General features: G+C 43.4%; 4 protein-coding genes across 16 annotated transcripts; 2 read left to right on the top strand and 2 right to left on the bottom strand.

Annotated features, from left to right (window-relative positions):
• Window positions 1–8556: 8556 nt before the first annotated feature.
• Window positions 8557–39945, bottom strand: LOC129708799 (uncharacterized). Its single transcript, XM_055654782.1, has 8 exons — window positions 38839–39945; window positions 37349–37581; window positions 35493–35558; window positions 21303–21509; window positions 19868–19928; window positions 18382–18567; window positions 16391–16484; window positions 8557–13848 (listed from the first exon to the last, which is right to left on the bottom strand). Exons 1-8 carry the CDS (start codon window positions 39674–39676, stop codon window positions 13707–13709), a joined length of 1827 nt encoding a protein of 608 aa, XP_055510757.1. The 5' UTR covers window positions 39677–39945; the 3' UTR covers window positions 8557–13706.
• A 30659-nt stretch (window positions 39946–70604) lies between these two features.
• Window positions 70605–88426, top strand: slc25a55a (solute carrier family 25 member 55a). 2 transcript variants are annotated; one of them, XM_055654780.1, is made up of 10 exons: window positions 70605–70774; window positions 75665–75777; window positions 76253–76378; window positions 76793–76848; window positions 82204–82294; window positions 83624–83742; window positions 83833–84025; window positions 84683–84837; window positions 85860–85935; window positions 86963–88426. In XM_055654780.1, the coding sequence occupies exons 2-10, from the start codon at window positions 75758–75760 to the stop codon at window positions 87114–87116; spliced, it is 990 nt and encodes a 329-aa protein (XP_055510755.1). In that variant the 5' UTR covers window positions 70605–70774; window positions 75665–75757; the 3' UTR covers window positions 87117–88426. The 2 variants fall into 2 exon arrangements, with proteins under 2 accessions (XP_055510755.1, XP_055510756.1); XM_055654781.1 differs by lacking the exons at window positions 70605–70774; window positions 75665–75777 and adding an exon at window positions 78530–78617 and having other exon boundaries at window positions 76293–76378.
• An 11677-nt stretch (window positions 88427–100103) lies between these two features.
• Window positions 100104–172993, top strand: LOC129708795 (serine/threonine-protein kinase 38). 5 transcript variants are annotated; one of them, XM_055654768.1, is made up of 15 exons: window positions 100104–100235; window positions 146393–146536; window positions 148638–148689; window positions 149780–149902; window positions 150808–150891; window positions 153513–153636; window positions 154555–154709; window positions 156695–156797; window positions 158237–158298; window positions 158937–159054; window positions 160717–160840; window positions 163602–163697; window positions 164807–164898; window positions 166241–166297; window positions 169704–172993. In XM_055654768.1, exons 2-15 carry the CDS (start codon window positions 146403–146405, stop codon window positions 169832–169834), a joined length of 1455 nt encoding a protein of 484 aa, XP_055510743.1. In that variant the 5' UTR covers window positions 100104–100235; window positions 146393–146402; the 3' UTR covers window positions 169835–172993. The 5 variants fall into 5 exon arrangements, with proteins under 5 accessions (XP_055510743.1, XP_055510744.1, XP_055510741.1 ...); XM_055654769.1 differs by having other exon boundaries at window positions 100149–100235; window positions 146397–146536; XM_055654766.1 differs by lacking the exon at window positions 100104–100235 and adding an exon at window positions 100255–100388.
• A 6242-nt stretch (window positions 172994–179235) lies between these two features.
• On the bottom strand, window positions 179236–224462 carry LOC129708796 (BTB/POZ domain-containing protein 10-like). 8 transcript variants are annotated; one of them, XM_055654774.1, is made up of 9 exons: window positions 224323–224462; window positions 222919–223038; window positions 191490–191680; window positions 187836–188148; window positions 186940–187042; window positions 183707–183827; window positions 182603–182800; window positions 181387–181497; window positions 179236–179778 (listed from the first exon to the last, which is right to left on the bottom strand). In XM_055654774.1, the coding sequence occupies exons 2-9, from the start codon at window positions 223008–223010 to the stop codon at window positions 179474–179476; spliced, it is 1434 nt and encodes a 477-aa protein (XP_055510749.1). In that variant the 5' UTR covers window positions 223011–223038; window positions 224323–224462; the 3' UTR covers window positions 179236–179473. The 8 variants fall into 8 exon arrangements, with proteins under 8 accessions (XP_055510749.1, XP_055510747.1, XP_055510751.1 ...); XM_055654772.1 differs by having other exon boundaries at window positions 224294–224370; XM_055654776.1 differs by lacking the exon at window positions 224323–224462 and adding an exon at window positions 210813–210927.
• Window positions 224463–244701: the final 20239 nt, after the last annotated feature.

Genomic DNA, 244701 nt, shown 5'->3' with positions numbered 1-244701 from the left:
TCTTGAGAGGGTGGGTCCACCACTGGGTTAATGTCACAAAGAACACCAAGCCTTTGTCACTTCCAGTAATAGGTTTGCAGAAGTCATTGGGAGCAGATTCTGCTTCCACAATTGACAGTGATTTTGCAACTGGCAGTGACAGGAAAGAAGAGCTGGAAGGGAAGCAGCGTTTTAGTCAATCTTTCACTTGTGTGGTGAGAGGCAGCGGGGTGATTTACTAGAGAATGTAGACTTAGGATGGGCAGCACAAGAACTAGGAATCGTGGTCACGGTAGCGCAGCGGTAGAGTTGCTGCCTGACCCCTGTCCCACTTGGGAAACCTGAACGGAAACCTCTGGAGACTTTGCGCCCCACCCAAGGTTTCCGTGTGGTTCCTGGGGGTTGCAGGTGGTTGCTTGAGGTTGCAGGTAGTGGAAGCAGGTAGGGGAGACTGACAAAAACCTCTGGGAACCGCACGGAAACCTTGGGTGGGGCACAAAGTCTCCAGAGGTTTCCGTTCAGGTTTCCTAAGTGGGACAGGGGCAGCGAATGTAGCGCCGGAGACCCGGGTTTGATCCCGACTATGGGGTGCTGTCTGTACGGAGTTTGTGCGTTCTCCCCTGCGTGACCTGCGTGGGTTTTCGCGGACATCTTCGGTTTCCACCCACACTCCAAAGGCGTGCAGGTTTGTAGGTTAATTGGCTTGGTAAATGCAAAAAAAATCTTCCAGAGATAATTGCTGTCTGTACGGAGTTTGCACGTTCTCCCTGTGACCGCATGAGTTTTCTCCGGATTCTCCGGTTTCCTCCCACATTCCATAGATGTGCAGGTTTGTAGGTTAATTGGCCTCCGTAAATTGGAGATAGACACTAAATTCTGGAGTAACTCAGCGGGTCAGGCAGCATCTTTGGAGAAAAGGATTAGGTGACGTTTCAGGTCGTTCTTCCAAAAAGGGTTCAAAAACAGGAAGAAGGGTCTCATCCCGAAGTGTCACCTATTCCTGCTCCAGAGATGCAGCCTGACCTGCTGAGTTATTCCAGCATTTTGTGTCTATCTGTAGCTCCTTCCTAAATATTCAGTAACTTGTACCTAGTGTGAATCTTAGAACTAGTGCAGGGGTCGTCGTGGACTTGGTGGGCCGAAGGGCCTGACTGCACGTTATATCTCTAAACTAAACTAAAATGGCAGGTGGTGTTTCACTGACCAAGCCTGAGATGGTGTATTTTGGGAGGTAAAATGAAAGGGAAAAGTGTACAGTAAACGGCAGGATGTGCAGAAGCATTGATGTGCAGTGGAATACACACATTCCTCTCATGATTTTATACATTTACACATTTGATCGACAGATGATCTGTTTATTTCTGTGACATTTTAAATTCTGGATTGGAATGGTTAACATTGGCTAATAATTTGCAATAATAAAATGGGCGAAGATCGTAGGGCATGTGAGTGATAGAATTGCTCTACTAACACCTAGTACGAAGTTAATGGACAGAGTGGCCCGTTCCTTTGCCCTAACAATTCCATGATTGTGTGAAAGCTATCTCAACGAGCAATGACCACCCAAGGTTTAAAAGACTCTGCTCATGCTGGCCTTTATCATTGGCCATCTACCATGTGAAGGACAAAACAATGCCTCGATTTAGGCCAACTTCAGATTGTCAGCAATTACTGTTTTCTTGTTAACTAGATCAAGAATGTCAACAGAAAGTTGGAAATCTGCAGTTACGTGTATAAATAAGAGCAGGCAGTAATAGACAGTTACATGGAACAGAACAGCACATAAACAGAGCCTTTGGCCTGCAGTATCGGCATCAAATCTGTCTCCACCGCCAACACTGGCAACGTGTTCCAGGCACCAACCAAATAAACCTGTCCTGCTCATCTCTCTTAATCATTGACCGTCCCACTTTAAGGCCATGCCCTCTATGTCATTCACACCCAGGGAAAACAGTTCTGATACTTGTTTTTTAGACAATAGACAATAGACAATAGGTGCAGGAGTAGTCCGTTCGGCCCTTCGAGCCAGCACCGCCATTCAATGTGATCATGGCTGATCATCCCCAAAAACTTGTATTTTAAACTTGTATTTACAGTTCGGTACACGTTGCAGTTATTTATCAACCACCTTTATGACTGCAATGTTAGAATTTATCTAAAGTCACAACATTAAACTGAAAAATTATGGACAGGTATGTGCTGGAAGGAACTACAGCTGCTCATTTCTTCCTGCACATGTTGTAGGTAACTACCAAAGGTAGACAATCAGTGGGCCAGTTTGCATCAGGAGAGAAGGAACAGGTGATGTTTCAGACGGAAAGTAGTGGGGGGGCTGAGAGGGGGAGGGGGGGGAACTGGCGGTCAGAACAATTCAGAGCTGGCAACAGATGACCAAGGAAGGGTGGAGCCCACAATGGCCCATTGTTGGCTGGGGTAGAGGTGAAGGGACACAAGGGATGCAAACAGTGGAACTAGTCGGACAGTGAGAGGGGGGCGGGAGAAGGAATGCAGGGGTTATTTGAAATTAGAAAGATCAACGTTCATATGGCTGGGTTGTAAGCTGACAAGCAAAATAGGACGCGCTGTTCCTCCACTTTGCGTGTAGCTTCACTCTGACAGTAAAAAATTAAAGAGCTACAGCCCTGGAAACAGTAATTGCCTAGAACCTTCTGATAGCGTAAAGGTTAAACCTCACAGACTGGTTAGGTTTGCAGGCAAATTCAGCAGTACCCTCCACGTAGTTTAAACATTTTCAGCCGCTAGTAATGCTATGCTTAAGCAGTAGCAAACATTCACCTAATAACTTGCTTTCCCAGGTAGATAAAATTACACACACACATGGTTCTTGGCACAGGTTACTGGAGGAGTCTATTCATTTAGCAGAACACTCTGTAACATGCGATATAAAGTCACAGAAATGTACGGGCGGCGAGATAGATCACATTTGGAGTATTCCTGGCAGTTCTGGTCAAGCTGCTATGAGAAGGATGTCATTAAGGTGGCAAGGGGCTGAAAAGAGTCACCAACATGTAACTGAGACTGGAGGGCTTGTGCATAAGGAGAGATTGAATAGGTTGGGTGTGTAGGAGGGAACGACAGATGCTGGTTTATACTGAGGATACACTCAAAATGCTGGAGTAACTCAGCGGGGCAGGCAGCATCTCTGGAGAGAAGGAATGGGTGACTGAAGAAGAAGGGTCTCCACCTGAAACATCACCCATTCCTTCTCTCCAGAGATGCTGCCTGTCCCCCTCAGTTACTCCAGCCTTTTGTGTCCATCTTTTTGACTAGACCGGGACTGTTCCCCCTGGAGCATAGGAGGCTGGAGGATGAGTCGCACCCCGGACAATCCCTCTTCTCCCCTCTCCTATCAGGCAAGAGGTACAGAAGTGGGAAAACGCACACCACCAGATTCAGGCACAGTTTCTTCCCAGCTTTTATCATAGATTGTCATGGTGGTGGATAACAAATTGGCTCCATGGAAGAAAGCAGAGGGTGATGGTGGCATGTTGCTTCTCGGACTGGAGGCCTTGTGTGGCTCAGGGTTTGGTACTGGGCCCGTTGCTGTTTGTCATCTACATCAATGATTTGGATGAGAACATAGATTAGCAAGTTTGCTGGTGATACAAAAGTGAGTCGTTTTGCAGATAATGAAGATGGTTGTGAAAGATTGCAGCAGGATGGGGATCGATTGGCCAGGTGGACACAATGGCCTTCATCAGTCAGAGTATTGAGTGTAGAAGTTGGGAGGTCATGTTGCAGTTGTATAAGATGTTGGTAAGGCCGCATTTAGAATATTGTAACTGGGCACATTGTTATAGGAAAGATATTGTCAAGCTTGAAAGGGTCCAGAAAAGATTTACGAGGATGTTACCAGGACTAGAGGGTGTGAGCTATAGGGAGAGTTTGAGTAGGCTGGGTCTCTATTCCTTGGAGTGCAGGAGGATGAGGGGTGATCTTATAGAGCTGTACAAAATCATTAGAGGAATAGATCGGGTAGATGCAAAGAGTCTCCTGCCCAGACTAAGGGAATCGAGGTCCAGAGGACTTAAGTTCAAGGTGAAGGGGAAAAGATTTAATAGGAATCTGAGGGGTAACTTTTTCACACAAAGGATGGTGGTTGTATGGAACAAGCTGCTTGTTCAAGGAGGTAGTTGAGGCTGGGATTATCACATTGTTTAAGAAGCAGTTAGACAGGTACATAGATAGGACAGGTTTGGAGGGATGTGGACCAAGCATAGGCATGTGGGACTAATGTAGCTGGGATATTGTTGGCTGGTGTGGGCAAGTTGGGCCAAAGGGCCTATTTCCACACTGTATCACTTAGTGACTCTGTGACTGCAAGCAATTGAACCACCCAATCACCAACTAGAGAATGGTCCTGACCTCCCATCTACTTAATTGGAGACACTTGGACTTTAACAATACTTTACTGTATTTTATCTTGTACTAAACATTATTCCCTTAATCTTATATCTGTACACTGTCGACAGCTTGATTGTAATCATGTATAGTCTTCCGCTGACTGGATAACACGCAACAAAAAAGCTTTTCTCTGTACCTCGATATACGTGACAATAAACTACACTAAACTGAGGGGTGACTTTATAGAGGTATACAAAATCATGAGAGGTATAAATAAGGTCATGGTCTTTTTCCCAGGATAGAGGAGTTCAGAACTCAAGGCCATTGGTTTCAGGTAAAAGGGAAAAGATTTAAATGAGACCAGAGGAGCAATTTCTTCATGCAGAGGATAGTGCTCATATGGAACGAGGAACCGAAAGAACCATCTTGGCGGTGAAAGAAGAGATGGTTCTGGTAAAGTAGGGTGGAGGAAGGAGATGGCAACCATAGCCGGAGTTCTCAGGATGATGAAGGGTTAAGATAGCAGATAGAAACAGGAAAAAGGAGAATTGATTGATGACAAGTAGGAATCAGGAATTGGGCCGAGAATAAAAAAATTCAGAAGAGAAGTGAAAAAGGAAACAAAATTGGCAAAGTGACCATACAAGAATAGACTGATGGTTAATATAAAGGGAATCCCCCAAAGACAATTCATATGGAAATTACAGTCAGCAGCTGCCAGAGACACTTTGGTATTAGTTAAGTTTCACAAAATGGTGAATTATTGGAGAATATAAAGGCACAGCTAAAAGATTACTTCAATAATAAAAAACTGAAATTTAGGAACATTCAGGAAGTAGATTTGAAAAGAGATTAACATTTCAGGTGGTCAGGGAGAGGGTTGGAAATAGATTTATTGGGTTGGGACAGTTAAAATAACAGACAAGGTGTGGGACTGTCGTAATAATGACTAAGCAGATATTGTTTTACATGTGGTTAGGGCTTATGCAGAATAGTGATAAAACGTTTCCAGTGATTGAAGGATTTAAAGGAATTGGTGAAAGAATTATGGACAAAGCAAGGAAAATGAGAATTGAGTATTTGACATGCAATTCCTAAACAGATGGCGAGTACACATTTACTAATTGCCTAAAAAAGGGAATTGGATAAATACTTTGGGGGAAGTATATACAGAAATGCGGGTAAGAATGGGAAAATGAAACTGAGTAGATTAATCTTTGGCATAGCTCGATTAAAGCAGTTACCAGGCACCTGAACCACCCACCCTAATTAGAGAGCAGTCCTGAGCTACTATCTTCCTCATTGGAGACCCTCGGACTATCTTTGATCGGACTTTACTAGACTTTACCTTGCACTAAATGTTATTCACATTATACCCTTTAACATGTATCTGTACACTGTGAATGGCTCAATTGTATTCATGCATTGTCTTTCCTCTGACTGGATAGCACACAACAAAAGCTTGTCACTGTACCTTGGTGCACGTGACAATAAACTAAACTAAACTAAACTAAACTCAGTAGACCTGACGTTTAAATTTTGTTGAAGATAGACACAAAATGCAGGAGTAACTCAACGGGTCAGGCAGCATCTCTGGAGAAAAGGAATAGGTGACGTTTTGGGTCGAGACCCTTCATCAGACTGATCAATTTTTTTTTTTTTTTCTGCAGATGCTGCCTGGCTTGAAAAGTGTTGCCAGCATTTTTTGTTTTATTTCAAATCTCCTGTATCTGCATTTATTTTTTCCGGTTGTCATTATATTGAATAATGGCTGTTCAATGATTCTGTGAATGCGAGTATATTTGGAGGCAACAGGACAAATTGAGAAACCTATTTAAAGAAAAAGGACATTTGGCTTTTTAAACTAAGACATAGAATGCAAAGCTAAGAATCATGCTAGACTTTTATAATGGTGAGGCCAACAGGATATATCTTCATTTCAGGCTTTTGCTGATGCATTGTAGAAGAACGGGAACAGATATTTTAGCCTAGTACAAGAGATGAAGTCTTCAGTTGTAAGAGTGGAAATGCTGTGGTTTTAGCTCAGAATACAAATTAAAAATAAATATTCACAAAAATGCTGGTGAAACTCAGCGGGTGCAGCAGCATCTATGGAGCGAAGGAGATAGGCAACGTTTCAGCCAGGGACAATTTTGTGGAAGTCAAGTAACCTGCAACCCTGCACATCTTGGTATATGGAAGGAAACCGGAGCAGCTGGATAAAACCCACGGGATCACACAGAGAATATGCCAACTCCATAAAGACAGCGCCCGTGGTCAGGATCGAACTGGGTTTCTGCCGCTGTAAGGCATCAACACTACCACTGCACCACCATGCCACCCACAAATGGAATGCACAAAATGAAAAGGTGATGTAATCAGATTCAAGAATAATTTTCCAAAGAGAGTTGGATATAAAAACATTGGAGGCTTATTGAGATAAAGCAAAAGGAATGGACATTTCTTTTAAAGAACCATACAGCATGGAAACGGGTCCTTCGGCCCAACTTGCCCACACTGACCAACATGCCCCATCTACACTAGTCCCACGTGCTTGCATTTAGCCCATCTATCTATTATTATATAAAAGTCTGTGGCTGCCGCCTGCCGTCCATCCGTCCGGCTGCCTTTCTGCCTTTTGATTAATTGACGGCTGATCCTTCCTATCAGCTTCCAACATACTTCAAAACAAAGTTGCAAGACAGGAACACTCTGAACTTTTCACTGCTGCAGCAGGCAGGGGAGGTGCAATTGGAGTTTTTTTTAATCCACTGCTGAGGGAGGCAGGGGAATGCTGGAATCTTACATTTGGGAACGGCTTCAATTCCGTTGGAGGAGACGGGTGCATGGTGGAATATTGGGTTGGGGGATCACACCATTGGGGGATCAGACCCAATGGGTCTGCACTTGGTCTAGTATCCTTCTAAACCTGTCCTATCCATGTACCTGTCTAAAAGTTTCTTAAACAATACGATACCATCTTTCTCAACTACTTCCTCCGGCAGCTTGTTCCATACACCCACTATCTTTTGTGTGAAAAAGTAACCCCTCGGACTCCTATTAAATCTTTTCCCCCCTTTACCCCTCGCCAACAAATCAGAATTGGTTGAATGAACTACTTTACTCGGAGTTTCCACGAAGAGCACTGGAGTAAAGTGGCCAGTGGAGGGCAGTGTTGCTCAATTCAACAGTGAAGCTCCTCTCCCTTACAAAGGAAGCATATTCCCCCTTGGGTAGCTTGTAGCCCAATGGTATGAACATTGAAAATAGGCACAAAATGCTGGATAACTCAGCAGGAAAGGCAGCATCTATGAATAGAAGGAATGTGTGAGAATCTTCAGACTGAACATTGAATTCTCCAGTTTTAGGAAGCCTCTACCTAACCCCCTTCCCCCCTCCCCACTGAGAATCCCCCATTTTTCTCCCCCCGTCCCCATCTCCTCCCATGTGTCCCACATAGACTCCCACCTACCTGTCCGCTCCCTCCCACCCGCCCCTGCCCCCCCCTCTAATTCCCTCCCTCTAGCTTCACAATTCACAACTTCAATTTTGTCTCACGTCTTCTGTTCTTATCTCTGGTGTTTGGCCTAACAAAGTCGCCCTCACCTGCCACACGTTGTCCTGCCTCTCTCCTTTACCAGATTTCCTCTCTCCCCGCCCCCCTACACTCAGTCTGACGAAGGGTCTCGACCTGAAACGTTGCCTATCCATGCTCTCCAGAGATGCTGCCTGACCTGCTGTTACTTCTGCACCTTGTGTAAAGGAAATACTGAGTTCAGATGGTGAATAAGAACTCTTGCACTGAGCATCCAACATGTAGCAAAGGCTTGTGCAACTGATGATTCTTTAAGAAAGCCTTCAAGTATCTCCAATGCATTTTATTAGAGGGCTTGTTTAGGGCGGCCCGGTGGCGCAGTGGTAGAGTTGCTGCCTCGCAGCGCCAGAGACACGGGTTCGATCCTGACTACGGGTGCTGTCTGTAGAGAGTTTGTACGTTCTCCCTGTGACCACGTGGGCTTTCTCCGGGTGCTCCAGTTCCCTCTCACTCTCCAAAGACGTACAGGTTTGTGGGTTTCCGAAAATTATAACTACTCTTAATTCAAATTTACACATGCACTGACTTCACAGCCCAACACCCGGACTTCCATCTGTATATATGTATATAGCGCCGCAGAATTGTGCACCTATCCCCCCCCCCCCTCTTCTCCCTTCTGTTTTTTGTTTTTCTGTTTCTTGTTTTTGTACTAAATTATATGTATGCACCGAGTACGAGCAGCTTTCAATTTCACTGTACATGTATAGTGACAATAAATGGCATGTCTATATCTATATATCTTAATTGGCTTTAGTAAAAATTATAAATTGTCCCTCTTGTGTAGGATGGTGTTAGTGTGCGGGGGTCGCTGGTCGGCATGTACTCGGTGGGCCGAATGGCCTGTGTCCGCACTGTACCTCTAAATTAAACCAACCAAAACCAAACTCCAGGTTGTCCCTCGTGTGTTTAAGATTACAGTTGTGCCTCCGAAGGGTTGTCATAGCTGCAATGAAGGAAATGCAGCAGCAAATTTGTGCACAGCAAGCTCTGACAGAAATCACATAATAACCAGAGAATTGCACAATAACCTGAGGTGGTGCATTACAGTTGGCAGAGGGATAAATATTGTCTGGCAATCCAGGCAGAACTCATCTGCTGCCCTTTGACTACACCAAGGGATGGTTAATATCTACCTGAAAAATGAAGACATGACCAGAGGACACAATACCACAGTGAGAGACTGTGTCTATGTTACTGTCCCAAACATTTGAATGGTCATTGAAGACAAACCCTTCTGCTCAAAATACAGGAACAAGGTCAAAGCAGGCCACTGCAAATTCCTGCAACAATACAGTCAAATACAGCTAACTGGATATCCTCAGCCAGACACTCTTGTCCAAATCAGGAATTCAACTCTTCGTTTAGTTTAGTTTATTGTCACGTGTACCGATGTACAGTGAAAAACATTTTTGTTGCGTGCTATTCAGTCAGCAGAAAGACTATACATGATTACAATCAAGCCATCTACTGTGTTCAGATACAGGCTAAAGGGAATAATGTTTAGTTCGATAAAATCCAGTAAACTACGATTAAAGATAGTCCAAAGGCCTCCAACGAGGTAGATGGTAGGTCCACACCATTCTCCAATTCTGAAGAATTCTTCTAAGTCTGAAGAAGGGTCTCAACCCGAAACGTCACCCATTCCTTCTCTCCAGAGATGCTGCCTGTCCCGCTGAGTTACTCCAGCATTGTGTGTCTATCTACTGTTCTCTAATTGGTGAGATGATGGTTCAGTTGACTGTTAACAGCTGGGAAGAAACTGCCCCTGAATCTGGAGGTGTGTATTTTCATTCTTCTGTACCTCTTGCCTGATGGGAGAGGTCAGAGTGTCCGGGGTGAGACTGGTCCGTGATTATGCTGGTGGCCTTGCCGAGGCAACGTGACGTGTAGATGGACCAAGGCTGTGTTGCGATTGGAGCCGATAGGCCCTGCCAAAACTCATAAGGTCATAAGGAATGTTAGTAGAATTAGGCCATTCGGCCCATCGTCTACTCTGCCATTCAATCATGGCTGATCTATCTCTTCATCCTAACCCCCATTCTCCTGCCTCCTCCTCATAACCTCTGACACCCGTACTAATCAACAATCTATCTCGCTGCCATAAATACATACACTGACATGGCTTCCCCAGCCTTCCGTGGCAAATAATTCCACAGATTCACCATCCTCTGACTGGACATCGGCAAGCAGATGATTGTACTGTACGTTCAACTTTAAAATACTGAAAGTCTGAAGAAGGTTTGCGACCTGAAACGTCGCCAGTTCATGTCCTCCAGAGATAGTACCTGATCCACTGACCTACTCCAGCACATTGTGTCTCTATTTGTAAACCAGCATTTGCAATCCCCTGGGTCTACTTGAAAGTATTTTTTCACAACACCTTTCACCACAGTGCTAGAGTCTGATTCCGTCTGACCTACTTTTTCCACAATTCCCATAGTTTTAAATTCATCAGCGGTTCTGGACGAGCAGATTTTTCAGATTATTGCATGTAGTTCATATTAGACCCCAAGAAATTTTTAGTTTGTTTTTTTAAAAAGAGATGTTATGCAATAATAAAATATATTTTGCAGTGAACCAGGTAAAGTTAATGAAACTGTGACTTTAATTTTGTGCCTCTCAAGCGGGGGGGCACAGTGGCACAGCGTTAGAGTGACTGTCTGACAGTGCCAGAGACCCCGGGTTTGATCCTGTCTGCGCAGAGTTTGTCCACTCTCCCTGTGACTGTGTGGGTTTTCTCCGGGTGCTCCAGTTTCTTCCCATCTTCCAAACATGTACAAGTTGGTAAGTTTATTAGCTTAGGTAACATTGTAAAATTGTCCCTAGTGTGTAGGATAGTGTTGGTGTATGAGGATCGCTGGTCGGCGCGGACTCAGCGGGCGGGTCAAGTGCCTGATGTCAGGCATGGCAGCAACATGCCCTGGTCATTGGAGCCTGTAGCTCAATACTGGGCATGAGGACACTGACATTGGTTTGCTCATCCTGCCTGTAGGTTTGGAGGATTGTGCACAGATGGTATTGATGGACCCCTCCAGAGGCTCGTGGTGACTAGTTAGCTAGTTAATGTTACTGAGGCAGAGTTTAGTTTAGTTTAGAGATACAGTGTGGAAACAAGCCCTTTGGCCCACTGAGTCCATATGCTAGTTCTATCCTGCATACTGGGGACAATTTGCAGAAACAAATTAACCCGCTGATGGACCTGTTTCCACGCTGTATGACTCCGGTTTCCTCCCACATCCCAAAGACGTGTGGGCTTGTAGGTTATTGACTCTCTGAGTTCACTGCTGACCAGCAGACGAGAGACCATGTGCATGGTTTGAGCTCTCGATCTTCAAAACTAATTTTCCTCAAACTCTAAAATCCATGCTGGTGTATTGAAGGTGAGAGTGAATGGGGAACAGTTGGTAGGGGTTTTGCAGATTTTTAGTGCAAGACCCAGTATCTCATACAATCTAGTGAATGAGTCAAAAATGACATGGAGCCTCTAAACATACACATACGTGACTGCTGGCTGCTCCACAATCAGGATCGGGGTGACCTTGGTATAGTTTAGTTTAGCTTAGTTTAAAGATACAACATGGAAACAGGCCCTTCGGCCCCACCCAGTCTACGCCGATCATCGATCACTCATTCACACTTGTTCTATGTTCATGGAACTAGAATCTCTCTCATCGACTCCCCAGACACTAGGGGCATTTTTATTCTTGCAGAGGATTATTAACCTACAAGCCCGCACGTCTTTGGGATGTGGGAGGAAACCGGAGCACCCGAAGGAAAACCACGTGGTCACAAAAAGAACAACTCCACACAGACAGCACCGGAGGTCAGGATTGAACCCGGGTCTCTGATGCTGCAATGTGGCAGCTCTACCAGGTGCACAATGTGCCACTCTGGTTCTGGAGTGGAGGTTACATAGGTTGACCAGTTTTGCATTTGTCCTACAGATTAGTGAGAAGCTTGTTGGAGGCGAGATGCAATACTGAGAAAAGAAAGGTTTAGGAAGCGTTGGGCAATGGCACAGTCTAGCTTGTACTGAGGTTGCATCTACTGTAGGTTCATTGGTGAAGGTCATGTGAATGATGTGGAGAGAAGGCAAGAGAATGGGGTTGAGAGGGAAAGGTGGACCAGCCATGGTGGAGTAAACTGGATGGGCTGAATGGCCTAATTCTGCTCCCATGACATGAACGTGAATAGGTAATAAATATAAAATGGAGATGATTATGTGTAGTTGTGATGGATAGCTCTTCTGCCACTAAGGGGAAAATACTGACAAGGAACCATTGTAATAAACATAGAAAAATAGAAAATAGGTTCAGGAGGAGGCTATTCAGCCCTTCAAGCCAGCACCGCCATTCATTGTGATCATGGCCATTTGTCTCCCAATCAATAACCCGTGCCTGCCTTCTCCCCATATCCCCAAGAAAGACATATCATTTGCCATCTAAATGCTTGTAGCAATTGCATTAGCTTTCAGCGACTACTGTACAAAGACACCCGGTTGCATCAACACACAGTTGAATTCCGTTGAATCCCAGGAATGATTGTGTTAACATATGATGAGTGTGTGACGGCACTGGTCTTGTACTTGCTGGAGTTCAGAGGATTGAGAGGGAACCTCGTTGCAACTTACTGAATAGTGAAAGGCCTGGATAGAGTGGATGTAGAAGGGATGTTTCCACTGGTGGGAGAGTCTAGGACCTGAGGCAGCCTCAGAATAAAAGGTCATACCTTTAGAAAGATTAGAGGAGGAATTTCTTTGGCTAGGCGGTGGTGAATCTGTGGAATTAATTGTCATAGAAGGCTGTGGAGACCAAGTCAATGGGTATTTTTAAGGCAGAGATTGATTTTTGATTAGTACATGTGTCAGGGGTTATGGGGAGAAGAAAGGAGAATGGGGTTGAGAGGGAGAGATAGATTAATCATGATTGAATGGCGGAGCAGCTTCTCGGACAATGCCTATGGGAGGGGACACTAGAGGCATGGCAGGATACAGAACAAAGAGCCTGCATCCAAGGCTCAGGAGAGGTGGAGCCCACAATTGTTAGCTGGGGACGAGGTTATCGCGAAGGAATACAAACATTGAAATTAGCAAGAGGACTTGGGTGGGGGAGGGACGGAGAGACGGAGAATGCAAAGGTTACTTGAAGTTAGAGAAATCAATATTCATGCCGCTTGGTTGGAAGCTGCCCAAGCAAAATACGAGGTGCTGCTCCTCCAAATTGTGTATGGCTTCACTCTGCCAGTGGAGGAGGCCCAGGGTTGTCATGGGCCCAGGATTTCATTCATTTTCCCTGAAGCTCCAATTTCTTTCCACATCCATGCAGGTTAAGGAGATTAAATGTCCACTGTAGGTACACAAAAATGCTGGAGAAACTAAACAGGTGCAGCAGCGTCTATGGAGCGAAGGAAATAGGTAACGTTTTGGGCCGAAACCCTTCTTCAGACCTGTCCACTGTATGTAGATGAGTATTAGAATCTGGGAAGAGGTGATGATAATGTGGGGAGAGTAAAAATATAGGATTAATGCAGGATTAGTGTAAATGGGTTAGCACAGACTTGCTGTGCCGAAAGGCCTGTATCTCATTTTGACTCTCTGAAAGGCATTAATATGTAGCATTCAATTAAGGTCCAAAATGCAATGTCTGCAGTTTTCACAGAGGCAGATTCAATTGTAGCGTTCTAAAGAAATACTGATTGTCCTGCTAAAGGAAATACAAATGTGTGGCTACAGGAAGTTGGCTGGGAAATGTAATGAAATGGATTGTTGTTAAATGGAGCCAATATGAACGCAATGGGCAGAATTGCATCTTTCTGTTCTGGAAACATTTGGCAATTCTGTGGTCCGACGAACATCATTCTTAAACATCGAACCAATTGCATTCGGGATGCGAAGGAACCGCTTCCTAAACCTGGTGGAAGGGGAGACAAAGATGGAATAAAATAAATATCAAAGAACTTACTGTGGTGGGATATTTAATGCAACAATTGCACTTTTCCAAATGCCAGCAGCCAACCGCCGAATATATGACATAATCCATTTTTAAAATATTTCACGGGAAGACCATTTCAGTTTAGGAATGCATGGAACACAATAGGCCAGAGGAAACTGATTCTGAAGTCTCATTTCTGAAGACGCAAACTGAGTCTGAAGAAGGTTCTCGGCCCTAAACGTCACCTATTTACAAACTTACAAAGTTCTTAAGCGGTTGGACAGGCTAGATGCAGGAAGATTGTTCCCGATGTTGGGGAAGTCCAGAACAAGGGGTCCCAGTTTAAGGATAAAGGGGAAATCTTTTAGGACTGAAATGAGAAAAAACATTTATTTACACAGAGAGTGGTGGTGAATCTCAGGAATTCTCTGCCACAGAAGGTAGTTGAGGCCAGTTCATTGGCTATATTTAAGAGAGAGTTAGATGTGGCCCTTGTGGATAAAGGGGTCAGGGGGTATGGGGAGAAGGCAGGTACAGGATACTGAGTTGGATGATCAGCCATGATCATATTGAATGGCGTTGCAGGCTCGAAGGGCCGAATGGCCTACTGCTGCACCTATTTTCTATGTTTCTATGTTTCTATTCTTTTCTCTGGAGATGATTCCTGACCCGCTGAGTTACTTCAGTTTTTTTTTTGTCTAAATTGATTCTAAAATTCTTTGTCAGTAGCTACGAGCAAGTAGAATTAATATTTTCCCTCTTCTCTTCTAAATTATATTGATACATATAACCGTAGGTCGACCTGATCAAAGTGAAGTCTAATTTTGCATCGGTTCAAAGTCTAACAGTTTTCAATCTCATCTACCAGATCCAGGCTAAAGACATTTGAAATTATGGAGATTGAGGATCTCAAGATTAAAACACGGACTGGGGAAGACCAGAGGCGGACTAATTCAAGAGTTTCTAGCATTTATCGTTTTATTTCAGATTTCCAGCATCTGCTACTGTTGATTGCCTCTACACATAAATCTCCTTTGAAATACGTCCAGTAAGGTGGCGACATGGTGGTGCAGGGGTAGGACTGCTGCTTTACATCGCCAGAGACCCAGGTTCGATCCTGACTGCAGGGTTCTATCTGAAGGTATTTTGTACATTCTCCCTGTGAACTGCGTGGGTTTTCCCCAGGTGCTCCGGTTTCCTCCCACACTCAAAAAACGTACAGATTTGTAGACTAATTGGCTTGTTAAAATTGTAAATTGTCCCTGTTGTGTGTAGGATGGTGTTAGCGTACCGAGATCACTGGTTGGTGCGGACTCGGTGGGCCAATAGGCCCGCCCTTGCACCATATCTCTAAACTAAAGTAAACTATAAGGCATTCAGTTATACCGAACAGTTCTGCAAAGTACAAGCCATCCCTCGAATGTTTTAGTCACTGACAAATTGGGTAGTTTGCTTCAACGTCATGAGAATCACCCCATAGACTAGTCAAGGAACAGGCTGAGAGTGTCACACTCTCACAGATTTAGCCAAGGTCTCAGATATCTTCGTTTTTCATCCTCAAATTGCATGTTGTTACATGGTCAATACAAAACCCAGAAGGTTTTGTTTGGGTGCTCTGCTTTCCGTCCACATCCCAGAGACGTAGAAACATAGAAACATAGAAAATAGGTGCAGGCGGAGGCCATTCGGCCCTTCGAGGCTGCACCGCCATTCAATGTGACGCAGTGATGCAGCGGTAGAGTTGCTGCCTTACACCGCAGAGACCCAGGTTCAATCCTGACTACGGGTTCAGTCCGTATGGAGTTTGTATGTTCTTCCCGTGACCACATGGGTTTTCTCCGGGTGCTCCGGTTTCCTCCCACATTCCAAAGACATACAGGTTCGTAGGTAAATTGGCTTCGGTAAGAATCATAAATTTTCCTTAGTGTAGTGTGCGTTGGTGTACGGGATGATCGATGGTCAACGTGGACTCGGTGGGCCGAAGGGCCTGTTTCCATGCTATGTCTCTAAACTAAACTAAAAACGATTGCAGTCAGTCTGAAAGAGGGTCCTGACTGAAACATCACCTGTCCATGTCTTCACATTGTGTCTTTATTTTTCCATCATCTTTCTCGGTAACGTCAGTCGTTTTGGCCAAGATACAAGGTCACCGGTGGGAGGGAGTAGCCCTGGTAGGTCTCGACATTGACTCCATTAAGTTATTAGGGCATCAGGCCAAACATGGACAAAGAGCCCATCAGGACCACCATCTAGTCTCCCCCCTTGGGAGATGCATCAGTGCTTCACTATATTGAGAAACACTTATAATTGGTACTGATGGTACTGGGTATGGGTTCATCACAGAGTGGTTTGGTAGCATTACTGCTGATTGAATCTTCATAGGAGCTTGGGAAATAGCAGAGGTAGGCCATTCAGCCCCTCAGGTCAGCACTGTCTTTCTATGAAGATCAGTTCAAAAACATCAGAGAACACAAAATTCTAAAGAAACAAGCAAATCTATGAGAAAGAGTCCAAAACTTACCTTTGAGCAACAGATGTCACATAGTGTATTGGATAGAAGACCAAACTGCAGATGTCAAAGATGCTGCTCTTCCAAATGCCCATCGACAGTAATGCTGATAAAAAATGGGGAAAGCATAATTTAGCTACATCTTAAAACATCAACAACACTGTAAAGATGTCACTTGATGGTGAGAAAGAATGTGGGGCTAAGGGAAAAAGAATCGAGGCGGGTTAAAGGAGAGAATACAGAAAAATGATTCAAGTATGCAAAAACAGAGAATCAAGGGAGAGAAAGGGGTGGATTGAGAGGGGTGGGGGGGGGGGCAAATGCAAAGGATCGAGGAAAGCAAAGGGATGTAGAATCAGGGGGGGGGGATAGACGGGAGAATCAAGGGGGCAAAAGGAGCGAGAATTGGAGAGGGCAAAGGGAGGGAAACCTTAGGAGATAATTGTAAGCAAGGGGTGAAAAGGAGCAAGAATTGAGGATGAAATGGAAAGGAATTGTGAATGAATGGGAGGGAGAAGTGGATGGAGAATGGAAATGAGTTCGGTATTTGGCACACTCTCTCTGATCATTCTTCTGTGCTTCTATATAGACTTCCTACTTGTCAAACCAGCCAGCCTCCTGCTCCCAGATCTCTGCCAATACAATGTAACTGGGGCACACTAGAAGATTGGTCTCGAAGGTGGGAGTGCAGTTGTCTCACACCTCCAGCAACTAAGGGTTCATCCTGACCTCAGGTGCTGTCTCTGTGGAGTTTGCAGGTTCTACCTGTGATCACGAGCGATAACTGTGTAGCAATGTGATTTCTCTGAGAAATTCAATGGTTTGGTGTTCCTCTTCTATATGACTGGAAAATATGGAGCACAAAGTAGCAAATTTTGATCACGCAGGGCTCAGTCGTTAAAATTGCCAAACCTCCCAATTTCAATAAGATCTCAGTCCGTGGAATAGAACAACAATGTCTTGCACTGATATTACAGGTTTAATATGGTTTTGCATCAGAAAGCACTTCAGGGGGAATTTTCACACTGAATTCATAGAGCCACACAATCATTCAGGGCAAAAACATGGGGTGTGGGCTTCATGGAGTAGACTTCAGCTGGGTCTTAAAGAGGCCGTGGTGGAGAAGTGAGGGAGGACATTGATTGGAGTGAAGATTCCAACAAGTGAAGGCTCCATGCAAGAGCATTGTGCAAATTATTCATTAGCCCTGGAGAGGAAAAGACTACAAAAAGTAATAAACACTGCCCAGTCCATCATCGGCTCTGACCTTCGTTCCATTGAGGGGATTTATCGCAGTCGCTGCCTCAAAAAGGCTGTCAGTTTCATCAAAGACCCACACCATCCTGACCACACACTTATCTCCCTGCTACCTTCAGGTAGAAGGTACAGGAGCCTGAAGACTGCAACAACCAGGTTCAGGAATAGCTACTTCCCCACAGCCATTAGGCTATTTAAAACCTGGCTCGGACAAAACTCTGATTATTAATAACCACTTTCTGTTATTTGCACTTTACCAGTTTATTTATTCGTGTGTGTATATATTTATATCATATCATAACATTTATCTGTTTTGTAGTAAATGCCTACTATTTTCTGTGTGCTTAAGCAAAGCAAGAATTTCATTGTCCTATACAGGGACACATGACAATAAACTCACTTGAACTTGAACTATTTTTGGATTTTGGATTTTGAATTTTGATTCAATTGATTGTCATTCTCTTCAATTAAGAGACAACAAAATGCTATTTTCCTTACAGTCATACAAAAACAACCCCACAAAAACACAGAACACAGTCGTCCACAACACAAACATCCCCACAGCGGCACCAAAGTTTTCCACTGTGAGGGAAGGAACCAAAGTCCAGTAAACTCCCCAATGTTCACCCGTGTTCACCCGTGGTCCCCAATGTTCACCCGTGGTCACCCGTGGTCCCCAATGTTCACTCGGGTTCCTACTAAGTGATGTGATCATCAAAGGATGGAGAAACATATGAGAACGATACCTTTAGGAATCCGGACCTTGCGCCGAGAAGGCTGGCCTTCCGACCAACGAGCCCTGCAGCTCGCTTCAAATTGCAGACGGCGATTGGCCTCTTCAGCACCCGATGTAGCCAGACATTGGAGACGCTTCTTACAGTGGTAATTTGATAAAATCTTCACTATAATTGGGGCATCAAGACTTAGCATGTCTGGAAACAAACACAGGTTCTTTGTAAATTCTAAATTCTGAAATAATAGTCTCTTCCCTTCCCAAATATTAAGGAATGAGATAGCATTCAAAGACAGTGATGTAGACCTTCAGGTAAATGCATAGTGTAAATCATTCACTATTTGTCCAAAAACTGCAAGAGTCTTTACTGATAGAATTGTGTTTAATTTTGGCAGTATCTTTTAAGGTGAACACTTGGATATAACATCACAAGAATTTTATGTAAAAGGACACAAAGTGCTGGAGTATCCCAATAGGTCAGATCCACCAACTTACCAGGATTCCATGCCCAGTTCCAGACGGAGAGTCAGAAGATGGGTCTCAACCCAAAACGTCACCTATCCGTGTTCTGCAGAGAAGCGGCCTGACCCAGAGTTACTCCAGCACTTTGCATTATTTTATGTATTAAACAGCAACTGCAGTTCTTTGTTTCTACTATTTGCTACCATGGTACTCTATCACTCGGTAATACCTCACTCGGTTATAGTGGAAAATCGACAATAATCGACTCCTTTCCATTCCCAGCGAGAGTGGCATTTAAGAAGCTTTTGGATAGGCATATTGATATGTAAGAAATTGAGATATGCAAGCAGAAGAGATGAACTTGGCATATTGTCAGATATATTGTGGGCTGAAACGCCTGTTCCTGTACTGTACTGCTTTATGTCTATGTCTATGGAAGTTCAAAAGCACAATTAGTGTTAGAATGGTCTACATGATCTTGGATAGGGTGGGGAGGGCCTGTTTCCAGTTGCATGACTCACTGAAAATACATTTACAATTATAGAATCATACAGTACAGAGCAGGCCTTTTGGCCCAACTTGCCCATGCCATCCGAGATACCCCATCCACGTTAGTCCCACCTGCCTGCATTTGGCCCATATCCCTCTGAACCTTTCTTATCCCATGTACCTGTCCAAATGTCAATTAAATGTTGTTTATTATAGTCGCTGCCTCAACGATGTCCTCGGGCAACTTATTCTATATACCCACCACCCTTTGTATGAAAAAGATTGCTCCTCAGGTTCCTATTAAATCGTTTCCATCTCATCTTGAACCCATGTGCTCTGGTTCTTGATTCCCCTACTCTGGGTTAAAGACTCTGACCATTCACACTTTCTATTCCCCTCATGATCTTATACATCTCTATAGAATCACCCCTCAGCCTCCAGCGCTCCAAGAAATGTCCTAGCCTGCCCAAACTCTCCCTATTGCTCAGGTGCTCAAATCTTCTCTACACCCATGTTAAGTTCAAGTTCCACAATACATTCATACTCACTGTTTGTCTGCATGTAAAGCAAGGTGTCACTGTAGCCATTCCAGAGAAATCTCTGCAGAACCTAAAACAAGAATCATAATGCAGCAGGCAGACACAAAATACTGGAGTAACTCAGTGGGTCAGGCACCATCTCTGGAGAAAAGGCATAGGTGACAGGAGGGGGACACGAGAGGTACAGAACAAAGCAGAGCCTGCTTCGATGACTCAGCAAAGGTGGAACCCACAATGGCCCATTGTTGGCTGGGGACATGGTGGTAATGGAAGAATACGAAGCTGTGAAATCAGCAAGAGGTCTAAGGTGGGGGAGGGAGAGAAAAGGAGGGAATGCAAGGGTTGCTTGAAGATGGAGAATTCAATATTCATGCCGCTGGGTTGTAAGAACTACATTATCATAATTCCTTCCAGTGTGTAGACCACTGACTGGACTGAGGGTTAGGGGACACTGGGGAGAGAGATGGGGGTGATGGGGTTTACAGCACCTGAGAATGAGAGATAGGGATGTTGTAGAGGGTTGCATGAAAGATGGGGCTGTTCCCAGTGAGGGATAAAGTGCGCACAGGATTTTAGAGGGTGATAAGGATTTTATAATACGTGGTGTGTGAGATGACAGACATCCTCAGAGACTGGATTGGGGACTGATAGAATCCTGGGGAATTACATAGGGGTGGGGGGGTTGGGACATTTTGGATAGAGAAAGATGGGAGTCAGATCAATTAGGGATTGGCTGGGGGGGGGGGGGGGCTTGGGGGAAGGGGGGAGAGGTGGGGGGTTTGGGTGGGGGGGGGGGGGGGTAGCGGTGTATTGCAGGTGAATGAGAAAGGATTTACATTACACTCAACCCAGTTATGGATTTACAGAAACCAGAAAAGATTTACCAGGTAAGTATTGCAGGTGAAGAAGGGAAGAAGGAAAGGACATGTGTTGCAATTCTCAGTTGCAGTAAATCATAGAAAGGATAAAGTCCAACTGATGGGTCACAAGTTTACTTGAATGCATGGAATGGTTTTGGGATTGCACGGGATGTCTTCAGCCAGGAAAGTATCTTGACTAAATATTGTTAACTTCACCCATCTTTACTATATTGATTTTCCACGATCCCTGAGAAACCACATCTCCGTACATCAGAAAAAGAGCAAAGAGTTTAAGTCTTTAAACTTGTGGTAGCGTAAGGTCATATGTGACAGGAGCAGAATTAGGCCATTCGGCCCATCAAGTCTACTCCGCCATTCAATCATGGCTGATCTATCTTTTCCCTCCTAACCCCATTTTCCTGCCTTCTCCCCTTAACCCCTGACACCCCTGTCATCAGATAGATGCTAGATTCATGGTGGGAAAATTAGGCAGGTGGAAAGTGATTACCTTTAGGCAGTTTTTCTGATGGTTTTGGGAAGGATTTGAAATAATTTTGAACGCAGTCTTTGAACAAAAAGATTACCTTGGGGCTTGGTGGGAAGAGAGCCAAGCCGATGCGACGCAGGTTTTCAGGGGTTAATCCGAAGGTGCAGTTGGCAAAGCAGAGTAAGAAGCAATCAACAAAATCCCTGGGACAAATATCGATCTCTCCTGAGAATGGGGAAATGGTGATGGTGTTCTTCTTGTCATACAGAGGCTGGCTGTTCGTAAATCCTCCGTCAATGTAACGCTGTCAAAGAAATCGTAAGCATTAACATTCAGTTCCACCGAGCGCTCATTCATCTCTGGACTGCAATCCAACAGTAACCTCTGTTCTGAACAGCTTTAACATCCAGAGGCTGTGGCAAGTTCATAGTCATAGAATCATACGGCATGGAAATACTGTAGGTCCTTCAGCCCAACTCCTCCATGCCAACCAAGATGCCTTATCTAAGTTGGTCCCATTCTCCATCTAAACCTTTCCTTTTCATGCACCTGTCCAATTGTCTTTTCAATGCAGTTATTGTACCTTCCTCAACTACCCCCTCTGGCAGTTCAATTAACCTTTCTTCATCCATTGTGCTCAGGTGATCAAGATCGTGCAGTAATTTTGATAACCATATTCACTGTCTACAGTACTATGCCACAAACCTTAGTCATCTACAAACTTACTACTTATGTCTTATACATTCTTATCTAAATCTTTAACCTTATAATGAATCTTATAATGAACCTTAGGATACAGCTGCCTATAACTCAACTGATAAGGTCCCGCACGGGAGGCTGGTGACTAAAATTAGAGCGCATGGTATTGGGGGTAGGGTGTTGACATGGATAGAAAATTAGTTGGCTGACCGGAAGCAAAGTATAGGAGTGAACGGGTCCTTTTCAGAATGGCAGGCAGTGGCAAGTGGAGTGCCGCAAGGCTCGGTGTTGGGGCCGCAACTGTTTACCATATATATTAATGATTTGGAAGAGGGAATTAGGAGCAACACTAGCAAGTTTGAGGATGACACAAAGCTGGGTGGCAGTGTGAACTGTGAAGAGGATGTTAGGAGGTTGCAGGGTGGCCTGGACAGGTTGGGTGAGTGGGCAGATGCAGTATAATATAGATAAATGTGTGGTTATCCACTTTGGTGGCAAAAACAAGGAGGCAGATTATTATCTCAATGGGGTTAGGTTATGTAAGGGGGAGGTGCAGCGAGACCTGGGCGTCCTTGTACACCAGTCACTGAAAGTTGGCGTGCAGGTACAGCAGGCAGTGAAGAAAGCTAATGGAATGTTGGCCTTCATATCAAGAGGATTTCAGTATAAGAGTAAAGAGGTTCTTCTGCTGTTGTATAGGGCTCTGGTGAGACTTCTGTCGGAGATCCCAAACCTTTAGTTCAGAAGGTGGGTGATGCAAGATGCTTGGAGACTCAAGAAACTGCAGATGCTGGAACCTTCAACAAAAACAAATGGCTGGAGGAACTCAGTAGACACAAAATGCTGGAGTAACTCAGTGGGGCAGGCAGCATCTCTTGAGAGAAGGAAAGGGCGACGTTTCAGGTCGAGACCCTTCTTCAGACCAATACTCAGCGGGTCAGGCAGCATCTTTAAAGGGAAATGGACAACATTTTAGGTCAGGACCCTTTTTCAGTCTGATGGAGTAGCTGGTAGAATGGGGTAAGGGGTGGGGGAAGAACAGGAGAGAAGGTGAGAAGATGCATCAGGTGCGGGAGAGAAGGCTGGATAGAAAACAGGGCTGGAGGTGATGAGTGGAGAAGACAAAAGGGTGCAAATATTGGCATCTGATAAGAGGGGATCATGGGGTGTGAAATGGGGAAACAGAAAAAGGGTTGGTGGGCAGAAGGGAACGGGGGGAGGAGGAGTGGTAAGAACAAGATGGGAGACCTGGAGTATGAAGGGGTGGGAGGACAAGAAAGGAACTGGGTGTCAGGGGGCTGGAATATGGAAAGGGATGCATGGACAATACTTGGGTGGGATTGGGGGAAGTTGAGTAGAAAAGAGTTAGAGGGTGAAGTTACCAATCAATGAAGATTTCAATGTGTAGGAAGGAACTGCAGATGCTGGTCGAGACCGAAGATGGACACAAAATGCTGGATGTTCAGATACAAATGTTCAGATAACCAAATCCATCCGTAATTTGTGGAACAAGGGAAACTTTGGAAGTTTCACATTTACAGGGTTCAAAGCTGGTATACATTAAGACAGAGTGAAAGTGAGATATTCTCAATGCTGAGGGAATGCTGAAGAAGACACTCATTGTTCCTTTAGACATTTAGTGGATTTTTTAAAGGGGGAAACTAAATGCCACTGAATATCCGATTCTACACGGTTGCTCCGAAAGAGGATTGTGTTTATTTTTTAATTAGGTTGAAGACCTCAGTAGCTCGATCATCGTGTATTGATCATCTATAATTGTCCTTCAGAAGGTGATTGCAGTACAGATGATGCGTTGAAGATACTCCCAAAATGGAGCCGTGAAAGAGAAGCAGTAAAGGTCCCAGCCATGATGACGTGTAATGTCGAACGTCGTGCGGATTTTGAGGCTTCCCAACACAGTCTCTCCCGAGACTGCGAGCTCCTTGATGTTAAAGTCCACAGGCTGTGGTTGGAGCATCGATCCCAGGCAAGGAATCGGCTCCGATGGTAAGTCCACAAAGTCTGCCCAGAACAAGGCCTCCAACTCCACGATGTTAGGCCGCAGAGTGACCGGAGATACCACCGGGAAAGCAAACAAGATTGCAAAAACGTTTCCCCCAACACCCCCCCCCCAACCCCCCACATAAAACAAACCAGAGAACATTAACACATACTTTTTAAACACATTAAAATAACAAAGAAAAGATGAAAAGGTCAGACTGTAGGCGAGGCTGCCATTCTAGCGCCACCTGGTGGATTCTTGTAGATACAAGACAAGAATGTTCAATTGTCATATGTGCTGACAACAGAGCAATGGAATCCTTACTTGATGCTTTCCAACAGACCTGTAAACACAATACACATAGACAAACATACAAGAAACAAATAAATCAATAAACTAGTGTGTACTCGTATAAAAAACCCTTAGCACAACCAAAACCAGTCCATAGTCCATAGCAACAGTTTCTTCCCAGCTGTTAGCCAACTGAACGGTTCTCTCACCAACCAGAGAGCAGTCCTCATCCTTAAAATTGGGATGTCGTAAAGGTAATGCTACGGTTGTTATGGGAGATTTCAACATGCAGGTAGACTGGGAAAATCAGGTTGGTACTGGACCCCAAGAAAGGGAGTTTGTGGAGTGCCTTTGTGATGGATTCTTAGAGCAGCTTGTACTGGAGCCTATCAGGGAGAAGGCAATTCTGGATTTAGTGTTGTGTAATGAACCAGATTTAATGAGGGAACTTGAGGTTAAGGAGCCATTAAGAGGTAGTGACCATAATATGGTAAATTTTAATCTACAATTTGAGAGGGAGAAGGGTAAATCGGAGGTGTCCGTGTTACAGTTGAACAAAGGGGACTAAGGAGCCATGAGGGAGGAGCTGGCCCTAGTTGAGTGGAAAGATACCCTAGTAGGGATGACAGAGGAACAACAATAGCAGGTATTTCTGGGAATAATACAGAAGGTGCAGGATCGGTTCATTCCAAAAAGGAAGAAAGATTCCAAGGGAAGTAAGAGGTGACCGTGGCTGACAAGGGACATCAGGGACAGTATAAAAATAAAAGAGAAGTACAACATAGAAAAGATGAGTAGGAAGCAAGTGGATTAGGTAATGTTTAAAGAGCAACAGAAAATAACTAAAAAGGCAATACGGGGATAAAAGATGAGGTACAAAGGTAAGCTAGCCAAAAATATAAAGGATAGTAAAAGCTTATTTAGTAGGTATGTGAAGCAGAAAAATATAGTTAAGACCAAAGTTGGACCCTTGAAGACTGAAAAAGGTGAATTTATTATGGGAAACAAACGAAATGGCAGATGAGTCGAACAGGTACTTTGGATCTGTCTTCACGAAGGAGGACATAAACAATCTTCCTGATGTACTAGTGGCCAGAGGATCTGGGGTGACGGAGGAACTGAAGGAAATTCACATTAGGCAGGAAATGATGTTGGGTAGACTGATGGGACTGAACGCTGATAAATCCCCAGGGCCTGATGATCTGCATCCCAGGGTACTTAAGGAAGTGGCTCTAAAAATCGTGGACACATTGGTGTTCATTTTCCAATGTTCTATAGATTCAGGATCAGTTCCTGTGGACTGGAGGGTAGCTAATGTTATCCCACTTTTTAAGAAAGGCAGGAGAGAGAAAACAGGGAATTATAGACCAGTTATCCTGACATCGGTGGTGGGGAAGATGCTGGGGTCAATCATAAAAGATGAAATAGCGGCACACTTGGATAGCAGTAGCAGGATTGGTCCGAGTCAGCATGGATTTACAAAGGGGAAATCATGCTTGATTAATCTTCTGGAATTTTTTGAGGATGTAACTAGGAAACTGGACAAGGGAGAGCCAGTGAATGTAGTGTACCTGGACTCTCAGAAAGCATTTGATAAGGTCCCACATAGATTAGTGGGCAAAATTAGGGTACATGGTATTGGGGGTAGAGTGCTGACATGGATAGAAAATTGGTTGGCAGACAGGAAACAAAGAGTAGGGAATAACGGGTCCCTTTCAGAATGGCAGGCAGTGACTAGCGGGGTACCGCAAGCCTCACTGCTGGGACCGCAGCTATTTACAATATACATCGATGATTTAGATGAATGGATTCAAAGTAACATTAGCAGATGACACAAGGCTGGGTGGCAGTGTCAACTGTGAGGAGGATGCTATGAGAATGCAGGGTGAGTGGGCAGATGCATGGCAGATGCAGTTTAATGTGGATAAATGTGAGATTATCCACTTTGGTAGCAAAAATAGGGAGGCAGATTATTATCTAAATGGTGTCAAGTTGTGAAAAGGGGAAGTACAACAGGATCTGGGGCTCCTTTTTCATCAGTCAATGAAAGTAAGCATGCAGGTGCAGCAGGCAGTGAAGAAAGCGAATGGCATGTTAGCCTTCATAACAAGAGTGGTTGAGTATAGGAGCAAAGAGGTCCTTCTGCAGTTGTACAGGGCCCTAGTGACCACACCTGGAGTATTGTGTGCAGTTTTGGTCCCATAATTTGAGGAAGGACATTCTTGCTATTGAGGGAGTGCAGCGTAGGTTCACAAGGTTAATTCCCGGCATGGCGGGACTGTCATATGCTGAGAGAATGGAGCGCTGGTCTTGTATACTCTGGAATTTAGAAGGATGAGAGGGAATCTTATTGAAACATATAAGATTATTAAGGGTTTGGACATGCTAGAGGCAGGAAACATGTTCCCGATGTTGGGGGAGTCAATCTGGGGCCACAGTTTAAGAATAAGGGGTAAGGCATTTAGAATGGAGATGAGGAAACACTTTTTCACACAGAGAGTTGTGAGTCTGTGGAATTCTCTGACTCTGAGGGCGGTGGAGGCCGGTTCTCTGAATACTTTCAAGAGAGAGCTTGATAGGGCTCTTAAAGATAGCGGAGTCAGGGGTTATGGGGAGGAGGCAGGAATGGGGTACTGATTGTGGATGATCAGACATGATCACATTGAATGGCGGTGCTGGCTCGAAGGGTCGAATGGCCTATTCCTGCACCTATTGTCTATTATCTATTGTCGTCTACCTCCTCGGAGACCTTTTGAACTATCTTTAATCGGACTTATACCCTTTATTCTGTATCAGTAAGCTGTGGGATGGCTTGTTGTAATCATGTATAGTCTTTTCACTGACTGGATCACACTCAACAAAAAAGCTTTTCATTCTACCTCAGTGCATGTGACAAAAGTAAACAAGACTAAACTACTCTAAATTAATTAATCTGAAGAAGGGTCTCGACTTGAAACGCCACCCATCCTTTTTCTCCACAGATCTACTGTTCCAGTCTATGCATAAATTAATTCATAGTTGAGGTTAGTGTTATGTAGTGTTCAAGATCCAAGTGTTTGCTGAGAATAAACTGTTCTTGGATGGAACATGATGGCTGGCAACAATGGAATACTTTGTTCTGGGTAGATTGTTGAGTTCTGAATATTGCTGGCGTAATCATCCATCACACATCACGCATGGACAAGTGGACAATATTTGATTCACACTCTTGTGCATTGCAGGAGGCACAAGGCTTTGGAGAAATCTAGAAGTGAGTCATTCAACATTGAAGATCCAGAAGCCAGTTTCTGCTGTTGTTGTCATAGGATGTGTGTGTTTGTCCGGTGAATATTTTGGTCAAAGCTTATGACCAACCAAAACCTCTTCATTTCATAAGATCATAAGTAATAGGAGCAGAATTAGGTCATTTGGCCTAATTCTACTCCGCCATTTAATCTTCTCCACCATTCAATCGTGGCTGATCTATCTCTCCCTCCTAATCCCGTTCTCTTGCCTTCTCCCCAAAACCTCTGTTGCCTGTTCCTGATGAAATGTAAATGAACAAACCACTCTGCAATCACTGGAGGAAAAAATCATTCTCACAAAGAGAGGAGGAAGATTGATAATGAAGTAGTTGGTTTTGCTGAGAGCACTGAACTCGTGCAATACATTGGAGGGGGCACTGCCCTGAAGAATGCTTACACTGAGAAACATCTGCGGTATAGAAGAGAGAGTGGCATGGAGAGTGCGCATTTGCACACTGAAAGTGTCAGGCACAGTATCGCAGATGCATGGTTGGCCTTAAGCCAATAGGACCAATTGCTCCCAATGGGGCCCCGCGCCTAATGGGGCCCCACGCTAGAATAATCTACTCTCGCCTCGGGTAGAGGAGGGAGAGAGTGGTGGAGAGAGAGTAGAGGGATGGTGGGGGAAGAAGGGAGTTGACGGGGTGGGGGGTGTGAGGGGGAATGGAGAAGGGGGAGAGGGGAAGGTGGGCCGTTCCCTCATGGACCCGGGGCAGCGCTCCCGCCCTCCAGTTGCCGTGCTTCAAGCACACACCGCAGCTCCACCCCTCTCTCTCCCTAGGGAGCCGTGATGAACAATACAGGGAGGGCCGGGGGTTGGAGCAACGTTTACAAACATCGGCCTCAGCTCACACCCCTCCGCCCGGACCCCGGCATCCGCTCCTGCCGCCGGCCCCCTTCCTCCCTCCTCTCCTTCCCTACCTTCTCTCCCTTCCCTTCTTCCCTCCCTCCCTTCTCTCCTTCCCTCCCACCTTCCTTTCTCTCTTTTCCCTCCTCTCCTTCCTCCCTCCTCTCCTTCCTCCCTTCTCTCCATCCCTCCCACACACACATAACGCACTAACTAACAATCACACATCACGCACGGACAACTAACACACACAGACAACTAACACACACAGACAACTAACACACACACACACACACAACTAAGTTAGGATGGGGTAGAAGCCCAAAGGGTAGGATGGGGCTGAAACCCAAAATTTAATGCCTGGACTAGTTTTTCGCCAATGGTTATTGGTTTTCCAGGATCTAGTTAATTAAATTACTTTTGTTTTCATTTCACAGCCACTAAAACAAGTAGTATTGTAACTATGTACTTTTCAGAGGTGATCTACACTTTTTTTTTGTTACTTGTAGGCTTACATGTATGCAATTTTATATTAAAATGTAGCTTAGATCTGTTTGGTCCATTTTTTAAGCGCACATTTTGATTACTTTCCATTCTACCATAGAGATATAAAGTCTATAATAGACTTTATTTGTATTTCTATGATTCTACAGACCTTGGCTGGAAACCTGGGGCTCACCAAAATTGTTCCCAATTGGGCCCCGCACTTCCTAAGGGGATGAGTCACTAGCATAAAGATGTGGGGTGGAATGTAAGCAATGTAGAATGCTTAGAGGGAATGTAATGAAACTATGGAGAACCAACTTTAGAGTGAAAAGACGATTTGAGACCAGAAGTGAAGGTGATAAATTATGTTAGATGTTGTCAAGGCCCTGACAACGACGGTGGAGTGAGAAAAAAGTAAAACCCATCAAAGGCACTGATATTGAAGACAAAAGTAAAGTCGGAACAGATGCGATGGAGGCAGGGAAATAGGGACGGCTAAATAAGTCAACATCATGTGTTTCTAATTATCACGCTTTTTATAGGAATGCTTCCAAATTATTTCATGTGGTTCAAAATGTATGTAAGGAGTTCATCTTTACACCAGTGTATATTCTACCATCAGGGACAGCACAGAATTTTCCCAAATTGTTGCTACTTACTTACTTACTTTTTATTACAGACTCAAGGTCCAGATAAAAGACAAGACATTACATAGAATAAATTGCATAAAAAAGCACAATAAATTACTTACAAAAGCACAGTTAATTACATGCAAATGCACAATACATGGTTTAAGATCAAGAATATTAAAAAAAATCAGTGTCCTACAAGGAGACAACTGTACCAATGTCTCTGCAGCTGGGATTTGTAGCGTGTAGTGCTAAACCTTATGTTTGATATGGCCATTCAGTCATGTGTGTATATATTTATATCATGGTATATGAACACATTTATCTGTTTTGTAGTAAATGCCTACTATTTTCTGTGTGCTTAAGCAAAGCAAGAATTTCATTGTCCTATAAAGGGACACATGACAATAACTCACTTGAACTTGAACTAATCTTGCAAATAAATTTTTACATAAGATTTCTTAAGACAGTTTGTAAAGTATTGACTCCTGCAGCCACAAACATTTCACTTGCACGACACCATCTAGGCCTCTTAAGTCATATTCTCATGGCATCATTATAAGCTACTTTAAGTCTTTGATACACTATTTGATTAGTGTATAAATGTAAATAATTTGGTGTACATATAGCTGCTGGTGTACATATGGTGTACATATAGCTGCTAAATTTGTATAAGCAGTTGAATAAGGGGTGGGAATTAATAAGCTTTGGCTTCTTCCTGCTCCTTTTTGGACACATACGATTTCATTTATTTATAGATATTGTTTATGACACTTTATAAATATTCTTGTTTTGTTTTTTGTATGCTGTTTCACACTTGCTTTTTTTTCATTTATTCTATTCGAAATAAAGAATTAATTAACACACTTCTTTTTTAAGTCACTGTAAGCTTGCTTTTCTGTAGTTTTCGGTAGTACTCGACGTTTTTGCCAATCATTTCATATAATACAATGAAGAAGGTCTAAAATCAACTCTGGCTGCCCTTGGATTCTATAGCCTAGCAATGCATGGCATCAGGCTAGCCCACTCATTAAAATTCCCACTCCCAGTTACTACCTTGTTAGAAAAGCATGTGGAGATCCTTCCCACTCTCCCTGTCCACATTAGCACCATGTAAGTGTCCGTGTGGGCCTGTGACCACGTGGGTTTCCTCCAGGTGCTTCGCTGTCCTCCCACATCCCAAAGATGTGCTGGTGTGTAGGTTAATCGGCCTCTGTAAAACCGCCCCTTGAGTATACGTAGTGGATGCGAAAGTGGGATAACATAGAACTAGTGTGAATGGGTGATCGATGGTTGGCATGGGCTCAGTGGGCCAAAGGGCCTGTTTCTATGTTGCATCTCTAAACTCTTTCTCTCCAAACCACATTTTACCAGTTTACTCTGCCCTGTCTCACTACAAGCTGAGATGAGATAACTGAACACAACACTAATTAAAGTGCCCAGATAACCATTCAAGAGCTCTTTAATTGAACAGCACAGCCAACAGTTCAGTGACCCATCCCAGGCCCTCAGTATCGCTTAATAAAAACATCTAACAATCTTGTTTGTATCAACTTAACCAAAGCATACACTCAATTAATTTTAGATGTAAAGGAAACTAATTATTTTAGGAAGGAATCAGAAATTGTCAATTGACAGTGATGCAGCAGTAGAGTTGCTGCTTTACAGTGCCAGAACCCTGGGTTCCATCCTGACTGTGGGTGCTATCTGTACGGAGTTTGTATGTTCTCCCCCTGACCACGTGGGTTTTCGCTGGGCGCTCCAATTTCCTCCCACACTCAAAAGACGTACAGGTTTTGTAGGTTAATTGGTTTTGGTAAAAATTTTAAATTGTCCGTAGTGTGTGTATGATGTTGGTAGGATAGTGTTAGTGTACAGGGATCGCAGGTCAGCACGGACTTGGTAGGCCGAAAAGCCTTTTTCTCCGCTTTATCTCTAAACTAAACTAAACTAAAGTTTCAGCATCACAGTGCCAGAACCCCGGGTTCCACCCTGACTGGGTGCTGTCTGTACAGAGTTTGTACATTCTCCCTGTGACCGCATGGGTTTTCTCTGGGAGCTCCAGTTTCTTCCTACATTCAAAAGACATGCAGGATTGCAGGTTATTTGGCTTTTGTAAATTTGTCCCTAATGTCTAGGAAAGAACTAGTGTGTGGCTGGTCAGTGCTAACTCGGTGGACTGAAGGACCTGTGTCCACACCGCATCTCTGAACTAAACTAAACTAAACAAGCTGAGACAATAGCACAGATGGACAACTGATACAGACAGATACATCATTACCTAGTGGGAGAAATGGATGGGGCAAAGAGAAGAACGGGGCAATAAAAGGGGAGTGTGTGTTTACCAGAAATTGGAGAATTCAATGTTCATACTGTTGGGTTGTAAGCTACATTTAAGAGTTAGATGTGGCCCTTGTGGCTAAAGGGATCAGGGGGTATGGAGAGAAGGCAGGTACGGGATACTGAATTGGATGACCAGCCATGATCATATTGTATGCTGGTGCAGGCTCGAAGGGCCGAATGGCCTACTCCTGCACCTATTTTCTATGTTTCTATGTTACCTAAGCAAAATATGAGATGCTGTTCCTCCAGTACCTCTAGTTTGCGTGTTTGAGGATATAATTAAGGACACTTGACATATTTAGTAGCACAATGCACCCATTACTGATGTGGGCACATAACCACTTCCATCCCATGTGTGTACACAGGGAAATGTTTAACTCCATTGACATTTTCCATTAACCTCGATCAACGTCATCATCGGATGGATCAGGGTCTGTGAAAAATTCATGCAAATCAAAAACACTGCAAAGTTGAATAACTTTTTGATGAATGGTATGAATCAATTTGCTGTGATCAGAAATTAATTTCCACGCATTCAGTTCTACAATGGAATACTGTAGTCATAAGGATCTCATATGATGTGGAACCAAGAGTGAGATGATTGAAAATTGTCATGTTCTTGTGAAAGAAGCAGATCGACGGATACTGTATTAGTTTTGGATGTTTGCAACAAAACAACACAAAGATGGCTCGGACCATGGAATAAGCAAGCAAGCAAGTTTATTTATATAGCACACTAGAATAAGTGGGATATTCCACCTCTCCACCAATTCCAATATTAGTGGCCAGTGGGGGGGGGGGGGGTCTTTCTGGAGCGCTAGTATGGGAGTTGTGAGCTGAAGGGACTGGTTTCCAGAGGACTAGCATGGATATTGTGGGCCGAATGGATTCTTGGGCCGGCGGCTCAGACGCTCAAGCCTGTTGTGCTGGCAGCTCACTCACTCACGGCTGGTGGGCTGGTAGTTGACTCATGGCTATTCCTTGAAATTCCATTTCAAGCAGGGTGCAAGTCCACCAAATTCAAGTGCCGTTTCATACCATTTCAAGCAGGGTGCAAGGCCACTAAAGACAGCGAGTCGTGCAGAGACTGACTGAGGCACTCAACACTTTTATAGTCCCTCCGGAAGGGGCGTGGCCTTCAGGAGATAGAATCTCAACATGTTTAAAACATATTAACTCTTATATTTTTCATCAATGGGATAAATCTTCTTGTCCTGCGCAGCGGAGGGGGACTCTGAGTAAGATGGCCAAAAATCACAGCCATAAGTGGCAGCGTTTTTTCTAAAATTAATATACAAAACAACAGGAAGTGGTCAAGATCAGACTTTTAGCAATATAGATTTCAGCAACAAGACAATTCAAAGTGCTTTACACAAAGCATTAAACAGCAATCAAAAGCAATTAAAGATAGTCATTAAAAAGAATAGAAAATAAAAACAAGCATAAAATACAAGAATAAAAATTACAGTGCAGTGTTAGAAATGAATAATTATTTAATTTAATTAAAATTAAAAGTAATTAAAAGCAGCGTCAAACAGAAAAGTCTTCAGCCCCGATTTAATAGAACTGAGAGTTGGAGCGGATGTTTAGTTCTGACTCTGGGGACCTCAGATGTCTGGATGGTTCATAATGTAGCAGAACACCAGAAATGTATTTTGGCCCTAGACCATTCAGTGCTTTGTAAACCAACAGTAATATTTTCATGTATCATGTATTTGATCGACTGGAAGCCAGTGCTAAAGGAAATGAGTTTATCAAGAGTCAGGAGTGTTTAATTGTCATATGTACTGATGCTGATCAATGCAATTCTTACTTGCAGCGACAGTAAATGGCAGTGTAGCTGCAAGTATGTGCTGCTAGGGGCGGCACAGTGGCACAGCGGTAGAGTTGTTGCCTTACAGCGCCAGAGCCCTGGGTTCAATCCTGACTCCATACGAACGTACAGAGTTTGTACGTTCTCCTTGTGACCGCGTTGGATTTCTCCGGGTGCTCCAGTGTCCTCCCACTATCCAAAGACATACAGGTTTGTAGGTTAATTGGCTTCAATGAAAATTGTAAATTGTCCCTAGTGTGTACTACAAAAAACTGGAGTAACTCAGCGGATCAGGCAGCATCTCTGGAGAAAAGGAATAGGTGACATTTCAGGTTGAGACCCTTCTTCCTCAGTCTTTAGCCATTTCAACTAATTTCAAGGACTAAGAACATTGGACACCCTTGGTGTTGCACCAGGAACGTGCCCACCAGAAGTAGTTGCAACACGAGCTCCTATATCTTCATGCAGACACAAAACTAGCATTTAATTTCAATGCACAAAATTACTTCTGCGCAGTAAAACTCTGACGATTGAGCAGTGTCAATTCCATTAATCGCTCCTCAGGCACTGAAGCAGCCCACGCCTATACAAAGGAACTTTCAGGCTGGAGTTACTTAATTGGCAAGCAACATAAACCGCATGCAATTGCTGGGCTGTGATCTTCATAGATATCCTAACCTCATCACAAAGGCAAAATACCACAGAGGCTGGAAATATGGGAAAATTATGGAAATACTCAGCAGATCATAGAAACATAGAAAAATAGAAAATAGGTGCAGGGGATCAGGATAGCATCTGAGAAGAGAGAACCAGAAGTAACATGTTTTGGGCGGGACAGTGGTAGAGAGCTGCTGCCTCTCAACGACAAGACCCGGGTTTGATCCTGACTACGGGTGCAGCTGTGCAGAGTTTGCACCTTCTCCCTGTGAACGTGTGGATTTACCCCGGGAGCTCCGGTTTCCTTCCACACCTTAAAGATGTACAGGTTTGTGGGATAATTGGTTTCTGTAAAGATGTTTAAAATAAATCTGTCCATGCATCTTGGTCTTACAACATCCATCCATAACCCAGAGATTCCTCTTTTCATTGACATCAGAGATCCACTAGTCCCAATTATGAGCTTAAAGTCATTGGGCAAAGACAGGTTTGTGGGAAGGCCTGATGAAACTTGGTAATGGTGTCTGAAGGTCAACAAAGTCTGAAGAAGGACCTAGACCCGAAATGTCATCTACTCCTTCGCTTCATAGATGCTGCCTCACCCACTGAGTTTCTCCAGCATTTTTGTCTACCTTCGATCTTTCCAGCATCTGCAGTTGTTTCTTAAACACAGTCCAACACAAATCTTTTCTTTCAGCTTCTGAGGCAAATAGTTGTTAGAGTCAATACACTCAGAGTCAGCAGTGAGCTTTTAGAAAAGGGCAATTCGTTAACAAAGCGATGTTGGCATTGTTACAAAAAATAATATACAGATATTACAGCAGTTCAGATAGTAGAGATTTGACCTTTCGGAGGTCACAAAACAATCAGAGATGCAGAATAAAATTTGTTTTTCTGAAATGTGTGTGATAAAAAATAAATAGTAAATACATGGACAGACACTGCAGCATCACCCTTGGGAACATTATGATACAGATTGTTTTCTTGAAACGCAAATACCCAACCCCCCATGAAACCCTCTCTCTCTCCCCATCTCCCACCTTGGAATGCAGGGGTCATCTATATCCACACACACACACACACATGTTTCTGTGTAAGTATGGAGGTATGTATACATGGATGTATGCATGCATGTGTATGTATGTATATTGATAATGTGTTTAACACATTGGAGTAATTTTTCCTGCAATTTGTTACAAGTAATTCTTGCAGGCAAAAACATTCACGACTACATACCACACCACGGAAGGTTGGAGGGACTAGTCCACAGTAGACAGGAACAAAACAGCTACACAATAAAGCCTATCAAGGGGGAAATAAATGAAGAATTAAAATTCAATCCGAAAAACTATTTTTATGCAACATGTTCATCAGTATTTCAAGATAAGTGACAATAAAAACATCCAATTTAACATGTGACTGGATATTGTCTTCATTAAATGTTTTAATAATGTTAAATATTTTTCAACTAAAAACCAAGACCAGGATAAGGGCATCCAGAACAAGATTTAAACCCTGAGGAATAAACAAAATGAACAATAATCTGTCAGGATAGAAATGGTATGTTGCAGGCGCGGAGCCAGGGAGTCAGGACACTTAATGCAATGTCCCCCCCCCCCTCACTAATGTCGCCGCTGCAATAAATGCAGGGGAGGGAGGGGCACATCGACTGAGGGAACGGGAGGAGGGATTCAGGGGAGGGTGGAGTGAAGGGGAGGAGTGTCGAAGAGGATGGAGTGAGGGAGAGGGGTACAGAGCAAGGGGAGAGGGTTACGGAGCGAGCAGATGGGTACAAAGCAGTGGGAGGGAAGATGGAGTGAAGGGATAGGAACAGAACAAGGGAGGTGGATCCAGGGAAAGGTACCGAGTGAAAGGAGGGGGAGTCGGATCGAGGGGGGAGGGGGGGTAAGATCGAAGGGACGGCAGATCGAGCTGAGGGAAAGACGTATCAAGAGGGGAGAAAAACTGATCGAGGCAGACGATGGAACATGGAGATAATGAGAGGGGGAGATGGATAGTGAAGAGGCGTGATGGGTGGAAAGGCGGGCCGATGGATTGAGGAGAGATCGTGATGGATTGAGAGGAGAAGTGATTGATTGAGAGGCGAGGGGAGGGATGATGGATGGGGAAAGAGGGAGAGATAGATCGAGGGCAGTGAGAGATGCATCAAGAAAGGGATGGGTGGAGGGTGATGGGAATGTGACCAGAGTGGTAGGAGGCTAAAGCAGGGTGACAATTAGCCATGGGGGAGGTGGTGGAATGGTGGGCAGACAGGAGAGATAATGAGAGCGAGCAGGGAGATGGATGACAGCAAACAGAGGAAGTTTGGTTTAATTTATAATTGTCATGTGCACCGAGGAACAGTGAAAAGCTTTTGTTGCTATCTCGACATAGAAATGACTATACATGATCACCATCAAGCTGTGTACAGGTAAAGGATAAAGGTTACAACATTTAATGCACAATGAAGTCCGATAAAGTCCAATTACAGATAGTGAGCATTAGCAGTGATGGAATAGAGATACGGAGCAAGTTTGGGGGAGAGTGGGAAGTGGGACAGTATGGTTTTTATTTCATCGAATCCTGTTGCAAGCACAGACAATGTCAGATTGGATTAAAGTAATTACATGTTAAAATCTTTATTGTGATTATTGGTTCTGACACGATGCAAGAATACGCCACTGCCCCAGAAATGAATCCTCAGCGAAAGACAACATCTTCAGGAGACACTAGAGACCGTAGTTGCTGGAACCCGTAGGAGAGCTTCTGGGGAAACTCACTTGGTCAGGCAGCATCTGTGGAGGGAAATTGTCTGACAATGTTTCAGATCCAGACTCTTCATCTTGATGGATCTGTCTGAATAAGGATCCAACCCAAAAAACATTGCCTGTCCATTTCCCTCTAGTGATGCTGCCTGATCCAATGAGATCCTCAGCAGCTCTCTTCTTTCATACAAAGATATCCTCAGAGTTGGTTGAAACAGTTACCCAATAATGTACAACAATGTAAATGAGAACTCAGGAAATATTTCCCCAAGTAAAATACCTGAAACTATCTTACCATATGTCGAAGGAGACACAAGAGATTGTTACCTGAATAAGTTCCTCGTTGGAACTGAAATCGGAGACTAGGATGTTTTGTCCGTCAGATGCCCGGGTCATGGAAATAAACAGCCTCCCGCAGGCACGCTCGTACGCATTCTCATGAAGATTCTCCACCAGACCCTTCTTTACAATTTGAAGAGGACTAAATAGTGGATTAATCAGTCCAAGAAACCATCTTCTTGACTGTTTAGCAGCCAGACTAAGGGTCTGATAGAAACAATCTAGTATGGGATCAAAAACAAACATGAGCCCCATGGATAACAATAAACTATCAGAAAAGTGGTATCAGTCCGATTCAACAATGCATTTGGATATTTGCATCACACCAATTTACCATTTGAAATGAACCAAGTAAAATTGTTCAATGTGTAGGAAGGAACTGCAGATGCTGGTTTACACCGAAGATAGACACAAAATGCTGGAGTAACTCAGTGGGACAGGTAGCATCTCTGGAGAGAAGGAATGAGTGATGTTTTGGGTCGAGACCCTTCTTCACGCTGAGAGTCAGGAGAGGGAGACTAGAGATATGGAAGGGTAAGGTGTGAAAATGACAGATCAAAGCAGACGGTGATCAAGGGAATGTAGAATGGTTCATTGTTAGCTAAGGAGAAGGTGACAATGAGGCATACAGTCAGAAAAATCAGGGGAACAGTGAAACTGTTTGTAGAACTAGAGTGGGGGAGGGATGGAGAGAGGGAAAGCAAGGGTTACGTGAAGTTAGAGAAATCAGTAGTGCCTCTTCCATATAGACCTAGTGGGTCGTTCTGTACATTCGGTACTAACCGGGCGATTGTGTTTATGTATGATGATAATCTTACTGATCTGTATGTAAAATACGTTTTTTACTGAACCTGGAACACACGTGATAATAAAGAAAACATTGATGGCTGGAGAATTTTAGGAAAATTGGGATGAGAATCAACGTGTTGCTTCTATTGGAGCCAATACAAGGCTATAAGTATAGGGGTGACAGGTAAAGAAAACGGTTGCTAAACACTTTAATTCTCCATCTCTTTCCCATTTGACATTTCTGTTTGTCCAAGGCTGTGAAAGACATGTCTTTCTTTGGACAGCATGTTTCAGCAGGTTCATTGATTGTTGGATACCGTCCAATCTAATCCTTATCCAAAATCCTCACTTCAAGTAGGGCAATGGGCATCTTGTTAGTCAGCACAGGTTTCAGTTGCGTTCTTCCCAAACTGAAACACTGAAGACAAATAGGCACCTAGAATCATGTTGTTCACACTCACACCTCCAAGATCAACAAATGAACGGGTTAAAACCTGGAACGTTCCAAGAACACAGCCCATGTAGACATCATGACAAACACTTCAGAAGCGCTTTTCATTGTAATTCCTTAATCAACACCAGGCCAGGTGTTGATTAAGGAATTAAACCCCTTTCTACAGGTTAGGAACAAGCCAAAAGCATAGCCAGTGGCAAAAATACATGTTAATGCAGCAAAGTTGATGCCTTACCTAGATCAACGCCACAGACTACAGCAGCGGCGATGAGGGAACCAGCAGAAGCTCCAAACACCCTCGGAGCTGCAAGCACAACCTGGGGCAAGTTTTCCAACAAGCATTCCGCCACGCCGATTTGATAGGTCACCAGAAACCCAGAGCCAGAGAAGGACAGTTCCATGGGCGAGACCTCGCCATCCTCCACCTCGGGTCCGACTCTTTCATTATCTTCCGAACCGCCAGGCTCAACCTGCGCATCTCCTCCCTGCGGGTGGACCCCATGCTCATTCAGAAGCAGGTCTCCCTGTAGCTTGGTGGCAGAGTTCACCAGGGCTGCGCACATTCTAACCCGTGGCGCACGGTTCCCGTCCCACGCTGCAGAAAGCTCCTCGCCCCACAGTTTGGAACCCATCATCTCATCTTCCCCAAATCCTTCTGAGAACCCTGCTGCTGACTGGAAGGACACTGGAATTCCTTCTCCCTTCGCCGGCATTCCTAAGGACTTCTTTCCCTCTTTTACAGAGGCTGTTCTCCACCCCCCCTGAAAATGTACTCCTGGAAGCCCCTCTCCCTTTTGCAAGGAGCCTGATCGCCCATCTCCCTGAACTTGCACTCCAGAAGTACCCCCTTCCCATTGCAAAGATCCCCGAATTCCCTCTTGGTCTCTAATTCCAGAAAATCTGTCTCTCCAAACATCTCCATTCTGTTCCCCAACATCTTGAAGCCCCTTATTCCAAAGAGCTAAAGTTCCCTTGGGTTTAAGGCACGGTTCCAGGAGACCTCTTTGCCTTAACTGAATACCCGGGGACTCTGCTTCTTCTATTCTTGATGTTGATAGCATTTCCTTCCTCATTTTCCTTACACAATTAATTCGCTTGTTTACACCAAACTCTTTAACATTGCTTTTCCATTCCTTCTTCCCCCAAGAATTATTTCCACACAATTCTCCTGTCTTCTATTCTTGCCTACTTACTAGCCCGTCAGAAGCCTCTCTGCTCCTCAGCGCTCCGCTTCTCCCTCCCTCCCTCTATCGCTGTTTGATGTCAAGCAATTGCACCCGATCGGTCGAGCGCTGGCGTGCTACCGCTCCGCTCTCTGGGAGTTGTAGTCCATTGTCTGTGGGCACACTGCAATGCCTAGGATGCCTATCGCCCAGAGATAATCCACTTTTGAAGTTTGCACTTATACTGGTGGTTGTGGGTTGATTCACGCCCTACCAGCTCTCGCTTTACCCCAAAAATGCTCCCAGTTAAAACCACGAGCCAGTGGTGGCGTTGGGTTTCTACAGTCTGTACTGTTGTGTGGGACACAAAGTAACTCAGCAGGTCTGGCAGCATCTCTGGAGAACATGGATAGGCGACGTTTCGGGTCGAGATCCTTCATATAATTTGAACTCAAACATCGCCTATCTATGATCTCCAGAGAGATGCAACCTGACCCCACTGAGTTACTCCACTACGTTGTGTCCTTTCATGTGTAAACCAGCACCTGCAGTTCTTTGTTGCTGCATTTTGTACTCTCTGGGGTTGCGAGTTATATGGGGTGTGCGCCACAGGGTAGCGCTGTGTGGATCTTTGGGGATGGCCAGGTTGCGGTCTTGGAATTGGGAAATCTGCCGATTGCACTGTGAGGAGTTTGAGGTGTAATGTGAAGTTTTGTAATTATGTTGCACAGTGTGAAGTTTTCTATTTTGGCGGTTAAATTGTTTCCGGGTTGCACTGTGTGAAAGTTTGAGACGTCTATACGTGGCAGTGTCGGGCTTTGGAGTGTGGAAACACAGGACACAAAGCGCTGGAGTAACTCGGCTGGTCAAGCAGCCTTCCCTGAAGAACATGGATAGGCGACGTTCAGAATTCAGAAGAAAGGTCTCGACCCGAAACCTCGTTTATCCGTGTTCCCTCTCCAGCACTTTGTGCCCTTAAAGGCTTTGGAGTGTCGGAAGATAACACAGTGTTTTGGGATGTCTGTGCCTTCAACTATGTGCGACTTTGGGGCGTTTGTAGAGCGACTTCTTGATTAGGTACACAAAAATGCTGGAGAAACTCAGCGGGTGCAGCAGCATCTATGGAGCGAAGGAAATAGGCAACGTTTCGGGCCGAAACCCTTCTTCAGAAACGTTGCCTATTTCCTTCGCTCCATAGATGCTGCTGCACCCGCTGAGTTTCTCCGGCACTTTTGTCTACCTTCGATGTTCCTGCATCTGCAGTTCCTTCTTAAAACTTCTTGATTAGAACGGGTGTCAATGGTTATGGGGTGACGGCAGGGAAATGGAATTAGGAGGCAGAGACCAGTCATGATTGAATGTCGGAGTAGACTCGATGGTCCGAAGGGTCTAATTCTAGTCCTACAACTTGCGACATGGTGATTTTTGAGAGTTTGTGCGTGAAGCTTTTGTTTGTGTGAAGTTTTGGGGGGGGGGGGGTTGCGTGTACTGTGTGATGTTTTGCAGTGTAGGGGGTTCGGTGCCAGGCAAAGGGATGGGCGCGTGTGTCTGGTGCACGATGGACAACTTCGGGGAGCTTGGGTTTTAGATTATAGGGTGATTTCACCAAAGGTCAAATGAGCGTAGATCCCCCCTCACGTGACCGAAATTTTTAACTGGAGGACATCTCTCAGTTTGGTACATGTAAGTGAATGGGGAAACACGCACTTTCCCACCCGTTAAAAACATGGAAAACGGCCGATTTCTGAGCTGAAATTTTCTGTGCTAGTCGGGGTGACCGTGAAGCACAGCGACCTAAATTTTCAGGCAAAACAAAAGATAGAAAGTGAGGTAATTACAAGAGGGAACTGAAGGTAGAAAGCCGCGGAAATGAACAGCTGACAATTGCCTGGTGATTTTAAGATCCAAAATATCGGGAATTATCGCGTTTGCTCGCTGAATTTCATCAAAAGTAAGGCATTATTAACTGGCACAGAAAATTTCAGCTCAAAAATCGGCCGTTTTCCATGTTTTTAACGGGTGGGAAAGTGCGTGTTTCCCCATTCACTTACATGTACCAAACTGAGAGATGTCCTCCAGTCAGAATTTTCGGTCACGTGAGGGGGGATCGTATTAACACGATGTGTCACCAATTGTGTTTTGACCTTCAAGGATTACTGAAGGTATTCGCAGAGAATTTCTTAAAGCTGTCTGATGCGGGTATTATTACTATCTATATAATTAAAAATCTCATCTTGACCACTTCCTGTCTGCGCTGTATATTGATTTTAGAAAAAATGCTACCCTGTATCGCTGTGATTTTTGGCCACCTTACTCACAGTCCTCCTCCGCTGAGCAGGTCCCGAGGATTTTTCCCATCGATGAAAAATTAAAACGTTATGAGTGTTTAAAAAACATTGAGATCAGCTGATTGGTCCTCTCACCTGTCAATAACCGCGATGAAGGTAACGCCTCTTCCGGGGGTGGCAGGACTATAAAACCCCGGATGCCTGGACGTGAGTCAGTCACTCTGCAAGATCGCGAGGGAGAGGCCACAACTGTCATTGTAAGCTGTGAATTAACTGAACTGTGTGTCTGCAATGTACTTGCAATAAATGATTTGTTAGCCCTTAATGACAATGCCATGAGTTGTTTGATATAGATATAGATATGCCATTTATTGTCACTATACATGTACAGTGAAACTGAAAGCTGCTCGTACTCAGTGCATACATACAATTTTACACAAAAAACAAGAAACAGAAAAACAAAACAGTTTGGCCTGCTGCCCTGCCTGTGCTTGAAAGTGCAATACTTTATTGGGTCCGACTGTGTTTGGAAGGAATAAATGCTTTATTAGGTCCGACTGTGTTTGGAAGGAATAAATGCTTTATTAGGTCCAACTGTGTTTGGAAGGAATAATTGCTTTATTAGGTCCAACTGTGTTTAGTTCAAAAGTCCCGCTCATTTCGTGACTTCCGCTTAGTGGATTGGTAGCGCTGATTGCTTAATTTACAGTGAGTGCAGAGGTCGCACTGATTGCAGAAGTGCCGCTGACTGCGGAAGCCCCACAGTGGAGAGGCCGCGCTCAGCCATGTGAGTAGATTCAAGAAAGCTTACTGTCATATATATGGTGTGTGAGTCAGTATGTGTGAGTGTGCAACACAGAGAATGGTGGGTGCCTGGAACGCACTGCCAGAGGCGGTGGTGGAAGCAGAAATAATAGTGTCAGTTAAGAGGCTTTCAGATATGCATATGCAGGAAATAACTTAGCTTCATGTTTGGCACAGACATTGTGAGCTGAATGGCCTGTTCCTGTGTTGTACTGTTCTATATTCTAATATAATATTGAGTTTGGCAGTGTCTGCACATTGTACTGTGTGGGAGGTTGCGAGTTGTTGGTATATATATGGAGCTTATGGGCCTGTCCCAAGTAGGCGATTTTTTAGGCGACAACAGGCGACTAGGCTGTCGCCACATGTGTCCTCAGGGTGCCGCCTGAATGGTCTCCTCAGTCGCCCAAAGAGTCGTCCCTTTTTTCTGGTCGCTGCTAGATTTTGAAATGTTCAAAAACTTTCGGCGAAAGTCGGCGCCCGAGGGCTTGACGCCAACGATCGTAGCCTGATGTAGGTGCTGTCGCCAGGATGACGGTAGGTTGTCGTCGGTGCTGACTTCGGTGAATTCCATTGGCGACTACCTACGTCAACCTATGTCAACCAGGGTGGCGGATTTCCGCTTCCTGGGAATCCATATTGAGGAGGACCAGACGTGGAGCGTGAACACCACTGCGCTGCTGAAAAAGGTCCAGCAGAGACTGCACTTCCTGAGGGTGCTCAGGAAGAATAACATCACTCAGAGACTGCTGCTGTCCTTTTATCGGTGCTCCATCCGTAGCTTACTAACATACAGTGTATGCTGTGGTACACGTCGACAGCGGCTCAGAGGAAAGCGCTCCAGAGGGCCATTGACAACGCCAGAGGATTGTCGGCTGACATCTCCTTACCTAGGGGACTTACACAGTTCCCGTTTTTTCCCAGAGACCTAAAGGACATTTCCCACCCCGACACTCCCTGTTTGAACTGTTGCCGTCAGGCGCCGAAAAATCGCCTAAGGACAAGGACGAACAGGCCTAAAAAACAGTTTTTACCCCAGTGTATAAAAGCACTAAATGTAGCCGCCAAGGAACGCAGGGGCGAGACATACTAAGGGACTGTGGTACACTGTGAAATCGACAGAAGGATGGAGGGTTATTTATGCGTGTCTTTTCGTGATATGGCCTAGTCTTTATCTTTTAATATTTCACCTTGTATGTATCGTTAAGAAATGTTTGAATGGTGCACAGGAACTGACATTTTTTTAATTTCGTTGTCATGGTTCATGACAATGACAATAAAGAAAAACTATTCTATTCTATTCTAATCTCATCTGTCACCGCATGATCCATATTCCTCCATTTCCATTGGCCTATCTAAAAGCCTCTTTAATGCCACTATGGTATCTGCCTCCACCACCACCACCACCCACGACAGTGCAATCCAGGCGCCAACTACACTCTGTGTAAAAATAGCTTGCCCGGCACAATTAATTTAAACTTTGCCCCTTTCACCTTTAAGCTATAAAAAGTGTCTACTTTCTATATTCAAGAACGTCAAATAAGATCAGTCCATTTATAGCCTAAATTCTCAGTTCTCCAGGGAGATTGCATGACCCGCTGAGTTAATCCAGTATCTTGTGTCTCCTTTCACCTCATCTATTCCTTGTTGCCAATGAATGCTCCCTGTGAACACATTGCACCTACTCCATCCCTCACGATCATAGTGAGAACTATATTGATGAACCTTCATCGCCAATGTCCCAGTTACATGAAATGCACTTTCAACCATGATCCAACTCTTTCATAACATTTGAATTGAACAATAAACTCAATTTTCACAATATCTTTCTGTATGTCTTCTCACTATTCAGTATTAGTCAATATGCACCTATCCAAAACCTACTGTTTAAATCCCAACTCACAATGAACCCCTTTACCAACCTACTAGTGTATAGTGATACACATCACTTCACAGTATAGCCACTGAGGGGCGCTAATTAGCTTTAAACATTTACGTGTTCTCCAAAGTCGAGCAGAACATTTAAACAAAGATAGACACAAAATGCTGGAGTAACTCAGCAGGACAGACAGCATCTATGGAGAGAAGGAATGTGTGATGTTTCGGGTCAAGACCCTTCTTCATGCTGAGAGTCAAGGGAGAGAGATATAGAGATATGGAAGTGTAAGGTGTGAACATGACAGATCATAGGGATTCAGTCTGAAGAAGGGTCTCGACCCGAAACATCACCTATTCCTTCTCTCCAGGGATGCTGCCTGTCTCGCTGAGTTACTCCAGCATGTTGTGTCTATCTTCAGATCAAAGGGGACGTTAATCTAGGAAAATGTAGAATGGTTCATTGTTATCTCAGGGGAAGGTGACAATGAGGCATATAATCAGTAAAATTTAATCAGGAGGACTGTAAAACTAGTTGGAGAATTAGGTTGGGGGAGGGATGGCAAGTGAGGGAAAGGAAGACAAGCTGCCTGTCCCGTTGAGTTACTCCAGCATTTTGTGTCTATCTTCAGTGTAAACCAGCATCTGCAGATGCATCCTACACAGTTACACAAAGGGCAACCAAGCATGGACCTCAAAGAAGAATAAACACTAGTTGGTGGCAATTGTGAGGTTTGGCAATATAATTCCAATTATTGACATATACCACAAATTTCAACATATAAGCATGTCCTGCATTAATAGGGTGATTTCACGAAAGGTCACTGGAGCGTAGATCCGCACCCACGTAACCGAAAATCTCAAGTGGAGGACATGCTAGACATCCGGTACATGTTAGTGGATGGGAAAACACGCACTTTCCCACCCGTTAAAAACATAGAAAACAGCCAGGTTTTGATCTGCAATTTATTGTGCCAGTCGGGGTGACCGTGAGGCACAGCTACCTAGATTTACAGTAAAAAAAAAGATAGAAACTAAGGTAAATTAAAGAGGGAGCTGAAGGTGCCAATCCAGTGGAAGTGAACAGCGGACATTTGCCGTGGAGATTTAAAGGTCCAAAATATCGGGAAATATCGCGTTTGCTCGCTGAATTTCATCAAAAGTAAGTCAATAATGCCTTACTTTTGATTTGGAAACAATATAAAAAGATAATTCCCGATCTACGTTCCAGTGACCTTTCGTGAAATCACCTTATAGAATGCTGTGGTTAGTCTTACATCAATATGCTCATTCCTGTTCAGGCAACATTAACACATTGAATGGAGTTTTATTTAAAAATAATCAGTCATTAGCTAAGGCACAGTAAAAAAAAAAATGATAGGCTATTTTGGATTTAATATTGTCTGACAAGAATTGGTTAATTGATTATCTAAAGCCAGGGGGGCATTTAGGGAAGTGAATGGGCAACAAAATGAAATAAATATACCGGTATAGTGATTTAGTTCAAGCTGATGTTTGGTTCTTGAATCTCAATAAACCAAACTACAATGTGGAGGCTTTGGGGAGGGAACTGAGATGTTCACCAGAATGCTGCATGGAATAGAGGGTATTGGCAAAAAGGATGGCACAGGCAATGGAAGCTCAGATGTCACAGTAGCATCCTGAAACATATGTATGGAATTGCAGCCCCCATCATAATTCAGTTGCAACCATCCCTTCCATATTTAAAAGATCGAATCTCATATTTCCAGAACTTATTTTGCAATTGAGGTTATTTGAAATCTGTTTGGACAAACAGAGATTATTTTCTCTGGAGCACCAGAGGCAGAAGGAAGGCCTGATAGAAGTTTTTTTAAATTCTGAAAGGCATTGAACAATTTTCCCACATTGGAAATGTTACAAAGTAGCGAGCAGAGCTTTAAGGTCTGAGAATTGAAAGTTCAAAGGAGATGTGCAGGGCAAGTTTCTTGGGTGCCAGGGGTGGGGGTGGAAACAGTAATGATGGTGGCATTTCAGGGGCATGTGAATATGCAGGGAATGAGGGACATGGAGCATGTGCAGGCAGAATGGAGTAGTTTAATTTGGCATTGTTCTTGGCACAAATATGGGCTGAAGGGCCTGTTCTTGTGCTGTACCGTTCTATGATTTATGCACAAAGCACAAGGCATTAATTGTCTGTTGTGGATTTGGAAACAATATAAAAAGGTAAAACAATCAGTAATGAGGCCGTTGCAGGGGCTGGTGCTGGGGTCCTCGTTTCTCTCCAGCAATATAAATGATTACAATGTGGGGATTAAATATAATGCTTTCAAATTTCAAGTCTAGAGTGTTTAGCTGCCATATGTATGGGGTTGGTACAGGAAAGTGGAATGAAGGTAAAAGATCGGTCACAATCTTACGAAATGGCAGAGGAGGCAAGAGGGCCAAGTAGCCTGCTCCTGTTTATATTTTTACGTAGAAACAACCCTTCTTCAGACCCTGTCAAATAATAGGCTGCTTTCCTCTAGATGGTGTTGACTTTTTTTAATGGGTTGGTGATGCTGGACTCATCCATCCATACTTCTGGCATGTGAATGATGGAAAAGCTGTAGAGATTCAGTTGCAGTAGATCATCTAAGTCTTTGACTTCTGGCTTTTCCCCATCTTCTGTTCCCTCCCCTCTACTTTAGGTCTGAAGAAGGGTCCCAACCCGAAACATCGCCCATCCTTTTTCTCCAGAGATGCTGCCTGACCCGCTGGCTTACTCCAGCACTTTGTATCCATCTTTGGTCCTCTTTATTCTTGAAACACACAATATGTATATGTTGGCTTATATTTAGAGGAGTTCAACAAGAAACAAAAGCTTGAAAGCATGTAAGTAAGTAAGTAGGTTCATTAGCCAAGTATTCACATACAAAGAATTTGCCTTGGTGCTCCGCCGACAAGTAACAACATGACATACAATGACAGTTACGAATGACTCAGAAAACACTAAACATTAATAATAATCAAACATTAATGATAAAACACCATTGATCAAGATTCAAGAACAACTTGTTCACCACTATTATAATTCTCTTGAATGGATCTCTTGTGTTTAGGATGTTTACCCGATCATCCAATCTACCTCGTTGCGGCCCTTGCACTTTTGCAGCATCTCTGGAAAACAAGGATAGGTGATGTTGTGGGACACTTTAGTCACTTATCCATGTTTTCTAGACATGCTGCCTGACCTGCTGAGTTACTCCAGCATTTTGTGCCTTTTCTTCACTAATATCTATGCCCTTCATAACTTTATAACCTTCTGTAAGGTTACCCATCAGCCTCCTATAATCCAGTGAAAATAACGCTAGCCTATTCAATCTCTTTACAACCTACAACTCCAGCCACTATCCTGGTGAATCTCTTCTGCACTGTCTCTATTGCTACCACATTCTTCCTGCAGTGTGGTGACCAGAACTGACAAAGTGCAGTCCAACTAGGCGGCAAGGGCGGTACTGTGGCGCAGCGGTAGAGTTGTTGCCTTACAGTGCTTGCAGCACCAGAGACACGAGTTCGATCCTGACTACAGATGCTGTCTATACAGAGTTTGTACCTTCTCCCCGTTTTCTCCGAGATCTTCGGTTTCCTCCCACACTCCAAAGACGTACAGGTTTGTAGGTTAATTGGCCTGGTATAAGTGTAGAAATTGTCCCTAATGTGTGTGTAGGATATCGTTAATGTGCAGGGATCGCTGGTCAGTCCGGACTCAGTGGACCGAAGGGCCTGTTTCATTGCTGTATCTCTAAACTAAACTAATATATTGTATCCCTGCAACATGATGTCCCAACTCTTATACCCAATACCTTCAAGGGCAAACATAATAAACAACTTCTTCACCACCTTATCCAGCAATGCCACCACTTCGGTGAACTGCGGACTTTTATCCCAAGGTCCTCAGTACATCAATGCTCCAAAGGTCTTTCCCCTTTATAAATTCTACCGGAATTTGACTTCCCAAAGTACTTTACCTCACAGGGGTCTGGATTAAATTCCACCTATCTTTCCAAGTGATCTATGTCCCAATGTATCCCTAGCCAACCTTCTTTGCTGTCTACAACTCCATCAATTTTTAAATCATCTACAAACTTACTAATCAGACCATCTATTTTTTCTTCCAAGTAATTTCTATAATTACAAGCAAGAAAGGTTCCAATGCCGAATCCCTCTGTCACAGAGTTCCACCCAACACGATCCATTGCTTCTTATCACCAAGCCAATTTTGGATCCAGTTTGCCAACATACTCAGTGTACCACTTCCTTAACTCTCCAGCCTCCACATCCAATGAGAAGAACCATGCTCATATCCATTGGCACAACACATTGATTATCCCTCTGGTCCTTAGCTACCCTCTTGCTTCCTATATGAAAGGTTTTAGGATTTTATATAATCCTACTTGCCTGAAGGATAGCAAATGGAATTGAATGATATCTAATCATCAGCAAATGTCCTTAATTCTTACATTATGCGGGTGATAATGTCACTGTTGAAGCAGCTGAAGATTGTTGGGGCCTACCTAACTGACATAGAGTTTTTGTCAAGATGTTTTGTATTTCAATTTTCTTGGGTTCCTCCATGGTCAAACGCTGGCATTATCTCGAGAGCACTACTTCTCATCTCACCTGTGGAATTCATATACTTTGCCCATGATGAGACCAAGGCCGTGAAAATCAGAATCAGAATCAGAATCAGAATCAATTTATTTGTCATTTGGACCCCTAGAGGTCCAAACGAAATGCCGTTTCTGCAGCCATACATAACGCACAAATAGACCCCAGACACAACATAATTACATTTAACATAAACATCCATCACATTGCTGTGATGGAGGCCAAATAAACGTATCTCTCCACTGCGCTCTCCCCCCCCCCGATGTCAGAGTCAAAGTCATAGCCCCCGGCTGGCGATGGCATGTCCCGCGGCCAAACATAGCGTGCTGGAGGCCAAATGGCGTTCTTCTCGGCATTGCAGTATCTCGAGAGCAAGTGCCACCCCATGATGAGGGCCGTGCAGAATCAGATCAAATCAGAATCAATTTATTTGTCCCCCTCCAAACGAAATGCCGCGCCATCATAACGCACCCCCAGACCAACGCTGTGATGGAGGCCAAATAAACGTATCTCTCCACTGCGCTCTCCCCCCCCCCGATGTCAGAGTCAAAGTCATAGCCCCCGGCTGGCGATGGCGATTGTCCCGCGGCCATTAAAGCCACGCCGGGTTGTGCGAGGTCGCACACCGGGTCTTGGTGTTGGTGCCCCCGGTGTGCGCTCGCAGAGTCCGCGGCCATTCCAGCCGCGCGGGGCAGCGATGTAGGCCCCGCTCCAGGAGCTCTTCAACCCCGCACTCGGGCGGGAGAAGTCGCCGCCGCGGAAGCCCCGAAAAGCGGTCTCCCCCCAGGGAGCCGTGGGCTCGGCACCGTCGTCCACAGACCTGTAGAGAGCCTCCGACTCTCCGGCAGCAGCAGCAGCAGCAGCAGCAACAGCACCAGCAGCAGCAGCGCTCCTCCACCGCTCCGGACCCGGCCAGCTCCGCGACGGTGAGGTGAGTCGACACCTGAGTCCCCGGTCTCTTCCTGTTGGAGGCCGCTCCTCGTTACGGCCTCAACGACGACTGAGACCCGACGAGAAAAGGTCGGGTCTCAGTGCAGGGAGAGATTCAAAAAGTTTCCCCCCCCTCCCACCCCACCCCCACCCCCCCCACACACACCCCAACATAAAATAACAAACACTACATAAAAACACAGACAAAAAATAATAAAAACGCGGACAGGCTGCAGAAGCCGCTGCTGGCCAGAGCCGCGCCGCCTACCGGTCTATAATCTAAAAGTCTATAATCAAATCTTCCCAGCCAGGGTTAAAATCAGTCTGTGGGTGACTAACTGCTCTTGATAACACTTCCAGTGATCACTTCATTATTTTACTAATGACAGAATGGGAGCAGATTGAGGAAGTGGTAAATAGTTGTTTTAGTATTTGTCCTGCTTTTCTGTGGGCGGAATAGTCTTGTGCAATCTTCCACATTGTCAGGGAGGTGTCAGTGTTGTACCTGTTCTGGAAGAGATTGACTAAAGTGTACAAATTCTGGGGCACTCTCTTCGGCAATGGAGCCAGTATATTGTCAAATCCCGTGGACTATGTGATGTGCTCTCCACTATTCTTTAGTATTTCTTATTGGAATAAATCAAGTGAGCTGAAGATCAGATTGTGTGCAGTTAGGCTCTTGGTGGGAAGCCAAGATAGAATGTGAATTTGCCTGAAGATGGCTGGAAATGTCTCCATTTTATCTTTGGTGGTGAAATAATGAACACATATTCTTGGAGCTACCTTAATAAGCTATATAATTATTCACTGATAAATGAAAATCAAAAAAGTTGCAGAATGAAAATCTGAGGGAGGCAAATGATAGTAATGTGTAGTTTTGACTTTGACCTGCTGTTTTTAGACATTATGGGATCCAGAATCAATCTTGCCAATACATAAGCACCATTCTATGCATTTTGTGTGTCGGTGTTGCTGTTCAGAAGGAGATACTCAGGAACTGTGACACAACTGAGACATAAGCAGAAAGCTATGCCATTGTGACATTTACTGTTTGACCAGGGTGTGGGATATTTCTCTGAATTATGGTGCAACTTCTAGTTCATTTGCCCGATAAGGCTAAAAACAGCATAATCATAAACATTGAACAGTACAGCACAGAAACAGGCCCTTCATCCCACAATATCAGTGCCAAACATGATGCCAAGATCAACCTATTTAATCTGCCCTCACGTGATCTATAACCCTACCTTTCCTGCATTTCCATGTGCCTATCTAATAGCCTCTTACATGCCATAACGATATATGCCTCCTGGCAGCACTTTCTAAGCACTCACCAACTCTCCGTTTAAAAACCTTGCCCCATTCATTTCCTTTATACTTTGCCCCTCAAACCTTAAAGAATTGTCCTTTAATATTTGACATTTCCACCCTGGGGAAAAGTTTCTATCTACCATATCTATGCCACATAATTGTATACACTTCTATCAGGTTTCTCCTCATTATCCAGCGTGCCAGAGAAAATAATCTAAATGTATCCAATTTCTCCTTGCAGCTAACACCATTCAATCCAAGCAGTATTCTGATAAACAGGTCACGTCCAAATCATTGGGACTTTTTCAGTGGGAAGTAGTGCATCAGCTTCACTCTTCGCTACATGGGTTTTGATACAATTTGGGGATATAGTTGGCTATTTAATAATGCAGTATAAAGCCAACCATGTTGCTTTCGGTGTGGATTTCGATTGAACTAGGCTTAGGCGGCCATGGCAACAGACTTACTTCTCTACAGGACATGAGTACCGGTAAATCAAATGGGTTTTTAATGACCTTTAATGCTTTTGCGATTACTATTACTCAGTTTTTTTTAACTTCCAGGTTTTTTCCATTGTTGCTACAATGAGATTCACACCCATGTTACCAGTAAATGTAGTGTAAGCCTCTGGGTGACTCACCCAACATAATGACATTTGTTGTGAAATAAAATTATCAGCTGGCATTCCATAGATAAGAAACTGACCCTGAGGCCTTTCTAGTCTGTGTGCTTCAGTTATAGAAGAAGCTGTGGCTTTATCTGCTGACTTTATCTGCTGGCCTGAAGCTTGATTAATCCCATCAACTGGTTCCTGAACTTGAGATAAAATTGCTTCATGCTGCAGCACTTGTTAGTCACATTTCTGCAAGTTAAACTACAAGAGCTACTCCCCAGGAGGCCCACACTCTGTTTCTGCCTTAGCCAGGGCATTGTACCACCATACCAAGTTTTTCTCCCAAGCTTTCATAAATATTGGATAATGTTTGTCAGGGAACAGCTTTCTTTCTTCTGATCTGTAAAGTTAAAGCATGAAAATATTTTAAGATGACGAGAAACACCTCAACTTTTTCCTTAACTTTGTTCTTCTGAATTGCTTGCAGCAGTGAATGCTAAATAGACCTTTAGAATGGAGATGAGGAGGAATTTCATTAGCCAAAGGGTGGTGAATCTGTGGATTTCATTGCCACAGAAGTCTGTGGAGGCCAAGTCATTGAGTATTTTAAGGTTGGGATTGACAGGTTCTTGATTAATAAGAGCATCAAAGGATACAGGGAGAAGGCAGGATAATGAGGTTGAGATGGGACAAATTTATCTGCCATGAATGAAAGGCAGAGCAGATTCGGTGGGCTGAATGGCCTAATTCTGCTCCTATGCTTAAGGTCTTTCATTCCATAAGGTTGTGGAGGCTAGATTATTGGAACTATAGTACCTGTAAAGCTACAGCAAGAATGTCATTGTCTGAAGAACGGCCTCGACTTGAAAAGTCAAGTATCCATGTTCTCCAGAGATGCTGCCGACCTATTGAGTTATTTGTATCCTGTTGTGCAAGAATTTAATTGTCTTATGCACCAGGGACGAAACACTCTTGACTCTTATTTAAAAAAAGAGCCACATAATTGTTTTGAAGGTTTTAAGATTTCAGGGCTACGGAGAATTAGCAAAGAAGAGGAGTTGTGTACTTGGATAGATCAGCCATATTGAATAGCGGGTAGGCAAGAGACCTGCTGCTATTTTCCTGCCATATAGTTTTTTAAAATTTTATTTCTAAATAGACTTTATTCAAATAATAAATGTATACAAAACGTGAACTGTGCGAAGTAATTCATCTGACATTTTCGGAGGCTCTACAAATTGTTCAATACAGTCTATACATTCCTCAAATCTGTCCCCCACCCATGCCACTCATGTGGCCCCCTGGCGTGGGATACCTTCCCTTATTTTGAGGGGCGTCTCCACCATATAGTTCCTGAGGACTGCAGGATATTGCTAAGGTGTCCACCACCTACCCTTGAGACTTGCATTTAAATATAACTTTCTAGAGGGCTGTTGGAATCCACAGGATCATCCCCCACTGAGTCAAACAAAGGCTAGACAATGAATAAATGCTCTGTAAAAATGTCAGATTCAGTTTAGCTGTCCTCAGCGATTTTGTGACAAGGATTATAAATTAACCTGATGCTTTATGAAGCTAGCTGTCATCTCCTGGGCCAAGCACACAGCTGCGTGAAGGTAGAGGCCAGCACCTGCCTGATTTTGGAATGCTGCCAATTAGTTCTGGATAGCCATAAAATGCTGGAGTAACTCAGCAGGACAGGCAGCATCTCTGGAGAGAATGAATGGGTGACGTTTCGGGTTGAGACCCTTCAGACTGATGTCAGGGGAGTGGGCGGGAAAAATATAGAATGTAGTCAGAGACAGTAAGACTGGTGGGAGAACTGGGAAGGAGGAGGGGATAGAGAGGGTAAGCAAGGGCTATTTGAAGTTAGCGAAGTCAATGTTCATACTGCTGGGGTGCAAACTACCCAAGCAAAATATGAGGTGCTGTTCCTCCAATTTGCGCTGGACCTCACTCTGACAATGGAGCAGGCCCTGGACAGAAAGGTCAGATTGGGAATGGGAGGGGGAGTTGAAGTGCTGAGCAACCCGGAGATCAGGTCAGTTAGGATGGACTCTCGACCTGAAACGTCACCTATTCCTTCTTCCCAGAAATGCTGCCAGTCCCACTGAGTTGCTCCAGCACTCTGTGTCTACCTTCGATTTAAACCAGCATCTGCAGTTCTTTCTTCCACAATTAGTTCTGGCTGACAGCTCTTCTTAAATGTGACAGTGAGCGATTCAAGGCCAGTGAATTTATCTTCGTGTCCTCCCATGTTGGAATGTTTGCTTCTGGGTTTACGCACTTTTGAAGTTTTCTAATACTGTATTGCGAAACACAGCAGCTGATTTATGTTCCCTAAACGAATTTATGAAATATAAGTAGCAATCGCTTCATGTGAAATAAGCAAGATATTAAGTGATACTAAGTAAAACAATTAACTTTTAATAGTTTATAAAGAATTAACATACCCTTTTTTCCACATACAAGAATTTACAATGTGACGGCCCTTTCACAAAACCATGTTGACTTTTCTTAATAGCCATATTTTTTCCAATCCCTTACATTAATATTTCACTATGTAGTTGTTAAGCTAATCAGCTTATAGTTTCCTGCTATTTGTCTCCATCTTTTGTTCGAATAAAACATCTTTGCTGTTTTCAAATCTAATGGAATCTTCCCCAAATCTAGGTAATTTGGGAAAATTAAAAAACATGCCAACTATCCCACTTCTTTATAACTTCCTCGGTAGAAGAATTTCAGGATCTAGGGATATGTCAACTTAATACTTCGATAACTTGCTCGTTATAATTGCCCAGGCGATTTTAATTTTCCTGAGTTCTCCTCCCCCTCCTGATATATAGATATATTGATGGAAAATTTCTGCTTGATTCGTTGCCAATCTCCTTTCCATGATTAATTCCCCCAAAATTATTTTTATTTTTTAAAAGTGAGGTTCTTTTCTTTTTTAACATCTTTTTTAATAATTGTGCTTCACTGCGGATCGTGGGAGGCCACTGAGATGCATAAAACAGGCATAACTGAAAATGAAGTACTTTACTAAATTAATTAATCTAATTTAAAAGTACGTCAATAGTAAAAAAATAGCACACAATCGTAGGAGCCAAGGTGAAATTGTGGCCACTTTGTGAAAACCAGCAAAGTTTTTGAGGATAATGACTGAATATTTGCAAACAATAGCAACAAAACAGGCTTTGTAATTAGTGTAGCACGGAGACAAGGTTATTGTTTGTTATCTCACAGTTTAAAATGGCAAGATCTATGATAACAAAACTGGTACTGTGAGAAACCGCACAACTTGAAGTCGAGTTGTTACAAGGAACGTAAACTCTGAAACTTAGCACAAAGACTGTCTTGTTCAACTATGGATTCATCCAAGGGCAATTTTACAAAGTAACCTTGTAAACAGTTCAACAGGTGCCCAGTGTTTTCCACTCATAATCATTACAGTACTTGGCTGGGGGCCAGTTTCAAGACTGCAACTTCTAACTGTGCCGCAAAGCCTCACTTGCTGCGTGATCGATGGCTGGCTGGTTTGATCAGCCCCACTGCTAAAGTCAGGCCCACGACTGATGGTCAACCTAATTCATCATCTGTGATTCATATGAATTATAATGAATGAGAACTAATGAGCATGAATGGTTGTAGAGTGAATTGTAAACTAAGAATTCTCTAGAATAGGAAGTGTGTTGAGGCTCACTGTGTTTCCTGTCTGATTTTTTTAGTCTGCCCAAATGGGAATTCCAGTTTTCATATTGCAAAGATCCCACAGCCGATGGATCAAATCAAAAAGCTGTATGTGAAGGGATATGTCATACATTTAGCGGGAGACGTTGAACTACATATAGACGGGAGAAATCATATTTCCTGTCATAAGGGGGAAGATTAATTCAACATCTTTTCAGTGATACAAAGAAGGGGTAAAAAGCTATACTGGACTTTGTTTAGAGCAATTGATAATCTTGCTGTAATGCAACTTTTGGGAAAGAGCGATCATAATATGATGATATTTTAAAGTGATTTTGAACATAAGTTAGTTTAACACAAAAAACGGTTCTTAAACCTAAGCAGAGGAAAATGTAAAAGTGTGAGAAGAGAGTTGTTATGTCAATTGATGAATACGTTAATAAACAACACAATGGACAGACTCTGGTTTATATTCAATGAAATAATGCACACTTGGCAGAAACATGTACTTTTAAGGCATAAATACCCAACAGGAAAAGTGATTCATCAATTTCTAATCAGATGAAAAAATATTACTGGAGAAGGAGGACAAAAGTGCTGGAGAAACTCAGTGGGTGCAGCAGCATCTATGGAGCGAAGGAAATAGGCGACGTTTCGGGCCGAAACCCTTCTTCAGAGCTTAAAGATTGAAAGATCACAAGGGCCTGACGAGGTCAACCTAGAGTTTTTGAGAAGATTGTTTTAGACATGATGGATGCATTGGATATCAGCTTCCAAGGCTCTGTAGATTCTGGAAAATTTCTCATGGATCAGAGGATGGCAAATGTGACCCCTTTATTTAAGAAAAAAGAGAGAGAGAGAAAATAAGAAATAATTGATTGTTAGCCTGATATCAGCAGTTGGTAAATTGCTAGAATCTATAATGAAGGATATAACAACAGAGCACCTCAAAATGATTAACAGGATTGAGTATGAATGTAGATTCATGAAGGGAAAATTAGACTAATCGGTTAGAGTTATTTGAAGATGTAGCGAGGAGGATGTTTTGCCCTGTAAGTTGCCACAATGGTCCAAAGTAGCCTCTGTTTTTTGTTTTAAGGAAATATGGAGAATACATAAGGAGACTCCCGTGGGGTGGTGTAGTTGGGTTTCCATACGAAAACTCTGAGATCCCACGCAGCAGGTTGGTCAACAAAATTACAGTGTATGTAAGTGGGGCAATACACTGACCTAAACGTGGATGGTTATCCTGCCCAATAACCTCTATTAACCACAATTGTGATACACCAGCACTTTGTGTCCTTTTTCGTAAACCAGCAACTGCAGTTCCTTGTATCCACAATTAATATTATCAGCTGGCCCTGAAGGTAGTGGGACTGTCTTATAGCTACGATGAGCATGGATCACATGGACCAGGTGTAATGTGAGATAGGCAAGAAGAATGGGGTTTGACGGGGAAGGGTGGGACACTGGAGGAAGACTTTCTTGGTTGACTGAGAAAATGGTGGGAAACAATGGCCTCGATCTTTGTGTCTGAGAAGCAATAGGCTCCTTGAACATTGTTAGAGATAAGGGTTCAGGGAATAATAGAGAGTGCTTTCAGATTACATTTTGTAGAGAGGAAGAGAAGCTGGGATAAAAAAAGTAAGCTGCACGAGGACCTCTGCCATTCAAACAACATCTGTGGAGATGAAGTGATGGGCGATGTTTCGGGTTGAGACCTTGCACCAGGTCATAAGGGAAACTGGGGTTATCTTTTCAATTAAAGGTGTGCATGGATAGTAAGTGTGTAGGAAAGAACTGCAAATACTGGTTTACACCCAAGATAGACACAAAATGCTAGGACAACTCAGCGGGTCAGGCAGCATCTTTCGAGAAAAGGAATTGGTGACGCTTCAGGTCGAAATGCATTCTTCAGACTGAGAACCAGTGGGGGGGGGGAGGGGGGGTTGCTAAATATTTTAACTCCCCTTCCCATACTGACCTTTTCGTCCTGGGCTTCCTCCACTGTCAGAGTGAGACCACAACCAAATTGGAGGAACAGCATTTCATGTTTCATTTGGGCAGCTTACAACCCAGTGGTATGAATGTTGAATGACTTATTCAATCATTTTGTGCCTATCTATGGAATAGTCAATATGTTTGCAGAGATTAGGGCCTCGTTGTGATTGTTATGGTCGACTATGTTCTGACTATAATTGACTAAAATCATATGTCAAAGTTCATGTTTGTATTCCTTCAATTCAAGAGGGAGAAATAGCAGAAATATCATGACAATAGAAACACATCTACGGAAAAGGAATCCACTTAATTTTTGGATGAGTTAATCAAGGTCTGTGCTCGACTGCTTACAGTTATGCAGATTAGTAATGAGTTAAACTTTCAACAAATGGTCTGTTTAACCAGCAACCTGAATCCTGACTCAACCTTCCCAATCACTCAACAAACTTTTTTGTCCGTGAAGGAACTGCAGATTTTGGTCTAAACCGAAGTTAGACACAAAATGTTAGTAGAAGTTACTAACTAGAAAATTCAACATTCTTCCCGCTGGGTTGTAAGCCACCCCAGCAAAATATGAGGTGCTGTTCCTCGCATTTTGGTGTAGCCTTAACATTTTGTCGTCACTCGTCATTGCCCAATCAGTTGACATTGTCGTGTTATTATTACCTAGTCACTCAGCTTTACCTCATTCCCTTGAAATTACATAGAGTCATAGAGTGATACAATGTAGAAACAGGCCCATTAGCCCAACTTGCCCACACTGGCCAACATGCCCAAACTACACTAGTCCCACCTGCCTGCGCTTGGTCCATATCCCTCCAAACCTGCCCTATCCATGTACCTGTCTAACTGTTTCTTAAATGTTGGGATAGTCCCAGCCTCAACTACCTCATCTGGCAGCTTGTTCCACACACCCATCTTTGTGTGAAAAAGTTACCCCTCAGATTCCTATTAAATCTTTTCCCCTTCACCTTGACACTATGTCCTCTGGTCCTCAATTCCCCTACTCTGGGCAAGAGACTCTGTGCATCTGTGTTTGAGAAGGAACTGCAGATGCTGGAAAATGTAAGGTAGAAAAAAGTGCTGGAGAAACACCGCAGCAGCATCTATGGAGTGAAGGAAATAGGTAACGTTTCGGGCCGAAGAAGGTTTTTGGCCCGAAACGTTGCCTAATTCCTTCGCTCCTTAGACTCTGTGCATCTACCTGATCTATTCCTCTCATGATTTTGTACACCTCTATCAGATCACCCCTCATCCCCCTGTGCTCCAAGGAATAGAGACTCAGCCTATTCAACCTCTCCCTATAGCTCACACCCTCTAGTCATGGCAACATCCTCGTAAATCTTCTCTGAACCCTTTCAAGCTTGACAATATATTTCCTATAACATGGTGCCTAGAACTGAACACCATATTCTAAATGCGGTCTCACCAACGTCTTGTACAACTGCTACATGACTTCTCAACTTCTATACTCTCACAGAACAGATCACACAGAATTGTACCAACACCCAAACTTGTCTAGTCTTGCAGAAAGCCATTTATCTTTGTTGAGTCACTCGGTTCCACCTATCAATATTGCCTTATCATGCACTCAGGCCTAATTACTACACATTGCCCAGTCATTCAGTAACTCCCAACCAATGACACCACACATCACTGGAGATCAGGATGGAACCTGGGTTATTGGATTTATGAGGTAGCAGCACTACCTGCTGTGCCATTGGGTTGTGACTTGTTTATGGTTGAGTCAAAGATACATTAAATCTAGATGGAAAGTGGTTTACGCCAATAGAAAAGCAGAACACAAAGCTGGGTGGCAGTGTGAACTGTGAGGAGGATGCTATGAGAATGCAGGGTGGCTTGGACAGGTTGTGGTAGTGGGCAGATGCATGGCAGATGAAGTTTAATGTGGATAAATGTGAGGTTATCCACTTTGGTATCAAAAACAGGAAGGCAGATTACTATCTAAATGGCCTCGTTGGAAAAGGGGAAGTACAACGGGATCTAGGGGTCCTTGTTCATCAGTCTGTGAAAGTAAGCATGCAGGTACAGCAGGCAGTGAAGAAAGCGAATGGCATGTTGGCCTTTATAACAAGAGGAGTCGAGTATAGGAGCAAAGAGGTTCTTCTGCAGTTGTACAGGGACCCAGTGAAACCACACCTGGAGTATTGTGTGCAGTTTTGGTCCCCTAATTTGAGGAAGGACATTCTTGCTATTGAGGGAATGTAGCGTAGGTTTACAAGGTAAATTCCCAGGATGACGGGACTGTCATACGCTGAGAGAATGGAGCGGTTGGGCTCGTACACTATGGAGTTTAGAAGGATGAGAGGGAGTCTTATTGAAACATATAAGATTGTTGAGCATTTGGACACGCTAGAGGCAGGAAACATGTTCCCGATGTTGGGGGAGTCCAGAACCAGGGGCCACAGTTTAAGAATAAAGGATAAGCCATTTAGAACGGAGACGAGGAAACACTTTTTCTCACAGTGAGTCTGTGGAATTCTCTGCCTCAGAGGGCGGTGGAGGGCGGTTCTCTGGATACTTTCAACAGAGAGCTAGATAGGGCTCTTAAAGATAGCGGAGTCAGGGGATATGGGGAGAAGGCAGGAACGAGGTACTGATTGGGGATGATCAGCCATGATCACATTGAATGGTGGTATTGGCTCGTAGGGCCGAATGGCCTACTCCTGCATCTATTGTCTATTGTTCTACCTGTTCGCAACAACAAATCCCTTTGTAAACACACCCTCCCTTGCCAACAATTGGCCTGCCAGGGAACCACCCTACCCGAGGTCATCAGTTGCCGGCCCTGATCTGTCCTGGTCTTTTACGCCTCCAGTCCAGTCCTCCCTCTCCCTCTTCCCTCTCCCCCCTCCCCCACCTCCCTCTCCCCTCTCCACCCCCCAGAGGGCACAGCCTCGGTACCTCTAGAATGGAGATGAAGAATTTATTTTGCCAGTGAGTGGCAAATCTGTGGAATTCATTGCAACAGATGGCTGTGGAGGCCATGTCTATGGGTAATGTTAAAGCATAGATTGACTTGATTAGTAGGGGTATCAAAGCTTACGGGGAGAAGGATGGAGAATGGGGTTGAGAGGGAAAGATGGTTTTGCGGAGTGAATCCAATGGGCTGAATAGCCTAATTCTGCTCCTATGACATGACCTTTATACAGTGGTGAGCTGTAAGTTGGGAAATGAAGTAAATATCAGCTATTGACAGTGATAGTGATAGGAACAGCCTTGGAATGGGTACATGGCTGGATCTCTGGCTGTAGAAGGTAGTCGGCTCCATCACTAGTATAAGCCTTTAGTTGCTTTGTATCTCAGACAGCTGGAGGAAGGAATATGGAGAAAGAAGTAAATATTTAAGGGCTAGTTTCTCCAAGCAACAGTCCTTCTGACTCATCTTTTGAGCTCCTTTAGCAAATCAGCATTGCTTTCTTGGTCTGTCTTTGCTGGACACGTCAAGACCAGTGCTCAGGCACCCACTTTGCAAACAAAAATATGCCACTTGTTGAGCCAAGATTTTCCTCTGTCACAACTTGTATCTTGAGTCTCAAGGAATGAATTGTATTCAAGTTCAACTAAGCCAGGTGTAAACTTTCGGGTTGTCAATAATCCCTCTAAATAGCATGGGAGCAGGGAATGCACGTTATGTTAGAACTTGCTTTTTTTGGTCACGGTCCAGCTAAAATCTAATTACATATCTGTGACTTAGTCTCACAGACAGCTGACAACTGGGTGTGGCACAAGAACCAAAATTAATTACATACCTCGTGTGGAAATGTAAAGTAAAAGAAAGTTGCCGATTAAAGTTCATTTTATGTGTCAAAATAATTAACTGACAATCTTGTGAACAATTTTACATTACAATCTATCAAAAGCATGTACTATACAAATATATTCATGAGTGAGTCCAAATCTTTGGTTTAATGAATAAAATAACATGCCCCCAAACAACAGGATTTCTACCCAAGGAAGTGGCATACAAATGAAAGCCCCAAATTAGTTCAATAGAAAATCAGAAAGAAAGTTAAGCCCCTGTCCCACTTTCACGACCTATGCCGAGTTTGCGCTTGACTCATACTCGCAGCATGGTTGCCACAAGGTCGTAGGAGGTCTTCATAACTCTTCCTCATGCTCGTGAGTGGTCTCCGCTTACTCATGGCCTCAAGTAGTTTGCGGCGTTTTCTCCAGCCTGATAAAAAATGTCCACGAGTAAAACAAAGGTCTGCATGGAAAAAATTGATACTTTTTACTCGTAGGTAGGTTGTAGGTAGGTCGTAGGTAGGTCGTGATGATGGTCGTAGGTCGGTAACTGGCCCGAGAAAAAAATGCAAACATGACATAATTTTATCATGTGATCATTTTTCACTCGTAGCTAGTCATAGTTGGTCTTAGTTGTGGAAGACTGAGGTCGAGGTGGGTCGTAGGAGGTCGTAGACATAGTCGTACGAGGTCTTTTACTTCAGCGAGTCAACACGACCATGACATTTTTTTCAACTCGTCTAGAGTCTTCTAAATTCGTGGATTAGGTCGTCCAAGTGGGACAGGCCCTTTATTTATCAAAGTCTGTTAGGAATAGGCACTTGCTACCATGTGCAATTAAAGTGTAAATGAGACAAAGTGATTTAAGGTAATCCTGATTGGGTTCAGTGGGGAGAGATTGAGTAGAATAAAAACCTTAGTAAAACCATTTAACTCCAAGTAATGTAATCTAATTGCACCCTACCAGAGGCGATGAGGTGTGTGTTGTTATTATTAAAGATCACCCGATCCTTCCAGTTTGAACCTTTCTTTGACTTTCAACTTTTAGGATTTCACGAATACATAATAACGGGCACAGAAGCTCCAAGAGAATTGTATTACATTTTCAGAAAATAAAGCAAGTTGTGCATTCAAAATTGGCAGCTGTATAAAATCACCACTGTTAACAGAGAACAACTCCCCTGGTGTCAAGACTTAATTCAGCAGAGACATTGAAATGGAATTTCCCACAGGAACTGTAACTGAAGCTGATGGGTCTCGAGCCAAGCAGACAGCATGGTAGGGTGGGAGTGGTGACTGTAGGTATTATTATTTGGAAACCAGAGCCAGCTGCCTTTTGTAATATGAGCAGTTTCAGATCCTGTTTGCATAGAGATGGGGATGCGTAATATCTAGCCAATCATAACTAGTGAGAAATGTGGCAGGAAAATTAATGGGTGGAAAATTACAACAAAAAAACTGAATCCAGCTCTATATATATTCTGCTGATCAAAAGATTTTCAGGAATCGTTTTACTTTGTTGTTTTGCAGAGCAAATAGATTGATTTAAAAGATGCTCAAAATGCAGAATATTGAAAGTATAAACCTGAACAACAAACTCTGTTGCTATACTACAGTATGGTATGAATACAGTGTATTCCACCAAAATCTTACCAGAGCAATGAAACTGAAATCAAATACTGAATAGAATTTGAGAATAGTTGAAATAAACAGCCAGGGTCATATCGCTAGCATATCATTATTATTTAGTATAATCTGGAAAGTGGGGGTTTATCAGAGTACAGACTTCCACTCATTTGGCACAGAATGGATTTTGAGTGATAACATGTTTCCATAGAATAATTAACATATTGTCTCCTTCAGATAGAAAAAAAAACTTTGATAGGGTTTTGGAATCATCAAAGAAAAAAATCTTTCCCCAAAAATGTTGCAGGGAATTATATCACCTACATCTGAGTAAAAGGGAATTAGAGTAATAGTATGTTTAACCACAGAGTGAGTGATTAACGAGTTGGTTCCAATGAAGCCTCGACTTGTCACACATTTCAACCTACCAATAAGTAGTCTGTTTAAGTACATGTGGCATCTTCATAGTAGCATGCAGAGAACTCATTCATACCGACATAACGCATAATCATATTGCGAGACGTTATTTATGGTTAAATATCTACTTATTTTTACACTAAACTCTGTGGCAGTGGTGTACAGACTGGGTACATTCAATGTTCTTCCCTCGCCTGTTATAACCTGGCTAATCTGGTCAGCCATTATGCAGTTAGAAGCCTATCCCAGATTGTAGCCAATTGTTGATGTTGCAGAAATCATACGGATTATGTACAGGGAAGACACAAAGAACTGCACATGCTCAAATTCCGCATAGAATACAAAGTGCTGGAATGACTCGGGGTCAGGCAGCATCTCTGGAGGGCATAGGGAGATGATATTTCGGGTCAGGACACTTCCTCAAACTCATTTGTACAGACTTGTATGGCTTGTCTTTGATCAGCATCCAAAATAATTATTCAAATATGTTTGCCAACTAAAGGACATATGACAGCAGGTCTCTGTATGACCCTTTGTACCATGAGTAACATAACACCAACATGGCAACCTTTGCCTGCTGCTTGATACATTGTCCTGGGGGCGCAGTTGGATTCATGGCAGGTGGTCTTGGAGGGGAGGCTGCTCCTCAAACTGCGGAACATCCTGGACAATACAGCTCACCCCCTCCATGACACTGGTCAACCTGAGGTGTACCTTCAGCAACAGACTGGTTCCACCAAGATGCACGACCACACCACAGGAGATTCTTCTTCCCTGTGGCTATCAAACTGTACAACTCCTCCCCCTTCTGTCGTGGGGTAGACTGAGACTGACTCCTCCCCCCCCCCCAATAATCTTTGCACATCCCCAATCCTTTCCACTCATCACTTTGATTTTAGGTTTTGTGTATTTTGTGTTTTTATGACTGTTGGCAAATCAATTTCCCTCCTGGGATAAATAAACCTTTGTTCGTCGCTCTGAGTGAGATATCCAGGTCATGTACATTCGTACATTAGGAGTGGGTATAATCTGATAGAATTGAATATTTTGCAATTATGTTTTCCTTATTAAAGGCATGTGGATTTGTACTGTTAACGTTCCTCAGGTAATTCAGGAAGCAATTAGGAGCCACCCATATTGGAAACCAAATAAGTTGTCCAAACAGATGTTTCCTTCCTTAAAAGTACTTTAATGAAAATATATATTTTTATAACTTTCCAACTCTGTTGAATCAGTACTAAAATATCTATGAGTGAATTATTGTCACAGGGTTTGATATGCTTTGATTGGTGACAAATTAATTTATGTTGGCTTACTAATGACCATGAGATCAAGCTAGTGGAAGCAATCGGTGGGTGCACTGTGCAATTCCAGCAGAAAGGCAATTATTTAGAGTGACAAGGTCACCACAACCTAGAAGGCTACGCTACTCAAGTTCATGCCAGTTGCCAGCAGATCAATCACTGCATAGACACGTGAGACCATTTCTGCATCCACCATCTTGACAGGAGCAAATTCCACGTCATCACATAGATACAAAGATGAGGTTGGAGGTGCAAGTGTATGGTGAGGTTCGAGCAGGTGCAAGTGGTCTAACCTCATCAACTATATCCGCTGTTCCAGGTGTCAACTTCTCTACATCGGCGAGACCAAGTGCACGTTCTGTGATCGTTTCGCTGAACACCTCCGCTCAGTTTGTCTTAGCCTACCTGATCTCCTGGTGGCTCAGCACTTCAGTTCTTCCTCCCATTCCAAATCTGATCTTTCTGTCCTGGGCCTCCTCCACTGTCAGAGTGAGGCCCAGCGCAAATTGGAGGAACAGCACCTCATATTTTGCTTGGGTAGTTTACACCCCAGCGGTGTGAACATTGACATCTCTAACTTCAGATAGACCCTTGTTTTCTCTCTCCGTCCCCTCCCCCTTCCTAGTTCTCCTACTAGTCTTACTGTCTCCGACTACATTCTATCATTGTCCCGCCCCCTGCCCTGACATCAGTCTGAAGAAGGGTCTTGACCCGCAATGTCACCCATTCCTTCTCTCCAGAAATGTTGCCTGACCCACTGATTTACTCCAGCATTTTGTGTCTACCTACCTTCGTACTTGTTTAAGAAAGAACTGCAGATGCTGGAAAAATCGACAGTAGACAAAAATGCTGGAGAAACTCAGCGGGTCTGAAGAAGAGTCTCGACCTGAAACATCACCTATTCCTTTGCCCCATAGATGCTTGTTCATCCACTGAGTTTCTCCAGCATTTTTGTCTACCTTTACCTTCATACTTCATCTTTTCTCCCCATATTGCCTTTTTAGTTACCTTCTGTTGTTCTTTAAATGTTTCCCAATCCTCTGGCTTCCCGCTCATCCTTGCTATGTTATACGTCTTCTCTTTTCGTTTTATACTGTCCTTGCCTTCCCTTGTCAGCCACGGTTGTCTCTTACTCCCCTTAGAATCTGTTCTCCTCTTTGGAATGAAATGATCCTGTATCTTCTGGGTTATTCCCATAAATTCCTGCCATTGCTGTTCCACCGTCATCCCTGCTTGGGTCCTGTTCCAGTCAACTTTGTCCAGTTCCTCCCTTATGCGTCCATAGTCCCTTTGTTCAACTGCAATACTGACACTTCTGATTTTACCAACTGGCACCCTATATCCAGGCTACTGTTTGGGGGCCTGCCTTCCAATTTCTCAGTTCAATCACCACTCGTTGGTTCCTTATATCTTTTTGCCCCAAACCTCATATCCTCTGGTCCTTGTCCCATTGGCAAATGTGAACAGTTTTTCTTCATCCACCTGACCTAACCTGTCATAATCTTGTATAGTTCTACCAATTCACTCTTCAAACTTCTTTTTTCCAAGGGGAACAATCCAAACTTCTCCTTTCTAATCTTGTACCTCAATCTCTCATCAGTCTCTACCAAATGTATGTTGCGAAAATGAAAAAAAACCTTTGGGACATAACAACTGGGAAAGAGAGGTAAAATAAGGTAATTTTAAACAGCTGGGAATGGTAGAGGGTTGGCTGGAAAGGACAAAGAGGACATCCTTGATTGGATGGTCATGTTGTTGGTTAAATATTTATGTTGCAATTTATTGGAACAGAATAGCGTGAGGTTTGAATTAATTCTTGATTCACAAGTTGGGCGACTATAAAATAAGGGTGGTGGTGAGGGATGTGTGGTGCATGCAGTTTTAAGATAATTAAGCCATGTTGAATGAATGGGCATGGTGGTGTCAAATGATCAGTAATAGGGAAAATATAGGAAAAGAGAAATGCGGCTTATTTTTTGACATGGTTAAAGATTAAAAACTATTGGTGTTCAAAAAGATGTTAGTATCTTTGTTCACAAGTTCACAAGTTCACCAGCAGCCCTGGTGGGATTTAAATCCATGCCTCTGGTTATCAATCCTGGCCTCTGGATTACTAACACAATAATATCTGGCTAGATCCCAAACACTGATGCATGGAGTCCTTTAAATGTGGTGTGCCTGGACTGGAGCAGGATTCTGAATGCTGATGACTGGGTCATCTATCAAAAAGTTGTGCATTCTTCTGTTGGGTTGGGCTCAGAGTGATTGTAACTGGATGTTGTTTTAACTTCATACCCGAGTACATCTCTAGTTCAGTTGGGTTTTCCATAATATTTTGTTTTACCTGTTAATTAGTGTGAATCTTATTTCATAAGAAGTAATGATAATTAAGAAAGGGGTGTTTGTTGCAGAGTGGTTTAAGCAATCTATTTATCTAAGAAGTATGTCTCAGACTGATTGATAGAGCAGCTAATGGACACAGAATTATAGGACACAGAACATCTGACCGTGTGCACACCATCATGCCATTTTTCTTAAGAAAATGGGGTCATGAGGTCATGATGTGCAAAGCTTTGGAGATCAGCTGATACATAAGTACACAATTCTAATGTTCACATATTCTGCTTAACCACAGACAGGCTGTCGTCTGAGGCTTATTAATCGCTTTCCTTAATTGTTAATGTGAGAGTAGCTCAGGCATTTTAATAAAGTATTGTAACACACTCTGAGACATAATCATAGATGAAATCTAGAGAATAATCTAGAAAGAATGGGTGGTTAATTCCACCACATCATCCAAAGAGCAGCAGAGACTGAACCCAGCCCTGCTGTATTAAGATGACATATAATTAAATATCAGGAATGAAAACAGCTATTTTGCTGTAAATTATTATGTGTCTCTAAAGCTGGGAAAAGATGAGGCACAAAGTATAATGGGGCAAGTTAACTAACTTCTGCATGAATCGAACATTTTTTGACAGTATAAGCCATCAGTCACAAACATCATCTACTACACTACGCTTTTTTAATTTGATTATTCAGTCAATTTATTTGTTCAAAATGTGCTGATTTTCCAGTGCACAGAGCTTTTTATCACTGAACTAGACCAGGTGCAGACCCGTTGGGCATGTCCCCCAAGGCAATATTCCAACACTGACCCATAGCCCCCAACGGCACAGGCGCGGCTGACGGGTTCCCGCTGTGACGCCAGGAATCCCCGTTGTGACGCGAGTGACAGCAACTCTACCCCAACTGTGCAGGCGGCCCCTATCCTCCTCCATTCCCCCAGCACTCCCTCCCCCTTCTTTCCCCACTCCACCTCCCCTCACCTCTCCTTTCCCCTACCCTTAGTCACTCCCTCCCTCCATAACCCCTCTCCCCTCCCTACCTCCCTCCTCCCCCATTCACCTCCCCACTATCCCACCCCCCCCACTCTCCCTCACCTCCCCCACTGCCTTCCTCTCCCTCTATCCCTCCCCTCCTCCCCACTCTTCCTCCTCCCCCACTTTCCCCTCCCTCTGCCTCCCTACCCCCCTCCTCTCACCACCCCCCCCCCCCCATCCACCCCCCTCAATGAAAATCTTTTATGGAATTCGCAATGAAAATCATGTTTTTTCTTTAAAATAACCTAAACACAATGTTAGCTGTTAATGAAATTGGAAGAATTTGATTAAAACTGAGTTTTTTTTTAAATCACGATTTTTTATGTAAATGAGATTCGGGATCCCATTGTGACATCATTGTGATGTCAAGCATGGCTGACGAGCAGGGCAAGTGGAAAAGTGGTTTGAAAATTGTTTTTGTAAAGTTTAAAATGTCAATAACTTGTAAAATATAACATCAATCTGAACAAAACTTGTTTCATTTACATCCCAGGACAATGGTGAATAAGGTGAGCCAAAAATTGTAGCGCTATCGTGTACCATTTTGGCGGGGTTTTGGAATACCACACACAGGCACGCATACAAACAGTTTTTGTAATATAGTAGACCTGTTGGGTCTGCTCCCCCAATGCAATTTTCCAGGTGGGGGGTGTGTGTGGTGGGAGGGGGTGTGTGGGCGTGGGAGGGGGTGTGGAGGGGGAAGGGCGTGTTTGGGCGGGGAGGTGTGGGGTGGAAGGGATAACTTTATGGCTTTGCAATTTAGCACCTTCTCTTGGTCAGAGCAAATTTCAGAACTATGTGCATTGAAGTCTCTATGGTTTCTGAGCTGTTATCAGGAATGTGAAGTTGGAGAATGACCTTGAATAGCTTTAGAAGCTGGTCTGTAAGTGGGATTGAAATTCCTTTACCACGGTGTTGAGAGTTGGCTGTATTTCTTTCAAATCATAACTGGTCCACGATGGGAAGTGTGTGGGAGGGAGGGAGGGGCGTTGAGGAGGGAGCACGTCGCTGTGGGAGGGAGCGAGGCTGCGGGAAGGCGTGGACCCGAGTGAGGCCGCCGGTGGTCATGGACCCGAGGAACCGAGCGAGGCCGCGGGCGGGCGCGGACCCGTGAGAGGCTGCGGGCAGGCGTGGACCCGAGTGAGGCCGCGGACGGGCGTATGTGAAACGGGCGCCAACCCGTGCCATGGTGCCTGCCCACCTCATTGTGACGTCATCAATCGAAGCTGGTTGAAGAAGGGTTTCGGCTCGAAATGTTGCCTATTTCCTTCGCTCCATAGATGCTGCTGCACCCGCTGAGTTTCTCCAGCATTTTTGTGTACCTTCGATTTTCCAGCATCTAGTTCCTTCTTAAACACTGGTTGAAGAACCTGTGTATGAAAGGCAGTTAAAAAGGCCAATTGTCTTTAAAAAAAAAAAATTATTATTCACCAATAACCTGTAGGATCAAATCTTAAGTGATGCTGATCACTCCGTGGAGTGAAAAAATGTCAGAATATGTAAAAATTTAAGCGCTACCGCATAGCGTTTTGGTAAAATTACAAAAACACATACGCACATACAAGATGAGAATTTTATAGGTATAGAGATAGATGTTGCAGTCTTGCACACACAGGGCATGTGTGGTGGGACATACTTAAGCCTGGTACAGCCACAACAAAGGGTCTATTTTCGTTGTCTCTGTACTGTACACTGCACAATGACAATAACGTTGAATCTGAATCTATGGAGAGGGCTACTATTTGAGGTCCCCTGCTAGTGCACACCAAGGGATTACAATTGTGTAAAAATTACCCATAGGATATCTAAATGAAAAGTAGAGGGTGCTATAGGATCTATGAACTAGGTACACAAAAATGCTGGAGAAACTCAGCGGGTGCAGCAGCATCTATGAACTATCTTTGTTAACAAACGTGGCTCGACCCCTTAACTGCGCGCGCACGCTTACCAGGCAAACGCTGATCACGCGCCGACCATGCAGTCCAGCCGCCACGCGATTGGCTCCCCCGGGGGGGGAAAGGGAGCGACATGTGATTGGCTGCCACTCGGAGCCGTTGGTTCGAGGCGGATTTGAATGGCTCATAATCCAGCGGTTACGTCAGTCACTCCGCGTGAGCCAATGGAACAGCGAGGGCTCAGACGGCCGTGGAGGGGATTGGCCGAGGGGCCGGTAAGGTCCCGCCTCCCGCATAGTGTTCGGGACACAAGTGGGACGCTGGTCCCTTTCACCAACGGAGCCGTCGACGCACGGACACGTTCATCGCTGCTGAGAGTCACACACACACCACAGCGAACGACCAGTCACCGAGATTATAAAAACAATCTGTCACAAAGGCAACCTAAACATCACCTCGTGTGAAATCCTGACGGTAAGTACAGTGGAGTTTGACTGCCAAGGTGGTTTAATTTTCGGGCGCCGTCAGACCGGAACATTAAAGGTCAGGTTCGCGCTCTTTTGCGGGCAGCTGGCGGAACTGTTGATCGTTAGGAACTTTTGTAAAATGTCTGAGCTCAATCGGCCTGTAAAAGGGCGAACCAGTAAATTAATGTGTAAGCAGGATTTAACCGAAGTTTTAAACCGAAGATAACACAAAAAGTTGTAGTCAGTGGGGCCGGCAGAATCTCTGGAGAGAAGGAATGGGTGACGTTTCGGGTTGAGATCCTTCTTCATACATTCAGTGAATTAATGAATGGGTGACGAATTCCTTTGGTTTGAACGCCCCACCCCCTCGCCAACCCGTTCTCAAGACAGTTAAGAGTTGTCATGTCTCAGACAGAACAATTGCATTCTTTCTTGAAGGATTCCAATCCTTCTCAAAGTGTACTGTGAAAGTTGTTGCCGACTGTGGCAATAATACCCCTTCGAGCGACATATTCTAGATTGTGGTGGCATGGTTTCAACTTTAGATAGAAAATTGTGCAACTACCAACGTTTGAAAAGTTTAACATTACACCAATCTGTCACAGCAATTTCCCAATGAAATGACAAAATTCCAAGTGACTGAATGGAATCCTATTCGTACTTTTGTCATCTCGGATGACGAGGCTCCTTCTGAGTAATCATGAACGGTGCAGGGAGTTTTCTGAAGTTAAATGAGCTGTTTGCATCTGTTACATTAAAAATGGATGGAAAAACGGTTACAATAAGAATTACAATCAATCATTTTAAGAATTTTTAATTATTCGATTGGCAGGGAAGGCATTCGGATGGGGCATACTATTGAATACAGCGCACGACCTAAACCCAGAAGCGGAAATATGCAATACTAACGATGAGGGTTTCAGTTCCTGTGTATAGTAGAACGTAGGTTTTCATTTACAAGCAGTAAATTAGAAACCCAAATCTAAAAGTGTACTTGGTTATGATTTTTTTTAAATCCTGGAAAAAAATTGTCGGCAGAGGCGAACTTCAAATTGATTTTTTTTTTGTGTGTGATTCTATATGACCGTGCTAATGACATTGCCAATTAAATAAATTTCAAAGGTTGTGGGTTAAACTAGTCTATCAGCCATTCCTTCCCTTTATCAGCCTTTATGTCTTGAAGGCATAGAGCACTTGTCTGTGCGTTGCCTTGCTGCTGTACTTGATTCCTTGTTGTGGTTATAGTTGCCATAGGAATCAAAACTGATCCTTGGCTTAATTAATTAATTCTTGAGTAATAATCTTACTTGTAGAATATTACTCCATGTGTAAGGAGTATGATTATTAGTTGACTCCACTCTGTTATATCAGCTGAAGTCAATTGTAGGAGCTTCGGTTAATCTGGTGCAGTCTAAGAAATGACTGAAATCCTCCACTGGAAAGGAAGTGGCTTTGAGGATTTGTTTTAGTATCTTTCAAATGTCAAAGCCACACAATGAAATGGTAACTGTCTCCATGGAATTGTGTGGTTTGTTTGTAGTTATCACATTTCACAATTTTAGTGTAAATAAATATGCTTAGTCAAAAAGTGTAATTCTTACACCCAAACTTTATTATCACTCTGGCTGTTTTGAATTGTATTAATGATACTAGCCTCTTAAATGGGCCAAAAAGTCTAGTACAGGTGTGACAGGAAAAGTGTTGGCATATTCCATAATTTATGACTAGCATGTTCCAAAAGATCCCCTCAAACAATGAAGTCCAAAATGTATTTCTGCAATGCGGTTCATGTTATAAACTGGAAATTTGTTGCCCATAAGTAACAGTGTAATAGTGGTTAAATCAATTTTATAATAGTTTGTGGGTGAATGTTTGTGGCTAAATTGTTGTGCTTCAGGATTGTGCCATGGGTTCTTTAATGTCCATTTGCGAGAATAGATGTGACCAATGCAACATTTAATTTAGTTTGACCCTCTGAGCAAATGGAGTGGTTGAGATTTTTGTGTGCTGAGGTCTCTGGAGGAGGACCTGAATTTGCAGCAACCATGCCTCTGTGCTGCTCTGCTGATGGTTGAGTCTTGCATTGTTAACAGATAGGTTAGAGACTATTACTAACTAATGGCTTTGGTCTTGAGTTATGCAGGTATTCAATACCAGCTGTCTTGAGTTGTATTCAGTGTAGTGACGCTATGTCGTGCGATCTAACGAGCATAATGTCCTCTTGGCCATGATGATAAATGATTTCTATGTCATATTAATTCTGCACTCTACAAATCAGACTGCAACTCACTACTGACGTTGGGTATATTTGTTGTATCTATGAGGTATAGGAGAAAGGTTTTGAGGATGTAACTAGGAAAATGGACAAAGGAGAGCCAGTGGATGTAGTGTACCTGGACTTTCAGAAAGTATAGGAGATTAGTGGGCAAAATTAGGGCCCATGGTATTGGGGTATCCTTTGGTGCTGCACAGACCTATGATGGGGCAGCTAAGAGTAGAATTGAAACGTACTTTGAGCTGAGTGCTAGGCTTGCATTCCTTATGGCAGCTTTACAAATTCATACTAAGAACATGACACGTAGAGAGATGTGATCTGGAATTACAGGTCGTATTGCAAAACACTTGCCAACTTCAGAATCCTGGGGCATTGCATATCAGGTAACTTGTCCTGGGCCCAGCACCTCCACTTTCTTAATTTAATGTCACCAAATACTCTGCCAAATGTCTACTGATGCAGTGAAGAATGTATCCTGATTGGTTGCATCGTGCTCTGGTATGGTGATCCCAACACACAAGAATGCAAAAGGCTGTAGAAAGTGATTGGTGCAGCCTGGTCCATCACAGCCATTCCCACTATTGAAAGGGCTCCCATTGAGGCTGTAAAACCATCACTAAATTTTCAATGAGAGTTTGGGATTGTTGCATGGGCTCTGAAAATTTCTTTGAGCCTAGACGAGGATTTTATAATGGGATTTATCGTGCGAGTAAAATTGGTTCCAACTTTATGCTGCAGACATAATTACTTATTTGGTATGACATTATCTCTGAGAATATTTTGATGAACATATAATTTCCTTCAATTAATATCATGCTCTGGTTTGGACAATACTTCATCTGGGGATTAGCTTGTTTTTGATTTTGGAAACGTTTATTAGTTTTTGTCTTATTTGTAAAAACCCAAGATCCTATGTTTTACCATAGAACATAGGAACTGGCTTCTTGGCCCACCATGTCTATGGTGCCAAATTAAACTAAGTCCACCTGCCTGCACACGTTCTAGGAGCAGAATTGGGCCATTCAGTCCATCAAGTCTACTCTGCCATTCAGTCATGGCTGATTTATCCTTCTCTTTCAACTCCATTCTCCTGGCTTCTCCCCATAACCCTTTGGCATCTACATCTACATATATATATATCTATGTTTCCTGAAGTTTATTATCCCATGATTTGTTAATCTGTCCTGTCACTACATAGATGTGTTCATCTGTCTGAAGAAGGGTTTCGGCCCAAAACATTGCCTATTTCCTTCGCTCCATAGATGCTGCTGCACCCACTGAGTTTCTTCAGCACTTTTGTCTACCTTCCATCTGTTGAAACTTCAAATTGTACCATTTGAGTATGCCTCTCTCATTGTTTCTTCAATATTTCCATTAAATGTGATCACCGTACAAAATGGTACAGCAGAATAAATGGGTGGAGCAGAGATGGTAGTTAAAGCTACTCAGATAGTAGCAGCTACATGCATTGCCTGGCTGAGGTTCTGTGGTCGTGATGTGTGGAAAGTATTGTGATATCATGGACTGTGTGCCTATCTGCACTGGCCTTGTTTGTGTGGTGTCTTTTGCTGAATATATCCAAGTAAATGCAATAGCCTGATTGGAAGGAAAGGTTGACGTCGTTCTTTGTTAAAATAACTAAACTTGACTAGTTAAGAATGAAATTTAGGCTGCTAGGGAATGGAGTTGCTAGTAAGAGTTTAGCGGAATGAATAAATGCAATGCTTTTAGACTGCAGCCTGGTCCATGATGGGGATTTTGTTACTAAGTTCTGGAAGCTGTAGCCTTTTGAGGACATGTCATTAACTACTTGAATCCAGCCCAAGCTCTTTATATCTTGGAGAAGAAGCCCCCCCCCCCCCCCCCCCCCCCCCCCCCCCCCCCCCCCCCCCCCCCCCCCCCTAGCAGCCAATGTAGGTATGCAACAGTGAGGGAACTGTGACAATTGCTGTCATAGTCCAAATTTAAAACTTGACTGCAATTTTTGGCCGGTTCTACCTTGGTGACTGAAGAAGGGTTTTGACCCAAAATGTCACCTATTCCTTTTTTCCAGAGATGCTGTCTGACAGTAAATGCTGTTACTCCAGAATTTTGTCTTATCTTCGGTGTAAACCAGCATCTGCAGTTACTTCCTGCACATGAGTAGTTTACCTACTTGTCTGCTCTGACATTTGTGTGTCAGCCCATTTGCACTACTATCTTGTGTATATGTGTTTGTGTCTGTAGGGGAGTAAGATTTTGCTTTTGATCTCTATTTTCATTTCATGACCTTTAATCCCAACGAAATCTATTTGCCTATTACAAGTTCAGAATTTCTGTGTTTATTAGAGCTGATTGTGGTGTGATATGCTTTGAATAGCAGTACAGGTTTTAAATTTAAATATTTTTTCTTTGATAGATAAATGCCACAATTGGTTAAGACTAGGATAGCATTTCTCCTTTTAATCATGTTGTTCAACTCAATATTGCTATTTCATGGAAAGTAAGGTGGATGTACTGAAGTCCGAATTGTCTCTTTTTATAGTGGGGATGCCATGTTGACAAATTGTGATCGGAAAAAGTTTACTGGAGTGGTTGATTGTGAATTAAGTAGATGAATAAAGATTTGATTTTTCTCTGTAGTATCCAGGCAGCAATTCCCAGTGACTCTTCAGCTGTGTTGTGTGGACTGCTATAAACATCTGGTTTCTGCATACTTGGAAAAAGATCATTAAAATGTCTAACAACCAAATCAGGTAGGAATTTTGCTGTTTTCCTGTTAACTGTGTAAACTTTCACCTGCTTGTGCCCGGGTGCTAACATTTGCCTGTGACTGCTGTTTCTGAATGCTTGGTTCCGTACCTCAACTAGATGATTAAATCTGTAACTAGTCTGATATGCTTCTGTGTACCGTTTAAGTGCTTGACTTTTATCGCCTCAGTTTGGGTGCAAGTGGGGGTTCTTGCTAAATTATAGCATTACTAGTAATATCCACCTCCAATGAATAAATGATTATCTTCACTGTTGGGAAACTTATATTCTTTCCCTTAAACTTTCACTATAAACAGTGAGAGCAATCTGGATATGATTCGAACAACATGGATGACTGGTTCCTTTATCACAGGAAAAGTTTGTTTTAAAGATCCTGTTAAAGGCTAAGCATATAAAGATTTTTATTTTAGAATATTGCTTGTCTTGCAGCAAACTGATACGTTTTTGTTCAATTCTCAGTCTTCCTGCTAAACTCATCAATGGTGGAATTGCTGGATTAATTGGAGTTACGTGTGTTTTCCCAATTGACCTGGCTAAAACCAGACTGCAGAACCAAAGGAATGGGCAGCGTACCTACACAAGCATGTAAGTTGCACTAACATAAATGGCCATCTTAAAGCAATGGCACTTTATATTAAATATATAAATGCTTAACATTTAAGCTCCCTGAACACTTTGAATCTTTCAAAGATCCCTGCAGGCATTATTCGCTTTGGATGTGTTCTATTACTGGACATTTTAGCTCGTGGAAGGCAAAATTACTACTCTTGTTCTAAATGGGCATTCTCAATAAAGATAATGTTTCTGTTAGCATAGAGTAAATTCTTGCCGTTTGGTGATTTTAATGCTCAAGTTGCTTTAGCATCAGTACTCTTTTTGAAGTAGGAACTAACTGGATTAATTTTACTTGCTTTGCTTTATCTTTAATTTATTTTAATTATGCAGATAGAGCTCTTTGGTGTATATTTGTTTTAAAAGTTGCTGTCTTTGTTTCTTTAGGATGGACTGTCTCATTAAGACCGTGCGATCTGAAGGATATTTTGGAATGTATAGAGGTAGGGTTTTTTTCCATGCATTGGTGCAATCTTCGGAAATATGCAGAACAGAACTTCGTAGAAACCTCATCTCACTGGTGATGTCCTGCATTTCTTCCACAAAGTAGCACGTGATTAATTTGTAAGATTAATTCATTGTTGATGATGGTGTTTATAACAAGTAGTTTAGTTTAAATACTTTTTAGTGCAGTAATATTAGTTGATATATATGTAGATATCATTCAATTAAAAATGGCTAAAGCCCTTTAAATTCTTGCCTGCTGATGGCTTGGCTTGTATTGGGGTTTGGGACCAGAGGGATTAACTGGTACCTTGGTTGTCATTCTTCATGTGCAAGAGGTCATAGCCAGGCAATTCTTTGTTTTGTCTTGCCTGCACATCAAGCAGGAGTCATAGAGTGACAACTGTTTCAATTAAAAAAAAAAAAAAATCATTTTCTAAACTTGGAAGTAGAGTACTGTTGCCTAGATTAATTAACATGTCGAAGCATCCACATATTCATAGTGATGTTATTCATGTAGTATTAGTTTGAAAAGACTTCTAAATTAAATATTGCTTTGTTAAAATTCTTGAACATTTTAAGATTATAGTTGGATCAGTATGATCTTGTGCTCATTGAGCAATTAAATCCAAAGCCTTTTGTACAGCTAAATTGAATGTGCTGCTGAAGAGTTTGAGAAATGTACAGTTATTGGGAATGTTTTCAGGAGTCAGTGTCTCTGTAGAAGGTTGAATCTATCTCATGAACATATTCCTGCCAAATGGTTACAAACTGACTTTTTTTCTTTATGACAGCGGATAGATACGGTGGCACAGCAAATGGAACCACTGTCTGACAGTGCCAGAGGCTATGATTTAATCCTAGCGCTCTGGGATTACGTTGGTTTCCTCCTGGTGCTCTGGTTTTCGTCCACATCCCAAAAATGAAGGGTTGGCAGGCTAATTGGTCATTGTAAATTGTCCCTAATATGTAGATGAGTGGTGGAATCGGGTAGGTGGGGGAACAGGGAGAAGAGTTGCTGAAATTAATGTTGGTTTGGCATTAGTGTAAATGAGTTGATGGTTGGCATTATGCTAAGAATTCCTGTGCTGAGATAATATAAATTTGATAATTTGTAAAATAGAAGACCTCATGAGAAATTATAATTTCTGAAAAATGCAGCTTGGAGCAGGTGCTGAACTGGATCTCTCCAGTTTCCTATCCATGGTAGGATTGGTTTGGTACGGTTGCACAAGCTGGCATTTGCCCACATTTTTATTCATGGATTTTTTGCCATACAAGTTCAAGCTCCAATATGTTGAAGCCTGTTCTCTGTGAAAGGCTATAATTTGCATGTAATTCAAATAATTAGTCTGGGCTACTTAAAGCATACACAGTTCAAATAATTAAACTGGCCTACTTTTTACATGCTTTCAACGCAGTCTCATTAAAACTTTCACATATGCTTCCTGTTTGACTCGTACAAAATGTTAATAGTACTTTGGAGACCAGTAATATGACTTCTGAAAACATGCTCATTGGTTGAGATATTTTAAACTTAGATCAGGAAAGTAGAGACGTTAGATGTTCAGATGTTAAAATATGGTCAAAGGGAAATGTTAATGCCTACTATCCGCTACATATATAAACAAAATCTTGTAGGAAATGGTCTTGTTTGCATCTGTGTTTTTCATGTTACAGACGGTCGCCATGGATATTGAGGCCTAGCCGATCTGGCAAAGCCACGATGGAACAAACCATTAAATGGTTTACAGTAACATTTACTCTTGTAATTAGGATACATTTCTTTATTTTCAATGTTAATTGTGTTTTTTTTAATTTGAAGATTCCATTGTTGATTTTTTTCCCCGTCTTTCCTATCCCCTACCACCATTTATAAGCACTCTTTAATCTATCCTTAACATTTCATCATTCAGTCATTCTTCAGTTTGTAAAGAAACTCTAGAATCCTACCCTGTTATCTTTAGTTTTTCCACCTTTTGGGTTATAGTTTTATGGGAGTTGTATGTTTCATCTCTCTGAAAGGCAACTTTAACTCCATAAATGCAGTACACTTGGAGATGAGATTGTGTTAGATTTCTTTATTGGCCCTTCCATGTTCCAAGTTAATACTTGCAATATGTTGACTGTTTCGATGTTAACCAGGTTGTTTGGAAATCGCAGTCATCTGCGCAAAGAAATGAGTTGGCAGCATGGTTGTTACTAGTGGAAAATTAGGTATTGACAGTTTTATTTTGGCTGTAGATCTTGCAGCTGGGCGATTTCCATTTCGAGCAGCAAGTAGTTAAATAGCAGACTTCCTCACCCCCAACCCACCCTGAATCCAATGTTGAAGTTAGTGTGTATATAGTACAGATAAAGTTGATTTCAGCCAGCTTGGTACAAACCTGTTTTGTCTTGACCACAGGGTCAGTTATTAAAGGCCATAAATGATCATAAAACTGATGTATCTTTTCAATTGGAAAGTTTTTGGGATTGTTGAATCGAATGTTTTCTTGTGGACAGTAGCAGATTTCAAATAGTTAGTCTTTACGTTCCAAATTGTAGATAACTGTTCTAACAAGTATTTATCTCAAACTTGTAAATAGATTGTTATAAAATTAGTTTTTAATTATGATCGTTACGCTAGGCAACAGAAAACTAAATTAATTTAATGGGGTCTTTTTATTTTCTTCATATTCTAATTTCTTGCATCTTTTCCATTAGTGCTGTCACTCTTATTGTAACTCTGTGAAGTAGACTATATGCATGCTAGTGGTATAATATGCAAATTATTTGCATCAATTCTTTTTTTCAGTTATTCCTCTTTAAAATTGTGCACATGTGTAATTACACTTGTATAAAAAAGTGCCCTATTTCCTAAACCCGGATTAGCCAGAACTGAAGTTTTTGCAGCAATTGGTCTTTGATTTAAAAATTTACTATTGAAATTTTTGTCAAACAAATGCATGTCTTTTTTATTAATACAATGCCCTCCATAATGTTTGGGACAAAGACCTATCATTTATTTATTTGCCTCTGTACGCCACAATTTGAGATTAGTAATAGAAAAAAATCACAGATGGTTAAAGTGCACATTGTCAGATTTTAATAAAGGCCATTGTTATACATTTTGGTTTCACCATGTAGAAAGTACAGCAGTGTTTATACATAGCCCCCCCCCCCCCATTCTAGGGCACTGTAATGTTTGGGACACATGGCATCACAGGCATTTGCAACTGCTCAGGTGTGTTTAATTGGTTCCTTGACACTAGTATAAGAGCTCTCAGCACCTAGTTTTTCCTCCAGTCTTTCCATCATCTCTGGAAACTCTTATTGCTGTTTACCAAAATTGTGCCAATGAAAGTCTAAGAAGCCATTATGAGACTGAGAAACAAGAATGAAACTATTAGACATCAGCCATACCTTAGGATTACCAAGATCAACTATTTGAAACATCATTAAGAAGAAAGAGCACTGGTGAGCTCACTAACTGCAAATGGACTGGCAGGGCACGGAAGGCCTCCACAGCTGATGACAGAAGAATTCTCTCTACAATAAAGAAAAATCCCCAAACACCTGTCTGACAGATCAGGAACACTCTACAGGAGTCGGTCGTGGATTTGTTGGTGACCACTGTCTGCAGAAGACTTCATGAACCGAAATACAAAGGCTAAACTGCAAGATACTAACCACTGGTTAGCCACAAAATTATGATGGCCAGGTTATTGTTTACCAAGAAGTACTTTAAAGTTCAACCACAGTTCTGGAAAAGTCTTGTGAACAGATGAGATGCAGATTAATTTATATCCGAGTGATGGCAAGAGCAAAGTATGGAGGAGAAAAGGAACTGCCCAAGATCCAAAGCATGCCACCTCATCTGTGAAACAGTGGTGTGGGTGTCATGTCCTGAGCATGTATGGTTGCTGAAGTCACTGGCTCACTTAATTGATTATACAACTGCTGATGGTTGTAGCATAATGAATTCTGAAGTATATGGACCCATCCTATCTGCTCAAGTTCAAACAAATGCCTCAAAACTCATTGACTGGTGGTTCATTCTACAGCAAGACAATGATCCTAAACATACTGCTAAAGCAACAAAGGAGTTTTTCAAAGCTAAAAAAATGGTCAATTCTTGAGTGGCCAAGTCAATCACCCGATCTGAACCCAATTGAGAACGCTTTTTATATTCTGAAGAGAAAACTGAACGGGACTAGCCCCCAAAGCATAGGCTAAAGATGGCTGCAATACAGGACTGGCAGAACGTCACCAGAGAAGACACCCAGCAACTGGTGATGTCCATGAATCGCAGACTTCAAACTGTCATTGCATGCAAGGGATATGCAACAAAATACTAAACATGACTACTTTCTTTTACATGACATTGCTGTGACCCAAATGTTATGGTGCCTGGAAATGGGGGGGGACTATCTATAAACACTGCTGTAACCAAAATGTGTAAAAATGGTCTTTATTAAAATCTGACAATGTGCACTTTAACCACATGTGATTTTTTTGTTTTTTTGTTTTTGTTTTTTTCCTATTACAAATTTCAAATTGTGGAGTACAGAGACAAATAAATAAATGATGGGTCTTTGTCCCAATCATTATGGAGGGCACTGTGTATGAGCCATTGGAAAATCTGTATTTGATTTTATACTTTCCAAGCTGGTCAGATTTTTGCATGTTTTTATTGATTGAAGTTATCTATGGGACACCTGATACCCAGGCTAAGTTCATCATTCCTAGAACTTGGATAATGTTGATCAGCTGCAAACATCTCTAGTCTAATCCTTGTCATGCATGATGCCTGTTCATTGAATAGTGACCAGAAACCCAAGGCTCTATGTATGCCAGTGTCAGGAACATCTGTATCCTGTGGTAGTCATGGCTGTGATCAGCCAGGCCAATGTGTAATGCAAACCTAGATCACTGATGAGGGTATATTTGAGCTTCTACCGATTACAGATAGCAACATTACGATTAAAGCAGCTGTTCTGAACACTGGAGCATGCTCTGAATTCTGATCCACATATTCAGTGAAGTGAAATTAATTGTTCCCCATCTATTTGTTAACTTTATTTTTGGCCGGAAACCGAGCCTGCACTTTCAATTTAGCAATGCTCCTTCCTCTTTCTGAACCTTCCCTGTTATGATATCTGACTACTTGGAAGACACAAATTTCTCAGAGGTTGGTCAAAATATCATTTTAAATGCTGCATAAATTCAGTTGTGTGCTAAGGAAGGAAAAAGGGACTCGTTTCTTATTCTATAATATCTTTTCTATTTGTCTATCGAAGTTGAATTTAAATGTCACGTCATAAAATATAGAAAAGAGGAACTTAATGAAAGATTTTGTTTTTATATGACAGGTGCGGCTGTGAACCTTACATTGGTAACACCAGAGAAAGCTATTAAACTAGCTGCAAATGATTTCTTTCGTTCGTATCTGTCAATAAATGGGTATGTCTCAAAGTACTTTTTTTTGTGTATCAATGTTAAGAACATTTTAAAATTTCAGTTTACTTTAATTTAATTCTATAGTACTTACACTGTTTCAAACCTCTTGGAAATGGTTCTTGCTGCCCAGGTTATCTGTCCAGAATTACCACCCAGTCAGTGTCCCTCAGTCTATACTCACCTGATCTAGATACAATTAGTCCATCCTGCTGGCCTGAGGCGTGCTGGATTCTAACAGCCCGATCTGAGTCTCATGAAGTAGACAATGTGCATGCAGTGCTATAATATGCTAATTATTCACATCCTTTTTTTCCCATTCTTCCTCTTTAAAATTGTGCACGACCTCCTGTGCACTGCTTTAAAAGCTGGCCAAGAATGCTAAGTTTCTAAGTAAGGAAAATGCGCAAGAGTCGTGAAGGTGTAGGAGAGTGTTAAGCCCCTTAGAAAAGAAGTCGGAGAAGGAAGTAAAGAAAGGAAGTAGACCCTAGAAAAGAAGGAAAAAGAAAGGAGAAACAATTGCTCTATTATAACATTAAACTCTGCAGAAAGTGGACTACCAACCAAGTCTGTTGTTTTTGTTTTTTATTACCAGATCCTGGAACCATTTATTTATTTATTTTAAAAATTACTATTGCACCGTATGCTTGTAATAATTCCAAAAACGTAGACCACATCTTTTGGAAGTGGTCTGGTTTGCCTGCTAAGAGGAGTCTCATCTCTTCCAGATGTTGTGTTTCAGACATATTTGATATCCACATTTTTATTGTTGGTGTAGGTGCATTTTTCCAAGATATTATATTTTTAATGTTCAAGTAAATGTAACAATTAAAGTCACTTTGTTAGTAAATGTTCTTTGACAAAACTGTAATGAAAATTTATTTGAAGTCAAGGACTTGCCTTACAGGAACTGAGAGAAGCAGCAAAACATACTGGCTGGTTTGGCATTCTATGTCAACCAGCAAGGGGGCTTCCAAGTTTGGCACCCAGGCGTGGATCTCCTGAACTTGGTGCCATTTTAACAGCAGAAGAGCATAACATAGTATTAGTCAGCAATATAGAGCTCTGGATTTTTTTGTTTTTTGTTTTTTTTGCTTTATGGCTTGGTTCATCTCTACATAATGAAGAGTAGATCATCACTTTATTTATTCCTGTTGGTTTATTGTGCCTTTGATATTGTATGTTCAGGTTAATTTTGACATTCTTGATGCAATTTAATGCAATTGAATTTTTGTTTCAGTATAATTGTTCAAAATGTAATGTCTAAAAATGCAAGTAATTTATTTTGTATGGAGTTAATGTATTCATGGTTTGTGTACTTGATGCCTTTTACAGCAAGGGCTTAACTATATCTGGAGAGATGCTGGCTGGTTGTGGAGCTGGACTCTGTCAGGTCATTATCACTACTCCTATGGAGATGCTGAAAATCCAACTTCAAGATGCTGGCAGATTAGGTATTTATCAAATGTACCCATCTTTATTTAAATTAATAATACCTGTAATACCCATACAAAACGTTAAACTTGTTCCTTCATTTGTTCCAGTGGCTCAGCAGAGATTGATACTACCGACCAGTTTATCCAATAAAGTTGTAGCTACTAATCCAGTTTTGAGTCGGGCTTACGTTAGCCTTGCTGCTGTTACAAGACCGATGTCTGCGACCCAGATTGCCAAGGATTTGTTTTACTCCCAAGGGTTTAGAGGACTGTACAAAGGGTTAGGAGCCACTATACTGAGGTACAAAAGCTTTGTATGTTGGGTAACCAATGCGTTTACCAATTCTAAATATATCAATGCGGTGTAGTATAGCTAAGGTACAAATAAAATTTTATTATTTTGCCTCTAAACAAGTTATGCATTTTTGGTTAGCCAGCAATACCTTATTATGCAGCTCAAAATGCTCTTTTGCAGAAGTATTTGAGGTTGGGGAAACAATTAAATACCATTGAGTATTCTTCAGAAATTGTGTGGAGGTTATAGCTTCATACTTTATTGCTATGTTCTCTATGGTGTTTGGGCATCTTTGCAGCAACACCATGGGGGAAGGTGGGAGATTGTTTAGTGGGGTTTGTGCTGTGTTTTTGTTGCACTGGAGGATTAATGTGCTTGGAGACATAGACATGTACAGCATGGAAACGGGTCATTCGACCTGCCATGTCCATACCAATCATCAAACCTATTGATACTATTACCAATTGCCTGCATTAGTTCCATAGCACTCTGTATTGTATTTATTCAAATACCTGTCCAGATACCTCAAATGTTATTCTTGTTCCACTCTTTCCACTTTGTTATTGTTCCCCTCTGCTATGCAATCATAAATAAATAGACACTAGTAAGGTTATTGTTTCAACAAGTTTATTTACACCAAAATTGTTTTCTTCTGTTGAACAGGGACGTTCCATTTTCTGTCGTCTATTTTCCATTGTTTGCCAACCTGAACAAACTTGGACAAAATTCAGTGGACGGGCGAGCTTCTATTGTCCATTCATTTTTATCTGGGTGCATTGCTGGTTCCATTGCAGCTGTGGCTGTCAATCCATGTGATGGTAAGAATTGAACAGTGACATAATATTTTGTGTACCATAAACCTGGTTATACATTGAGATAACTTTATTGGTATAGTGGTTTTTATTAAGCCACAGTCTGGATGGGTTCATTTTGGGTGTTGCCGAACAGCACAAATTGTTATCTCCACTGGTGCAGGCTTTTTGTTGTGGGACCTTGGGAGTTGGCCTGGCTGAAATCTTAATTGTTTGATCAAAAGTAAAAGCATCTTTAGAGATAATTCAAATTTGCAAATATACTATAGGCAAGATCAATCAAGGAGAGCTGCTGGAGGAATGCAGCAGGTTAAGCAGCGTCTATGGAGGGACATGGACAGCATCGTTTGGGTTGAGATCCTTAATTTGGACAGAAAAGTAGAAGGAACGTAGGTTGGGGGGGATGCAAGTCTCGGGCAAGAGCAACTGCTAGTTGGATGCAAGTTGGCTGGTTGACTGGCAGAATACAGTTAGATGGAGAGGGAAATGTGGAAGGCAACAGACTGACAGATGTCTAGATTCTGAAATTTGATAGGAAAGGAAGTTGAAGAATGAAACTTAATAAGGGTTGGTTTGAGATGTGAACAAAGAAGGGGAGGGGTGAGCAGTAGGGGAAAGGGAATCGGGTGGGAGTGTATGTTGAGAAATCATGACACTTAAAATTTATTATTGAGTTTTCCAATAGACCTTTTTGAATGGTTGGATTTGATTAAACAAAATGAGAGCAATTATTCAATGGGATTTGCTGTAAAGTTACAAGAACTGATCGTAAACTGTGCATTGCTTAACTAGTAACAGTTGTGCTTCAGCTGAGAGGGTTAACTTGTCCCCTTTTGGGGATTTTCCAATCTTGTGAGCTATAGGCTTTGTAACTGGCAATTGGCCAGTCAAAGTGTGGTTGCATTTGAGACAATGCAAATGTTCTTCCTGTATATTAGATTTGTTTCAATTATGTTCAAGTTCCTGTCTGGTACTGTTTGTGAAAATGAACAGTTACTTGATTATAACTCTTGTGTTTTTAATTGCAGTGATCAAAACACGATTCCAGTCACTACATAGAGGAGCAAATGAAGAAGCGTACAGTGGAATTGTGGACTGTGCTAGGTGAGTGAGCAAAATAAAATTAACAATATATCACGTTGGGGTCACCACTATAGCGAGCCACATGTTGTGAATCAAAAGTGATCTTTATGTAATACGGTGAACAGCACACGTATCTGGTGAGGGTTCTCCCAGAGTTCGGACTAACTACCAGGGCACACCCCTCAACCCCGCGACTACTTCTTCCCGCCAAACAGTCGTATGACCCTGCCAGTCCTAGTGCCGAGGGTTCGTTCAGTAAGTGGCCGAACCACCAGGTGGTGCCACAACATCTGAGTAATGGAAATGTACAAAAAAAACGTAGGTTTCTTAACTAGTTGCAACCGACATGTTGTATGTGCACTGATAAATGTTTGTTTATTCCCCAATGTATTTGGGATTTACTTGCATATCTGACTATGATATTATAGATACACATTTTAATGGTGTGCAGTATTAGGAATAGATAAAACACAAGACATCTGGAAGGGGAACTGACTTTTGTGGGAAATTTCCATTTTCTCTTTTGAAGTACAGTTCTGCTTGTGATACTTGGCTCCATTATCTGTTCATTTTATTTGTGCTTAATATTAGCAAGGTCAGATCTGTTGGCTTGAGTTATTCTGAGAGCTGTGCTGTATTTTAAATGATGCACTCCTTGGAATTGTGCTTTAGAAAAAAAGTGAAAGGTAATTGTACGATTCTTAGTCATAAGAGTATCCATGTATTTCCAAATGCTGCTGGTGTGACACTTGAGGGAACTTAAACTACCAAAATATTTGACCACTGGACAAATTATTGCCATGCAGCAAGGGAGGAAAACTATCGGGATTCAGAAAGGCTATGGATTTGAGGAGGTGTGTATTCTGAGTGCTTAAAATGCATCTGGATGAGCGCTTGTGCTGGTATGGGGGGTTTGTATAGTTGAGTACTTGATAGTCAAGGAGGACAAGGTGAGTGAAAGCTTTCTTTGCTCTGTGACTGGCAATAATTGAAACCAAATGCTTAATGATAATTTGTTCATGAACTTTCAATTGCTGTTTCCGTGCAGGAAAATCTGGAGAAACGAAGGTCCTTCTACATTCCTAAAGGGATCCTGTTGCCGGGCATTAGTCATCGCACCACTTTTTGGCATTGCCCAAGTGATTTACTTTGTAGGAATTGGAGAATTTGTCTTGGGTTTTTCACATTTTGAAGTGTATTGATCTGCTGGCATCCATTCCTGGAGGACTGCATTGTACAATGAAAAATACCAAGCAAGGAACCAAGACACTATTGCAGTTATTGGAGGGTTCATTCATTATTTTGCCTTTGTTCAGGTTCATAAAGTGGTTGTGTATGTGTTCGGAGGAGGAGGAATATTGCTCATCAACTGTTTTTGAGCTAATGTCGGATGATTGATGTGGAAATAATGTCTTGAAACATTAAGAAAGCAAGGTTAAACTAAAGGGGCCAAGTTTTGTTCCCTCTATAGCTTGACATTCACTTTTCTATTTGTAAAAAAAAATGGAATTAATGTTTGTACAATTAACAGTATTTAAAACCTTTTTATACGTTTATATATTGGTCAATTTCTACGCCCTTAATATTGAGACTTGAGCTCCTTAAAATTTCTCCTAATAAGTTCACCCAAGTGCAAAAATAAAATATCAAGCTTGTATTTGAAAAGTATTATATGAGGACAGACCAAGTTGTGACTTTGGCCACCTCGGTTAAATCGTTACTCGCATTTTTCTGTCCTGAGAACCATTTCCCACCCTTTCTCACCTGAGCTGTCAAATGGATTGTTGATATCAACCCTGAACTATGATTGCTTCCCTGGCCACACAAATGTGGCCATAGAAGGGATACATTCAGTAACCATTTCTTGCATTGTCTAGGAATTAATACCGGAGAATTAAAAAAAAAAAAAAAAAAAAAAAATCCATGATTCCGTTACCCTTTTGCAAGCTGCTCATTGTTACAGATCCATGTTGATCATGAGGCATGCTTACTGTAATTGGTGCAATTACCATTTGCCACTTTTGATGTGTTCATATACTGTGATGGTGCTTTAAAATACGTCCGTCAGGGCTAAGATTCATTTCTTGCCGAACATCTTTTTCTCATTGGCACTACGGTAGCAAAAAAGGTGCCTTTGGTTACATAACATTAAATAAGTAATCACAGAATATTTAAGATCACATTCTAGGAGACTGTTTGAAACAATGTTCAGAAACTGGCATTCACTCCACTGAGGAAGCGATGGTGTCACTCTTCAACACATTAGTTTGCAACTCGCCCTTTACTGTGGTGTTTTTAACTGAAATTGTGAATGTCATGAAAGAAATAATGCCTCTGGTCAATTTTCTTAATTGACACAATGGTGCCTTTTATGCCATTGAGCTGGTTTACAACACATAATACTAGGTCAGCACCATTCTCAAAGATTTTCATGCCTACGTGGAAGTAAAGCTGTTTACAAACAATTTTACAATTGTAACAATACTGTGACAATAAACCCAAAGTTTTGTAATTTATGGCTATCCTGTGTTTGATTTTGGCTCCTGGCATATCTCTGTGCTGTGGGTATTAATGTTAGTGATTTATATTTAACTCATCAGCTGAACGCAGTCTTGGTATAATTTCTGAACATAGAAGACTTCAATGTTATATGCAGGACTCAATCTGACTCATTGAGCATCATTTCAGATTGTTTTTGTGATTTGTCCATGCAAAATGGATTTGGGGTTAGAAATTGGAAGGAAATATGCTTAGTGACTGTCGTGGCACTGCATTTCTTGCAAACCGGTTATAAATTTTCTGGATTGGAAACACGAGACATTTACAAATTCAATTTATGTCAATTCCCTTATATGCAAAGTAGTTATATCCCTATAAGAAGCAAGATTTTATCTTATGTTAATCTTTGCTCATGAAGATTTTCCTGTAGTCTGTAAGTGTGGTTGCCTAATTTTTGCCTCTTGAAGTTTAATAGTAAATGCTAGATTCATCATAATAATATATTAGATTTGGTCATGTAGTGAGAAGACCTGTATGGGTCTTTTTATGGCTAAAGGTCCCTGGGGGATTTTGTCCACAATATAATAGAATTCCAAATATAGTTCCTTAACCAGTGTCTTCAATTTAAATAAAGCAATTATTTTGGTGTGAGGTGAGAGTTGTCTGAGGTGGACTGGATAAACGCGTTGAGAGTAAGTAGAGGAATAGTCAATACTCAAACAACTGGTCTGATGCGAAACTAAACAATCAAAAAGAGGGATTTCATGAGAGGCATACACACAATTTGTGGTTAACAAAAGGATAATGTTAAATTAAACACTAGGATATACAAATTGGCACGTGCAAGTTATATCAGGACCAGAAAGGTTTGGAGATTCATCAGCACAAGATTCTTAAGGGGGATAAAAATGTTTTGGAAAACTTCCATCCTCATAAACAAAGCTGGTAACAGCAAAGTAATGCAATTTTCTTTGCAAAAGTTTTCACCAGGGAAGACATTTTTGATGTTCTTAAGATATCAGGTGGGCTAATTTCAAATAACGTGGCAAGACTTGCAAAAATCCTCTTTATAAGGAATATAGTATAGGAGAGCCCTGGACCTAAAGGCGGGCAAGTTGCCAGGACCTAATGGACAGTACACTAGGGTTTTAAAGGAAAGGTCAGAAGAATTGCTCAACAGACCGAACTATAGGGTGGTTAATCTGAGCAAATGTGTGATGTTGAACTTTGGAATGTATGGGGAAAGTATATGGTTGACGGCAGATGGTTTTGTTGCATTTGTACAGGGTGTTGGTGAGGCCTCACCTGGAATATTATGAACAATTTTGGTCCACTTGCCTAAACAAAATATAAATTGGGGACAATATTGCAGTGATTCAACAGGCTATTTCCAGAGGGTTATCTCACCAAGTGGGACTAAATAGTTTAGGTTGTTATCCTTTGAGTTTAGAAGATTGAGGAGTCACTTTATTCAAACAGAAGACCCTTAGAGGCCATTCATTTTAAAGCTCAGATGTGTAGATATTTTCAGGATGATGAATCTAATTATCTTTGCTGGATGATGGAGTCATAGAGTTGTACAACATGGAAACTCCCTTTGGCCCACCTTGTCAATGCAAAACCAGTTGACATATTGCAGAAGTTTTCGGATGTCTCAACAATTATGTGCTGCATCAGTGACGTGAGGGAAGCTGAATACAGACGTGTGGTCAATGACTTTGTGTGGTGGCTGAATCACCTGCCGCACAACACCGACAAGGAGTTGGTGGTGAACTTTAGGAGAGGAACACCCCTGTCTCCATCAATGGTGTGGATGTGCAGTTCACCAATGAATGTAAGTACCTTGGAGTGTACCTGGACAGTAAATTGGACTGATCCAGGAACGCTGAGGGACGGAGCCATCTGTACTTTTTGAGAAGGCTCTGTCCTTCAACGTCTGCACTAAGATGCTGCAGATGTTCTACCAATTGGTGGTAGCCAGTGCCACCTTCTTTGCTGTCGTGTGCTGAGGCAGCAGAGCGAAGGCTGCGGACACCAACGGGATTAACAAACTCATCAGGCAGGCTGGCTCCGTCCTGGGGCCAAAGCTGGATTCATGGGAGATGGTCTTGGGAGGGGAGGATGCTCCTCAAACTGCAGAACAACTTAGACAATACAGCTAACTCCCTTCATGATACACTGGTCAACCTGAGGAGTACCTTCAGAAACAAGCTGGTTCCACCAAGATGCAGTACAGAGCGCCACGAGATCCTTTTTCCCCTGTGGATATCAAACTGTACAACCCCCCTCCCCTTTGCACATCTCCAATCCTATCCACTCGTCACTTTAATTTCTGGTGTTTTATGACTTGGCAGATTAATTTCCCTCCCACATTTGGCTCGTATCCCTCTAAAACCCTTCCTATCCATACATCTCCAAATATACTTAAAGTTACAATTAGTGTTTTAATGGTCCCTTCTATAGTTTCCTCTGGCAGTTCATTTTGGGTATGGACTACCCTCCTAGTGAAAACACTGTCCCTAAGATTCCTCTTAATTCTTTCGCCTTGAGCCTATGCCTCGAAGCTTTTGAATCTCCCATCCTGAGAAAAAGTGTTCACCATATCAATGCCCCTCTACCATTTACTATGTGTAAGTGGTGAAAGCTTATGTGCTTTAAGGTCATCCCTCAGCCTCTTGCACTCCAAAAAAGATCCAGACTATCCCATTTCTCCCTGTAATTCAAGCCTGCAAGACCAGGTAATATCCTGGTGAATATTCTTTGCCATCCTATAGCTAGTTGACCAGAACTGCACATAGTATTCCCAAGTGTGATGTCACTGACGACTTGCACACCTGCACCATAATGTTCACTTGACTCCTCACTATTGGGAAACCATGCACCTGTATCCCACATCTGTCTGTTCTGCAAAACCCTCCAGGACTTTACCATTTACTATGTAAGTAAATGGTGGAAGCTTGTTCTTTAGAAATATTTATAGTGGTGAGTGTATATATTTGGTAGATTAAAGAATAGAGGGCATGGAGAAAAGGCTGGAAGGGTCTGATCTGGTGCAATCTCGCCCGTATTATTGTCAACCCATGGTAATCTTTCACCTCTCGCTTATATTTTAAGACTGCTTCCACTGCTCTTTGAGGAAGAATTTAAAAAAAAACCACTATCCAACAAGAGGGAAAAAATTGCCCCATCTCTCTTGAATGGATAATGCCTTCATTTTGATACTTTTAGGCACGATGGAAGACCTGGTGCTCTTTATTAGAAATTTATTATTGTTTTTATTTTTCTACATCTGTCTTCCTCCAGACATTGAAAGACGACTAGTTTTTATAATTGACTACTTTCCTAATTTAAAACTTTTATATTTTATTGACCTTTTGAAATGTACTTCCAATAAGATGTGCATTGTTATTAACCTCTAGGTTAGACAGCTGTAACCTACAGGCACTCTACATCAATAGTAGATACAGGACCTTTATCAGTTGAATTGTAAGGAAATCAATCTTATGCAACTTCTCTAATGTATAAAATGCCAGATAGACTAATAATGTGCTAAATGACCAGTTTTGCCAACTACCTGTTCCATATTTCCTGCCTGCAGCTCTTTTCCAATAAATATTTATACACATACAGTACCTACAAAATCTGTTTTCCCCCCTGTTCTTAGTTGTACCAATTCTTTGGCGATTAAATTAATATTCTCTAGTTTTTGCCCCATGCCCCTGAAAACAGTTTTTCCTTATCTGTTCTGACAAAATACCTCTTGCATACCTCTCATGGAGACATAGTCATAGAGTGATACAGTGTGGAAACGGGCCCTTCAGCCCAACTTGTCCCAGCTACACTAGTCCCACCTGCCTGTGTTTGGTCCATATCCCTCCAAACCTGTACCCGTATAACTGTTTCTTAAACGTTGGGATAGTCCCAACCTCAACTACGTCATCTGGCAGCTTGTGCCATACACGCACCACCCTTTGTGCGAAAACATTAACCCTCAGATTCCTATTAAATCTTTTCTGCTTCACCTTGACCCTATGTCGTCTGGTCCTCGTAAATCTTTTCTGGACCAATTCAAGCTTGACAATATATTTCCTATAACATGGTGCCCAGAACTGAATCCAATATTCTAAATGCGATCTCACCAACGTCTTATACAACTACAACATGTCCTCCCAACTTCTATACTCGGTACTCTGACTGATGAAGGCCAAGTGCCCACCTGTCCAATCGATCCAGATCCTGCCATCATTCACAACCATCTTCATTATCTGCAAAGCCACTCACTTTTGTGTCATCAGCAAACTTTCTAATCTTGCTCTGTATGTTCTCATCCAAATCATTGAATACTCAGCCTCTCCCTATAGCTCACACCCTCTAGTCCTGGCAATCTTCTTTAAAGTATAGAAACCTTTTTCAAGTTTTTCTGCAGAGTTAAACGTTTTCATCCCTACTGAATCATTCAATTAATTCTTAATTAAGCCCTCTACAAAGGTTAAATGTGCTTCTCAGAAATGACCACAGAAAACTAGCTAGAACCTAAACGATGGTTCATTAATGTATTCTTAGACGTGTATTCTATTACTTTGGAGGTTTGACCACATTTTATAATGCAGTAAGGCTTTGTGATGATACCAACTTAAGTTCCCCACACAAAGTTGTGAATAGGCTCGTTCTCATTGAGATGTCCTGTCTTTTTTTGCACAGCCTTTTTTACAGTCTTGTAGAATTTATGTATAATTTGTTTTAGTGTGTCTATGTGCCTTTGATAGTTCTGTAAGCAAGATTTTCATTGTACCTATAACTCACGGTACGCATGCATATGGCAAAACTCAACTGGACTTAGCAGGAGAGGTGCCTTGTGCTAACATAAAAGCTTGGCATAAGCTGATTATGCAAAGCACAAACAAATATTCTCCTAACAAAAAATGTCAGAGTTAAATGAGCACTGAGCACAATTGCAGGAATTGTCTTCTTCATGTCCTATAATGTCTGACCTGCAAAGCAGAAGGTAAGGGATTATTAAATGTATTCTAGCTGATTCATCTGATTAATGCTTACCAAACAACATATAATGGATGGCGAGGATCACTGGATTTGCATTACGAGCAATGTATCTCTGGCAAAAAATTCATTGGAGACTTCTCTACTTTATAGTTCTCAGGTTCTTGGTCTCCCAACTTGTCTTCCTCCAGTACCGGCTGCAGCTTCTGTTTGCAAGTAGCATAATTGTGCTACATGCTCAACTCTGCACACTTTAGACTTTAGAGATGCAGTGAGGAAACAGGCCCACCGAGTCCATGCTGACCAGTGATTCCTGTACATCCTGTACAGTCAACAAAATAGAGAGTACAGAGGAGTTTTTTTTTGGCCTTCCATCACAGCAATGTGATGGATGTTTATGTAAAATGTAAATTATGTTGTGTCTGGGGTCTATTTGTTTGTAATGTATGGCTGCAGAAACGGCATTTCGTTTGGACCTCAAGGGGTCCAAATGACAATTAAATTGACTCTTGACTCTCTCTTGACTCTTGAGATTTACTAGAATGTTGCCTGGGTTTCAGCAACTAAGTTACAGAGAAAGGTTGAACAAGTTAGGGCTTTATTCTTTGGAGCGCAGAAGGTTAAGGGGGGACTTGATAGAGGTTTTTAAAATGATGAGAGGGATAGACAGAGTTGACGTGGAAAAGCTTTTCCCACTGAGAGTAGGGAAGATTCAAACAAGGGGACATGACTTGAGAATTAAGGGACTGAAGTTTAGGGGTAACATGAGGGGGAACTTCTTTACTCAGAGAGTGGTAGCTGTGTGGAATGAGCTTCCAGTGAAGGTGGTGGAGGCAGGTTCGTTTTTATCATTTAAAAATAAATTGGATAGTTATATGGATGGGAAGGGAATGGAGGGTTATGGTCTGAGCGCAGGTATATGGGACTAGGGGATTATTATGTGTTCGGCACGGACTAGAAGGGTCGAGATGGCCTGTTTCCGTGCTGTAATTGTTATATGGTTATTAGCACTATCCTACACACTAGGGATGATTTACAATCTTACCGAAGCCAATTCACCTACAAACCTGGATGTCTTTGGAGTGTGAGAAAACCGAAGCACCCGGAGAAAACACGCATGGTCACAGATAGAATGTACAAACTCCGTACAGACAGCACCTGTAGTCGGGATCAAACCCGGGTTAGGCGCTGTAAGGCAGCAACGCTAGCCCTGCACCTTTGTGCCGCGCAGCTCCTGGGGTTGGATAGAGCCTTGGTGTGAGGAGCTATGTCTGTACAGGGTAATACTTGTCCCACAGGATCCATCCCCCAGATCTCTGGAGGCAAATGCATGGGTTGGATCCGGACAGAATGCAGAAGGAAGGTGGCTGGTTAAAAACTCTGAAGGAAGGTGAGATGAGAACTGGTAGTAATAGGTGGGACCAGGCGAATGGGGGATGATGGGCAGATGGAGACAAGTGGAGGTTGGGGGAGGAAGGACTTTTGAGACCGAATCAGCTTCTCTCTTCCTTCCATCCCATTGCCCTCACCCTCACCCCCTGGATCCATATGCCTATTTATTTCTTTGCATTTCTACGTATCACCCAGAAGCCTTAATTTCCAAACTCATCCATCCTTCCCAATCTAGTGCCATCTGCCCATCTCCCCCATCACACCTGATTCCATCTTTTACCAACCAGCTCCCATCTCACCTTTCCCACTGACTTCTATATACTGTCTACCTTCCCTCTACACTCAGTTCTGATTGAGGGCCTCGACCCAAATCGTCCACCACCCCTTTCCCTCAACACATTGAGTTCCTCTGGCAGTTTATTTTTTGTTTCCAATTTCTTAATTTAATTCTATCTGCAAACTTTGAAATTCTATCCCAGAACCAAACTGAGGTAATTAGTAAATGTTAAAAAGAGCTATTGTCCTAAGGCTAACCTCTGGGGGTGGCATTGTAAGTTATTTCAGAATGAGACATTTATCGTTGTTTTCAACATCCTGTCCTTTAGCCAGTTTCGTATCCATGACGAACTTTTAAGTTCAAGTTTGAGTTTCAGGTTTCCATGGGTTTATTATACAATCTGGGTTTACCATAACAAATACTTTCTAAGACTATGTGCCACATAACCACCCTATCCTTCTCCACCATTTCCATTGCTTTAATGATGACCTCAATGCAGTCATTCCTATGTACTTTTCCAATGTAACATAAGACCCGTTGAGAATTAACCTAAATACAGGGCAGGGAACATTTGTACCAGATTTAGTTTCACTTTGAAACAGCTGTTCCAATACATGAGCAGCATGATCCACTGAGACAACCTAAAATTAAACCTGGTGGGGTGGCGTCTGAGAGAATTTCACAGCGCACTGTCATATTCCACTGACATTAACTCCATGTTAAAGTTATAATGATGCATTGCATTATAATACTTTACAACTAATCAAAATGTTGCTTTAGAATTTCTAATTTTCTGTTGTAACTTCTGCTTTCAAAATCATAAGATGGAGGCAACTATTTCAACTAACTATATTTATTATACACAGGAACACATGTAAAGCCCACCTAATGTATCTATCAACAAATATGTTATGTCCCATTTACGAATAGTTGGAAATGTAGGTGAACAGGAGTCCAGCAGGAGCGATTATTTAACTCGCTCAGTGTATTCTGAGTCCTGTCTTGATCTCACATCCTGTCAGAGCGTGGCTTAAGCAATACACAGTAAAAAGAAATTAAAAGAACAAACCAAAATAGACAAGTCTATGCCAGCTCCCAGAGAAATCCCATCATTCTATTGATCCCCTTGTAAGCTATTCTCTCACACATTTGTCCCATTTGCCACCTATATGAGGAACAGTTAACCTACCAGCCAGCCCGTCATCAGGATATGGTAAGAAAGCAGAGCATTGTAGGGAAATCTACATGAATACAGGGAGAATATGCAAGTTCCACAGGGACAGCACCAGAGATCAGGATTGAACCAGGGTCACTAGAGCTGTGAGATAGCTGCACAACTGTGAGGCCACTATGCCACCCTTGGGGCTTCTAATCTAGTTTTAATAGGCGTAGTCTCCATGGAAGTGATTGCGTAGCTAATTGATATCTAAACAATGATTTGTAACTCCTGGTTGCATATCTATTTCCATTCGATAACCGGTAACTGATTATATTCATTCTCTGTATAAAAGTTATAACATCATCTATCTATATCAGATCTACATGAAAATGTATGATTCCCTTTGAACATATACATTTATCAACATATTACATCAAAAGCTCATTTATTTGTACCTACTAATTATGTTGAGCACATAAATTGGTTGAATGTTTCTTCTTATTTCTCACCCCTAGAATACTACCAACTGCCTTAACACCTTACCAATAGAAAGACCAAAATGGCAGTCACTGCTGTTATTCTTCATTAATAGAAGAGTGAGATTTCTGCCTGGGTTTCGGTTGTCTTACATTGGTTTAGTTTTTTATTGAGTGACTGAGCTGCCAGCCTACCATTCAATTTCATAGCATTTCAAGCAGAGTGCAGGCCACCAAATTCATGGCATTTCAAGCAGAGTGCAGGCCACAAAATTGCCAAACAGCTAATTGCATTGTCATTAAGGGCTAACAAATCATTTATTGCAACTGCATTGCAGACTCGCAGTTTAGTTGATTCACAGCTTACAATCACAGTTGTGGACTCTCCCTTGCGATCTTCCAGAGTGACAGACTCACGTCCAGGCATCTGGGGTTTTATAGTCCTGCCCCCCCCCCCCGGAAGGGGCGTTACCTTCGTCGTGGTGATTGACAGGTGAGAGGACCAATCAGCTGATCTCAAGATTTTTTTAAACACTCATAACTTTTTTAAATTTGTCATCGATTGGAAAAATCCTCAGGGCTGCCTCAGCGGAGAAGGACTGTGAGTAAGATGGCCAAAAATCATAGTGATATATGGTAGCATTTTTTCTAAAATCAATATACAGCACAGACAGGAAGTGGTCAAGATGAGACTTTTAGTTATATAGATGTCTTACTAACTTGATCAAGTTTTTTGAGGAGGTGACGAAGGTGATTGATGAGAGGTAGGTCAGTGGACGTGGTCTACGTGGATTTTAGTAAGGCATTTGATAAAGTCCCCCATGGGAGGCTGATCCAGAAGATTAAGATGCACGGGATTCATGGTGATTTGGTCATATGGATTCAGAACTGGCCTACTCAAAGAAGACAGGGTTGTGATGGAAGAGCATTATTCTTGCTGGAGGTCTATGACCATTGGAGTTGCACAGGGATCTGTGCTTGGAGCCTCTGTTGTTTGTGATGTATATAAATGACTTGCATGTAAAATAGATGGGTTAATTAGTTTGCTGGAATTATGGACAGTGAGGAAGATTGTCAAAGTATGCAGTGTATCAACTACAGAAATAGGTAGAGCAGAGAAATAGCAGATGTAGTTTAATCCAACATCTGATGGCAAGACTCTTAACAGGACTGATGTGCAGAAGGATCTTGTGTCCAGGTCTATAGCTCCCTGAAAGAGGCAGCACAAGAGTGATAAAGAAGACGTATAATATGTTATACGAGGTTATGGGAATGAGAAGGGGAATTAAAATGACTACCAACCGTGAGTTCCAGCAGACCCTGGCGGACAGAGCGTAAGTGTTCGGTAAAACAGTGCCGATGCAGTGGAGGCCACATCGAGAGCACAGAATGCAATGGACAAAGTTGGAAGAAGTGCAAGTAAACTTCTGTGTCACCTGGAAGGGTTGTTGGAGTCCCCGAATGGATGTGAGAGGAGGTATAGGCGTTGCATCCCCTGTGGTTGGGGAGAGGAATGGTTAGGTGGAGAAAGACAAGCAAACCAAGGAGAAAGGTCTCTGCAGAAAAGGGTGGGGTTGGGAAGATGTGAATGGTGGTGGATCACAGCTAAGGTGCCAGAAATGTCAACAAAAAAAAATGTTTTGGACATGTAGGTTGGTGGAGTTAAAGGTGAGGCTCGGGTATTCTCTCCCTGTTCTCTCTGGGGAGAGGATGTGGAAGCAAGAGCAGAACTGCAGGAAACAGAGGAAACATGGTTAGGGGCTCCATCCACAACTTAATTAAAGTTATACTTGATAAATTTACGAAATATAATTGTTTAGGCATTATTGTCATGTGTACTGGATGTAGTGAAAAGCCATGTTTTGCATGCTATTCACCCTAATTAGATAATAAAAATAATTACAATCGGGCCAAACGCAATTCAATAGTTAGAGCGAACAGAAAGATGGAGGGCAGAATATAGTTCTCAGCATTGTCGCGCAACATTTCCAGAGCGTATTATAGGAATAATCTTACATTCTACGCTCACACTATTGAAGGCTTGTATCCCCAATACTTTCTGCACTGTCTTTATCTACCTGTGCTACCACCTTCAAAGATCCTTATCTTGTCCATCAAGATATCTCTGTCTTGCAAGACTCCCAGGGCCTGAAAGACCACAAAGGTCTCCACAGTTGCATGTAGACACAAGGAACTGCAGATGCTGATTTACAAAAAAAAAGACACAAAGAGCTGGAGTAACTCAGCGGATCAGGCTGGAGTAACTCAGAGGATCAGTCAGCATCTCACCAGAACATGGATATACATATCTTCCAGAGACGCTCTGAAGGACTGCCTCAGGAGAAGCTGAGATAAAGGGTTCCCATTATTATAGATCGGGTGAAGAAAGGTCCCAACCCAAAATATCATCTTTATCAAAGTTGCTGCCTCAAAAAGGCTGGCAGTATCATCAGTGCCGGATTTAGATGAAGAGAGGCCCTAAGCTGTTCCACTTGTGAGGCCCCCAACGACCGGACAGCCATGGCGGTCAAATACCCCACAAATCAAAGTGAGGGAGAAAGTGCCCAGCGCCGACCAGTTGCTGTTGCAGTGCGCATGCGCAGGGCGGCCGATGATGTGCTGGCCGTGGTTGTGCGCATGTGCAAGGCGGCCTGCCGTGCCGGCGGATGAGGAGCGAGCGGAGCCCGGCGGCCTGGACACGGATAGCGGGGGTAGATGGAGAGAGAGAGGTAGAGAGGGGGGCCGCCCAGAGTTGAGCGGTAGGTGTTCTGCCTTGGCCGGAGGCCCCCCTAGACCTCGAGGCCCATCAATTTTTTCGGGGGGCCCCCTAGAAAGTGGGGTCCCTAAGCTATAGCTTGTTTAGCTTATACGTAAATCCGGCACTGAGTATCATCAAAGACCCACACCATCCTGACCACACACTCATCTCCCTGCTACCTTCAGGTAGAAGGTACAGGAGCCTGAAGACTGCAACGACCAGGTTCAGGAATAGCTACTTCCCCACAGCCATCAGGCTATTAAACCTGGCTCGGACAAAACTCTGAACATTAATAACCCATTATTTGTTATTTGCACTTTATCAGTTTATTTATTCATCTGTTTTGTAGTCAATGCCTATTATGTTCTGTGTGCTGAAGCGAAGCAGCAAGAATGTCATTGTCCTATCAGGGACACATGATAATATACTTGAACTTGAACCTATCCATGTTCTCCAGAGATGCTGCTTGACCCGCTGAGTTACTCCAGCAGCTTGTGTCTTGCCTTGGGCTAGGTGGTTGCCATGGGACGGGTGGTTGCGGTGGGCGAGGTGGTTGCCATGGACTCCCTAGTTGCCGTGCTCGGTCTGGCCGCGCGGGGGCGCGCTGGAGCCTTGGCCGCGCGGGGGGTGCCCTGCTGGGGTCTGGTCGCGCGAGGGCGCGCTGGCGGAAGCGGCGTGGAGCCCGGGGGAAGAGCGCGCGTCCGGGGAGGAGAGAGCCGAGCAGAGCCGAGCCGAGCGGACGCCTCGCCTCAGCGCTGCCAGGTGAGGCAATGACAGCGGCCGCACACGGTTAGTCCCGGGCTCGCCTGAAAGCGGCGACGTGCGGAGAGGCCGTGGGATGGAAGCGGCTCGCAGCCACTCGGCGCGGCAGGCCGGCGGCGAGCAGGAGCCGAGGGCCGCACCTGAGCCAGCAGGGTAGGGTGAGGAGGAGAGGCCCGGTCCAGGGGTGCGGGTCCGAGGCCGGTGGACGGGATGCGGGTCCGGGAGGGAGTGAGGGTCCGGGAGAGATTGTGGTTCGGCGGAGGGAGTGAGGGTCCGGGAAGAGGTTCGTTGCCGGATGGCTATGGAGGAGGAGGAGGAGGGGGGGAGGTCTGTGAGTGGCGGACCCAAGGCCTCGCTGCACCGAGGTCGGGCAGTGAGCCAGTGCCGGCCGCTGATTACAGAGGACTCAAGTGTGCTAAACCAGGGGACTGGCGATGGCCGTTCCTGCCAGGGCCTGGCCCTTTAAGGCCACGTCCAGTTGTTATGAAGGCCACGTCCTGAGGTCAGTTGTTCGTGGCTGGGGCGGGGGTTATATCAGTGGATGGTGGAGGGTGTGAGGTTGGCTCAAGGCATCCAACATCTTGCGTACATCCCAGGCGATCACTCCACTCATAGGAAGATAATTAACAGAAGTATTGATCGCAATTGTTGCCTGAGAGCGCCGACCATCTCTTTGTGGTTCATCTGCCCCTATAACATGGTGTTGTTGTCATTGGTGGCCTCGAGATTGTATATATTTTTTGAGCATTAGTGTACCTTCGGGAGACCGTGGTCTGAAATTAAGCGAGAAAACTAACTTGTCGATCACAGGACTAACCTCTGGAGCAGCTCATAATTTGCAAATTGATCACCTGATGTCCCAGAATGATTGTTTTATTTTGAGTCCTATTTTCTACTACTTCCAATTGTTTAGAGTGGGCGTTCAGCCATTTAATTCCCAGACTCTTAAGAGGATATTCGGGTTCCTCTTCCTAATGGCTATATACAGACTCTTGGAAAATTTAGATCACAGACATAATCTTAATTGGCGGCACAGGCAGCATCTCTGGAGAGAAGGAATGGGTGACGTTTCAGTTCGAGACCCTTCTTCAGACTGATGTCAGGGGAGTGGGCACGACAGAGATAGAATGTAGTCAGACAGTAAGATTGGTGGGAGAACTGGGAAGGGGGAGGGGATAGAGAAAGAGCAAAAGTAAGGGCTATTTGAAGTTAGAGAAGTCAATGTTTATACTGCTGGGGTGTAAGCTACCCAAGCGAAATATGAGGTGCTGTTCCTCCTATTTGCACTACGCAATGGAGAAGGCCCAGGACAGAAAGGTCAGATTGGGAGGGGGGAGTTAAAGTGCTGAGCAACTGGGAGATCAGGTAGGTTAAGGCAGACTGAGCGGAGGTGTTCAGCGAAACGATTGCCGAGCCTACGCTTGGTCTCGGCAATGTACAGACGTTGACACCTGGTACGGCGGATACAGTAGATAAAGTTGGAGGAGGTGCAAGTGAACCTCTGTCTCACCTGAAATGACTGTCAGGGTCCTTGGATGGAGTCGAGGGGGGAGGTAAAGGGGCAGGTGTTGCATCTCCTGCAGTTGCAGGGTTAAGTACCTGGGGAGGGGGTGGTTTGAGTGGTAAGGGACGGGTTGATCAGGGAGTTGCAGAGGGATGGTCTCTGTGGAAAGCAGAAAGGGGTGGAGATGGGAAGATGAGGCCAGTAGTGGGGTCCCATAGGAGGTGGCGAAAGTGTTGGAGAATTATATGCTGTATCCGTTGTTCCAGTTGTCAATTTCTGTACATTGGCGCGACCAAGCTCAGGCTCGACGATCGTTTAGCTGAACACCTCCGCTCAGTCCGACCTACCTGATCTCCTGGTTGCTCAGCACTTTATAACTCTACCTCCCATTCCCAATCTGACCTTTCTGTCCTGGGCCTCCTTCATTGCGTAGTGCAAATTGGAGGAACAGCACCTCATATTTCGCTTGGGTAGCTTACACCCCAGCAGTATGAACATTGACTTCTCTAACTTCAAATAGCCCTTACTTTCGTTCTTTCTCCATCCCCTCCCCCTTCCCAGTTCTCCCACCAATCTTACTGCCTGACTACATTCTATCTATGTCATGCCCACTCCCCTGACATCAGTCTGAAGAAGGGTCTCGACCTGAAACATCACCCATTCCTTCTTTCCAGAGATGCTGCCTGTCCCGCTGAGTTACTCCAGCATTTTGTGTCTACCTTCGATTTAAACTAGCATCTGCATTCTTTCCTGCACATAATCTTACTTGGCTATACTGCCCTTAAAGTTGAATTCAAGAGAATTCTGATACTGGAATCGGGAGCAACAAATAATTTGTTGGAGGAACTCAGTGGTCAAATGGCCTCTGCGGGTGTAAAGGAATGGTTGACATTTCAAGCCAAACCCCTACATAAAGACTGAGAGTGAAGAGGGGGAGTTCCCCCCTCTTCTTTATACAAGCTATATCCCTCTCCACTTTCAGTCCATATGCAGGTTTTGACCCTTTGCCCAGCAGATTGTTTGTTGAATTGTCTACTTAGATTTGTTCACCAGGTTTTCAAAGGAAGAAATGATGGATGAGTTGATACTAGGCTGCATTAATTAGTGGCAATTAACCCATTATAAAATGTGGAGAGGAATATAATGAATTGTGATATCCAATGTATGAGTGTTCCTTTCCAAGCTTGGGTAGAGAAGAACATTGAACCCATCAGGTCCGGCACCAGATGTGAAAAGAGAAACATTCAGTGCTTTTGTGAAGGATTCTCAGCCTGATACGTCAATTCCACAGATGCTGGATCTGCTGAGTGCCTCTGGTATTTTGGTTTATTTCAGATTACCACAATCTGCAATTTCCTTCTTTTTTTGAGAAATTGAAACAGTTTGGGGGAGGATGGTGTAGTTGTTGGTGTGTTCGGGATTTATTGCTCACCTCTGGTTGCCCATGAATGGCAATGGGACGACTACAGGGCATGACTTTAAGATAAGAAAGGCAAAGTTTAAAGGAGATGTGCAGGGTTTATTTTTTACACAGAAGGTGGTGGGTGCCTGGAACATGCTGCCAGGACATGCTATTGATAGTGGCGTTTAAGAGAAGACAAGAGAAGATTAGTTTATCTTGGCATCATGTCTGGCAATCATTGTAAGCTCAATAGAGTCCGTCACATAGCAAAGAAACTGACCCTTTGGCCCAACTTGTCCATGCCGACCAAGATGTCCCATCTACACTGGTTCCATCTGCCCAAGTTTGGTTTATATCCCTCTATACCTTTCTTATCCATGTACCTGTCCAAATGTCTTTTAAATATTGTTATAGTACCTGCCTCAACTACCTTCTTTGGCAGCTCGTTCCATTTACCCACCACCCTATGTGTGAAGGGCCCGTATCTGTGCTATACCTTTTTATGTTCTATGTTTTCCCAAATATATCATGCGTGCACTTCGATGCAGTGGATAAGCTTGATTGAACTTCACTCTGGACGATCTTGTGGAGTCAGGCTGCTATAATTTTTTATATACACAATTGTGGCTGTCCCTGTAAAATATCACCAAATCATGCCATTGCCTGTTCTCTTGTTTTGTTTATCCCCCACCCCCCACCTGTAATGTTTGACAGGTGCTATCTCGTGCTAGGGAGTATTGAGATTGAACTTGAGATTTCCCCTATTTTGCATTATTAATTCTAATAATGACAAGTAACAAATGCAAGGTGAAAGTTGCCAAAGAGAGTGAGGCATGACAGTTCCTGGCAATATTGTAGTTATTGGTGGTCTTTGAATGTACCAGAATTCTATGATCCTGTGAAGGAAGGAAGCACTATATAGAGTTTAATGGAGGAGGGAGAAACCGGAGGGAAAGTGACTTATAGAAACATAGAAATTAGGTGCTTCTGTTACACATATGCATGCATGATCTTTCTGGTGTCTGTTGGAGTATTAGTGCTGCCAGAGATGAAACAAAAACTTACCAGGTGCTTGTATCCTGGTGCAAATCCAGGTGTCTTGCCTGAGGCCACAGCTGAGGCTTGAGTTGTTGCCAGCTCAGAGCACTATATTCGTGCACTGCTCTGGGACGGTTGTTCTTTATGTGGGTGTGTTCCTAGCCAAACCCCTGTAGTCAAGTCAAGTTTATTTGTCACATAAACATACAAGATGTGCAGTGAAATGAAAGTGGCAATGCCTGCGGATTGTGCAAAAAACTACAGACCAGAATAGAACAGAATTAGTATTTACATATTAGAAAAAACCCAGCAATTTTAAAAAGACACAACACAACAGTAAATTGGTACAGTAAATTAGTCCCTGGTGAGATAAGTTTACAGTCCTAATGGCCTGTGGGAAGAAACTCTGTCTCATCCTCTCTGTTTTCACAGCATGACAGCGGAGGCGTTTACCTGACTGTAGCAGCTGAAACAGTCCGTTGCTGGGGTGGTAGAGGTCCCCCATAATGTTGCTGGCTCTGGATCTGCACCTTCTGATGTATAGTTCCTGCAGGGGGGCGTGTGTAGTTCTGATAATGCGTTCGGCCGAACGCTCTACTCTCTGCAGAGCCGCCTTCCCAATCTGGTTTGGGAAGGCAGAGCAGTTCCCAAACCAGATTGTGATGTTTCCGTACAAGATGCTTTCTGCAGCCCCCGAGTAGAAGCACTGAAGGATCCTCAGAGAGACTCTGAATTTCCTCAGCAGAGCAGGAAGATTGCAGAAGGCAATTCTGATTTTGCAACTGTTTTATAAAATGGACTAAATGATCTTACACACTAACTATAGGCACTGTACATGGTATCTCTTTATTTGCATTTTGTAGCACCCCTTTGATTGCATGCAACAATATATTGTATACCTTGTAGTAGCAATATATGTCAAGAGAAGTTATACCTTAATGTCACAATTTATTCCTGCACATACTGTACTCCTGAGGACACATTAAATACCAGCAAAACATTGTCTATTGTATGCAGTGCTTTTAGTTATATAGTATGTTGGCTTGTAAGGCACCTAATGTGCAAGCAAACATTCTCCAAGTCAGTATGAAAGGTACCTGTATTAACTTTATCTTATATGTACATATTAAACAAAAGGCATGAGATAACGTAGAACCGTATAGCACAGATACAGGCCCTTTGTCCAACACTGTCTTGAACAAGATGCCAAATTAAACTAATCTCTCTGCCTGCTCATGATCCAAATCCCTCCATTCCCTGCATATCCATGTGCTCATCTAAACGCCTAAATAACAAACATCTCCTTTAAATGTCCCCTTCTCACCTTAAAGCCCAGCCCTCTAGTATTTGATATTTCCACTCTAGGGGAAAAAGGTTCAGTCTATCTATCTGTGTCCTTAGGACTATACCCTATTAAGGCTTCTCATAATTGTATATACTTCTATCAATGTTTCCCCTCAGTCTCAGACACTCCAGAGAAAGCAATACAAGTATGTCCAACCTCCCTTTAGAGCAAAGGCCCTCTAATCCAGGCAGCATCCTGGTAAATCTATTCTGCACCCTCTCCAAAGTCTCCACATCCTTTCTGTAATGGGGTGACCAGAACTGCACACAGTACTGCAAAGGCAGCTAGCCAAAGCTTATAAAGCTACAAAATGACTTCCTAACTTTTACACTCAATGTAATAAAACGGAAATGCAGGATTATACTAGAGATAGACGCAAAATGCTGGAGTTACTCAGCGGGTCTGACAGCACCGCTGGAGAAAATGGATAGGTGACATTTTGGGCCAGGAGACTTCTTCAGTCTGAAGAAGGGTCCTGACCTGAAACGTCACTGAGCTCACTGGGCTCACTGAGTTACTCCAGCATTTTCTGTCCATCTTATAGTCAGTGCCCTAACTGATGAAGGCAAGCGTACCATACACCTTCTTTACCGCTCTATCTGCTTGTGTTGCTACTTTCAGGGAGCTATGGTTTTGAACCTCAAGATCTCTCTGTACAACAATGTTATTAAGGATCCTTTCACTAATTGCATGCAAACGTGCTAACCAACGCATCTATATGGTGGAACACTACTGGTAACAGACCTCCAGCGGGTTTACACCCTTCCACCACCACCCTTCTGTCTTCTATGCGCAAACCAGTTCTGAATTTAGGCTACCAAGTCACTTGGATACCATGCAGCTTAATCTTCTGGATGAACCTACGTTGAAGGATCTTGCCAAATGCCTTACTAAAGTCCATACAGACAGCAGCCACTGCCCTGCCCTCATCAGTCACCTGCACTATCTCTTCAAAAAAACTCACTCAATTTTAAGAGAAATCACCCTCTGTGCCAAAGCCATGCTGATGCTAATTTGCCTGTTCACTTCTAAATGTGAGTAAACCCTACCCTAAATATTTTCTCCAATAACTTCCCAACTACAGGTATGAGGCTCAATGGACTATTATTTTCTGGATTATCCCTATTTCCCTTCTTTAACAAAGGAACAACATTGGCTACTCTCCTGTCCTATGGGACCTCGCCTGTGGGTAAAGACTATACAAATCCCTTTGTTGAGGCCCCGGCAACAGTCTCGCCATGTTCATGAACATTTCCCTGCTATATCCTTCCTTTCAGATTTATTTGCCATTACCTCTGCCTTCCCCATTGATTCCTCCACCTGCTGTCCACCTTCTCTGGTTTCCATCCCCTGCCACTCTAATTTGAACCCCCCGAGTGGCACGAGCAAACCTCTTTGAGTGGATATTGGTTTTCCTTCAAGTTTGGGTGCAATCCATTCCTTTAGTACAGGTCCCTCCTGTCCTGGAAGGAAGCCCAATAATCCATATAGCTAAAGCCCTCTCTCCTTCACCAACTCCTAAGCCATATATTGAACTACAGTATCTTTCCATTTCTTGTCTAACTAGCACATGGCACAGGTGGCAATCCTGAGATTACAACATAGTTTATATTTGGTGTGTGTAGACACATAACCCATGGAGCTAGCACAGTAACCAAGGGAGCAACAGTTCCCAGGTAAATTATTAATGGGTTGAGATGAGGTCCAGTACATTGTACACCTGCTTTGTCGAGCCATCCAGCAAACGGAAGCTCATGGTACAGCCTTACAGCTGTAATACTGGAAATGTAGTAACCAGTCAATTTAAACAGAACACGTTTTCATATTGAGTACTGAGATAATTACCACAGTTATTAGTATAATTATGTTTGCGATCATTTATGTTGACATATACGAATCCCAGGTTTGGTTTCAGGATGCGAACAAATGATTCCATCGGGCTAAAATACGTTTTTTATTTGGTACTCAACTGTACTAATTACTTGTCATATGAAGCATCAATAAGTTGCTTCAAAAATATGCGCAGTAACAGATACTAGCTAAGGCTTTCTCCTGTACTACTGTTGGTTCTGTGTGGTGTGGCTGTCTTTCTTCCTTGGATGGAGTCTGATGCAAGATCCTGTGAAAGGGTGGGGGGCATAAGGTACAGTTGAAAAAATACTTGCTTTCACAACCACAGGACTCCCACAGGGTTTTATAATAAATGAATGCATTTGATACAATGAAAACTTTCCAGAATAAGTCACAGAGGAAACCACATTCATAAAAGCTCTTAATAATATATTTGAAAGTGCAGAAATTAGCTTATTTCAGTGGCTGTAGAAAAATGTAATCCCCTAATTGCTCAAACCATAGCACAGGCATCAATTGACAGTTACTCCTTTTGGGATTGGTTCTACAAGTCTCATTAAATTTGGAATCTGCCATGGGGTCAGTTGAAAGGATTGATGGTCCTGTATGTTGGAACAGCTTGAAAGGAAAACCTGATCACAACAAGCTGCATGAATAAAACTTGCCGACTTGCACGCATTCACATTGAGGCTGTGTGAGACATCCGGAAATCCCAAGAGAATACAACCACTCATGGTTGGCAGGGAGCTGCATTAGTAAGTACCCCTCATGTGAGACGTGTTAACCATTTCAAGGATTATTGGGTAAAATTGTGCTAAGTGGCTGAGTTACCTTTTCAACATCAAACATCAGAAGACTGGGTCCAAGTCCTACTCGAGAAAAATATTGGGCTAATTCACAAGCATAATATCTGAGGGTAGACTGCAGATTGGAGGTGGTCTTTCAGATGAGATATTAAACCAAAATTCTGGGTGGATATAAAAAATCCTGCAGAATCATTTTGGAGGAGATGGGGATGTCCTCCTTCGTGGTCTAACTTTTGTCAGTTTTACTAAAAACTGTGGTAGTTATCACAGTGCTAAATGTGAAATGTGTTATATATAAATTGACTAATCACTCAATTTCCTGTATTACAGCACTAAGCTTGTATTATTAGTTTCTGTTTCCTGGGTAGCTTGCTATAGCAGGCAAACAATGTACTGGATCTTATCTTAAGCCATTAATAATTTACCTGGGAACTGTTGTTCCCTCACCAACCACCTTGGCTACTGTGCTGGTTCCATGAGTCTGAAGAAGGCTCTCGACCCAAAACATCACCCATTCCTTCTCTCCAGATATGTTGCCTGTACTGCTGAGTTACTCCAGAATTTTGTGTCTATCTTCGGTGTAAACGAGCATCCACAGTTCCACACTGCACATCTACAGGTTATTAAATAGCTTCTATGCACTTTAATGAACTGCAACTATTTTATCCAACAAGAACCATCTTGCATTTGCTGCTATGATATAAACATGTAGTTTAAGATAGATACAAAAGAGTAACTCAGCGTGACAGGCAGCATCTCTGGAGAAAAGGAATGGATGACCTTTCATGCCGAGACCCTTCTTCAGACTGAAGCGTGTCTATCTTTTGTTTAAACCAGCATCTGCAGTTCCTTCCTAAACATGTAGTCCATGTCCAGGATTGAGTCCAAGCCACACCTCTATAGTGCTCAGAAAGTTGTGGTATTATCTTTTCTCTTCAGGATAAGGATTCCTGAGAGGAACTGGGGACTTCTTCCCAGTTCCTTGTCCCTGGTCAACCATCATTACAAGAGAACACTTTATCTGGTCATTATTTAATTGTTATTTGTGGATGCTGGTGCATTGTTCTTTATCTTACAATCATGTCTAAGCTTTGAAAGTCATAGTTTGGACATCATTACTTGCATCATCCTTTGGTTGAAAATGAAGTAAGAGGTTTTTTTTCTGAACTGAAATCAGTTGATTTTTGCAAGTAATCTACAATTACATATCAATAAAAAGTGAACCTTGTTAGGTGATCCACAGTGACACATCCATGCTGTCTAACTGTAGGATTGTCAACCGGGCTTTAGTTGTAATGTAAATTTCAACGAAATCTCCAGAATTTGAAGTGCGCAGGTTTATATCAGCACTTAGCGTGAAAAAAAAAATAATTACTATTGATGCTCTTGCATAGCATTCTGACTGACATTAATCTTGTGATGTTTGCAGAGGTTATAAATAGTGCTTTTATATTTGCTCTTTATTTTTTGCTGGGTATTCTATAAATAAATGTTACATGGTATAGTTTAATTTAGATATATGGCATTTAAACAGCCCCTTCAGCCCACCAAGTCCATGCTGATCATTGATCACCCTTTTACACTATTTCTAGGTTATCCCACTTTCTCCCTGCTCCTTACACACTAGGGGCAAATTACAGAGGACATTTAACCTACACATCCACATGTCTTTGGCATGTGGGAGGAAGTCTGAGCATCTTGCGGGAACACCCGAGGCTTTAGGGAAAGGGTGCATACTCCTCACAGACAGCATCTGAGGTCGGGATCCTCTCCTGAAGGACATGCTGTGCTACAGGATTGCATTCTGGTTTCTTTGCTTAAAAAAAAATGTTAAAAACCAGTCAGCTTGCGGCTACAGCAAAGATCCTCATCGTAGAATGCTGGCAAATGTGAGGTGGTTTTTAAATGGTAAATTCACTCAGTGATACTCCCGGTCCAGTGTTTTAAAAGCTTACTGCTTTTGTGCTCTGATTTTTATATATGAAGCTTAGTATTGCACGTGTTATATTCGCTACCTTCTCAGCATGCCCTCGTGTTTTTAACGGTTTATACACATTATAACCAAGTTTTATTCTATATCTTTCTCGTGCTGTAAAATGCTCCTTAAATATTACTTTCACAAAACCTTTTAGTCACTTTTCAAATGTATCATTTGTCTGTGTGTCCATACTTGTCTGATTATGATGATATGTGATGTCTTGATCCATTTTTACTATTTATTTATTTATTTATTTTATTATTTATTTCGACTATATTAAAGGTGTCGGAATAAATTCAATTTACCAGTTAGTTGATTTTAAGTAGAGTGGTCACCCAGATATAAGTTTTGGGCTGGAATAGTTGGCCGTGATCTTTTTAAATTCTAATCAATTCGTCTAATTTATTGGCTTTGTAAGGCTTAATGGAGGAGAGTGCCCAGTAATTACATCCAAGCTGTGATCCTGTGCAACTTTGCCACTTCATGGGTGAAATTCTACACAGAATCTGTGAGCTTCAATACTTAAACAATGGCATTTTGAAGATGTACGTCATTGTAAGAAAGCATTGCAGATCTTCAGTAGAATTCATTGGAAACACTAAAACAGAGGAAGTTGGAACTACTCAGTATATCAGGCAACATCTGTGGAGAGAGAAACAATGTTAACAGTTCTAGCCACAAGGAACTGCAGATTTACAAAACAACGATGCAAAGTTCTGGCGTAACTCAGCTGGTCAGACAGCATCTAGGTCTTTGTCCAACCAACTGCCTATCAAAATCCCCCTTTATCTGTATTGTATTATTTACGATAGACACAAAATGCTGGAGTAACTCAGCGGGTCAGGCAGCATCTCTGGAGAAGAGGAATAAGTAACGTTTCAGGTCAGAACCCTTCTTCCTCTTACTTACTGGCCCCTTTCTTCAACCCCCCCCCCACACACACAATTAGTTTGAAGGAGGTCCCCGATGCAAACGTCACCTATCCATGTTCTCCAGAGATGCTGCTTGGCTTACTGAGTTACTCTAGAATGTTGTATTTTTGTTTTGTTAACGTTTCTCTCTTTGGAACTGATGACTGCATCATTGATCAGAAACGTTGGACTGAAATATCTAATCCATTATTTGCTGTTACAACAATAACTTTGCACTATTTCCTGTTGTGAGTAAACTGACTTTCCTCAGCAAAGCAGTGCATCCTCGAAATCTGCCAAACTCAACTGAGTTCAGTAACTCCTTGCTTTGATGAATCTTGTTTAATTTTTTACTATTAGACTCCAAACACGATTTAGGTGCAAGTCAAAATTGATTATTACGCATTTTAATTGAATGTAAGAGAAGAATCATTTTATGACAATATATACGTGCTGGAATTGGAACTAAATTTAGCGCAAGAAAAATACAAAGTCCTTTCAAATACCAAAACGCGGAAAATGTGAGATCTGCTTCTGATATTGCCCTGAATCTTTGGATACCTTGGTGCTTGCTCGGTGGTACATTAGCTTTTGTAAAATTGAGTCTATTTACGCCAGGAGGTGTGCGGTGCTACCTGTGTGAACAGTGTTTAGAGAGAATGTGAAATAAGCATTAGAATGGGGAGAGAGAGGGTGTGATGCTGATTGCTAGTTCAGGAAGAATAGGAGCATAAACACTATGGGTAATTGGGCTAAATGCCCTGGTTGCACATTGTGTATTCTATATAATCTGTCTCCACAGCTGTGCTGTTTAGAATTGAGCCAGAATCAGGATTGACACATTGCTATAATAGTGGTGTAATAAAAATTGTAAATTGTAAATTTTCCCTAGTGTGTGTAGGATAGTGTTAGCGGCGGGACTCGGTGGATTGAAGGGCCTGTTTCCACTTTGTCTCTCTTAACTAAAACTAATCTATAAAAGTAGACACAAAAATGCTGGAGCAACTCTACCTTCTTCAGCCAAAGGGGCTCGGCCCCCTAATGTCACCCATTCTTTCTCTCCAGAGATGTTGCCTGTTCTGCTGAGCTACCCTAGCATTTTGTGTCTATCTTCGGTGTAAACCCGCATCTGCAGTTCCTTCCTACACATAAACTAAAGGTTTTGAGATTCATTATATTCTTGAAATAGGAATGGGGTCGAAATGAAACAAATAAATACTCATACACATCCATTGGCATTTTTAAACCATCATATGCAGTTCTTTCCTAGGCATTTCATATGTGTTGCTGTATTTTCCATTGAAACCTTCATTTGTGTTTTTGTTGCCTCCATTTCACTGCTTTCCTGTCAAGACTCCCCAACTTCCATCCTCTGAACTCCTCTTTCGAAATATTACTCTTCAAACCTACAGCAAGCCAAGGTGAGGTAAATGTCATATGAGCAAGTAGAGTGAAGTATCAGTACAATGAAAGTCTTGCTTGCGGGGGAATTACTGGCATGTAGCCTTGGACAATACACATAAAAACACACACACACCACACACACACACACACACACACACACACACACACACACACACACACACACACACACACACACACACACACACACACACACACACACACACACACACACACACACACACACACACACACACAGGGCTACAATATACAATTGGAAAGAACACAGCAAGTCCGTGGTAGTGGAAGCGCTGGTCTGTGCTCTTCGGACGGCGAGGCAGGATTAGAGTTGTGGATGTCAGTTCAAGAACCCAATAATTCTAAGGACTTTGGGCTTCTATAGCCCAATGGTACATTTAGCTTTCCTCAGCCTGGGGACAGGTCAATTCGACCTTGAATGCACTGCACCTGCATCAGCTATTGAAAGTGTACTTACCTTGTTTTAAGGTAAACATTTCTGTACTTGTTAGACTGATGACCTTGAGCTGCTCAGACTCAATCTTATGCTCTCTGTCATGTTTTCCCCATGTTTGTGAATGTTTGTCGATATGTTTTTATTTGCTGAGCCCAGTGCACAGGATTAAACTTATTCACTCTTACTTGATGCGTCAAACTTCATAGCAATGTTCTAATTTCCCTCCAGGGCATATTAGTTCCAGTAATTGTGCTGCTGCTGCACTTGGATGCTATTTGTTCAGATACTTGGCAATGAACAAGAAAACTTTCATATAATTTATGTATAGGAAGGAACTGCAGATGCTGGTTGAAACTGAAGATAGACATGAAAAGCGGGAGTAACTCAGCGGGTCAGGCAGCAGCTCTGGAGAAAAGGAATAGGTGATATTTCGGGAGAAAAGGAATAGGTGACAGACGGAGAGTCAGGGAGAGGGAACCGAGAGTTACGAAAAAGCAAATTAGAGCAAATTAATGAAAGATATGCAAAAAGACAGATCAAAGCCTGCAACGATGATAAAATAAAGTTGGAGCCTACAATAGTCCATTGTTGGTTGTGGGGAAGATGATAACGAGTGATACAAACAATGAAACTCAGCAGGACCACAGTGAAACTAGTATGATGACTGGGGTGGGGGAGGTACGGGGAGAGAGGGGATGCAAGGGTTACTTAAAGTTTGAGAAATCAATAATCATACCGCCGGGTTGTAAGCTGTCCAAGCAAAATACGAGGTGCTGGTCCTCCAATTTGCGTTTGGTCTCACTTTGACAGTGAAGGAGGCCCAGGACAGAAAGGTCAGTATGGGGAGGGGAGTTAAAGTCTTTGGCAACTGGGAGATTGCATAGGCCAAGGTGTTCAGTGAAATGATCGCCCAGTCTGCGCTTGGTCTCGCTGATATATAGGGGTCCACACCTGGAACAGCGGATGCAGTAGATGAGGTTGGAGGAGGTGCAAGTTATCCTCTGCCTCACCTGAAAGATTGTTGAGGCCCCTGGACAGAGTCGAGGGAGGAGGTATAGGGACAGGTTTGCATCTCCTGTGATTGCAGGGGAAAGTACCAAGGTGGGGGGGGGGGGGGGGGTGGTGGTGGTTTGGAGAGAAAGGGATCAGTTAACCAGGGAGTAGCAGAGGGACTGGTCTCTTCGGAAAGCAGGAAGGGGTGGAGATGGGAGGATGAGACTAATGGTGGGATCCTGTTGGAGGTGGCGAAAATGTTGGAGGATTACATGTCCCATGTATTGGTAATCTGCCAATGACTGATTTTTTTGTATGGTCACAGGTGATACTGTGTCAAATATCTTCTGTTATGTCAGCCCAGAATTTTGACAGCTGCTCTCTCTCTATTTGCAGGTATTAAAAATACTCTGCTTAAGCAAATAAGCTAGAGTAAGAGTACTTTAAAAAATTGACCTCAGGGCTAATACAGACAACAAACATTTTGATGTTTTTAATTTGAGTAAATAACACTTTAAAACTATATGATGATTATTTACGGTAGACACAAAATGCTGGAGTAACTCAGCGGGTGAGGCAGCATCTATGGAGAGAAGGAATGGGCGACATTTTGGGCCGAGACCCTTCTTCAGATTTTACTTTGAGTAGAGAAGAAAAATTTGGTGAATGATCTATTTAATGTGTTTATGATAAGTGGATCTAATAGGGAAGATAAAATAAAACTGTTAGGAATTTCCCCAAAGGAAACGGAATACACCTTGAAATTATAGCATGATTGTTTGGGGTACTGTTAGAATAGTGGAATAATCTTTCCCAAAACACAATTTAGAGTTCAACTGAAGATTTTGGTCAAAGGAGGGGAAAATGAATAGAAGAGCTGAATGGGCAACTCTCACTTCTGAAAGTTTTGTTAATTTATTACCTGATTAGTGGTTTGTTGCAATGCATAGTTTTTCATATAACCTGGAATACAATTTGGCCCCATTATGTTTATGATGTAGGTTCAGGCACATTTTGGCTCGGTGTAGAGTGACCTACTTACAAGTGACCATGCCTGACCGTGAGTGACCAAGGAAGGCTTAATATCATCACTCCCGGAGTGCTTTGGACCACTCCAAGGTGTTTGGAGACGGTTTTGTTGCCTACATCCAGTGTCCCAGGTGAAGATTAAAGAATCCATTCCATTATTCCATAAAGAGCCACGGAGTGCAACCTAACACTTACTCTTCAATTAACATTAATAAAAAAAATAGATTACCTAATCGTTAACATTTCAGTTTTTCAGATTAACACTGGAAGCAAAATTCCTATCCCCAAGCAGAGGGGCTAATTCAGCAGAAGCCAGGGTGAACCTAGGATATTTTGTTTCGTGTGGCTCAACAAGAAATATGCGTGACTTTTATTCATACATGATTCCCCAAATCGATTCACAACCATTGAATTGCTTTTGAAATATAGAACATTTGATCTGGTCCAACCATATTCACGCTATTATGATGAAAGCACACCAGCATTCTATTACCTTGGAAGACTATGGAAATTTGGTTGAAGTCCCCCATGGTAGGCTGATCAAAATTTCTCAGTATTTTGGTGCTTGTGACAGTAATAAACCAATATCTTATAAATAGCAATGTGACAATAACTGGATTTTTAACTGATGTTTGTTGTCCAGGATGTGATGGAGGAGATCCCTTGTAGAAATAATGCATGGGATCCAGTGCATCCAGTCCTCACTTCATTGAGCCACCGGAACATCCGAGTATTTTTTGACTGTACCCACTTCCCTCAGACCCATTTGCAGTTATTTTAATTTTGAGCCTTGGTCCACTGACAAGCTTGCTGTTGTACTTGGAAAGTTACCCAGTTGATCAACGTACGCAGGAGGGGAAAGAAAATATATTTCTGGAAAGATTCGTAAGCATCTATTTAGGGTGGAGTTGAGTAAATTTTGAGAAGGGATGTAGGTGGCATCTTAAGAGCAGGCGGTCTTATTGTATATTTACAGCATAGTGTGGATCAACTGGCCAAATGAGGCTCGTGATCTCTGATCATGTGGTTTGTTTTGTGGGCTCAACAAGACATTTAGAGATGGTGCTGTATGTTGCTCATTGAGATTTATTCAAGTGCACAGTGTGCTAAAAATAAAACATGCATCTACAGAACAGTATGTTAAACAAGGTGATAGGAATGTGGGTGTAACGTCTAATTAAGACGGCTGCCACATGTATGGCAATGATTGCCAAAGCAAATAGACTATCAACATTGCATAGTCTATGCTCTAAAGCATTTCCAGAGTTATGATTCCTGTGAACAAACCATATAGGGCTGTGAAAAGAAACAGTCCATGCAAAGAATTCAGACAAGGGTGAATGATTTAAATGGAATAATCTGTTCTTTTTTTTCCTCCTTCTGGAGTTGATTGATATTCTGAGGTAGTTCTTTGCACTCCTTGACCCAGGTTTGCTCATGTGTAAACACATGGAACTGAAGATGCTGGTTTACCCAAAAAGACACTCTGTGCTGGAGTAAGTCAGCATCTCTGGAGAACATAGATAGGCTACGATTTGGGTTGGGTCTGAAGAAGGATCCTGATTTGAAATATTGCCTATCCATGTTCTTTAGAAATGCTGCGCTGAGTTACTCCAGCACTTGGTGTCTGCTCATGTGTACGCCTAGATAATGAATGTTGGCTGAGTTATTATTGTTGGAGACTTTGTTGACTGTTTTTTAACTTCACTTACCCCGTGCACTTTAGAGAGGAGTTGCTAGATCATGACTGGGTACAGAATCCTGGCAAATGTTCAATCTTGTTCTCTTTGCATACCACCCTTTTAGTTCCTCTTTAATCTAAAGGCACCAGGATTCGTTACATAATCTTGTAGCAGCTAACGGAACCTGTGAACAAGATGTGACCTAAGATACAAATATGGAATGAACTTGGTCAGCATGGCACGATCAACTAAGCTATTTGGTGTATTTTCTAATACAATAAAAATGAGAAGATGCTGGAAACATTTAGTAAATCAGGCAATATCTATGGGAAGGTGAAGGGTCTGACAACTCCTTTCTAAAGTGCATGGGGCAAGTGAAGTTGAAAACTTGTTAACAAAGTCTCCAAAAGTAATAACACAGCCAACGTTCATTATCTGGGCTTACTGAAGAGATTCCAACCTAAAACATAAATACTTCTAGTTTCACAGATGCTACCTGACCTGCTGAATGTTTCAGCATGTTTTTATTTCAGATTTACAACATCTGCACTTTTTATATTTTCATTTGTGGTGATGGTATTTACAAATTCTGACATGGGATGGATTTAGAGAGAGATGGGCATTTGATCTGGCTGTTAATACTTAATCAGGCATGAATTTTTTGATGTTAGAAGATGGTTGATGACGTGAATGGTTTGAAGAAAAGCTTTATGTAGAGGTGGGAATGTATATAAGGAGCTCAGTGTGTTTGGTCAGTAATTTGTTGGTAAAGCTGTAGGTTCACACTGTACATCAGTGGTTTCAGCACAAAATAAACTGTTCTGTGGTATATTTTTGATAAAATATTAGTCCCAGGCTCTGCCGCTTCCATAAGGAAGCCTCAAAATTTGGTTCAGTTTAGAGATACAGCCGACAACTCGACCCTTCCCACCCCCTGCGCAGGAAAACTCTTCAGGTTAGGCAGCATCTGTATATAGTCTGACTTTTCGTCAGACCTGTTGTGCTGCAAGATGTGCTGCTTGTGGTGAAGGATCGCTGGCGCACTGTGATGCTTTGAATAATCTATTCGACCTGGCATCGAAATAAAAAATATTCATTCAGGGAGTTAATCTAATGAACATTCCCTGCAGTGCCCCCTTACTTAAGCCTTCTAAAATTGTACATGATACTAGAGGTATAATATCACCTTACTCTTGCAAATTGCAGCAAGGTATCCACACAATGCACTCCATCCCTCCTCAAAGTGCTTTATGCGCACATTGCACTCCGCCCCTCCCTCGTGTTTATCCATGCATGCAAAGCACTCTATTCCTCCTTGAGTGCATTCTACACACATTGCAGTCCACCCCTCCTCCAGTGCATCCATGGACATTGCTCTCCACCAGCCCTCTAGTGCATCCCACAGACATTGCGTCCATCCCTCCTCGGATGTATCCATGCATAGAATGCACTCTATCCCTCCTTGAGTGCATTCTATGCACATTGCAGTCTATTCCTCCTCCAGTGCATCCGTGCACATTGCACACCACTGCTCCTCGTGCGTTACATCCCTCCTGAAATAAAGGCCAACATTTCACTTACCGTCTTTATTGCCTTTAGGCCTATCCGCCAGTGTTGGTTCTTGTATAAGTGCATTCCGATCAGTCTTGCACATTCCTGTCCAAGTGGATAACCTAATATTTCTCCAAATAGTACTCCCTTTGCTGGTTAAATGAGACTCTCAGCAGTGTCTCCTCGATATCCCTCAGCTCTGCCCTTGCTTCCCCCCCCCATTCGTAACAACGACAGAGTCCCCCTTGTCCTCACCTTTCACCCCATCAGCCGTTTCACTTGGCATATAATGCTCCAACATTTTTGATACCTCCGCGGGATCCCACTGCTGGCTACATCTTCTCATCTCCACCCCTTTCAGCTTTCTGCAGAGCGTTCCCTCCGCAACTCCCTGGACAACTCGACCCTTCCCACCCCCTCCTGAGGTACTTTCCCCTGCACCCGCAGGAGATGCAACACCCGTCCCTTTACCTCCCCTCTCGAATCCATCCAAGGACCCCGACAGTCTTTTCAGGTGAGGCAGAGGTTCACTTGTACCTCCTCCAACCTCATCTGCTGTATCTGCTGTTCCAGATGTCAACTCCTGTACATCGGCGAGACCAAGCGCCGGCTTGACGATCGATTCGCTGAACACCTCCGCTCAGTCTGCCTTAACCAACCTGATGTCCCGGTGACTCAGCACTTCAACTCCCCCTCCCATTCCCAATCTGACCTTTCTGTCCTGGGCCTCCTCCATTGTCAGAGTGAGGCCCAGCACAGATTGGAGGAACAGCACCACATATTTTGCTTGGGTAGTTTACACTCCAGCGGTATGAACATTGATTCTTTAACTTCAAGTAGCCCTTGCTTTCCCTTTCTCTCCATCCCTCCCCTTCCCAGTTCTCCCACCAGTCTTACTGTCTCCGACTACATTCTATCTCTGTCCCATACTCTCCCCTGACATCAGTTTGAATAAGGGTCTCGACCCGAAACGTTACCCATTCCTTCTCTCCAGAGATGCTGCCTGTCCCGCTGAGATACTCCAGCATTTTGTGACTCCCTTTGCTATGTTCACTCATTTCATCTGCGTTTTGTTGCGTATTTTGTCCTTACTGTCCCACTTAGCTTGCAATTTGGAGTGCTTGAATGATTGATTTAAATCCTTAGCTGAACATAAATATCGGTGACTCCAGCTCCATAGCTGATGGCATCCACTTATTTACAGTTTGTCAACCTGAAAATGACCCATTTTATATTTTCAATCGATCCGAAGGGTCCAAACCCAAAACATTATCTGCCCATTCCCTAAACAGATGCTGCCTAACCTGCTGAGTTCGACCTGCACTTTGTGTTTTGCTCAAAATCTCTGCATCTTTTGTCTCTTGTCTCCATTTAATATTTTCATTTAATTTTATCAATTATTTGTCAACTAGATGCTGAATATTGGAGCTTTGCGAAGTTTAGTTAAGCTGCAATGTAAATAATTTGAACTTTGCTTGGCTGGGAGGCCTTCATGTAAATTGGCATGTTAATTTCAACATTGCAAACCAATTTCTCATGTGCACCAATGGACTAAAAATCAAGTTAGCAGTGGTAATGGTACTAAAGGGAATTGCCGGGCTACAGCCACTCCTAGGTAAGGAAAGCCTAGATTTGAAAGGACCCATTGTAAGTCCAGGATATGACAGCTTACAGGTGCTAGAGCATCTGCAACTCTGCTCCATGAGTAGATTATGTATAATTAAGTGGGAGAGTCTGATCTTGCTGGTTTCCTGAAAATTTGGCTGAAAAATCTGGTTCTCTCGTGCTGAGTCAGCCAGACTTGGCGTCTAAGCAGCGGCCCAATCAAGTTGAATTCAGATTCTTATCCTTGAGCGTTAGATAAAGGCAAGTTCAGTTTTATTTTTATCTCAATTTGAAACATGAATGCCAATTATTTGATGTCATATTAAAAAAAGATTTGCTTATTTAAAGCAATCTTAGCTTAAATGCTTTATGTTTCTATGTTTCCAATATAAGAGAGACTTAAACATTGCTGCCAAGCTCTAATGACTTTGAGTATGATGCTTTGCAGCCAGCCTTCTCTCTAGTCAAAAGATAATAGGTGTTCCAAGGCAAGGTTTCAGCAGCGTTGCCCTCCTAAGACAAGCTCACTGCTGAGCCCTTGAATGTCAGCCATAGACCCTCTGCATCCTGTGTAGGTCAGTGCAGATGACTCTGCACTGGATATCAGGAGTCCAACTCAATCCTGCTCAATTTGGGTTAAGATACTACCCTTCATGCCATGTGCCCTCTTGTGGAAAAATATTTTATTTGATATCTTGTTGACTATTGTTTGGAAATTCTAATACACTCCATTCTCAAAGAACTCTAATAAAATGTTCACATGAATTTTCTTTCATAATGCAATTATTATGCATGTCATTATTTTGTAATAATAGATGCTAGGCATCTATTCTCAAATTCTTTCCTTTACTTTCCTATATTTTTAAATAGGAATGTTGCATTTTGGTTTTGACATCTGCTGGTACCTATTGAAAAAAGTCCAGTTAACTTTTGAAAGGTTGAACTCTACAGTCCAAGCCATCAAATACATGTGATATGTCAACTATTAATCCTTTTAGCTGTCTAGCCTTTTGCTCAAATTATATTTGCTTTGGGTTCATCCCTCCTTCTTGCCTTCTTATTTACAATTGTTTTTGGTACGTTTTCACCGTTTAAAAAAAATCTCAAAATATTTGTCTGATATCTCTGCCACTTTCTTACTTCTCATTATTCTTTGTCTTGGCTTCTGAGGAATCAACATTTACTTTAAATATATACAACATTTACAACTTTAAATATATACATTTACTTTAAAAAATATACAAATTTTTACTGGTTTACCCACAATTATGTTTTTTCCTTGTCAAACTTTTAATCTTTCTTTCCTGGTTCAGAATATTTCCTAATTCTCAGACCTACTATTATTTTTTTCAATATTTAAAATTTTTATTTTTATCGATGACTATCCTTCATTTCTTTAGTTAGCCATTAATTAATCTTTTTTCCTGTAAAGTTTTTATTTCTGTGCGTTTCTTTGACGATTGTAAAAAAATTCCATTGCTTATTTGTCATTGTGCCAAACTCTTTAATTTTCTGGTCTACTTCCATTTATTTTGAAATCACTAATTAATACTGTCTCGTTCCACACAAGGAGATCTAAAATAACCTGTTCTTTGGTCGAGTCCACAATTTATTGTTCCAGGAAACATAGACTTGAGGGCAAATTCACAGAATGTAAGGTCAATATTTACCAACTAGGTTCATGGATATATTAAACTTGTCACTGATTACTGCCTAATGTTTAATCATCTTGCAAACAAGTACAGGTCCACCACCGATTTTCCGGCACCCTTGATTCCAGAGCTTTGCCGTATTATCCGTTTTGCTGGACCAACAAAGATCACGTAATAATGAAACAACAATACAATTGTACCCCTCTAAAGCACCTTGGACTGCTAGAAACTTAAACAAAACAGATATTATATGTAAATTAATTTTACAGAGTTTGCATTTCTTGCATGGGCAGCCCGGGTGGCAGTTAACGAGTTGCCTTCGGAAGTCCCGATGAGGGTCAGATCGGCGGTTGTCTGGGGTTAAGATGCTGCTTTCCCTACAGAACTGTGGTAGGGTGGGTGCACCTGCCGTCCAATGCAGGCATCCAAGAGGAATCCGATGGTACCTAAACGGTCTGCATAGGACACCGGGGGGCTGAGATACTGGCCTGCAAAATTGGCCTTGTAAGTAAGGCTATGGGAAAAGATCCAATGTCTCCGGCAGGGCAGGGCATCAGTAATGAGGAAGGCAAATTCAATGCTAGCATTTATATCAAGACGGGAATACAAAAACAGAGATGTAATGCTGAGGCTCTGTAAGGTGCTGGTCAGGCTGCATTTGGAGTACTGTGAGCAGATTTGGGTCCCGTATCTGAGGAAGGATGTGCTGGCCTTGGAGAGGGTCTAGAGGAGGTTTATAATAATAATTTCAGGATTGAGTGGGTTAACAAAATATGAGAGTTTGATAGCACTGGGCCTGTACTTACTGGAGTTTAGAATGTTGAGGGGGGACCTCATTGAAACTTACAGAATAATGCAAGGCATAGATAGAGTGGATGTGGAAACGATGTTTCCACTGGTGGAAGAGTCGAGGACCAGAGGTCATAGCCGCAGAATTAAAGGGCACTCTTTTAGAAAAGAGGTGAGGAGGAACTTCTTTAGTCAGAGGATAGTTAATCTGTGGAAGTCATTGCCAAGTGGAATATTTTTAAGGCAGACATAGACAAATTCTTGATCAGAACGGGTGTCAAGAGTTATCGGGAGAAGGCAGGAAAATGGGATTAGGAGGCAGAGATCAGCCGTGATTGATTGGTGGAGTAGACTCGATGGGCCGAATGGCCTAACTCTACTTCTATACCTTGTGAGTTCCAGAACACTGGTGGCTGGGAACACTTTTGACCCACTAATCAGCTATGGAAGGCCCGATGAGGTCCGAGGGCAGCTGCCTCACCCGGCCTTGGAGCCACATTTTCAGGGAAACTTTTGGGGCGGATTTCAAGTTTGCTCCTATCATTTTGTCCGGATTAACGGAGATGCCGGACCACCCGTTGTTGGAAGATCGGTGGTGGACCTGTATCTTTGTAATGGCTAGTAGATAGTATCTCTATTTTGCACCATTTTACAAATACTTCCTGCATTCAGACAAAGCCTTTATTTTTTACCATTTTGTTCCTACCTTTTGCTCTTTTTACTGCTTTACACTACTCTTAACTCTTATTTTGACCATTATTGCTATACTGCATTATGTTCACCTTTCTGTTCAACCTTCCCATTTTTTCCCTTTCAATATGACTTCAACCTGCTGCTACCTATCTACAGTCCTAGTTTTTGCAAGACTTTATTTTTGTTGTGTGATCAAATGTCCGTTCTGGTAATCCCTTATCTCAAAAAAAGCACTTCACTACTCATTTTGAAATGCTGTTATGGACTGTCTATCTGCATGGATAAAGAAGGCCTCATTTTAACTTATGCATGTTAAACAATATTGTGTTCATTGAGTACTAAAAGTGCCATCCGTAGCTTTGTCCTTGAATCTTTGGGAATGTTTGCTTTTTGTGTGCGATCACAAGTTGGCTATGATGAGTAGGGAGATGATGAGTGGGACTCGGGGTTATTAGTTTTGGCTTTCAGGTGGACCCAATGCAAAACCTCCATTGTCAATGGTGGCCAGAACATTTCTCCAGCTTCCTTAGCTCATTTATGTTACATTCTGGATTAGAAATAAATGTCTGCCTGACATAGATTTTGACAGTAGCAGCAGGCTCTACCTGGGATGCAAAACCTACACTCAGCAAGTCAGTAGCATCTCACACTGACATTACAGCAGGTGAAAGATTCTCCAGTGTTGTTGGATCACGAAGGTGGAGAGTACTGCCCACAGAGCACTCTACTTGTGGTGCTTGAGTTTGGCGCAAATGCCATTATAAAACTATGCAGAAAATCGAGTTTAGTAAGTGTGATTTATCTATTGCGACAGGCATGAACCACAGCGCCCTCCATAATATTTGGGACAAAGACCCATCATTTATTTACTTGCCCCTGTACTCCACAATTTGAGATTTGTAATATATAAAATGCAGGTGGTGTGAAAGATCCCACTTCATTTTTGGACTAGGATTACCCCCTAACATCATTTCATTCTTAACAAATACAAAATAATTAGCAGGTTCATCACCACAGTTTACGAAACCATGAACCATGAAACCATGGCTCCTCCTCCTCATTCGAGGAGGAGGGGCCATCTTGGGGAACGGCTGCTAACCAGCAGCCGTCCGTTTAATTAATTTTTTTTTCAGTTTTTAGTTAGTTTTGTTCGTCGTTTTTTCAGAGAAATGGACTTCTTATTGTGGGGGGGGGAAGGAGGTAACCTTACTTCTAGGTCCCTACCTGGTCGGTGAGGCAGCTTTTTCTCTGGGTTGCCTGTCGACCCGTCCTCGTGGCCTACCAGCGGGCTTGGAGCGCCGTTTCCTGGTGGGGACCACCCAGCACCTCGGCTTCGGTGGCGGCACAGCGCTGGAGCGCCATCGCGGAGCGGAGCGTGCGATGCCTTGCCTGGGTCACCGCGCTGGATTGACGCGCTGGAGCTCCAGTGAGCTGGACTGCCGAGAGCAACACCTCCAGGCTGCGGGTCTGCGGAGCGGAGTGGGCGGCGCCGACATGAACATCGGGAACCTGGGAGCTCCAACTCGGTGCGTCCTTGTCGGCTTCGGAAGCCGACAATCCCCTGCTAGGAAGCGGCCATTCCAGGTGGCCCAGCCGCTGTGAGGACTCTCCCGACGCCGGGGCAAGACCACCCGGCTAGAACGGCCAGGAACATCGGGCCTCCATTGAGGCAACAGTGGTGGCCTTAATAGGCCTGACTTTTGGGAGAACTGGGGTTGGGGACTGGACTTTTGTGCCTTCCCCCACAGTGGTAACCACTGTGGGGGATGATTTTTCTGTGTGTAAGGTACTTTGTTAGTTTGTGTCCAAGATGGCTGTCAGAAGAGAGAGTGGACGCTGGCGCGCTTTAGCTGCTGCTGCTCTCTCTTCACATTGTGTTTTTTTTTTTTGATTTTGTGTCTTTGGAGCGATTTCTATCTTTAATTTGTGTATTGATGATGTCCTTATTATTTATTTTTCTCCGACTATATGTTTTTTTTCTCTTCTGTTTAATCTTTGTAAGGTGACCTTGAGATTTGAAAGGCGCCCGAAAATAAAATGTATTATTATTATTATTATTATGTTATCACTGCTGTGTTCGTCTCTCTGTAACCACACTTTAATGACTTGGGTGCTATTTAAATGCAAGTCACTTCCTTAACTTTGCAAAACAGGAAGTTACTAAAATTTGACAGTTAAAATGAACTGTGCCTTGAAGATTACAGCAGCCCACAACCGATGTGAACAAACAGCCTCATTTTGGAGAAGTACAGTGCCCTCCATAATGTTTGGGACAAAGACCCATCGTTTATTTATTTGCCACTGGACTCCACAATTTGAGATTTGCTGTGAAGCCAAATGGACACTGTTGAGCATTCGGTTAATCAAGAACTAAACACCGAATTTGTATATTCAATGTGAATTGCCCTTAATTTTCATGAATGTCCATTGCAAGGTACTTCACAGAAACATGATAGAACACAAAATAAGAAATTAGGACAGATGACAAAAATTCGGTCAAAGTTATTGTTTTTAAAACGCTGAGAGGAGTGGTAATACTTAATGAGCCAGGGGGTGAGACAACAGAAGGTATGGGCATTACTGGAGGATTAGAGCAATCACCTCATGCGCAAGAGGTAATGGGCAGGTAATCCGCAGGTGTTGTAAGACTGAGGAACTAACCATGATAAAGGAGAAACAAGGTTGTTGGAAAGATTTGAAAATGGCATTTTAAATTTGATGGGCATTTGGACTGGGATCCAGTGTGGGTTAACGAATAAACCATTGTCTTCTATATACAGGGCACAGGACTTGCGCTGTAAAGGATGCGACTTAGAATTGTTGTATGGTTAACTTGGCTCAGTGGGGGCCATTCTAGGTTAGTGTGAATTCAAACCATTATTCTGCATTGTGGATTGACAAACTTTGCTGTACTACGGCGTTGGCAGAAGTGCCGTTTGGTTATTGACATGGTACTTGATGACAAGTTCTCTGCCACATCTTGAGCCACTTTTTGGCAGTACACCTGGTCAAGACCACGGTGGTCAGGCTGTAACAGGATTTTGTTGTGTCACAAATGCTCATAGTCAGATCCACCAGTATTAACCTGTCTTCTTTGCTGACTGTTGCCTCCACCTGGCTGCTTGCCAGAGGAGGACAAAGGCCCAGTAGGAGCTTTGGAAACTGAGCATGAAACTGATCCCAGAAGACATCTAGGATCTTTCAAAGGGGCTGCTGTGGCAGAAAATAGAGACTAATTGCAGGAGTGGCCTTTCTCATTGATAATAAGTCGCAAAGTTTCAGTGCATCTCCATTAAAGAAATAATCCACTTCTCTTGAATTTCAACTTCATTATATGTTCTCTTTTTCCTCACAATTACATATTTTAGTTTTGTTTTTGGAATTACACATTTAATAGTCCCCTTTGGTACCATATTATTTTGTGGGACCCAGAACATATTTCTTAGAAAGTACTTTAACAAGTGTGGCATTGTGGTGAATGGATCAGTGTTCATTTTACTGTATATGGTGTTGGAGCAGGAGACCCGGGTGTGGCATGGGGCATTTTGCCACTGGCAAAGGCTGTTGTCTTCCTGCTTTGTTACCCATCTCGATCTGTTGGATTTGAGGTTCTGGAAACAAATCGCTCGGTTTGCACTTTCCTGCAGAATTACTCTGCGGCGATAAGGGTGGCACAATGACGCAGCGGTAGAGATGCGGCCTTACAGTGCCAGAGACTCTGGCTTGATCCTGACAATGAGTGCTGTCTGTATGGAATTTGTACGTTCTCCCTGTGACTGTGTGGATTTTCTCTGGGTACTCTGGTTTCCTCCCACACGCCAAACATGTACAGGTTTGTAGGTTAATTAGCTTTGATAAAAATTTGAAAATTGTCTCCAGTGTACAGGATAGTGCTAGTGCACAGGATAATCACTGGTCGATGTGGCTTCTGATGGCCGAAGGGCCTGTATCTGCTCTGTACCTCTAAAGTCCAAATTGGAATTCTCCCGTTTTAGACATTGCTGCCTGGATTAAAACTTGCAGTCAGTGTAGGAGACTTTAACGTGGGCAACGGTCTTGTCAGTATTTCAAGAATTAGTCTGCTGATCTCCATTCATAACTCACTTGCGTATTTTTAGTAACTGCCTCTTGGTTTGAGTAGAGTGAGGTCCTTTATATTCACAGGATATACAGTGGGCGGCTTGTACCTGCTTGTTTAATTAATTCCCAAGTACATTTTTTAAAACGTAGTTTAAACACCCAGACTGGTGTAACAACCTTCCCTTGGAGAACTGTTTGCACAAACGGTTTGGTTATTCAGGCTCTCTTTGTCTCTGCGCATCATTTAGCTTATGTGACCAAGAGGGCAACACAACAGTGACTGATTGTGTCATCAGCCAAGATTGAGCCTAGTGCCTCACCAATAAATTCTGAAAAGTAAACAGAAAATGAGGGGAAAACTCAACCAGTTTGGCAGCAGCTGTGCAAAGGAACAGTCAATGTTTTGGATTTGCCACACTTACTCCGATGGATGCTGCCTGACGCTGAGATTTTTCAGCAATTTCTGTTGTTTTGCTTCGGATTTCTAGCATGTGCAGTTTTATGATTTTCTTTTAAAGTCTAAGTGTGTTGATTTTTTGTGTTTCTCTTCAACTGATACCAGAGAAGGTGATTGGATTCTGTGCCACTGTCAAAAATCTGATCCTTGACCTGAAATCATCAGCTTGCATAAATTATACGTTGTGGGTTACCCGCTCGCTATGTATTTGCCTTTTGGTCAGCAGTTTGGAAAATAATTGGTTAAAATATGCTCCTTGCAGCTCTGTGTTTCACACTTCTATGTCTTCTCATTACTTCATGTTCAGGAGTAGTTACTGATTGACTGGAGCTGATAGACTTCGTAATGGCCCCTTTGGTTTACTGCTCAGTCATTGTGAATGGGTTCACTGACGATGTGTAAAAAGCAAGTTTTTGAAAAGTTAATTATTATCCAAATAAACTTTCCATAGGAGCTAATCTTCAGAAGTAATAGGAAACTGTTCAACCAAAGGCGTACATTCCAGAAGGAAGGTTACACAAGCTTTGGTTAGCGAGCTACAATATGAAGATGACAAAAGCAGAACTCCCAAGTTATTTCAGGGAAGCATACACTAGGAGTGGCACTTGGTGTTCGCACGAGATCTTCTGCCACGTCACTGTATTCGCTCAATAAAGGTTCACACACTCTGGAAAGCATGGAACATTTCCCATATCTTGGAAGACATGTAATGAGGGCACACAGTGGCAGTGAAACTCACCCCTGGCTTTGATGAATAAGCACAACCCCTTGGTAGGTTGAGGAAAAGGGTGTTTCTACGTTAAGACCTCGAACCTGGCCAAAATCCATGGTATCATTCAGTAGTGATTCCGTATGCCCATGTGCGTCTGAGTCCCAGGCTACCCACAGTAGGCATTGCAAGGAAAAGAACCACCAACTCTCTCTGAAAAATACTCCCATTCATGGGAAGGATAGCAATGTCAACATCTTCTCCCAGGACAATATGCCCAATGTTGAGTTCCTACATACACTGATTCGGGCACATTAGGCAGGGTATGTTATTCATGTGCCCTTTCGCCAAACTCTTCCCAAAAAAGAGACTCCATTCTGAGGTCTGTCATGGGAAGAGATTACCAGGTGGGTAGAGAAGATTCAAGGATATGCTTGAAGCTCCCTTGAAGAAATGCGATGTCCTTTGGGGATCTCTAGCCTGTAACTACTCATGGGGGAGATGGAGTACTTGGGTTACAACTGAACCACAAATATATGCTTTTGGTGCACATACAGGCCTGATGTAAGCTGTGGAAGTAGTGCATTACATGACTATATACCCATCTGTCAGCCACCACCTGCCCCTTCTGTGCATGTCTGTGGTTCCACATACGCTTCACGTCACCACAGAACTGACAAACCAGAGAGGAAGTCATCCTTGATCCCAAGGGACTAAATAAGTAATTTGCAGTAGACATTTAAAATATTAAGCTGGAACATTTTTTTTAATGTTTTAAAATAACTTTATGTTTAAACATTTCAGCTGTTACAAGTTTATCAGAACATTTAAAAATAGTTTGAAAGGTTTTGCTTGAATGCCTGAACTGTGAAAAGACCATAAGGACAGGGTCTCAGAATCTGCCCCAATGGCTGAAGCAGTGAAGCTTTGAGCATTGAAGGCTGCAAAGGATAATCGTGAGGCGAGGGATAATTGTATCGGATTTCCCCGGTGCTATTCCCTCACTTGCAATTATGGCCTCAACTAGTCCGGCCAATGTTGTTCCGCTCAGGTTTGTTATTGTTATGTGTACAGAAATGCAGTGAAAAGCTTTGTTTAGCATGTTATCCATGCAAATCATACCATACATGAATACAATCAAACCATATGCGAGTGCAGCTGGTCGTGCAAAATAGTAAATAAACAGTGCAAATTATAGTGTTACAGCTACAGAAAAATGGCAGGACAATAAAGTACAACTATTGCAACAAGGTAGATTGGAGGATCAATAGATAATAGGCAATAGGTGCAAGAGTAGGCCATTTGGCCCTTCGAGCCAGCACCGCCATTCAATGTGAGCATGACTGACCAATCAGTACCCCGTTCCTGCCTTCTCCACATATCCTCTGACTCCACTATCTTTAAGAGCCCTATCTAATTCTACCTTGTAAGTATCCAGAGAACTGGCCTCCACCACCCTCTGAGGCAGAGAATTCCACAGACTCACAACTCTCTGTGTGAAAAAATGTGTCCTCGTCTCCGTTCTAAATGACTTACCCTTATTCTTAAGTAATACATTCTCGGTTTATGAGAGATCTGTTCAAGAATGATGGCAGAAGGGAGGAAGCTGTTCATGAATCTGGTAGTATGTGCTTTCAAGATTTTGTATGTTCTGTCCTATGGGAGAGAGAAGTAGGGTGTGAAGGGTCCTTGATTCTGTTGGCTGTCTTCTCAAGGCAGCGTGAAGTATAGAGGGAGTCAATATGATGTGGGGTGGAGGCATGAAACCCTCATGGTTTCCGTGAGGGTCTGGGCTATGTCGCAACTCTGCAAATTCTTCCGTTCATGGGCAGATGTGATGCATCCCAGTCTACTATTGATTGGCTATAAGGGCCATGATTTGGGTTCTCTAAATATCTCTCTACATTCGTAATGCAGAAGTCTGCTCCCTAAACACGTACTGGTTCCCAATCATTGAAATGTGATTAATTTCAGATGACTGAGTTATCATTGAAGCTTTTTCACTGTTTAGGTATATGGCAGGTAAGTTCAAAGACACTCAGCTGAAAAGAGCTAACGGTCAAATAAATAATCCATATACAGTGCCCACCATAATGTTTGGGACAAAGACCCGTCATTTATTTATTTACCTCTGTACTCCACAATTTGAGATTTGTAATAGAAAAAAATCACATGTGGTTAAAGTGCACATTGTCAGATTTATAAAAGGGTATTTTTATACATTTTGGTTTCACCATGTAAAATTTCTGCTGTGCTTATACATAGTCCCCCCATCTTAGGGCATCATAATGTTTGGGATACATGGCTTTGCAGGTGTTTGTAATTGCTCAGGTGTGTTTTAATGCCTCCTTAATGCAGGTATAAGAGAGCACCCAGCACCTAATCTTTCCCCCAGTCTTTCCATCACCTTTGGAAACGTTCATTGTTGTTTATCAACATGAGGACCAAAGCTGTGCCAATGAAAGTCAAATAAACCATTATGAGACAGAGAACCAAGAATAAAACTGTTAGTGACATCAGCCAAACCCTAGGCTTACCAAAATCAACTGGTTGGACCATCATTAAGAAGAAAGAGAGCACTGGTGAGCTTACTAATCTCAAAAGGACTGGCAGGCCAAGGAAGACCTCCACAGCTGATGACAGAAGAATTCTCTCTATAATAAAGAAAAATCCCCAAACACCTGTCAGACAGATCAGAAACACTCTTCAGGAGTTGGGTGTGGATTTATCAATGACCACTGTCCGCGGAAGACTTCATGAACAGAAATACAAAGGCTACACTGCAAGATGCAAACCACTGGTTAGCCGCAAAAATAGGATGGCCAGGTTACAGACTGCCAAGAAGTACTTAAAAGAGCAACCACAGTTCAGGAAAAAGGTCTTGTGGGCAGATGAGATGAAGATTAACATATCAGAGCGATGCAAGAGCAAAGTATGGAGGAGAGAAGGAACTGCCGAAGATCCAAAGCATGCCACCTCATCTGTGAAACACAGTGGTGGGGGTGTTATGGCCTGGGCATGTATGGCTGCTGAAGGTACTAGCTCACTTATCGTTCTTGATGATACAACTTCTGATGGTTGTAGCATAATGAATTCTGAAGTATATAGACACATCCTATCTGCTCAAGTTCAAACAAATGCCTCAAACCTCATTGGCCAGCGGTTCATTCTACAGCAAGACAATGATCCCAAACATACTGCTAAAGCAACAAAGGAGTTTTTCAAAGCTAAGAAATTGTCTATTCTTGAGTGGCCAAGTCAATTGGGCATGCCTTTTATATGCTGAAGAGAAAACTGAAGGGGACTAGCCCCCAAGACAAGCATAAGCTAAAGATGGCTGCAATACAGGCCTGGCAAAGCATCGCCAGAGAAGACTCCCAGCAACTGGTGATATCCATGAATCACAGACTTCAAGCAGTCATTGCATGGAAAGGATATGCAACAAAATACTAAACATGACTATTTTCATTTACATGACATTGCTGTGTTCCAAACATTATGGTGCCCTAAAATGGGAGGACTATGTATAAAGGTAGACCAAAATGCTGGAGAAACTCAGCTGGTGCGGCAGCATCTTTGGAGCGAAGGAAATAGGCAACTATGTATAAACACTGCTGGAATTTCTACGTTGTGAAACCAAAATGTATGAAAATGGCCTTTATTAAAATCTGACAATGTGCACTTTAACCATATGTGATTTTGTTTCCTATTATAAATCTCAAATTGTGGAGTACAGAGGCAAATAAATAAATGATGGGTCTTTGTCACAAACATTATGGAGGGCACTGTAACAGGCCACAATTTGTGATTCATTGGGTTGTAAAATTAACCATAGCAAAAGTATGTCAAGCAGATTTTGGGAGTTAACAAAACATGTTTGCAGCATCTGCTTTAATAACAAAGGCCCTGTAGACATTGCAATTATTGACAAATTGAACCTGTCAGAAAGAACAACCTGTTAGACCTGAACTTGAACATCCAACCTGCAGTCAAGTTGTACAAAGGAAGCTCATAAACTCTCCTCTCCATTATGATCTGTTACCTTTGCTGTATTTTGAAGCTGTCAAATTATATTCTTGATGCTGTGGGGCTGAAGGCTACTATTTTTGTGGCATCCTGTTAGCAAAAAACAATAATCAGTGATCGAGAAAGTAAACACAATGGTCATAAACCCACTGGTTCCACTTTTTTGCTTAATCATTATTTCATGAACAAAAGGGATTGAAAGCAGACGTCCGCAGAGATGTGCTGTGGGTATTGAGAGCACATTACCAATAGTGGTGTCTGTGACTTATTATTTATTTACTAGTCGGAAAATAGCTACATCTGAATTCCCAATTAGTCACATTGTGAGTGCCAAATATTTGGGACATCAGTGCAATAGTTATAAATGCCTGGTTCATCAACTTAATGTGTTGGAATTTCCCAGAATGTTGCATGATTGTCACTGATGTGAGTTAATTAAATATTTTTTTCCCTTCTGTCCTCCCATGTGTTTCCAGTTTATTATCAAATGTAGAGGAGAAGCTTGTGAACCCTGTATGCCTCCTCCAGACTTCCTGCTAAGAGCATCCAGTTCCACAGCAATAACGGCTAGCAGCTCTTCCATAGTGGCCCTATGCTTGTCAAAGCATCTTTCATTCCTTGCCAAAAAACATCTAAGGAGGGATGCATACAATGCCTGAAATGCCATGTTTTTATTTGGATTTCCAGCATCTGCAGCTTTAATTTTCAGCTCGGGAGGTATGAATGCTGATTTCATTCATTTCAAGTAACCCCTGTATTCCCTCTCTCCTCAACCCTAGTGTCCTGCCAGTTCCACTTTGCTTCCTCTGTTTGCATCCATATATCCCTTTGTTTTCACTTCTTCCACAGCTAACCATTGTGGGCTCCACCTAACCTTAGTCATCAGTTCCAGTTCTTATTTCTTCTGTATTTTTTAATCCCTCTCCTTGCCCTCTCCCCCAGACTCTTTGTCTGAAGAAGGGTTTCGACCCAAAACGCCACGTTTCTTTTCACCAGAGATGCTGCCTCACTCACTGCGTTGCAAGAGCATTTTGTGTTTGTCTTAGATGTTTCAATCTTGCTGTGACAGCTGCGTTTCCTCAACATAAGTTGCTCCATCTGGAATTAACTGCTGGGAGAGGTGGCGTCTTCTGGAAATGGTTAACCAAAACCCTAGTTGGCGTATGAAGTCCTGCAAAATTGCTGTGAATAAAAAGCGTTCTTACTGTTTGTCTGGCCAATATTTAAACAGAATTAGTATCATAAAGCCAGTATGGGTTGGGATTTTGGTCAGTGTGTGTAAATTGGCTCTTCTGCAACAGAAGACATTCTCGGGAGCACCGTGGCATTGTATGGTGAATGTTGACCATTTCTGGGATGGTGAAATACACTGTAGAAACATGAATTCATTTTTTCTCTCTGGTTATGCTGTGGTAATCAACTGAGGATGTGTTGCATGTTAAAGAGAGAACAGATCCCAAGACAGAGTTGGATATTCACATCACAGGGAGACTTGGCAAATGTCTCTTGTCTAACCTCGTCAAAGTTTACAAAGAAGAGCAGTATTCTCAGCAGTGCCTATAGTTTTGCTAGTCTTACATTAAAGACCCTGCTTCCAGTTATCTGCTTACTGCAGAGAGATTCGGCTGTGTAGGCATCAGATCATGTGAAGCACAAGAAATTTGGATCATCAAACATGAGGCTTTTCAGATTCAGATTCAGATTCAATTTTAATTGTCATTGTCAGTGTACAGTACAGAGACAACGAAATGCATTTAGCATCTCCCTGGAAGAGTGACATAGTAAACGATTTGAATAAATAATAATAAGTGTCCGGGGGGGGGTGGTGATTGGCAGTCACCGAGGTACGTTGTTGAGTAGAGTGACAGCTGCTGGAAAGAAGCTGTTCCTCGACCTGCTGGTTCGGCAACGGAGAGACCTGTAGCGCCTCCCGGATGGTAGGAGGGTAAACAGTCCATGGTTGGGGTGAGAGCAGTCCTTGGCGATGCTGAGCGCCCTCCGCAGACAGCGCTTGCTTTGGACAGACTCAATGGAGGGGAGCGAGGAACCGGTGATGCGTTGGGCAATTTTCACCAACCTCTGCAATGCCTTCCGGTCGGAGACAGAGCAGTTGCCATACCATACTGGGATGCAGTTGGTAAGGATGCTCTCGATGGTGCAGCGGTAGAAGTTCACCAGGATCTGAGGAGACAGATGGACCTTCTTCAGTCTCCTCAGGAAGAAGAGACGCTGATGTGTCTTCTTGATCAGAGTAGAGGTATTGTGGGTCCAAGAGAGGTCATCGGAGATGTTGACTCCCAGGAACCTGAAGCTAGAAACACCTCTGTCCCATTAATGTGGATGGGGGTGTGCGTGCCGCCTCTGGACTTCCTGAAGTCTACAATGAGCTTCTTGGTCTTCTTGGAGTTAAGGGCCAGGTTGTTGTCAGCACACCATGCTGCTAAGTGCTGGACCTCCTCCCTGTAGGCCAGCTCATCGTTGTTGCTGATGAGGCCAATCTTTTGATGAGTTTGCGCTGCGTTCTCTAGATTTCTTTCTCATGGATAAACAGAAGGTCCTTTTGCAGAATATATGTTGGCATTGTTTGATTGTTGGCCATGTATACCAGGACTAGCAGGTATCTCACATCAGGATATAGTGTTTAATCAAGCGTCTTTCAAAGCCTTCTGTCAGCAAATAGTTACAACCCTTTATGCTAGGTCATGTGAACAAACTGACCCAATGATCTTGTGGGACATGTAGTTGTTCAATACGATGAATCAGGGACATGGTCAGAGAAATTAGAAATTCAAGGGAAAAAGTAAGCCATTCACTCCCCTCATGTCAGCTCAGTGTAAGATCATGGGAGCTCTTTAACCTGAGCACTGCCTTTTAGGTTTACTGTCACGTGTCATGGGTACAGTGTAAAGCATTGTTTTACATTAACCTTGTAACCATTGATTCTCCTAATATCTGAAGATCTTTTAATCTCTGTTTTAAACATGCTCGTGAGTGGGAGCCTCCACGTCCTGCCTGGGGAGTGAAATCCAAAGATTTTGTTACTGTGGTTGAAGAAATAGTTTCTCATTGGGTTGTGAATGGCTGAGCCCTTTTCTTGGGGCTATGACCACTGTTTCTAAACACTACACAAGAGAACATCATAAAACACATAGCAGTACAGCATAGGAGCAGGTCATTCGTCCCACAATGTCGGTGCCGAGCATGATGCCAAGACAAACTCTTTTCTGCCTGCACATTGTCTATATAGCACCATTCCCTGCTTATCCAGGTGTCCATCCAAAAGTCTCTTTAATGCCACAAATATATCTTGCTTCCACCACCACTCCAGGCATCGCATTCCAGGCCTTTGCTGCCCTCTGCATAAAAGAATGCAAGCTTGCCCTGCGCATCTCTTTAATTTTGCCCCTCTTGTCTCAAAGATATGCGCTCAAACATTTGGTTTTCTCCCTGGGAAAAGATTCTGACTGTCTTCCCTAACAATGCCTCTCACAATTCCATTTACTCCGCCCATTTCCGTAGCTGATCTATATCCCGTTGTCTACTTTTACAGCCTTCCTCATAGCCTGTGATCCTGGCATTCTTGATGCCATCTGCAAATTTATTAACCAACCCATCTATGTTCTCATCCAAGTGACATATGTATATCACAAAGAACAGAGGTCCCAAAGTAGATCACTGTGGATCTCCACAAATCACTCCACTGAATATTGCCCTTCCATCACATCACTTCTATCAGTAAGCGTGTTATGAATCTCTTCAATTATCCATCAAGTGATTTAGACATTTTGTCTTTGAATGTAATCACCACATTCTTCCAAGCTTGAGGGTACACACATTGTCAATGTAATATCTTGCATGATAAATTTCTCCCTGCAATGACTGCATTTGTTATATTGCAAAAAATGTATCTCTGTATGATGGAGAACAAAACTGTGCCAGTATTCCAATGTTTTCACACCAGGGTTTTATTAGACAAAGATATCCCTACCTTTATTCTCAAATCATCTTGTTTAAAAAAAACCCACCATGTTGGTTTCTGTCCTAAATGTTTCCTGAATTGAATCAAATTTCAATGTGTCCCTCAGTACACCAACACAAGTCAATTTTTTACCAGTTAAAAACAACACCCTGCGTTAATTTTCCTACTCAACTGGATGATGTCGCCTTTTTCCATATTATATTACCCCACTGCAGCTCCTCACCATGTTTAACAGTCTTTTTCTGATGACTTTGTGTAACTTTTTCCTAGTTGAAATGCCCTGAATTTTTATTGTTCAGGGCATGCCTCATGTTGGTGAAGTAATTGGAAACTCTTGATTAGACATCTTACAGTTTCCACCATTTTTGTAGACACCTTGTACTGCCCTTTGTAACCACCTTCTTGCATTTTTAGTTCTAATTTTTATGAAAATATGTTAGTATTGAAGTATCACACTAATCAAAGAGTTAGGAAAATGCAGTATTCAATTGGCCAATTTCTGGCAATCTCCTAGTTTCTTTAAAATGTGTACTCAATATCACTTTTGTTGAAATCACCAATTCTCTAAAAGAATTTTGTATGTGCAGTGTTTCATCATATGTGAGCCCAACATCTACCCTGTTCAACTGAGCCCAGCCCTGTCCCTACATTTGCATTATTTTGCAGGAGTCATCACCTGCAGCCACAACCTAATTTGCTTAATGCAAATAATATGTTTAAGGTACTAAGATGTCCGCGGGCCATTTACAGAAGCATTATCAAATAAAAACCCGTCTGAACGAGAAGAGACAATAGAATAGGTGAGCACAAGATTGGTTTGTAGAGACACAAGAGTGAATATTTTAATACGTGTTTTCTGACTGGAAGCTAGCACCAGTGTTAAGCTAACTGGCAAATAAGTTTAATGAGAGGTCAATCCTCTTCAAAGGCAATCTCTTGGAGATGAGGGTTACACAAAAAAGCTGGAGAAACTCAGCGGGTGCAGCAGCATCTATGGAGGGAAGGAAATAGGCAAAGTTTCGGGCCGAAACCCTTCTTCAGGCCCGAAACGTTGCCTATTTCCTTCGCTCCATAGATGCTGCTGCACCTGCTGAGTTTCTCCAGCTTTTTTGTGTAACCTTCGATTCTCCAGCATCTGCAGTTCCCTCTTAAACTCTTGGAGACGAGGATGGCTTGCCTTTATTTCATCTCTGTGGGTTATGATATGAATGTACAGTGCCCTTCATCATGTTTGGGACAAAGACCCATTATTTATTTATTTGCCTCTGTACTACACAATTTGAGATTTGTCATAGAAAAAAATCACATGTGGTTAAAGTACACATTGTCAGATTTTACTAAAAGGGTATGCTGCAATACACAATGTGAAAGTAGTAAGTAGGATATCAGTCTTTACCCATTTATTCCCAGGACGTTAATTCCTGTAATTACAGCAGATCTGAATTTAGAACTTCCTTTTTACCACAAGGTGGGGCTGCCAAAGTCACTTCTTGCATCAATAGTGGTCAATTAATTCCGCACCTACCTACGACATGTAGCTAGTATTTTCCCATCCCAGTGTGTCTCAGTTCCTAATTATCTGAATAATGAGGGAAGTTACAGAGAAGAGAGCTGTCATGTAAAAACTTTCCCATCTTGAGTTAGCTTCCAGTTCCATCAGAAATAAAGAATACAGTGATGTAACGTTTCAGCTTTCTGGGCTAGTTATCTTGCATACTTCTGATGCCGAAGGTAATTTTTGGTTTGGAATTACAAATGCAGGAGGAACTGTTAAGGTTCACTACTTAATAAACAGACAACTTACAAAAAGGTTAGTTAGACCAACTCAAGCTTTACTGATCATTGGCCGGGAAGTGACTGGGACACACCAGTCAAGTATGCAACACAGACACTTGACTCCCCCCCCCGTACCATTCAATGAACAAAGAATTGCTTGATATTTTATACAGTGTGTTTATCACTTACTCACATTCCAAAGATGTAAGCCACAGGATGCTTCTGAGCTTGTCTCGTGTCAATTAGTAGACACATTTCAAAGGCATCTTATCAGTTGGTACTTTCAAGACAAGACATCTCATCGGTCGTTGTCTCAATATACATCACTGAGACAAGTCTGGGCTTCTCTCTCTCATCAATTGGTAGATTCATTTCAAAGGCGCCGGTCATTGTCTCAATACACAGCAACCTGAGACGGGCTTATCTCTCTTATCAATCCACTGGAAAAGGCCTGCTTGAGACGAAATATAAGCTATAACCCAGTCCAGGATTCCATAATATATCTTTTATATATTTAAAAGCATTTAACCTTTTAAGAACAGGCAGAAATCTATCATGGTTTCACCAGGTTGAATATTTGTGGAATCCTATATGTCAAAGTCTGACCTTCAGAGCAAGTTCACGTAATTGGAGGACGTGTGATCAGTTATATTTAGCCATGAACCAATTAAATGTCTGAGCAGACTCGAGAGGCTGAATGGCGAAGTCCCTTTGTGTTCATGTTCACTTGACCCCGTGTATTTGATCTCTCCTGCGAGGACCCAGTACAGTGGCTCTTTTGTGTGGGAGACCCAAGGCAGCTTTACACAATTATAATCGACCATTATTATCAAACCATTAGGTATTGAGATCTCCATGATCTAAGATCCAGTTGTGGATATAGTGAAATGTGCACGTGCATCCTGGCCCTTTGTATATCTGTACAGTCCCAGAGGCCATCCTATATGCCAGTATTAATGGACTGTGAAGATCCCCACCCCCTCCTGTGGTTCCATGAAGTCTACACACCTGTTACCAAGGCTAATAAAATGCTGGTTGAGAGCAGAAATTGGGTCATACTTGATGACTCCAGGATCAGCTTTAAAATCCATGATTGATGGTCTTTGGAATTCTAATATTGACTACTTTTGATTGTAGTCTTTTTTATCAATGTAATGGGTTGAAACAAGCCCAGACTTGTCTCAGTGATGTATATTGAGACAACGACCGATGAGATGTCTTGTCTTGAAAGTACCAACTGATAAGATGCCTTTGAAATGTGTCTACTAATTGACACGAGACAAGCTCAGACGCATCCTGTGGCTTACATCTTTGGAATGTGAGTAAGTGATAAACACACTGTATAAAATATCATGCAATTCTTTGTTCATTAAGTGGCTCGGGAAATGGGGAGGTCGAGCTAGATTCTACTTGCTTGTTAAAAGGGTTGAACATGAAGTCCTAGAAATATGAATGTTCAAGAAATGTAAATGAGTGTAGATCTTCTGTATAAAGTGGTATGTTAAAACCATTTGTGTTAAGTTTGAAAAATAAACTCCAGGAGGTGTGTAGAATTTTAGAGGTTACCAATAATAAAATGCATGAAACCAAGAATAAGTTTGATCAGGAGTGTTTCTGTTAGCTTTGAATTTATTAATTCAAAACTGATCCCTAATTGTATATCAAAGTATCAATCCTCCTTCCTCCATTAAAGCATTTAATGGTCTAAATAAATAAATCATTGCTAAGAGTGCACGCGCAGAAGAAAGCCAGGACAAAACATTTTATTTTCACTAAGGTCCTTATTTTTGTTGCCACATGTGAGTTGGAGAGTCACGGAATGCAATAGCTCAAAGCCTGTTGCATTTGAATGTTTCCCTTCTACATTCCAATCGATTAGGGATCAGTTTTGAATTAATAAATTCAAAGCTGACAGGAACACTCCTGATCCAACTTATTCTTGCTTTCCTGGATTGTATTATTCCACATCCCTCTTTGTAAATAGCTGGCTATTGGTTCTGTCATTGGCCTGCCAGGAAAGTAATGTTGGTGCATTGCCTGCCTTCTGCTAAAATTCTAAACACCTCTGGGAGTTTATTTTTCAAAATTAACACGAAGGCTTAGTTGCAGTCCATAATAATGTGTTTTTTTTTAACCAAAGCTGGTGAAATAGGATGAGCTGGCTGACCAGAGTGGTAACGTTTGACATAGTACCTTCTAATTTAGGTATGTGTGGTACTGTTTTTGAGTGAGCAATGATGTTGTGCATGACAACAGATTACATGAGGAAAGGTGTGCATTTCTGTAGTTCTTTTTGTGATGCTCCAAATACCAGTACATTTTTAAGTATATTTGCTGTTGCATTAATAATAATATCACTATTATTATTGCACTACTATTGGTTTTTTTTTTGTGTGTGTGTGTGTATATGTATAATATGTGTGTATATATATATTATGTATATATGTGTGTACATGTGTGTGTGTGTGTGTATATGCACATTCTCCCTGCAAGCATGTGTGTTTCCTCCCACATCCCAAAGACGCATTGGTTTTGTAGGTTAACTTGTCTCTGTATAATATCCCCTAAACCTAAATGTGTGTGTGTGTGTGTGTGTGTGTGTGTGTGTGTGTGTATGTATATATATATGTGTGTGTGTGTATATATGTATATATATATATATATATATATATATATATATGTGTGTATATACACACACACACACACATTTTAGGTTTAGGGGAAACATATATATATATATGTGTGTGTGTATGTGTGTACTTGTGGGTATGTGTATATATAAACACAGAACTTTTTCCCTCTCGTTCATCATATTGTTTACAGTGTACTGTATTTACATATTCTGTGGTGCTGCAACAATAGATAGATAGATCCTTTATTGTCATTCAGACCTTACGGTCTGAACGAAACTATGTTGCCTGCAGTCATACACAGAATCAATAATAACAAAACATACAATAAACACCAATTAAACATCCACCACAGTGAGTTCACCAAGCACATCCTCACTGTGATGGAGGCAAAGTCTTAGTTTCCATCTCTTCCCTCCTTGTTCTCCCTCTGCGCTGAGGCGGTCGATCCAGGCCGGAGATGCCGCTCTCCAGTCCAGCGGACCTCCGTGGTGATGTCGCCGCTGCCGATAGCCGGAACGCCATCCCCGCTCCGAGACGGCCCGCCACAGCATCAGCTCCGGGCCGCCGCCCCAGCTCCAGGTCGATGCCCCAGCTCCAGGTCGCCGCCCCAGCTCCAGATCCTGCAGTCTCCGCACCGGGCCGCTGCCCCAGCTCCAGGCCGATGCCCCAGCTCCAGGTCGCTGCCCCAGCTCCGGGTCCTGCAGTCTCCGCTCTGGGCCGATGCCCCAGCTCCAGGTCGCTGCCCCAGCTCCGGGTCCTGCAGTCTCCGCTCTGGGCCGCTGCCCCAGCTCCAGGCCGCCGCGCCAGCTTCTGGTCCCGCAGTCGCTGCTCCAGGTCCCGCCGTCTCTGCTCTGGGCCGCCGCCGAAAGCCATAACGCCGCACCAGCAAGTCGGGCCACCGCTGCTCAGCCCCGAAGACGGCCAGCCTCTCGTTGGTAAGTCCTGGCTGGCTCTGCCTCCGGAGCCTCGGGGTCGGTCGCAGGCTGGAGGCCGCCAGCTCCGCCATTAGGCCTCAGCGCAGACGGAGGCAGAGAAGGGGGATACGACATAAAAAAGTCGCATTCCCCCGAAGGAAGAGACAGAGAACATGTTCCACCCCCTCTAACACAACCCAACAAACTAAAACTTAACCAAAACAAGACAAAAAAAACAATAGAAAAAAGTAAAGACAGACGGACTGCAGGCGAGCCGCAGCTGTTAACAGCGCCGCCACTTCCGGTTCCAAGTAAGAATTTAATTGTTCTATCTGGAACACATGACAATAAAACACTCTTGACTCTCTTGACTCTTGTATTGTAGGAATTGCAGTAGCCAATATAACAATGTTCCAATGAAATAATGATTAATTAATTGGTTGAGAGATGACTGGATCTTGTTTGAGAGTCCATATTGGCTGGGACTGCAGGGGGAACTCCCTGTTTAGTTTAGAGGTACAGCCTTTCCACCGAGTCCACAGCGACCAGCAACCCCCCCCCCCCCCCCACAACAACATTATCTTCCACACACTATGGACAATTTACATTTATACCAAGTCAATTAACCTACAAATCTGTAGGTCTTTAGAGTGTTGGAGGAAACCAAAGATCACGGAGAAAACCCAAGCAGGTCACGGGGAGAAAGTACAAACTCCGTACAGACAAGTACCCATAGTCAGGATCGAACTCTGATCTCTGGCACTGTAAGGCAATAGCTCTACTGCTACGCCACAGTGCCGCCCTGGTTAACTTCTTGGTATGGTTTTAAGAAAAGTAAACTGAACTCAAAAATACACATCACTTTTAGAGAAAAAGGCTTGGAGTATAGCAATTCCTTCAAAGGGAAGTTTGCCCGGTTGGCTTATTCTTTATCTTGCAGGTATTTCTGCAAGTATCATAGAACTACACTCTCAAAATCATGTAGTGCAGCTGGAAACAGCAGCACTGAGAGAGAAAACAGTTGAAGAAATGGTTGGCGTTCCTTATATTTAATGGCCACATAAAGTTTTACATGAGGTCCTTCTTTTGCAGTAGTAACCATGTAGCACAACTCAAAAATGTTGTATCCCTACTAACACAAGACGACTTTCTTGAATTTTTTGTTCTACTACGAGAGTTAATGACAAAAGTAGGAGTATATATGTTGAAGTAAAATTAGACACCATCAGAAGAAGGTTTGTGTTATTTTGTGTATTAACCAGCATCTGCAGTTTGTTTCTATCACCTTGCCTCCTTTTGCTATGAAACAATTCACTCTGGCTGTCAATGTTCTCTAGTCACTACCTCTTTAAATGTGCTTTAAAAGTTTATTATTTGTTTGGGGATTTGGTGACATGTGCTTTAGCGAAACAACTTGGGACATTTTGAATGCAAGTCATTGTTTCTTCCTCTGATGAATTATGAATATTAAAGATTAATCACACGATTTCCTGTTTATATAATTTTTTTTATGGCACACGTGGAACAGAAAGATGGTGACTTTGTGGCAGTTTATAGTAGAATTGGTGTTATGGAGGATGGGAACACTATCCTTGTAAATGAGTCTCATCTCTGTTTTCCTCCTGATACTCTTCTATGTGTTTTTGGCTTGTGACCCAGGTAGTTACATAGTTGTCAAGGATGTTCATCTCAAATTGAAGCAGTAGCTTCCTGGTTCTGTTAATTGGTCATAGTTACAGCAAGGTTCATTTCTCTGAAACAAGGAATGAGAGCACAATGATGCTAAATGACTTAAAATTCAGACTGTTTGACCAGAAAAGATCATGGAAGGAATCCAAATTTTCAAAGTTGAGAGATTTTGGAACATAAATACTGAAATGTTATATCCTTCTGAGTAGCAGACCATTGAACCAAGTCAATTGAACAGCAGTACAAAGTTCTGCCTCTATTTGCCTCTGTACTACACAATTTGAGATTTGTAATAGAAAAAAAAAATCACATGTGGTTAAAGTGCACATTGTCAGATTTTATTAAAGGCCATTTTTAAACATTTTGGTTTCACCATGTAGTTTCACCACAGCTGTGTACTTACAGCAAGCACAAGTCAGAAGCTTGATGGTATACTCTCCACTGGCTTAAATGAGTTTTGTTCCAACAACTCACAAAACCCTTCACCATCCAGACTTGTTGACACCCCATTAACCTCCCTCAATGTTTAACTCCTTTCACCACCAGCACCCAGTTGCGGTGTGCGAACCCTATACAAAATGCCCTGCAGTTACTTGCTCCAAGCACTTCAAACTTGGAGCAGTGGGTATGCAGGAATTCCAACACCTGAGGACCCTCCTCCATTTGTGAGCCATCCTGATGTGGGAATATTTTGTTGGTTCTTCACGGCTGGAGTAAACGCCTGGAGCATCCTGGCACAAACGATGGTGGATCTCACAAAGGGTGGCGGGTGTGTGGAACAAGCTGCCAGAGGAGGTAGTTGAGGCAGGAACTATCCCAACATTTAAGAAACAGACAGGTTCATGGATAGGACTTTTTTGGAAGGATATAGACCAAATTAAGGCAGGTTGGACCAAATGAAGGTAGCTGGGTCATGTTGGCCGGTATGGGAAAGTTGGGCCAAAGGGCCTGTTTCCACACTGCTTAAATAAGAGAATGCTGGAAATATTCAGCAGGTCGGGCAGCATCTGTAGAAAGAGAAAAACTTAAGTTAACAGTACAAGTAGTTGACCTTGCATAGTTGACCTCATCAGTCTGAAGAAGGGTCTCGACCCGAAACGTCGCCGATTTCCTTTGCTCCATAGATGCTGCCTCACCCGCTGAGTTTCTCCAGCATCTGCAGTTCCTTCTTAAACATTGCATCAGAAATGGTAATTTCAGACAAAGATAGGGGAGGCTGGTTATCTGAACTTTTTCAATTCATTTTTAAATCCCGACAACTGCATTGTGCATAAGTGTTCTTCCTCAGCAGGCTTTGGTCTTTCTATGATTCTTGCACTGTCCCAGAGGTTGGGACGGAGAATTAAACCTACTTAAGACGTTGACTACAGTTGTTTCCCAAGCTGATGAATTTTTCCAGTATTTCCTGTTTTCATTTAAGATTCACATGCATTTTGCCAAGTATGGAGTGCGAAAATGTCAAGACTGGGATTGTTTTCTTTGGCAGAAAAAGCCAATGCAATATTTAATTTGGGAGCATTTAAATAAGAGGTCTGGAAAGTATGAACAAGAAGCACTTGCTTCCTATGGTATGAAGGCTTAAAACAAAACACCTAAGGTAATTGTTAGAAGGATTACAGGAAAGTTTAAGGACAAATTCACCGAAAGGCTAGCTGTGTTTTGAACTGCTTACCTGAAAGGGAGCGGGTGAGGTGGATCTAACCCTCCATATATTTTAGGCACAAGGAACTTCAGATGTGGGTTTAAAAAAAAAAACACAAATAGTGCTGGAGTAAATCAGTGGGTCAGGCAGCATCTCTGGAGGTGATGTTTTTTGTCGATTTTAGTAGGGGGAAGAAAGTAATGTATAGGGGTGTATTGACAGACAGGTGGACAATGGCCAGAGATGGGAAGAAGACAAAAGGCTGTGAGATAAGGAGAGAAGAGGCATGAAATGTTAAACTGGTGGAAGGGGATGGGGGAAAGGAAAGAGGCGTGAGGTAGTGGGTGAAATTAGTTAAAACTGCATTGTGATTTTTATCCATAAAATGAACCCTTGACAATGATTGACAAAATGTATTGTTTATTTTGCCTTTTGATTAGTTCCTCACTCGCCTTTTGTTTAGTTTGTAAGAACAAATTTTTATTTCATACTCAATTTTTTTGATGACACAAGGGACCACAGATGGTGGAATCTGGAGCAAAACACTAAAACTGCCAAAAGAGCTTGACAGATCAGGCACTATCTTGCTGATGCTGGAATCAGTCTAAAAAAGAGTCCCAACCAGAAAAGTAATCTGCTCAGTTTCTTCCACAGCTATTGCCTGACCTGCTGAGTTCCTCCACAAATTTGTGTCCTGCTCAAATTTCTTGGTAGTGATTTGTGAATTTCTTACGGGTGTTATCTGAACTGCGGTATGGTGAGGGTACACTGTGCCATACTTCCAGGTGCTGTCTCAGCTGTGTATTTTGAAACGTTGGTCTAAACACAGTGTGCAGGTCATTAATCAATATCTGACTGCTCCTAATAGCTCCACCTGTGAGGAACATGATCGAATGCGCTCTCCAGCCTGACATCTGTTTACTGTGAACAGTTTCTTGTCTTTAAGCCAATTTCATATCCCGGCTGTCTATATGTCATTTATTCCACAGAATTGTGAGCTTACTGTGTGACATTGCACCAGGCACCTGTACAGCAACTGTATTGTCCTCGTGCACACCTTAGTCATGAACAATTTGCATTTTTGACGGTATTGTACTGACTTTTGACTCGTATTTAATCAATTGACCACTTCATCCAAAGCATTGACAATCAATTGTCCTGTAAACACTAAATTAAATAATTTATTCAAAAAGGGGTGCATTATTGAGATGAAGTTCGTTAATACTCAATGTATTAAATTGTCACAGCCTATTAATGGAATGCGGTTCGGCTTTTTCCGATGGTCACTGGGTTAAGCGGATGCAGTCAGCTTTTTCTTTTGCTCTTTCAGCACCATTTTGTCTGCCAACAATCTTCTAAAAATAAAACATCTCTCCGTGCAGGTTCAGTGTTCACAATATTTCCTTACACAAAGTTAGGAAAAAGTTGGAGAGGAGGAAATTGGCAGTTGCAGCTTTGCTGGTGACTCAGTGAAAAACATACTGCAGCAGCTGTGTGAAAATCAAATATTATAAACTCCGCCATTCACATCTGTTTATTTTTGCTAGGCAGGTAACCATGGCAATGACTGGGCAGCCGACCCCTTACCCCACCATGAGCAATCACACAAAGGAGAGGGTCACCATTACAAAAGTTACCCTTGAAAACTTCTACAGTAACCTGATCGCACAGCACGAAGAAAGAGAAATGAGGTAAGAGTGTAGGATGTTTGTGTGCTTACTAATGTCTGTGTGCAGACTGAACACAATCAGCTCGTTCACCACGCACCAGAAATCTACGTGATTTTCTCCTCCTACTCCCTGGACTTCATCTCTTCCAGACACAAACTGACGAGCATGAATAGGTTGAATTATTGCCTGAATTATTCACCAGCTTTTAATGCAAATCATTCTAGTCAAATTGATCTATGGAGTATCAGACCGTATGAAACAAATCTGCAACCCACTATCCCTATGCCCTACTTTATGTGCACCCTTACCATGCGGTATATAATAACATGCGCACCTCTTCCTTCCGACTGCATGTACCATTTGTCAGCCCGTTCTACATCACTTTCCTTATTCTTACACCCTCCCACCCCTTATTCCATGCTCCTCTCCACTTCTGCTTTTGTTTCCCTCTGAGCCCTGAGCAGGTACTACCTTCTCTCTCTACCAAGTGTCTCTCCAGAGCATCCTTCCTTCCCTGCATGTGCATTTTGTCTCTACCTGTCCTGTGTTAACAAGTGAATATGTTCCACATCCTCACACACACTGGTCATTGTCTTTCACTCGTTCTTGTTCATCCCTCCCTACTCTCTCTTAAACACTCTCCTACTCGTGCATCCTTTCTCCAATTAACATGCTGCTCTCCATCTCTTCTCTTGTGCCCCTCCATACCTGCATTTCTGCAATTCTGTCTACATTCTGTCTGCCACCACTCTTCTGACCCACCCGCTGCTCCGTGCTCCATAAAAATAGATCCTGTTGTATTTAATCTTCTGCAGCAGCAGAGCAGAATGTTGCCCCCTGCTGACGCTTATTCAAAGTACATGTTATCCACATTTTTTCAACCCCCAGACTTGCAGCAGAGGTCATCGATTCCCATCTTCAATTAGTAGCCAGAGCCTCTAGAGGACGTCTGGTCAATAGCCATTAACATAATGACGAAGTCACAGCTTACTTAAGGAGCTGTAATTGCCACGGGATTCCTGGAGCAGTCCCATAACTCCTGGACCATAATGATTATTGACCATCCAGGCCCCCTAGCCCCTTGGGCACCTCCACTGTTTCCCTGGGCCCATGATTGATAGGACTCATGCCCCTGTGCATTAATCTACCTCTGCCCCCAACTCCATCATCTGCAAGGTTCATGTCAGGAGGTTGTTGGATTTGTTCTATTTGCCCAGTGCAATTCCAACAGAATTCCCTCAACTTCACACTATTCTTCCCAATGTAATCTGGTTATTTGACAGTCTACCCTAAATACTTGTCTCCTCCACACTGACATATTGTGGCTGCAGTCAGTTTTTTTACTTAAGGCTTGATTTCCAATTTCCAACCCTGTAACCATCTTGCCAACTAGGCTTGTGGCAACTCCACTATTTGCAAGTCCTCTATCAATTTATATCCAATCATGGCTTACAAATCTATTGCAGATCCTTATTGTGCTCTGCAATAAATAATCTGAAATTCTGTCTACTGATGCAGTTGAAGGGCCTTCCACTTATTGTTCATAAAGGCTACCATTGCCCACATGTCGAGAACTACGAGCGATGGGAAATAGATGGCTTCCACTGCATCTATTTCTATTCCACACTCAATCCACTTGTTGGTAGGGGTTGGAGGAATACTTTAAGTGATGGTTGATCTGCCAATTATATGGACTATATTATGCCTGCTGTTTTGTAGCTGGCACATCCCAAAGGGTGGAATAGAGCAGAGTTTCTTGTCTGGCTACTGACGCATCCCACGAGGGAATGGAAAGATCATTTATGTCAAGTTTCAATGCCAAGTCCTTGAGCGCTCTTGAATATAATATTTTTTTCCTTGGAATTAGTGTAGTTTAGTTTAGTTTTGAATTACAGTGTGGTACCAGGCCCTTCAGCCCATAGATTAACAATGAGTAGTATATAACTGTTTGGAGAATAACTCCCCCTTTCCCTCTATTCTTGACCAAAATCTGGAAGAGACGATGCCTTTGTAATTATAGCTGGCTCCTTTCTTAATGCTGTTTTGGCAGCGTGATTAAATGGGATACTTTGCCCAAAGCACTAACAATCATGTTTCCATGACAACTTTGTTTCTCCTCTAGGCAAAGAAAATTGGAAAAGGTCATGGAAGAAGAAGGGCTAGGAGATGATGAGGTAAATATATTGAGTTTGCTCTCTTGTCTTGGCCTGGCCAAGATCATCTTAGTGGAACAGCAACTTGTATTCCTTGAAGATAGAAACAAAATGCTGGAGTAACTCAGCGGGTCAGGCAGCATCTCTGGAAAGAAGGAATCTATCAAGAGATGCTGTCTGTCCCGCTGAGTTACTCCAGTATTTTGTCTACCTTCAATGCAAAACGGCATCTGCAGTTCCTTCCTACACAACTTGTATTCCTTCCTACACACTTGTATTTACATAATTTACATAAGAAGGGAGAGAATGAACTTTTTTTCGCCTTCCATCACAGTGAGGAATGCAGAGGAGTCACTGATGGATGTTCATGTTAAAATGTATTTTGTGTGTTATGTTGCTTTTTATTGGTATTACTCGGGGAGAGCAATTTGGCCATCTACTAATTTATTTCTTAAGATTTGGACATCATTGGTAAGACAAGTAATAGCTGCTCATCCTTAGTGTCCTTAAGTGGGTCGTAAAAAGCTTTTCACTTTAGCAGTTGCAGCGCACGTAATGAAGGAACTCCGATGGGACTATTTAGTGGAGTGTTCTGGGGAATTGTAACAGTGAAGCACCATAACGTCACAAAACAGATGATATTAGTGTTCCCATACATTTGTTGTCATTATCTAGATGATGGATGTTGTGGGTTTGAGGATTTAGAGATAGAGATACAGCCCGGAAACAGGCCCTTTGGCCCACCGAGTCCACGCTAACCAATGATCACCCATACACCAGCACTATCCTTCACACTAAGGGCAATTTACAGCTTTACTAAAGCCAATTAACCTACAAACCTGTATGTTTGTAGAGTTAGGGAGGAAACCTGAGTACCCGGAAAAACACCACACAGGTCACAGGGAGAACATACAAACTCCGTACAGACAGCACCCATAGTCAGGATCGAACCCGGGTCCCTGGCGCTGTAAGGGCGTAACTCTACCTCTGCACCACCGTGCTGCCCTGAGAGTTGCTGTCTTTCCTCATATTTCGTACATTGGTATAAGAATGCTTTGTACAGTATGCTTGGGCATTGGCTTTGACTGAGTGTTCTCTATTAATCATATAGAAACGAATGAGACGGTCCCAACACGCCAGAAAGGAGACAGAGTTCTTGCGGCTCAAGAGGACCAGACTAGGATTGGATGATTTTGAATCCCTAAAAGTTATAGGTCGAGGTGCATTTGGTGAGGTAAGACTGTCAAAGCCAAATAAGTTTAATTAATTACTGAAGAATAGCAATTCCCTCCATAAACCTTGATTACTGATTACTTTTTTGGGGGAAATGTAAAATCAACATTTTCTCCGGCAGGTGAGGATGGTGCTTCCTTAGCAAGCCTCAACTTGTACTATCTTGGCATAGCTTTGAACAATCTAATGATCTGTGGTGAGGTGGCGTTACTTTGCCGGTTTATATTTATCCTTTCCAAAAGTTTAATTTGTGTTTGGCTTTTCGCAAGCTTGGGACATCTAAAGCATTTTGCAGTCAAGTATTTAAGCAATGTAGTTACCATTGTAATGGAGGGCACATGCAGACATTATGCACACAACATGCTCCGACAAAAGCTAGTGACCTGTTTCAGATTTGGTTGTTTTTTTAAAGGTTAAATCATTGCCAAAACTGTGGGAGTGCTCCTGTAACTTTCCCAAAATAGAGTTAATTGATCTTTGATTTTACCTCAAGTGGGCAGACTTGATTAATGTATTTTCTGAAACGCAGTACTCTCTTGGTCAAGGACTTCCATGTCAGCTTTTTGCATTTGAGTCCCTAGAGTGAACTTTGAAACGCTAACCTTCTGATTCAGAGACACATGTAACAGCAGATGTTGGAATCCTGAGCAATGTACAAAGTGCTGGAGGAACTTGGCTGGTCAAGCAGCATCCGTGGAGTACAATCGATTACATTTTAAGTTCGGATCAATTTCTTCTGTCCCTCTTCCACTGATGCTGTTTGACCTGCTGATTCCTCCAACGGTTGTTTTTCCTTCATTCTCCGAGACGAGAGCGCTACCAACTGTGCTTTGTTGCTAAGGTAAATGGACTGTGGATAAAAAGTAAAATGAAGCCTAATTGGTGAGAATACCCTGACATTTGTAGGTGCGTCTTGTACAGAAGAAGGACACGGGTCATATCTACGCCATGAAGATCCTGCGCAAGTCAGACATGCTGGAGAAGGAGCAGGTGAGTGGTTTTATTATTGTCAGAAGCTGATTTGCCACCTTTCTTAATATTAGTTTCCAAATTCAGTAGAGCTTGTAAAGAATTCTTCCCACCATGCTTTCACCAGCCGGTCCTTTCTTTCCCTGAAGGAGAACCTGTGGTTGTATTTGTCTTAAAAATAAACTTGCTCTGTGGTGTTGAATGGGACTAACATCGTTCTTAGAGTGACTAATTCGGTGAAATATGCGCAGTGACTTCATTACAATATCCTGCTAGTGTGTGATATTCCCAAAATAGTCTCATGATGCCACTGCTGACTGATTCATTTCTAGTTCTTTGAATGCACGGGACTAAAGTCACTACTTTCCCACAGTCGTTATAAATACATTCAAAGAGGTCATAGTCATACAAAGTGGAAACAGGCCCTTCGTTCCAACTTGCCCACACCGGCCAGCCAGCAAGTTCCATCTACACTAATCCCACCTGCATGCGTTTGGCCCATATCCCTCTAAACCTGTCCTATCCATGTACCCGTCTAAATGTTTCTCAAACGTTGCGGTAGTACCTGCCTCATCTACTGATCTAAAGTCAGCAGCTAGAGGTAGAGAAGGGGTCAAGATGGGGTTCAAGGTCAAGGTCAGTTTATTGTCACATATCACATGATGTTCTCATTCAATATATGACAAGCAACTGGCAGAATGATCCAATGATTCTCAGCAGTTTCTGGAGCTAGCGTATGGCTGAGAGGTGGGGCTGGGCAAAAGTGCTGTAAATGATATCAGAGGATGCTGCTAGGTTATGGGAAATAACACCTGTTTCGATTCTTAGAATCATCCATCAGTGATACCCTGAGAGTGAGGCCTTTGGACTTGTCCACGTCATACAAGTTTGTGGTTTTACCAGCATAACAATAGGCAGCTCTCAGTTTAGATTGTGCACATTTTAATTTAATGGAAGGAGATAAAATGGTAATGATGAACGTTTTTTTTTTACTGTTTGGAATCTACATTAACGCGCTGAATGACGATATACTTAACATTAGTAAATTTACAGTTGATGACAAAATGTGTGGTGTGGTGGACAGTGGGGAAGGATATCTCAATTTACAACAGGACGTAGATCAGTTGGGAGGTGGGCCACAGAATGGAATTTAATTTTGACAAGTGTGAAATGTTGCACATTAGTGGGTCAAACTAGGGCAGGGGATGAAAGGTAAATGGAAGAGCCCTGGATTTTTGTGCAGAACAGAGTTCCCTTGTGGTGAGTCAGGTGGACAGTGTGATGAAGAAAGAGTTTGGCATACTGGTCTTCCTTGGGAAAGGTATTGCGTATAAAGGTTGGGGCATCATGATGCAGCTGCACAAGTCAATGGTGAGACCACAGTTGGAGTACTGTGGGCAGATCTGGTTGCCCAGTTATAGGAGGAATGACATTAAGTTGGAAAGTGTGCACCAGAATGCTTATGGACTTGAGTTATAGATGGAGTTTGGATAACTTTTTTTTAAATTTGGCGAGTAGAAGGCTGAGGGGTTACCTTGGGGTCAATATTTTCACTCGGTGTCATGCGTGCTCGAACGAGCTACCAGTTGAAGTTATAGAAGCACACTCCATCACTACTTTTAAAAGACATTTGGATAGATATATAGATAGGAAGGGGTTAGAGGACCATGGGCCAAATGCAGGCAAATAGCCACTAGCACTGTGGCTCTTTTTTGACAGCGTACCTATTTTACTTACTTTCTTTTAGTAATTTAGTAAAGTCGGTGGGGGCCAGCAGCGTGTACGTTTTTTCTACTTTTTTTGTTTTTTTAGTGTGTCTTAATGTGTGTGTTTTAATGTCTCTCTGTGTATTGTGTGGGGGGGTAAGGGGGAAACCGCTTTGGTCGCCTCCTCCATGGAGAGGCGACTTTTTCCATGCCGCCTCCCCCGTGGCCTAACAGCAAGGATCGGTGCGGCCTTTCCCGGAGACGCACGCGGGGCTTCAGCTTCAGCAGCGGGCGCGCCGTGGACTTACCATCCTGAGCGTGGTCCCTTGCCGGGGATCTCTGGAGAGGAGCTCTGACCGCCGGCCCTGCGGTCTGCGGTGCTTCTGGCTGCGGCGCGGCGGGGAGGATTGTAGTCAGTGGGAAAGCTGTTCCTGCAGGACCAGGATTTCATTATTAATATCTCCTTTGAGATCTAACCATCCCCAAGTAATATTATTGGCACATCTAAGGGGCAGATGTGCATCCATTGACTCCATTGTTTGTGCAGTGGGTAACTTGTCTGGCTGATGAGGGTACTGGATTGTATCAGTTTTAATTCTCCCGTTTATCTAAATTAGCTCTCGGCTAATTGATAGAGATTCAACAGTTGGTCACAATGGTTGGCATCAGGAGAACATGGACCTAGAATTAGGTTGGGTAGAGCTGGGGCCTCTGCCTGTTGTCATTCTGTTCAGTTGAACGCAAGGTTATTAAACTTGTGCCTTTAGCTGTTAAGGATCAGCATTGCAGAGTGTCCATAAAATTGTGCGACTGTGCTTAAGCAAAATAGTGGGAAAAATGGTAAAAAGTGGTGCATTTAAGAGCATGATTCGTGTAACACGTTATCAGTGAGATCATGAGCATCATTGGGTTGTTTGGCTTGTCTTCCTGCATTAGGTTGGGCATATCCGTGCAGAACGGGACATCTTGGTGGAAGCTGATAGCCAGTGGGTGGTGAAAATGTTCTACAGCTTTCAAGACAAACTCAATCTTTACCTAATCATGGAGTTCCTTCCAGGAGGTTAGTGTTTCGTCCTCTCTCTCTCTCTCTCTCTCTTTTTTATCTGCATAGTTCAGTTTTCCTGTTTTTTTTCTCTTTTAAAACTTATATCACAAATAGAGAGCATCCGAGCGTTAATCACTTAAGAACAGCCTGCTTTACTGGATGTGAGTTCGCCATTCAGCTCTTCAAGCCTCTCCAACCTTAAATTGTGACTCATCTACATTTTAACGCCATTTAATCAGCTTAGTTTTGTAACTCTTTGTCGCCTTGCATCATAAAATCATTTATTACAGTTTTGAATGTTTCAATCAATGCCAGATTCTACAGCTTTTTTGGGATGGTGGAAGCTAGCGTGAGTGTTCCTGATTCCCATTCCCTTTTTGTGATAGTAAGCATTTCCTAACTCTGCTCCAGAATAGATCATTATAATCAATGGCTGTGTTTATTTTCTCCACCTCTATCCTGTTAATTACTTAAAATTCTCTGAACAAACATGCTGTTAGATCCATGAGCTCACTATCGTTAGAGTGGAAGTACCTCCACCACAAAAGCCACAATGCTTCAAGCACAATACCATAGCATTCCCAAAGGCAATTTGTGATGAGAAATAAAAACTAGTCACATCTTTTGACTGAATAAGCAGAATAAGTAGATATCCATTCATGGAGAGGTTGCTTGTTGCCTTTGATACCAGCATTGCTCAGGATTGCATGCATACAACCAAGTAAAGACACCCGAGAGTCCCGTTCTTGTGCCCCCCTCACTTCCAGGTCCTGAGATGACGTCAGCCATTGCCGTAGGATCTGTTCATCCGTTTATTTTGATCTTCACTGGACTCTCCATGCATCTGGCTGACGGGATGCACTAACTCGATGCACGCCCTTTTCTGGAGCATGTTGAATGAACTAAGCAAATGTACTTTGCCTCTATCTGCAGGAGATATGATGACCCTGCTGATGAAGAAGGACACATTGAGTGAAGAGGAGACACAGTTCTACATAGCCGAGACTGTGCTGGCCATTGATTCCATTCACCAAATGAGTTTCATCCACAGGGACATCAAGCCAGACAACCTGCTCCTGGACAGCAAGGTATGTGCCGGGTAACACACAAATGTTGTAAAATACACTCAGTAACATGCACCTTCCACTGTGACGTGCTTATGTACTGCTCGCAAACTTTATAAACACATCTCCCAGCTAATCACTTGCAGCGGTTACCCTGGCACTGTTTTAAATAGCCACATAGGTTTTACAAAAATGGAGGAATCTTTCGGGAGCTGTAACTTCAATTTAAAGTGAAGTCAACCATTCCAAACTAATGAACACCAAAATAACTATTTAAAAGATATATATGGCGCCAAGAATGTAATAAAGCAGCAGTAGGCAGCAATGTGGCATAGATGATAGAGCTGCTGCCTCACAGCGTCAGAGATCCTGATTTGATACTGACCTTGGGTGTTGTTTGTGTGGAGTTTGCACGCTCTCTCTGTGACTGCATGGGCTTTCAGAATCAGAATCAGAATCATTTATTGTCATTTAGACAATATAGAAACTTACAAAATTCTTAAGGGGTTGGACAGGCTAGATGCAGGGAGATTGTTCCCGATGTTGGGAAAGTCCAGAACAAGGCGTCACAGTTTAAGGAGAAGGGGGAAATCTTTTAGGACCGAGATGAGGAAAACATTTTTCACACAGAGAATGGTGAATCTCTGGAATTCTCTGCCACAGAAGGTAGTTGGCTATATTTAAGAAGGAGTTAGATGTGGCACTTGTGGCTAAAGGGATCAGGGGGTATGGAGAGAAGGCAGGTACAGGATACTGAGTTGGATGATCAGCCATGATCATAATGAATGGCGGTGCAGGCTCGAAGGGCCGAATGGCCTACTCCTGCACCTATTTTCTATGTTTCTATAAGTTCAAACAAAATTACGTTTTCTGCAGTCAAAACACCAAACAAAAAAAAAACCAAAACACCCAATTCCACAATTCCACACAAACATCCATCACAGTGAATCCCCAAACACCTCCTCACTGTGATGGAAGGCAAAAGTCTTATCTCTTGCCCGTTCTCTCGCCCATTCCTCTCCCGCAGTCAAGCGGCCAAACTGTTATCGAGCCAATTGAGGCTCCTGATGTTAGATGTTAGAGGCCCCCCCCCCCGACGGGCGATGGTAAGTCCCGCGGCCGTTTAACCCATGCCGGGCGATGGAAGGCCCCGCTCCGGGTCGATTTAAACCCCTCGATTCGGGCGGGCGAATTTTGCCGTTGCGGGTGCTCCGAAAAGTGGTCACCCACCAGGGACCCGCGAGCTCCCGATATTACCGTCCACAGGGCCTGCAGCCAAAGCCTCTGAGCTCCGTAGTCGGGTCGCAGCCGCACGCCACCACAGCGCTCCGCAATCCGAACTCGGCCAGCTCCGCGATGGTGAGTCCGTAGGCTCCGCGACTGGAGCCCCAGGTCGATTCCGGTGGGAGACCGCCGGCTCCACGTGTTAGGCCCAACAACAACGGAGATTCGACAAGGAAAAAGTCGGGTCCCCGTACAGGGAAGAGATTAAAAAGTTTCTCCCGCCCCCCCCACATATACACAGCTAAAAATAATATAAAAACTAAAACCAAGACATCCACTTAAAAGGACAAAAAGAAAAAAAAAGACAGACGGACTGCACAGGCCGCTGCCGACAGGTGCCGCCATCTTGTCCGATTTCTGTAATATCCTAAAGTTGGCAATTTAATTAGCCTCTGTAAATTGTCCTAGAAAGTGGATGATAAAGTGGGATGCACTGGAAGGGTAATCGATGGTCAGTGTGGACTCAGTGGGCTTGTTTCCATGCTGTATCTTAAAGCATCCCTTTTGAACTGCAGGACTATTCTGAAACATTTGGAACCTTTCAATTGACATCATGAAAGTCTGCGTACCTCTCTCTCTCTCTCTCTCTCTCTCTCTCTCTCTCTCTCTCTCTCTCTCTCTCTCTCTCTGTTGTTACAGAGCTTCTGTGAACAGTGGCTGTGGTATGGCGGTGTTGATTTACATTACAAAAAAGTGTAACTGATTCTTGCTGTGTGTTTACCCAGGGACACGTTAAACTGTCTGACTTCGGCTTGTGCACAGGACTGAAGAAAGCTCACCGGACGGAATTCTACCGCAACCTCAGTCACAGTTTGCCGAGCGACTTCAGTGAGTAGATCGTGTGGGCTAGCGGTTTATTGGTTGAGATCGACATGTTGCGGTACATTCAAAAATGTTTCCAGTTCCAGGAGGGTTCCCTGTGGCTGCCTTTAGTTGCATGAGCTCTGCATATTAAGCCAGATGTTTGGGAATTATAGATGATAGAGAGCTCAAAAACACAGGGGAAAAAACTGCTGATGGCTGAAATCTGAAACAAAAAATGTTGGATAAACTCAGCAGCCTGTGTGGAAACAATAGAGAGCCTAGTGGACAAAAGAACACAAGGTGCTGTAATAACTCAGCAGGTCAGGGAGCATGTCTAGAGAGCATGGGTAGGTGACTCTCCATGTTCTCCAGACATGCTGCCTGACCTGCCTAGTTACTCGAGCACCTTGTGTCCTTTTGTGTGTAAACCAACAACTGCAGTTCCTTGTAACCGTATTTTGATAGCCTGGTGTAGGCTTCTGTACATCCTCGACAATGGATTGTGTATTGAAGTAAAAGGGGAGGTCATGTTTTAATTGGAAAGTATACAATAAATGGCTGACCCTTGATATACAGAGAGATCTTGGGTGACATGTCATAGCTCCCTGTAAGTGGCAATACTAGTAGATAGGGTGGTAAAGAAGGCTTGCGGCATACTTATCTTCATAGGAAAGGGCATAGAGTATAAAAGTCTGGAAGTCATGTTGCAGTAGTGTAAAAGTTGCCAGGGCAACTTTTAGAATGTTACTAGACTAAGTGGGACCCGTTGGGTCCCATGGTCACATGGGAGGGCTGGACCCCCAACGCAATATTCCACCTCTTCCCCCAACTCCAATTTGGTGGGGAGGGGGGGCTTTCTGGAGCACTAGTATGGGTGTTTTGGGCCGAAGGGGACTGTGGGGCTAGTATGGACGAATGGATTCTTTGGCTGGCAGCTCAGTCACTCAGGCCTGGTGGGCTGGCAGTTCACTCACGGCTATTCCTTGAAATTTCATTTCAAGCAGAGTGCAGGCCACCAAATCCAAATGCAATTTCATACCATTTGGGCTTTATACTCCTGCCCCCCCCGGAAGGGGCGTTACCTTCATCAATTTATTTTGGCTCTCTTACTCTCCTGACTAAACAAGGCAGATTGCCCCTTTTGTGCTTGGCTGGGGTGTGCCAGTGGACTAGAGGGAAGGAGAAGAGCCTGGTCCCACTTTGTCTTTACAAGAGCAAATACTGTCCAGTTGGCAAGGGTGAGGAACACCTTTGATACCCAATTATCCTCATTTCCAGACTAAATGTAGCTGCAATTGTTATCCTGGCTAGGAAAGCTTAACTAGGATCAAACAGGAACTAGATGCATCTTTGCAGCAATTCTTCCCATGCCTGGTGTTCACTCAGACTGCTTAATATGGTATTATAGGACTAAATACTGACCTTGGTGCTCATGTTGTGTACTAAACCCTGTGCCCCTTCAGCGTTTCAGAACATGAACTCCAAGCGGAAAGCAGAGACCTGGAAGAGGAACCGGCGACAGTTGGTGAGTGCAGGCTGTGTCGGTGGAGAGGTCGGGCAGTGGGAAATGGAGAGGTGTCAGCAATGACTGGCTCTTGTACTCACATCAATAATGTTAGAGGTTCCAGCTGAGGACAGCAATGATCACATTGAATGGCGGTGCTTGCTCGAAGGGCTGAATCGCCTACTCCTGCACCTATTGTCTATTGACAGTAACTTTGTTCAGGCATAGACACAAAAAGCTGGAGTAACTCAACCCGTCAGGCAGCATCTCTGGAGAAAAGGAATGGGTGACCCGTCCGAAGAAGGGTCTCAACCCGAAATGTCACCTATTCCTTTTCTCCAGGGATGTTGCCTGACCTGCTGAGTTACTCCAGCTTTGTGTGTCTATCTTCGGTATAAACCAGCATTTGCAGTTCCTTCCTACAAATGTTCAGGGCATGGGGGGGATGAGCCGAGAGGTTGACGTCCATTTCAGTTGATGTATTTTAACAAGGGGAGATAACTTGTCACACACCTGGCTACACTGTGGCTCACCACCCTCCGCTCTGGTGGCACTGGTCATGTATTCAAATCAGATTAGTTTGAAGGGAAGGACATTTAAGGTGCGGATACATCATTTCCTAACTCCTTTCTTTGCCTTATCCTTTGTCCGATCCCCAGGCTTTCTCCACAGTAGGGACCCCGGATTACATTGCACCTGAAGTATTCATGCAGACCGGCTACAACAAACTCTGTGACTGGTGGTCACTTGGAGTCATCATGTACGAGATGCTGATCGGTAAGTTTGCTCTTGGCTACAGTAGAAGGTGGGGCGGTGTGGGTAAATGGGATGATTCCCTCCCTTCAGGTGAGTGTGCAGGAAAAACCCCAGTTGTAGGTGTAGCTAGTTGTAGGTGAAGAAGGGTCCTGACCTGAAATGTCACCTATCCATGTTCTTCAGACATGCTAAGTTCCTCCAGTACGTTGCATCATCTTTTGTAAACCTGTGCATGTAAGCAATTGCAGTTCCTTGTTTCTGCAACTTATAATCAACCATTGAGCTGTTGTGCATGAGCACTGAGTTTGCTGCTGTTGTACTGAGGCATTGGCTACCCACTGCAGGCACCTCAAAAATCTGGAGAGATACTGCTGACACAACTTCTGCAAAATCCTCCAAAGCTACATGCAGGATGAGCGAGCTAACATTAGTGCCCTCTCCCAGGCCACTTAGGTCCGCATCACACTCTGTATCTCTTGGAAGACCATGCCGTTTTGCATGCCTAAAACCAGACTCCTGAAATGAGTACTCTATGCATGGTCATGGCAGAGATTAGAAACATAGAAAATAGGTGCAGGAGTCAGACATTCAATAGATCCTGTGTTTAAGAAGGAACTGCAGATGCTGGAGAATCAAAGGTACACAAAAAAATTCAATAGATCCTGACTGATGAGCCAAAATCAGTACCCCGTTCCTGCTTTTTTTCCCCACATCCCTAGATTCCGTTGAAAACATCCAGTGAAATGAAGGACTGAATGGCCTACTCCTGCATCTATTTTCTATGTGTCTATCCAAGTCACCCTGCAGCCTCATAGCATCTCCTCGCAGCTCACACTGCCACCCAGCTTTGTGTCATCTGCAAATTTGGAGATGTTACATTTAATTCCTTTGTCTAAATTGTTAATATATATTGTAAATGACTGGGGTCCCAGCACTGAGCCTTGCGGCACCCCACTAGTCACTGCTTGCCATTCTGAAAAGGACACGTTAATTAACCTACCCCCAATACCATGTGCTCTAATTTTGCACACTAATCTCTTGTCAAAGGATTTTTCAAACTACAGATACACCATATCCACTGGCTCTCCCTTATCCATGCTACTTGTTCCATCCTCAAAAAATTCCAGAAGATTAGTGAAGCATGATTTCCCCTTCATAAATCCATGCTGACTTTGACCGATCCTTTCACTGCTTTCCAAATGATGGGCTACAGAAAGGTTTGAAAGCCTCTTATAATGTGTAATGTCCCACTGCCTCGTGAGAATGCCTGATCCATGACCACTCAAAATGGAGAATGAGCAATTAGAGATGGCATTGAGGTCACTGAGCCCATTCATCAGCAGCATGCAGGAGCCCAGTATCAAAGGTGGAAAGAACTTGCCACCTCCCAATCCGGCAGCTGCCGGTCCTATCAAGCCGTTTCTGTCCCACCTGTGGCCCAGTCTGCAGTTGATCTTCTCAGATGCCTCGAACCCCACAAAGCCGAGGCACCTATTTGTTAAATCATTTTCTATAAACAGCACGGCCTGTTGCCCTAGTAGATGGTGACGAGGAGTGAGGGCATCGCTTGTAAAGACATTTGTGCTCTTTGTGTACATGGTATGAACTGAACCCGATCTGTGAATGTGTTTCATCCCATGCACTTGGTCCTGCCTTAAATACCTGTGGGTTGTTTCCTTTCAGGTTACCCACCCTTCTGCTCAGAGACTCCCCAGGAAACGTACAAGAAGGTGATGAATTGGAGAGAGACCCTCACATTTCCACCAGAAGTCCCCATTTCAGAGAAAGCAAAGGACTTAATTCTGAGGTAAAGGACATAAGCAGAAAGGACATCAACGGCGCCTTTTCCTCTCTAGCCCCTTCCCACACATTTCAACCGTGCGTGGAAGCTACATTGCATCTGCTGCAGGAGTCATCGATGGGATTGGGTAAAGGGGCTTTTACTCTGCATTTCCTATTATACCTGACTTGGTGACTACAATGTGACTGGAAATAGCCTCTTGCACATCCAGTGTCAGTGCTAACCATCTTGTACCCAGCAATCTCCTGTGACTTTATTTTACAGTCACCCTATTCATTCTGTGCTCAAGTTTATGGTTCTGCTGTAGTGACCAGCGGTATCGGTCTCTGGTAACAAGTTGTTCATTCTCTCCAGGACCAGGTTGACACAGGTAGAGCTGCTGCCTCAAAACTCCAGTAACCCAGGTGCAATCCTAATCTCAGGTGCTGCCTAGGTGGAGTTTGCACGTTCTCTGTGTGATCCTATGATTTGTTCCAGGTCTTCCTATATTCCAAAGATGTGGGAGTCAGACGTCTAACTGACCCACTGCCTCTGGTTTGTAGGCAAATGGATGAAGATGGTATGTAGGGAATGTTGGAAAAATAAAATGGGATTGATGGTAGCGTGGACCTGGTGGGTTGAAGGGTCTGTTGCAATGGTGTGTTTCTCTATGAGCTCTCTTTGGAACACATTAGCTTGTCTCGCAGCCTTACCATTAGCAACATGTTGCACAGACAGAGGCTTGATCTGATTTCACCTGTCACATCAGGCCAGCCTGTATTCCCCTAGCATCTCCCACCATCTCCTTCCCTCCTTCTCACTGCTACCTAAAACGAATATATTTTTTCCAGTCTGAAGAAGAGTGCGAACCAAAATATTGCCTGTCCATTTCTCTCCACAGATGCTGCCTGTCTAGACAGGTTTCTCTAACAGGCTATTGTTTGACTCCAGATTGCAGCGTCTGTGGTCTCTTGTGTTTCCCAGCTCTGATAATCTTGGACCTGAAACATTTCTGATTTCTCTCTCCACAGATGCTTCCTCTTGGCTGCATTTTGGTGGCTGTTTTCTCTTTTAATAGCTCTTAAGCAAAACTGCCAAGTCATTTTGGATCACAAACTGTGTCAGTGTAACTTAACCACAGTTCAATTCTGTATGTCTAGTTGGGATTATAGGACTTGATATTACAATCCTTACTATAATTGGCATCTTCTTAATATCTTGAGTGGGGGTAGGGGTAAAGACATCATTGGGGTCAACAGGTGGGCACCCTCCTTGGTGTTTCATTGATAGGCCCACAACACCTCCAGAGGGCCCAACAGCAACACCTGGCATCCCAGGTGCGCTCGTCACTGTTTTACCCCTCTTGCTGGTCATTTTGCAGCCCAGTTGGGAGTCCTTCCTCTTCAGCCACAGCCAGTTGCTGCTTTGCTCGGCAGCCTCTGACAGCGACCTGAAGGCTTGCCGGAAGGCCTGTCCTTGAACTCCCATTCCCTGCAGGAGTCTGGTTGTTGACATGGCTACAAACCCTCTACAATCAACCTCTACAGGGAGTAGCTGGGTATGCCAGCCGCGTTGCTCTGCCTCAGCTGCTAAGTCTGAATACTTCAGACATTTGCGTTCATGTGCTTCACCAACTGCAGCCTCCCAAGGCACAGATAACTCCACGATGTACAGGGACTTCTGTGAGGTTGACCACAAGATCAAGTCTGGCCTGAGATTAGTTGTGATGATGTCTGGTGGAACGATGATCTTCTGGTCTAGATCAGCCTGCATTTTCCAGTCCTGTGCAGTGTCCAGGAGGGTCGGTTCCTTTCTTGCAAATGGCTTCTCTGGAGGTTGTCCTGCCTTTACCATAGGGGTGGTGTTCGAGAAACCAGGCGTTGGGGGGGGGGGGGGGGGGGCATTAGTGGTAGTTCTCCTTCCTTCCAAGGTAATCGCCAGTTGTCACTGGACCTGATTGTGCTTACAGGTGTAGCGGCCTTGTGAAAGACTGGTTTTGCAGCCAGTGAGGATGTGCCTTAATGTTGCTGGGGTTTGGCAGAGAGAACATGATGGATCTTCTCCAAGCCACTGGTTTAGGTTCTTGGGTGTTGGAAGTACATCGTAGGTGGCTCTGATGATGAAGAATTAAATTTAAGTTTTTGCTTTGCTTTTCTGCATTGTTGTGAAGAGGCGCTGCCTCTTTCAAAGATTCCTAGCCGTACTTGTAGACCCAGTTGATGCAAGGTCTGGATTTGAACCCGGGTCTCTGGAGCTGTGAGGCAGCAGCTCTACCAGCTCTGTCATCCTGAAACCTGAGCTGGTATGGAAATAGAATTTGTTACCACGTGGAACAGTGTAGGTGAATAATGGTTTAACTTAATGCACAGCTACATAAGGGTAAAGAGAATTGATGACAGGTACAGAAGTGTGGGGGAATGTTGGGATTAATTTAGTGTTACATGTTCCTGTCCTGGTGATTTCTTGCAGTCATTCTGTAGGCAGCAGAACTGTATAACTGTCACTGTATTACGGTTCAGTGTTCCTAAGTTGGGAGGCGCCATCCTGATTGCTGCCTGTTGCCCCTTACCGGACAGTGCACAGATGAGGACAGGCTCTGACGCCTCTCGTGCCTGATGAATGAGCACGTGAGTAAGATATGAACCGGTTGCAGTTGCCCCTGTACCTGAACCTGAAGGAGAGATGGGAGGAGATGCTGCGATGGGAACCTTTGCCATGAAATCCTGCTTGACTTGTGGACCATGTCCCTGCTGCTTGTTTTACCTTCCGACGGTCTGTGATCCTCCAGGTTCTGCTGTGAATCTGAAATGCGAATTGGGGCCAATGGAGTGGAGGATGTGAAGAGCAATCCGTTCTTTGAATGTGTGGACTGGGAGCACATCAGGTGAGACTGAGAGCCCAGATATGTATTGGTCCTGTTCCATGCTGTATGTTTATCTTATTCAGTTCTGCCAAATTGTCTGTTTTCTCTACGTGGGCCATATTCAATAACACTTTAGATTGGGAATTAGAGAACCAAAGTTACTTTGGAAATTGACGAACAGAAAAAGAAAGCTGTCTTGGATTTAAACAATGTAGGGGGAAATAAAACAATTTCCATGTAGCCTCCTTGTAGTACCCATACACCAATGTTTCTTAAGAACACGGTTACTACTTTAATCACTGGTGGCTATTGAAATTGTGAAGAATCACCTCACTCCAAATTGTGCAATGATACTCTATTAAACAATTTTACATGTAGTCTTCAATATTTTCTAGCTTACAGTAACAAACAATAAGCATTATTATTGAAAAGACCTATATTTCTGAAAACCTTGAAGGGGAAATATAACTATTATTGCAGGTCTGAAACACTCTAGCTCCTAATCCCCTTCCCCCCACATTGTTACAATTGTCTTCATAATGCAATTTTCTACATCGCCATTTAAAAGACATCTGACAAGGTGGTTGGATAAGAAAGGTATAGAGGGATATGAACCAAATACAGGCAAATGGGACTAGTTTAGATGGGACATCTTGGTCAGCATGGACAAGTTGCGCCAAAGGGTCTGTTTCTTTGGTGTATGGCTCTAACTATGTCACGAGGTTTCTCAGGAATGTAACTAGTTATAGCAGATCTACCTGCTCTCGGGATCCCAGATTTGCCTGCCGCTTTCCTCCCTCTGTCATCATTCTCACGGATGCATTTGCCTTCCTTCTTGTACGTGAACACATCATGCGCTCCCTCATTCCTCAGCTGCCGGTGTGTGTGATGCAGGCAGTTCCTTCCCGACTGCTGGTGGGCGTTGGGTATTCTGAGCCTGCAATCTGCTGCGGTGCACTGAGAGATGGGTGCACTATGAGATCATCTGTGCCCTGTATGAATCTGGCGTACACCCTCTGAAGATGGATAACCTTTTTAATCTCCCCCTAAATCCTCATGGTTTTCTATCCTAATTCATTGGAGTAGTTTCTCCAGCAATTACCTGGTTCTAATCAACTCTTTGTCAACAGGGAAAGGCCAGCAGCTATAACAATTGAAATAAAGAGCATTGATGATACATCGAACTTTGATGAATTTCCTGATTCGGACATCTTGCAGCCTGGTAAGGATTTCAAGGCGAGATGGCTTTGTCTAACAGTAAAACTCCATAGGTTTGCCAGGCTTTTTGTCTGTGCTACTGTATTACAAAAAAAGCTTTTTTTTTGTGTAATACAGTAGCACAGCGGTAGAGTTGATGTCTTATAACATCAGAGATCTGGGTTCGATCCTGATTACGGGTACTGTCTGTACGGAGTTTGTACGTTCTCCCGGTGACCGCGTGGGTTTCCTCAGGTGCTCCGGTTTCCTCCCACACTCCAAAGACGTGCAAGTTTGTAGGTTAATTGGCTTCTTTAAATTCTAAATTGTCCCTAGTGTGTAGAATGGTGCTAGTGTACGGGGTGATCGCTGGTCAGCACAGATTCGTTGGGCTGAAGGGCCTGTTTCCGCACTGTATCGCCCAAAGTTTAATGTGAACTTGTGTAAGTAATTGATTCGATATAGAGCCTAGATCTGTTAGACCCTGTCACTGGGCAGTGGGTGAGATTCATAGCTTGGCTCATCACTCTCTCTGAGGACCTGTTGATATTTGAGTTGATGTTAACTCTAAGACATCTTTTTGAGATCAGAGAACTCTCACACCTGCATTTTCCAGTCAGCGCTGCTTAAATAGTGTGTTAGTGTAACTTTATTCCATACCGTGTACTCATGAGGTGAAGGGACATGAGATGAAGGGGTTTGAGAAGGTACACTGTATGACGGTTTTATTATTTAACTGTCCTGATGTATCTTGGTACATCAAGAGCTGACCAGGCTATCCTGGGAAATATTTTCCTAAATGATTCCCTGCATTAAAAGTGAGACCTTTCCCCAGCTATGATGGAACCCTGTTTCAAAACCCGTTCACTCTGTATGCTGCCAGTACCCAGCATCCTGAACAATGCCCAGTGCAGCCAGTGGTCTGCCCACACTAACCAGGGGCAAAGTGGTTGCCCCTTCTCAGCACCACTGATACGAAATTCACGTGTCCCTATCGAAAGCGTCTGTACAAATGCTCTCCTTCAATTTTATGGTGCAGTGAGCAACTTGCTTTTCGATCCGTTGTACCTCTCCCCGCTCTTTGAATGAGTTACCCATTTAAAGCCACGACTTGCTCTTTCTCCAAAGTCCCAGAATTTTCTCCCATTTTGTTCTCACTTACTTTAATTCCCTTTAGAATCTGCTTCCACTAGCCTTTGCATCCGTGTGGTATAGACCATTAATTAATACGTGTGGTTGGTGATGGGTTGAAACCCAAACACCCTTGCTCCTGTAAATAGTGTCACATTTGCCTGATATCCCAGGTAGATTTACATGAAGCTGATGTGTTTGAATATGATGCAGTGTTTTCTGATGTTCTTCCCCAGGAGTATCACAGGCAGGGCTAGAGAGTAGTGGTAAGAAGTGCCTGTCCTCAAAGACAGGTAACAAGCATTTTATTCCCCTCAACCCTTACTAAAATATACTGATTCTCATTGCTACAGTGCTTTAATATTTGGAGCAGCCATTTGCTAACCTTTGTTTCTCTGGTCTCTGGGGCATGGAAGACATTTGCTGATCCAAAGTCAATTATAGCAGGGCAGAGGAACATAGAAAATAAGAGGGGAGTGGAACTTTTGGCCGGTTCCATCATTCAGTTCGATCATGGTTGATCATCCACTTCAGAAGCTTGGTCCTCCTCTTCCTTGTATCCCTCCATTGCTTTTCCATTGAGAAATATTTCTATCGCCACCTTGAATATTTTCACTTTCCTTTGGGAGTGAATTCCACTGCTTCCCCACCATCTGGATGAAGAACATTCTCCTGATTTCATTCTAAATGACACACTTGGTATCCTGATTGTGGGATCTGTGGGCCTGGACTCTGGCAATTGGGAGCATCCTCCCTGTATCTAGTCTGTCTGGACCTGATCAGTCCTGCTATGAAGTCTCTCTGCCCCATCCCCTCTATTCCCTCTTCTCCACCCCCACCAAGTCTTCCCCAGCTGTGAACCTAAATTTACATTTGCTTCCCTCATCAAGTCTTGATATTTCTTAGAGTAGTTTAGGCCAAAGCACTGATCTCTGCAGCATTCCTCGTGTCACTGGCTACCATCTGGAAAAAGACCTGCTTATTTCTGTTATCTGCCACCTATTCTCTATCCAGTATATTACCCCCATTCCCACATATTTTAATTTTGCACACCAACCTCTCCTGCAGGACTTTATCAAAAGTCTTCTGAAGTCCACATCCACTGGTTGTCCCTAATCTATAGTATTTGGCTCCTCAAAGTAGGTTTGTGAAATAAACTCAAGCTTGCTTTGTCCAATCTTGGTAATGCTTCTTTGTAATAGGTTCGAGCATTTTCCCCATTACTGACGCAAGATTAACTGGTCTGTGTTTCCCAGTTTTATCCCTGTTTAAGTAGTAGTTAAACTCTTATTTCCAGCCTCTCTCAGGTCAAGGTTTGTTTCCGCCACATTGCCCTCTCCTCCATTGATTCCAATATTTGAATTGGAAAAGGGTATTATTGAAGGTGGGCCACTTTATTTTAGAGGGTGGGGACTCAAACCTGGAGTGACGATGTGAACCAGTGTTGACTGCTTGATGCTGTTGACAAACTACATCAAGACAGCTCTGCACATGAGGAAAATGGGTCCCAGAGAAAGGCTGAAGGAGGTGGTGAGTAGGAAGAATTATCACTTGAGGATCTGCAGACTGAGATGTTGCAAATACTGTGCCAAGCCCACAGCAGTGCCAGTGCAACAGTAGGTTATCCACGTTAGATGATAGTAGAACTCAGCTAGTCCCCATTAACTGTGTTAGTGGCAACAGTCAGGGCATTGACTCTCTCCACAGGAGCCACAGTCCTATGCTCCGACCAGGAGCTGATGTTGAGATATCCTGCACTTTATACAAGAGAAACAAAGTAGTAATTAAATGGCTCGCTCCTTGTGGTCTATACGGGCCAGTGAGTGTGCGACTGGACTGATGGGTACCATCTTATGCCAGTGTGTGCCCTTTGAACGGGGTAACAAACTTCTGCTGCTGCCTGCTGCAAACTGCTTCTAACCCGTCTGCCTGCAAGTAACAGCAAGTTTATGGGGCAGCGTGTTCAAACAGTACTAACTTCCACGAGCAACTGGGCCTGTACCTCAGCTTGGTTACTTATCTAATCAATGTTCTCACTGGGATTGCCAGAGGCCGATGTTCTGGGCACAGCTCCAGGGTTGAGTACGAGGCAGAGATCTGTTTGAAAATCTGGAGTTGCTCAACATCCCTCGCTGACAGGCTTGTTAGACACCGGAGTTGTCCTTGGGTGGTGCCCAGGCATCACTGGGCACAGACTGGCCACCAGCAGGCACAGATTTGTAGCTACACAAAAATGCTGGAGAAACTCAGCGGGTGCAACAGCATCTATGGAGCGAAGGAAATAGGCAACATTTCGGGCCGAAACGTTGCCTATTTCCTTCGTTCCATAGATGCTGCTGCACCCGCTGAGTTTCCCCAGCATTTTTGTATACCTTCGATTATCCAGCATCTGCAGTTCCTTCTTAAATACAGATTTGTAGCTCATGACCTGGGCACCTTCAGGGACAATTCCAGGAGTCTCACTCAAATGAACTTTAGTCAGAAATCAATATGACTGGTGATCCAAAATAAAAACTAAATGCTGGAACACACAACAGGGTATTTGGCATCCGGGGAAAGAGAAACAGTTAATGTTTCAGGTTCAAATACCCTTAAATCAGACCTGAATTGTCAAATGCCCTTAAATCAGACCTGAATTGTCCTTTCAACTGTTCCCTCCTGACCCGAGTGCTTCCAGTTTTTGGGATTTTATTACACACCTCTGGTTGTGTGGCTTGGTCTCTGGGCCCTGTTGCATGGTCTCAACCTGAAATGTTCAGTTCATTCCCCCACAGATACTGCTCAATCCACTGAGTTCCTCCATTAGTTTGTTTTGAACTGGTGTACAATGGATAAACAGGACCTTCATGCTGGGACATCTAGAGAATAGCACACCCTGAATATAAGCACATCTAAAGGTCTGCCAGTAATTGAATAACTCCACACTGGTGACTTACATAGAAACATAGAAAGTAGGTGCAGGAGTAGGCCATTTGACCCTTCGAGCCAACACAGCCATTCAATATGATCATGAATGATTATCCAGAATCAGTACTCTGTTCGTGCGTTTTCCCCATATCCCTTGATTCTGCTTTTCTGTGTAACCATCCAGAATCAGTACTCTGTTCGTGCGTTTTCCCCATATCCCTTGATTCCGTTAGCCGTAAGAGCCATATCTAAGTCTCTCTTGAATACATCCAGTGAATTGGCCTCCATTGCCTTCTATGATGAGAATTCCACAGATTCAAAACTCTGGGTGAAAAAGTTTTTCCTCGTCTCATTCCTAAATGGCCTACCCCTCATTCTTAAACTGTGACGCCTGGTTCTGGACTTCCGCAACACAGGGAACATATTTCCTGCGTCTAGCCTGTCCAATCCCTTAATAATTTGGGGATTTTGCACTTTGGGGGGGAAAATTAATGCTTTTGTTTTAGTGAATGATACTTGTCAAATATTAACTCATTAACCCCAGTGCAGCGCTGCGCAGTCAGTAACCAGCCTGAAGTCCACATCACAAGGCTGTTCTGCTGTTGGGAGAGGGTGGGAAGCTATTTACTGGAATTCCCTCTGTTGTGGGACCAGTTCACAAATGGCAGTTCAATTGTAAAAGGATAATGTGTTTTTAGACTCGGGTATCGTTTGTGGAGCTTGCTTGTTGCTGCTCTTGTATAATCTGTCATGAAGTTGAGACTTTGTCCTCATGTATTTCCTCCCTTCCAGTTGCAGTGAGCAACCATTCAGAGTCGGATTACAAGAACAAGGACTGGGTCTTCATCAACTACACGTACAAACGATTCGAGGGACTGACTGCCCGAGGAGCAATCCCCTCCTACATGAAATCCGGAAAATGACAAACTTTGACCCCAGGGGCTCACGTCATTGCTTTAGTGCCTATCTTTTCTTAGCAACTCGATTCATCCTTTGGTGGAGCCTTACTGCTGTGGATAGTGACAGTTGTGAAGGACTGAAGATTTTATTCCTAATATCCAGATATCTTGTAATCTCTCTTCCCGTGCGGCGGCAGGGCCGGTAATTTGATGGGAGGCGGCCCCAGAATCAGCCCCTGACCTGCGGGCTGCCTGAATCAGCAGCACTGGTGGTGGATGGGTCAGTTGGATTCGCAGGACAGGTGCATGCCTGGAGTTGGAGCCTCTGCCTTTCACCTGTGCGTTCCCTGCCTGACTGCCCAATCTACACAGATTCCTCCTGCCCTCCAGCAATGGTGTCCAATACGGAGCTATGTGGCGTTCCTGTCATTAACCGCTCCTTGGTGGGTGGGTCAAGGGTATCTTATTTCTCCCCCCCCCCCCCCTCCCTCCTGTTTTCTGTCCAGTGTAGGAAGCAATTATTTGTGACATTGAAGTTTGTCAGCATTGTGCAAATTCTAGTTCCTGCCCCGGGTGAAACAGTCGCAGCCCAGTGCAGACAGCAGTGTAATGAGGTTCCCTGTGTAAAGAATGGGTATAAATCAGCCCAGTGATGGGCAAGGCAGCCAGCCTGTCCACAGCTGGTCAGCTTGTGCGTGGCCCATGCATATCTGGCAACGTACATGGCTGCAGGTGCCCAGCTGGATGTGCACACTGGCAAACACACAGCTGCCCGACAGCCGATCCGTTTGCTTTGTGCTGATACTGGTTAGTGCCAGCTCCCATTTCTGTTAACGACTCTGCAAATACCAAGGTACTATTCCCATCATGTGTTTTTATCTCTTATCTGGATACATTTAATTGGACAGGGTTCGTAAAGAACTCTTTGGTGATTCCTCCTTTCTAACTCCATGCAGTTTTTATTATTTTATAAGGGGAGCATTTATGGTTGGTTCTCGTTTGTAAATACCGGTTGTGTGTTTGTACCTGTATAGAAATGTTTGCCTGATTTGGCTTTGTTCTCGGGAGGGGCATGGGATTGAGTCTGGATCTCTGCAGGCTTGGCTGAAAACTCTCCTCCCTCCAAAGCCAAGGTCTGCGTTGAAGTAATACCTCACATTACAATGGGTATGTGTTCCTGGAAACCATTATGTGAAATTTCATTAGAGCGGCCATTTTATAATGTACATATAGTTACGTAGCCAAAAATAGGGGAAAGTCAGGGATGAACGTTGGGAGGCCCAAGAATGGATTTTGCTGCAATTATTTTTTTTGTTATATGGGGCTTTGGAATCTGAGGTATTATTGTCTTTGTTTGTAGTTTGTGCACCAGCTCCATTGTGGATGGGCTGATAATTGAAAGTACAGTCTCTCTATCCCCATTTAATCCTGCATAGTTAATTGGAAATCCCTGCTCATTTTTCTCCTTGCTTCTCTCCACAACCACACCCTCTCCCCCTTGTCTTGACTCGACTGAACTTCCAGGTCCAGTATTACTTTATAACCTAGTATATCATTTGCTTATAGAATGCCCACACATTTTTTTTCAGTGCCACTTCACCTATTAGGGGGCAAAATATAAAAATCCATGATGCTGCTACATGTGGACCAGATATTTTGGTAATTGCTGGCCAATGATATGCTGAAAGCGCTTATGCTGTAGAAAAGTCACTTTTTGTTTAGTCTTCCTTAGTTCTTCTAGCTGTGTCCTCGTCCTGGGCAGCACTCGATACCAGAAGGAAGTACAGCATGCGACCAGCTGCTTCCCAAAGGCTTTCAGCAGAATCAGAGTCTAGGACATTGATGATGGTTGGGTTTTGGTATTTCTTGTACTTTATTCCGAGAACATTTGTTGAATATGTTATGGAGTCTTAACAACTGAGATTAAGCAATGGGAGGAAAATTAATATTCTTCCCCCTTCCCCAAATCTCATCACTGCAGGCTGTTATCACCTTCCTCCCAATGGTCAGTTCCACTCCTTCCCAATCTCCCATCCCCCTTTCACTGGGATGGTTTGTTCCATTGGTCTTGGCCTCCAGCAGGAGGGTATTAGTTTTGGTGTTGGGTGGGAGTGAATGTCACCCTCACTCCCTGAGAGTGGCTGGTGAATCCTAAGCCCATGGGCAGACTTGCAACTGAGTGGCTGATGTTGAAATTGAACGGTGTTTTTTGCAGGTGATACTCAAACACTGCACACTAAAGGATGTTCTCTTCAATGTAGTCCCGTGATGCTTTGACATGCTGTTTATCCACCACTAACTTCAATAATAATAGTTTCATGGGATGTTGTTGTAGACCTGACTCAAGTTCATGTTACTGGATGCAGATATTTTCTGGTGACCATCTTTGGGCTCTGTGGGACAGCAAAATTAACAGCAAATTTAAACTCTCAATACATTTCATTGAAGCTCCTCTGAAGCAGCAGTGTGTCCTGCGATTTCCTGCTCTTTACCTTTCAGCCCGACTCTGGTGCTCTGTTCCTCACCCTGAGTGAATGAATCCCGGTGGCACTCTGCCTGAAACCATAGGCATAGAGGTCTGAGCGATTCGATCTCAGTGGGACTTGCGCACATTATCGGTGTTCCACTGGTGAAATATATCACTAAATCTGAGGGGGAAGTTGATGGTCACAGCAGGAGAGGCCTGCTGTTAGTCTTAGCAATGGATTTGTCAATCCTAATACACAACTGGAGCTGCAAATATTCTCCGCCCCTTAATACTATGCAAATACTGAACTAGGTACACATCTCCACAACGGTCGGTTGAGGAGATACTCAAGATAGCCTCACAAAGTTGGCACCATCTCCCCAAGGGAGGTCAGAGGAGAAAAAAACAGCTTCATAGCCAGTCTGGAGTTAAATGAAGTACTTTATCTGGACTTCCATATCCAAAGGAGAGAGTGACTGCAGTTTATCCTTCAGTACCTGCAGGGTAGGTTTGTAGTTTTGGCTTTGATGCCTCTCAGTGGTTTGAAGCAGGTCAGCGGATGAAGTCTCAGAGGAAGGGATGTGTTTGTGACCAGTGTTGCTGGGCCTGGGGGTGATTTGGGATCTGGTGTAAGTATTGTATAAGTTGCAGAATTGCTTTTTATGAATAGCCACCTACTTTCTTTAAACCTGTATTATAAAAGACCTTTTACATAACATCAAGTCTCCTTGAATTTTTATGCTGTTTCATTCTTTTATTGAAATGTTTGTGAAATGTAATTTGTACACTTTGATGGTTGACTTTATTCTGGACTTGCAATTATGTGCCATTCTCTGAGTGCACAGCCTGGGGTAGACACATAAACCAACAAGCAAGCGTGGGTACTTAGGGGAATTGGTCAGTGCTTTAGCTGGTTAGGGCAGTCCATATTACATACACCTTGCTCAAGAGGCAGCCTTAATATTAAATTGCACGCTTAGTGTACTTAAAAAAAAAGTGAGGGTGGTGGGGCAGCATATTCTCAAACCCTTCGTTGTTTCCAATGCTCTAGGGTTTAGACAAAGGATCAAAGCAAAGGCAAGCAGCAGATGCCCATGATCATTTTTGCCCCCTCTGGTGGCAGTTGTGAAACATGACATGTGCATTTCTTTTTTTTCATCATCCATGGAATCCTCGAGTAAAAACAAGCATTACCTCTACCTCTATATAGGGCTGTTAGAGTCTTGCATTTTGAAGTGTGTGTTGATGATGCTAAATTGAACACAGGAATCTCTAGACATAATTGTCCTTCTGGTGATATAATGAAATACACCTTGGGACTAGTCTTGCTGATTAATTTCTACCAATTAATCTACAACCAACCTAGATGTGAAAAGGTAAACGGCAGACCTTTTCCTCCTCTTCACTCATTACTTCAGTATTCCTTCCCTTGAGCTATTCAGCTCAATTTCCTCCCTCAATGAAAATAGCAGGGTTGCCAGTGAACAAATGGGCAAAAGCCTGTGGCAGCATCTTGGTGCGTAGCAGCTATATTGAGCAGCAGGGCTCTAGGCAGCACTGTGACTGCGCTCTGATTGCTAGCAGATGGAAGAATGTTTAATAAACTATAGGGCTATGGATAATGAGGTAACTATTACAGACATTAAATACAAGTGAGACAAAAAACATTTGTTACAGAGAAAGTTCTGCTATATTAATGTAAGCTCAAAATTGGGTAAAATACCAAGTCAATGTTCACTGCACAAGCTTTTCTTTCCACAACCTGCTTTCATAAATTATTCTTGGGCAGGTCCCCTTGGAATTAAGGACGCCTTCCACCCCAGCCCCAGTTGGGGCTAATGTACTAATTGTAGACTCTTCCACAGATGGGTGCAGTTTATGTAATGGTACACGTTTAATCATGCATTACCTCAAAATATTTAATGGAAGTGAAAATCAGTTGCAACTATTTAATGGGAATGAATGAATTGCCGGGATGTATGATAGAGCTGATATCTGTCCCAATTTGGTTCTGTGGCTCTAGCAGTGTACAGCCAAATGATTTGAAGGATGTACCACAGAAGAACAAAACAGACATTAAAACCCCCTTGGGGCAGTGGGATTCAATAGGATGTTGGGGTGGGAAGTGCTATGTGAAACAAGGGGGCTCTTTCCCTTGAGCAAGGTAAGAGGTTTTAGAACATGAGTACTTTGTTGTGACGCGAGTAAAAATCTTCCTCTCTGGGATTTGGAGACGAAGGCTTGCTCTTGACATTCAGTATATTGAGGGGAAAGACTCAGACAAATTTCTTTACACTATTGAAATTTAATGTTTGTGATTGAGGCCTTTTCTTTTGGTGTTTTGAAGCAGAAACAGCTCCAGGAAGAGGGATTAGTTTTAGATTATTCTTGGAAAAGGTCCAGATTGCTAGTCTGTGCTATAAAGCTGGTGTGGGGACAGGAGTTAGCCAAAGCCTTTCAGTGCACACAGTAGTAAAATGTAATTGGAACTTGCTGGAGTACAATGGCCACACACTAGTGGCTCACGTAGCTACTGGGACTTACATTGGGTTCTCAAGTTTTTGGATACTAAGGAAATTGGAGGGGGGGGGGGGGGATATAAAACTAACAGAAAAGCAGAGGATCTATCATTGTATTAAATAGCAAAGCATCCTTGAGGGCCTGCTATTTCAGATTAACTCCCATTACAAGTCAGAAATCAGCCCTTTGAGCCAGCACCACCATTCATTATGATCATCCTAAATCAGTACCCCGTTCCTGGTTTCTCCCCACATCCCTTGATTCCGTTAGCTCTAGGAGCTCAGTGTCCTTGTGTACAGTTTTTTGTAAATATGTCAGTTGAAAGAGTAAGTAAAATGTCTGGGACATTAAACAAATAATGTGTCCACTAGGTACAATAGACATCCCAGAAAAGGAGGAAGCCACAGTATGATGTTAGTGGATAAACTTAAGGGAATTCAATTCTGAAATATCTAGAATCCGAGCCTGCAAATGAGCAATGACCTCAAATTCAATAGAGTTTCGTCGTCCCAGAAAATTGGAATTTAATGCAACACTTCATCCATTAAGTAGGAAAATGCTGCGATTTCTTACTGTGTTAATAAGAGTCATAGTAAATCAAGTTTGTTAAATCCTCAATTTATCTTTTTTCTGAGAAAGGGTCTCGACCCAAAACATCACCTATCCATGTTCACCGGAGATGCTGCCTGGCTTGCTGAGTTACTCCAGCACTTTCTTTTTTTTTTGTAAACTAGCATCTGCTGTTCTTTATTTCTACTAAAGAGTTCGTGCATGGGTGAGGAGAAAGCTAATATGCACAAATAGATTTAAAAAAGGCACTTGATCAAGTATCTCAAAGTAATACAAGGGGACAAAAACACATGGGATGGGTAATGTGGAAGTTACAAAGCTTGACTTTGTAATTACAATGAGGTACAGTCAATGCAATGTTAGCTGGGTGGGGAAGTGGATTGATGATGTTGGTGGATATTAAATTGACCTCAAAGGTAGCTCAAAGAATATGATGGGGGGGGGGGGATACTTTTGCAGGAAGAACACTTACAGCAAGTGTGGATGTATTAAACCCAGGAGGTCATTACGTACACAGCAAGCAACTCTAGAGATAAATGGGATTGAACACTTATTACAAGCACAGTGGGATACAAGAATAAAAAAATTCCAAGACTGTGCCTAGTGCTGCTCTCCATATTGAAGGGAGGATACTTGCTTGGGCTGAGGAATTGGGCAATGTAATTAAATGCAATATTCTGCATGGGATTGACAAGGGTCGAGGTAGAGGCTTGGTCAAAACTCTTCAGCAAATAACGGGGCATATAGTATAAATAAGAGGGTGGCTTCAAGGTGGATAATTTGACTATCATCAAATGGCAGTTACCTGGTTTCAACAGAAATTAGAATGATGTTTCCAAACCCCATGATGTCCTTGGTTCAATGAACTGAATTCTAAATGGTAAGGGAGTGGTCAATTCTATTTGCAGCCAGGCTGCATATAGACATGGTCTGGAATGTGCCTATTTAACAATCTTGTCACACAACTAATCAATATTGTGATCAAAACTCCAGTGTTCACCAGATGCTTGACAAGGCCACACACTCACTATTGGCAGCAGATGTGATATGATAGTAGCCACGGTGTCACGATTCACTGACTCCTCAGAGCATTTCCACTACCTGCAATGCAAGTTAGAACTGTGATGGAATACTCTTGCATTCCTGAACGAGTGATGTTTCAACAACACACAAAAGGTCTGACGCTATCCAGGTCAGAGCAAGCTAAGCATTTACACACTCCACCACAGGCACACTGTGGCTGCAATATTGTGTGAAAAATGCAATACTGTTAGTTCTGGCCTCTGCCAATAGTGTGCCCCTTGCCTAGCGAGGACAAGAGTAACACCACCATATCTGCAGGTTCCCTTTTGTTCAATATGAACTTGATATTGAAATGGTTGTTTCTTCAGTGTCATCAAATTCAAAGGCTGGAGGAAGTGGAAACTAGTTGCTAAATTGGATATGTTCTTGAAAAGTGGAGCATGTGCAAGGACATTCTGCATGAGAAAATAGATTGATATACAGCACAGAAATCTGTCCTTTGGTCCAGCGTGTCCGTGCCAACCAAGATGGCCCATCTAAGCTAGACCTATTTGCCTGCTTTAAACCTTTCCTATCCATCTATTTGTCCTAATGTTTTATTGTACTTGCTTGTGCAGCCTGTTCCATACGGCCACAACCTGTGTGAGAAAGGTTGCCTCTCTCACCTTAAACCAATACCCACTAGTACAGTTTTCCCTACACTGGGGAAAAGGCTACATTCCCGCTATCTTGTGATTTTATACACCCCAATAAGATCAGCCTCTTGTGCACCAAGGAATAAAGTTCTAGCCTGCTCAACCTATGGATTAGGCCCTCGAATCCTGGCAACATTCTCAAATCCTTTCTCCACCCATTCCAGTTTAAATTTGCCTAACCAAGTTAGTCCCACCTGGCCTCCAAACCTTTCCAATCTATGAATCTGTCCCAGGTGTGATTAAACATTATTGCACCCACTCCTCTAGCCAGTTCCCAATGTGTCACAAAAGCACTTCACTAAGTGGAACTTGGCTTACAAATCAAGACCTGTGCATCTCTCCCCAAGCTCAATGTACAGTGCCCTCCATAATGTTTGGGACAAAGACCCATCATTTATTTATTTGCCTCTGTACTCCACAATTTGAGATTTGTAATAGAAAAAACACACGTGGTTAAAGTGCACACTGTCAGGTTTTATTAAAGAGTATTTTTATACATTTTGGTTTCACCATGTAGAAATTACCAGTGTTTATACATAATCACCCCCCCATTTCAGGGCACATGGCTTCACATGCATTTGTAATTGCTCAGGTGTATTTAATTGCATCGTTAATGCAGGTATAAGAGAGCTCTCAGCACCTAGTCTTTCCATCACCTTTGGAAACTTATTGCTGTTTATCAACACTAGGACCAAAGTTGTGCCTATGAAAGTCAAAGAAGCCATTATGAGACTGAGAAACAAGAATACAACTGTTAGAGACATCAGCCAAACCTTAGGTTTACCAAAATCAATTGTTTGGATCATCATTAAGAAGAAAGAGAGCACTGGTGAGCTTACTAATCGCAAAGGGACTGGCAGGCCAAGGAAGACCTCCACAGCTGATGACAGAAGAATTCTCTCTATAATAAAGAAAAATCCCCAAACATCTGGCAGACAGATCAGAAACACTCTTCAGGTGTGGATTTGTCAATGACCACTGTCCGCAGAAGACTTCATGAACAGAAATACAAAGGTTACACTGCAAGATGCAAACAGCTGCAAAAATAGGATGGTCAGGTTACAGTTTGCCAAGAAGTACTTAAAAGAACGACCACAGTTCTGGAAAAAGGTCTTGTGGACAGATGAGATGAAGATTAACATATCAGAGTGATGGCAAGAGCAAAATATGGAGGAGAAAAGGAACTTCCCAAGTTCCAAAGCATACCACATCATCTGTGAAACACGGTGGTGGGGGTGTTATGGCCTGGGCATGTATGGCTGCTGAAGGTACTGGCTCACTTATCTTAATTGATATTACAACTGCTGATGGTAGTAGCATGATGAATTCTGGAGTGTATAGACACATCCTATCTGCTCACGTTCAAACAAATGCCTCAAAACTCATTGGCTGGCAGTTCATTCCACAGCAAGACAATGATCCTAAACATACTGCTAAAGCAACAAAGGAGTTTTTCAAAGATAAAAATGGTTAATTCTTGAGTGGCCAAGTCAATCACCCGATCTGAACCCAATTGAGCATGCCTTTATATGCAGAAGAGAAAACTGAAGGGGACTAGCCCCCAAAACAAGCATAAGCTAAAGATGACTACAATACAGGCCTGGCAGAGCATCACCCGAGAAGACAGCCAGCAACTGGTGATGTCCATGAATCACAGACTTCAAGCAGTCATTGCATGCAAAGGATATGCAACAAAATACTAAACATGACTACTTTAATTTGCATGACACTGCTGTGTCCCAAAACATTATGGTGCCCTGAAATGGGGGGACTATGTATAAACATTGCTGTAATTTCTACATGGTGAAACCAAAATTTATTTAAAAATGGCCGTTATTAAAATCTGACAATGTGCACTTTAACCACATGTGATTTTTTTTTCTAGCACAAATCTTAAATTGTGGAGTGCAGAGGCAAATAAATAAATGATGGGTCTTTGTCCTAAACTTTATGGAGGGCACCGTATTAAGACAAAATGTACGAGATGCAGAATTCAGTCAGAGATCCCAACCCTGCTGTGATCAACGTCTCTTAAGTGCTGCCACGTAGGAATGTCCTTCCCCTCCATAGCTACCACTCTGGCATAGTCTTATGATACCGGGACCGGAGCTGATGTACCCGTTTTAGATTGATTGCACTTGCCTCCTGTGTGAACAAACCGATAGATTTTATTCATGTATCAAAGTGCTGGAGTCGGCAGGTGGCACCAGGAACGCTCTGGTCAGTACTTGATACTGCTCCTGATCACAGTAACTGTTTCTGTACCTCATCTGCTCGGTGCACAAAGAGCCCGTCAACACCATGAGAATGCCTAGTCTACCACGATAAATACTCCAGGGCACGACTGGACAGCCCCACCTGCCGCCCACGGCCCATTCCGGAGCCGTGTCAATGCTCTGGGTTCTCTGCTACTCGTGGACTGTGTCCCGTGACTCCTTCTTGAGGTGGGCCCAGGATGTCGAGCTCGTCCACTTGTGGGTGATGTGGGATGCCGTGGTCCTGGGGAATGTCGGCAGCGGCGGAGGCCAGGTTGGTGATGGACTTGCTCCGGACGCACTGGAAGTCAACGTGCCTGCTTTTCCCCTCTTCCTTCTCCCAGGACATGTGAATGAAGGGGCGCTGCACGTAATTGTAGATCACCTCGTAGCGGCCCCCTGGTCTCAGCTTCAGCTTCTCTTTGCAGGTCGGGTAACCTGGTCAGCAGAGAACAAACATTAACTAGTTAGTCATCATTGAGGTGTTCGTTGGATCCTTCCGAGCACAGATTCACTGTTCAGTTAGCTTACACAACAATCTCATTGCATTCCTTGCACATGGAAGACTTCAGAATGTGCAAGGCTTTCCTTTCTGGACATGTGGATGGCACATTGTCTCCACTGTCCGCACAGACTGAGGAACCACACATTGACTAAGATATTCAAACAAGATCCCATCTTTCCTCTCGGGTGAATGGATGAGATTCCAAGATGCTAGAAAATTAAAAAACAGTTAGACAGGTACACTGGTTTAGAGGAATATGCGGCAAATGCAGGCAGGTGGGACTTGTGTAGATGGGACATGTTGGTCGGTGTGGGTGAGTTGGGCCGAAAAGCCTGTTTCCACGCTGTATAACTATGACAAAGAGGGGCACGGAATTAATCCCAGTGTCCTTAACTGGAAGTTCAATTGTCATGGGAATTTTTAACCCGTTTTAATTGGGCAAATTGAACTGAATACGTTTATTGGCCAAGTATTCACATACAAGGAATTTGCTTTGGTGCTCTGCCCACAAGTGACATGACATACAGTGACAGTTAGGAATGACACATGTGAATTAAATAAAATATTAGAGCAAAAGGAGGCTACAGATATTTGGTTATTGAGTAAAGCTACTACTTGTGGAAAAAGCTGTTTTTATGTCTGACTGTGGGTGGCAGCTTTGACAGTCCTGAGTCGCCTTCCAGAGAGAAATGATTAAAAGAGTTTGTGGCCAGGGTGAGAGGGGTCAGAGATGATCTTGCCCGCTCGCTTCCCGGCCCTTGCAATGTACAGTTCGTCACGTGTATCAATGATCGCTTCTTGGGACAGTACGTTACAGAATCTACCTGGAGCAGGCTATTTTAGATTTAGTTTAGTTTAGAGATACAGTGCGGAAACAAGCCCTTCAGCCCACCGAGTTTGCGCCGACTGGCGATCCCCGCACATTAACACTATCCTACATATACTAGGGCCAATTTACAATTTTACCGAAGCCAATTAACCTACAAACCCTGTACATCTTTGAAATGTGGAAGAAAACCAGAGCTCTCGGGGAAAAGTCACGCAGGTCACAGGGAGAACGTACAAACTCTGTACAGATGAGTACCCCTAGTCAGGATCGAACCCGGGTCTCTGGCGATGTAAGGTAGCAATTCTACCGCTGCGCCACCATGCCGCTCTGTGATTCCGAGAGATCTTGAGGTTAAAGTTGGAGAAAGTAACCACAATAAGTAACCAGAATTCCAGATGCAGGTTGAGGGTAAACATCACAGGATAAAGACCACCATCTTCAATTTAAATATGGACGATTATAATAGTTTGACGGTGAAATTAGTCATTGGGATTGGGTAAATATAACACGAGACAGGATGAGCAGTGGCACGTGTTCAAAGGGCTAATCGTAAAACTCGGCAGGTATTCCAACTAGAAAGAGGCGTTCACTTAGAAAGAGGCAGAATTCATGTTAACAAAGGAACTCTAGGATAATGCTAATTTGAACAGTAGCAAGGGATTGGTTGTAGGTGAGAGAACAGGAGTAACCAGTTCCCACCCATCCAGCTCACCTTCAATTCCAATGCGGATGTTCTTCAGGCCCCGTTCCTTCAACACCATTTTTGCAACCTCGCGGTTTTCAATGTACTTGAAGAACTTGTAGAGTTTGGTACTGTAAATAACTGAAACACAGGAGATATAAATCAGACATCCTGTACCTTGTGCTACTCCGCATTCTCTTGTGTGGGAAAATCAGACATGATCCGACCAGTCAGGCACCCACCGCAGGTAATTCTGGAGGCTGTTGCCTTATCAATGGCGAGGAGGTGGAACGAATGAGGGAGCACTCAGCTGAATGTTGACATAAAAAAGGGGGGGGGGGGGGGGGGGCAGCAAAGGTTAAAGCAGATGTGGGGGGCAATTTTTGTTTTAAAACACAGAAAATGGTAAGTGCCTGGAACGCACTGCCAGGGGAAACGGTGGAAGCAGAAATGATAGTGATGTTCAAGAGGTATTGAGACAGGCACAATACAGGTAGGGAATAGAGGGATAAGGATCAACTGTGCAGGCAGATGGGATTAGTTTAATTTGCCATCATGGTCAGCACATACTTTGAGGACTTAGGGGCCTTAGCTGTACTGTTCTTTGTTCTATATTAATTTCCGAAGAAATCAAATTGAAAATCAGAAGATATTAAGTCATAGACCTATACAAACAGGTAACAAGTGTATACAATGTCAAGTTATAGAGCTAAAAAATAGGCCCTTTGGCACAACTTGTATGTGCCAACCAAGATGCCTACACTGAGTTAGTCCCACCTGCCTGTGCCTGCCCCTACCCCTGCACCTGCCCAAGGATCTTGTATTCACCACTATCACTTTATTTTTTGCTCAGGAACTTGGGTCTTTAGAATTTCCTACCCCAGGGAACTTTGGAGACAAAGTCACTGAACATAAACAAGGACTTGATAGATTTTTAGTTACTAAAAGAGTTGTGGGTTATTGAGATCAGAACAGGAAAAATAATCAAAGACCAGGTCAGATCAGATAGCCTGCTCTTATTTTTGTACTAATTCTCTTTGTGTACTACTGGAGTGAGATGAAGGTGGTTGGAAGAAGCAGAGACATAAATGGATCACAATTACAGGTTGTAACTTCTGTAACTTGTAATAGACAGTACTCTATCCAAAACGTTTTTCCAAGTAGTTAAGATTATTACATTAAACTCAGACTGAAAATCTCAGTGATATCACTCAGTGGGGACTGCCTGCTCATGTTCAATTCTTACTTTGAGAATATTCCTCTCCCATCTGTGGTGGGTGCTGCTCGTCCCAGTCCACCGTGTCCTCATGAGTCAGTACCACGATGTGGCACTCCCGCTCACCCTTCCGGGCACTGGAGACCATCAAGGGTAACACCAGCTCCTCCAGGTTCCTCTCAAACTGCTTCCTCGCCCCATCGTTGGACAGTTCGTGTAACAGAGCACCTGCCAGAGGAGATCGGAGGAGCAAGCAATTAGGGGTCAGCAGTCATCAGATCCGTCAACTGAAGGAAACCAAGTTGAATGGCGTAGTAGCAAAGTAAATCCCAAGACGTTACTTTAGACTTTAGCGATACTGTGCGGAAACAAGCTCATCGGCCCTATTCCCAACACAAGCAATCGCGATCACACTAACACTATCCTACACACCAGGGACAATTTCCAATTTTACCGATTTGGAAATATGCCATTGTTTCTTCAATGTTGCTGGTTTCTACATCAAAACACTCCACCCAGCAGCACCACAAGCCACCCTCCACACAGACATTGCAGCATCTAAAGCAGGTGCTCATCACCACCTTTTTCCCCTACAGGAGACCAGATCTGCACAATTAGACTGTAGACTTTATAGATACAGCGTGGAAACAGGCCCATCGGACCATCGAATCGGGACCGACCAACGATCACCCTTGCACAATCCTACAGACTCATTTGTGATTTGATGCAGTGTTTAAGCAAAACCTTGTAGTGTAAGATATCGTTACTCAACAGAATCTTCTCAGCCACAAGTCACCAGTGCAATCTGTATACCAGCCGGGTTTTGGGTCTGGGAGGTATTGGCTTTTCTGATGAAGTTACAAACAATACAAACAGGGCAGCACAGCAGTAGATTTGCTGCCTTACAACGTCAGAGACCCGGGTTCGATCCTGACCATGGGTACTGTCTGTACGGAGTTTGTATGCTCTCCCTGTGACCTGCGTGGGTTTCCTCCCACACTCCAAAGACATACAGGTTTGCAGGCATCAACTCGGTGAGTCGAAGGGCCTGTTTCAGTGCTGTACCTCTAAATTAAACTGAACTAAAACCTCTGGAAAAGAAGAATCTGACTCAGCCCTGGAAGATGCACTTACTGAGGTCACGACATCGGATTGTATTGTGATTGAAGTTGATGCACAGATATTCGCAGGCATCCCTGAGTTCCTGGATTGCAATTCCATCTGGACACTGAATGATGCCGGTAGTGTAATAATCCTGGAATGGCAAGACAACAGTTAACACCACTAACGTTAAGTCATGCAACATACTCTCATCAATCTAATTCCCCAAAGCCAATTGTTGTGTCAAAGAGGTACAATTAACAGGAAACAATGAGGGGAAGGAACCTGCTCCCCACAACTACACACTGCCAACCCTCAGCTAATGAATCCACACTTGAACCACTTGGAAGAAGCATTGAGAGTAGCCAGGGTACAGGACATATTTTGTGCTTCAAGAAAACGAGACCTGGTAGGGCCACGGTTGGTCGAGTCTTGAAGATGACAGCTGCCAGATTGTGGTGACAGCAGGTAGCCACTGAACCAGTATGATTACATTGCTATAAATCCCCTTGTGGCAGACTTATCCACAATAACACTGTTGAAGTGAACTTGGGGAGGCAAAGTCCCATCGTCACAATGAGAGCACCCTGCGGTTGGGGAGACTTCTTCAGAGTTATCGGTTGTAAACTAGGCATCCACAAGGCACCACGGACTGCCTGGAGCTGCAGAAATGGACACCATCGAATAGCCAAGCATATCCTTCATTCTATTATCATAATCAAACCTATTTCAGTGAAGCACACACGAGGGCAGGCAGGGAGAAACACCCAGCAGACCTGGTGAGGTGCCAACTTGGCAAAGATACAGCAGAGCGAAAAGAGCACAAATAATGAGAGCTAATTTGATTTACTCCAACAAACAGCTGAGACTACGGGAGCAGAACACATCCTGTCAGTTGTACTGAAGACAAGGCACTCCAATACTAGCCTCCCTGTAGCCAAGCTGTTGTACAGTACAGCTACTAAACGGGCGTCTACCCACGAGTGCGGCTAATTGTCCAAGTATGTCCTATTCAAAAAAACATGGAATTCAACCCAGTTAATTACCGGCCATCTACTCTGAATCATTGGTAAAGTGATGAAAGGTGTTACCTAGCAACACTTATTGTTTTGCAAAAACAGTCCAATAATTGTAGTTATATGTCGCACAAAGGAGAATGGTTGCGGTTATCATATATGACCTTAAGAATTGGGAACAGAATAGATTCTTCAAGCTGCCCTGTCATTCAAAACTGATCTAATATTCCTCGTCCACTTTCCCATCCTTTCCCCAGAACCCTCAATTCTATTACTGATTAGAGACGCATCTACAATGTAGAGATGTAAAGCAGTCTGAAGAAGGACCCCGACCCAAAACGTCACCCATCTTTTTTGTCCAGAGATGCTGCTTGACCCACTGAATTACTGCTGCACTTTGTGTCTATCTTTGGAAATATATCTACCTCAGCCTTAAAGATACATCAGGACTCTGTTCCCACAGCTCCCTGTGCCAAGGAGTTCAAAACGATTCTCAGCCTGAAGAACCTTTTCCTACTCTCACGTTGTGCGAGGTTAATCACCTCAGGGTGGGAGTTCCTCAATGCAGGAGTATCCACGGCCCAACCAGCTACAGCTCCTTCATCAATAACCCCCCCGCCACTGCAAGATCAGAAGTGGTGATGTTGGCTGATGGTTGCCCTATGCTTAACATCATTCACAAGTCTCCAAAAAACAAAGTAGCAAAACCGAGACAACATTTGCCCACGACCGATAGGAGGCCAGTAATAGTCATGCCACTCAAATGCCATACAAAGGCCATCTTTAATATGAGAGAGTCCAACCACCTCCCTTGACATTCAATGGCATTTGCAGAGTTCTTCCACCCTACATATAATAGGAGTTTGACCAGGAACCCAGCTGGTTTGGTTGGAGAAATACCATGGTTATAAGAACATGTTAGGCACTGGGTTCCCAGCATCAAGTGAAGCTTTCAAGAAGGAACTGCAGATGCTGGAAGATCAAGGGTACACAAAAATGCTGGAGAAACTCAGCGGGTGCAGCAGCATCTATGGAGCGAAGGAAATAGGCGACGTTTCAGGCCGAAACCCTTCTTCAGATTGATGGGGGGTGGGGGGAGAAGGAAGGAAAAAGGAAGGAGGAGGAGCCCGAGGGCGGGGGGATGGGAGGAGACAGCTCGAGGGTTAAGGGGAGGAGACAGCAAGGGCTAGCAAAACTGGGAGAATTCAACGTTCATGCCATCCGGACACAAGAAACCCAGGCGGAATATGAGGTGCTGTTCCTCCAATTTCCGGTGTTGCTCACTCTGGCAATGGAGGAGACCCAGGACAGAGAGGTCGGATTGGGAATGGGAGGGGGAGTTGAGGTGCTGAGCCACCAGGAGTTCAGGTAGGTTATTGCGGACTGAGCGGAGGTGTTCAGTGAAACGATCGCCCAACCTCCGCTTAGTCAAGTGAAGCTTTCCTGACACTCTACATCGTGGCACCACTTGGGTAGCTTACAACCCAAAAGTGTGAACACTGAATTCTCTAATTGTTGGTAACTACACCCTCCTTTCATCCCTATGCCCCACATGGACACACACCTATTTCCCCACCCCTGTCCACTACATTCCTTCCTTTAGCTTCACAATTTGCAAATTTGCAACTCTTCAATCTAATTGTTAATCCTGTTTGGATTCCATCAATCCCAGGCCCCCAGTCTGAATATTATCCTTCCACTACAACACTCTGCCTTCTCAAAGACAAAATACACCCTAAATACTAGCTTTGTCCGCATCCCAAAGAATAAATAAAATGAATAAACACAGGGTGTAGTTCCATTGTTTTCCTAGCTCAGTTTATTTTGCGAGCGACGCCTCTCACCCCAGTTTCCCCACTGTGTTTAGAATTAAGGTTGATTAAGGTAGATGTTGTGACCTTTTAAGGGAAACCTAATAGAAGTGGGGTGGCACAGTACCGCAGCAGTAGAGTTGCTGCCTTACAGCATCAGAGACCATAGTTCGATCCTGACCATGGGTGCTGTCTGTACGGAGTTTGTACATTTTCCCTGTGACCACGTGAGTTTTTTCCATGTGCTCTGGATTTCTCCCACTCTCGAAAAATGTACAGGTTTGTAGGTTAATTGGCTTCTGTAAATTGTCCCTAGTGTGTAGGATAGAACTAGTTAACGGGGAGATCGCTGGTCGGCGTGGACTTGGTGGGCCGCAGGGTCTGTTTCCACACTGTATCTCTAATGGAAAGTCTAAAGTGCTGCATAAAGGAAGCTTACCAGGATTGCACGGAAGACAGTGGAGGTGATGCCTTCAGTGATCTCATACTCGCCCTTCTCATTTGGCTGTGTGACGTTATGTTCGCGCGCTGAAGTGAACATTCTGAAAGGGAAAGGAACAAGGTCCTCAGAGCAAAGAATCAGACAGCTCCCATACTCCTTTCACCGAGGCATCTACTCCATCCAGTCCCTGCTGTCCAGTAATGTTCTTCACAAATGCTGATTAGGACCAATCATTCTTCGCTCACTCTCCTGCCCCTGGTTCACGGCCTCAGCTGAATGAGGGGCGGCACAGTGGTGCAGCTGGTAGAGAGCTGCTGCCTCACAGCACTAGAGACCCGGGTTCGATCCTGGTCTTGGGTGCTGCCAGTGTGAAGTTTGCATGCTCCCCAAATGACCATTTGGGTTTCCTCTGGGTGCTCCAGCTTCCTCACTCATCCCAAAGACATGTGGGTTTGTAGGTTAATTGGCTCTAAAAAAAAAAAGCTGGGACCCTAAATAAAAAGCTGGGATCCTTCAGGTCTGGATACTATATTACAGTCCAGAACGTAACCAGGTATAGCTCAGCACAAACCAGTATTTACTCAGGATTGTACAGATCCAACTTAGATCTGGATCGGAACAGCTCAGACCGATCACAAATGAAGCAGGGATCATATGTTGATTTGTGCTGCTTGGATCACAATCAAAATTTAAATTTAAGCCATTAGTTAACTGCAAGAGACATGGATGATAATGGACAATCTTCTGGTAAATGGGACTTGTATAGGAAGGTATTTGATCGGCATGGACTGGGCCTCTCTCTGTGCTGTATGATTCTAGCAACAATTGGTAGTGATGAATGAATGCAGCTGTAGGCAGGAGCTCTGGTCTGGCATGGGGAGATAAGCACTTACCGGCCCAGCATGGTGTCAGGGTGCGCTGCAAAGATGACCGGGTCGATCACAAACCGCGTGTTATCAACAATCAGCACCACACGCTCGCAGGACTTCCACGATTTACAGCTGTTTTTGCCCTTGACGTCGGAGGCAGCTCTTTTATTCGGACCCGTGTTCGGCCCCAAGCGGGGAACAGCCCATCCATCCTTGGGCCAGAAGGCTGGCTCAAAACCGGCCGGTCCAAGCTCATCTTGTGGGCCGCAGGAGGGCGAGGCACCACCTTTACACGGTTGAGGGCTTGCAGACTGAGAGAGCCGTGCCAGGTCAGGATCTGGAGATGTGGAGAGAGAGAGAGAGACAATGATGGTTTGACTTGACGATGCTTCTCAAAAGCAGAGTGCAACGTAGCTGGAGGCTGGTGATCGGAGTGGCCGGACGTACCAGCTAGATGAATCATCTGCACTGATAACCTAGCACACTATGGCGTCTGGTGATGCTGGTCACAGATTTTCCAGACGACTAAATACTATTCCGGTTGAATTGCCAAAACACTTCACTTACATTCAAAAAAAGATATATTACAATATATTTTTCCAGTGAACGCAGTAATAATAATAATAATAATAATAATAAATTTTGTAATAAATTTTATTTATGGGCGCTTTTCAAGACTCTCAAGGACACCTTACAAAATTTAGTAAACAGAATACAAAACATGTAAGTGGAATGAAACAAAACAAAAAAATAACGACAGAAAAATAAAAAATAAATAGTAAAGACATCAACAATACACAATTCAAAGACACAATTCAAAGAGAGAGCAGCGGCAGCTAATCGCGCCAGCGTTCACTCTCCCTTCCGACAGCCATCTTGGAAACGGAACAATAAGGATCTTTAACATAGAAACAGTAGGTTAAAAGGGAGGACAGCAAGACCCCAGTGAGTAGCAAGGCAGTGTGAGTTGGTCAGGATGTGAGGGGAGAGAGGCAGGGAGGGAAAGCCTGGTGAGTGGGAAGGTCAGGGGCCCTGGTGAGAGTGAGTTTTGAGCCCAGTGGAGGGAGGGAGGGTGGGTGCAGTGAGGAATGGGGACTCCGACTGTGTGAGGTTTAGGTGGTGCTTAGGAACTTGAACGCAAGACCTGATCAGCGAATTGAACTGGCTCAGATTAAAGAGATCGAACCCCAATCAGCGCCTACACGCTACATGTGGAGGGCTGCGGGATTAAGATACCTGACCATTCTAGTGGATGTCCTGTGTATAGTCACAATATATACCCTGTGCGTTCCACTGCCACTGTCTGAAATCAATGGCTGATGAAAGTAATCATCTGTGAATAAAATACTGACTCAAGCGATCATAGCGCAAGAGGAGACGGCAAGGATAAATTACACGTAAATATTTAATTCAGTTTATAATTTCACATCATACGAGACTGGGCAGATTGCAGCTCAACAGATGTGCATGGCAGGGAGGCTGGTTGCTACTGTTTCGTAAGGTTCAAATAGGTTGGCAGGGATTGGTCACTTGAGCTTTCATTCAAAGGCTCAGTGGAAGATACAGAGTGAGAGGATGGATGGCAGCGGAAAGGCAGACTAGGAAATAAGACAGCAAAAAAGCTCAGGGAACAAGGCAGATTAGCTTGAGGGCACAGAGGCAGAGATACTTTGTAGATAATGCTCAGATTGGCTTGAAGGACAGGAATAGCAGTATAACATTACTGACTGAAAAAAATCTATATAAAAGAGGATAAAAATAGTGTGGGCTAAAATATTGGTTACAGATGCATTAACATTTGAATATAGATATGATGTTCCAGAAGGATCAAATGGAAACCAAATCAGCAGAGCTATAAAACAGAAACCGCACACTAGGGAGAGCAAAATATCAGAGCAAACCTCTGATACTAATAACATAGAACATCCACATTTCTGATGTTATGTCATTAAATTGGAAAGAATGCAGTAACGATTTACAAGGATGTTGCCAAGACCAGAGGGCCTGAGCTATAAGGAAAGATTGGGCAAGCTAGGACTTCATTCCTTGGAGCGCAGGAGGCTGAAGGGTGATCTTCTAGAGGTGTACAAAATCATGAGGGAATAGATAGGGTGAATGCACAGGTATTTTACCTGGGGTTGGGAAGTCATGAACTAGAGGACCTAGGTTTAACATGAGAGGGGCAAGATTTAATAGGAACCCGAGGGGCACCTTTTTCACTCAGATGTTGGTGGGTTTATAGAATGAGCTGCCAGAGGAGGTAGTTGAGGCAGGTTGGACAGGTACATGGATTGTAAAGGTTTAGAGGGATATGGACAAAATGGGGGCAAATAGGACTAGCTTTGATGAGGCATCTTGGTTGGCATGGAAGAGTTGGGCTGAAGGGCCTGTTTCCATGCTGTATGATTCTATTACAGAGAGACAGATTCAGCGCAAAGAGTATAGAATGCGCAAAAACAGTGGGAGTAATGAGGCAGGGTACAACTCAGCTACAGAGATGCTTGGGAAACAGAGCAAGCTCCATAGCTGTGTGACCCAGAGATCAACTCGAAATGCAAACATAAATGTAAGGAGCAATGTCACAATCAGATCAGAGGAGGGCAGCAGGAGCAAAGGGAACTAAGGATAAGTCTGAAGGAAAAGTTTGCAGCAAGAGCAAGGATCGAAAATAAAGTAATGTCAATAGCATTCTGCACAGGATTCATGTACATTCAGTGACATCGTGTTGGATGGTGAGGCAGGGACAATTGCAAACATTCCAAATTCAGATATAAATTTAAATATAAATAATTAAAATATAAACATATTAAATTATAATATATAATATCATAAATATAATAAAGTATTACATTCTTGGTTTAATGTGGATTTGAGATTAGAGGGAAGAATAAAACGGAGTTGGTCTGCTTTAACTATTTATTTGTTTTCCATGCTCGAAATTGAAGAATTTAAACACTAACTTTTAAGCATTGCTTAAAACTATGAACATTTGAGTGACAAGGAAGTAGCTTGGGCCGAGAGCAGAAAGTTGGCGTTGAGCACTAAGTTAGACCAGCCATGATCTTGTTGAACTGATGTGCTGTTGAACTGTTGTTGACAAACAGGCTTGAAGGGCCAATTTGTCTACTCCTAGACAAGATAAAGACAAGATGCCAAGATGTTTAGAATAAAAGGAGCCAAGGAGAGATTTAGCAACTCTAGACAACTGTAAGAAGTCTAGATAGGGTGAGCAGCAAGAAACTATTCCAGAAAGGAGTTGGTGGTAGGATTAGAGTGGAGATGAAAACATTTTGCATCAAAATATTTATAAAGTAATGAAACGTGCACTCGAGTGCAGTACCCACAAGTTTACAGAACAAGGGCTCGAGTGGGATGGACAAGGGCTGAATGGTCTGCCTTTATGTCATAAATTGAGAGGTTTCTGAATACCAAGGCAACTTTCCATGCTGCTTTGGTCATTATTGATTGCTCAAGTGCTGATTATTGATTATCTCTTTGCACTTTGGGGAGTCTCAATGTGCACTAATTGGCAATCATTTTTGCCTCATCACAATTGTAACTAATTTCAAAGTGTTTGGAGGGGTTGAGAGAGCATTGCGAGACACCAAGTGCTACCCAAATGCGTCACCCCTTTTCTTCTTGCAGAAAAGCCGATGAAAGTGTTGTTGCACTACCCACCTGAGGTCCGCTGCCTGACAGATGGGGCTGTGCTGCGGATGCAAGGCAGGAGACTGCTATCTTCCCTTTGGTCAAGGGCTTGGTTCATCTGCTGTGTAGGATATGGATTCTTGTCGGCCACAGCCACTGTTCCGTGAAGACTCATCCTGGGACACCGCACGACTGGCTGCCTCCGCAAACGTGGCAGAGACCTGCAGCAGAAGGAGAGAGCCTGGAATTATACACAGGATGATGCCCAGCTCACTCCATCATCACCAACTGCACCAAGATAAGTCTCTTGCAAGTTAGGAGGATATTACTGCAGCAGTATTACCCACTAGTGTTACACAGCAATACATTCATCTTCTCCAACCAAGTCTATTGCATTCAGTGTTTTCAATACGGCCTCCTCTACATCAGTGACAGAGCACAAACCAAACGACTCTTTGACCATGCATCTATGCTCTGTCCATCGAGGCCATCTTTAACGCCTGGTTACAAGGCATTTTAACTTGCCCATTCTCACACCAACCTCTTTGTCCTCAGCCTCCTCCATTGCCAAGGTCGAGAGAGAGAGAGAGAGAGACACAGAGAGACACAGAGAGACACAGAGAGACACAGAGAGACACAGACAGAGACACGGTCAGTGCGCACACTGTTACCCGATTTCTTTCCCCCTCCCCCACCACTTTCATCTGCCTCACACTCAACCCACTGACTTCTGTATCCCCACCTCTTACTCTTCCCATCTGCCTACTATCCCTTCCTTATCAGGTTCCACTCATTACCTCCCTTTCTTATCAGGCCCCATTATCTGCATCCTTTTGTCAGCTCCACTCATCAACTCACAGTTCCACCTATCCCTCCTCCACCAGCTCCTTCTGCCAATAGACCCTCCTCAATTGGATCCACTGATAATTTGGCAGCTCCTACCAGACCCTTCCCCATCACTTCTTTGTACTGGCCATCTCTCCCCTTCGCCAATGTCAGTCCTGATGTAGGGTCTCCACTCGAAACATCGACCATCTCTTTGTATCCACAGATGCTGCCTGACAACCAGCATTCCTCCAGCAGTTTGTTCTCTTTACATCAGCGAGTGCCGACTGATACCACAGCTACTGAAACATGGTATAAAAAGGCAAATTCTATTCTCCTTTGGGCTCCAACATAGGTGTTTGTCTCACTGACTGACTGCACATGTTGGAACTGGTATCTCCCTCCTTTAGACCATCTAATAGGCCAAGTGTTGAAAATATTACATCAGTACTTTAAAGAGAGCTAAGGTTCCTCCAGGTGTACCTGTGGGTAAAAATCATATTGGTCCACTACAAATTGAAAACTGTCCAATAATGGTAACAAAGGTCAGTCTGAAGAAGGGTCTCGACCTGCAACGTCACCCATTCCTTCTTTCCATGGATGCTGCCTGTCCCGCTGAGTTACTCCAGCATTTAGTGCCTACCTTCGATTTAAACAAGCATCTGCAGTTCTTTCCTCCCAACAATGGTAATGACATGAATAATGCTATTCAGAGCAATAATGCAGAAAGCGCAAGGTCTACTGGTCGACTCCAGTGTAGCTAGCATGCTGACAGCAAGACTTTAATCAAAGTCATATTATCTATTCCTACTAAACCCTGTTTTCTGTAATCACCAGCTGTTGGAAGGACGGTTCCTACAATAAATATTAAAACGTCCCTACTCCACGTATGTGATACACTAATATCTTCCAAGAACAACGACAGCACTCTGCTTTGCCACCAATTTAACCATCACAGTTAAACCTACGCCTGTGCTGGTGGGATTAATCACTGCTCAGTCATTGTAGAAGCAAAGCCCTCTCTTCACATCAAGAGCATCATAATGTGTTATAGCACAACCATTCAAAATTGGTTCAGAACAGGTTACGTAGATCAAAACTAGGCATCAGGGGCCAACATCATTGCATCCCATCAGATCCAGTACCACATGAAGTGGAGGGTGGGGATGACAGAGGAGAGATAAAGGAGACGGGTGAAACACTCCACAACGTGAGCTCTGTGCTTTGTGTAATCCTATTGCTTGATTCAGGTCAGCCTGCCCAGTTTTGACAGTGAAAGTCTAAGCTTAACTTTTATCTTAGATAATTCTGCATTAAAAATCAGCATTCCATTATGTTTCCTTACAGCTTCATTGAGTCGAATGCTGCTTAAAAATGAGCCTCTGAATCCCTCTGTAGTGCCACATCATTCAGTCATACCCTGTCTGTATAATTACCACACTAGTTCACCAAACCCTGCAACTTCACCTTTAGTGACATTGAATTCAATCTGACCTTATTTTTTAAAAAACTCATACCCCTCTTTTCCATATACCTTTGCAAGTTACTTTGGTCCCAATAATTATTCACTAGGCCTGTTTGGCATTGTCTGTGTTCATTAATCCAAGGAGTAACATTGGGAAATGCAGGAAACAATTCTACAAGTGGGAGACAATAAGTACATAAGTACTGTGTATGATTCTGGTCACCCTGCTAAAGAAAGGATGTAATTGAACGAAATAGTGCAAAAAAGATTTACAAGAGTGTTACTGGGTCTGGAAGGTTTGAATTGTAAGAAGAAGCTGGGTCTTTCTTTCCTGGAACATCAAAGGCTGAGGGATCACCTTAGAGACATACATCATGAGGGGCATTGATAAGATCAACAGCCACAGTCCTCTCCCTCAGGTTAAGGGAATCTAAAGCTGGAGGACATACGTTTAAGGTAAAGTGGGAAGATTTAAAAGGGACCCAAGAGGCAACTTTTTGTACAGAGGCTGGTGTGTGCAAGGAATTAGCTACCAGACAAAGTGGCAGACAGGGGTACAATGACGACATTTAAAAAGCACTTGCGCAGGTACATGGACAACAAAAGGTTTGGAGGAGTTTGGGTCGGCGCAGGCATGTGCAACTAGCTCAGTTGGGCAACTTGGTCAGTATGGACAGGTTGGGTTAAAGGGCCTTGTTCAGTTGTATAGTTTTATAACTCTGTGTTGAATATAAGTGAAACTAAAATAGAACACAACTAATCACATCCGCAACTTCTATTCGCATTGTCACACTTCTCCGCTTCTCGGCTTCTAACCAATTTTGAAAAATTGTACTGCCATTTTCTTAATTATCCAGCAATTAACATCCATCTGTGCGATACTGGAACAAAGGAGTTTTGCAAGTCCAAGTCAAACTAACTGTCAGTGGGTCTGCTCTACTTTCCTTCTTGATCACTTCCCAGAGAACATAGCCATTCCTAATATAACTTCCTGGGCTTTTGCTAGTTCAACTCAAATCTCAAATATTAGTGATGCTGCTCATTGCCAAAGATACACAAAATTGATTTAAAGCTCAACCACCCTCTCACAATGCTCAATTCAACACTCTCCACGATGTGCTGCCGTTTACTATAGTTTGCCTTCCTTTGCATTCTTAGTCATTTCTGGACACATCTTTGTAAAATATCATAGATCGGGGAAGGTTCAACATAATCTGGTTTGCGTTGCAGCTTTGAAGAAACAGTGGATCGGATGATGATCAGCTTCAACATATCCAGTGTATAGGCAGGCTAAGAACCACTTATGGCTCCTACCCTGGGAAAAAAAGACTTTGTCCATTCACTTTACCTATACCCCTCATGATTTTATACCCCTTTATGAGATCACTCCTCAGCGTCCTGCATTCTATGGAGTGTGCGAAACCAAGGCACTTGCCCAAGCAATGTAAAATAACTTAAGGCACTGCAGAAACTAATGAAGGAGATCATATAAATATTGCTCACTGTTAGTCTCACATCGAAGCATTAACGTGCTATTTAATCTTATTCATTGTTCAAAATCGTGTGTGAATTTCACTAGTACTTCATTGGCTGTGAGGCACTTTGAGCTGATCTGACTCTCATCTTTACTAAAGTGTACATCTCCCTTTCCTCTATTAGACTGCAGACAGCAAGTGTGTACACGGCGCAATGTAAACTCAAAGCCACTCCCATCCACAGGTATAATGCCTCTCTTGCATCACAATCGACATCCTGGGGGCCTGTTCCTGTGCTGTACTGTTCTATGTTTTACGAGTCTTTCAAAGGGCCACTAAGTTTGAGGGGCTGAAGAGCCTTGACCCAGACTGTTAACGTTCACCTGGGGATAACAAAACAAAATAACAAAGGGTCTGCAGGGTTATGAATAGCAAAAGTTATTTTAGACCGGTGACCATATGTCTAACTGGGAAAAAAAATAACAGCTCATCAAAAAAGGCAACGATCTCGACCGAGCTCAATTGTTGAGCTCGAATGACTCGCAGTCCTCACTGCTCTACATAGGAAGCATGGAAAATGAGAAGGCTGACCTTCCCTCGATACACAACACCATTCAAACCTATCATTCTTCCAAAGCATTGAAAGAAGGCAGCAGAAAAGATTCACAAGGATGTTACAGGGAATGGAGGGCTTGAGTTATAAGGAGAGACTGGAGAAGTTGAGACTTTTCTCTGAAGGAGGTTGAGGGATGATCTTACAGAGGTTTATAAAATCACGAGGGTCCTGGCTAGACAGTCCTTTCCCCAGGATAGGCAAGTTTAAAGAGAGGACATGGTTTAAGGTGACAGGATAAAGATTTAAAGGTGACCTGGTGACACTGAAAATGGTGGGTATATGGAATGAGCTGCTAAAGGCCCATACAATTACAATGTTTCACAGGCATTAGGACCGATACATGGATAGGAAAGGCCCAGGGGCAAATGGGCCAAACACAGGAAACAGGGCTAGCTCAGGCAGCACCTATTCAGCATGGATCTGTTGGAATGAAGGGCCCCTATCCATGCTGTAGAAATCCTTGAATAAAGCCCATGAGAACCTTGTGGACTCCCAATAAATGCCCCAATCTTTAAAAGTGTCACCTGGGACTAGACTTTAATTATTACTTGTTAAGAATAAACTTCACGTCAACAGTGAATCCTCATATGGGGTAAAAAAAGTTATTTGCAAGTAAGAGCAACACCGGACAGAATAGGTTACCTAATCTGATAGCACCCTGACCAACAAACTCAATTAGCAAAGAACGACAGGAACACAGTAAAATAAATAGTCAGAAGACATACTGTACATAGCAAGATGACGATCAGGGTTTCAGGATTTGAACCTGCTCAAAATGTAACAACATTCATCAGACTGCAGCAGCATTCCCACGGAATAGTACATGGTTATCACTGCTAACTGTGTTGCCACCAGTTGCCTACCTCAAAATACGAGATAGACACAAAATGCTGGTGTAACTCAGCGGGACAGGCAACATTTCTGTAGAGAAGGAATGGGTGACATTTCGGGTCGAGACCCTTCTTCAGACTTCAGAATACAAGGCTAGGTTGAATAAATGTTAAATTTTTAAATATCGGTGCGGATTTCAATTAATTCTACAAATAAAAGCACCCCCTGGGTTATGACAGGGTTCAATTCCCAAGAACTATTCATAAACTCGTGTTCCGTTAGTGGAAACATCCTCTCCACATCCACTCCATTCTGGCATTTTGCTATTCAGTAAGTTTCAATTAGGTTCCCCCTCATCCTTCAGGTTCCCTACTCCAGCGCCGTCAAATGCTCATCCCACGTTAACCCAATTATTCCCGGAATCAATCTCATCGACCTCCGCTGGACCAAACGCCAGCACATCCTTCCTCAGATATGGGGCCCAAAACTGCTCACAGTACTCCAAATGCTGACTGACCAGAGCATTATATAAAATCTCAGCATTACATTGCTGTATTTATATTCTAGTCTTCTCTAAATAAATGCTAACATTGCATTTGCCTTCCTTACAACTGATTCAATTTGCAATTTAACATTTTGATAATCCTGCACCAGCACTCCTAAATCCCTCTGCACCTCTGATTTCTGAATCCTCTCCCCATTTAGAAAATAGTCTACACCTTTATTCCTACTACCAAAATACATGACTGCACACTTTACTGCACTGCATTCCATCTGCCACTTCTTTGCCCACTCTCCCAGCCTATTCAAATCTTTCTGTGGACTCCCTTGTTTCCCTGCACTACCTGCCCCTCCATCTATCTTCGTATAATCTGCACACTTGGCCACAAAGACTTCAATTCCCTCACCCAAATCATTAATATACAACGTGAAGAGTAGCGGCCCCAGTACCGACCCTTGCGGAACACTGCTAGTCACTAGCAGCCAACCAGAAAAAAAACCCTATATTCACACTCTTTCTATCCATGCTAGTATCTTCCATGCAATACCATGGGCTCTCTTCTGTAGCAGCCTCGCCTGCAGCACCTCATCAAAGGCCTTCTGAGAATCCAGGCTTTCTGGTTAGATCGTGCTGGTGGGTTGAATAACCTACCTGGTCTGTGAGTTACGAAATGCACAGCCTTGAATTGACAGCATCTGAGTTGCTGTTCAGACACCTCCAGGTATAGGTGTGGCTGACACTCAATCCATTGTTAATTATTGATGCCATGGTGTTTGTGAGAAATCAGAGTTGCCTGGAGGGAACTGTGGAGGGTTCAGTATTCACATCAACACATCCCTCCTGCACTAGCACAATGTGCAAACCTATCCTCAGCTTCCAGAAAAAGGTTCCATCTCCAGGAGAATAATATTTCACTTCCTTATACTACGCTGTAACTCTGGAAAGTGACCCACACCAAGTTAGCAAACTCTTGTCTCTGTTAGAATTGATTCGCATCCTTTTCCTCTCACGTTTCTACTGACAGATATTTTAGCACCTGCAAAGGGCAAAAAGGGCAAGAGTGAAAGGATGAGGGGTGGTAAGGGTAAGAAATGGGAGCAGGGAATAAATATAATGGTGCCAGAGTGTGGTAACGTTTTGCAAACAGCAGAGCAGGTCAAGATTAAATATGTAGGAAGCAACTGCAGATGCTGGTTAGACACAAAAAGCTGGAATAACTCATCGGGACCTGAAATGTCACCTATCCTGTTCCCCAGAGATGCTACCTGACCAGCTGAGTTACTTCAGCTTTTTGTGTCTAAGATATAGTCGTTTTGAACTCATAACTTCAAAGAAACAGCCGGAAGAGACAGGCTGCTAGTCCATTTAAATGGAAGAGCACTAATCACAATGTCCCAATGACAAAGCAGTATCTGATGGCAGAGGATTCCGTCGGCAAGGGACCCCAAACCCGCAGCTTGCATGGCGAGTATAAGACCTGGAAGCACTCCATTATGCTTGGAAACATGGTCACCAGGGTGGCCTGCAAGTAAGAATGAAATGCCTAAGACTATGCCCCACCTCTCCCCAGCATTGTAGTGGCCATTGTACAATCCCTATAAAATAAGATTGGGAACTTGAGGGCAAGATTGCTTTACCAGAGGGACGAGGGAACACTGTGCACCGTGTTTCAACGATATGGTCCACCCCAGCTCTCCAGACTCACCCCTCCAGCCCGAAGGTTTCTCAATCCATCGGAAGGATCGGATGGCTTCAATAGGAAATAGGTTAGTGGCATCTGACTCATAGTAAACTCTTTGTGGTATTCAGATGTGGCGGGGATCTTGTTACACTCTTGGTCATCACATCTGGATAACCTAGCCGTAAAGTGCCATCCCTTCTCCTCCCAAGGGAATTCATCTCCATCACCATGTCTGTGGTCTACATTCAGTTTCGAGCAGATGCTTGGCCAGTACTGGTGGAGTTGCACACCGTGGTCAACAAATTCCAAACAACACACCAACACCTTTCCCATTACAGCTGGGGCATTTGGACAGATATGTGGATAGGAAAGGTTTAGAGCCAAATAGACCAAAAGCAAGCAAATGGGCATTGGGCTGAAGGGCCTGTTTCCATGCTACCTAGTTCTATGACTCTACTCTGAAAAGAGCCTCCTAATTCTAAACAGCCCCAGTTTTAGATTCCCCCTTGAGTGGAAAATATCCGCTCAGCATCTAACTTGTCATGAGCTTCTCGGTATATTGTTCTCATTCTTCTAGAGTCCAAAGAGTTGTATTCCCAGACGTCTTTACTGTGTCTCCAGGGTAAGTATATCTAAGATGCCAAAACTGCAGTTACTTTTCCTGATAAAAGTCAAGGATTGGCTTAAAGTGTTCAATGTTTTCTTTCATAGAAGGAGCCCAACCTAGTGAAATGCAGCGCGAGTTGAGTATTTCCAGCTCAGGCAGTCAGTCCTGAGTTACATAAGAGTTGCATTCCTGAGAAACCCTATATAAACATATTCTCCATAAGTCTGAAACATCCATTTTCTACAGTAACCCATATTGCATCACTCATCATACACTTGCATTAATTTGCCCATTTCCTCAAATATTTACTCAAACATGACCCATAATTAATATTGCAATGTACACTAAATTCAGTCACTAATGTATATCACAAAACATTTTATTATTATTACTTTCTTGAATTGTTTTTGGAATTGTATGGAAGATTGTATGGAAGAGTTTGCATAAAGTCAGATTTTCATAAGTCGGGACATCCATAAGTGGGGAGACTCTGTACTCTGTTTTCGTTTCAGGTTTCCAACATCTGCATTTGTTTGCAGTGTCGAGTCATTTCTGCAAGCTGACCTGCTGACTACAGCAGATCAATCGCCATGAGGGAGCACATGGCCACACTTCAAACAGCCCACTCACAAGCTGTTTGTGACTTCATTGTCGACAGATCTAAAACTCTGGCCTAATCTCCCAAACTCTCCCAGACCAAATGCCAAACGTTGAAAACCGAACTTTGTCGTAAATGTACCTGTACTTCTGCTTAGTTACACTTGCCCATTTGGCTGAAATAGCCTGTGTTCCTGCTCGCCTCACCTCGAGTCAATGGACATTTCACTTTCACACAGCTGTCTCATAACTTTGGGTATCAACATGCAGGCAAGGAACTGCAGGTACACAGACATTCTCTCTCAATATTGCATTAGATAATACAAAACCTTGAGCAAAATCTATCCATCGACCTACGCCGGTTATATAGGTCTTATGGTCATTTATTTATTTGTTGTTTCTGAGAGTTTGTTATCAGCAGGAGTCTGCACAGTGTGCCATCTGAAAAAGCCACAATGCCAAGGCTTGGTTAACAGCATTGCCAAGACCTCCATTTCACTAAATATTAGGACTTCAGAAGGCCAGGAACACCACAGTCTCCAACCTTCTTAATGTGGAAAGAATCGTTATTCCTTTACCAATGCTGGATTCACAAAGGTTCAGCAACTTCTGAACTAGGGATGGCAATTACCACCAACCGTGCCCACAGTCACACTCCTCACAGAATCATTGTTCAGCTACTGCTGATGTATTTCGAACAATGATCACATCTCAAAATGTACTTCACTGGTTTTCTAGCACCATAGAACTAGTGCAAATGGGTGATTGATGATTGGTGTGGATTGATGATTTCCATGCAGATTCTAAACTAAACCTTAAGATTATATTGATTCTTTCTAAATTACAACTACTTTAATATCATGATAAAACTGTTGATGAGAAATAGGAAGCATTAATGCAGCACCTTAACTCCTCTAGAAGATACATAACTGAGTCAAAACAAAAATGAAGTAGATTGAGAGTAACCGCACTGTATGTAGGGTTCTTTATTCCTTATATAGCCATGACTGTGAAGCCAAATACAAATCCGACTCAATTTACAAATTCATAGACGATGCTACCGTAGTGGACTGGATATCCAATAATGACGAGACAGAGTACAGGAAGGAGATTGAGAACCTCGTAAACTGATGTCAAGACAACAATCTCAATGTCAGGATGACAAAGGAGATTGTGATCGACTTCAGTAAGCAATGCAGTACACATAACCCAGTATACATTGATGGTGCCAAAGTAAAGATGGTTGAAAGTTTCAAGTTCCCATGAGTAAATATCACCCACAACGTGTCCTGGACAAGCCATATCGAAGCAATGGCCAAGAAAGCACAGACTGCCTTAGAAGGCTTCGGAAGTTCGGCATGTTCCAACAATTCTCACTGACTCCTACAGAGAGCATTTTATCGGGATGGATCACAGCATGGTTTGGGAACAGCTCCATCTCAGACCAGAAGAAATTGCAGAGAATTGCGGACGCTGTAGAAACAATCAAGCAAAGTAACCTCCCTTCCATTGACTCCATCTGCACTTCACGCTGCCTCAGCAAGGCCACCAGCATAGTCAAAGATGAGTCTCACCCTGGACACTCCCCCTTTTCCTCAGTCTCATCAGGCAAGAGGTACAGAAGTGTGAAAACACATAACCTGCAGATATAGGGGCAGTTTCTTCCCAGCTATTAACAGGCTATCTTTAATTGGGCTTTACCTTGCATTAAAAGTTATTCCCTTTATCCTGTACCAGTACACAGTGGTCGACTTGATTTTAATCATGTATAGTTTTTGCACTGACTGGAGAGCACGCAACAAAGAAAGCTTTTCACTGTACCTTGGTGCATGTGACAATAAATTAAACATAAGCATGCCTGTATTCCTCATTCTGCAATCAACAACCCTGCATGAGCATAATTAACATTGGGTCTTGCAACTCAATTGCAGATGGGCAGCAATCTGGGCTACCCAGATGATGCTGCTTCCATTCAGTGTTATCTGTTGACTTCCTCTGTGAATCGACGTACTTGAGGATGGCCAGGCCTTACTTCAAATTTTATTTGAACAGAAATATATCTATTTGCACATACACATTGATGAACCCATCATTGTCCGAATAGGTACCATGATCAGTTTCCAGACGACACACGCCAAGTGGCTTTCCACTGTTCACTGTTGGAACAGACAGCAGTCTTTGCTTACGCACCTGTACCATGTGATGTTAACACAGACCTCAGCTTGTAAGGATTAATGCAGTCAACGGAAGGAGGTTATTAACGAACCTTGCCTTTTTGGTACTTAAAGATTAATGCATGTTAATGTTTTTTTAAGTAGGTTAAGAGCATTTTTTATGTTTGGGGATTGTACTGGGTACAAAGGAGAGGGCTTTAATGGCATCTGCATTTTTGTTATCTGCAGGAAGACCAGGTCCCTACCTCCACTCATTGAGAACGATAAAGACTTAATCTAGGGGTTAATGATTGCAAATGTTTTCTTTGGTCAGTCTATCACAAACGACAAATTGGCAAAACCTTTTACAAGTGTCAGTATCTATGAGCAGCCACAAAGTGGGAAGGTGCATGGATCGCAGCTGCAACTTTAGATTTTAGAGATACAGCGTGGAAACAGGCCCTTCGAACCACCGAATCAGAGCGATCACCCCTTACACTAACCTGCACACACTAGGGACAATTTTACTACTTACCAAAGCCAATTAACCTACAAACCTGTACGTCATTGGAGTGTGGGAAGAAACCGGAGAACCAGAGAAAACCCACGTGGTCACAGGGAGAACGAACAAACTCTGTACAGACAGCACCCGTAATCAGGATCAAACCTAGATCTATGGTGCTGTAAGATAGCAACTCTACCGTTGCACCACTATGCCGCCCATAACTCTGTTACAGTGGCATGCAATTCTACAGGAAAACCAGGGACCCCATCAGCAATAAGCTTTAAGTGGGAGGAAGAAAACATGGATATGATGCGCTGGGACCTGTACCTCAGAGAGCATGGACAATAACTTAGATTCTTGAGCATGTGCACATGGCCCCTTTATCGACCACGATGGGATAGATTATTCAGAACTTGAGATGGGTGTGAGGATTCTAGTATTGTTTCACAGCTTCCTAGCTAAGCATTTGATTACATTTGAAAGAAACTTGTCAGTGAGCTAGCTGTTAAAAGAGAGCCCATCACAAACTCATCGCGTCATTTGTGAAAGCATACCCACTACACAACCTTCCATCACAACCACCCCTAGTTTAATTCTATTTCCCTGAAGGAGCTGGCACTTATTGAGGACAACACCTCATGACTAATAACTTTCCAGCATCTCACCCTTGCTATGTCTGTCTGGAGAGCACTTGTTGGTCGACTGCTCCACTGTTGGAATGCCGCAATCAATTGTGATCACATTGTTTATGCAGGATAATGACCAGAAATGGAAACACTGACCTCCCTTTTCTGTAACGCAGGGTTTTCCAAGGGGTCATCGGGGACAGGAACCCAAACTGAGATATACTCTTGAACACAAGGGACAAAGAATGTCATCCGAAGCAAGAACCCTGGCTGAGTTTTGATCTCTTACTGGGAATCGGCATTAAGGTACAAGCTTGGTAAGTCATAGTCAAGAGTCAAGCCGTATGGAAACAAGCCCGCCAACCCACACAAACCAACAAGTGCACACTCACAATAATCATAGTTTATTCTCCACCACATTCTCATCAACTCTGCCCCCCACCCACCCTCAAACATTGTATCACTCAACCGACCATTAGAGCCAATTTATTTATGGTGGCCAATTAATTGATACAACCTCCACATATTTGACATGTGGGAAGAGACCAGAATACACACCCACGTGATCATAGGTATAACATGCAAACTCCACAGTTCAAGATTGAAGGTGGATCAATAGAGCCATGAAGTGGTAGCTCTACCAGCTTGTGGCAAAATGCTGTCCCATAAGGAATGGCCCACAGACTGAATGGAATACTTCTGTGCCTCTACTGCAACAATACCAACAGTCCAAGCTTACAGCGGACAAGGATCCACAAATATCCACTCATCTCACCCCTCGATGTTTGCACTGTGTTCCCATCATACACCTCCCAGATAACGTCAGTTATCGTTCTGGAACTCCCTGTCATTCTTATAATTTAGTGAGCATATTGCACCAGAATTAGGTTTCAAAACAGTACAAATAAAGCAGATTCAAAAATAATTCCTGACCCAAAATGCTCTACAAAGAACAATATTCATAGAAAGAAAGAAATTGAAGAATTCAACAGAAAGAAATTGAAGAATTTATTTTTCCCTTCCATACAATATGGAAGTAGACCTTTCAGTCCATTGATTCAATACTAGCTCTCAGTACAATCCCATCAAGACTTACCACCACTGACTCCCCGACAATTTATTTTCTTTCATATGCCCACCAACACCAATTCGATTCTCAGAATTCCAGTTCATGGTTATTTTTCGAATGAATAGTAACAGTTCAGTTTAGTCACTGATTGCCAAGCCTGTATTTTTAATATAGATTTTGCATTAATATAAAATTACTTAAAATTTACAGTAGAGAAACAGTTTGAAAGCACCAGGCTGCTCCACACCAGGAAGCTCCACACAAACTGCCTTCTACATCCTTGCTTCACTGCTTGCTACTCCTTTTCCTTCAAACAGCTAAAGAGCTCTTTTTCCTTAAAACAGCACATGCGGCCGTAGAATTTAAACAGTATTTCCGAGCTGGAAACAGCCCCATTTGTCACCATTTTTCAATCTCTCATTTATTACTAACACATACGTTTGCATTTACCGACCTTTAACTGAGACTAATCACTTCAATCAGGGCACCATTAAAACAGAGCATTGCTCACACCAGTTTTGAGAGATATCCTCAATTCCAGTCTTGGTGAACGCTGGGCTCTCACTTACTGCCTTTTCATGCCACGGCGAAAGCCACTTTCAGTCAAGGATCCCGGGCGGAACAGGGCCCCCGTCATGAATGATCTCCAGCATTTGAAATCGGCCCAATTAACATGATCCCCGCCCATACGGCAGGAGATCCAACGAGTGCTTTAATGTGTCAAAATAAGAGTCCACTTTTCACAGCAGTGCTGCAGTGCACACAAATACACATTCATTTAAAAGCCACACCTCAACACTCAGATACACAAACTTAGAGACAAATTCACACTCATAGATTGACTTAAAGTCATTTTCAGACAAACATTGAAATACACTTAAACTTGTTCAAATTCAAACAACCACCTGACTCAGACACACGAGAACTGACGGCAGGGTGGCACACAGGTATCAGAGAGCCGAGTTTGATCCTGACTACGGCTGCAGTCTGTATGAAGTTTTAAGCTATCCTCGTGACTGCGTGGGTTATCTTTGGGTGCACTGGTTTCCCTCCCACACTCCAAAGACATACAGGTTTGTAGGTTAATTGGCTTCGGTAAAAAATGTAAATTGTCCCTAGTGTGTAGGATAGTGCTAATGTACGGAGTGATGGCTAGTTGGCGCGGACACGGTGGGCAGAGGGGCCTGTTTCCCCACTGTATCTCGAAACTAAAGTAAACACATCAGGCAGCATCTGTGGAAGAAAATGGACAGTTGCTATTTCAAGTCAAGACCCCTCATATGGACGAAGACACAATTTCACACATACAAATGCATGCACAATGTCAAAATAATTACATATACTGCCCTCCATTATGTTTGGGACAAAGACCCAACATTTATTTATTTGCCATTGCACTCCACAATTTGAGATTTGTCATAGAAAAAAAAAATCACATGTGGTTAAAGTGCACATTGTCAGATTTTATTAAAGGGTATTTTTATACATTTTGGTTTCACCATGTAGAAATTACAGCAGTGTTTGTACATAGTCCACCCATTTCAGGGCACCATAATGTTTGGGACACATGGCCTCACAGGCGTTTGTAATTGCTCAGGTGTGTTTAATTGCCTACTTAATGCCTACTTATCAACACAAGGACCAAAGTTGTGCCAATGAAAGTCAAAGAAGCCATTATGAAACTGAGGGACTAGAATAAAACTGTTAGAGACATCAGTCAAACCCCAGGCTTACCAAAATCAATTGTTTGGAACATTATTAAGAAGAAAGAGAGCACTGGTGAGCTTACTAATCACTAAGGGACTGGCAGGCCAAGGAAGACCTCCACAGCTGATGACAGATGAATTCTCTCTATAATAAAGAAAAAAAACCCAAACACTTGTCTGACAGATCAGAAACACTCTTCAGGAGTCAGGTGTGGATTTGTCAATGACCACTGTCCACAGAAGACTTCATGAACAAAAATACAGAGGCTACACTGCAAGATGCAAACCACTGGTTAGCTGCAAAAATAGGATGGCCAGGTTACAGTTTGCCACGAAGTACTTCAAAGAGCAACTGCAGTTCTGGAAAAAGGTTTGTAAACAAATGGGATGAAGATTAACTTATGTCAGAGTGATGGCAAGTATGGAGGAGAGAAGGAACTGCTCAAGATCCAAAGCATACCACCTCATCTGTGAAACACAGCGGGGGGGTGTTATGGCCTGGACATGTACGGCTGCTGAAGGTACTGGCTCACTTATCGTCATTGATGATATGATTGCTGCTGGTAGTAGCATAATGAATTCTGAAGTGTACAGACACATCCTATCTGCTCAAGTTCAAATAAATGCCTCAAAAAGCATTGGCCGGCGGTTCATTCTACAGCAGGACAATGATCCCAAACACACTTCCACAGCAACAAAAGATTTTTTCAAAGCTAAAAAATGATAAATTCTTGAGTGGCCAAGTCAATCACCCAATCTGAACCCAATTGAGCATGCCTTTTATATGCAGAAGAGAAAACTGAAGAGGACTAACCCCCAAAACATGTATAAGCTAAAGATGGCTGCAATACATCCCTGGCAGAGCATCACCAGAGAAGACACCCAGCAACTGGTGATGTTCATGAATCACAGACTCAGAAAAGCAGTCATTGCATGCAAAAGGATATGCAACAAAATGCTAAACATGAATACTTTCATTTACATAACATCGCTGTGTCCCAAACATTATGGTGCCCTGAAATGTGGGGGACTATGTATAAACACTGCTGTAATTTCTACATGGTGAAACCAAAATGTGTAAAAATGGCCTTTATTAAAATCTGACAATGTGCACTTTAACCACGTGATTTTTTCTATTGCAAATCTTAAATTGTGGAGTACAGAGGCAAATAAATAAATGATGGGTCTTTGTCCCAAACATTATGGAGGCCACTGTATCTATTACGCTCTCACTGATCCATTCACCACCCCTCAACCCATAGAAGCAGCGGTTCTATTTTCAGGTGTAACCAAGGTGTCGAGTCATCAGGATGCTGAAATTACAGCTGAGCCTTTAAAGCTTTCCCTTTAGTTTGCACTTCCAGTGAGATGGCGAAGCCTGAAAACAAATTTCAAGCAGGGCTTTCTGAAACATCTACACTGTTCGTACAGTTTTAGTTTTTAAAGATCCAGCGTGGAAACGGGCCCTTTGGCCCATCAAAACTTCCTCTGAAGAGGGTCCAGAGGAGGTTTACAAGAATGATCCCAGGAATAAGTCCCAGGTTAACATATGACTGGTGTTTATCAGCACTGGGCCTGTACTCGCTGGAGTTAGAAGAATGAGGGGGGGGGATGTCATTGAAACATACAGAATAGTGAAAGGCTTGGAAGGAGTGGATGTGGATGTTTCCACTAGTGGGAGAGTCTAGGACTAGAGGTCATCACCTCAGTATTAAACAATTTTCTTTTAGGAAGGAGATGGAGACATTTATTTAGTCAGAGGGTGATGGATCTGTGGAATTCTTTACCACAGAAGGCTGTGGAGTGCAAGTCAGTGGATATTTTTAAGGCGGAGATTGATAGATTCTTGATTAGTACAGGTGTCAGAGGTTTATGGGGAAAAGGCAGGAAAGATAGGTCAGCCATGATTGAATGTACTTGATTATGTAGACGAATGGCCTAATTCTACTGCTATCACTGAGGACCTTATGGTCACTGTACACTAGTTTACAGAAGCCAATCAGCCTACAAACTTGTATGTCTTTGGAATGTGGGAGGAAACCACACGGTCACGGGGAGAAAGTGCAAACTCTGCACAGACAGATAGACACAATGTGCTCCCGGAGTACCTTAGCGGGTCAGGGCAGTATCTCTAGAGGAAAAGGATGGGTGAAGTTTCAGGTCGGAACCCTTCTTAGATGAAGACCACTCTGCCTAATGTGACAGTTGCAGCAGCATCGTCCATCATTTTTCTCCAGAGTTGATGCCTGATCTGCAGAATTACTCCAGCATTTTGAGTCCATCTTTGGTATAAACCAAAATTTGCAGTTCCTTCCTCTGCACTGACAGCACTGGAATTGATCCCGGGTCTCTGGCGTTGTGCAGCAGCAGCAGCTCCACCACTGCTCTATTGTGCCGCATAGGTTAATATTTATTCTTCAACCAGCTTCATTAAAAACAAATGGTATGGCCTGTGGCGCTTTCTGTGCACATTTTAGCTGCCACATCACAGCAGTGACTCACCATCCCTCATTGTAAAACACTTTGGGGGCATTGACGCCACAAGTGGAGGTATACAAATAACAGCTGCTTTCTTTCTGGAGAAATTAACTATTTTATAACCGGTGTGAAATTAGAAATGCTATACCAGAATACAGTACAAAGTCCTGGAGTAAGCCAGTAGGTCAAGCAGCACCTGCAGAGGACCTGAATCAATGACGTTTCAAGGCAGGACTTCTTTAGACATGAGAAATGTTGGACATGTTATTTCTATAGAGAATGCCCTACTCCAAATTACATAATCATATAACTGGGAGGGAAGAAGCAACACTTGGAGCTAACTGGATAAGCACCAACATGGCCTCCAAGATCACAAGGTATGAGTAACTCGCACCATTCCACACACTGCAATAGTGCTCAGTGGGCTTGACCTGAACTTAGATTTGCCTCTCGTGATACCCAACAGTGCAGGTTGCACGTTGCCAGGTTTGCTGCTGCAACTGTCACATGAGGCAGAGTGGTCTGCAAGCAGTGACCCAGCCTCAGATGGTGAACCAAAGGTCCTGACCTGATGGCATTCCCACAGTTAATTCTGTCACAGACTCGACTGTTTCAAATGTCACCAGACATTTTGAAACAGTTGAAAAACATTAAAAATAATAAATTCATTGACAGACGCATTCTTTAGACTTAAGAGATACAGCGCAGAAACAGGTCCTATGGCCCACCGACCAGCGATCACCCCATACACTAACACGACCGGCAATACACTAACACGACCGGCAATCACCCCATACACTAACACGATCCTGCACATAAGGGTCAATTTTACCAAAGATAATTAGCCGATAAAACCTGTGGAGTGTGGGAGGAAACTGGAGCAGCCGGAGAAAACACATGCGGTCATAGGGAGAACGTACAAACTCTGAACAGACAGCATCTGTAGACAGGATCAAGACCGGGTTACTGGTGCTGCAAGGCAGCAACTCTACCTCTGTTACATTCAACACATAACTCAAAAATATTAATTCCAAAAAAGCAGACCTTCATTTGCACTTTCATTACCTTCATTAAGTAATCGCTGGCAACACCATTGAAATGCATGGGGCCACATTAGACATGCCAACAATCATTGGTTTAAGCAAATAGACAATTCCCAGTTTTAGGAGATCAGCCATTTGTGCTTTAAAGATCACCTCTCATCCAGCAAGTATAGCTTGGTTTCCTCATATATTCTATAGAGGATAACCCTTTCATCATCGAATCAATCATGGCCACACAAACTCTAATAACAAGGAACTGCAGATGCTGGTTTAGACTATAGACTCAAAAGGCTGGAGTAACTCAGTTGGTCAGCAGCAGCATCCCTGGAGAACACAAATAGTCAATGTTTTAGGATGGAACCCTTCTTCAGACTGATTCTGAAGGTGTGGGAAAAAAAGCTGGGAGAGATAAGGGACAGGACAGAGCATGGGCAGGAGCCTGAGAACCTCTCTCACCTGGAAGGTTTGATGGGGTCCCTGGATGAAGGAGGAGGTATAGAGACAGATGTTCCACCTGGGGTTGCAGGGGAAAGTACCTGGGGAGGGGGTGGTTTGGGTGGGAAGGGATAAGTGAACCAAGGAGTTGCAGAGGAATCGCGAAAAGGGGTGTAGATGAGAAGATATACTAATGGAGGGATCACATCGGAGTCGACAGAAATGTCAGAGATTGACGTGTTACAAATCTCAAATTGTGGAGTACAGAGGCAAATGATGGGTCTTTGTCCCAAACATTATGGAGGGCACTGTATATCCTCCTGCCGACTTATTCTCTCCTTACAGATCACTTTCCCGCTTAATTTTGTTGCAGAAACTGCAGACGAAAATACAACAGCTTTAGACTCAATATCAATTCCTCTAGTATGCCACTTGCAAGACTGCCAGTCCGAAAAAAAATATCGATTCCTACCATTTCTTGTCCTTCAACAAGATCCCCAATGCCTGCAATTTGATTCTAATCCCATGTATATCTAACAATCTTTCATACAGTGCGTGGATTGTTGAGATATACCACATCCGCTCTTGCTCTTTATTTACCAACCTGGTGGTCATATCAGTAAAAATCTCTCAAGTTCAGCCCTTCATGCAGTAGTTGACATGCGCAACTCATAGCCATTGTGCATGCAGTCCATGCACCATGTGCAAATCCACAAACCGTACAAAACTTCTTGCTCACTTTGCTTGCTTCATTCTCTCAAAAGGAGTTGCCTCTGTACCGAAAACTTCAATGACTTCTCAAACAACATAGGGAAGGCAAACTGCAAGATGTTGATTATCTCTCCAGCAGCAGCCTAGAAAACAAATTGAAATGCAAGACTTGTATTTCTAAAGCATACTTCATGTTTCTTGCAGGGCATCCCAAACCTCCATGTCCAATTAAACATTTTTCATGCACAGTTGCTATTATAATTTAGGAAGGAGCAAGGCTCAGACGTTCACTGTCCAGTCGCCTTCATTGGGCCATGATCGTTCAGTTAAATTTTGATGTAAAGTTATTACGGTAATAGCAGTGGGTAAATTCTAGCGATAATGTTTTTAATGGATTTCTAACAACCTCCATATTGTTCAAGGTTCAAATACAGGTCCACCACTGATTTTCCGGCAACTAGTGATCCGGCACCTCCCTTAAACCGGACAAAATTACAAGAGCACACTTAAAATTCGCCCCAGGAAGTCCCCCCGAAAATGTGAGTCCCAGACCGGGTGAGGCGGCCAATGTCAATCTCATCGGGACTTCCGCAGCCTATGGGCAGGTTGAACTAGCCCCCCTGTGGCCGGGGCTCTGAAACTGCAGCCCAGTTTGAATGGGCAGCACTGTGGCATATGTAATGCCTTATCGCGCCAGAGACCAGAGTTCGATCCTGACTACGGGTGCTGCCTCTACAGAGTTTGTACGTTCTCCCCGTGACTGCATGAGTATTCCTGGGTGCTCCGGTTTCCTGCCGCACTCCAAAGATGTACAGCTTTGAAGGATAATTGGAATGCAAGACTGCAGAGGGAGAAGAGGAGGGAAGGGACTGCAGCCCTAAGATTTTTGCCTCCATCACAGTGAGGAGGTGCTTGGTGGACTCACTGTGGTGCATGTTAATTTGTGTTTACTGTTTTTTATTCTTGTATAATTGTATGTAAGACTGCAGGCACGAAATTTCGTTCAGACCGAAAGGTCTGAATGACAATAAAGGAAATTCAATTCAAAAAAGAAATTCAATAATTTGGCTTCTGTAAAAATTGTAAATTGTCCCTAGCGTGTAGGATAGTGCTGGTTTACGGGGATCGCTGGTCGGCGCAAACTCAGTGGGTCAGAGGACCTGTATCTCTAAACTAAACTAAATCTGAACTGTATGGTGTGAATACAATTTTGGAGCACCACTTTTACCCTTAGCTCAATTTCTCAAAACTTTTGCTTCACAAAACTTTGGGGCACAGGAAGTTTTTGTCAGTGCACACCTGCAATTTCTGTAGAATAATATATAAAGATCGACTGGTCAATAATTTGATTATCATCTTGCCAGGCAATACTGTGATGGTTAAAGGTAATCAAGATGGATTTATACAAGACGACTACGGATCCTAATTATTTTAGAAGGGGAAAGATTAATGATTCACGTGGTATATTAAAGTGTGTTAAACATTTCAACCTAGAAGCTCCTTGTGAACAGCATGGTGGCACAGAAGGGAAACAACCAGGAGAGTACCACAGAGCCATGCAAGACCAGAGCCAGCTGCTGGCTGCAGAGAGGCAGTCTGGCCACGCCACCGAGAATAAAGAGGGACCTGGCGAGGGGGGGGGGGATTACCAAGAACAAAGAGGGACCCGGTGGGAGCGGGTGGAGAATGAAAAGGGTTTAACATGATTAATGAATACTTTGGTAACTTTGTCAGCGCTGGTAATGTGGCGACTCTTTGTGCGCATTGTCCGTTGCATGCAAAAACAAATAATTTCCCCCAACCTAGGTACATGACAACAAAGTATCATTGAATCATTAACCAGAAATACTGATTCAGGTTGAAGATCGACAGGGAACTCTATATGGATCAGAAGGACACACTTTGAAGGAAGCTTTAATGGCCTCGATTTTGCAGGGAAATGCTGGTTCTGCGAGAAATCGTCAGGATTTCCATAATGGCACTAAGCTAAGGACTAATGCATGAGCAAGGGTAAACATCCTCCAATTTCCAGCCACTATTTGCCACAGAAGTTAACGGCAATTCCTCCACATTTAAGTAGTGAATCGGCTTGAACAACCTGTCCTAGGTTAGGCCTTGTAGAGGAGCAGCATCAATCAATGGGGGATTATTTTCAGTTAATTTCTATGTTTTTTTTAATTGCTCGATTTAATTTACTTTTTTTAATTAATGCAAGTGTATTTAAATATATTTCAGGATAATTTTTGAAAATTAAAGTTTTGTCTATACTTTCTTGTTTGAGCCAGTGTCAGGAACTACGTTTTGGCTGCTAGCTGCATGGATAAAATATAAATTTGCCCCAGCATCTTAATGGGTCTAAGTTGATCTGGTCTTTACCTCTTCCCTCCCCTATCTCCATCCTTTTAAGCTGTTTTTCTGCAGTGCGCAGTGGTAGAGTTACTGCCTTACAACGCCAGAGACCCAGGTTCGATTCCGACAACTGGTGCTGTCGGTACGCAGTTTGTATGTTCCGCGCTGTATCTCTAAACTAAAGTAAACCCCTTCCACAGCTGATGGAACTGCCTTCATCTGAAGGTATCTACACAAGTGCAATCTCCTTTCAATCAGTCGTGAGTATTCCATTGACCAGCAATTCTGGAGCAATATACCAGTCATTGGGCTTCAATGGGGAAGTTAATGTTCTGGGCAAATGTGTTTCCATTTCATACACAAATCCATCCTGAACAGGAAAGATGTGGAGACTTTGGAGAGGGTGCAAAAAAAGGTTGTCTGGATTAGAAGGTATTAGCTATAAGGAGAGGTTGAGTATACTTGGATTATTTTCTCTGCAGTGTCAGAGGCTGAGAGAAGACATGATAGAAGGTTGTAAAATTATGAAAGGCATAGATAAGGTAGATAGGGACAACCATTTTCCCTTGTAGATATGTCAAAGACTAGAGTTACATGTATTTTAAGATGAGAGGTTTTGGGTGCAAAGATGATTTTTAGTAGTTACAGTTTTGATGTTTACACACTGAAGTCAATCTGGACACAGTTGGGTCTCATGAAGGGTAAAAGTATAAATGACCTGTCATGTGGGGAACCATTATTCACCAGGCAGTTGGGAGAATTCTCGTTTTTCTAAAAAAATTCCCTGGAATCTTTAACATCCATTAAAGGTGGAAATATGGTCCACCTTAAAGAATTGAACATTGTATTCTAAAATTTCAGGTAACCATGAAACCCTTCCCATCTTCCCCATCAACTCTATCCCTTCGCCCAACCCCTCCCCTGTGGACTCCTGGATTCCGAGTATTTCTAGGTCACAGAGGTTAGTGCTTCCCAAAAACAAATATTAGCATTCATTCCTCTAGCTTCACAGAACTGTTCAATCCTGGTCTCGCAACTGTGTCTTTTCATCTTTGGTGGTCCACCATCCAGGATCTACCTATTAAAAAAGGAAAGTTGATCCACCTATTCGTGTGCCAGGCTGACCATACACATCACCTGTCCATGTTTCTGGCAATGATTCCTGACCCACTGAGTTACTCCAGCACTGTCTTTTTTTCTAGGTTTAAAACTTCACTCTTGATAACGACTCCCTTGCTTCTTCATTGAAGTGACTGTACACTCCAGTCTCTGGAATATGGTTTGAGTACCCAATCCTTCTGAAGAGGGGAGAGATCTGCCAATAATCAAGGCCAAAAGCTAACTCAAGACTCTTATTTTTAAATGAAGATTTAAGGAAGGCTCCACCCTCTTGGCCAGGATACAACAATGAAACTAAGTGTACTGCTGTCAACAATTCTAACTCTGACAGGCAACTGTAAATGACCAATGACACAATAGGAAGATTTTATAACAAAATAATTAATAATAATTTGAGGATTATAGCTAGATGAACCATATATATCCCCACTATGTTCAGAAGTATAAGAGCATGAGGAACGAACAGAGAAGCAAACTTGCTAAACAGGCTCTGTCCATATTGTCTTAGTATGTACCACAGGCAATACAACAATCCCTGCAAACAGAACACCAGCCTCTCCCTCCTTATGCAGTGCCAGCAGCCATTTAGTCAGACAGCGTGGAAACAGGCCATTCGGCCCAACTTGCCCACACCGACCAACATGTCCCATCTACACTAGTCCCACTTGCCTGCGTTTGGCTCATATCCCTTTAAACTTGTCCTATCCATGCACCTGCCTAAATGTTTCTTAAACTATGCGATAGTACCTGCCTCAACTACCTCCTCTGGCAGCTCGTTCTATACACCCAGCACCCTTTCTGCGAAAAGGTTACCCCTCAGATTCCTATTAAATCACTCCTCCCCTCACCTTAAACCCATGTTTTCTGGTTCGCGATTTCCCTACTCTGGGCGTCTACTCAATCTATTCCTATTATGATTTTGTACACCTTTATAAGATCACCCCTCATCCTCCTGTGCTCCGATCTATATAGAGTTCCCTGTTAATCGTCAACCTTAATCAGTATTTCACAGGAAGAATGTACTAACTCCGTACAGAAAGCACCCCTAGTCAGGATCGAACCCGGGTCTCTGACGCTGTAAGGCACCAATCTTCCGCTGTGCCACTGTGTCGCCCCTTTCGGTAAATAGAGTCATATTATGGTAAACAGTCAAGTACTTAGCCGGGAATACAAGTTGGCATTAACAGAGGTGAGGTTGATTGGTAATGGAATAGGAAAGGTATTTTGAAACTCTGGGTGACACAACCAAAGGTCTAGCTTCTGGGGATGAGAGTCAGGAAGGTTAGTAATGGTGATGACACAAACGATTGTGTAGTTAGAGGAAATTAGTTTGCTGAGGATTAAGTCATGAAAGGTTGCAAAACAAAAGGTGGGAATATTAAATTTGAGGTGTTTTGGGTCGACCAACAAGGACAAATGTGATGGCAACATATACTGTTAATTCTTTTTAATCGACTGATTACCTTGATAAAATTCCAGTGCATTGGGTTCTCGGTCTTTAAAATCCTCATCTGGAACACAGTACTTGAACCGTCGCGAGATTTATCTATTATAAGCATGAACTGCGTCTAGTAACTTTCCGGCTTCATCATAATTCCTCACATGGAATAATACCAGAATTATTTGAATTCCTTTAAACCACTAATGATAACCTCTCGTGGAAATTTCCAACGGAAAGGATTTATGCAGTTGTTTAATGAAGGAAAAGTCCATGAAGTACATCGAGTACTTTAAAAACAAAAATCAAAGTACAGATGTAAAAGCACCAACTTGAAGAGATATTGCTTGAATATACCTGCTTCAAAAATGAATAATTCATTTCCAACAACCACATTTAACCTGCAGTAGGGCAGAAACTAGATCGTATGCATCATTAAGTGTCTTACTCACCTGAATGTTTCCACAGTTAAGTATTGAAAAACAACAATCTGAAGTAAATAACTCACCGGCTGCATAGCCAGGAACCCTTACATTGTTAACCACATATTCTTTAGAACAACTGATCTAAAATCCTCCTGGTATATCTTTGGCTGGATAGCATATGATGCCAACTTGCTGACTAGTGTTTTGAATAGTTACACTGCAAGTACGTCATCATTAGACGGCTGAACAGTAACTAAGAGATGTCGCAAGCAACCTGTACCCAGCTGAATACTGATTCTTTATGGTCACCCAGCATTATGTAGGATGTAAGCTGCACAAATAGTGGAGATGCTGCCTCACAGTTCCAGGGGCCCAGGTGGGTGCAGTAGGATAGCAACAAGTTAAGCAAATAGGCAAGGACATAGCAGATGGAACGTAAAAAATGTGACGCGATTCACTTCAGTAGAAAGGCAGAGTACTCTTTAAATGAGGAGGCTGAAAGGACCAGGACTAAGGTGGGGATGGGATGGAGAGAGAGGGGATGCAAGGGTTACTTGAAGTTAAATAAAGCAATATTCACACTGCTGAGTTGTTAGCTGCCTCCCTCCCTCAGCTGTCGTACTAATTTTACTGACATCCTGTTGAGTTTCACTGTCTGTATAACTCGTTAGCACCTAGCCCACAGCCAACAATGGACCATTGTGGTCTCCAACTTTCCTTCATCATCGTTACTTTTTGCATATCTTTCATTCATTTGTTCTATATCACATCTATATCTCTCCTTTCCTATTCCCATGACTCTCAGTCTGAAGAGGGTCTAGACCCGAAACGTCACCTCTTCCTTTTCTCCAGAGATGCTGCCTGACCCGCTGAGTTACTCCACCTTTTTGTGTCTATCTTTGGTTTAAACGAGCACCTGCAGTTCTGGTCTCACTGCTTAAGGAATGTCACACTTGCAATACAGAGAATTCAGGGATGGTCCGTCAGAATGATTTGTGAGACGACAGGTTTGTTTTACAAGAATGGATTAAGCAAACCAGTTTATACTCCATAGTTTAGAACAATGTGTGATGAACCCATTATTTTTTTTACAGGACTTGACAGGGTAGATGTGGAGTTGATGTTCTCCCTCATGGGAGTGTTTGGACCCAAGGGCGAGTCTCAAATGGGTCAGCTACTGAGGATCTTTGTGAGAATGAAGGGGAGGAAACTTTTGAATTCTCTACCCAAGAGGATTGCTGGAGGGAATAAGAGATATGGGGTTTGTCCAGGAAGGTAACGCTGAGCAGACAAATCAGTAATGATCTTATTGCACGATGGGGCAAACATAGAGGACTGAATGGCCTACTTTCTTTGTTCTTTACTAACACTTTCCACCTTCCATTTTGAAATAGCTCATGTTTCGATCAGCTTCTATTTAACTCTCTCCTGCATGAACAAACATACACCCAGCAAACCTTAACCTACTGCCGGAAACTATACAGTCAGTATTCTTTGTGCTCAGTGGAATAAAATGCCGCAATTAGTTTCAGATTTACACTGTATGGGAGAGAAAATTTACCACGTTTCTTGGAAAATCTGTTTTAAACTTCCTGGAATGAAAGAAACCAGGCGTTCTCGATAATTAATAGCATTTCTTTAAAATTCCAAGCATTGCCAAAATATTCCCAGTATTTCCTAGCCACACAAAATGGCAGAATGACACTCAGTAATTTATATGAATTCCGAAATTCCCGTGATCCCCAATGGCGGTTGGAAAATCTTCCCATAATTTATTATGGTTTCCAACAATTCCCAATTCTACACCATCCCAGTAACTTCCAACCAAGTGTAGTGTCTCCAACTCATTACTATTGACAATTTTCCATAATCCTCACGATCCCAATAATCCCATGCAATGCAATAATGATTACTATTCCCTTTCTAGTGGACACAAAACCTCTCTGGGAAGCTAAAGTATGGCTCAAAACTGTTTGAAGCTCATGAAACACTCAACAAATGGTCCCAATATCAGAAGGACAGCAGCTTCCTACTTCAGGGCCACTGGCCAACTGCAAAGTTCCCCGTGTCAAGCTCTACTACCTCATTGCCAACTAGAGATCGATCCTAACACTCATCTGCCAAGTGTTGCACCATACCAGAGAAGTGGTGCTACCAGTTTTGCTTTTTGCAATTCAAAGCAGAGATACAAGAACAATATGGGAGCAAGGTCCTTCTTAATTTTAAACTTCCTTATGGCAAAGGAGGATGCAATTCAGATAATTGATTCTCGGCTGACTCATAGAACAATTCCTTTCCCCCCCCGCATTAATTTTCCCACTGATTCATTCTCCCAAGAGTGTCATCAATAATGAGTGACTGGTGATTGGGTAGTAGCCCCGAGTGGCTCCCAGCTCACAAACCTGATTTGCTGCTGAGCCCAATAAATGTCTTGGCAACCAAGCACCTCACAAAAAAGTGAACCCATAATTTGAACTAGATAACAGGGCGGCACAGTGATGCAGCGGTAGAGTTGCTGCCCTACAGTGCCAGAGTCCCGGGTTCCATCCTGACTACGAGTGTTGTCTGTACCAAGTTAGTACGTTCTCCTCGAGACCTGCGTGGGTTTTCTCCGGGTGCTCCCGTTTCCTCCCACACTCTAAAGATGTACAGGTTTGTAGGTTAATTGGCTACAGTAACATTGTAAATTGTCCCTAGTGTGTGTAGGATATTGTTAGTGTGCGGGAATTGCTGGTCGGCGTGGACTCAGTGGGCCGAAGGACTCTATCTCTAAACTATACCGTCTGTCTGCGTGCATGACACCAGCGCTCCATCGGATGCCTGGGTCTCAGCTTTGCACGCATCCTCCCCTGGTGTCCCTCTGTGCAGGGGTAGATGAGGGGTACAGCAGGAGGAGGAGGGGAAGGGGAATGAGCAGTGTTAGTGTCCCAGAAGGCAGGAGGAGGTGGTAATCGGGAACAGATGGGACAGCCAACATGAATGGATGGTGCAAGGAGAGCAGTAGGGGAGTCACAGAAGGTGGGGAGTCACAGAAGGTGAGGAATTGGGGGTGTCAAAGGCTTTTGGACAGGCACGTTGATATTGAGCGAATGGAGGGATATGTATCACATGCATGCAGATGACATTAGTTTAACCTGGCTTCATGTTCGGCATGGATATTGTGGGCTGAAGGGCCTGTTCCTGTGCTGCACTATGTTCTGTATAATCTCCCACTGATTCTGCAACCGTTGCACACTCCGGACAATTTACAGTGGCCAATTTACCTACCAACCCACACCTTTTTGGGATATGGGAATAAAACAGAGCACCTGAAAGAAACCCGCAAGGTCACAGGCAGGACATTCAAACTCCACGCAGATGGAAACGGAGAACATGGGTTCTGTGAGGCAAAAGTTCCTCTAGCTGAGCCACTGCTATTCACGCTTGGTGAAGGGGTATCACTGGTGACATTGAACCCCTCTGCCTCAGCAGCCCTGATGTTTTACTGTATTAATAATCTACACTGAAATATAATTAATTGAATCCTTCACGGTCCATATCAGCATATCTGTACGTAGGCTTGTTATGCTGCTATAACTAAGAATATCATTGTTGGTACATGTAACAATGAAATACTCTTGACTCTTGCCTTTCAATGTGCTTTGCTCCGCCATCTACTGGTAGAGGTTGTCACCTGCACAGTCAAGGGGAAAACTCGAGAGAGTTTGTGAGTAACTCGGGAAAATGGGACAGGGGCTGAAGTCAGTACAGTGATGGAGCTTGGGAAACCAACATTGTACTTCAAATACAAGGGGTAGTTAGTGGATGAGGTTTTCTCTACATCACAGGAAATGTAATAGGTCCATGGGTCGTGGAATTAATTGCGGAGCCAAACACAGCACAAGAACAGACCCTTCGACTGACAATGCCTGTGCCAAACGTCAGAATCTTATCTACCATAACATAATCAAGTTCAAGTTCACATTTATTGTCACATGCAACAATTAAGGTACAATGATATTTGAGTTACCACAGTCATTCATGTTAAAAAAAAGAACACAATATACAATAAATTTAACATAATAATCCATATAATTTCTCCATGAGTTTAATTCAGTTAGTTTAGTTTAGTATTGTCACGTGTACCGAGATATGCCATTGTTCGCTATCCTGTCAAAAAAGTGCACATAAATACAATCAATCTTATAGAATTTTTCGAGGATGTAACTAGTAGCGTGGATAGGGGAGAGCCAGTGGATGTGGTGTATCTGGACTTCCAGAAGGCTTTCGACAAGGTCCCACATAAGAGATTAGTATACAAACTTAAAGCACATGGCATTGGGGGTTCAGTATTGATGTGGATAGAGAACTGGCTGGCAAACAGGAAGCAAAGAGTAGGAGTAAACGGGTCCTTTTCACAATGGCAGGCAGTGACTAGTGGGGTACCGCAAGGCTCAGTACTGGGACCCCAGCTATTTACAATATATATTAATGATCTGGATGAGGGAATTGAAGGCAATATCTCCAAGTTTGCGGATGACACTAAGCTGGGGGGCAGTGTTAGGTGTGAGGAGGATACTAGGAGACTGCAAGGTGACTTGGATAGGCTGGGTGAGTGGGCAAATGTTTGGCAGATGCAGTTTAATGTGGATAAATGTGAGGTTATCCATTTTGGTGGCAAAAACAGGGAAAGCAGATTATTATCTAAACGGTGGCCGATTGGGAAAGGGGGAGATGCAGCGAGACCTGGGTGTCATGGTACACCAGTTATTGAAGGTAGGCATGCAGGTGCAGCAGGCAGTAAAGAAAGCGAATGGCATGTTGGCTTTCATAGCAAGAGGATTTGAGTATAGGAGCAGGGAGGTTCTACTGCAGTTGTATAGGGTCTTGGTGAGACCACACCTGGAGTATTGCGTGCAGTTCTGGTCTCCAAATCTGAGGAAGGACATTATTGCCATAGAGGGAGTGCAGAGAAGGTTCACCAGACTGATTCCTGGGATGTCAGGACTGTCTTATGAAGAAAGACTGGATAGACTTGGTTTATACTCTCTAGAGTTTAGGAGATTGAGAGGGGATCTTATAGAAACTTACAAAATTCTTAAGGGGTTGGACAGGCTAGATGCAGGAAAATTGTTTCCGATGTTGGGGAAGTCCAGGACAAGGGGTCACAGCTTAAGGATAAGGGGGAAATCCTTTAAAACCGAGATGAGGAGAACTTTTTTCACACAGAGAGTGGTGAATCTCTGGAACTCTCTGCCACAGCGGGTAGTTGAGGCCAGTTCATTGGCTATATTTAAGAGGGAGTTAGATGTGGCCCTTATGGCCAAGGGGATCAGAGGGTATGGAGAAAAGGCAGGTACGGGATACTGAGTTGGATGATCAGCCATGATCATATTAAATGGTGGTGCAGGCTCGAAGGGCCGAATGGCCTACTCCTGCACCTAATTTCTATGTTTCTATGTTTCTAAGTCGTCCTTCGTGTAAAGATGAAGGATAAAGGGTACAACATTTAGTGCAAAGGTATAACAGGCAGGGATACAAGAATCTAATCAAGTTGACGCTGCTGCTGACATGATCAAGCTTCATGACAACCTCCTGAGAAAGATTTGCAGACTACAGAAATAAAAAAGTGAGTCTCAGAAATCAGAAACACAACGTCAGACTCTGCACTTAGATAAGTGATCAATTGCTGGTGCACCATAATATATTAAAAAGAATAATGCAAACAGGTGATTCTGGAACAAAGAAAACCTCAGTGAGCAATGCAAAGTATCAATCAACCAGGATACAGGCAGAAACAGCAGGAAAACATAATGACTCAGCAATCTACTAGACTTGTAAAAACAGAAAATGCTGGAAACCGTCAGGTCAGGCAGCATCAAACAAGAGTCTAAAATCTGAAACACTGATTCTGTTTCTCTTCCACAGATGCTGCCTGACTGTTGTGTTTCCCAGATAGACAGCATGTCTGGAGAAGGTTCTCGACCTGAAACATCACCTATTCCTTTTCTCCAGAGATGCTGTCTGATCCGCTGAGTTACTCCAGCTTTTTGTGTTTATCTTCGGTTTAAACCAGTATCTGCAGTTCCTTCCTACACTGTTGTGTTTCATATTCAAAGTTCCTGTATTTGCATTTTTTTTATTAATGTTCGTCCATCAGATCTTTGTTGTACTGGGAATTGTTATGAGAGAATGGTTGCTCACAGGAAAATAAACAACAGCATGGAGAAGACAGCTTTCTTGATAGCATTAAAGCTTTGTGATTTTATTTTTTAATTAAAAATGTTATAATTAATGGAGCCACACAGTAACAATAGCTAATAGTGCTGCTGCCTCAACTCCAGCAAACAGGTTCGGACCGGACCACTGATACTGTCTGTGTGGAGTTTGCACTTTCACCCTGCTATCCTCCGGGTGCTCCGGTTTCTTTCCACATCCCAATGGAATGTTGGTGGGTTAACTGGCCATGTAAATTGGTCTTAGTATATAGGTAAGTGATGAAATCTGGGGAGTATTTGGGGATTTGGGGAGAATAAAATGGATTAGCATAGGATTAGTGCAAACAGGTGCTTGGAGGTCGGCAAGGACTCGAAGGGCTGAAGGGCCTGTTTCCATGCTGCATGTCTAAGACTTACAGAAAGGCATTTACCATTGGTTAGTATGTCATCGGAATTCTGTTATATATCGTTCACAAGCTGTTGGGGATGAAATGCTGCAATGGTCAAAGTTGTTGGGTGAAAGTCTCTTAAGGTCGGTGCATATTTTACTTCAATTCGTATCTTCCCTGGACGAGTACAGCTGGCTTCTTGCGTCGAACTGCTTACCTGGTGTGTCTGCACTGGCGACGAATGACCTCCCTGGCCCAGGATTCTCTCTCACTGCCGCCACTGTCACTGAACCAAGACTCCTCAGTCATCCTCTCACACCTCCCATTCACGCAACACCTGCAGACACAACGCACATGGACATTTAAAGCTCCCACAGTTTAGCCAACAAGCAGTGCAAAATGATAAACCTACTGAGAAGTACTGAGGAAAAACAGAGATTGGCAGTCATTGAAAGAGATGAACTTTAAAGGTAATGCAAAGGATTGGGGATGGATTGATCTAGATGTAATCAGGATATGGTGGAGGGGAGCGGATTGAGTATCAATAAGAAGCTGAACTTTCTCAACTTTAACTCGGGGGAGTCAGATGATCCTTGTAAGACCAATGGTTATCATAGAGTGAACTTGGAAATATCTATCTAATCCACCCTGACCATCAACAACCCGGTTACAGTGACCCCACACTAATGCCGTGTTTTCATTCTACTCGCATTCTCATCAACTCCCCCAAAATTCCACCACTCGCCTACACACTTTGGGTAATTTACAGTAGCCAATTAACCCACCGGGCACCCACAGCTTTGGGATGCGAGAGGGAAATGGAACACCTGGCGGAAACCCATGTGGGATTCAGAATCCTAATCTCAGAAACCCATCCGAGAATAGGATTGAATCTGGGTCTCTGTTGCAACGACATCCAATTCCCCCTCTCCCCCGCCTGGGTCACTGGTCAGCATTGGAGTGACAGCAGGAGGTGAGAGCTGGGTACCACCACCCATCCGGATCACTAGTTACAGGCCTTTTTTCCTCCACTCTAATCACCGAATCATTCCTCCTAAATGCTTGGCACAATCCCTTCCCAATCCCCAGTACCATCTACAGCAACTCCCACGAATCTGGGCTCCAATTCCTCTGCAGCAGATGTGGCCCTCTCTCCTCTCCACCCTCGCCTCCCACTACGCCGGTCCTGACCACTCCCTACACCTGCACACATCAGCCCATGTCCAGACCTGGCACCGCTCTCAATGCCCCCCTCCCCCCCCCCTCACTTCCTCAACCCCCCCCCCCCTCTCCTGCCTTCCTCAAACCCACTCACCTTCCTCCTCCTCCTCAAACCCTATTCGCCCTCAACAACCCCCTCCCTCCTCAAGCTTCCTCAAGCTTTCCCTTAACCCCCACCATTCTCCCCCTCCGCCCCCCCCTCCCCCCCTCCTCCGCCCCCTCCCCACCATTCCTACCTCTCCTCCACCCCCTCTCTCTCCCCCCCCTTCTCTCCCCCCCTCATTCACACCGCCCTTCTCACCCCTCCTCGTTCTCTCCGTCCCCCTCACTACCAGCCCTGCATCACCTGCCCCAGTCCATCGCTGATATACCTCATGTCCATGGCGGGTGCATGACTCACCATTTACTGCCGCAGCCCAGTCGCTCCGCCTCGGGCTGGTCTGGAGCAGCCAGCGACCCGTCACCGGCAACCCGCCCGCCCGCTGCAGCACCGAGCAGAGGCGACAAAAACCACAGCGCCGCCGGCGGCCGGGAGGAGGAGGCATCCTTTAGCGCCCCCATCGGCCGCGAGGAGCCGCTCCACAGCGCCGCCGGCGGCCGGGAGGAGCAAGGGTCACACAGCGCCGCTTGTGGCCGGGTGGAGTCGCTCCACAGCGCCGCCTGCGGCCGAGATGAGCAAGGGTGTCAGGATGGATGCAGAATTCTCAGTGAAGGATTCAGTTTGTATCAGGTTCAGATTCAACTTTAATTGTCATTGTCAGTGTACAGTACAGAGACAACGAAATGCAGTTTCGTTTTACCTCATGTCCATGCTGGGTGCATGACACCCAGCATGTACATGAGGTACATCAGGATACAAGAGCTATACTATGGTGGCAGTGTGAACAGTACTGATTAAGACCCAAATAACGGATTTGTCTGAACGTTGCCTGATCACCAGTTGGGTGAGATGGAAATCCAGAAAAATAACAGTAAAACACAGTCTTGCCACTCACTCATTCCACTCACCTTGAACATGCTGACAGGAGATGGATGGGTGACTTTCAGACAGTGAAACACTTATGAAGCTTCTGTTATATATATTTCTGATTACATAGTAGTGCTGCATGAACAGGAAAGAAAGAGAAGGATGCAGGCCAAATGAAGGAAAATGCAAACGATGTAAATAGGCCTCTTGGGCAGTATGGACCAGTAGGGCTGAAGCAGGGCTGCCAACATTGGGTGAGAGTTGCGAGTGAGGAATTGCGAGAGACCAAGCCCGAGGGAATGTAGCGACCGAGGGGGAGGGGGAGCAGGTGTGGGAGAGGGGTGTCCCCCGTCCTATTGGTACAAAGCTTCTGCATTTTTCAGCTTGGAATTGTGCTATCTGGTGCATTATGTAGCGAGTCTTTTAACTTACACTTGAATGCAATATTGATGCTTTAAATTGGATTAGCCATGAATAAGGTTAGGCTAAATTACATTCCTAATTACATTCCACAGTAGACCCAGACTCTGATCAACAGGTACTTGGCCTATGTTGACCAACCTGGGTCTCACTGCACACCTGGTACTACTCCTGACCCTCATTCCAGTTGCATACCTTCTCTCATTCCTGTCCCTGAGTCCAGCCTTGCACCTGTCCCCCTATTCTACCCTGATCATAGCTGCTTACCTGCTTAGGTTCCCAGTGCTGAACACTCCCATTGTCCCAGCTTTGACTGCACACCCAGTACTATTCCAGACCTTGACTCTGGATGCACACTTGGCCTTGCTCCTAGCCCCTCTGCACTGACAATATATCTGGACCATGCATAAAGCCTCATATCTGACCCCCTGGACTTAACCTATTACGTTCAAGTCGTCAGGTGCTTATCTAATGCGGTAATCTTTTATGGGGCACTTCACAGACTAAATTTTGTATAACAAAATTTGCCACATCCATTGGCTTCCTTGTTATCTAACATACTTTGTCAAAGAAGTCATCAATTGGTTGAACACAATTTCTCATCCATAAAATTATACTCACTCAGCTGTATAAGTATTCTGTTACCATTCCTTCATTTTCCTAATAAACTGTCCTGAAGTCATTTTCACCCCCAATGTTCTCAGTATTTTGCTGTCTTCCTCTCAGCTGGGACTTTTCCGAAATGCAAAGTCCAATAATTATATATTTAAGCAATAATATTCTATTTAATGTGATCTTGAGGGTACATAATATTTTCTGTGGTATTCATAATACAACAATGATAAAAAGATAAAAAGATCTTTGTTTTGATTGCACCAACCATACATTATTATATCACAGTTAATATGTACCGAGGACAAATTTTTGTTCCAGTGCTCCTCATTCCCAATTACTTTTACCTTAAAGTGATTGAAATCCAAGTGAAGTTTAAATGGCATTAGAAAAATAAATGTAACTCTCTCTTGAAAACATCCAGTGAATTGGCCTCCACTGCCTTCTGTGGAAGAGAATTCCACAGATTCACAACTCTCTGGGTGAAGAAAGTTTGTCCTCATCACAGTCCTAAATGGCCTACCCCTTATTCTTAAACTGTGTAACCCCTGGTTCTGAACTCCCCCAACATCAGGAACATTTTTCTGCTTGCACTGAGGCTGCTCTAAGGCCGGAGCTGCAGCGAGCGACTCGCCAGCCTGGCAAATACTCACCAGCCCCAGCTCCCCCGTCCGCATCTGCCCCCGCCGTTGCTTCTGCTTCCATCCCTCCCTCCGCCCCGGCTCTCCAACACCCGTGGTCCATGCAGTTGATATTAGTTTTGAAATTCTCGACGATCACAGAATTTCTCACGACAGAGCTTGAGAAATTCTGTGTTCAGCGTGAGAGCGTGAGAATTGGGCGACATGCGCGAGTTTCATGCTCAATGCATGAGAGTTGACAGCTCTGGGTGAAGGCCATGTCTCCATGCTGTAAACTCTATCGATGATGTGGCACAGGTGGTCAACATTTGGGTGAGGTGGAGAGCCAGGAGGAACTGAGGGTAGGATGTGAGGGTGGGAGCAGCAGGGGGTGAAGGTGGGGGCAAGGTCAACTGGAGATGAGGGTAGGTGAAGTTTCCCTGGGGTGGAGAGGATTATACAAGGATAGGGGCATTAAGCAGTAGAAGGAAACAACTGAGGACAATTCCTCATGAGAGGAATAGATCGGGTAGATGCACAGAGTCTCTTGCCCAGATTTGGTGAATCGAGGACCAGAGGACATAGGTTTAAGGTGAAGGTGAAAAGGTTTAATAGGAATCTGAGGGGTACCTTTTTCACACAAAGGGTGCTGGCTGTAGGGAACAGCTTGCCAGAGGACATAGGACTATCCCAACATTTTGCCAGAGGAGGTAGGACTATCCCAACATTTAAGAAACATTTAGGCAAGTGCATGGATAGAACAGGTTTGGAGTGATATGGACCAAACGTGGGCAGGTGGGGCTGATATAGCTGGGACTTGTTGGCCGATGTGGGCAAGTTGGGCTGAAGGGCCTGTTTCCACTCTGTATCACTCTATGACTATAACAACCAGAACAGTATGAGGGAATACTTACCACTGTGTGACAGTTTCTTGAATGGTTTTCACTCACTGCCTGGAACAAAATGCTCAGTGCAACCCATCTTTAAAGTACTTTAAAAATACTATACAACACCACCAATGGAGGAGTACTACAGGGTTTTCTCTCTCCCTCTGGAACAGAATGTTCAGAATGCTCAGAATTCTACCATATTTAGAGGTACTTGAGAAATACTATACACCCAACAATGGAGAAGGATAGATGAGTACTGGAGCTGTAAAACCCAAGTAGCACATTCCCATTGTTATATTCATTCATGAATGTTCCAAAAACTGCCATGAATGAAGTGATTCGAGAATGGGAAACATTTGTCTATAATTTAGCAGTCATTACCTTGAACATTTGAGGCAATTATAAAAGGATTTGCATTAATCACCGTTTCCAGAATAGTAAAGGATGAGAAGTTACCTAAGATGACAGATAAGGAATGAAATAAGGACAATGAAAAATCAGACCTTTTGATTTGCACTAACTGCCCTTAATTATAACATTCTTTCCCATTGATGCTGGGATCACATTTAATCTGAAATCTTCCGCCTGCATTCTCTATTATCATTAGCCTTTGAAATCATAACCAAGAATGATGCAAAGATTAATCTTTGCAACCATTAGCTCTCCTAGGCAACAACTCCACCTAACAACAGAAAAACACAGTTTAAGTATCTTGCCACACTCTCATTCCACTCACCTTGAACCCCCTGACAGGAGACAGGAAGACACACACACACTCTTCATACAGTATCTTCCACACACTCTCCCCTCTCTCTTTCCCTTCTCTCTCTGTCTCTCCTTTCACCTCTCTCTCTTCCCCCCTCTCTCCTCCTCTCTTCCCCATTCCTCCCTCCTACCTCACTCTTCCCCTTGCCCCTCTCCCCTCTCTTTCTCCTCTGTCTCTATCTTTTCTTCTTTGCCCCACTATCACCCACTTTCCCTCTCTCCCCATTCTCTCTTTTACCACCCCTCTCTCTTCCCCTTCTCTCTCCCATTCTCTCCTACCCTCTCCTCCCTCTCCACCCCCTCTCTTTCTTCCCTCTTTCTTCCCTCTCTCACTCCCCCCCCCCCCCCCTCCCCACCTCACTCTCCCCTCTCTCTCCCCTCTCCCCCCCCCTCTACCTCTTCTCTCTCTTCATTCACTCCCCCCCTGTCTCTCCCCTCTCTCCCCTCTCTCTCCTCTCACCCCCCTCCCTCTCTCGCCCCTCTGTCTCCCTGTCTCCTTCCCCTCTCTCTCCACCTCCCTTTGAGAGTCTGTCTGTCCCTTCAGCACAGAGACTCTCGCGGCAGCGATGCTTCCGACGCCTCCGACACCCGGGAGTTGCACTGTCCGGAGTGCTCCATGGCCAGAGCTGCAGCGAGCGACACGCCGGCCCCGGCAAACACTCGTCCGTCCCGGCTCCCCGCATCTGTTCCGGCCGCTGGTTCTGCTCCCATCCCTCCCGCAGCCCCGGCTCTCCAACAACCGCGGACCATGCAGTTTATCCGAGTTTTTTAATTTTTGTTGATCACAAAATTCCTCACCACTGAGCGTGAGAAAAATTTCTGATGAGCGTGAGGGCGTGAGAGTTTGCTTGAGGGCGTGAGTCTCACGCTCAAAGCGTGAGAGTTGGCAGCACTGGTGTAAACCAGCATCTGCAATTCCTTCCTACAGTGTAAATAGGCCACTCGGTCAGTGTGGACGAGTGGGGCTGGGGGGCCTGTCAACATGCTGTACAACTCTATAACACGGGTGCTGGATGGATGCAGATTTTTCAGTGAATTATGCAGTTTGTGTGGAAGACCTATACTGTGGTACCTATACCTATACTCTTGTGTGGCAGTGTGAACAGTACTGATTAAGAACCAAGTAACAGATTTGACTGAAGGTTGCCTGGTCACCAGTAGCGTGAGGTGGAGAACCAGGAGGAACTGAGGGGAGGATGTGAGGGTGGGAGTAGCAGGGGGTGAAGGTGGGGACAGCAGGGGGTGAAGGTGGAGCAGCAAGGGATGAAGGTGAGAGCAAGAGCAACTGAAGATGAGGGTATGTGAGGCTTCCAGGGGTGGAGGGGCTTATACAAGGCTGGGTGCATTAAGCAGTCAAAGGAGACAACACCCAGCCACTGATGGAAATTATGACGAAAACAGTGTGAGGGAATACTTATTATATAACAGTGTCTTGAATGGTTTTCTCTCTCCCTCTGGAACAGAATGCTTAGAGCAAACCATGTTTAGAGGTACTTTAGAAATACTAAACACAACACCAACAATGGTGAAGGATAGATGAGTACTGGAGCTGTAAAACCCAAGTGTAACATTCCCATTGTTATATTCATTCATGAATGCTCTGCCCTGAATGAAGTGATTCAAGAATGGGAAGCATTTGTCTACAATTTAACAGTCAGTAACATGAAATGTGGAGGCAATGCTGAAAGGATTTGCATTAATCACTATTTCCAGAATAGTGAAAGATGGGCTGCCTGTGCTCTAAAGACAGTTTGCACCAAAGATCTCTGCTCTAAGATCTTTGGTTTGCACCGAGCGTTTCCTGGGCTGAATGATAAGGAATGAAGCAAGAACAAGGATGAATTGGAGAAACAAACAACTGCAGATGCTGGTTAATACACAAAAGGACACAAAGTGTTGGAGTAACTCAAGCCAGTCAAGCAGCATCTTTGGAGAACATGGATAAGTGGTGTTTCGGGTCAAGACAAGCATTGTTTAAATGGAGAAATACTGCATCGCAAAGGGACCTGGGAACCCTTGTGAATGAAACACAGAACGTTAGCGAACAAATGAAGTAGATAATGGGGCAAAGAATGATGGGTGGCATGATGGCACAGTTGGTAGAGACGCTACCTCAGTTCCACTACAATCCTGACATGAATGCTGCCCGTATAGAGTTTGCCCTCTGACCACAGGGGTTTCCTCCAGGTGCTGTAGTTTCCTTCCACATCCCAAAGAAGTGCAAGTTATTAGGTTAATCGACCACTGTAAACTGCCCCTAATGTGGAGGCGAGTGGTAGTCTTGGAGCAGTTTAGTTTAGTTTAGAGATATAGCGTGGAAACAGGCCCTTCAGCCCACCGGGTCCACACCAACCAGCGATCCGTGCACATTAACACTACACTTCACCCACTAGGGACTTTTATTTACATTTATACCAAGCCAATTAACCTACAAACATGTACGTGCTTGGAGTGTAGGAGGAGATCGAAGATCTCTGAGAAAACCTGCGCAGGTCACGGGGAGAACGTGCAAACTCTGTACGGACAAACATCCGGGTCTCTGGCGCTGTAAGGCAGCAGCTCGAATGCTGCACCAGTTAATGGGGAATGAGAAGACTACAAAATTGGTGCCTGATGGTCAGTAGGGACTCCATAGGCTGGAGGATCTGTTTTCTTGAAGTGTGATTTTGACTCTGTGAACTGTCTGAACAGCTAATCAAATGCTTGCTTACAAAAATAGTTTAGAGAAGACAGAAATCTAGAAAGGAAACTCCAGCGGCTTGGGCACTTGTTGTCAAAGTGGATCAAATGAAGGAGAGGATGGGGGAGAGACTAAAGACAGAGGAAAGAGTTCTCAAAAGTTGCAGGGAACAGAATAGTTCTTGCAACTATTGGGTGGAGACAGGACATGGATAAGTGGTGTTTCGGGTCGAGACCCTTCTTCCACACTGGATGAAGATAAATTGGACCTCTCAATTAGCACTCATTGTCCATAATCATATCATTCAATGTGTTAATAAAGGTTGAACACTGATTTTCCGGCATCCTCGTTTCCAGAGCCTTTCTGGATTAACCTTTTTTCTGGACCAACAGAGGCCACGTGATAATGAAATGACAATACACCCCCGACCCACTATTGACATGACTCCCTTTGACCTCCCGTGACCACCATGCATTGCCAGAAACTTAAATAAAACAAATATAAAGTGTAAACCGCATGTGAATGGAATGATCTGCCTCCAACCCATCCCAGGAACCCGCTGTCTCCCCGGCCATTTAGAACCTCAGATTCCGACGTCACTCCCGACTTGCAAGATGCACCAGTGATCCCTTCTTCATCCACCAAAAGTGCTGGAGTAATTCAGCGGGTCAGAATCTCTGGAGAACACGAATAGGTGACATTGGGACCTTTCGTCAGACTGATTCAGTCGGTTCAGTAACTCTTTGTGTTGTTTCACTTTACATCTACATTCACTACACCTATGCTGCTGGTCTGCAGTAGCGAGCCCTTCTTCACCAGTTTAGTTTTAGTTTAGTTTAGAGTTACGTTTAGTGCGGAAACAGGCCCTTCGGCCCACCGAGTCTGCACTGACCAGCGATCCCTGCACATTAACAATATCCTACACACACTAGGGACAATTTACACTTATACCAATCAACCTACAAACCTGCACGTCTTTTGAGTGTGGAAGGAAACCGAAGATCTCGGAGAAAACCCATGCAGATCACAGGGAGAACGTACAAACGCCATACAGACAGCACCCGGGTCTCCGGCGCTGCAAGCGCTGTAAGGCAGCAACTCTACTGCTGCGCCACCCAGATTCACACAGTTGTTGTTGAGGCTCACATTGTTAACATGATAGAATGATATGAGTGGCATAGAGGCCCCTGGGCAGCAGAGTGTCACAGCTGGTAGAGCTGTTGCCTCACTGTGCCAGAGACCCAGGTTTGATCCAGACCTTGGGTGCTGTCTGTGTAGAGTTTGCACGTTCTCTCTAAGAACGTGGGGAGGGGGTGGGGGGGCGTGGGGGGGTCGTCTCCTCTTGGTGTTCCAGTTTCCTCCCACATCCCAAAGATGTGCTGTTAATTGGCCTCTGAATGTTAATTGGCCTCAGTAAATTGCCCCGGGTGTGTATGGAGCGGAGGTGATAGTTGCATAACAGAACTCGTGTGAATGGGTGATCAATGTTGGGTGTGGACTTGCTAGACCGAAGGGCCTGTTTCCATGCTGTATCTCTAAAGTAAACTAAACACATTCTCTGCTGTCATTAGCCTATAAAATATAACCAAGACCGATGCAAAGATTAATTTTTGCAATCATCAGCTCTCCCAGGCAACCATTCCCCCTAACAACAGAAAAACAGAGTTTAAATATCTTGCCATGCTTAATTCCACTCACCTTGAACACACTGACAGGAGAAGCATGACCTTTAGACAATGAAACACTGAAGCAAAAGACACTGTTATATATATATATATATATATATATCTGACTATGGGGCTTTCATTATTAACATCCCTGCAGTGCTAAAAACATCATTCCTTTGACAGAAGTCACAGCTAGGCTGGATTAGTGAGGCGTGGCAAGAAACTAAACTATTTTTCATTTCTAATATGAGCTAATTCTATTTTTACAACATAACACCAAATGTTTTTTTTGCCATTTGACTTGTGTTTGACATGAATTCACTGGTGAAGTTGAGCTCACAAGCCTGTAAATTCTTATCCAAACTCCAATGTCTAAATTAACCAAGTACGTTGTCTCTTGGGTACCAAAAGAGTGCTATCCAGCCAAAGAAAATACTACACATTATTACAATCAAGCTATCCACAGTGTACAGTTAAAGGATAAAGGTCACAGCATTTAGTGCAAGATAAAGTGACATTGCTGGCAACTCCCATTTGTCTGTATATTGGCTTTACTAGCTGTGTCACTGTGCCATCCTGAAATAATGCACCATGTTGGTTGCATAAAATATAGTCAAGTTGACTCTTAACTATATTTTAGATGTGGCCAAGGCAGTCTGTGTGAAGTTGTTGAACTTGTGACATTAGTCATGCTGGAATTACCAATGACTTTGGCTACAACCTCCCTCAGGTTACCTTGCCCATTCAGTGAAGATTCCTGCTCTTCACTTCCCCCACATAAGCCAGCGCTCCATTGCTCCACCTCAGGGTGCATAGTGTTTAAGACAGCATCTGTGAAAGTAATGCTCCTTCTACATTCATCAACATTCCCCCCTTCAGTGTACACCAGCATATAGTTTCAAGGCCCCTTTGAAAATGTTTCTACAAAGGCTGATAAATCCCCAGGCCCTGATGGTTCCCGGAGGTTGCAGGTGGTTGCCGTAGGTTGCAGGTAGTGGAAGCAGGTAGGAAACCTGACAAAAACCTCCGTGAACCGCACGGAAACCTTGGGTGGGGTGCAAAGCCTCCAGAGGTTTCCGTTCAGGTTTCCTAAGTGGGACAGGGGCATATAGGAGGTGGCTCTAGAAATCATGGATGCATTGGTGATCATTTTCCAATGTTCTACAGATTCAGAATCAGTTTCTGTGGATGGTAGCTAATGTTATCCCACTTTTTAAGAAAGGCAGGCGAGAGAAAACAGGAAATTATAGACTAGTTAGCCTGACATCGGTGGTGGGGAAGATGCTGGAGTCAATCATAAAAGATGAGATAGTGGCACATTTGGATAGCAGTAACAGGATCGGTCAGAGTCAGCATGGATTTACGAAGGGGAAATCATGCTTGACTAATCTTTTGGAATTTTTTCAGGATGCAACTAGGAAAATGGACAAGGGAGAGCCAGTGGATGTAGTGTACCTGGACTTTCAAAAAGCATTCGATAAGGTCCCACATAGGAGATTAGTGGGCAAAATTAGGGCACATGGTATTGGGGGTAAAGTGCTGACATGGATAGAAAACTGGTTGGCAGACAGGAAACAAAGAGTAGGGATTAACAGGTCGCTTTTCAGAATGGCAGGCAGTGACTAGTGGGGTACCGCAAGGCTCGGTGCTGGGACCGCAGCTATTTAGAATATATATTAATAATTTAGATGAAGGGATTACAAGTAACGTTAGCAAATTTGTAGATAACACAAAGCTGGGTGGCAATGTGAACTGTGAGGAGGATGCAATGAGAATGCAAGGTGACTTGGGCAGGTTGGGTGAGTGAGCAGATGCATGTGGATTAATGTGAGGTTATCCACTTTGATAGCAAAAACAGGAAGGCAGATTATTATCTAAATGGTGTCAAATTGGGAAAAGAGGAAGTACAATGGGATCTGGGGGTAATGGATGTACAGCAGGCAGTGAAGAAAGCGAATGGCATGTTGGCCTTCATAACAAGAGGAGTTGAGTATAGGAGCAAAGAGGTCCTTCTGCAGTTGTACAGGGCCCTAGTGAGACCATACCTGGAGTAAAGTGTGCAGTTTTGGTCTCCAAATTTGAGGAAGGACATTCTTGCTGTTGAGGTAGTGCAGCGTAGGTTTACAAGGTTAATTCCCGGGATGGCAGGACTGTCATATGCTGAGAGAATGGAGCGGCTGGGCTTGTAAATGCTGGAATTTAGAAGGATGAGAGGGAATCTTATTGAAACATATAAAATTATTAAGGGTTTGGACACGCTAGAGGCAGGAAACATGTTCCCGATGCTGGGCGAGTCCAGAACCAGGGGCCACATTTTAAGAATAATTGGTAAGCCATTTAAAACGGAGATGAGGAAACACTTTTTCACACAGCGAGTTGTGAGTCTGTGTAATTCTCTGCCTCAGAGGGCAGTGGAGGACGGTTCTCTGGATACTTTCAAGAGAGAGTTAGATGGGGCTCTTAAAGATAACAGAGCCAGGGGATTTGGGGAGAAGGCAGTAAAGGGGTACTGATTGTAGATGATCAGCCATGATCACATTGAATGGCGGTGCTGGAGCGAAGGGCCGAATGGCCTCCTCCTGCACATATTGTCTAAAGTATACAAAATTGTAAACTGAGCATAAGTGAAGGTGCAAAAGGGGTAATCTGCGGGAAATGTGAAGTTGTTCATTGCGGTAGGAAGAACAAGAGAAACTAAGCATCGTTTAAATGGAGAAATACTGCATCGCAAAGGGACCTGGGAACTCTTGTGAATGAAACACAGAACGTTAGCGAACAAATGAAGTAGATAATGGGGCAAAGAATGATGGGTGGCATGATGGCACAGTTGGTAGAGACGCTACCTCAGCTCCACTACAATCCTGCATGAATGCTGCCCGTATAGAGTTTGCCCTCTGACCACAGGGGTTTCCTACAGGTGCTGTAGTTTCCTTCCACATCCCAAAGAAGTGCAAGTTATTAGGTTAATCGACCACTGTAAACTGTTCCTAATGTGGAGGTGAGTGGTAGTCTTGGAGCAGTTTAGTTTAGTTTAGAGATATAGCGTGGAAACAGGCCCTTCAGCCCACCGGGTCCACACCAACCAGCGATCCGTGCACATTAACACTACTCTTCAAACACTAGGGACTTTTATTTACATTTATACCAAGCCAATTAACCTACAAACATGTACGTGCTTGGAGTGTAGGAGGAGATCGAAGATCTCTGAGAAAACCTACGCAGGTCACGGGGAGAACGTGCAAACTCTGTACGGACAAACATCCGGGTCTCTGGCGCTGTAAGGCAGCAGCTCGAATGCTGCACCAGTTAATGGGGAATGAGAAGACTACAAAATGGGTGCTTGATGGTCACTAGGGACTCCACAGGCTGGAGGATCTGTTTTCTTGAAGTGTGATCGTGACTCTGTGAACTGTCTGAACAGCTAATCAAATGTTTGCTTACAAAAATAGCTTAGAGAAGACAGAAATCTAGAACGGAAACTCCAGCGGTTTGGGCACTTCTTGTCAAAGTGGATCAAATGAAGGAGAGGATGGAGGAGAGACTAAAGACAAAGGAACGAGTTCTCAAAAGTCACAGGGAACAGAATAGTTCTTGCAACTATTGGGTGCGGACAGGGTAAAAAACAAGAAAGAACATCCATTGATCTGCAAGACCCTTGATCAGAAGATATAAATAGGAACCTTTGACTAGCAGGTCGATTAGAACTCCAGAGCACAAGTACACCAGAAAAAAACTGAAATTTGAGCAATCTTTCAACAATGACATTTATGCACCAGTGACTGATGATACCAGACCATATTTATGAGCAGAGTGAATGAACACCGTACCCTGGGTTGTATGAAGTGACGCCAGCACTTTAACAAGCGTGAAGCGGTTCCTGCAATATCTGACAGACCTATACTTGACCCTTCAGGTCTATGGGATATACCATCGCAGTTTCAGTCCTAAGAAGCTATTCTTCATTAGCAGGCCTAAACTAAAAGCTATTTACACTCAAGTAGGATGTCACAGTGGGTCTTTATCCTCAGATGCAGGTGTTTTCTGAGATGCCTGTAGGATACCAGTTGCAATGCTGATCTACTTCTTCCCCACTCATGCCCAAGAGATCTGAAGTCAACAACACCTTCTGTATTGGACGGAACTTCAGATGTTGGTTTGTACTGGAGTAACTCAGATGGTCAAGCACCATATCTGGAGAAAAGGGATGGGTGGCGCTTTGGGGTGAAACCCTGCTTCAGACACCAACTGCAAACATGGATTCATCTAAAACTCTCCTCCCAAACCTAAGCCCATTCCTCAATCACCCACACACCACTGGCGTTTGTTCCAGCAATACAGGTTTCATTGTCAGAAGGTTATGGTTAAGACCTGTGCGATACACTTGCAAGGTTGACGGATGACGGAGTTCTACACCCAGCTTTGCCTTTTGTCAAAGGCAGTTGCGTTATTCCGACCACAGGGCCTCTGTACACTGCTGAGTAAAGTACGCTGTTTGCCACTGAGGACTGGCTGGCTGGTTCTAGTGCCCATGGGATGAGCCATCCGCTTCCCACCCAGGTGGGTCTGGGCGGCAGTAAATCCTGGGCGGGAATTCCACGCAGTGCCTCAGTCTCAGCAATGTTTGACGCTTTCATGAGCTGTCGGGAAGGGTCAGAATTACTACCCATTACTAATTGTCATCAAGAATGTGGTGGTGAGGTGTTTTCCTGATTTTCGACACTACGTCACCAGGCGACAGATAGCACAATGGGCTAAGAGTTCGGCTGGCGACCGGAAGGTAGCCGGTTCAAATCCCGCTTGGAGTGCATACTGTCGTTGTGTCCTTGGGCAAGACACTTCACCCACCTTTGCCTGTAATGGAATGTAATTACGGCGTAATTACGGCGGCAGGCGCGGGCACACCGCGACGCCCTGTGTCTCCCTTTCAAGGGAGATGCTAAAAATGCATTTCGTTGTCTCTGTACTGTACACTGACAATGACAATAAATTGAATCATTTCATTTCATTTCATTTCACGTGTGGTGAGGATGGTGTTGAAAGGTTGGGGGCAATCCAGAATTTTCATAAGTCGTAGGAGCAGAATTTGGCCCATCAAGTCTACGCAGCCATTCAATCATGGCTGTTCTATCTTTCCCTCTCAACCCCATTCTCCTGCCTTCTCCCATAACCTATGACACCCATACTAACCAAGTGCCTGTCAATCTCCGCTTTAAAAATACCCAAAGACTTGGCTTCCACAGCTGTCTGTGGCAACGAATCCTACAGATTCACCACCCACTGGCTAAAGATTTTAAGCCAGTGGTGAAGAAGATTGTGGTCATCACGTCAAGGTTGCGGGCCTGGGGAGATGGGGAGACAGTGGTGCCGTCGATGGTGAGAGTGCGGTTATTGATTTTGCTGATCACTTGGCATTAGAAACATAGAAACATAGAAAATAGGTGCAGGAGTAGGCCATTCGGCCCTTCGAGTCTGCACTGCCATTCAATATGAGCATGGCTGATCATCCAACTCAGTATCCTGTACTGGGAAGATCTCTGGCAAATTGCTGCTATCCATTTTGTAGATGGCACATACAGCCAGAGCCCAAGTGGAGAGAGTTAAATTGAAATGTGTAGGAAAGAACAGCAGACTCTGGTTTGCACCGAAGATAGACACAAATTGCTGGAGTAACACAGCGGGACAGGCAGCATCTCTGGATAGAAGGAATGGGTGATGTTTCGGGTCAAGACTGAAGAAGGATCTCGACCTGAAAAGTTACCCATTCCCTCTATCCAGAGTTGCTGCCTGTCCCACTGAGTTACTCCAGCATTTTGTATCTATCTACGGGTTAAACTGAAATGTTGGTTGCAGTATAACTCATTAATGGCAATACAACTGCACTAAATCAGTTAAAATCCTCTGGATATTTAAATCCTTTCAGCTTAACTATCCTGCCTCTAACAGGTGAAACATATTCCATCATATTTTTAACGTCTGCCTTGTAAATGGTGGAAGGACTTTGGGAAATCAGGAAATGAGTAATTTCCCTCAGTGCTTAGAAAACGCCCCAAAAAAAGCCCATGTCAAAGAACCAGATAATTTGCTTTGATTTATGTAGAGATGTTCGTTGAAGAATGTACATTGACCGGAGTAACACAAGGATGTCAGCACTGGACCTGTGGGATTGGTGTAAAACCATGGGTGGGAAACCTGCTGTGAAATGGATGGTAACTACCAGAGATTAGTTTTGTTTATTACATACAAGGTGCTTAGGGTCCGAGCCCTTACTTATAAAACTGGCCAGGTGAAACCAGTGACAAATTGCCAATGTGTTTAATGCCCCTCGTTGGTTCATTTCAAATTTGCTACTGCGGGATCTCCTGATACTCGTTACATCCCGCAAGGATATTCTTCTGCTAAATTCCTCGCATTGATTAACTGTAAAAAAAAAAGAAAATTAGGTATTAGTGCCATTGACTCCAGGGTCAAAAAAATGTGATGTATAAAAGGATGATGGCAATTATAAGTGGCAGCAGTTCCAGGGATGATAACGGACAGACAGATCCTTTGTGCTGGATTTTCCCTCCCAGATTCTTTGACGCACATCTCTGATGCTGAGGGCCCTACTTAAAGTTGAGGACTCTCAGAGATCCTTAGTCTGCTTGTCGGTCTTCGAACTAGAGCCACAACTCCACGGGGCTCCAGAGATACTTTGATGAGAGTTTCAAATCAGAGTCGTTCCTACTGAAAAAGCCAGTCTGACAACCATCAGAAGGAAGCTTCAGCGAGACAACGACTGTTCTCTCACTCCACGGTAAGTGCTCTTCAACCTTACAATATTTTATTCGTCATATATCCTTTGTAGCTCATTAATTGCATTAAATAAGTGAAAATACACTGGATATTTTACTCTTTTCTGTTTAACTATCCTGCCTCTACCAGGAATGCCGCATGTTCTAGTTGATTCAGTGGCAGCAGAAAGATATGTAGCGGCTGCCTTCAATTGTCATCCGTTCATAGAAGTATCTGCAACTTTGAATGTCTGTGCATCTGAGTCCTTTCGTGCAAAGCCACATGTAAATGTATTTCTGTTGTATGTTTTCAGATGTATGCAACAAATGTATCTGGAAATATGCAACCAATATCCGTAGTTTTTTTCCCTCCTCAAATACTGTATATATTCTTGCTTTCCTTGCCTGCTTCTTTCCCAAAAAAGAACCTTCCCACCCCTACCACCGTTAAGGATGAACAGGATATTTGGACCCTCCTTTTCCATGAATCCTGAAAACAGTGTTGGGTAGACCCAAGTTCACATGCAGGCCAGTAAGTCTCTTGTTACTCTCCAAATGGTGAGCAAGTTGTCTGCATTTCTAATCCCCTTAGCCATGATGCACTTGATCACAGCCTGCAACCCTCTGCAGTTAGATTAAAAACTTGTTCCAGAGGAACGGTTTGTCTTAACATTGATCTGACTCCAACATTATAAAGCATATCTTTGGTTTGAATGAGGGGCATGAATTTGCTGATATAGCATTCTCTCCACTGTCACGGTTACGCCATTGTCAAAATGGCAGCATGGTGGTGTAGCGGTAGAGATAATGCCATATAGCGCCAGAGACCCGGTTCGATCCTGACTACAAGTGCTGCCTTTACGGAGTTTGTATGTTCCCTGTGCCCTGCGTGGGTCTTCTCTGAGATCTTCGGTTTCCTCCCACACTCCAGAGACATACAGGCTTGTAGGTTAATTGGCTTGGTATAAATGTAAATTGTTTCTAGTGTGTTTAGAATAGAGTTAGTGTGCAGGGATCGCTGGTCGGCACGGACACGGTGGGCTGGGGGGGGGGGGGGGGGGGGGGGGGGGGGGGGGGGGGGGGGGGTGGGGGGGGGGGGGGGGGGGGGGGGGGGGGGGGGGGGGGGGGGGGGGGTGGGGGGGGGGGGGGGGGTGGGCACACTGCATCTCTAAACAAAAAACTAAACTAAACTAAACAAATACAATTCTCCCAGGTTCTCTATTGTGATTTCCTTGCTTCATACAACTTCAACTATTTTCCACAGAATGTTTCCCTTTCTTGGTGAGATTTTTGGTGCATTTTTCATATCATAGGAGGACATTCAGCCTATGCTAACTCTCAGGCCAATCCCCATTCCTCCATTTCATTTTCTGTAAGCTATTCGCACCCACATGCTCACCAACTCTCCACTGATTACGCTAGCTGGAGATGAGAAATTAGTGAGGAAATGAGTGAAATTGTGCGAAAACGAGGGAGACGTAAGGAATAAAGGGAGAGAGAATTGAGGAACTAATGGTGAAGAGGCAAGGAATCAGGAGGAGGGAACGGGGAGGTGATGAATCAGAAGGTGGGAAGGTGGGTAAAGAGTTATCAGGGAACTGGGGAACTAGTGGATCGAGAAATGAGGAAACACGAGCAGGAGAGGAGGAAATAAGTTACAGTGATGTGAGCTGGAGGGATGGAGGAGAGACCGATGTAGTATCAGGGGTGGAAGAGAAGGAATTGGGAAAGGGTGTGAAGAAGAATCAGTGGAAGAGGAGAAAGCGGAATGGAGAGACGGGAGGTTGATTGTGGAGAGATAGGGTGGGAATAATTAGGGAGAGGGGAAGAGGTGAAGAACTGGGATTGAGGTGATGATGTAACGGAGAAAGGCGAGGTATCAGGAGGAAGAACTGAGGATTTGGGGGATATAATAGAGGCACAAGAGGAGTGGGAGGTGATCTGGTGAATGTTTAGGATGCAGGGAGAGGGGTGAAGAATCAAGAAGGAGAGAGCCTACTGATCCTGGGAGATTAGGGGAGAGAAAAGAGCGGGTTGGAGGAGAATGAGAGGTGAGGATTGGGGATTGAATAATAAGATGAGCCATTGGCGTAAGGATTGTTACACCCCACTGCCCCAGAGATCCAGGTTTGATCCTGTTCTTTGGTGCTGTCTGTTCAATCGTTCACACTGTGACCATGTGGGTTTTTCCCCAGGGCGCTCCGGTTTTCTCCCCCATCCCAAAATCGCGCTGTATGTTGGGTTACCCCTGGATTATGTGGATGTTAGGGTTCTCAAAGGGGAGTTGATTGTCACATGAAAGGGAACAGGATACAGGAAATAAGTGGAGGAATGGGATTGCTCTGAGAGTCAACATAGACTTGGATGGGCTGAATGGCTCCCGTGTCATGAGCCAATGTAAAATATGAACAGTGTAAATTGCCTGCAGACAGCACTGGAGATTTGATACAATATTGAAAGTGGCATGATAAAAATATTTCAAGGAACGGTCCTGTCTGTCATAAAAGCTTGCAGTGAAATGTTATTGTAAGGACGTTTTTTTTAATGTAGTCTCTTGGCACATTAAATATTCCTTCGGAGTAGGGGAAACATCCACCTCTCCCTGCTCCTCCACCCACCATACATAGCCAAGTCCTGGAAGTTTCTGCTCTGAAACCAGAGGGACGTCGGCAGCAAAACTCCACTGGTGCTCAATCCCAGTAAAACTATTGGGTCCCAGCCTCGGGAATTCTCAGCTGGAGCAACTTTATTGTTCAAATAACAAAAATCCTTCTGTTAGCGTAGTGTGGCGAGAATTGATCATCAACATTAATACCCATCCTTGAAAGAACAGCCTAATGTTCTAGGGCAACTGAGGGTTTGGATTGAACATACGCTGTAGGCTGGATAATAGTGAAGGACATTTCAAATCCCTGCATTTCAGGCCCTTACTGAACAAATTCACACAGAGAGTGGTGAATCTCTGGAACTCTCTGCCGCAGAAGGTAGTTGAGGCCAGTTCATTGGCTATATTTAAGAGGGAATTAGATGTGGCCCTTGTGACTAAAGGGATCAGGGGGTTTGGAGAGAAGGCAGGTATGGGATACTGAGTTGGATGATCAGCCATGATCATATTGAATGGCGGTGCAGGCTCGAAGGGCCGAATGGCCTACACCTATTTTCTATGTTTCTATATTACTATGTAAAAGATTAGTAACCTGAACGATGGCTTCTTCGACATTACAGATCTTTAACGTGGTGGAAAATAAACAGAGCAGGTCAGGTTGAGATGGTTGTTTATGTCCAAAAGGAATTCATACACAAAAGAAAGACCAAGATCCACCAAAGTGCCATCAACTATCCTACCGTTTAGTATGGTTTATTTTTGTTTAGTTTAGTTCAGTTTAGCGATACAGCGCGGAAACAGGCCCTTCGGCCCAAGGGATCCTCACACACTAACACTATCCCACACACACTAGGGACAATTTTACAATTGTACCAAGCCAATTAACCTACAACCCTGTACATCTTTGGAGTGTGGGAGGAAGTGTGCACCCGGAGAAAACCCATGCAGTCACAGGGAGAACGTGCAAACTCCATACAGACAGCACCCGCAGTCAGGATCAAACCCGGCTTTCTGGTGCTGTGAGACAGCAACTCTACCACTGCGCCACCTTGCCACATATTCCCCCAACCCGGGTCACTAGAGCTAAGAGGAAATGCAAATCTTTCACTTACAATCAGTGTAGTTCTTTTCTTAACCAATTAATCTCTGACTTTGCAATTTAAATCCCTTTGGTTTAAACAAACCATGGAGTTTTGTGCTCCTCCCTCCCACATGCACCTCACCCCCCATCCCGTTTCCTTCCACTCCCACGACCATGGTCAGCAGCATCATCATCTTCTGCTCTGTGCTCATGATGGCAACATATGGTCAGGACTTGGTCATTGCCCCTTGAGGCTTCTCCTCTATTTCGAGTGCATGGCTGATCCAAGTTGATTTCATTCCCACATGTACCTGGACTCTGCGAGGCAGATCCTCCCTCTCACGGTTTATAAGGAGATCCACTCAGAACACCACTTGTCTGAGCGGTAGAATGTATTTCGGCAAACCTAGTTAATTTTGGGACCATCAGCGTCCTGGTGCTCAGGAATGTTCAGTCACTAACAGATCTCAATGTCTTGTTTGAAGGAGAACCTGACGTTATGAAGGTGTCACCCATCCACACACTGATGTTAACGGCTGCAATTCTCTTCCTTTGCTCATCAGTCAGCACAGTAGAGGAAAAGTAAGTGGCACGTGTTTTTTGATGGTACAAATCTTCTCGGGATACGGGTTATATCTGAATGAAATGAAAACAGTTCCCCAGTTTGGTCCTTGTGAAAGGTAGCGACTAAGGAATAAGCAGGAGTGAGCTGATCTTATTGCTTTGGTGTGTGCAGGGTGGTACGGTTTGCCCAACTCCTTTGGATAGAACATACAACAGTACAGCACACAGGAGCAAGGCCTTTAGCCCACAATGACCCTTTGTCAAACATGAAGCCTTTTCTTGCACATGATCCATATCCCTCCACTCCCTGGGGATCCATGTGCCTGACAAAACACAAAGCGCTGGAATAACTCAGCGGGTCCGACAGCAGCTGTGGAGGGAATGGACAGGCAATGTTTCGGATCGGGACCCTTCTTCAGACTGATTGTAGTAGGGGGAGAAAAAGGGGTGGGAGCCTGGCAAGTGATGGGTGGTTACAGGTGAGGGGAGTATAATTGGCAGATTGGAACATGAGGTGGTCAAGGCCTGCGGGAATACAACCGACCCGAGCTGGTAACCTCTAGCGAGTCGCTTGGTTTATCTTTCAGCAAGCAGTCAGTCTCCGAACTTGAGCTCCTCTCTCAGTTGGCGAAGTTAATCAGGGGTCAGCAGCGTGGCTGAAAATGGGAAATTTATGTGACAATGGCTCGAGGATTACAACTGCCCAGTGTGGCACAGTGGCGTAGAGTTGCTGCCTGCCAGCGCCAGAGACCCGGATTCGATCCTGACTATGGGTGCTGTCTGTACGGAGTTTGTACGTTCTCCCCGTGACCACGTGGGTTTTCTCCGGGTGCTCCGCTTTCCTCACGCACTCCAAAGACGTATGGGGTGGTAGGTTATTTGGCTTCTGTAAATGTCTACATTTTCACTGGTGTGGAGGATAGTGTCAGTTTCCGGGATGACCGCAGGTCGGTGTGGACTTGTTTCCGCGGTGTATCTCCAAAGCATAAAGTCTAAACAGTGCCAGTAACCTCCAGTGAGTCGCCTGGTTTATCTTTCAGCAAGCGGTCGGTCGCAGAACACCAGCTCCTCCATGACAGACGGAAGGCGATAGAGGAATTCAAGCGCCAGATGTGGATCATCAACGCCCTGATGAAAA

This window comes from Leucoraja erinacea, chromosome 24, assembly GCF_028641065.1.
Source record: "Leucoraja erinacea ecotype New England chromosome 24, Leri_hhj_1, whole genome shotgun sequence".
Lineage (NCBI taxonomy): Eukaryota > Metazoa > Chordata > Chondrichthyes > Rajiformes > Rajidae > Leucoraja > Leucoraja erinaceus.
The sequence above is the reverse complement of the archived record's forward strand: the minus strand, read 5'-3'. Positions and strand labels throughout refer to the sequence as shown.

Bases quoted from the DNA above. Each gene is read 5' to 3' on its own strand.
- LOC129708795 (XM_055654766.1), top strand. From the start codon at position 100,312: ATGGAAGCGGCTCGCAGCCACTCGGCGCGGCAGGCCGGCGGCGAGCAG. The intron at 153,637-154,554 runs GTTAGTGTTTCG...CTCTATCTGCAG, and splicing joins CATGGAGTTCCTTCCAGGAG to GAGATATGATGACCCTGCTG. The intron at 159,055-160,716 runs GTAAGTTTGCTC...GTTTCCTTTCAG, and splicing joins CATGTACGAGATGCTGATCG to GTTACCCACCCTTCTGCTCA.
- LOC129708799 (XM_055654782.1), bottom strand. From the start codon at position 39,676: ATGAGGAAGGAAATGCTATCAACATCAAGAATAGAAGAAGCAGAGTCC. The intron at 35,559-37,348 runs GTAACAATCTCT...CCCCCTTGATAG, and splicing joins CCAACGAGGAACTTATTCAG to GCTTTATTGTGTAGCTGTTT. The intron at 13,849-16,390 runs GTAAGTTTTGGA...CCCTTCCACCAG, and splicing joins GTGACATCTGTTGCTCAAAG to GTTTAGGAAGCGGTTCCTTC.
- LOC129708796 (XM_055654772.1), bottom strand. From the start codon at position 224,325: ATGGTGAGTCATGCACCCGCCATGGACATGAG. The intron at 223,039-224,293 runs GTATATCAGCGA...TTGTGTCTGCAG, and splicing joins GCACCCGCCATGGACATGAG to GTGTTGCGTGAATGGGAGGT. The intron at 182,801-183,706 runs GTAAGTGCATCT...CTCCTCTGGCAG, and splicing joins AATCCGATGTCGTGACCTCA to GTGCTCTGTTACACGAACTG.
- slc25a55a (XM_055654780.1), top strand. From the start codon at position 75,758: ATGTCTAACAACCAAATCAG. The intron at 84,838-85,859 runs GTAAGAATTGAA...TTTTAATTGCAG, and splicing joins GGCTGTCAATCCATGTGATG to TGATCAAAACACGATTCCAG. The intron at 85,936-86,962 runs GTGAGTGAGCAA...GTTTCCGTGCAG, and splicing joins GGAATTGTGGACTGTGCTAG to GAAAATCTGGAGAAACGAAG.